The 268970-nt window shown below is 37.7% G+C and overlaps 48 protein-coding genes, 3 long non-coding RNA genes and 1 other non-coding gene across 82 annotated transcripts in view; 29 read left to right on the forward strand and 23 right to left on the reverse strand.

The window, feature by feature from the left end:
- The first annotated feature begins 561 nt into the window (after positions 1 to 561).
- On the forward strand, positions 562 to 9983 carry LOC140796251 (uncharacterized). Its single transcript, XM_073149192.1, has 12 exons — positions 562 to 833; positions 903 to 1272; positions 1751 to 1934; positions 2009 to 2058; positions 3342 to 3434; positions 3510 to 3598; positions 3785 to 3863; positions 4482 to 4564; positions 4978 to 5056; positions 5134 to 5854; positions 8042 to 8591; positions 9184 to 9983. Exons 1-12 carry the CDS (start codon positions 802 to 804, stop codon positions 9323 to 9325), a joined length of 2472 nt encoding a protein of 823 aa, XP_073005293.1. The 5' UTR covers positions 562 to 801; the 3' UTR covers positions 9326 to 9983.
- An 894-nt stretch (positions 9984 to 10877) lies between these two features.
- LOC140796216 (uncharacterized) lies at positions 10878 to 13251 on the forward strand. Its single transcript, XM_073149139.1, has 2 exons — positions 10878 to 11621; positions 12904 to 13251. The coding sequence occupies exons 1-2, from the start codon at positions 10962 to 10964 to the stop codon at positions 13072 to 13074; spliced, it is 831 nt and encodes a 276-aa protein (XP_073005240.1). The 5' UTR covers positions 10878 to 10961; the 3' UTR covers positions 13075 to 13251.
- A 782-nt stretch (positions 13252 to 14033) lies between these two features.
- LOC140796217 (chaperonin-like RbcX protein 2, chloroplastic) lies at positions 14034 to 16319 on the forward strand. Its single transcript, XM_073149140.1, has 5 exons — positions 14034 to 14894; positions 15444 to 15535; positions 15657 to 15714; positions 15801 to 15866; positions 15956 to 16319. Exons 1-5 carry the CDS (start codon positions 14616 to 14618, stop codon positions 16076 to 16078), a joined length of 618 nt encoding a protein of 205 aa, XP_073005241.1. The 5' UTR covers positions 14034 to 14615; the 3' UTR covers positions 16079 to 16319.
- Positions 16320 to 17059: 740 nt separating this feature from the next.
- Positions 17060 to 24033, reverse strand: LOC140796934 (probable cellulose synthase A catalytic subunit 8 [UDP-forming]). The gene is made up of 15 exons (XM_073150150.1): positions 23729 to 24033; positions 23494 to 23639; positions 23128 to 23320; positions 22813 to 23030; positions 22599 to 22701; positions 22300 to 22489; positions 21273 to 21539; positions 20791 to 21136; positions 20573 to 20710; positions 20155 to 20280; positions 19855 to 20067; positions 19161 to 19422; positions 18731 to 18933; positions 18125 to 18475; positions 17060 to 17889 (listed from the first exon to the last, which is right to left on the reverse strand). The coding sequence occupies exons 2-15, from the start codon at positions 23515 to 23517 to the stop codon at positions 17305 to 17307; spliced, it is 3219 nt and encodes a 1072-aa protein (XP_073006251.1). The 5' UTR covers positions 23518 to 23639; positions 23729 to 24033; the 3' UTR covers positions 17060 to 17304.
- Positions 24034 to 31158: 7125 nt separating this feature from the next.
- LOC140796899 (uncharacterized) lies at positions 31159 to 35203 on the reverse strand. Its single transcript, XR_012110551.1, has 3 exons — positions 35069 to 35203; positions 31667 to 31707; positions 31159 to 31341 (listed from the first exon to the last, which is right to left on the reverse strand). It is a non-coding gene; the product is annotated as an uncharacterized lncRNA (long non-coding RNA).
- Positions 35204 to 35588: 385 nt separating this feature from the next.
- Positions 35589 to 38650, reverse strand: LOC140797061 (uncharacterized). 2 transcript variants are annotated; one of them, XM_073150345.1, is made up of 3 exons: positions 38243 to 38650; positions 36558 to 36619; positions 35589 to 36491 (listed from the first exon to the last, which is right to left on the reverse strand). In XM_073150345.1, exons 1-3 carry the CDS (start codon positions 38254 to 38256, stop codon positions 35863 to 35865), a joined length of 705 nt encoding a protein of 234 aa, XP_073006446.1. In that variant the 5' UTR covers positions 38257 to 38650; the 3' UTR covers positions 35589 to 35862. The 2 variants fall into 2 exon arrangements, with proteins under 2 accessions (XP_073006446.1, XP_073006445.1); XM_073150344.1 differs by having other exon boundaries at positions 35589 to 36619.
- Positions 38651 to 40314: 1664 nt separating this feature from the next.
- Positions 40315 to 41768, forward strand: LOC140795978 (remorin 4.1-like). The gene is made up of 2 exons (XM_073148810.1): positions 40315 to 41146; positions 41342 to 41768. The coding sequence occupies exons 1-2, from the start codon at positions 40574 to 40576 to the stop codon at positions 41531 to 41533; spliced, it is 765 nt and encodes a 254-aa protein (XP_073004911.1). The 5' UTR covers positions 40315 to 40573; the 3' UTR covers positions 41534 to 41768.
- A 2230-nt stretch (positions 41769 to 43998) lies between these two features.
- Positions 43999 to 47481, forward strand: LOC140796388 (guanylate kinase 1-like). Of its 8 annotated transcripts, XM_073149404.1 has the most exons (12): positions 44062 to 44283; positions 44371 to 44465; positions 44755 to 44794; positions 44948 to 45061; positions 45155 to 45231; positions 45318 to 45447; positions 45964 to 46326; positions 46448 to 46569; positions 46659 to 46735; positions 46831 to 46876; positions 46952 to 47057; positions 47146 to 47481. In XM_073149404.1, the coding sequence occupies exons 3-10, from the start codon at positions 44792 to 44794 to the stop codon at positions 46848 to 46850; spliced, it is 906 nt and encodes a 301-aa protein (XP_073005505.1). In that variant the 5' UTR covers positions 44062 to 44283; positions 44371 to 44465; positions 44755 to 44791; the 3' UTR covers positions 46851 to 46876; positions 46952 to 47057; positions 47146 to 47481. The 8 variants fall into 8 exon arrangements, with proteins under 8 accessions (XP_073005502.1, XP_073005505.1, XP_073005507.1 ...); XM_073149401.1 differs by lacking the exon at positions 44371 to 44465 and having other exon boundaries at positions 43999 to 44283; XM_073149406.1 differs by lacking the exon at positions 44371 to 44465 and having other exon boundaries at positions 44145 to 44283; positions 44954 to 45061.
- A 455-nt stretch (positions 47482 to 47936) lies between these two features.
- On the reverse strand, positions 47937 to 52174 carry LOC140796387 (uncharacterized). 2 transcript variants are annotated; one of them, XM_073149399.1, is made up of 3 exons: positions 51863 to 52174; positions 50962 to 51320; positions 47937 to 50882 (listed from the first exon to the last, which is right to left on the reverse strand). In XM_073149399.1, the coding sequence occupies exons 1-3, from the start codon at positions 52086 to 52088 to the stop codon at positions 48183 to 48185; spliced, it is 3285 nt and encodes a 1094-aa protein (XP_073005500.1). In that variant the 5' UTR covers positions 52089 to 52174; the 3' UTR covers positions 47937 to 48182. The 2 variants fall into 2 exon arrangements, with proteins under 2 accessions (XP_073005500.1, XP_073005501.1); XM_073149400.1 differs by having other exon boundaries at positions 50962 to 51310; positions 51863 to 52009.
- Positions 52175 to 53942: 1768 nt separating this feature from the next.
- On the forward strand, positions 53943 to 58420 carry LOC140796135 (calcium-dependent protein kinase 20-like). The gene is made up of 8 exons (XM_073149013.1): positions 53943 to 54942; positions 55521 to 55644; positions 55854 to 55997; positions 56220 to 56372; positions 56567 to 56682; positions 56879 to 57046; positions 57318 to 57548; positions 57933 to 58420. The coding sequence occupies exons 1-8, from the start codon at positions 54439 to 54441 to the stop codon at positions 58086 to 58088; spliced, it is 1596 nt and encodes a 531-aa protein (XP_073005114.1). The 5' UTR covers positions 53943 to 54438; the 3' UTR covers positions 58089 to 58420.
- A 3337-nt stretch (positions 58421 to 61757) lies between these two features.
- LOC140796736 (probable galactinol--sucrose galactosyltransferase 2) lies at positions 61758 to 66587 on the forward strand. Its single transcript, XM_073149818.1, has 14 exons — positions 61758 to 62065; positions 62149 to 62372; positions 62473 to 62563; positions 62841 to 62889; positions 63027 to 63118; positions 63219 to 63329; positions 63414 to 63536; positions 64224 to 64634; positions 64727 to 64868; positions 65089 to 65156; positions 65313 to 65447; positions 65533 to 65750; positions 65858 to 65946; positions 66037 to 66587. Exons 1-14 carry the CDS (start codon positions 61875 to 61877, stop codon positions 66382 to 66384), a joined length of 2292 nt encoding a protein of 763 aa, XP_073005919.1. The 5' UTR covers positions 61758 to 61874; the 3' UTR covers positions 66385 to 66587.
- Positions 66588 to 67217: 630 nt separating this feature from the next.
- Positions 67218 to 76399, reverse strand: LOC140796737 (dolichyl-diphosphooligosaccharide--protein glycosyltransferase 48 kDa subunit). Its single transcript, XM_073149819.1, has 13 exons — positions 76017 to 76399; positions 75677 to 75813; positions 75456 to 75581; positions 73966 to 74019; positions 73688 to 73801; positions 71809 to 71864; positions 71693 to 71734; positions 70102 to 70177; positions 69836 to 69907; positions 69621 to 69746; positions 69440 to 69544; positions 68501 to 68584; positions 67218 to 67413 (listed from the first exon to the last, which is right to left on the reverse strand). Exons 1-13 carry the CDS (start codon positions 76288 to 76290, stop codon positions 67366 to 67368), a joined length of 1314 nt encoding a protein of 437 aa, XP_073005920.1. The 5' UTR covers positions 76291 to 76399; the 3' UTR covers positions 67218 to 67365.
- Positions 76400 to 79082: 2683 nt separating this feature from the next.
- On the forward strand, positions 79083 to 88064 carry LOC140796862 (G-box-binding factor 1-like). 2 transcript variants are annotated; one of them, XM_073150009.1, is made up of 9 exons: positions 79083 to 79565; positions 79628 to 79711; positions 79791 to 79942; positions 80041 to 80098; positions 80224 to 80272; positions 80357 to 80625; positions 80818 to 80895; positions 87021 to 87146; positions 87603 to 88064. In XM_073150009.1, exons 1-9 carry the CDS (start codon positions 79326 to 79328, stop codon positions 87774 to 87776), a joined length of 1230 nt encoding a protein of 409 aa, XP_073006110.1. In that variant the 5' UTR covers positions 79083 to 79325; the 3' UTR covers positions 87777 to 88064. The 2 variants fall into 2 exon arrangements, with proteins under 2 accessions (XP_073006110.1, XP_073006111.1); XM_073150010.1 differs by lacking the exon at positions 79628 to 79711 and having other exon boundaries at positions 79196 to 79565.
- Positions 88065 to 93485: 5421 nt separating this feature from the next.
- Positions 93486 to 94002, forward strand: LOC140796893 (uncharacterized). The gene is made up of 2 exons (XM_073150061.1): positions 93486 to 93625; positions 93725 to 94002. The coding sequence occupies exons 1-2, from the start codon at positions 93532 to 93534 to the stop codon at positions 94000 to 94002; spliced, it is 372 nt and encodes a 123-aa protein (XP_073006162.1). The 5' UTR covers positions 93486 to 93531.
- A 535-nt stretch (positions 94003 to 94537) lies between these two features.
- Positions 94538 to 95568, forward strand: LOC140796446 (probable 2' cyclic ADP-D-ribose synthase BdTIR). Its single transcript, XM_073149483.1, has 2 exons — positions 94538 to 95014; positions 95494 to 95568. Exons 1-2 carry the CDS (start codon positions 94538 to 94540, stop codon positions 95566 to 95568), a joined length of 552 nt encoding a protein of 183 aa, XP_073005584.1.
- A 2920-nt stretch (positions 95569 to 98488) lies between these two features.
- On the forward strand, positions 98489 to 100182 carry LOC140795974 (NAC transcription factor NAM-2-like). Its single transcript, XM_073148807.1, has 3 exons — positions 98489 to 98806; positions 98906 to 99216; positions 99306 to 100182. Exons 1-3 carry the CDS (start codon positions 98602 to 98604, stop codon positions 99960 to 99962), a joined length of 1173 nt encoding a protein of 390 aa, XP_073004908.1. The 5' UTR covers positions 98489 to 98601; the 3' UTR covers positions 99963 to 100182.
- A 2776-nt stretch (positions 100183 to 102958) lies between these two features.
- On the reverse strand, positions 102959 to 106307 carry LOC140795916 (uncharacterized). The gene is made up of 7 exons (XM_073148739.1): positions 105714 to 106307; positions 104623 to 104763; positions 104422 to 104535; positions 104159 to 104332; positions 103553 to 103668; positions 103302 to 103383; positions 102959 to 103190 (listed from the first exon to the last, which is right to left on the reverse strand). The coding sequence occupies exons 1-7, from the start codon at positions 106176 to 106178 to the stop codon at positions 103176 to 103178; spliced, it is 1107 nt and encodes a 368-aa protein (XP_073004840.1). The 5' UTR covers positions 106179 to 106307; the 3' UTR covers positions 102959 to 103175.
- A 1306-nt stretch (positions 106308 to 107613) lies between these two features.
- On the forward strand, positions 107614 to 109485 carry LOC140796564 (uncharacterized). The gene is made up of 3 exons (XM_073149613.1): positions 107614 to 108010; positions 109086 to 109254; positions 109335 to 109485. The coding sequence occupies exons 1-2, from the start codon at positions 107732 to 107734 to the stop codon at positions 109239 to 109241; spliced, it is 435 nt and encodes a 144-aa protein (XP_073005714.1). The 5' UTR covers positions 107614 to 107731; the 3' UTR covers positions 109242 to 109254; positions 109335 to 109485.
- Positions 109486 to 110625: 1140 nt separating this feature from the next.
- LOC140796064 (uncharacterized) lies at positions 110626 to 112300 on the reverse strand. Its single transcript, XM_073148918.1, has one exon. It carries the CDS (start codon positions 111321 to 111323, stop codon positions 110814 to 110816), a length of 510 nt encoding a protein of 169 aa, XP_073005019.1. The 5' UTR covers positions 111324 to 112300; the 3' UTR covers positions 110626 to 110813.
- Positions 112301 to 113323: 1023 nt separating this feature from the next.
- Positions 113324 to 118596, forward strand: LOC140796065 (secretory carrier-associated membrane protein 2-like). The gene is made up of 12 exons (XM_073148919.1): positions 113324 to 113489; positions 114309 to 114425; positions 114726 to 114788; positions 115078 to 115111; positions 115522 to 115644; positions 116054 to 116116; positions 116227 to 116320; positions 116426 to 116471; positions 116561 to 116628; positions 117237 to 117285; positions 117817 to 117882; positions 118167 to 118596. Exons 1-12 carry the CDS (start codon positions 113433 to 113435, stop codon positions 118251 to 118253), a joined length of 867 nt encoding a protein of 288 aa, XP_073005020.1. The 5' UTR covers positions 113324 to 113432; the 3' UTR covers positions 118254 to 118596.
- A 1107-nt stretch (positions 118597 to 119703) lies between these two features.
- LOC140796447 (putative pentatricopeptide repeat-containing protein At5g52630) lies at positions 119704 to 122205 on the forward strand. The gene has a single exon (XM_073149484.1). It carries the CDS (start codon positions 119704 to 119706, stop codon positions 122203 to 122205), a length of 2502 nt encoding a protein of 833 aa, XP_073005585.1.
- A 236-nt stretch (positions 122206 to 122441) lies between these two features.
- On the reverse strand, positions 122442 to 124697 carry LOC140796298 (formiminotransferase cyclodeaminase-like protein). Its single transcript, XM_073149266.1, has 3 exons — positions 124189 to 124697; positions 123198 to 123606; positions 122442 to 123105 (listed from the first exon to the last, which is right to left on the reverse strand). Exons 1-3 carry the CDS (start codon positions 124210 to 124212, stop codon positions 122594 to 122596), a joined length of 945 nt encoding a protein of 314 aa, XP_073005367.1. The 5' UTR covers positions 124213 to 124697; the 3' UTR covers positions 122442 to 122593.
- A 3846-nt stretch (positions 124698 to 128543) lies between these two features.
- Positions 128544 to 133109, forward strand: LOC140796936 (uncharacterized). 2 transcript variants are annotated; one of them, XM_073150152.1, is made up of 7 exons: positions 128544 to 129081; positions 129702 to 129779; positions 130060 to 130094; positions 130176 to 130231; positions 132072 to 132173; positions 132324 to 132404; positions 132764 to 133109. In XM_073150152.1, exons 1-6 carry the CDS (start codon positions 128662 to 128664, stop codon positions 132380 to 132382), a joined length of 750 nt encoding a protein of 249 aa, XP_073006253.1. In that variant the 5' UTR covers positions 128544 to 128661; the 3' UTR covers positions 132383 to 132404; positions 132764 to 133109. The 2 variants fall into 2 exon arrangements, with proteins under 2 accessions (XP_073006253.1, XP_073006255.1); XM_073150154.1 differs by having other exon boundaries at positions 132793 to 133109.
- An 832-nt stretch (positions 133110 to 133941) lies between these two features.
- Positions 133942 to 135654, forward strand: LOC140796979 (uncharacterized). The gene is made up of 2 exons (XM_073150211.1): positions 133942 to 134812; positions 135044 to 135654. The coding sequence occupies exons 1-2, from the start codon at positions 134263 to 134265 to the stop codon at positions 135439 to 135441; spliced, it is 948 nt and encodes a 315-aa protein (XP_073006312.1). The 5' UTR covers positions 133942 to 134262; the 3' UTR covers positions 135442 to 135654.
- Positions 135580 to 140189, reverse strand: LOC140796978 (sphingosine kinase 1-like). Its single transcript, XM_073150210.1, has 10 exons — positions 139699 to 140189; positions 139186 to 139308; positions 138986 to 139086; positions 137935 to 138007; positions 137568 to 137654; positions 137371 to 137448; positions 137174 to 137244; positions 136777 to 137022; positions 136479 to 136601; positions 135580 to 135994 (listed from the first exon to the last, which is right to left on the reverse strand). Exons 1-10 carry the CDS (start codon positions 140051 to 140053, stop codon positions 135797 to 135799), a joined length of 1455 nt encoding a protein of 484 aa, XP_073006311.1. The 5' UTR covers positions 140054 to 140189; the 3' UTR covers positions 135580 to 135796.
- Positions 140190 to 145618: 5429 nt separating this feature from the next.
- On the forward strand, positions 145619 to 150900 carry LOC140797085 (myosin-2-like). 2 transcript variants are annotated; one of them, XM_073150373.1, is made up of 4 exons: positions 145619 to 145898; positions 146011 to 146623; positions 149032 to 149244; positions 150024 to 150900. In XM_073150373.1, the coding sequence occupies exons 2-4, from the start codon at positions 146159 to 146161 to the stop codon at positions 150480 to 150482; spliced, it is 1137 nt and encodes a 378-aa protein (XP_073006474.1). In that variant the 5' UTR covers positions 145619 to 145898; positions 146011 to 146158; the 3' UTR covers positions 150483 to 150900. The 2 variants fall into 2 exon arrangements, with proteins under 2 accessions (XP_073006474.1, XP_073006473.1); XM_073150372.1 differs by having other exon boundaries at positions 146017 to 146623.
- Positions 150901 to 151289: 389 nt separating this feature from the next.
- LOC140795912 (chlorophyll a-b binding protein 13, chloroplastic) lies at positions 151290 to 152530 on the reverse strand. The gene is made up of 3 exons (XM_073148734.1): positions 152293 to 152530; positions 152051 to 152212; positions 151290 to 151958 (listed from the first exon to the last, which is right to left on the reverse strand). Exons 1-3 carry the CDS (start codon positions 152422 to 152424, stop codon positions 151449 to 151451), a joined length of 804 nt encoding a protein of 267 aa, XP_073004835.1. The 5' UTR covers positions 152425 to 152530; the 3' UTR covers positions 151290 to 151448.
- Positions 152531 to 153135: 605 nt separating this feature from the next.
- On the reverse strand, positions 153136 to 153207 carry TRNAD-GUC (transfer RNA aspartic acid (anticodon GUC)). Its single transcript has one exon. It is a non-coding gene; the product is annotated as a tRNA-Asp (tRNA).
- Positions 153208 to 160842: 7635 nt separating this feature from the next.
- LOC140796127 (protein THYLAKOID FORMATION1, chloroplastic) lies at positions 160843 to 165382 on the forward strand. Its single transcript, XM_073149005.1, has 5 exons — positions 160843 to 161211; positions 161475 to 161745; positions 162699 to 162915; positions 164126 to 164241; positions 165038 to 165382. Exons 1-5 carry the CDS (start codon positions 161043 to 161045, stop codon positions 165129 to 165131), a joined length of 867 nt encoding a protein of 288 aa, XP_073005106.1. The 5' UTR covers positions 160843 to 161042; the 3' UTR covers positions 165132 to 165382.
- A 1273-nt stretch (positions 165383 to 166655) lies between these two features.
- Positions 166656 to 167906, forward strand: LOC140796968 (chlorophyll a-b binding protein CP29.1, chloroplastic-like). Its single transcript, XM_073150193.1, has 2 exons — positions 166656 to 167265; positions 167401 to 167906. The coding sequence occupies exons 1-2, from the start codon at positions 166765 to 166767 to the stop codon at positions 167764 to 167766; spliced, it is 867 nt and encodes a 288-aa protein (XP_073006294.1). The 5' UTR covers positions 166656 to 166764; the 3' UTR covers positions 167767 to 167906.
- A 1488-nt stretch (positions 167907 to 169394) lies between these two features.
- On the forward strand, positions 169395 to 170904 carry LOC140796129 (uncharacterized). The gene is made up of 2 exons (XM_073149006.1): positions 169395 to 169533; positions 169739 to 170904. Exon 2 carries the CDS (start codon positions 169773 to 169775, stop codon positions 170706 to 170708), a length of 936 nt encoding a protein of 311 aa, XP_073005107.1. The 5' UTR covers positions 169395 to 169533; positions 169739 to 169772; the 3' UTR covers positions 170709 to 170904.
- A 306-nt stretch (positions 170905 to 171210) lies between these two features.
- On the forward strand, positions 171211 to 175017 carry LOC140796130 (mitochondrial pyruvate carrier 4-like). The gene is made up of 6 exons (XM_073149007.1): positions 171211 to 171324; positions 171771 to 171871; positions 172677 to 172775; positions 172910 to 172962; positions 173406 to 173479; positions 174723 to 175017. Exons 2-6 carry the CDS (start codon positions 171817 to 171819, stop codon positions 174766 to 174768), a joined length of 327 nt encoding a protein of 108 aa, XP_073005108.1. The 5' UTR covers positions 171211 to 171324; positions 171771 to 171816; the 3' UTR covers positions 174769 to 175017.
- A 551-nt stretch (positions 175018 to 175568) lies between these two features.
- Positions 175569 to 179073, reverse strand: LOC140796131 (uncharacterized). Its single transcript, XM_073149008.1, has 4 exons — positions 178658 to 179073; positions 178299 to 178507; positions 176829 to 176936; positions 175569 to 176450 (listed from the first exon to the last, which is right to left on the reverse strand). Exons 1-4 carry the CDS (start codon positions 178947 to 178949, stop codon positions 175776 to 175778), a joined length of 1284 nt encoding a protein of 427 aa, XP_073005109.1. The 5' UTR covers positions 178950 to 179073; the 3' UTR covers positions 175569 to 175775.
- An 888-nt stretch (positions 179074 to 179961) lies between these two features.
- On the forward strand, positions 179962 to 183522 carry LOC140796152 (universal stress protein PHOS32-like). 3 transcript variants are annotated; one of them, XR_012110411.1, is made up of 4 exons: positions 179962 to 180937; positions 182143 to 182230; positions 182374 to 182416; positions 183204 to 183522. XR_012110411.1 is itself a non-coding variant. In XM_073149045.1 (3 exons), the coding sequence occupies exons 1-2, from the start codon at positions 180154 to 180156 to the stop codon at positions 182379 to 182381; spliced, it is 792 nt and encodes a 263-aa protein (XP_073005146.1). In that variant the 5' UTR covers positions 179962 to 180153; the 3' UTR covers positions 182382 to 182416; positions 183204 to 183522. The 3 variants fall into 3 exon arrangements, 1 of the variants encoding a protein (XP_073005146.1); XR_012110412.1 differs by having other exon boundaries at positions 179971 to 180937; positions 182161 to 182230; XM_073149045.1 differs by lacking the exon at positions 182143 to 182230.
- A 1441-nt stretch (positions 183523 to 184963) lies between these two features.
- LOC140796058 (uncharacterized) lies at positions 184964 to 189724 on the reverse strand. 3 transcript variants are annotated; one of them, XM_073148904.1, is made up of 5 exons: positions 189604 to 189724; positions 188360 to 188798; positions 186755 to 188255; positions 186488 to 186634; positions 184964 to 185743 (listed from the first exon to the last, which is right to left on the reverse strand). In XM_073148904.1, the coding sequence occupies exons 2-5, from the start codon at positions 188408 to 188410 to the stop codon at positions 185169 to 185171; spliced, it is 2274 nt and encodes a 757-aa protein (XP_073005005.1). In that variant the 5' UTR covers positions 188411 to 188798; positions 189604 to 189724; the 3' UTR covers positions 184964 to 185168. The 3 variants fall into 3 exon arrangements, with proteins under 3 accessions (XP_073005005.1, XP_073005004.1, XP_073005003.1); XM_073148903.1 differs by having other exon boundaries at positions 186488 to 186619; positions 186755 to 188282; XM_073148902.1 differs by having other exon boundaries at positions 186755 to 188282.
- Positions 189725 to 191960: 2236 nt separating this feature from the next.
- On the reverse strand, positions 191961 to 197185 carry LOC140796301 (G-type lectin S-receptor-like serine/threonine-protein kinase At1g11330). Of its 2 annotated transcripts, none has more exons than XM_073149273.1 (8): positions 197042 to 197185; positions 195621 to 196929; positions 195246 to 195350; positions 194949 to 195136; positions 193081 to 193291; positions 192749 to 192986; positions 192512 to 192662; positions 191961 to 192429 (listed from the first exon to the last, which is right to left on the reverse strand). In XM_073149273.1, exons 1-8 carry the CDS (start codon positions 197063 to 197065, stop codon positions 192121 to 192123), a joined length of 2535 nt encoding a protein of 844 aa, XP_073005374.1. In that variant the 5' UTR covers positions 197066 to 197185; the 3' UTR covers positions 191961 to 192120. The 2 variants fall into 2 exon arrangements, with proteins under 2 accessions (XP_073005374.1, XP_073005375.1); XM_073149274.1 differs by lacking the exon at positions 197042 to 197185 and having other exon boundaries at positions 195621 to 196216; positions 196297 to 196521.
- Positions 197186 to 198913: 1728 nt separating this feature from the next.
- Positions 198914 to 202841, forward strand: LOC140796299 (G-type lectin S-receptor-like serine/threonine-protein kinase At4g27290). The gene is made up of 8 exons (XM_073149267.1): positions 198914 to 199035; positions 199150 to 200449; positions 200754 to 200876; positions 200989 to 201176; positions 201330 to 201540; positions 201636 to 201873; positions 201962 to 202112; positions 202204 to 202841. The coding sequence occupies exons 1-8, from the start codon at positions 199012 to 199014 to the stop codon at positions 202510 to 202512; spliced, it is 2544 nt and encodes an 847-aa protein (XP_073005368.1). The 5' UTR covers positions 198914 to 199011; the 3' UTR covers positions 202513 to 202841.
- A 1180-nt stretch (positions 202842 to 204021) lies between these two features.
- On the forward strand, positions 204022 to 208538 carry LOC140796307 (uncharacterized). Its single transcript, XM_073149283.1, has 6 exons — positions 204022 to 204623; positions 205020 to 205255; positions 205347 to 205605; positions 207357 to 207536; positions 207681 to 207836; positions 207927 to 208538. Exons 1-6 carry the CDS (start codon positions 204561 to 204563, stop codon positions 208110 to 208112), a joined length of 1080 nt encoding a protein of 359 aa, XP_073005384.1. The 5' UTR covers positions 204022 to 204560; the 3' UTR covers positions 208113 to 208538.
- A 2678-nt stretch (positions 208539 to 211216) lies between these two features.
- Positions 211217 to 214250, forward strand: LOC140796314 (probable NAD(P)H dehydrogenase (quinone) FQR1-like 1). Its single transcript, XM_073149291.1, has 4 exons — positions 211217 to 211369; positions 212236 to 212329; positions 213437 to 213699; positions 213832 to 214250. The coding sequence occupies exons 1-4, from the start codon at positions 211347 to 211349 to the stop codon at positions 214061 to 214063; spliced, it is 612 nt and encodes a 203-aa protein (XP_073005392.1). The 5' UTR covers positions 211217 to 211346; the 3' UTR covers positions 214064 to 214250.
- LOC140796316 (uncharacterized) lies at positions 213298 to 213934 on the reverse strand. Its single transcript, XR_012110441.1, has 2 exons — positions 213808 to 213934; positions 213298 to 213718 (listed from the first exon to the last, which is right to left on the reverse strand). It is a non-coding gene; the product is annotated as an uncharacterized lncRNA (long non-coding RNA).
- Positions 214251 to 214818: 568 nt separating the features above from the next.
- On the reverse strand, positions 214819 to 216869 carry LOC140796308 (transcription factor bHLH112-like). Its single transcript, XM_073149284.1, has 7 exons — positions 216591 to 216869; positions 216140 to 216485; positions 215922 to 216035; positions 215769 to 215834; positions 215598 to 215663; positions 215454 to 215504; positions 214819 to 215334 (listed from the first exon to the last, which is right to left on the reverse strand). Exons 1-7 carry the CDS (start codon positions 216836 to 216838, stop codon positions 215191 to 215193), a joined length of 1035 nt encoding a protein of 344 aa, XP_073005385.1. The 5' UTR covers positions 216839 to 216869; the 3' UTR covers positions 214819 to 215190.
- Positions 216870 to 222930: 6061 nt separating this feature from the next.
- On the reverse strand, positions 222931 to 227915 carry LOC140796310 (uncharacterized). 2 transcript variants are annotated; one of them, XM_073149287.1, is made up of 2 exons: positions 226014 to 226778; positions 222931 to 224208 (listed from the first exon to the last, which is right to left on the reverse strand). In XM_073149287.1, the coding sequence occupies exons 1-2, from the start codon at positions 226659 to 226661 to the stop codon at positions 224167 to 224169; spliced, it is 690 nt and encodes a 229-aa protein (XP_073005388.1). In that variant the 5' UTR covers positions 226662 to 226778; the 3' UTR covers positions 222931 to 224166. The 2 variants fall into 2 exon arrangements, with proteins under 2 accessions (XP_073005388.1, XP_073005387.1); XM_073149286.1 differs by lacking the exon at positions 222931 to 224208 and having other exon boundaries at positions 225862 to 227915.
- Positions 227916 to 229386: 1471 nt separating this feature from the next.
- Positions 229387 to 230819, reverse strand: LOC140796309 (F-box/LRR-repeat protein At3g48880-like). The gene is made up of 2 exons (XM_073149285.1): positions 230440 to 230819; positions 229387 to 230112 (listed from the first exon to the last, which is right to left on the reverse strand). Exons 1-2 carry the CDS (start codon positions 230769 to 230771, stop codon positions 229587 to 229589), a joined length of 858 nt encoding a protein of 285 aa, XP_073005386.1. The 5' UTR covers positions 230772 to 230819; the 3' UTR covers positions 229387 to 229586.
- Positions 230820 to 236097: 5278 nt separating this feature from the next.
- Positions 236098 to 239528, forward strand: LOC140796305 (trans-ocimene synthase, chloroplastic-like). The gene is made up of 8 exons (XM_073149281.1): positions 236098 to 236218; positions 236316 to 236444; positions 236519 to 236774; positions 236861 to 237230; positions 237325 to 237537; positions 237727 to 237865; positions 238627 to 238875; positions 239130 to 239528. Exons 1-8 carry the CDS (start codon positions 236102 to 236104, stop codon positions 239424 to 239426), a joined length of 1770 nt encoding a protein of 589 aa, XP_073005382.1. The 5' UTR covers positions 236098 to 236101; the 3' UTR covers positions 239427 to 239528.
- Positions 239529 to 241049: 1521 nt separating this feature from the next.
- Positions 241050 to 242751, reverse strand: LOC140796313 (oxygen-evolving enhancer protein 3-2, chloroplastic-like). Its single transcript, XM_073149290.1, has 3 exons — positions 242376 to 242751; positions 241369 to 241664; positions 241050 to 241258 (listed from the first exon to the last, which is right to left on the reverse strand). Exons 1-3 carry the CDS (start codon positions 242674 to 242676, stop codon positions 241160 to 241162), a joined length of 696 nt encoding a protein of 231 aa, XP_073005391.1. The 5' UTR covers positions 242677 to 242751; the 3' UTR covers positions 241050 to 241159.
- A 1512-nt stretch (positions 242752 to 244263) lies between these two features.
- LOC140796448 (F-box/LRR-repeat protein At3g26922-like) lies at positions 244264 to 245959 on the reverse strand. The gene is made up of 3 exons (XM_073149485.1): positions 244997 to 245959; positions 244671 to 244829; positions 244264 to 244560 (listed from the first exon to the last, which is right to left on the reverse strand). The coding sequence occupies exons 1-3, from the start codon at positions 245957 to 245959 to the stop codon at positions 244264 to 244266; spliced, it is 1419 nt and encodes a 472-aa protein (XP_073005586.1).
- A 5458-nt stretch (positions 245960 to 251417) lies between these two features.
- LOC140796311 (transcription factor ILR3-like) lies at positions 251418 to 253847 on the forward strand. Of its 2 annotated transcripts, XM_073149288.1 has the most exons (5): positions 251419 to 251695; positions 252608 to 252670; positions 252766 to 252840; positions 252963 to 253125; positions 253365 to 253847. In XM_073149288.1, the coding sequence occupies exons 1-5, from the start codon at positions 251556 to 251558 to the stop codon at positions 253632 to 253634; spliced, it is 711 nt and encodes a 236-aa protein (XP_073005389.1). In that variant the 5' UTR covers positions 251419 to 251555; the 3' UTR covers positions 253635 to 253847. The 2 variants fall into 2 exon arrangements, with proteins under 2 accessions (XP_073005390.1, XP_073005389.1); XM_073149289.1 differs by lacking the exon at positions 252608 to 252670 and having other exon boundaries at positions 251418 to 251695.
- A 931-nt stretch (positions 253848 to 254778) lies between these two features.
- Positions 254779 to 258485, reverse strand: LOC140796302 (cysteine-rich receptor-like protein kinase 6). Of its 2 annotated transcripts, XM_073149276.1 has the most exons (8): positions 257955 to 258093; positions 257681 to 257877; positions 256713 to 256826; positions 256497 to 256624; positions 256114 to 256318; positions 255664 to 255901; positions 255425 to 255575; positions 254779 to 255332 (listed from the first exon to the last, which is right to left on the reverse strand). In XM_073149276.1, the coding sequence occupies exons 1-8, from the start codon at positions 258008 to 258010 to the stop codon at positions 255036 to 255038; spliced, it is 1386 nt and encodes a 461-aa protein (XP_073005377.1). In that variant the 5' UTR covers positions 258011 to 258093; the 3' UTR covers positions 254779 to 255035. The 2 variants fall into 2 exon arrangements, with proteins under 2 accessions (XP_073005377.1, XP_073005376.1); XM_073149275.1 differs by having other exon boundaries at positions 257681 to 258485.
- On the forward strand, positions 256597 to 258838 carry LOC140796315 (uncharacterized). The gene is made up of 2 exons (XR_012110440.1): positions 256597 to 257115; positions 257693 to 258838. It is a non-coding gene; the product is annotated as an uncharacterized lncRNA (long non-coding RNA).
- Positions 258839 to 260677: 1839 nt separating this feature from the next.
- On the reverse strand, positions 260678 to 264587 carry LOC140796304 (cysteine-rich receptor-like protein kinase 6). Of its 3 annotated transcripts, XM_073149279.1 has the most exons (8): positions 263961 to 264098; positions 263497 to 263872; positions 262503 to 262622; positions 262264 to 262391; positions 261881 to 262085; positions 261416 to 261653; positions 261177 to 261327; positions 260678 to 261084 (listed from the first exon to the last, which is right to left on the reverse strand). In XM_073149279.1, exons 2-8 carry the CDS (start codon positions 263825 to 263827, stop codon positions 260788 to 260790), a joined length of 1470 nt encoding a protein of 489 aa, XP_073005380.1. In that variant the 5' UTR covers positions 263828 to 263872; positions 263961 to 264098; the 3' UTR covers positions 260678 to 260787. The 3 variants fall into 3 exon arrangements, with proteins under 3 accessions (XP_073005380.1, XP_073005378.1, XP_073005379.1); XM_073149277.1 differs by having other exon boundaries at positions 263497 to 264584; XM_073149278.1 differs by having other exon boundaries at positions 260862 to 261084; positions 261173 to 261327; positions 263497 to 264587.
- A 1632-nt stretch (positions 264588 to 266219) lies between these two features.
- LOC140796306 (F-box protein At4g09920-like) lies at positions 266220 to 268045 on the forward strand. The gene is made up of 3 exons (XM_073149282.1): positions 266220 to 267275; positions 267383 to 267553; positions 267631 to 268045. The coding sequence occupies exons 1-3, from the start codon at positions 266334 to 266336 to the stop codon at positions 268021 to 268023; spliced, it is 1506 nt and encodes a 501-aa protein (XP_073005383.1). The 5' UTR covers positions 266220 to 266333; the 3' UTR covers positions 268024 to 268045.
- A 233-nt stretch (positions 268046 to 268278) lies between these two features.
- LOC140796300 (autophagy-related protein 18f-like) overlaps positions 268279 to 268970 on the reverse strand; it is a 4998-nt gene continuing 4306 nt past the window's right edge. For 6 of the 9 annotated variants that reach the window (XR_012110434.1, XR_012110436.1, XR_012110439.1 and 3 more), the window contains 2 exons: positions 268908 to 268970; positions 268279 to 268530 (listed from right to left, as the gene is read on the reverse strand). The exon at positions 268908 to 268970 is cut by the window's right edge and continues 304 nt beyond it. The gene's annotated coding sequence lies outside the window, so the exon portion shown is untranslated. The other 3 variants (XM_073149272.1, XM_073149270.1, XM_073149271.1) reach the window with 1 other exon arrangement.

Here is a 268970-nt window from a genome sequence, read left to right on the forward strand (position 1 = left end):
TGCTAATTAGTTTAGTATTTTTGTTTGATCCTAAACCGTTGAATTACTCGGTATTTTATGTATATAAATCTCTTTAACTTAATCTTTTAGTAGTTAAGTAAAAAAAATTATCTCGCGATAAAAACATAAACGCTGATTATCTTTAGTATTTTTGTTAGGATTACAGTGAATTAAATCTTATTTGATAAAATAAAATTTAAAAAAAAGTATATTTTAATAAAAAATAAATAAATAAGAGTTATAGTTTGGTCAAAAACTCTACTAAATTAAGCACTTTTGGGTGGAATAATTCGTCAACATACAACTCCATATGGGCCGGGAAATCATGGTCCAACTAGGGCCCAGTTAGATTGTTTTTATCGGCTTGGGGCTAAATGAACTAATTGTTGCTCTTTTGGGCCTTGCTGGAATGTTCCTATGGGTGAGGTTTTGGGTCAGGTTTGGGCCGTAAATGAATCACATGATTCGGTCCTTTTTCTCACCCAAATTCCTAAACCTAAGAGTCCAAAAATTTCATCTAAAGTACCAAAATCCAAATACTCTCTCTCTCTCTCTCTCTCTCTCTCTCTCCTTCGCAAAAGAACACCCAAATCCTACTCTCCCATCACCTTCCTAGTTGAGTTCCCACCCTCCTCAACTGATTCCCAATCCCAATCCCTTTTTCTCTCTCTTCTACTTCCCCCCGCTTATTTTTTCTCTTAATTTCTTTATTTCCAAATTCCTCCCTCCTCTCTATTGTTTTTTTTTTTTTCAAATCGATCCGGGCCCCTGCCGTTATCCCACTGCTCTCGAAGAACCCCAATGGCCTTTCACGTCGCTTGCCCGATCACTTGGTTCTCTCTCTTCTCTTTTATTCTCTTCTCTTCTCTTCTCTAGGCACCAATATTTTCTGTTTTTGGCAGTCGGCGCATCTGTGACTGCGAGCTTGGGTTCCCGGGGGGCTCCGGGAGCGCGCGGGAGAGGGAGGGCTTCTTGGAGGAGATCGCTGGGCTTGAGGAGTTCTTGCGGGATCCATGGGTCATGAGGAGAGACGCTTCTGCTGCCGTCGCCGCCGTGGAGGTCGCAGTCCCGCGTGTGGCGCCGCCTCCGGCCGTCGCGCCGGAGACCACGAGGGAGGAAGGAGGCGGAGGCGGAGGCGGTGGCGGTGGGGAGGAGAGCGCGTGGGCCGCCTCGGTGCGGGCGAAGCGCGCCGAGCTTCAGAGGCAGGCGGCGGCGGCCTCCGCGGCGGCCGAGGACTACGCGCGGAAGATGGAGGCCGGCGGCGTGGCTGCGGTGAGCTCTTAATGGTGTCCCTTGTCGTTTATCTCTCGATTTGGTTTTCTTGGTGGTTCTGGAAGGAAAAGTTGCTATCTTTCTTTGCTTCCTTTTCTGGTTCTTGGATTGTCCTTGAGAGTAGAATTTTACTTCTTTATCGTTCTTCTTGGTCTCTTTTTATTCCCTTCGTTCTTGTGGTTCTAGTTTTCTTCTGTTTTAAGGGAGTTCGAATTGAAGGAACTATTCGTCTTACAATTCTTGAAGTGATTAATCTTATCTCTTTCCCGTTTTAAGCATAATACGATTACACTGAAAGATACGCGATGAGAACTTGGACGAGATATTTGAATGTGGATATTTTTCTTCGTCAGATGTTTAAATGTGAACTTCGTTTTGTCCATTTCCTGGAGAATGTCCTGGGTTAAAGAATTTTATTTCTTAGTATTCCTTTTTTACTCATTCATGAAAAGATGGTGAAATTGGTGAATTTTATCAGGAGGCTGCATGTGAAGCAGCTAATAATATTGAAGATCAAGACTCTTCAATAGTTAAAGCTATCTGTCGTATTTGTTTCTCTGGTGAGACTGAAGGCAGCAATAGAGCTTTGAAAATGCTGCCATGCAGAATTTGCAGCAAGAGGTACCACAGGAGTTGCTTGAAAGTGTGGGCCGAGTACAGAGGTATGTATCAACTCATGAGTATTACGTAGAATGATTGCACCTCCCCTTTATTCCTAAAGATGATCTATTTTCAGATTTATTTCATTGGAGTTCATGGTCTTGCCCCTCTTGCCGCAGTTGTGAGGTTTGTGTCTTTTCATTTTCTTTTGGATAGATGTTAATTCAAAAAGGTAGCATTTGATAAGGACCGCAAGGTATTTTTTGAATAATAGAATGCAGAATGCACCGGCATCTTGACAGCTTGCATTGTGTAGCTTGGCATAACCTTTTGTGCCCTGGCAGTGAGTTGATAATGCTGGGCAACTGGATACTTCTTTTACCAACCTGATGTAGGACAATGTAGCTTTGACGTATATTTGCTTTTGATGTAGGACAAATGTGGAGAGGATTTGGATACAAGGAAATGATCTAGACGGAAGTAATAGAAAGGGTGTGAAGGGTTACATAAATTATAGCATAGATATTAATGGTTCCGTTACATGACATGATTCCAACTCTTGATTTCTTTTCGTTCTCATTATGCATGCCCCCTGCTATATTTTCCCCCCTTTTGAGTTTACTTTTACTTTTCTTTTTGTGCTAAAGCTAACCAATGCATACTACATTTGCACCTATAAATCCAGATCTGGCTGGAAGCATTGAACTGAGATCTTTAGATCCTTTTTTACTGCCTGAAACCTACTATACTGCAGAAATACCTTAACTGCGGAAACAACCCATAAGCCATCTATTTGGGGTTTCTTTTCATTGGAATTCAACCCTACAATTATATTATCAAAGAGAGGATCCCTTTTTCTATCATGCATCCTTCTATAAATCCTTATATCTCTTTCTTTTTATACTTTCTTGGCTTCCTTTAGCTTTCCTATATTACCTCTATTTGATCTAAATGACTTCTTCCACACAATGTAGCCTTCTTTTCATTTGCATGCTGTGACCTCACAAGATGTGTTAATAAGGGGGCAATTATATATGTAGGAACTTGAATCATATTGATTCTTGATGATAGCCTCATTAATATAGTCATTACCATGGAGAAACTGACACAAGATAGATGGTGAATATGGTTGAGTGCTGGATGAAGCATTATACTAGAGAAGTCAAACATAGTCTAGAATCTCTAGATGAGAATATTAAACTGGAAATGCAGGATAACTGGAGAGATCAATGCATTTGAAAGAATCTTAAGACTTGTCTATTGGAATGCAAATGAATATATGTCTAAGAAAATTTGCTGGAGTCCTCTGTAGTGTATATTTGGTAATTGTGCTATTCGGACTAATTTGGTGTGGTCATCTTAGCATGCCAATTTTGCTTCCTTTTCAGATTACGCCTTTTCTAGATTAGCTCTGATGTGCAATTGCTAATCTGTCAGCTGTTGATATGGTTCAATTCATTGTTCTTCAGGTTTGTCGAAGAACTGGTGATCCTACCAAGTTAAAGTTCTGTAAAAGGTGTGATGGTGCTTACCACTGCTATTGTCAACAGCCTCCACACAAGGTGTGTTTAGTTGTTGGTTCTCTAAGACATTGTTCAAGTGTCATACCTGTGAAAATCTTGTGTTTCAAATTGCAGAATGTTAGCCATGGGCCTTTTTTATGTCCAAAACATACAAGATGTCATAGCTGTAGTTCTAAAGTTCCAGGAAGTGGTCTCAGCACGAGGTACTGGCTGTAAATTTTGTAGCAATATTCTTTGAGGTGTCATGACCATTTGGGGGAACTTTAGACTTTTCTCCGATAATTATTGAAATGATGTACTTTTTCGATAGAAGAATGATTTACTTTGACAGCAATAATAGTGATATTAGTCACCATACAATTTAGTCTAACTTGACAACAATCATGCAGGTGGTTTTTAAGTTATACTTGCTGTGATGCTTGTGGAAGACTGTTTGTCAAAGGAAAATATTGTCCTGTTTGTTTGAAGGTAACGATTACTTCCTAGAAGCCTGCAGAACAGGCCTAAATGAAATTTTTTGAATTAGACCATGGAACTACTATGAATGATAATTTTTCTCATTCCAAGGATCTGGTGTGCAACTAAAACATTCAGTAGTATTTTTATTTGAGCTGTAAATACACTGAGCCTCCATATTTAGTTGGTTTTGACCTTAAACGGCTTTATATATTTCAAAAAGATAAAAAAATACACCATCGTCACTTTGTCAGCCATTATTCCTGCCAACAATTAGTGTTTGGTTAAGGAGCACAATAGAAGGCAGAAAGTGTTTTAATGGAAGGATCCATGAGACCTTTTGTACTGGATATCTATCTAAGGGCAAGATGTCGCCTAATGGTGTTCAAGGCAAAATGATACTACAGGGGCCTGCTGCATAATCATGCCAAAAAGCAGTTAGCATGATCTTTCATTGATTGCAGTTTAATGAGTAAACAACCTGCCAATATACATAGAATGAAATGATATGTTATATGCACTTTATGTAATCCAACTATTTTATCTTCCTTTACATGCTCGTAAATACCCACAAATCAGCCACCATGTGTATCCAAGATAGCTAAACTTTGCAGTTTTCAAATTTTGTAGGTCTACAGAGATTCTGAAATGATACCCATGGTCTGCTGTGATGTTTGCCAACAATGGGTGCATTGTGAATGTGATGACATCAGGTGTTTATGGACTCATTTAATGGTTTATTGTCTTGGAATTGTCATTTATGTTTCTTGGTTTGCTTTGTCTGCATTTTTCTCATATATGCATAATCACATATACATTCTGTAATGCCATATGACATCCTTTGCTTAGACGTCATGGTATCTCAAGCCTAAAGAAGAATTATACGTGTTTATATGTAATGCATATTCATCTATTGTAATTTTTGGAGAAGAAGATCATACAAATTCCATGGCATATTGGCTTGAGAACATTAGAACTGTAGGTGATTTTTAATGAAAAAAAAGTAAATACGACTTTTGAGTCTCAATTTCATTTTTTTTTGGGGTAAAATTATTGTGCTGAGTTTTGTTATTTTTTGCTAATATTCATTTAAAAATCGTCTATTTCTTATCTTTTCTGTCTCCAGTGCTGAAAAATATCAACAGTTCGAAGCAGATCGGAATCTGTACTATAAATGTCCTGCATGTCGTGGAGATTGTTATCAGGTATTGTGTTATTCAGGAAGTTCCTGGCTAGTTTGTGATATCCTGTTTATTCTATTCCTGTTTTGCTTGATGGCTAGGTCAAGGACATAGAAGATGCTGTTCGAGAGCTTTGGAGGCGGAAAGACTTAGCTGACTCTGATCTTATTGCAAGCTTAAGATCCGCTGCCGGATTGCCGTTTCAGGAGGAAATCTTTTCTATTTGCCCCTACTCAGATGATGAAGAAAGTGATTCAGTTATTATGAAGAACGAGCATGAAAAGCCACTAAAGCTTCCTTTAAAAGCTTTTATCAATAATGTCAATAAGAAATCTAAAGAGGACCGAAAAAGTTTGTCTCAAAAATCATCAAGTAAGAAGAAGGTATATGAGTTTGCGGCTGAAGTTGAAATGCCAGATCAAACTATTGCAACTCAAGATACAATGAGGTCGTTAGATAGCAGCTTTGGAGATCAAAAGTTCAACGATATGAAACAGTTAAGAAGTCATGGGCATAAGATCCTTTCATCTTCCTCGAAAAGAATTCCAAGCAACAACACAGGGAAATCTGTTGTCGATAAATTGGAAAATGATAGTCTTAATGTCAAGGAAGTTGCACATAACTCTCATAAGGTATCCCAAGGTAGCAAACCTCATGATTCTCATGTCAAAGACAGTGCTGGTAGAAGTTCAAGCAAAAGTGAGAGTGCAAAGGGAACAAAGTTAGTTATACATATAGGTAGAAAAGATAAAAATACGACAAGTTCCTCACACTCTGAAACTTCAAGCTGTCATAAGGAGCCAGAATTTACTGCCTTCAATGGTATGTACCTCTTTATATAGGAATATTTGTTGTACCTTGTCTTTCAGTTGTTATTTTGTGCCCAGTGTTAGCCACATTTAGCTACTAAGAAGTTTCTGACAGATAAGAAGGATATCATACTTGAGGCATACTTAAGTAAGTCATGATGATGGAAAGTAAACATGAAAGTGCTAATTTTAGCTTCAAATTCTGCATTCCTGAATTGGTAGTGATGCCGGGCTATCTTTATTACCCCATTTTTACTATTTATAACTTTGTCAAGTTATGATTTATGACTGCCTTTACCAGTCTTAGCAATTGTGCTAAAGATAAATTTACTAGGAGGAATGAACTGAGAAGTGGGAACAGTAGTTGTTTTATACCTTCTCTTCTTCTCTATATGATGAAGCAAATTTTTTAAGTAATGTTCACAATGGCATCCTTATGCACTCTATGTTTATCATTTTTTTCACCTTATCTTTAACATTTTTGTTAGACAACTAGTTAACTTAAAAACTTAAGCTAGTGGGTACCATATCAATTATGAAGAATGGATATGGATATGAGATAGAGATACGCTGATACGGCTAATCTTGAAAAATAAGGATACAGTACACTTAGGATATGTTGTATATATATGTCTATGTATATATATTAGTAAACTTGTGCACTAACAATTCATATATTATTGTTGCTTTGATAGTTTACATAAAGAGACCTCTAATTTATCCATTGAAAGAACAACCATTTATAACAAAGGTCCAGTATATTACGTAGTATATTACTATCTATGATGTAAAAAAAAAATTTCAATCTATAAATCATAAGAAATAGACTATTATAACATGAGTTCCTAATATAGATAATAAATGAACAAGCGAACTCAAAACGGAATGTAATAGTTTCATTTAATTTGGCTCATATTAATAGGAATTTCAAAAGTATCCAATAAGTAACTAAGAAGGGGTAATTATATTTTTAAGAAATTGGATAGTTTAAGGAAGTGCCAAACGAGTATCGTATCCAATACAGATATGACGGGAGTAAAGGAAATATCATTGCTTTCAAGAGAGTGATAACATTTATGATATCTATTAGATGTCCCATCATGTGCGTCCTCCATATACATTCAACATGTGGATAGATAAAAGATAATATGATGTATGACCTTCAGGCCTTTTATACAGCACATGAATACTTATTTAAAAAAAGATTAAATTGGGCTAAAAGTTTAAGCTATTAGGTAATAGTTGGCCTAAAAGTTAATGGATCGGTAATGTATATTGTACCTTCAAGAGTTTTAAAAAGCATATAATAAGGATTTGGCAACCAGTAAGGCTCATGACGCTTTGTTTATGATGGCCACCATAATGGGTGCTTTGAGCCTAAAAGTGGGATTTTAAGATATGAAATTTACATTATTAAGTATTAACCATCAAATTTTTTGAAGTCTAATCGACTCGATAAACACATACCATCTTTCAGCGCTACAATGAACACATACCATCTTCAAGCGCTATAATAAACACATACAATCTTCAAGTCCTCTATTACAAACTTTTGAAGTAATAGAGAACACTTTTCAGGCTTCAGCAAAACATGCTAATATTATAAGGGAATAATTTCATCCAACCTTCTAGCTACCATGCAAAATGGAAACCTGTCAGTCTTAAAAAATAGAATATCTATTAATTTGCCTCAGGATGTGAACCACCATGAGTGTGAGCATGAGCATCATTCAAGGTGGAGAAAAGTCACAAAGCACATAGCATAGTGGAAATGGTCTAAAACTGCCATGTATGTCACCATGAGTCAACTTTTTTTATCACCATGATCACCTATTAATCTAGAAGTCCACCTAGAACTTGCAGAGATTTTGTTTTCAACTTTAGTGCAATTGAGCGAGAACTGTTTGCTCTCTGCTTGGTGGAAAATAGTTGTCACCACTAACCAGCTGCCTAGGGGATTTTAGACCTCAGTATCACTGATGGACAAGATATTATTAATGCTTATAAGACTAGCTTCTGCAATACTCTTTTTTGTCTTAATTTTGGGATATTCTTCCTTTCTTTGCATACAATTTATTGACCCCATTTGATCAGTGGGAGGTTCTCATGTTATTGCCAATAACACAATGCCTGTGAAGATGTGAAGCTTCTAGAAGAGAATTTGGAACTTAACTGAAATAAGAGTTTGTGATATGTGCAGATAAAGAAGATGATATGGCAGAGACCCTTAAGATCTCTAAGAAGAATGGGAAAAGCAGAGGCAGTATTGCTAAGTCTGGAGTTCCGACCTCATTCAGAAGCCCTATCACAAGAAAGGTGATCACAGAAATATATCCTGCAGAAGAGGGTATGGCTGAAAATACATCAAGAAATGATGAGGTTTTACCAGTAAAGGATTTAGAGGGTACTATGAATGAGATCAACGATGTTGCAGAATATCCTTTAGCTGCTAAAGATTCTATTGATTCCAAACCATTATTGAAGCTTAAATTCAAGAATCCATATTTTGAACAGCGAAACTCTAATGCTTCAAGAGGAGTAGAGGAGAAGAATCCTGCCAAGGGGCGAAGGTCAAAGAGAAAGAGGCCATCTGTAGATAACATTGGTGCAAGCGTAGATGAAAAGTATAAACAGCCTACTCAGGATGCTTCGATGCATGAAGTTGTTGATGCTAAATGGATATTGAAGAAGCTGGGAAGAGATGCAATAGGAAAGAGAGTTGAAGTTCATGAAGTCTCAGATGACTCTTGGTGAGTTTTGGCTCTTTTTTTTCATGCTTCTTGCCATTATATCGTTACTTCTTAAAAATCTTGGCTTATCTTATTGTGCTCCAAGGTATATCACTTATCCTCCCATGTTTTGGTGGATGAACTGTATTTGTATCTATATATGTAAATTGTGTTTTCTTGTAGAAGTCATACACCATGAAAGCTGAAACTGGCTACCCACCGGAAACTTAGCACTTTGCAGGCTACACATGTGGGCTCCCAATCCCATTTTATGGTCCTTCCAGTCAATCTGGCAGTTATTATTAAGCTTCTGCCTTTTGGCTATTTGTTTTCTTAATATCCAATTTCAATGATTCTAGCACTTCAGCTGGTGATATGATATAAGCTATGACTGTGGAAGCCTTAGCACACGTGTAGTAATAATTAAGTTCATTTATTTAAGCATTCTGTCATTTATTATGGAAAGTAAATTCTTCATTTTCATATTGTTAATATGTTAGCTCTTACCTCTGTTTCTATTAATCTTTCCTCTATTACCAACTTATTGTCTATTAATTGGCTGACACTTGTTGACATATCTTACCCTTTTGGTTAATTTACTATCTTCATGTAGGCACAAGGGAGTGGTTTCTGATGTCATAGAAGGTACTCCATGTTTATCAGTTCGTCTTAATGATGGAAGGTCCAAGATCTTGGAGCTTGGCAAGCAGAGGGTTCGCTTCATTTCTCAGAAACAGAAAGGTGCAAAAGCATAAAAGTTTTCATGCCCTTTTTGGCATCACAAGTATGCATTTCTGGGTTCTGCAGAAATTTTTGGGTTCAAAGTTGCCGCGCTGTGGCTGATACCGTGTAACAGTAAGCAGCATGTACATTTTGTCTCACACCATCATGAAGCTACTGGAGCTTCTTTAGTTTAACACTGGTTCTGGCATGCACAGTTGAGCCATAAACATCATAAGCTTCCAGAGCTTTTAGTTTATTTACTGCAGCTTGCAACCATAACCTTTGGGTTTACAAAAATAACTGAACTAGTTCATAGAAACTAGTCATATGCAGGCAGGCGGCTTTTGCTCCATTAATTTCCTGGAAGGCAACTCTGTCAGCTTACTGATTCTCCAGTCAATACCGTTAATAGCAAAGGATGCCACATACAATGAGAATGGCATTCATGATGAAGAGTGTGCTGGCCTTATTTACATCAGGACGATGAACAGAGTATAGGGAGTTTACTTTCAAAAGCAGGTTGTGTAATTAATTTCTTGGTAACCATAGATGTTCGGTATCAAAAGATTGAAATTATAAGTCCGTTCTGTGCAAATTAATGTATTTGTAATTTGAACTTTCCTCAGATCTCTTGGTTCAGAGTGTGATGTTATTTTGAGAATGGAAACTGTTCACGATCTTTTAGTGTCAGATTTTGCCTAGTTCTCAAGGTCAAGGTCAAGGTATTTGTTGAATAAATGCATTATGTAGGAGTAATATGTAAATCTTCTATAAAGAAGGGTATTTGCAACATTAGTCTTAATATTCCATGTATTTCCAACAGGTATTGTGAAATATTATTGATCTATAGATTTTTTGTGTTACTGGGAGTAACTTGGGCACGAAGTCGTAACCGTAAATATTGCTGAATAAATATCACGTTGACTTAGTATCATTGTCTTCTCATGTAAGTATATATTTATTTTTACTCACACCCACACTATCTTTTCATATGTTATCATTGAGTTTTCTGCATAACACTGAATTTATTTTAAATCATAATTACCATTATATATTTTTAAATATTATAATTGCTATTAAAATCTTGTGACGTAGAATTATTATGATAGTTGGTTTTTAACAAAATATTTATAGTAGACTGTTATTAAAGTTAACGAATAAATTTAATTGACTGAAATAATCTTATTCTCGTGTAAATATTAATTATTAACTATTAAAAAATAATTTTCTTTGCATTATTACATTGGGTAAAATAATAGCTTTTAAATGATTTTGAATAAGTTATGCAAGAGTAAAATAATCTTTTTTTAATCTAAATTCGGTCTTAATTATGATTAGTTAAATCTAACTTTTAAAATTATAATTTTAAATAGCACAAGGATTTTGATGATATTCAATTAATGCAGTAGTTAGTAATTATGATAATTTAAAGTTTTCAGTAGTAATTATGTGAAAAACATATTATTATTTTATGCTATACAGCAAATCCGCATTTAATAAAATAACGGAGGTAACGTCACCGTTGCGTGACGGGCTCCAAAGAAAACCCTAATTTCCCCTTATCCATCTCTACTATAAATACTTGTCGCTCTTTAGTCTTCTCTGCCATTGTACGCGCCTCTTCTGCAAACCCTAGTCGATCCAATTCCACCAGGGAACGAAACGCTAATGGCAGAAAGAGGAGGAGATCGCGGCGGCTTCGGGCGAGGATTTGGAGGCCGTGGACGCGGCGACCGCGGCCGTGGCGATCGCCGCGGCGGCCGGCGCGGCGGTGCACGGCAGGAGGAGGAGAAGTGGGTCCCCGTGACCAAGCTCGGCCGCCTCGTGAAGGACGGCAAGATCCGGAGCATGGAGCAGATTTACCTCCACTCCCTCCCCGTGAAGGAGCACCAGATTGTGGAAACCCTCGTCAAGAACCTCAAGGATGAGGTGATGAAGATTATGCCGGTCCAGAAGCAGACGCGTGCCGGTCAGAGGACCCGGTTCAAGGCCTTCGTCGTCGTCGGCGACGGCGATGGCCACGTTGGACTCGGGGTCAAGTGCTCCAAGGAGGTGGCCACAGCTATCCGTGGTGCCATTATTCTGGCGAAGCTTTCGGTGGTGCCGGTGAGGAGGGGGTACTGGGGAAACAAGATCGGGAAGCCACACACCGTGCCATGTAAAGTTACCGGGAAGTGTGGGTCTGTGACGGTTAGGATGGTTCCGGCGCCGAGGGGTGCTGGGATTGTGGCTGCCCGTGTGCCCAAGAAGGTACTCCAGTTTGCCGGGATTGAGGACGTGTTCACTTCGTCGCGTGGATCCACTAAGACACTCGGAAATTTTGTCAAGGTATTAAAAATGCGTTAAAGTTGGGTTTCGATTAATTTGTTTTGTTCTATGATTCATTATTGAGTATTAAGTTCCTAAGCTGTTTTCTTATGATTAACATGATGAGCATTTGCTTATACATAAAAAAAAGCATATATGTTATAGTTAGGTAGTAGTTTTTGACGTATGGTAGTTGAATTGGTATGTAGTAGCAATAATATTATCTAGAATAAATATGATTATTAGGATGTTATGCTGACATATAGCATTCTTTCGAGAGTTAAGATTCACTGGCACAAATCATTTTAATTACTTTATAGTATAATATGATTGACTTTTGTTCAGACTTATTTAATTACTTTATACCAATTCACATTATAGGCGTTTTTTTTATTTTTTATTTTGTCGAATTGATGATAGTTCTTGTGTTTATTGTAGGTTGGATTAATTTTGCCCTCTAATACTATATTAATAGTCATTTAGGCATTCTGAGCTTTGAGGTTGTTTTTATCGCTATAATGATGAATGGAATCATGACAAGAGGAATATGGATCCATTAGATTTTCTTGTGCATTGTAAGGAAATTATATGGGTTGTTTTACTTCTGTAGGACTCCATGTCAAGGAAATTATATACACGCGATCAAGTTTCTGATAAACCTATTAGGTTTGATATATGTGTAACAAGAGGAATAGGCATCACCAATTCAGTTAAGCCAATGGATATATATGGATACAAAGAATCTATATAGCTGACACCAAACGGTTGGGATGAAAGGATTTGTTGTTGTATTCTATTGTTTGTTTGTTGGATGCATACATAAACTTAGACCGGAGATCTGTAATAGTTAATAATTCATGGTTGTACTAATTGATGGTATCAAGTAGGCATATGGCAAGTTATCCTTTTCAGGTGCAACTTTTAAATTTAAAATGGCATTCTCACCTTTTATTTATCTTTGAAAGAACATAGAGGATTCTCGACAAATATAAGATTTAAACAATCAACATTGTGACCCAAATAGTACCGTGCAGTAGATACATCTTAGCTCTTTGAAAACTCTAATTTTCAGATTATTTTCCTCTAGTTATATTCTTATGAATACTTCATAAAGAACACTTATGACATGCAATATACTCATATACCGTAACTGCATCAAAATCTCAGTTTATAAATAAATCTGCTAATCTATTGATTCCCTAGAACCAATCTAGATGATTTACATGTGAAAGGTAGGCTACTGTTCCTTTTACATTTCATCAAATGTTCTTCTCTGAAATGTTATGTTTCTGTTTCTGCACAGGCTACTTTCGACTGTCTTATGAAGACATACGGGTTCTTGACACCCGACTTCTGGAGAGAAACTCGCTTCAGCAAGTCTCCGTTCCAGGAGTACACAGACTTCCTAGCTAATAAGCCCACAAAGGCCATTCTTCTTGATGAATCAGAGAGGGTCGAGAGGGTAGAAGCCTAAGTTGTTTGTTTTGAGTTCTTTTTGTTCGTATTATGCAGTTCAATTTTAGGTGGAAGAAAGAAGTGAGTGAGACCCATGTGTTGCAAACTGCTTTCGGTATCTTACATCTAGTTCGTTTGCGAGTAACGACTTTTCGTTAGATCAAACTCATTTTTGAACAAATGAACCTTTCTATCATATTTACAATGTCACTGTTGTTGCCCATGAAATAGCCAACTTTTCTACTTAGGCCTAAATTGGGACCAGGAGATGACTTGTTTTGATCCAAGTTATTGTAGAGAAATGAAATTATTCTTCTCGAATTCAATGGGCAATATGTCAAATCATATTTGAAAAGAGATGGTTGGGTCAGCATCACCAATTGCCACACGAAAAAGTATGAGAAATTTCCCCTCGGCCTAAAGATTTTATCAATCTACGCAAGTATTTATCTCCCCTTTAGCGATTAGCTTTATTATGGATTAAAATAAGTGCCGCATTTAAAAGTCGCAAAATTTAATGCGTTTAAACCGCTTAAATATAATCCAATCTGCTAGATATTTGAAATATAAGATGAAGTACAAAGTAAGATTTTAGATCATTTCAATTGCCTATATATATTAGAAATGTTGATCACATCTTTTCTTCTTGAAATTTAGAATATAAAATAGTTAGCAATGATTTTTGTTTCACATAAAGGAAGTTATTTTTCATTGTATTAATATTGAATTAAAATATTCGATAATTTTTGAACTATTTAAAAAAAAATTATGCAAGAGCAAGATATATTTTCTTAATTTAAGTTTGGTTTTAATTACTATTAGTTAGATTAAACAAGCAAAATGATAATTTTGAAATCTCACACTAGCACAGTTATGATATTTTGAAGAGTAGAGTAGTAATAATTATGACATATTAAAAATCTCATTTTGTAAACTCATCATCATTTAAATGTGATCAAAACTAGGTAGGTGAAAACCACCCAACGCCACGAGAAGTAATAAGACCAAATAGCGTACGCCTTCTCCTCCTCCTCCTCCTCCTCAGAGAGAGAGAGAGAGAGAGAGAGAGAGGAAGCAGTCGTCACGCAAAGAGCAGTCGTCAGTCGTCAGTCGTCGGCCCTCCTCCCAAACGGTTCCCCCTCCTTCCACACACCCCTTTAGAATCTTTGGAACCTCTCCAACCCATACTGACGCTGCCACGTGTCGAATAACGAAGAATCGCCAAAATAATGCCACAAAATCGAATAATCGCGGAGGCGAGATCAATTTGGGCCTCAGGAATTTGGTTGGCGTGGGTTGAATCCAAACCTCCATTACCAAATACATCCCCCACCCCCCCAAATTCCCTGCAGCAATCCGAAGAGAAAGACAACCAAAGCAAAGCTGCTCTCTTTCTTCTTCTCCTTCGTAGATATCCTCCCATAATTTTTTTTTTCTTTTTCGTTTTTACTCTTCAACTTGGCCTTAATCGTTCTCCTATACCATAAAGACCTCTTCTTGCGAGGCTATTCTCACTTGCGTCTTGGAAAGTTTGCTCCTTTTGGTGTGCTAGTTGTGGGGATGGCTGGAGCTCGGTCCATGGCGATCGGTTCCGTCGCCGTCGATAGCCATATCTTCGCCGACGCTTTGTACGTCTCCGGCCTGAGCTTTAGGGCGAAGGCGTCGAGGCCGCCGCCGCCGCCGAGCTCTTTGGATCTCAGCAGCCATTTTCTTGGAAGTTGGAGCGGGTGTCGCTTCTCTTCTTCTCAAGCAAGGAAGCAGAGGGCCAAGAACAAGGGCCTTGTTGTGGTAAATAATCTTGGTGGGGACTATGAAGAAGGCTTTCAAGACGTTCATCTGGTTAGCTACCAACTACTACCATCCTACTCTCGCCTTTTTCTTCCCTTTTTTTTAAAAAAAAATTTTATTTAGAGGGAAAAGTTTATTATTTTAAAAATTCATTGGGAGTAATTTTAAAAAATTGTTCCCCTCGATAAAGCTTGAATTGATTTATATATATATATATATAGTTTTGAGATACTATCTTTCCTTCTCTTAGGATTGATTTAACCGGTTCTTCTAATCCGGATTAAGCTTTATTCAATTGAAGCTTTTAAGTCGACCATCTTGATTAAGGCTTGAATTAGATTTAGAATTGAACTTTTTTTAAGGTTCAATTAATTAGGCTTGAATTCGAGGGCTCGAAATTAATTTTGAGCCGAGCTGGATCAGACTCCGGCTAGTTTACACCCGGTAGCTATATTTAAACCATAAGAATCAATAATTTAATAAAATTGTAGACCATAAGATCTGAATTAGTTTTCCTTTTCTTTTGGTTTATTCTTATTTTAATTCACTTTAATGGAATCTTTGTTTGGTGACTCGTAATGATAATTTCTTGGTTTGCAGCAACTTATTAATTACTTCACCTACAAAGCTGTGAGAACTGTTCTTAACCAGCTCTACGAGATGAATCCACCAAGTTATCGTTGGCTTTATAAGTAAGTCATGCTTTATACTTTCGAAATTTATTTATCTTGTAATCAAATCATATGATTAATTACTCCAGTAATCAAATCAAGGCTTACACATTAATTAATCCAATCACATCTTCTCTTACAGCTTTGTTGCAAACAACAAACCAACTGATGGCAAACGTTTTCTTCGTACTCTTGGGAAGGTATTGTTCATTAATCTTTGATAAAAGTCTATTTTTCTCATTAAAATATTTTTTTTTTAAAAATGCAATTTTTGGTATAATTCTAGGAGAAGCAAGAACTGGCGGAGAGAGTGATGATAACTCGCCTTCATCTGTATGGTAGATGGATAAAGGTAATATCGTATTTACTACGGGGAAGATTTATCTGAATAAATTTTGTGATTGAGAATAAACTTTAGCATTGGTTTTTTCTGGTTGTCAGAAATGTGATCATGCAAAAATGTATCAGCAAATCCAGGATGAGAATTTGGAGTTGATGAGAGAAAGGCTAATGGAGACTGTCATATGGCCCTCTGATGATACAAACACAGAGAAAATTGGTTGATGATATGAGAAAATTGCAATTGCTAGGAGTTCATCCTGCTTGAAAGAAAGTTAAGAAGAAGAAGAAGAAGAAGAAAATATTAGATTCAGAAGTTTCTCTCTCAGTAGAATCCTATGTATATAATTTTTACTTAATCCCTTAGGAAAATAATACCCATTCAAGCAATTGCGCTGTGTATCAGATTATTTTTCTGTTAAACAGTGTTATTATAAGGGGGATTATAGTTGCTCATGGCCTGATATATTTGTTTCTGGGAATTATTTTTCTTCTGTGGTATGGAATTTTTCTTTATTTGGTTGTTGGGTTTTGTCATATTATATAATTTTTAAGAATATAAAATTTTAAAATTATCATTCTCTCAAACAGCTTAAACTTTAGCTTCTATAATAAGTGGAAGTCTCACAGATGGGTGTCATTAGTCTGACTTTCTTTTGGATTTCATATTATTTGAATACAAAATTATATTTTTAATAGTGAGTTCAAAGTGTTTATAGATTTAAATTTCGTGATAGAAACTGTCGCACAAATGTTACTTTGGTTGTGTTCTCTCATATGTGGGAAAGAAAAATTAAGAATGCTTTAAACCAGCTATTAAAATATAATCTATTGTTAAAATAACATTAAAGAATAATAAAACGTGCTCATTAGTCAATTTTAGCGTAATAAAAGAATTTCATTTCGTAAGATTGGGCAATATTATCTCAGTTATACTTTAGATTTTCAGTCCATGACTATATATTTAACTTGAGGAAAAAGGAACTTTATCAAGTGAACAAGGAAGAAAATGGACACTATTTTGTTGATCAAGGCTGTCATGATGGTATTAAGGCTATCTATGATAGCTTCTGGTGTTTCATTGCTTACAATAAGAGCACAAGATAACCTGGAGCTGTGCTTCTACAGATATCCTAAAAGGCTTTAACACACATTAAATTGAGCAGCTTGAATCAATAGAGTCCTGAAATGAAAGCTTTAATGCAGTTGAGATAACAACATTGTCCTTGTCCAAAATATTTATTGTTCATTGATAGAATACAAAATCATTGCTATTTCTAGCCATGTCCGACGAATATGATAAGTTATCGATGTAGACGACATACTTCTTATCTATGAACAGAAATACAAACAAGACCCTCAGAAATGTACTATCACCATAAATAAGAGTCACACATTGCAATAATCTATAATACATCTTGTGTTCTTCCTCTGTAGTAGCTTTTTCTTCCTTAACAGTTGATTCCACATTGAAGGACATCTGGCCCTGTCACCCTGGTGGTGAATGGATCGATCCGAACCCACAACAATGAAAAGATCGAAGCTAGAAGGATAGACCAAACAACGACGATAGTAGGGGTTCGGTTCTGACGACCCATCAAACCCTTGAGGAAGGGGTAAAGGTGGACAATCACCCAGAAGGCAAAGAAGAGTTTCCCAAAAAGTGGACCCCATGATTGGTATCCACTGTTGATGGCATAGGAGATACCGGCAACGACGCCAACGAGGTTAATTATGAGTAGAGTAGTTGGAGGAATGAGAAGAGTAGTCCACTTGAACATGTAGAGCTCAGCAAAGTCCCCGTCCTCATCAGATGCTTTGGAAGTAACAGTGAAGTTGGTGTCAATACCTGCAAGCACCTTAAGAAGACCCTGGAAGACCGCAAAGAGATGGGCTGAGACTCCTCCGATGACCCAGAATTGCTCATTCCTCCACCATTCGTCAATACCAACGCCGCTCCACCTCATCTCCAAGATACCAGTTGCAAAAATGGAAAGGAAGAGAGAAATGAACCAGATACTCGCAAAGTTGCTGATCTGCAGTCAGAAAAGAAATTATTAGCTGAAAGCATTTATATTGTGCATCTATTACAAGGCCCATCTGAGCATCACTATGAAGAACAGTGACATGCATGTGTAAATGTTGTCTCTAGGGCATCTGAAAGGCTACATCATGGATGAAAAGAAATGTACTCATAACAGCATTCTACTACAAGTTCCATAAGTATGCACATGCCTAATGCCTAGATAGAGATATTAAGAAGTAAATTACCGAAGGGATAATGAATTTTCCAGTGAGTAGACAAACAGCAGGCAATGTACAGTACACAACGAGAGGAACTGCAGTAAGTGGGTAAATGGTGGTATTGATATATGCAAATCTCTCCAGAAACTTCAGTCGCCCTCCATAGCCATACCATATGGGGCAATGCCGGCTAAAAAGAATTTCTACGGATCCAAGAGCCCATCGGAGCACTTGGTTTAGACGATCCGAAAGGTTAATGGGAGCAGATCCTTTGAAAGCTGCTAGCTTAGGCATGCAATATATTGACCGCCAACCTCGAGCATGCATCTTAAACCCAGTGAGAATATCTTCTGTAACAGAACCATAAATCCATCCAATCTGCAGGTAGAAATTTCCATTAGATACTAAAGTCAACATAAGTTTGTTTTTTTAGCTTTTATTCACCTTGCAAACTTCCATTGCAAGATAAGAGCACTTCTAATCTACCTAGTATTAGTTTTAAGCTTTAGTTCCCTCAGACTATGAAGTCTACAAACAATGCATTGTTTGCATTTCGTGGTACAAAATATGTAGTTATTCACAAAGAAACAGTTTGGAGAGAAGAGGTTGAGGTGTGATTAACTGCTTCTATACCTCACTTCCCCACTCAGACTTATCCTCATAGCCGCAGCTGATGACATGGATAGCTTCTTTCAAAAGAGACTCAGGAGTTGCTGACTGAGGAACTCCACCATTTTCCATCAGAGTAGAAGCAACAAAGACATTGGACTGGCCAAACCTCTTCTCTAAGCTCATCTGAGACATGAGGAGTGACTTCTCATCATCAAATCCAGCACCTGGTATTGGAAAAGAACAGAAAAGGAGAGGTTAGAGTAGCAAGGTAATGAAAGCTATATATTGCTATACAAAATGCTAGAGCGAAGAAACACTTAATTACTTAAATCATCTAGAAGTGGCAGAAATATTCCTCTAATTGATTTTCATATCGTGTAAATAAAGTAAATTATCATGGTGCTTTTTGACTTATAGAATTTTAGAATATCAGTTCATTTGTAGTTGGTACCTTCTACTCCCTCTTCTATATCTTCTAGATTGAAAACTGGTACAGAACTGTCCACATGCTTGCTTGATTTCTTCTTGTCTGAACTCTTTTTCCTTGATTTTGTAGTCTTCTTCCTAGAGCCACCACAAAATGAAGAGAGGAAACTGCCCTTCTTCTTTTGCTTAATGGGGGGTTCATAACCATATAAAGCTGTTCTGTTGAATACGCATCCTGTTCCCACATAAACTGGTCCTTGAATGCCATCGAGACCTCTTAAGTTAATCTAGAACAAACAGAAAAATAGAGGAAAATCACTGAAAGGGCTTTGGATATTCCAAGTAATTTGAACTAAAGTAAGTGCAACAAAATAATATTTACTAATGAGACTTAGGAAAAGCAGCAACTATTTCTTAATTCAAACCTGGCTTACTACAGTTTAAAACAAACTTAGGGTTAGCATCACTGATCTATTTACTAATGAGACTTAGGAAAAGCAGCAAGTATTTCTTAATTCAACCCTAGCTTACTACATTTTCAAACAAACTTAGGGTTAGTATCACTGATCTATCATTATTGTATAGCATTAAAATATCAGGAAAGAGGAAAGAGCGTTGCTGTGACTTGACAATAGAATATCCAATTAATTACAATAAAATTTCACAAACGTGAATAAACAAAAGAAATTTCAAGAGGGTCAATGATGAATCACACTTACATCAAAGAACACTGTATTCCTGTTTGCATATCGATCATTCTTATCTATCCCATCAAATCTCTGTGGAAATTGTACATAGCAAACCTGCTTTCCAAGGTTCGGATCCATAAGAAAGCACATAGCTTCCCGTAAAGCCTTACTATTATTTATGTAGTGATCACAGTCAAGATTCAACATATATGGTCCATTTGTGAGGACAGCTGAGACACGTACCTGTGGGGAGAACAGTGCATCAGTTATCAAATTCAAGACAGTAAGAAGTTCTTTTAAAGTTTCAAGTTGCCCTGTTAAACTACTTACAAGTGCATTCATTGCACCAGCCTTCTTGTGATGCTGGAAACCAGGACGTTTCTCACGAGATACATATACCAAACGTGGGAGTTCGTTACCTTCACTGTCAAGTCCTCCACTATGGCCCAGGAAAACCTGAAGAAATGGGTGATTAATTTAAGTATAACTCTTTGGCTTTTGTCGGGAAAATCCAAACTGGAATAGTAAGTGATGGAAAAAAAGGATGCCAAATGTTGGCATAAGTTGAGAGAGAAAATTTCATGTTTTTGGGGAAAAATATCCCACATATCATTTTGAAATCTACATAATCAAGATTCGTTTAGCAATATGAATTTCTCACATCTAAAAGTACTTCTTCGTGAACAAACTGCACATATATTGTCGTGTTTATCTTTCTCTAATCCATCTGCGAAAAAGAGATACACACCTGGATCATTCCAGGATGATCTCTGGTATTATTTCCTGGCCAAGGTGTTCCATCTTGCATAATCCATCCCTCCTCAGGAACTTTCTGAGCCTTAGCAACAAGGCCATTAACTCGAACTTTAAATTCTTCATATTCTCTCTATATTGTACATAAAGTTGTCAGTACTCAAATAGAGAAGGGAAAAAACCAAACTACTGTGATGATAAAACATATAATACCTTCATGGCTCTACGATCTTTAACAAATGATGTTTGCACTTTATCTTTCAAGTAATCAATTTTCTGAGCAAAGTACCACTCTGGAGCTCGGGGCTCAATGCTATATTTCTTACAGAAAGGTACCCATTTTCTAGCGAATTCTGAAGTCTCAGACAATGCCTCAAATGTCAGCATTGCAGCTCCATCATCAGAAACATAGCAGGAGACCTTGTCCACAGGATAATCCACAGCAAGAATAGATAGCACAGTATTGGCAGTGACAAGAGGAGGCTCTTTCATAGGGTCAACAGTACTGACAAAAATGTCAACAGCAGCTAACTCAGATGGTTCACCTTCTCGGTCATACCTATTAATACAAGTGAACATGGCATAGCATTAAACACAGAAAGAAGCACCCACGCCTTGGTGCCAGGATTTATCCTATATTTTCAGAGTGGAAAAGATAAATATCGTTACATTGTAAAAGCTGAAAGAGAGAATACCTTAAAGACAGTCTATCAAGATAGGTTTCACGATTCACCGGGAACCATTTAGGAAACTGATCCAATATCCAGGATATAGCGAACCAAATTTCACATATGACAGATAATAACCACAGAGGAAAGGCATTACGCACGGGATTTGTGATACGATAATGCAAGAAAATGCATAGGATAACCAACCGCAGAACAATGACCATCCTGTATGGATTTATCCTGGAAGAGGGGATAGACACTTTCCTAGAAAGAGGCTGGCGAGTTTCATCATTCCTGCAATTCGAAGGATCAGAAATTATCAGTTTACACAAGAAACCATGAAGAAGAACCAACTTTTATTTGACAAATTATCAAAGCATAATTTGCTTAAAAGATCAATTAAGAATCATACAGATTGACAGCACTAATACAAATATTTTAGTGTATTTTATGAAAAACAAGGATCTCCATGACGAGCTTGCACCTCAAAGGTCATGACCTTAGGAGCATTGATTAAATATTAGATTTACTATAGGATGGTCGCCAACCTGCCTTATTGGCATTGGTCATGAGAAACTAGAATTTCTGTCTGGATATGTGCATGTAATATGTGTTTTGAAGTTGCTATTAAACAGATACGTCACATGCATTCAGCTAAATCCTTTACTAGACATATTTTTGCCATATAAAAGATCTTTAGAGTTTAGAGTAATGAATTAGACAAAAGAAAGGTATTAAGTTACAGGTAAAGTAATAATCAAGCAACAAAAGATCATGGTTATGAATGCATGCTCAACTTTGAATAACAGTCAAAATTAGATACACATAACGGAAGCATTCCACGACTATTTTCAATGACCTTAACTTTTGCAACCTAATTATTCTGAACTAGCTTCCTAGACTTCTCAAGTTCTTGTAAGTTTGATTCTTTTTCTGATTTCTGTCCAATGGCATGCACGCCATGTACTGCATCTTATAAGGGGTCTTAACACTAATTAGACAAAAATCTTCTATCAAATTATATAATAGAGGAATCCATTATTTTGGAACTCACAGTAATGCATCATCCATGTTATAGTCAGTGGATGCATCAATATCACCAACTCCCCTGCCTTCAGATGGGGCTAGACTGGTGCCATTAGTCATTGGCATCACATTTTTATCCTGCTTCATTTTCCAGCCATCAACCCTCTCTTTCCAGGCAACATTTCCAAGACTACCAGAAAATTCTCTTGATGGATTTGCTGTGAAGGAGAGTAAAAGAAAACAAAGTTTCGAGTCTTAGAAACTGCATTAAACATCATATTGAAGTGCTGAGCACTAGTGATCATAACAAGAGATGAGCATGCATACGTGAGTGATTCACATAAGGAAGTGGATGCACTCGCTTCCCTCCAATATTTCCACCAGGAGACATCATATGATCAGGTGACGCGCCCGGCAATTCTCCTGAGATCTGCAACAATTGACTCATGAAAACAATGTTATTATCGATAATCAAACTAACTTACATAATAAGAGCTAAACTGAGATAATGATCTCATCAATTGGAATGCAGAAACAATACCTGGCTATGGGTAAGAGAAGGGATGTAGCCCCGAGGGATCTCCCCACTATCATACTTCGGGCGGCCTTCTTCGCCTTGCCCAGTATTCATACGCCACGTCAGCATTCTCTCAGCAATCTTCTGCTTCTGATCCTGGTTTCCTGACGGATAGTTGAAGTCACTGGAGACATCATCAGCATCTGCATCCTCACCTTCCTCTCCACGGACGGGCGGACTCCCTGAACATTCAACAGAAACCAAAATGAGATCGCTTCCAAAATCACAATTTTCACAAAATCTGCAGACATTCTTACAAATTTGAACCCAAGTCCGCACCTTTATGCCTCTTGTACTTGGTCTTGCACTGGGGGCAAGCCTGTGTCCCATCCTTGCGCTCATACTCATAGCACGGCCTACACACGGGGAACCCACAGACATTGCAGGCCACGAAGAGGTCGCCGTCCGTGGTGGTGCCGACACCATCTCCACAGATCTGACATACCTGACCACTTGGGTGCTTTGCAGATCTCTTCATTCATACACCATAAATAATCAATTCACAAGGTTCAACATACTGTGTATCCAAAATTCATTGCAAAAGACACCATAAAAGGCACAAGATCTACGCTACAAATTTCAAGCTTGGAGGGACAGACCGAATCAGAAAGATCACAGTTTGGAGAAGAGTAAAGTTATACTCACCCCTGGTTCACCTTCGCCCTCCATGGAAACGACAAAGGAGAAACGCTCCTCCCCTATTCAGCCCCCCGAACGTGAAGAAAACCTTCAGATCTCAGCTAGATCAGCAGCAAACGCACCGCATTGCCCCCGATCCGGAGGTCCTTACCCTATCACCAGACCAACGGAACGAATTTACAAAGATCTCAACTTTGGGGATGGATCCCTACAGATTGAACCAAAACAACACCAAAATCACCTCAATCCCGAATCGCGCCGACTCCCGCTCGATAGAGAGAGAGAGAGGGAGGGAGAGAGAGGGCAATGGAGAGCAAGTACCAGAGTGGTTTCTTGTGGTAATGCGATAGAAAAGGGGGGGGGAAGAGGGAGAAGAGAAAGCGACGCGCTACCAGCGAGAAGGCAACGTGCCTTGGTTTGGTCGTCGTTTTCGAGAGAGTAAAAATTATTAAAAAGAAGAGGAGGAGGAGAAGAGGATGGAGTGGAGTGAGAGACGAAAAGAGAAGAGGAGAGAGGAGAGAGAGACAAATGGAGAGTGTGAGCTGTAAGAAAGCTTACAGCCAGCGGAGAAAGAAGAGGGATTGACTCCACCGACGACACTGTAAGAAGATAGAGCCAGCAGATTGCCTGCAGAAATGGTTGCAGGAATGATCGTATAGAGAAGCCCCTACACGGCTACACATCACCACTGAATGAATCCTAACGGTACATGCGTTGAAATCCCAATAGTAAAAAAAATATATAAATTTAAACTCTAATGCCAAATTGTTTTCAAAGAAATTTTTTTGCTAAATTTATAATTTTTATCACACCAAATATCGGTGTATTTTTTTTGGAGTTAATGGACAACTATATAAATTAAGAAAGTTTTTTTAATATATATAGGTTAAATTGAGTGTAAATAAATTTTAAATATATTATCGCGTATCATTGATCACACAACTGAAAAGATTATTATCGGATTTGAAACATACACGATCAAAATATTAAATATGTACGATTGATACACCGGCACGCATTTTATAACAGAATCAATTAACATAAGGTAAACTCATATTAAATTTCACTCTTTCTAAATTTATATTAATATACTAATATACAAGTTAACGATAGAGTTCGGATTTTATACGAATTGTAATAAAGGAAATGTATTAGCTTTTAATTAACTTATTAAGCATCGAAAAAGCTTTTCTACCTTATCGCGTACGCTACCATCATTTTCCTGCAGACAATAATGCAGACGATCCGCTGCCTAAGGAAACGGAATCCGAAGGAGAAGTAAAAAAAAAAAAAGGATAAAAGGATAAAAGAAGACCAGACGTTGGGACCCAGACCTATTGAAAAGAGGTGGGTGGCTTGCTACAGTGTGGTCTGGGAGCGGGTGTCAAATTATGAGGTGGTTTTAAGAATTATTGTTAAAATATGTGACGGCGGATGCCACCGACACCTTTAACATCGGTTGTTGGATGTGAGGGGCAGTTCGGTCATTGTGAGTGCCTTGACGTGTTAACTGCTGATCTCGACATAAGAAGGGCACAAAAACTAATTGATGCAAACCGGTAGGGGTTAAGATGGGATTAATTAATTTTAATAGAAAGATGATTTGGTTCTAATTTAAATCATTATGTAATTGAGTAGTTGAATCCATATAATAATATAATAAAAGGAGTTAGTTTCTTTTACTCAAATAAACGGATCAAATTTCTTACTACATATACAATGTGAAATAAATAAATAAAATATATCGATATAGTAGAGAAAATGTCTTCCAGCTAGTAGATGTGATACGTAGCCGCCTATAGAAGAAGGAGATTTAATAAATAAAATTTATTGGTATATTATTATTTTTTCTCATGCATTTGATGATTATAATAATACAACCTAAAAAAGAAAAAGAAAAAAGAATAATGAATCAGTTGAAATGTTCCCTTCATGACTAAGATGGCAAATCTCTGGACGATAGAAGAAGAATTACTAGAGAAATATTAAAAGAGTTTACTTTCACACTGTAGATGTTATTGTTAGGCAAGGACTGGAAAATAAAATATAATAATAGAGGGGGGTCCACTGGGTGCTTTGAATATTGGAATCCAGCTCAGTATCTCCTGACTCATGTGCACAATTTGACTTGGTATTTGATTTTGTAATGTGCGGTCTAGAAGTGCAAATTAAGAAGAATAATTTTATTTTTGAAAACAGAAGAGTTTTGTATTAATGAACCACCACAGTTATAAAAAGTGCCAAGGATATTAGCAGCTAAAAGTTGTATAGAAGAAACACATTACCGCATATATTCGGAACTCATAATCTGGACAATTTTTTTGTAAGTTATTTGATCGATTTATTAGCCTCATAATCAATTAGTGAGGGAGTTAACGAGAAGTAAGTAGCCGGTGGCCGGTGGTCATTGGTCACTCGACCCAATTAGGGGACGAGAACTAGCCGAGCTTGATAGAGCCCGACTTTAATCAAGCTTGAATTGAAATTAATTTTGAGCATAGATTTGTAATCAATCTTGAATTGAAATTATTTCAATTCGAACATATTTCGAACTCGAGCAGAGCTCGAATTTAAACAAACTGCTCATTTAGTATTTTTAAGTCTTATTAATTATTTTCGACTCTAAGCAAGATTGAATTGATTTATATTTAAATTAAACTTGAAATAAAACTTAATTCAACTAAAAAAAAAAAGAGAGAAACTGACTCATTTGAATAGCTCATATTGCTCATGTTATATATATACATCAAGCCTTATCAAGCCAACTTAATCCGGCCAGCCCGAGATCAAGTTCGGCTTGAATTTAATTTCGAACTTAAATTTTCGAGCTAAGCTCGAGTAGGCTCGATTATTTTTATAACCCTAGACTGAATAGAGTACCATGAAGTACTAGATCAACCCTAGACACCATGAGATAGATGGGAAGAAAAAAAAGTTACACGTAAAAAACCATCATTTCTGCCATAAGAGAGGATACGAGAAGCAATCAAAATGGCAGCCAACCAAAATGAAGGGAATTCATATGCACAGGTATGGGAGACGTTCGAGTAAAGCTTCCATGATTTTAGTTGCTCTTCACAATGGTAGCAATGGTTGTTATTAATATTTCTCAATTAAATAATGTTGAGTATATTTAGTAGGCTTAAATAATGAGGTGGTTGAGAAATAATGTAGTCTTCCTTGTGTGTCGGTAGTGTCAATGCTGTAAATTTATTTTCTTTTATTTTCTTGTTTACCAAATTGTACCTTGTTTCTAGTTTACTACTACATTCTATTTATCACATATTTTACATCTATTTATAGGTCTATATTCTATTTTTACAATGATTCCTAATACAAGGTATTAATATTAATCGAGATTAGGTTTTGGAGTGCAAGTGCCATCCTGATATATAAATAGGGAGAAATTTGATCTTTTAATAGCACAATGCTAAAAGTGCTTATATATTAATAATTTAACCCTAACTATATGGAAGTAGGAAATGATGCTACATTATCTTTTAATTTTTTTTTTCACAATTTTTTTTTATTTCATCACAAATTAGACCTCAACCCGTTGATAGGCAATAAGAAGATATTGAAAATCAAAGTTTTTACTATTTTAAATATGCTCGTCAAATATTAAAAAGTGTGTTATAAATTTATTTATTAGATTATGTGACATCAAGCATCGTTTAGAGCCAGTAATTTTGTTCAACAAAATCATTATCTCTAAAAGAAATTTAACTGGGCATTCATATGTAGCACCCACATGAATTAGAAGTCACCTAGTACTCTAAATAAATTTTGAAACTCACTTACTTATTACAAAAATTCGAACTCTCACTCCCACATAAAGGTGAGAAGAATTTTCTTACGAGAATGATCTGTGTGGAGTGCACTCTCAACTGTGGTGACCTATTGTGGTTTATTTCTATAAAATAATTAGGTTAGTTGTCTAATCTATTTATCCGAGGCATGCTGGTTTAACCGGTCAACCTATTACTTACGATCTTTTGAATTATATATAAAAAAAATTATAAATATAGCTCAAATATGAAACATCTTAGATCAAGGTTGTATGGAAAATGATTATTTTTAGCTTTCCTAATAGGTGTTCATTTGCAGCTATTTTGCTTTCAAAAAGAGTCCAAATGGATTAAGAATCACTTAAGAGTTAAGATCCATAACCTAAATCCTTGTTTTGGGCTGGGCCTCATGGTAAGTTGGATGTTATTTGCATCATGGGCTTCTCATAACATCCTCTTTTTAGGAGAGTAGCCCACAAAACCCTCAAACTTACTCTCTATCCCTCTCTCATATTTGTGCACATACTCCGGATATTTGAGTCCATAATGACTCCATATCTTCTAAAAGATCACAGAAAATTTTTATAGAGAAAATTTATTAAAAACACTATAACTTTTACTTCTATTATTATTCGCACCTCATAGATATTTATTATTTGACTCCTATATTTTATTTTTACCGTAAGAGCAACTATTGTAATAAAGGATATTATATTATTTTAAAAAATAAAATTAAAATATCTACAATACCTCTCGTTTATCTTCAAGATATAGTTTTGTATTTATTTTTACTTTAAACCCAAAATGACTTATTCAAGAGTGTTAATGTTATTTTACACTGGTAAGAAACCTAATGAGATTCATAAATATTAATACACGTAGGTTATGCATAATAATAAAGGTAAAAGATAGAGCCCCATATTTTGGGCTTTATCCTAAAAAATAACTAAGTTGAAATTCCCTTAAAAAAATTATAAAAAGGTCTTTTTGAAAAAAAAAATTTACACTATCACTATTTTTCATATACACCCCATAATTATTTTTATTATCCACAAAGATCTTTTTAACTAAAAAAAGTATCCAAATAGACCCCTTGACCCAAGAAAAAAGGAATAACTATATATACTCTCTGATCTTTGAAAAATGTTTAGAAAAAAATTATAGAAAATAATGATAGTTCAAAGGGGCTAAGTGTAATTAATCCTTTGAAAATCAAATTTGTCTTCCATGGAATATTCTATTTTTGGATATCTCCGTCAGATAGGATTTTCTTTTTCAGAATAAAACCCAAATCATGCGTGTCGGCATGTAAATACTGGAAATACAGGGTCTGAATCATAAATTAGTAAAAATTATAATAGGGTCTAAAATATTCTGTTGAACTAGAACCTTTGTCAAAGAGGCAACAAGACAAATTTCATGAAATCCTACAATGTAGGCCTTAGACCTAACTTTCTTACTTTATTAGACCCTATTAAAGAATAAATACAAACAGATCCCTACTAGTGGGGCAAATTGTTAACCGCCTCACTGGCCAATCTTCAAGGCATCTTGCTGCTTTAATGATTGAGGATTTCTTCCTTGCAATAGAATTAATTCTTTATCAATCAATTTGATGAAGATCTAACGGTTAAGATCTTTAAGCGTATAATAGGAATGAAAGATATTATCGGTTCAGCAGGTAATTCTTTTTTAGATATATAATCTTGCACATTATTTTTTAACAATTATATTATCTTAATATTTTATTAAGTAAAAGACATATATATCATTAATTGAGAGTAATGTATATATATCAAAATGAGGGTATTGATGTCTTTTATAATTAACTTGATGAAAATTTAATTACATTTTATCTTTTTGATTATTTTTTATTATTTACATATATCTCCCATTAGTTTAAGATTGATTTAAATTAAATTTTAATAGATAGAGATAGAGAATTATATTTAAATTGAAGTTTATCTCCAAATAATCAAATTTAAATTATTTAATATTAAATAATATCTCCTATAATTAAGACATAATTATATTTAAGAGAGAAATCTTAACGGAAGAAAAAAAAACGTGTAGAGCGCTTCTTCCGTACCGTTAATTGTTTATCAATCACTTTGATGAATATCTAATGGTTAAGATCTTAAAGGGTATAACAAAAAAATTGGAAAGTTAGGCACACGTAATTAATCTTCTTAACTAATATACTCTTTTTCTTACGTAATGTGATTTTGAAACCAGTACCGAGAAACCGGTATCGGGTATGAAAACTGGCTATTATAGCCGTTGGATTAAGATTATAATTTTTAAAGGTGCATTGAAATATTTGCCTTAATAATTTTGTTCAAAGCCTATACTGGCATAGGTCTCTCTAATGTCATTTGAGCATCAAGCCTTAGAACTTAAGAAAAACTATTAAGGAAGATACCAAATATATTTTACTTTTATTATTATTAACAACTCATCGTATGAGTATTTATTATTCGACTTCTGTATTTTATTTTTGTCGCATCAAAAATGCTATTTATTTTTTTTTCTTCTAAAATATCGTTTTACGATCTTTATGTATAAGAGTGTTTTTGAAGTAATAAGAGCAGTAAACTCACTAACAACATGCCCTAATATTTCTTCCCAGAACTTATTTCACACATGAAAACCATCATTTTTGTACCATTGAAGTTGGTAGTTACATTATTCTGTTTCTGATCAAAGACAGCTTCTGATAGGAGAGATTAATCATTAGAAATAGTGTGATGGACAAAGATTAAGACTCACCACCAAGATAGATGATAGTCCAAAAGGCTTTGCATGATCAATGCTTTTTATTGATCTGCTTAACTTTAATAGAGAGGCATATCATAAAGCAGAGGGTCCACCCAAATGGGGTTAGGAATTTTGTACAACTTAGCTTGTCATATCTGCTCATTGGGAATGATTCAAAGAGTTTTAATTAGCACTGAGGTCACCAAGAGCATCCCTTTGCATTCATTCATGCATATTAGTAGTCTATCTGCCATTTTTAATGCAGATTCATATGTAGTGATGGATGCATGGATACATAGGTAAGTGATTATAAGTGACTAACTAACATAAAGCTCAGATAGATAGTTTTGGTAAATTCTCAACTTTCCAACCTACTTGGCCTTTGTCCTTAGATTTTTCTCCTTTTCCTTATATCTGAGCATCTTTGGTAGTTTGGACTGTCAATAATGTACTCAGCAAGGTCGAAAGATTTTGATAGTGAAATCCTACCAGAAATCCTATCATTTTCTATGAAAACCTAGAGCCAGAGTACCAAAATCATTGAAGACTTGATGCTGAGAGGTTAAGAGTTAGTTCATTGTTTAAATAACAACCTTATCTAAAGAAAAAGAAAAATTAAACTATTTCTTTTTCCAAGTATTTTATATTATGGCCAATTGGCCTTAGCAAAATAATCTCATACTGAGTCTAAACTTGTTTCCAGTATATTTCACTCTCCAAATTGTTGCAAACCAGACTCAGAGGCTGTCCCTTGATGTTAGCTTGTTCAAAAATATGTCCAAATTCTCCTGCATATTGATGGTTGAGAAGTAGGTGATGTGTCATTTCAAGTTGATGATAACATAATTTCCTGATCATCTTAGTCGTTTCTCACTTGAACACAATATTAATTGTAGCTACCTGAACTAGTAGTTCTTAGTTATCCATCTTGTTTCATTCTTTTGAAATCTTTTAGAGATGTCAATCTCGTTGTGTTAGGTGTAAAATGTCGGTAAAATAACTATATGCACATGTTTGCTTATTCCTTCTGCTAGATTTCAAACACACGATGTTTAACAAATCTGATTTAGTCAATGTTAATAAAACAAAAACACTAAGCTACATGCATTTCAACAAGTGTAGCATATTTACAGGACACAAGAGCTTAATACTTCATAGGAATACTTTCCTGATAATAGGTACGAGTAAATGTAAAAGATCACACAAGAAAAAAATAATGGAGATATCTCAGAGATTAAGAGCTGATAAAAAAAATGGTGAGATAGGACATACCCCTCTTGATTAGAACAGCTACTTACAATAGTTCATCCTGCATTCACAGCATCAAAGTATCAAATTTGTCTGCAGATGCATGTTACAACTTAAACTTTAATAAGAGAGAGAGATCGAAAGATCAGATGATTATGATACAAAAAATATAGTCAGTTCTGCCTCTTGAACTAGTGCATAGGAAATGATAAATTAGTAAGCCGTTTTTATGAATATATATGGAAAAGTCCTAAACAACTTATACCAAGAGTACTAAACAAAATAACACTATTAATAATAAAACGGTAAACCCGCACAAGAGAATTTAGATATGCCATTAGTAAACTTCATTGAGAAAGACAAGAAGAAGAGCTCAAGATATGAACCTGAATACGTGATATTGATAAAATTCCTGCGAATATGATAGCTGCTGATAAGGATATTACCAAGAAAATTAAGTTAGATGTTTAAAGGAATTCTTTGGAAAAAGAAGCCAAACTGAACAAAATAGCCAATCTGAAAACTTTATTATTAAGATGTTATGGTATACATAGAACTTCAAAAGTCAGAAGCAACAAAGTATATTACAAAAATACTCCTGAGTATTCACAGTTAGCTGCTCAGAAGTTACTGTGCTGAATCTGACATAACCTTATCGATCACTATTACATGAACACTATTATTAACCACCGGGTCTTCGTTTCCATCGATTTTTATTTTTTTTTACAAAAATAAAGCAGTTTTAGCTTCTAAGATAAAAGAATCCTAATCACAAGCTATGGATTCTAAGAGCAGTTAAAATGAAGCTCTCATTTCTGAGTTATGGATTCCATTTCTGCCACAACAACTGAAATATAAAATAAGGATATATTTTATATGTGATTTCCCTCAGGGATCCAAGGAAGGGCACAGAGGTGGTGGCGGATCAACAGATAGAGTGCCTTCTAAGACCTTCAGTACTTCCCCCATCGAGGGTCTTCGTTGTGTATTAGTTTGGAGACACCAAAATGATATCCTCAACATTCGTTCCACCTCTTCTCCATCAAATTTTCCTCCAATCCTTGAATCCACCACCCTCAAACCATGTCCTTCCACCCACTCTGTGTAAGCCCAGCTAAATAGATCAGCTTGATCTTGGCATCCAGTTACCATCGTCAAAATCATCTCCCCAAACATGGCCACATCAACTTCAGCCCCTTCGCCAGTTGGGCTGGTCTTTCCACCAAACCTTGTCAGACCAAAGTAACTGACCTTTGCTTCTAGTTCTTCATCCAAAAGCACATTCTCCCATCTTAAGTTCCCATGGCAAACAAACTCTCTACAGCCAGAGTGCAAATAAGAAATTGCTTTTGCCACTCCAATGCATATCTCCATCCGTTTTTTCCATGTAAACCTCTTGCTAAGCTTTGGTTCTTTAATCCATTTATCAACTGAAGCATTTTTATGAAACTCATACACCAAAAACCTTTGACTAGAGTTGCAACAGTAACCCTCCAACTTGACTAAATTCTTGTGGTGAATGCATCCTAAAACTCCAACCCAAGACCTGAACTGCTTCTCATCTAAATTTTCCCCATTCTCTGTAACATGATTCAACTCTTTTACCACAACAACCTGGTTTGTACGGAGCACACCTTTGAATAGATTCTGTCCAAGCTGGTGCTTGAAGTTACTGGTTATATCCTTCAGTTCAGAATATGATAATGCAACTAAACCAACTGAATATTGAAATGGGCATTTTGCAGTTCTTGTGCGCCTAATTCTTCTTCTTTTCTTTATGAAATAAAGGAATATAATAAGTTGGATCATCAGAATTGCAACAAGGGTGCCAGAAGCTGGCCCAAAGATGGATATTATGTAGAATATATTTGACCTTCTATGTAAAGGAGCAGAAGAAGGGGAAGATGGAGGATGGACCTTTACAGGAAGTGCAGCAGCAACTGGATCTAAACAGATCTTCACAAAAGACACCGATGATAAGGAGGGTTGCTCATGACCAGTTATGAACCGGGTCCTCTTAATTCGACACTGAGCTTCACCATCATTGGTTACAGTAACTGCAGTACACTTTGGGTCTTGCAGACATGAACTCCTGCACTGCTCAGTACTGGACTGAATCAAAGAATCTTCCGGTGGATAAATTCCATATAAGAATGTATGCTTAAGCATAAGCATAGATGTACCAGATTTGCAATCCTCATTGTATGGAGCCAAACAGTTATAACTTGTGTTGGGGCTTGATCCAAAAGGACATTTGCAAGTGGTATTACCAGATGAGGTGAACATACAAACTCCAGAAGAGCCACAAGTGGCAAATACATCACATTGGTTAGCCACAGCTTGCCATGCCCGTCTCCATGATTTGGAAGATTTAGCCCATGAATACATCCGGAGATTCCCATCTGAATCCATTCTAAGAAACCGGAATCTGACATTAGAATCTTTATGATCGTCACCATACACTGACCATACTTGCCTTGACATAGCATCAAGAAGTTGAAATGATCCTTCTTTTGTAAATACAGCAGAAATTATTGGTAGCACTGGAGCTACTTCAGTCCTCCAGTAAGTGACATTATTCTCCCACCTAAGTTTCAGCTGGCCAAAAGTATCCATAGTGAGACTATAGCAACTCGAGACTGAATTCCCATTGGCAGATCGAAGGGACTGCAACGACGTTAAGTTCTGACCTGGAAGAAGTGTATCAGATGGAGTCTTGAAGCTTTGCCAAACAATATCCTGGTCTTGACCAAAGAGAACAAAATTACCATCATCAAGGAGACTAGCAAAAGACACAGATGAGTTGCAAGTGTCGCTGCTCCAAACAACAACCCCTTTAGAAGAGTCAAAGAGAAGAAGCTCTCCAGAATCTGTAAGGTGAAGATATGAATTACACCCAACAGATATTCCAGCACCGGCTACCCAAACCAGAGCTTGCTTGTTCGAGGGGATTAAGCCCGAATTGAAACGAATTCCAGTGCTATATTGGTAAGGCCGATCAGAATTATTGAAGAACCCTAATGCGAAATTCCCATTTGAGGATGTCCACCATTCATATTTTTCCACCAAGAGCTTGGAACCTAGCGGAATCTGAAATGCTTCTACGTGAACGAAGTAGATGGAAAGAACCATGAGAAAGAACCAATACAATCTTGCTTCAAACATCTTGACATACTAGGAGGAGGTTGGAATGAGAACAGTCTCCTATACCACAAAGTTCAATACTTTGAAGGCAAAGACTAGAGAAGAGAATTAAAAGAAATGTTGTGAACTCAATTTACCTTTTGGGCTGGTCTCTTGGCTTTTGGACCAAAACTTTTAGGCAAAAAATTTAACTTGCAAAAGCTCGTTTACCTATTACTGCAAACAAATTCGGTCTACCTTTAGAAACCTACACAAAAAGTAACGGCATTCCACCTTAAAAGCAACAAGACCAGAGGAGGAAGGAAGTGAAACCCAACTCCAAGATTATGTCTTGAATCTTGAAATTACGAACTGGGTATGTTGTAAACTAGCAAACCTTGTTCCTCTTCAAGTCCATAACTTTTTCAAATCAAACCATGGAATTCTAACGAAGAAGGTCAGTAAATAAGATGGTCAAAAGGCTTTTAGAGAAGAAAGGATTTGCACAAAGGAAATGGATAAAAGATCTCTACACTACTAAACATTACACCAGAAAAGGAATTGACGGTCTGAAACGCTCAACTTTAAGAGATGGCAGGAAAAGTAGGCATAAAAATAAGAAGGAAAAAAAAATATGTAAATGAGGGGGTTATTTAATAACTCACGGTCGTGAAAGCGAAATGGCAACCGGGAGTTTGTACAGACAGAGGGGGTCAACAGTGAGTGAGTAAATGTTCATGAAAGCGGAAGTCTCGGAGAGCCAAATGGAAATGGAAATATCTCAGAGTTAGGTAGGAAGTGGACGTTAAAAGCGGAGAAGATGATAGATAAGAGAGACAACGCGTGAGTGAGGGGGGTAAAAGGCAAAAGTGGCTTCGTATTCAAAGATTTCTATTTACAAGTGGCCGGTCTCAATGATTTCAAGCATCTAGACAAAGGAAAATTACCACTTTTTTTTCTGAAAAAAAAATTTATATGCTAGCTTATGCTGAAGGAATGTCTCGTGTGGACACCTACATGATACGATCCAAGCAATGATATATATAACATCATATGTATGGAAGATTTATGACAGTAGCTACTCATATGATAAGAGATTTAGGGTGGTTAGGATAGACTTCTTTGGCCCTAAGTCCAAAGAATGTTCGAAATTCAATCCAAAGTACTCAACTGCAAGTTCCATCATGGCTTGAAATACCAAATGCTCTGTTTCGAATTAACTTGCTGGGATAATACTACAAAGAGTACCTGTGTGAGCAAACGAGGCAAGAAATAAGATACAGGTTTGCTTCTCAAATGGCAATCACAAAATAGAGAGCCATGGTAAGAATGCAATGCTAGCCAATCGTACAATTGCTAGGCCAAGCTAATGTTGGTAAAACTAATCGAGTGAAAATGTTTCAACATTACATTACAAAGCATAAAGTGGGTTCCTCTGCAACATAAGAATTCATAATGTTCATCGTCCTTTTGAAATTGCTTCATCCATCTCCTTTGGATTCGAAGGAAACAACTCTATATAACGACTCCCAAGTGTCATTCTGTCCCTCCTCATGGCAGATTTTGAGTCCTCTGCACTAGCAAACTCTACATAAGCTTCTCCTGTTGACCTGCCGTCCAAGTTGAGAACAATATGAATGTGATTCTCTGAGAGCTCATAATCCTTGAAAAAATCAATGACATCATCTTTCCCAGCTGAATATGGTAGTCCCCTCATCCGCAGAATTCCTGTATGCTCGACGGTGTCATTTCCATCATCATTTGATCTAGCCCTTGGAGCACTTCTACTTGGGGAACCAACTTTCATATCGGAAACTTCATGTGCAATAGCACCATAATATTCTTGTCTCTTACTCCTGAAAACCTCAATGTATCTCCGACCCATGTTTTGTTTATTTCTTTGAAGGGCGAAATCCACTTGTAGAGGATATGCCAGCACACAAAAAGCTTCTCCTGTGAACCGACCACTTTTATGAACAAAAAGAATGTCGAGTATGTCTAAACCACGGAAGAAGTCAATAACATCAGCTTCTGTGCAGTCAAAAGGGAGGCCACGCACCCGGACAACTGGGAAAGGTGGAGGTTGGCCTGCATATCCATAGGAGGCATTATACATAAGACTTAATACTGGGGAAGCCCCAAAAAATGCCAAACCTGAATCAATGTGCTGCCTCTTGAACCCCATTTCCCGGTTATCGCCACCATTCGAATATTTCCTGCCAAGCAGAGAGTTACAGAAGAATGAATAACACATAAGTAACATTATTAATACTTTCAAATAGCTCGACCAGTTGTACAGACATATAGAGTGCACTTGGAGTAAGCTTATTAATGTTGAAGTAATAAAAAGGATTACAATCTTATTGTGGTAGCCTATTTCGTGTTAAAATGGTATGCCAGGGAGTTCAAATTAAACTGTAGGCACAATAACTGACAGGACAAAAAGGCACTTGCCTTTTGAATAAATATACAAAAAGTGGTTATGAAATTTATCTTGTTATAGGAGACAATAGAGATAAATACACCTGTTTTTAGATAATTTTAATGCATGTTGCAAGCAAACATAAGAGTTTAAAACATGATATTCAATTTTTTATAATGATATTGAAAAGCTACAAGGCCAATAACACACTATTCTATTGCTCATAGTGAATAGCACAAGGATATTATACTGAAGACCAAGAGAGTCACAGTAGTTACTTAAATACTGAACCAAAGTGGTGCCTTCACTTTGGCAACAGATAATGAAGAGAAAAAAAGGCATGACAAAAAGGGTTGGTTTCTACTCCTTCCATGAAAAACAGAAAGAAGTCAAGTAACATAAAAGGAATCCATGTAACAAGAAATATCATTGCAGGTTTAATGCATAAAGGGCTCTAAAGGTGTCAGGACGATCAATATTAGTAGATGTGGCTTTTCTTATCCATAGCTATATCCGACAAAGGTATATGGTCAATGAGAAGTAATCCGTTTCAGTAAACTTCTTGGTCTTGGATAAAAATTGAAAGTATTCCAATTTCCACAGTATTCAACAAGGAAAAAAAAGGATCTGATCTTATTGAACATATTGCATTAAGAATAAAGACCCTCCACCAAAAGATAGTAAGAGGAGTGCCAAAAATCAAATGGATAGGAACTTTTACTACCCAATTTGTTTGCTATCTATAGCTTATCAAACCATGCAGATCAAGTCTAGGATGTTAAAAAGAATAAAAGATAGATGATTAAAGAAGATTACTGTGGAATGTGGACTACAAATATCTACTTAAGCTACAATGCCATCGGTACTAATTACCAAATACACAAACTGTGCATGAATTCCAAATTTTGATCCATGAAATAAACCACAATGAGGTGGGAATCACCCAAAGATGTCAATCAACTAAGAAAAAGTAAGCTATTACTTTGGACAATCTGAAAGAGAAATGTAACCTGGAAAATTTGTAACTGTAATAATCAATATAACCAGCACCATGAATGACCACACTAGAGAATAATTTAAAAAAACTGCAATAAATGAGACAACTTTGATGCAAGTACTCTGTAAAAATAAACACAAATGTCGTAAAGTATGTTTCAACTAGAAAAAATCATAAAGATAAGATCTTTGATGAAACTAACGTTTTAGCTTCTAATCAATATTCCTTTTTCTCTTGATCCTTGTTCAATGCATGCCAAAAGAAATGAATGCATCCAACTAACTACACCAAGATTAGATCGAGAAATAAATCGTAAAAAGAAAGCCATAAGAGCAATTGTATCGAATAATTTAAAACGAAGAAGAGATAAAGAAAGACCAACGAATGCATCAAAAATTCGCAAGAGCTTTATTCTATTACCTTTTCGGGAACATTGTTCTTCCCCAAATCCTCGAATTCCGCTCTCGCTCCGGGAGCTTCCGGAGGGACGAGAAATAGAACTAGGGTTTACGAGGATACCGAACGAATCCGACCCGACCCGACCCGACCCGAGCCGCTAAAATGACGGGTGCGATAGAACTGTAGACGTTTCAGACCAGATCCGCCAAAGCAAAGGATAGAGATCTTATTGGGCTTAGATCCAAATATTATACCCCATTAATATTCTAATCCCTTTCCGATTGTCGATTGATCTTAGAGTGTGATCACCAAAGAATTACAGAAAATATATATAAATATTAAACGACAATTTGACTGTGAAAGAAATAAAACAAAATCTACAGATTGTTATGCCACGTGAATCCTTCGTTTATTTGACACTTGGGAGCTGCGAAAGCTCTTGCAAGGAATGCAACTTTTTATACACAGCTTCTTGATTCATCTAAAGACAAAACCTAAGAAATTATATTTTACCCTGTGTTTTTAGGTTTTAAAGTTATTTTAATATCAATTAGATATAAGATGAATATAATTATCATAAATAATTTTATATTTAATAATATCTCTAAATTCTACATGTGATTTAATTAAATATGATGACAAAGAAAATAGAACGGTTGCATTTTATAGTGACACAAATAAAATTATGATTTAAGTAATTTTAGACCTATAGCTATAAGGGGCAAAAATATAATTTCCCCTTTAAAGCCATAACTTTGTTGGTGATCACGAAAGGTACAAGTGGATTATCGATCATGTCTAATTCCCACAACCCAAAGAGCAGTCAATCCAGGTACAGTCCGGTTGAGCCCCCACCATGAAAGCAACGCACGAGGATCCCGCGTACACGTCATCACACACCCACTAATATTACTTCCGCACACGTGTCAGCACTCTCAACTCCTCTCCATGAACAGCGAGATTAGTCATCACATCAAGAGGAAAGCTCCCTGTTAACCAAATAACCCGTGTTCCATCGCCATTGGATCTCCACTAAACCCCCAAGCAGGGCATCCTTATCCCATGGAGTGAGTGGAAAAGGACTCGGCTTTAATCGCTTGTTATTACGTGAAGAAGGCTTTATTATACGTGGGATAATTTGGGTCTTAAATAATTAATTAAGGAGTAAAAAAAGAAACTTAAAAAATATATAGAGAGAGCCGTAGGCATCTTGGAGTGCCCTCTTTCGACAGGCATGGCGTCATGCCCCACCACGCATGTATGGGGACCAGTCAAAACTCCACGTGTCGGGCCGTGGGTGAGTGGATTTTTGCCGACAAACACGTGATCGCTGCGTGTAGTGGCGCTCCATGTCATGGTGGGGGTCGGAGATTTGCAGTTTGGTCCCTCAAATGTTGGAACTTTTTATAGTTTAGTGTTGCATCTTTTCGTCTCGGCGCGGTAACGACTTACGACTAGTAGTAGACTCAAGACTAGTAGTACAATGAACAATGAAAGGAGTAGATTGGGTGAGGTGAATATTAATTACCTCTAATTAAGACCGATACGGTCAAGAATCGAAATTTATAGAATTAAATACATTTTCTCCCAATAATTATATTTTATTATTGAAAACTTTTAAAATATCATAATTACGGTAGAAATTATTTCAGAATTGATATTTCATTAGTTAAATCTAAATAATAATAATTAAAATATTCAAAAAATATATATTTTAACCTTCCATAAATTATTCTTTGTCTCTACATTCTAAAGTTAAAAGGAGAAAATATTTTAGTTATATATGTGTGTGTTTGTTAGCTTTAATAATATCTTTTTATAAATATTCAGTTAAAAAAACTAATTCTAATGATATTTTTAAAAGAACATAATTTTTTTAATAATTATGATATTTAGAAGAATGCAGTGGCATTTTGAAAGTTTAAAAGCTGGTAATTATGTAAAAGAAAAGAGTCGGGATAAAAAATAGAGGGAGGCACGGTGATAATAAGTTATATCAACATAAGCACTTAACCCAAAATTCTAATATCCTCACACTCTTGTCCTTTTCTTAACTAAATTTCCATAAATTTTCTACTCTCATTGGTTGGATCACTGGAATATTGGGCCATGCACAGCCTCCAGCTAGTCCGCTATCAGAAATTTACATGAAAGGGGTCCACATGAAAGATTGACATCCATCAATTAATTATTATAAAAAGATATCCTATTCCAAGTGCTCACTCCCCATATGCTTGCATAGTTATTTAAGAAAGTATTCGGTGCCACGCCTCTTTCCTCGGTAGATATTCCAATGGTTATTTTGATGCACAACAAACTTGATGCTCTTGTTAGCTGCTACTCTAGCTTGACATGTTGAATGATCAACGGCCGGCGAACACTGGAGATGACGACCTCGCGGATGACGCCGACTTCCGAGACATCCACGCGCTAACTCCGCCGCAGCCGTCTTCGTCGATCCGAGGCCGGAGAAGGGAGTCGTGGGAGGCCGGCAGCCACCGCTCATCGACGCTCTCTGTCGGGAGCGACGTGACACTCGGCGAGCATTTCTCGACGATGAGTAGAGAGTTCAACGCCATGGTAGTCGCAGGATCGAACATGCAGAACGACGGAAACGGGAGCCTGAACGGGGACGTCCTTTCGAGGATCGGCGAGGAAGAATTGCAGGAAACAAATCCACTAGCGATAGTCCCGGATAACAACCCCATCCCTTCTCCCAGCCGTCCGCCGCTCGCGGAGCTTCCGGTGGACGAGGAGGTGTCGGTGCACCGGGTGAAGAAGGAGGAGGTGGAGTCGAAGATATCGGCGTGGCAGACCGCCGAGATCGCCAAGATCAACAACCGGTTCAAGCGCGACGACGTCGTCATCAACGGATGGGAGAGCGAGAAGGTCGAGAAGGCCACCGCCTGGCTTAAGAAAATCGAGGTGTGTTCACTTTTCTTTACCCTTCTTTCCGACGGACCCAATCCATCCTAAGCCTTACCAGTCGTAGTAGGAGTTGCGATCGACAAAAGTCTCAACCCATATGAATACTTACTTAAAAAACGTTTTGTTTCTTTAAATTATTTGATATTAGATTCATTGTTATGATGAAATCAAGCGTTTGTCATCTATCTACAGAGGAAGTTGGACGAGCAGCGAGCCAAGGCGGTGGAGAAGGCGCAGAATGACCAGGCGAGGGCGCGCCAGAAGGCGGAGGAGAAACGGGCGTCGGCCGAGGCGAAGAGAGGGACGAAGGTGGCGAGGATTTTGGAGATGGCGAGCTTCATGCGAGCTGTAGGCAGAGCTCCCTCGAAGCGTTCCTTCTTTTAGCTACATGCTATTATAACAGGAACCCCTTGAGACTTTTAGTTAAGGAGTGTCCTCTTGTGGATTAATTATTACTCAGTAGTAATCAAGAAGGAGAATGGAATATATATATATATAGAGAGAGAGAGAGAGAGAGAGAGAGAGAGAGAGAGAGAGAGAGAGAGAGAGCTTGTTGTAGTGGTTGGTATGTAATGTTTGTGAAAATTAATGTACTTGTGAACATGCTTGATGAGAGGAATTGCATTGGATTCTGGTGTTATGTGAGGCCGGAAGAGAGTGGCAATAATGCTAGAGAAAGGGGGCACAGAGGAACAGAGAGGTGATTGAAGAGAGCAGGGGAGTAATGTTCTTTTGTAGTTATTGGGGATATCAGACATGGCATGTGAGGCCAAGTCACTCTTGCCCCTCACTCCAGGTTAACGACTCAACATTAATTATCTTGGACAATCTGTTAATCCAAAAATAGTCTCAAACTTAAATCGAATTTCACACCGTTAATTAATAAAAGTGGTCAATAAATGTGTCATAACTTCAGCATCAATCATAAATGGTCGACGACCCTTTTAACAATTAACTCGAGATAATTGACTCCATTTGACAAGTGTTGCTTATATATATTTATAGAGAGAGAGAGAGAGAGAGAGAGAGAGAAATAAAGGGAAAGAAAAAGTCTATTCCAAGATCTAATTGCACACTGACCAGTGCTTCACGGCACAAGCATTGATTGATCCAGTTGGTTTAGCGAGTACATTACAGTGACACTAGGAGGTAGCACTAAATACTTAAACTGAAGTCCTTCAGTTGAAGATCATTTATAAAGAGTGAAGCTAAATCTTATTCCTTACTGCACCGAGAAGGATATAGCATAAGTTTGCACTTGCTATTGGATCATCAAAGGGTCCTCAACCTTGAATTTTTTAGTGATAAATTTTACCATATTATGTAATTAATTTCATTTATAGGGTGCTTTATTAGCGACTAAGTAAAATGTAGATTCCATGAAGCCCAATATTTTGAACGGAAAACAAGCAATACAAGTTAGTCTTTTTCATATATGAAAGAAAGGAAAATTTCAATTCACACCTTACGTTATGTTTATCATGGAATAGTCTTCTAACAAATTTTCAGATCAATCGTGTTATATATGCCATGAGATTTCCGAAAATCATCCCAAAAGGGTGTGTTTACAATTTAATAAAAAGGTAAGGGTTGAATTGAAAATAGTGAAAATGCAAGTATAAGCTGAAATAAAGACATAATATAGCGTGTGAAATGAAAAAGGTTGTAATCTCTTTGTTATAATGTTGGCTTAATTTAATATACTTTGCTTTTAAAATTTTGGATTATTTTGCCCTCGTCTCCATCTTCAAAGCCACGTGGCTTCTTCAGACATTTGAGCTCCTGCGTCTTCTTCTCAAAACTCCCAGTTCTTCCCTCTTAATTTTGTCAGGCCTAATCTGTTATTTAAAATATAAATCCCTGTCTATTTAAATTAAATCTCTTTTAGGCCTATCAAAATATATTACCACAGAAATAAGAAAATATAAAAAATATTTTCTCTAACAGCATTTAGTAATTTAACACGGTACCAAAGCAGAGGTTATAAGTTTGAATTTTTTTAGTTCTACTTATCGTTTAAGTATAAAACTCCATTTATTTAAAATAAATTATTTTTCGAGCCTTAAATATCTTAATCTAGTAGAAAGAGAGAGTATTAGAACATGTTAAATATAAAATCTTATTTTTTTTTTCTAAAAACTCAAGTTTTAGAGTAGTTGTTGTGTTAACACAAATTTATATTAAATTTTTGCATCCACAAGCTTCGCGTTATGCTCAAATCCAATCAAAACTCCCAACCTTAGAGGCCATCGAAACCTTGCAGTACAATCGAGCATTTTACTGTCAACCGTAACTTCAGAGACGAATACTCCTTATTGGTAATGACTCAACCCACCACAACTATCCCCTTTGACCCCACAATTTCTTCATCATGATCACTAATATGCAATTCAACGATGAAATCAAGACCGCATCTTTGACTTGTCTCGCCCACACTTTGAGATTTGTGTTGTCGCCACTGTTGTGGATCGTAATTAAAATATTCTCTAAGGGGGCTAGGGAGAGAAGGAAAGGAGATTTAATATAAATTGGAGAGAGAAATTAAGGGATTTGTTAAGAAATACGTTTCGTGCAAGCCTTTTTTTTTTTGGTTTTGTTGTCAGCACGGAGAAATTTGAGAAAGTAGACAAAGGCAAAATAGTCCAAAATTTTAATTGTAGGGTTTTAAAATTTTAGGAGGCTATTTGTAGGTCTTCTATAGTTTAGGAGAGCAAGCAATATTAATATATTAGTATTAGGAGCAAAGTATAATTAAGCCAATAAATTTTAATATATTATTTGTTACGACTTACCAATCCACCCATTGTCGACACGTGGCCATGTCAAACTAAGGTTTCTGCCCCTATGCCGGGGGAAACGTGGAGGGAATATTCCCGTCCGTCGACGAGACGAGGTCTCTTCACGAATCCAGTACCGCCGAATTCCATCACAACCGCGAAATTCCACCACAAAACCCTCTCTCGCTGCTCAAAATCGCAGGACTGCAAAAGGAGGAAGAAAAATGCCATCTTTAGTCGATTCCGAGAATCCAGCGACACTTCCTTGCGTTCTTTATTCGATTCCAGCGGGCATTGTTCTTTGATAGCAATCTCCGGAAGAATATTGACGATCACAAGTTCTCTGGTGACATTGGGGTAGATATCTTCTTCTTTTCCAATGCTGTTTGCTAATTTGTAGGTGGGTTTTTGATATTATTTTTGTTTTTGCATGATTCCGTATAGGTTTCGGTTGGCATTGATCAAAATACGATCTTTTCTGCAATGCTTCTTTCTCCTTCTCTGTGTGCACTATTTGTCATTTGGAGTCTCATTTTCAGGTTCTGTCTATGATAGCATTTCAATAGCATGGGATCTCTAGTGATTGTGATGATGAGCTTCTGATATTAGGTTGAGATTTCAAATAACCCTGAGATTGATCCATCTGTTATATTTTTTTTCTTCCTTAAGCCACTTCTTTTCTTGGTCGAAGATGATCTTTTCTTCCATCTGTTTCAATGACTTCTAAATTGTTTCCCACCTTTATCTTGTATGAAATATAACTGGACATCTGATTGGTTTGTCTCTTGCCTTTTGCTTCTTCTTCGTTTTCTTTATGAATGTTTTCAGGTTATAAGAGGTTGAATTGGAGCGCCGGACTTTAGATATGGTAAGATGATCGTTTTCTTCTTTTCTGATAGAAAAGGAAAGCAAGTCTACATTTTGAACCCACAAATTTTGGCCTATCTATAGACATACTCTACTTTGTTTGGGAGTGGAATTGTGGTCCACATTGCTGATATTTTTTTGAACCTATAATTAGGGGCAGGAAACAGAAGGAGAGAATTCTTCATATCCTCTAGATGAATTTTTGCCTGTTGGGTGTGAGTTAAAAGCCAAAGGCTACCAGACTGCTACAATCATTTGTGATAGGATAGTAAGTGGATAGGTTAATGCATATGACTTGGTTCCTTATTTCTTTTAAGAGATTCTAGTTTACATGACGGTTCATTGTATGTATATTGTTTAGTATGTAGTTGAAGGATCCAGTGATGGAGCTAACTTTCCAATTGATGTCAAAATATTTGACAAAACAGCAGGCAAATGGTAAGCTGGAGAATTTGTGCGCTGCCGCCTCTTGTCTTCTGGTTTTTGGATTTGAAAGGATTTCTAACTTTGGGTAATATCAACAGGTTCGTTCCAACTGTATTGGGTACAAAGCCCATTGCATCAGGGGTTCATTCAGCTGTTTTTCTGAGCAACGACCGGATCTTGATTATCAAAGGGGACTCTTCTGCAGATGATTGTGCCTGGTTTCTTGAGGTTCGGCTCCTGGCACTGCTGAGATAAAAGCTTATTTGACAATTAGAGTCTTAGTTGTGCAGTTGTACTGCTTAGATATTGAGATGCTCCAATCTAAGAAGAGCATTTGAACACTAGTAAAATTCAACCGAGTATAGGATCATTCGGTTGGCTCATCCTTGTTCTTGTTTGAAAACATCCCTAATTGGTGCTTCGAACAACTTACTCGATAAAGGGCAATATAAGAATAGAATCAAACTCACTTTTCTATAATCCGGATAGACTGAAAATGATAATATGAGATTCAAAATTACAGGCCTCTTTTATGTGTACCATAACATGTAGAACCTTCAAGTAGCATGAAGTCCTGATTATCTATATCTGAGTATTTATTTACATTTTCGAGTTGAATGTGAGTGCACAATTTACTGGAGATTAGTATTTCATATATGTTGATTAACACCAATAGACTCGTACATAATGTTGTATATTTTAACTTTCTTTTTCTTGAAAAAGATTAATTTGCATGTGTCATAGGTGGACACCCAGTCTGTTAGAGAACGGAAGAAGTTGCTTGGTGGGGAAGTGGTTGCTTGGAGCAAGGGAGTCATTGGCAACGAAACAAAGCCTGTTGTTATTAGTGGTCCATCTGGAGTAGGTAAAGGCACATTAATATCCAGACTTGTGAAGGATTTCCCAAACACCTTTGGGTTCTCTGTAAGTCACACAACAAGATCCCCAAGAGAGAAAGAAATAGATGGAATACACTATCACTTTGCAGAACGAGAGATGATGGAGAAAGACATAAGGGAAGGGAAGTTCCTCGAGTCAGCATTAGTTCATGGAAATCTTTATGGGACAAGCTTTGAAGCAGTTGAAGCAGTTACAGATGCTGGGAAGGTAAAACAGCTACTATGCTGCTCCAGTAAATTCTAACAGAAAATTAATTCTTCGATGTAATTACCCATTTCCTTCCATATACGATGATTATTTCTTTCTTTTTATTGGTTTATACTTGTAGAGATGCATTCTTGATATTGATGTTCAAGGTGCTAGATCTGTGAGGTGTAGTTCCCTTGAAGCATTATTTATCTTCATTTGCCCACCATCATTTGAGGAGCTTGAGAAGCGCCTTCGCATTCGGTACTTCTTCGGTTTATATTCGCTGGACTTACTTCACTACTATGAGTACAAATCAATGTACTTGATTTTACAATTCTTAATCTAAGCAGGGGAACTGAAACCGAGGAGCAGATTCAAAAGAGGCTGAGAAATGCAAAAGAAGAGATTGACCAAGGAAGATCACCCGGTCTGTTTGATCATATCTTGCTGCATCATTTTTCATGATAATATTTAACCAACACTTGACTTATCGTTTTCTCATCAAAATTCTTGGTTTTGTAGAAACTACTTGCTTTAGATGATGTAGCCGATGCTTGCAGTCAATCTTGTAAGTAGGATCGTTGACCAAATTGCTCTTCACTGCTAACTAAAATTTAGATTCTTATTCATTTTATTAATGCAGCTTCGAAAGGTTTCACAATTCCAGCAGATCACTCTGTATCAAAAGCTGATCAGAAGATTTTGGTGCACTGTGGAACTGCTGCATCTGGACAAGCATGCCCTAATTTGTAAGTACTCATTGTAGTAACTTCTAAGTATATTGTTTACTGTCTAATCTTCTAATAAATCCTTTTTATTATTCTTTTTGTTATACAGACTAGTGTTTGATATATCTTCGCTTAAAGGAGGTGCTCCTGGCCGGACAAGGGGGCTCGGTGTATGGACTAACTCATAAACTGGCTGGATGTCATAAACACAAGCTTCATGTTTCCCAGCATTTGGCCATTCTTATCATTGGATTCATTTATATTGTACAATTATTTGTCATTTAGTAATCTAGTTAGTTAACGAGCTACAGTTTTGTGGCTTTGGAAGAACCTCAATTATGAGGTCATTGTTGGGGGTAAAATTTAAATTTGAAATTTCTGCATATTCTGTTCTCTGGCTTCAGTGTTTAATTACCAGTTTTGAAGGCAAACTAGAGCTTCTATATCCCTTGGATCCAATACCCAAATTTTTATCCAACATTATGTACTAAAGCAAATGGGAAAAATCACAACAGACATCATAATCATTAATATATTATTGCGCGCAATGGAAATCACAAATTTAGCATTTTTCTCATTTTTTTTTCCGATTATGAGCTTATAGGCTAATGCTAGATCAGTGGTAAGCATTTCTTGATATATAGATTTTGTGACTATGACAATCCTTCTAATAAATAGGCTACAAAGAGTTCAAATAACCCGTTCAAGTAGAACATGACTTTAAAAACCCATGCTTTGTGGGGTACCATTGGAACACCCTTAAATATATGCCTTCATCTAAGCACCAAGTAGGTAAAATCTGACATCAAGAGCCAACCTGACAAGGCATATATATTATCAACTATTAAAAAAAATTAACCAGGAGAAGGTAGTTTCCAGCTTTATCCATGCAATTGAATGTTGAAAACCGCTAGTCATGAACTCCATATTCCTTGAGTTTGTTTTATTACAAACACCACATATACAACTTGACAGAAACAAGAAAGTACAACAGAAGCACAAATAACAACTATATCATTATTGCCAACTCTGGCTGCAGGATAGTTTCCTTGCACTGGATGCGATCTTATGTACAGTGGTTTGTTCTAATTATATATGAAACTAGAGAATCACACTTTGTTGCATTCAGAATCTTGTAGTACATCATCAAACCAACAAGCCATAGGCCTTACTTGTGGCTGGAAGCACATCCACATCTATTATATTCTCATGCACATTTGAACTACTAGTCCTCAGGGAGGAAGACAAATTAGATGGCCCTGTTGAGACAATAGGATCCAGCACATGGGCATCTGATGTTTTCCCCAGAAACAATTCAAGTGGAAAGTCACACCCTTTTTGCTCTTGAGCATCATTGACATCCACAATAGAATTTCCATATATAAAGATCGAATTAAAAGCATGTTGGAGCTCTTCCGGCGATCTCTCTTCTCCACAGTCAGTAGAAAGTAGGCCAATGCCTGTAGTGGAATCATCTTGATGCATAGTTGTTTCTACTGATAGTTGTGCTTTCCCATTGATATCATCGGCATGGATGGAAGCTCCCATCAAGGAATCTTTACTGCTCTTGCTCGACCAGTATATCTGAACTTCACTTTTGGTGGAATTTTCCAATAAGCTGGAGCTTGTGTTGCTTTCTTCCATCCATCCTCTACCAAGAGTTAATCTAGAGCTATCATTTGCAGCTTCCTTGATATCACTGTCATCAAGAGAATCACCGCTCATGTTCTTTATACCTTTGGGTGATCCAATATCCGCAGAGTTAAGTAAGTATCGGATTAAAAGTTGTTGCTTGGCAGTAATTGCTTCTATTTGATTGAAGCTATGCTCATTATCTGGACAGTTAGCTGAACTTGCAGCAGTTGCCTCAGTGGATCTTTTTTCGTGCTCTTCATATTCAGACCTTCCATTAGGAAGTGAGAATTTTAAATTGTGACTCCAGTCAACTTTGCCTATTCTAGTGTTTCCATGGATTTCAGTATCAAATTTACTGACTTCTTCATAAGAAAGTCCATGAGCTGAGGGCTCAATCTTTGCACCACCGAAGGGTTCACGCATAGTCAAACTGTGGTTGGAAGAGTTAACCTTTCTTGTGGTAAGAAATGCTGCCAATGCTGAAACTAGTCCAGTATTAGTAGGCACGAATTCTTGGTCTTTAAGGCAAAATGGCACATCGGAATCAGAATCATTAGAATAGTCAATGAAATCATCTGCTTTCGGAAATTCAGGCACAGAAACTATGAAACCCGAGCATATTCGAGTAGGAGATAGCATGGAGTTCAGATAATCTGCCGAAGGTGACAAATCAAATGCAGCACCGTCCTCACTAACATCTGATTTGTCACCACCCTTGTTCACTAAGTCAGGTTCATCAGGAGAAGGATCAGGATCTGCACCAGCATACGACATTGCGGTGCCAAAAGTAGCTTCCTTTTCCATTTCACCAGATATACTATAAATATACTGATCAAAGTAAGATCTACCAGCTAGATTATCAGCTCCTTCTGGAAGAAAAGTGGAATCCAAGCCATAGTCATTATCATAAAAAATCTTATTAGATATTTCCACGTTGGGTTTAGCTTTGTCAGACATATTTGAGGTACAGAATGCTTCCAGAGCTGAAGCTAATGCATCATCTATGGATGAAGGGCTTATATATCTGGAGTTGTCTGCGGCTCTAGAATCCAAATTAAGAACACAGTTGGCATACGTATCTTCATTACAGTTTTGAGGTACTTCCAACACCAGCCCAGGGCATCTGTTGTGCTCTTCTAGAGAAGCTGTCGGACAGTTGTTTTCATCAGGCAAAACAGGTGCCTTAATAGCCAGAGCATCAATTCTCTGAGATTCAGGCACAATATCTGGTACATCATCAACTTTCAATGGTGAACCATAAGAATCTTCATCAGCAATATTAGGTGCCTTATCAACCAGATTCGGGAATATCTTGTCACAAGATATTGATGGGCTGTGCAAAGCATCATTCTTCCTCTCTGTGCATGAACTGCAACCATTATTCTGTAAGCAGGATTTGAAAAATGGGAATTCTGGAGCTGAGATCTGCAAGCAAGGGTTTCTTTTTGAAGAGTGGATTTCCTCTGTAAAGGAATCAAATTGCTGCTCCAGCTGTTGAAGCCTAGTCTCAATGCCATTGAGGGGCTTCATCATGTTTTCCTCGAATCTTGAACAAAATGCCTCAATTCTGTCCACTTTGTTGACCAGATCATTAAGCACCTTCTCTAAACGATTCTCTGCTATATTCTTTTCCTGGATAACAGAATTCAATGTCTTACCTAGATCTTCTAGTTTCTGGTGGGAACCCAACTGCATATTATTAGGATTTACCTGCGTTGCTTCTTGCATCTGGTCCACACAATGATCTGATGTACTAGAATTTGCTTCTTGATCTGTTACCTTCTGGTTAGATTCCAAATGGAAATTATCTTGCTTCATACTTCCTTCCTCCTGCAGTGGCCCCAGATTGGTACCAGAGTGTGTATGTTCTGTTCTTAGCCTAGCTGCAGAGGAGCTGCTTGAATTTGCGGTGGTCAGACAATATTGAGAATTTTGCACTCTTAATTCAGAAAAGTAATTATCATGTATTCTGCTGGTCCTGAACTTGGATGACCGCAGAAGATTAGGAGCAAGCATGGCCAATAAGGAACTTTCTCCAGCGCTCCCTGTTCTAGTTACAGAAGGATTTTGATTAGTTGAATCGACAGGATCAGCATAAATGCAAATCCCCTCTATATGAACAGATGTCTTCCTTCCAAATGCGAGAAATCGGACTGTAAGTGATACACAAGGACCAACACCTGCAGTCTCAGTTGTTGCTTCGTAATGCATCTGCAAGGAAGATATAGTATACATCAATACATATATATGTATAAAATCCCTAAGGAAACAACTGGAAGACAAAATTTACCTGAAAGTTTGAACTAAAAGTTCCATCTGCTTTCCTTGACAAAGAATTAACCGAGTTATAACTTGAAGGAGAATCAGGGGTCTTCAAATCAACCCATCCTTCTTCACCACTATGACTACTATCACTTCGATCCGTATGCTCATGTTTCTCCACAGTTCCACAACTGCAATTTTCTCCTTTGGCAGTAGACACTTTGCCAGAACTTGGTAATACTTCTTCTTTGATTGCCAGACCACAACTCACAGTGCATAAGTAGTTTTTACTCGTATTTTCCTGATCAGTGGCATAGTATATTTCATAAACCCGGGCAGCGCTCCGTACATACACCCTGTGAATCTCATGCTTTACCCTGAAACAGACTAAGAAACAGCTAGCACGAGATTATTACCCAACAAAAGCAAAAGATAAGACTATCAAGAATTCAAGATAGAGATGATTCAAGTAACACAGCATTGATCCTATTCAGAATGTTAGTCCCTAGAAAAGCTACTTAGATAGCAAAAACCAATATCTTTCCCTCTCTAATAAAAATATATAATTTTTATAAACTAATTACAACCGTAAATCTTGCCATGTTTGAACGACTGCACCTATCAAATATGGACATGTATTTGTATTCCATACTTCAATCAAAATGCCACTATATGCAGGCACATCAGATGCTAGAAGATAAATGTCGACCACTCTCGTGTCACCAATGTCAAAACCTTAGAAAATTCATGACCAAGTTCAAATCAATCTAAGTCGAGTTACGAAAATAGTTATTGATTCCATGCCAAAATAACCCCCATGAAAACGCTCAACCCAATCAAAGCTCAACCCATCCAATTCCCCTACAATGACACTCAATCCATGATCGAGAAGGCAAAAGAGATCAAAAGCGACGCGATGAAGAACTCACCTGTGATCTCGCATGGCGAGGAGTCGTCACCGGGCGGCCTCCGGAGGAGGAGACCGCACGAGGCTGGAGGAGAAGCGTTCAAGTCGGAGGTCTCGAGGGAGATGGATTCCTCGAGGGATCCATAGACGGGGACCCAATTCGAGTACGAGCTCCAGATCACGTCGCCTCCTTTGGCGGCTCCATTGGCTGCTTCCATTGCTTCCGAAGCCATCGGCTTCCTTGGCATGAGATTTTTTTTTAAAAATTATTATTGTTATCGTTTGAGTAATCTTTGGTCTCTCTCTGACCTATAACATTCCTCCTCAATGATTCGAGGGAAGAACCGAAGAAGCGATAGAGAAGGGGGTTATTTTGGGGAATTTAGTGGGTTAAACGTAAATATAAACTTCTCAGGGGTCTTGCTGCAAAGACACTCCAAACTCGATTTGGTATTATCTTGTTGATTTTTTTTATTCAGTGGCTCTTCCAGTAATATGGCTCAAAATTATGACCGAATAATAACTAAACAGCTTAATCAGATCTCAATTTAAACCTAACAACCATCCTTATAGAGAATGGTCTATTTTGTCCCGGAGAGAATCATGCACCGCAGCTGCATAAATATTAATTTTTTTTTCTGCTGAGCCATCAACCTAATCGAGTCAAGTTAACAAATCACAAACCACAAAATAATTTCTCTACATTATTATTCAAGGTTGGAGTTGAACTTTAGTTATGGAGAAGGTACCTACTCACTCTACTAGAGTTAGTGATAAAGATTAATATTTTAATCTCATGCGCTACAATAACTCAAAATTATGCTAAAAAAGAAATATTTGCCGTAAGACTTGAGCGAACAAAATTGATATATTATCATGCTGACAAGCCCAACTAAATCCTAAAGTCTTATTTGGTTTGAGATTAAGCTCCGAACTTAATTAGTTAATTTTATTTTTTAATCTTAAATTTTTAAAAAATAATCTCAGTTAAATAAAAAAATATTTAATTACTGAAACAAATTAGAAAATTTTGAAACAGTTCAGTGAGAATTCTTAACGTGTTTTGAAAAACCCGGAGGAATAAAAACATCTCTGATGGGCATAAACAAAAAGGTCAATACATTGTTGTCAGGGATTTGACTTTCCATATATTATCATCTGTTGTACATTAAGTCCGGGGACATTCTCTTAGAAAACACACACACACACAAGGCAATAAGGCCAATAAGGCTTTTACTAAGCTGAACAAATGTTGGGCCTTCTAAGCCGACAGATAATTTGAAACACAGGCTATATGAGATTAGAAATAGGGGTCATCAAAAATTCAAAAGAGCTTTGCTTAAAGGCAAAGCATGGGTGATTTCACCATCAACTCTAATCCCAGGAAATTGGAATAACTCCTTGGTATATTAAGAATAGGATTGACGAATGGAAATCAATTGGTCGTGCTTGTGGAGAATGGAACCTTAATGTAGACATGGCACCTAACAAGGTAGAAGAGGGACATTTTGGAATTTATAGGGGTTTGCTTTGTTTTTTCCCTTGCTATCCTATAACCTAGTGGGTTTATGTTTATGATATATTGGGTGTGATAAATACCTCATAATTGTAGATAAGCTTTCTTTGTTAAAAAAAAATTCATGTTAATTAATGCTAATTTTTCATGTTTATAAAACTTAGGAAAAAGCAATCAATTAAGTATAATAATTAGAAAATTGTTGACAATTTTTTGTTTGTGATTTGGGACATTAAAATAGGCTATAAAATTAGTTAAAGAAGTAACTAATTTTACATGGACGTGGCAGTTAATTAAAGGCCGTAGGTATTTAATTTTATAAAATTCTTGCATCCACTAACTTTTCTACAATTTAGATTAGATAAGGAGGTAAAATAACGTATGTACCATATTTGACCAAGTCTTCTCTATAAAGCTATCCATTTATAAAATAAAAAATAGTGGTATTTTTGTTTCCCCAAAAAGAAAAAAAAAAGAAACTTTAATTTTTTTTCTCTAGAAGGGGTATTTTGGTAAATAAAATAGTTATTGCGGAATAGATTTTCAACGAGGAAGTTATTAATGCACCTCTTTTTATGGCGAGAAAGAAGAATTAATTGGATTCTTCTTAGTGTGAGAGAGAGAGAGAGAGAGAGAGAGAGAGAGAGAATTTCATTGGTTTTTTTTCCTCTTTCCTTTTTGGCTGCGAGAGGAGAGAGAGAGAGAAGGGGGAGGGGAAGCCTCATTTAATGAAAAAGCTTTGACCCTCCTCTCCTCTTTCGTCAATGGTGGATTCACACCTCTCTTTTTTGCTTACATAAACTCCAAACCTGACCTTTTCCTACGAGAAGTCTTCTTCCTCCGTTTCCATTCCCCTTTAAAGGCTCCATCTTTATTCACCTCGTTGGAAAAAGATCTCTGGGTTTCTAGATTTCGCCGAAGAGTCGTGGGCTTCTAGTAGATTGGACGAAATTTTTTACTTTCTTTTCGCATTAGTCTTATCAGCTCAAAATACCAAGTGGATCTTCGCGATTTTCTCTCCTCTCTCAAAGGGTCTAAAAAAGATCGGATCTTGGTCAGAAATTCTCGACTGTCTGCCTTCAATGGGGAATTGCTGTGCCTCGCCTGCGGGAAGTGACAAGACGAAGCAGAAGGGGGCAAAGAAGCTAAACGCTTTCTCGATAGATCACAACAAGAGTCGTAACCCTAGTGGCCTGAAGCTTGTCGTCCTCGATGACCCCACCGGCCGGGATATATCCAGCCGCTATGAGCTTGGCAAGGAACTGGGAAGAGGGGAATTCGGTGTCACCTACCTTTGCACCGATAAGTCTAATGGAGAGGCGTACGCCTGCAAGTCGATATCGAAGAAGAAGCTGAGGACCGCTATAGACGTCGAGGATGTGAGGAGGGAGGTGGAGATCATGAAGCATATGCCAGAGCATCCTAATATTGTGAGTTTGAAGGACACTTATGAGGATGAGACTGCTGTGCATATCGTGATGGAGCTTTGCGAAGGAGGGGAGCTCTTTGATAGGATTGTTGCGAGGGGACACTACACGGAACGGGCGGCCGCGGCGGTCACTCGGACCATCGTCGAGGTGGTGCAGGTCAGATCTTTATGTTTTTTAACTATAATTTTTTTTATTACTGCCTGCTTTAGAATGTTGGAGTTTTATATATTTGAGAAATATGGAATATATCTGTGCCTCAAACTTGTTATTTCGTTCTCTCAATATTGAATATATTCTCTGGTAATTCGTTTTTTGTAGCATAATGGTTCTTGGGAACTTCTGTTAGGTTTCTTGGCTATGCTTTAATTTTTTTCTTCAGAGTTCTTGTTAGGTATTTATATCTCTGGACATGATATCTGGGGTCTCAAATCTGATGCTTTATATTATTCTGTTCCTTCACATTATATCATTCGCTTTATTCTCATGTATAGACAACTGGGTGGCCACTGGGCTTTCTGCTACCTCTTTCTCAAATTGACCTATATATTATTCTGTATTTTTCACTAGTTGTGCAAGTTACTATATTGATCTCCTGTTCTGCATTATGTCACTAGTTTTCACTATGCAAAGTTATGCTGCTGAATGTTAGGTGTGATGTTACTTTCTTTTGCACTTGCCCTTTCTTTACTTCAGCTCATGCAGTGACCTTTTATTTTGTTTTTATGGGCAAACAGATGTGCCACAAGCACGGGGTGATCCACCGGGACCTAAAGCCAGAGAATTTCTTGTTTGCTAGCAAAAAGGAGACTGCCCCCTTGAAAGCAATTGATTTCGGTCTCTCTGTATTCTTCAAGCCTGGTATGCCTAGAAGAGTTAATGCTTGATATTACTTGCAATATACACACATGACACGTGAAGCAGATAAAGATTCATACCACAGAATAATCTTGGTTTCATTCCATGTACACAGAAAATATATGCTTTCATATAGTAATATGCATCGTTTTCATTTTTCACCATTACCTTTTATCTTATAAATGTGTTTCTAATTAGTGCTTCATACCCAGGTGAACGCTTTACTGAAATTGTAGGCAGCCCTTATTACATGGCTCCAGAAGTTTTGAAACGAAATTATGGCCCAGAAATTGATGTTTGGAGTGCAGGAGTGATCCTTTACATTCTGCTTTGTGGCATCCCACCTTTTTGGGCAGGTAAACATCCCTATTGTGAAAAGATATAGAATCATAAATTGACATCATATTGGGGGAAAAACAATCTCGGCTTACCAACACTCTTCTAAACTTATCTTGAAAACTTTTCTTAGGAGATCAATAAACTTGATTTGTCAAGAAGTCAAATTTAAATGAGCATTTTCACAAATACTATTTTGTAATCGCAAGAATATTAATCTCTGATTTCTTTTGATAATGCAGAGACTGAGCAGGGAGTAGCACAGGCGATTATTCGCTCCGTTGTAGATTTTACAAGAGATCCGTGGCCTAGAATTTCAGATAATGCCAAAGATCTTGTCAAGCAGATGCTCGATCCAGATCCACAAAAGCGGTTAACAGCACAAGAAGTGCTTGGTAATACGATGTTCTATTACTCTTATTATGGGTAGTACGCTAGTAGCAACTTCGTATTTGTAACTTTTACAAGAATAAAATAATCTTATGCTGCAAATTTATGAAATCTTATATAATGCTATATATGTATGTGTTTATTATGTATTTACACACTGTTATATCTCCTCTGATAACTCTAATTGCCATTTTTTCAGATCATGCTTGGTTACTGAATGCCAAAAAGGCTCCTAATGTCTCTCTCGGTGAAACTGTTCGAGCAAGACTTCAGCAATTCTCTGTGATGAACAAGTTCAAAAAGAGAGCAATGAGGGTAAGATTCGACTTGTCAATGAAGAGATGATCGATATACTAAAGCTATGATATCCCGTTTTCTTTTTTACCTTTGTACTTTGAGTTCTAAACTGATGAAAATGCATCTGACTTGGCAAAAGTTGCGACTTCGAGATCCAGCTCTTGTTTCCTTTGTATAATTTTAATCTCATGCTTTTCTGGTCATTTTCTTGTAGGTGATAGCTGAGCATCTTTCTGTAGAAGAAGTAGCTGACATAAAGGATATGTTTCAGAACATGGACACTAATAACAATGGTAAAATAACACCTGAAGAGCTGAAGTATGGTCTGCATAAATTTGGCCACCAGGTTACTGATGCAGATGTCCAAGTATTAATGAATGCTGTGAGTACTGAAAACTCATTCTTTATGCTTGATATTTTATTAGAACATCAATTAATCTTCTTTTGTTGTATATACTTTGACTTATTCTTGAGGTGATATTTGTGCTTGATGTCTTCATTGTCTTTAGACCTTTTCAAGTGCTAACCAAACTTGATGAGGAAGAAATGATTTTCTTTTAAAGATCTGGAAAATAACGTGTATATTGCCTATTCAGCTGTTAATTCTTGTAGTTGAAAAAGCATGCTGATGTTTATTTAACGTGTGACTCCAGGCGGATGTTGATGGAAATGGAACTCTAGATTATGGAGAATTTGTTGCTGTATCCATTCATCTGAGAAGGATAGGAAATGATGAACATCTACACAAAGCTTTCACATACTTCGATCAGAACAAGAGTGGATACATAGAAATTGAAGAGCTCAGGGAGTGCTTGGCTGATGACTTTGACCCAAATCATGAGGAAGTTATCAATGCAATTATACACGACGTAGACACTGACAAGGTCAGTTATTGCTTCTACCTTTGAGATTTCTTTGCATTGTCTGATTTCTCCTGTTTCAATTTTAATTCCACATTGTTGTGTTATATGATCTTTTTTAATTGAGGAAATTTAGTACATCATTTTTAATATATGTAATTGAGATTTGAGAATACTTGTGTCCACTATTTATATGAGCTTGATGAATATTATTACCTTAAACATGCAACATGCATGGCTGAGTGGTGAAGGGGGTCTGCATACTCTCTTACACTCTTCTTGTGATCACCTAAAGGATTGGAGAACGTTCATCTTCTGTTAACCTATCAGTGTTGAGTCTTCCTCGTTGCTTCATGATAGAAATAGATTCTGGAAATTGACATCTTCATGTTGCCTGCTTTTTCTCAGGATGGGAAGATAAGCTACGAAGAGTTTGCAACAATGATGAAAGCAGGAACTGATTGGAGAAAGGCATCGAGGCAGTACTCAAGGGAGCGATTCAACAATCTAAGTTTAAAGCTTCAGAAGGATGGATCGTTCCAGGTAACAATAGCAGGCACATAAAAAAAAAGGAGATACCAAAACTGGATTCAAAGTAAATTTTCTACTCCAGACTTTTTCACCAAGCAGCAGCAGCAGCTGATGACTGAAATGCTTGTTTATGTATCTAGTTATTACTTGGCCATTATCGTATGTATACATTTCGACAGGATTGTATCAGAAGAAGGGGAAATCTGAGAGAGAAGATTAATGGAGTTCATGGTTGTAAATATATATACATATGTTTTCATAGCTTTTTCCTTTTTCTTCTTCTTCTTCTTCTTCTTCTTCGAGTATCCGGCTGTGTAATTCTTCACTCTTGTAATTACACAATACAACGAACCTAATCTTTTTCCTATCTAGCCATCAAGTTATGCAATTCAGGAAGCAAACTCAAAGAAATTAATCACTTCTGCTTACTACTTTTTGTTCTTTCCTAGTTATAAAGTGGAACATCCTAGTACAGTCAGCGGGATAGTGATCGGTTTAACTAAATCATTATTAAGCTTTACAATTTTTCTCGTAAAAAAGTGAACGATCTCATATAATATGAGATCCCAAGTTAATGACCCAATATTATGAGCTAATCCTCTGCCAACTCACATAATTAGCGGTAAATCAAGCTAGTGTTATATTGCAAGCCGTCTTCTATTTACTAACTCAACTTTAGACAAGACAAAGAGAGAATAAATTAAATAAAGGATCACAAACTGGGAACCAGAACTCAGACTGGTCCTCGAATAGCTGAGACTAGGAGCTATATTTTAAAATAAAAGAAAGAAGTTATTGGTGAAATTAATTTGAGGATGAATTCGCTGTCACCTGCTCACTCCTGGGACTATGAGACTATGAGAGCGATTGGGCTAATGCTAGGCTGTCTTTTGCTCGAGTCTGACGTGGATCCTTCCCAGCATGCACGGTGTTCTGTCGGAGTACGTCTTTTCTATCTTTTGTTTAATCTTTACGAGCCCAAAGACTAAATATGAGTTAAATAAAAGATCAACTATTTTTAAATATAAAATTACTTTAGGTTTCACCGAGTTTTTATTTATCTAATCTAGACTTTAAATATATGCGTCGAAGAATAATTATTTCGAATCAAATGACTCAAAGATTTACTATGAGTTAATAAGTTGTCAAACTATTTTTTTAAATTAACTGTACTGCTGACACATTAATCAAATCGAGTCAAGTATCGCTTACTGTTGGTGAATAAGCTGGACCACGTGGGTGGTCGCCGTTGAAGGACGAGACGACAAGAACACGATACCGCATGAATGCATGCTATATTGAGCTCAGTCAATCATTATCTGACACGTGTTCTGACTCATTAAATATCTGCTGCATGATGACGTCCCCTAAATTCGACGTGGCGCGGTGCAATTGGTAGTTGTGGGAGGTGAGGCCGTCTTTTACTTGCAGTAGGGGGAAAAAAAAACGTGGTCTTGTTACCTGGTTAATAATCCAACTGTTTTCTGGATTAATTTTATTACACGTAATTCAAATTTACAATATTATGTTTAATTTGACTAAAATTATTTCAAAATTTCTTTTTTTCTCTTTTACCCGCCACCTATCTAATTCTAGGAACCAAAAATTTTGCTCAATTTTTTATACTATCCCCTCTCTTCTCTCCTGTATTACCTACCTATCGCAATCTTTCGTTCCAGTATTCATTGCATGCTTATAATTATACGTCACTAAATAGTCATTTCGCACACATAGAATATTATATAGTTATCGGGTACATAGATAAGGATAATATGTAGATATTATCGTACATAAGAAAATTATAATAAATATACGGATGCATATATTGCAAACGTGAAAAATGAGACTACAATATTTATATTATATGGTGGTTCAGTACATTTGTATCCCTTATTCCTTAATTTGGTCACCTTAAATATATTTTATAATCAGACACTCAGTTATATAAATATTTTGTAAGTCATGATTAGATGCCCATAAAATATTATTATTGATAGAATATTATAATAAAATTATGCACGTTTTCTAAGTAAAAATTTTATTAGCAAGAAATAACAAAGTAAATATCCTCTGTAAGTAATAAGTAATAGTTTTCGCACTTTTCCTTTCTTCCATCCATGTGTAAAAGTTCTACCTCAGTTTATATTACTGAGAAATAATCAAATTATCCTTTGTATAGCTAAAGTATTGTTATCTATTAAAAGTAACTAGTAAGAACAATTACTTTTACATAACAAGTTCAAATATTTGTCATACTCTTTATGAAGATATTTTAGCCTTGTTATCTTAAAATGACCTTATACATCATATATAATCACAGTTTACTAACACCACATAATTTTTATACAAACTTATTCAAGGTAATTAATTATAGTTTTTATCCATATTCAATAACTAAAGATAGATAAAATTATAAATATACTAAATTCGTATTTAAGATATGCGTACAAAATTATTCTTAAAAATATTTATGTATGAACAAAATCTGATCTAAATTACACATATAATTTTAAGAGTAAAAATCTAAGATAATTGTTTCTGCTTTATTTATTAATCTCAAAGTAAACGGGCCTCAAGGCTTTAGGATGATTTAAGTGAGCTGAGCTTAAGTGAGAAGCTGGATAATAATGGTGGCCACTGTTATGTTTCTAGCAATGATTCTAAAGCCCTCTTTCTAAAAGCCCCCCATACTCTGAATTGAATCCTGTTTAAGATTATTAGAATAAGAGAATAAAGTAAATTCTCTTACTTTAGATATCTTTGTTCTATGTCGATTTTTTTTTTTTTTTTTGAAGTAGCTCTTCCATTTGTTCCAAAACCTTAAAAAGTGACTTTATATTTGATGATGTAATGTGGATAAAAATAATAAAATAAACTTTATATTTATTATTAAATTTAAACTTATTTCTTTATTTTCTCTACAATAATAATAATAATATTTATTTATATTCATCTAAGAAAAAAGATAATAAAATTTAAATCTTATCCTTTATTCCGGCTATCGCATCAAACAGTTTCTTAACTACCAAATACTATCTAGGAATTGGAATAAAAGTTTCTTTATCCCGAAATGAGTGCTCATTTTATTTTTCATTTTTTTTTAAGGCTAGTGCTCATTTATTCTTATTCCAATTTATCCTCTCGCACCAGTTCACGAGAAAGTGACGGACGCCACTTGTTTTTACGTCACCGTTAAAACTTCGTCACGGCATCACGTTATCAAATACTTTTCGTCGAAACCGACAAACCGAGAGATAGTAAAAATGATCACGGCTTAAATACATTTTAAAACTTTAATTAAAAATTTTTCTAAATATCCCCTAATTGGGACCAACCCTTGTAAGCTTTAATTTATATCGTGACACTTTTAATTAACTGAATAGAGGATTTTATTTATATTAAATATATAAATATTTAAAGAGAAAATTTAGAGTAGCTCAGTGGTATAGAATAAAAGTATAAAAAGACAAAGTAACTCTTACTTTAACACATTAATAATTTTTTAAATATGAAAGAGACAAAGTATTATTAATTTTGGATTAGAAACTTAAAAAATATAGTGATGTAAATACAATGTATTTAATCAAAGATCATTATCTATCTATTTCCTCGCTACCGCCACGTGTCAGTTAACCTTTTCAAATTCATTTCCCCTTAATCATCATGGCGCTATATAAACCCACTCCTTGGTCGATTCTTCTCGACTCTCTTCTTATCCCATCAGTATACATCTATCGAAGAGGCATTACTCTATTCGCTTCTTATTCGCGTAAATACCGAATTAGTTATAACTGATTTGGAGATCAGGGGAAAGCGACGATGACGGTGACCCCAAGTATAACGATCGACGACGGCAATCTTGTGGTACACGGCAAGACTATCCTCACCGGCGTACCCGACAACATCATCCTCACCCATGGTTCCGGCGCCGACCTAGCTGAGGGCGCCTTCATAGGCGCCGCCGCCGACGACTCCAAGAGCCTCCACGTCTTCCCGATCGGCGTCCTCCAGTAAGCTCGCTGCCTCGATCGTTGTATGATCTCGTCTGTTGGATCGGATCTGGGGTTGATTGGACTGTCTTGTTTGGATGCAGGGGCCTGCGGTTCATGTGCTGCTTCCGGTTCAAACTGTGGTGGATGACGCAGCGGATGGGCGCGTGCGGGCGAGACGTGCCGCTCGAGACGCAGTTCATGCTTCTGGAAACGACGGCGGATCCGGTCAACGCCTACGTGGTGTTCCTACCGCTGCTGGAAGGCCCATTCCGGGTGGCGCTGCAGGGGAACGAGAGGGACGAGATCGAGATTTGCGTCGAGAGCGGTAAGTTTCGACCAAAATATAGAAATTGGGGATCTGATGGTCGAATACACACAAAACGGACGGCTGAATTTAAGTGAGATATTTTTGATCGTGTGGACAGGAGACAAGGCGGTGGAGACGAAGCACGGGATGCATATGGTGTACATGCACACCGGGACTAATCCGTTTGAGGTCATTAACCAGGCAGTCAAGTACGTGACACTAACCTAATTTCTTTGTATTTGAATATTAAATATTTCTTGATTCTAGATGTTTCACGTATATTTACTTTTGATCTATATCTCAAAGTGGGATAACAGGAGCTAATAAGGAGCTAAAAGGCTCTCACTAGATGTTATATATATATATATATATATATATATATATATATATATATATTAGTTTGAGAAAATATGCTTTTTTTCTTGAATTATTGGAGTTATTCGATTACTGATCTGATGTATGGTGATGGTGAATGGAACAAATTAGGGCGGTTGAGAAGCACATGCAAACTTTCCATCACAGGGAGAAGAAAAAGGTTGATACTTCTGAGTTATAATAACTTCTCGTTACTTTCTACGCAAGTGATTGATTGCATTCGGTGGTATATATATATATATAATACAACTATTTGTTTTGCAATAGCTTTGATTCGACTTGCATTTATTACCACAGCTGCCTTCTTTCCTCGATTGGTTCGGGTGGTGTACGTGGGATGCTTTCTACACTGACGTCACCGCCGAGGGCGTCCACCAAGGCCTCAAAAGGTGGCGCATCTTAATTGGTTCTTTCGCATCGCCTTCTTTTGTTTTATAATAATGGACGCCATGGCGACTTAATCTGGGCCCTTGATTTCTGATCACACAGCCTGTCCGAAGGTGGGGCGCCGCCACGATTCTTGATCATAGACGACGGGTGGCAGCAGATCGGGAGCGAGCTCAAGGAACAATCGGGAGCCGTCGTCCAGGAGGGAGCGCAGTAAGAGATCATTTTAACCAATCCGAGCCCTTCGTTTCTCATATACGGTGTTCTGCAGCCGACGCATCCTACGGTGTCTTGCAGGTTCGCGAGTAGGCTCACGGGGATCAAAGAAAACGCAAAGTTCCAAAAACGGGACGGTGAGAAGGATCAAACCCCTGGACTCAAGCTGCTTGTCGAGGAGGCAAAGAACCGCCACAACGTTAAGTAAGTATTATTTTAATGTTGTTATTTGGAATATGAAATTAATTACTTAATGAATAATGACTGGGCACCTCCAAAATTATCATACTTGTTACTTAGTTTCCAATATAATATGAAATTAAAAGGACAGCACCTTCTCAAATGCTGCACACTAACTCGACCTACAAAAAAATCGTCATTAACTAAATTAATATATGTATATAAGAAGTGTACAATTTTCTGTTAAAATTTTTTGATTTTGATTTTTATTGAAACTTTGTACCGTATAGATTATTATTATTAGATTATTTTATTTTTAATGCCTCAAAAAAAAACTTTGTTATTATTTTCTTACGAATCAATTATCAAGTAAATGTCCATAAAATTTGGTAAAATTCTCTAAAACTTTAGTAGGTTCCAAAAAAAGGAAAAAAAAGTAGTAGGTTCCAACGTTAAGAATATGTTATTTTCTTCAGAAAACTTTAACATAAAGTTTACAATTTAGCTCGAAGTTAGTAGCTCAAAGTTGCATGTATGCTCTAGATAATCTCGCTTTTTGTGTATATACCCGTCGATATCACTTACGTAGTTATGTTACTTTTGCTTTTAATAGCAATAGTTAGAATTTGCTCTCTCTTATGCTTGTGTTATATTAATAACAACATGAGTAGAGTGGGTCGGCTTTAATATAATCGCATGGTGATGGTGAAGGTGCGTGTACGTATGGCACGCCATGGCAGGGTACTGGGGTGGGGTGAAGCCGGCAGCGGAGGGGATGGAGCACTACGAGAGCGCGCTGGCGTACCCGGTGCAGTCACCTGGGGTGATGGGAAACCAGCCGGACATCGTCCTGGACAGCCTGTCCGTCCTCGGGCTGGGCCTCGTCCACCCCAAGAAGGTGATCAGCTTCTACGACGAGCTCCACGCCTACCTCGCCTCCTGCGGCATCGACGGCGTCAAGGTGGACGTGCAGAACATCATAGAGACCCTCGGCGCCGGCCACGGCGGACGCGTGTCGCTCACCCGCGCGTACCAGCAGGCCCTGGAGGCCTCCATCGGCCGCAACTTCCCGGATAACGGTTGCATCTCCTGCATGTGCCACAACACCGACACGCTCTACAGGTATGCGTCTGCCTCTTACTTCTCGTGTGCACGTGTGTTGTTGATGATCATTACGTGTTCATTTGTGATTGATGGGGCTCGTTGTTTTGCAGTGCTAAGCAGACGGCGGTGATGAGGGCGTCGGACGACTTCTATCCGAGGGACCCTGCATCGCATACTATTCACATATCATCCGTGGCTTATAACTCCCTGTTCCTGGGGGAGTTCGTGCAGCCCGACTGGGATATGTTCCAGGTCAGTTCAATTTGCACACAGCACCCTACGCCATACCAATTTGCGTTTCCGATCCTATTTTCTCTATTTCCATTTATCATTTTTATTCGTAAAATAATTCTTTTCCAGGATAGAAGTTGATATAATATAGGATACGAAACCATAAATTCACTTCAATATAGGGTGTTATTTGTTAATTTTCCTTGGGAATTTTATGACATGATGTCTGAATTGGACCCAGAGCCTTCACCCAGCGGCAGAATACCACGGAGCAGCTCGAGCTATCGGTGGATGTGCCATTTATGTTAGGTAAAAGTTATCCATCACATGTTAACATCATCAAATAAGACCAAACTCTACTTTCTTCTGCTTGTTTCTTCTCCACGTTTTTTCCTCACAACAAGACAAAGATTTGTTATCAAAGAGTCCTATCTATTGGTGTCAATCATGGCATTTATGTAACAGTGACAAGCCCGGCCACCACAACTTTGACATGTTGAAAAAGCTAGTCCTACCAGATGGGTCAGTCCTCAGAGCCCGACTACCAGGCCGGCCCACTCGAGATAGCCTGTTCTCTGACCCTGCCCGAGATGGCACCAGGTGAGTTTTCCTCCTGCGTTATTCCTATCTATTACCAATAATTGTCACATCTTGGTATTTGTAACATGGTGTTCCAATGCTACAGCTTGCTCAAGATTTGGAACGTGAACAAGTGCTCTGGGGTTGTGGGCGTGTTCAATTGCCAGGGTGCAGGGTGGTGCAAGATTGCTAAGAAGACGCTCATCCACGATGCGGCTCCCGGAACACTCACCGGATCAGTGCGCGCTGTTGATGTGGATAACATAGCTGAGATCGCCGGCCCGGGATGGGGTGGCCAAGCCGTCGTCTATGCCTTCAAATCAGGTTGATAAATGTTGATCTTATACTAACTTCATGATGCGTTTATCCTTTTATCTCATTAAGCACAGTCTGATATATACCCTCCTTTGTTGGTTTTGTTATTAAATCAGGAGAATTGGTTCGGCTACCTAAAGATGCTACCTTGCCCATCACCCTCAAAATTCTTGAATACGAGCTCTTGCACATTTGCCCTATCAAGGTGACAATCTCTATATTCATAGCTATCTCACAAAAGTCATATGGAGAAATAACAGCAATCTTAACTCTTTCTTTATTAATTTTGTTGCAGGTGATCACATCAAACATCTCCTTCGCACCGATCGGTCTTCTTGACATGTTCAATTCCGGCGGAGCCGTAGAGCAGTTCGACGTTCTCAGGTCGTCCAACAATGAGGATGAGAACTACGACGAGTCGACTTCGGTGGGGAGTGAGAACAGAGCAGCCACCGCAACGCTGCTGCTCAAGGTCCGAGGCTGTGGACGTTTCGGCGCTTATTCCTCTCAGAAGCCACACAGGTGCACCTTGGACTCGTCGGACGTGGAATTTAGCTACGACTCTGTCACCGGCCTCGTGACCGTTAACATCCCGGTGCCGGAGGAGGAGAAGTACAAGTGGACTTTGGAAGTCCAAGTTTAGGGAACTTGGTCTTGTCGTGTGGTGTTCTGCATCATTCCACGCAATAATATGGCCGCTCATATTTATCTAGATGAGTTATGTTGCATTTAGTTTTTCCTACTGGCATCTGTCTGCATTATAATAGTTGTTTTACCTCGAATACCATAATTTATCCATCTCTATGTGACGCTGGCTATGATGAGGTATTGAAATTTCTTCTATTATGTATGTTATCTTAAGGTGCTAATTAATAAAGAGCACAGACCAATCAACTTGGGGAACATTATTAGAATACAGATAACATGACGAGCTGAAATCTGAAGCAACCGAGAGAGAGAGAGAGAGAGACAGGAAATCTTTGGTGTACTTTCTTCGTCTGTTCATCGTTGAAGCTACAATTAAGAGATTCTCTCACTAACCTCATTCGGAGGACAGGAATAGCAAAACGACAAACAAGCCTCAGTCATAGGAGACTTAGATAGATTAAGAGACTGATAAATCTTAGATTGTGATCTTCCACCACAGTACGACTTCTCTGGATGATGTTATAGTCGGGGGGACCTTTATCACCCATGAAATATTTATTTAATTCCAACACTATCATGATATACTATCATATTAAGAGGATATTAATCATGTCCAAGACATAACATTTAATAAAGAGTAATTCAGCTGGGTATCTTCTCTATCATGTCTCCATTCTAGTTTACAAATGACACAAATTTGTGATGATTGATTCTAAGAACCAATCATACCATGTCACTTGACACGTATTCCAAATAGCAAGTCATTACCGACATACTTCTTTAACCTAATGCTTCCAGATAGCAGATAACCATCAGACAAGATTTAACTGGGCTCTAAGAAGTTGATAAATATTGGCATTAAAAAATTATAATCTCTGAAGTTGCAGCCAACATACTTGGTACTAAAAAGTCAAAAATTCGGTGCACAACTTCTGTGTATAAATCGTCAGTTAATCCTCACTCTCCTGATAACCATCTACTTGTGATACAGGTAAACAATGGAGAATATGAAAAATGCCGCCATCTGCAATAAAAAAGGAAATGGTTTAATAGTTTGCAATATAAGTGCAAAGGTATTACAAGACTGACTACTCTTCACACAACAGTCAGCTGAATCAGAATAGCAAAGCCAGGAAAATAGTGCAATACTGATTATTTTTGTTCTATTTAGTTTAATGTTTTCATTACCTACAGCCTGTGACTGTCAATGTGTTGTCATAATCATATGATACCCAATCTTGATCTTGGAATCAATAGAAAAATAGCTAAACAATTAAGATCTCATCCTTGGATCTGGTGTTATAAGGACATGATATAGAATCAACTCATTGAAGGTGCGCGGTCCTTAGATTGCATATATCAAAACTTGATCATATGATAAACATATTAGATCAAGTTTAATTGGAAAGTTATTTTATATGGCAATGGTCAATAATAGCCTTTAGCTCCTATAAGTAATATCCATGTAGCTTTAAAATATTATGAGCAACAAAGAAAACATAAGAGACTAAGTTAAGAGCTAAAGCAACATCTAGTAATTATCAATCAGGGCTTGTTCATCCTATAGTTTCAGCAAAAAGTTGGGTGACGCAGGGTTGAACAGATTAACAATAATGTCTTGGATGAGGAATTTTGCATATTAAGTTTACTTAGATAACAAAATACAACTAGGCACAGAAAAAGGATGTTTGTTGAAAGAACACATTCATCTGTCATAACACAATCTTAGCTTAGTAATGATACCATTTTGTATTTAATCTATTGTATAAAGAATAACCAAATCTAACACAACAAATATTTGACTAATTTTTTCTAGATAGTCAACAAAGAATTTGTTCTCTTAACATTTTTATGCTACACAATATATCAAATTTCAAAAGATAGAAAGCAAAAAAAGGAAAAAAAAGAAATATTATTTCATGATATGACTTGCAATTCAATTTGACTAAATCCTTTCACAATCTTCGACACAATTCAATCTTCACAACATTGCATGTTATAGTAAAGGATACACATAATTAAGAAAGTTCACAAAAATAGAAATCATGCAGGGATTCATAGTTAACAAATATTCCACGACATGCAGAAAAAGCTTTACTAAGAGCACTTACAGTTGAAAAGGATGCCCCATAATAAGGATATGCTGCTGTTATGAACCTCTCATACTCATTGTGTCTGAAAGGACGAACTGGAATCTGCAAAACAAATAGAGAGTTTTGATGCAAGAAAAACAATATCCACAAGTACACTCCGATATAATTACTGTTTAAGATTTTCAAAGCATGATGATTGAAAATTGCAAATCAGTATTTCGTATATACAATAGCATGTAGCTTATCCACTTAAATGAAATGAGTCCTCTTCCAAACTTTCTATTTCCTTTTTTCATCTAACTTGAAGGTCGCTGACCCCAACACTACAGCAGATGGAACCTCTCGAATCAGAGACTAGACATAGGAGTCAACAATGACTCCAAAAAATAAGAAAAAAGCCCTTATCCCACCAAAATAGAGAAGTAATCATAAAGTCACACCTGTGCCCATCTTGCAGGATGATGATATGTTGAATGTAGATCACAACACCTGAATCTATCCTAATAAAAAGGGGCTCAGGGCTTTCTTTTTCAGAAAATTTTGGAGTCTTCAGTTGCATTGTTCATAGAAGCAATCACAGTAGTGAAGAAGCATAGATGATTATTGGAGCCTTGTTTTAGTGAGAAAGCATGGAGACTCCATTTACAACAGACAGATTGGGACATAGGTCCTCGTCTACGAATAGTAGCAGCAACAACTAATTTCCTTCCTATTTTGGTGACATACTAATTGTGCAGTTACCAACCAGAAAGTTCAGTGTCAATACTTCCAGATATTTATAAACTGATCCAACTATATGAATAATATCAATCAATTTTGAAGTCTGTTCTTAAAAGATCACTGCATCCTGAAAAGTAGATCATTAAGTTTTATAATTCTCATATAGGAGAAATCATGATCAGAAGCTTCAGTACCACACGTTACAGATGGAAATAAAATCATGTTGAAAACACTAACCTGCTTTGAAAGAGAGAGACTTGTATATCCAAGCTTCTGGTACTCGACCTTAAACTGGAAAACTCCGTAAACATCAGGAACTTTAAAGGATGTAGAGTAAAGACCCTGTAGAGCATAACATAATATCTCAGTTTGACGAGGTTGGAAATTCTACCACATACACATTTTAATATATGGATACCTTTTCATCAGTTGACAAAGTTTTCAAAACATAAGGACTCATCATGTAGAACTGAACTTGAACATCATCAGCTATGTAAGGTTTCCAGCTTGTTCCAGACCATTCATAGATCTCCACAGAGTATTCCTATGAAATATCCAAGTGAGATACCAAAGGAAAAATATTTCCTATTGTTTTGGAATTATCTGTTTCTTGCACTATTAAGAAGCAATTACCAAGTCATCATTTATACGATACATGGCAGGTTCAGTTGCTTCTCCAACCTTGTGATGGCCGACATTGACAGCCTGTTAAAACAAAAATAACATCCTTGAGTTACTCCTGAACAGATAGTTGCAAATTTTTCACAACCACATAGCAAAACAAAAGATATCTAGAACATGATTTGCTCTCGGCAGCATATACTGGATCTCAGATAATGGAAGGAAACTGAAACAAGAAGATGACTCCAGACTACTTATCAGCATTTTAAATGCTTGACCTTGAGATGGCCCCTTTCATGGAAGACCCATTTGCTTATTTCAGCCACAAATTGTTCATTCCCAGATTTGTCATATCTGCTAAAAAGTGGAATCTCAGTACTGATAGGTTAGAAGAACTATATAAGATGCATGATCATGAAAAGAACAGAAATGTATATTTCCAACTATAGATTTATCCACCAAAGCTATTTCGTAATGTAGAAAGTAATAGCATAGAAGCAATTATGGTACTTAAGCTTGCTAGCTGCAAGATGATTGATAAGCATTTCGATGAGCATTTCTGTTAAAGTTGATGTGTAGTTATTTACTAATCTTTAGTTGTTGGTTATTCTTCATGATCATCATTTTTGCATTGCTGCTCACTTTCTCTTCTGCTCTTCCTTAAAAATGTTCTAAACCATTAGAAGAATGTACTTGATACCATATTTTCCTTAAACATTTGAAGGTTCATGTTTCTACTCTATGGCTAAACAACTGAAATATTAAAATTTAACAAGTCCTCTGATTAAGAAATAATCTAAATCAACTAATTGGTCACAATAAGAAAGCATAACAAATGGAACTATAATTCTGATTGTACCAAAATAATGCTCTAAGTCAAACTACAATATTTTGTCAGACAGTTCATATATGTCATCATAAAGCTGGAAAGTAGTTACAAAAATTAGCATTGTTTAGTTCCAATATAGAGTATAGTTAAAGATTCTTGAGACAGTCTGTTCTTCCATGTTTTTAGACTTAAAAGGTGCTCCTCTGCGCTGCATTTTGAAGTCGGATTTAGTAAATCAATTGTTAGTTCAAATTTCTTTGTAGCTCCCGACATCTTCTTGTGGAAGGCAATATTTCACAAGTATCAAGTGATTAATACACATGATGCCATCCTTAAAGTTCATCCTCTATCTAATTAAACATGACATAATATCAAACGGATCTTAACTTTTCTACATGTATAGAAGGGCTATATCTTAGTCTCATTAGCTTTTATGATGATAATTCAATCCATCAACTCAACTCACTGCCTTTTATGAACACTAATTCTATATCCTAGTTAAATGCCATATGTTGCCAAACTCGAGCTCTTCTCATGTTTGTTAGATGAAGCCCCTCCCGGACTCCCTTTGGCTAAGCCCATGATATTATTTGCATAGCTCTGCAACACCCATTTACTTTTAACATCAATGTCATAAGTATAATTAATTCTATAGTAGCACCTAGAAACTATTCAACATTCTCACTGCTATTTGATATACCTTGACTCAATAAGTGTATCATGATTAGTGACCCATCTGACAACGAAAAACATATGGGAACTTGTTTAAAGACCGAAGGCTTGAAAAAAAAAAAGCTTAGTAAGATGCTACAAGTTTTAAAGAAAGGCTTGAAAATCAAAATTGTCTTAGTAAACCACTACAAGTTTGAACCTAAAAGGTTAAGACACAGGCAATGCCACATGAGTAGTATCAATATGCCACTTCTATGTGGAGCAATGTCCAAATCAGGCACATGCTAAATACACAATTAAAGATAGCTACCTGAATATTGTGAAATGAAAGGTAATATATGGGAAAACACAAAAAGTAATATACTCACTTGGTCTTGCTCCCAGCCTTCTGTACACCAGATCTCAAGAACCTAGTTTTTAAAGAGAGCTAGATCAGCAGAGTAAAAAAATCCGAAATTCTGAAATGGAGGTGATTGTTGCTTACCGGTTGCTAAACAGATCCAAAGATCCAGATATCAACATACGGGCATTATTTCTTGCCTAATGGAAAGGTATGCGTGGACAATATTAGCCTCTCATAAGCAAGCCAAAAGATATGAAATATATAAAGTGCTGATATATCAAACTATAAAGTGCTCGACAATTGAAAAACAATGCAAAGAATAGTTGCACTTGGATAACTTCAGTAAATTATCAGAAATCAACCATACGAGCCCTCAGGTCTTGTTTACTATTTCAAAGTTGTTCAAACATTCACAAACAAGTACCATATATTTCTAATTTTCTTTAATTATTATAGACTTGTGAACATTTATGCCTGAGGTAACAACATTGAGTACAACATGAATAACTAGTTTCATGATCATGTATGATAAGCGTAGCATGCTCTAAAATACTAGCTGACATTAGGGCTGTCAAAAAGTTCAAGCTCGTGAGGCTCATGAGCTCGACTCGAGCTCTTGAGTTCTTTAGCTCGAAAACTTAATCGAGCTGGAGCTAGCTCGGCTCGAATTAGCTCAAAATATATAGTATTATATTTAGTTCTATTTATTTATCTAAAGTTATTCTAGCACAATTGGTAAGAATACCTTTATCCTTACCCATGACCCAGGTTCAAATCATAGTTGCTACATTTTTCAAGGTAGTGTGTTAAATTTTTAAAATGAAGTTCGACTTTAGTCCCATATCAGAAGTGAACAAAATTGAAGTGGCCTTTATATATAGTCTCTTAGACTATTAAAATGTCTTCTCTCAAAATAAAATAATATTTAATATTTTAGAAACGAGCCACTTGAGCTCATCTCTATTAACAAGCTCGTCTCGAGCTCGAGCCGAGCTAGAGTAATCTCCATTTCGAGTCGAGCTGCGCAGAGCTCAGCTCGCTCAAAATCGGCTCATTTACACCCCTAGCTGACATTCTTGTTCACATGTCTGACCCAAGATTCATATCTATTGCAATCTTCTTTCAAAATCACTTTCCAGTATACATCATATATCATGACTAAAAAAAGTAGTATACATCATATATCATGACTAAAAAAAGTTTATAATAAGCCTAACCTTTACAAGATAACACAAACAAAGATTCTGCTTTATCATCTTGAATTAAGAGGAACTCGTATAAGCCTAGCATTAATGTGGTGCTCTACGAAAAAGCTAACAAACTACTTGAATAATGCAAATATTCTGTGATGTGTGTATATGCAGGTACGGTGCATTATGACTGCCATATCACTACCACAACATGTTCTTTTGTATCAGTTTGTTGTATCAGCTTGACATTTGTCCAAGTCACTAGTTGACAAATATATTGAAAATATTAAAATATTATTTTTCTCTCATAAAATTTAAAAAAGCTCACAAAAGTTTTAATTGATAGTAACTACACGCCACTCTATCCATATAATTTGGCTTCGACTAGACCCTACTAGAAAAGCATGGGATAACAAAATCAAGTATTAAAGTTTTATCAGTAGAAATAGGTACTACAAGTCTATAATTAAACCTTTATCTATTTGGGTACTCTTAGATAAACACATAATAAGACATGTTATAAAGCATGTATTCATAAGTTCTTTAATGATACAGTAGAATGATTAAAGACCACACTGCTGATAAATATTAAATGGGCTCATTGAATAGCTCAGTTCTGTTTTCTGTAAAGAATGTATTGCATGGAACCAGGTGGATATATGACTGGTAGAGGTGCATAGATAGGTGATATCACCTTGATCACTGCATGAAGATATATAAAACAGGGAGACTGACTAGAACATCCAAGTCAATTAACATGGCAAGTGTTGAGACACAATAGAAAACAAAAAAGTTTGAAGGTCAGACAATAAAACTAAATGATACACCACCTGCGTGACAGAAACCAGTGATATTGCTGAGCCTGTGAGAGAGGGAGGGCTTGATAACTTAGTCTTTGGGTTTGCTGAATATGCTGAAGGAGAGGCAGAGAGAACTTTCAAAACCTGTCAACAAGGATGAAGGGTGAAAAGGCCAATGTAGTCATTAAAGAGGAAATTAAAAGAAAATAAAGGCCTCTTTGTCCTACAAGACCTACACAAGAAAGTAAGAAAACCTTTCTGACAATTGAAGACCTAATATGCAGGAAAACAGTAACTAAAAGACCTACCAGACTATTAGAAGGATTTACTGAATGGCCAATTCCTCGAAATAGTATAGGAGCCTGTTCAAATTATGTTACACTTATCACAAGCAGAGAGAGAATTGCATAATAAGCATGCTTAAAGGCGTGAAACAAAAAAAGTTTATGATAATACATTTGCATCACAAAGATCTCATGGAAATTAAGGACAATAAAGAAAAATTATATAGTTTCTAACTGATTAGTTTATAGAATGTATAAATAGTCACAGGTTGAAAGCTATGGACCATGGTACTGTTAAAAGGTAGGGCATGAAATATTTCTTCCCCTTTAGTTCAATGTTCTAGAAACAGGCATGTGGCTGCATATGTATATATGGCTCCTAGATCGTTCTGCATAAACCGCAATCCACACAAAACGTACGCATAGTCAAGCTACAAAATGTGAAATAACTAAGAAAACATATAGCACATTTATAGATAGATATAGGTTACTTTTGATGCAACATCTTCAAAGAAAAATTTATCAGACTTAATTTATTCAAAAGTATAGATACCTATAAGTTTTTATAACACATATTTCTGTTTAGGAAGTCCCTACTCCAGAACCAGTCTAGAGTAACACTTGAACAATATAAAGACATGACTAGTGAAGAGTGTAAGTGCAAAGAGAATAAAAAAAAAAATCGAGTCAAAAAGTGAAATTCAGCATTGCAGGACTGTGTCACAGTTCAGTGCACATTCCGGCACGAGATCCCATGTATTCTCTTAAGGAAACTAGGCTGGGTATGGACAGCCAATGCAGAATTGATTAAGGAAGATTAAGAAACAGTTATGAACTCAAATTTTGTAATCTAAATTTCCTAAGATGGAGTAAAGATGATCTTAATGCCTATAAAAGAGGACCAGAGACTAAAGGACCTGATACAACTTAAGAGAACTCAAGAGAGACTAAAGGAATACGCTTAGAGACTATAGAGGTCTTGATTCTCTCACAAAACAAATTTTTTTATCAAAGTGTGAGAATTACTACTTCATTGTCTGAGTGCTTGGAATTCAATTTCAGATGCACTGATGCATTTGGAGAAGCTGAATCGTTGCATCGCCAACCTATAGCAAGACTTGTTTGCGAGATCGACCCATAGCTCGAATACGAGAATAATTCATCGTGCGGGACAAGTGCAAGAGGAGACTTCAAACTCAGGCATTGGAGTGTCGGAGTAGTTATGTGCAAATCTTATTTCCATGTCTTGATAAATTAATTTGACCCAGTTTGAACGAGTCCATAGTTTTTTCCTCTCGACGGCAAGATGTTTTCCATATTAAAAAATTGTGTACTGGCCTTTGTCATGTTTTTCTTTCCTATTTGTTTTCAGCTTTAGATTTCCTACTCAGTTTTTTGGTTTTCTCTTTCATCTTTTTAAACCGAATCCAATCTCCCCCAAATTTGAAATTTTCAATATCCATAGTTCTTGTTCCAAGGACCAATATAAAAAATGACATAGTGAAAAAATAGACCTCAATCTTTTTCTTCCCGAGAATTATATCTGCCTGGATTAGATCATCACCGGCAATAAGAGTATGCTCCCCTTCGGACTCTGAGATGGCATAGCTAGTATGATCAATAACCACAGCTTCCGGATCCTGAAACAAAGAAATCGAGTGTCCAGAAAAAAGTGCCAACAAGAAAAAGAAGAAAAAGATATTTATAAGAAGTTAAATCAAATAATTCCACTTACCTCATCAAAATCTACACCACATTCAGTAGCAATTCCCCGAATCAGATCAGAGGCAGATGAATCCGCCGCTAAAATCAAATCATGCCCGGCATCAATGAAATCGAGAACCGCATTTTGGTCCAACGAGCCACCAAACCCTACAAAGAACCAAAATTCATCAAAATCCGAATTTAAACAAATACACATAATACCAAAGAAATGAAATATCCAAGAGCAGAGATCTGGGTTTTGGAATAATCTAACATTGAACTAAACTTTACAACGTTAAAATATCCACCAAAACCATTTGATCCGCACAACAATTCAAAGAACATCGATCTAAGTTTTCGGACAATCTTACGTTGAATGGAAGGGGCGAAGAGGATTAGACCGTCGTAAAGGTACTGCCCGTATCTTTGGAGCGAGATCTTGGGGTCATCGGCGACCTTAAAGTCGAGATCAAAGCCACAAGATTGAAGAGAGTTGAAGAAGACAGAGTGGGAGGATCGAATCGCAAGGTCGTCGACGAGGACGAGGAGGCGGCGATCGGTAGGGTTCTCGGCAGAGAAGGAGTGGGAGAGCAGAGGCACGAGAGAGATCACGGCGAAGAGGAGCAGGGAGGCGACCCTCACCATTGTTGATGGCTCGTCTTCTAGGGTTTTGGAGCTCGAGGGTTTCTCGATCGAAGACTTCCAGACTCCAGTAAATAGAAGGAGAAGAAGATCCAAAATGGAGAGGACAACGCACGTGGGAAGCGGAGGCGTGGTTTCGCGTCGGATTCCCGAGGATCCGAATCTTATCGGGTAGGCGGGTGGTAATTTTTGAAACCGAGAATGCACCTTTTAAAATCCATTATGGACCGTTATATTTATATAGATATATCCAAGTTAAGTACCGCTCCAGGAAATAGTAATTTCTTAATATAATAAATTATCTTATATTTTTTATAAATAAATCGCTCTTATTGGAAAGCTATTTACATAAAATGCTCTTTGGAGAAGTGAGTTATTCACATAAAATAATAATTTTCTATTAAATTAAAAAATTAATACATCTATTGAGAATAGTTGTCTCGTACAACAATTTCTCACGTAACATTAAAGTTGGGCTTCCAAATATAGAGCTGGTGCACTCTGATGCATGGCTATATATTTAACTATTAATATATATATATATATATATATATATATATTAATAGATGTTCTTAATATTATAATTTTATTGAAAATATATGGTTAGAAATTTCTATGAAGATCTTTAAAAATAAAACTACTACTTAAAAGATTCTGAAACAATTTTAAATTACTAACTTTTTAATTAAATAGATAAGTTTAAAAAAATATTGCAAATGAAACACTATGCATACACGCCGTATAACTGATATATTTTAATATTTGATGTTTATATTTAATGGATAATTTTGAACAAGAAGAATCAACACACCATTAACTATACCCGATTTTCATGGAGACCCCCTATATTTTTTTAGGTTAAAATGTAACTCCTAAACACCTTAAAAATTCTAATGTTACCATTCCGTTAGTGTACTGTCAGAAAAATTGGGTGAGTCAGCTTATGTAGCGGTTATATCAGACGTAATTAATTCTAAATGACTTAAATGCTCTTGTAATATTTACGCAACCAATTAATAAAATTATGATAAAAAATATTATAATAAAATTTTGAATTTTCTTATTATTATATTTAATCTTCTTGCTCCACTCCTCACCGTCACTGTCTTATTCTTTCCCTCCCTCTTTTCCCAAGTTGTCGCGTTGCGTGGGACGAGGAGGCCACGGCAAGCTCCGCTGCCAAGCTGCGCGGACATTACGTGTTTTCCCTCGCTATCGTTACTCGTATTACTTTGCCCTAAAGTTTAGAGGTGATATTGTAAAAAACGGGTATAGTTCAAATGGTGTCAACCTAATTAACTCTAAAAAGAATTCCAATCACTTAGTATTTTTAATTATAAATAAAAAAATTTAGTAATATAATTTAAAATTTTAAAATATTTTTAAAATAAACATCTCGATGAGACATTTCTAATATTACTATTTTTATTAAAAAAAATTAAAATAGTGACTTAAACATTTGGCGGGCAGAGTTGGTATTTTATTTTTTTTAAAGTGATTTGGAGCTATCCATTAAATGGGCTCAATATCCAAATTTGCAGACCTACAGTACTACTATAACAAGCTTCAGATCTGGAGCCCCAAATAAAGTCATAGTGAAGTACTACCGTGTTCTAAATATAGAAACAAGTTTTAAGAATTATTAACACTATAACATAATAAGGTGCATTTAAAAGTTTCCGACACAAGAAGGAATTTATATGCATGATTCACGTAAAGCTTCAATTCATTTCAGCTAAGTTTTAGAAGTAAACTCTAAAGAAAAGCTAAATTGACCTGGTAACAGAGTTCATAAATTCGAGTCCTCTAGCGGTCTCATTATGGGCTACTATTTTATCTAGCTTATGATTAATTTAGGATGATCATAATTAATCTTAAGAGAGTACAAAGCTCTCCTGGCATTAGTTATGTGATCCATTCACGAGGGAAAGGAATAATAGCTCATGCATTGTTGTAGGGAAATAGTACAACTTGGTGCATTCAAAGTGAGTTTTGGTTTTATATATTTGAAGAAACTAGATTTTAATTATAATATAATCTTTAATTTAAGTACCAACTTAGTCTTATATGCAGTATTTTGACATTAGTTTGAATTGATCGAGTGTTATGGAACAGTCTGCATTGAGCCATCATATTAAAAAAAAAAAATTATTGAGAGTGACTAAGGTTATTGTAACCTTTTATCAGACCAAGTAGATTTTAATGTGGACAATTTTATGAAGACAATAAACACTCTTTTATTTTTTAGAAATTTAATTTAATTATACGCATAGCTAATGATTCTATAGAAACTCCTCTCGATGATAATAGCTGCTCATTTCAATATAATTTGACTAAAATTACTTTATTGCTTTCTCCTTTTTTATACGGATATTTTCGTTGGAATATAATTTACTCTTCATTTACTTTAGGTCAAAATTATTTTACTTAGGTGAGATTTGTTTTGTATAATTACACCTCTTTGTATTTCACACTGAACTGCAAATATAAATATTATTAACAGATATGATAAATTAACTTAAATTACTTTATTTCTATCAAATAAATAAATATTAAAAAAAAAGTATAGGGTAGCTTAATGGGTATGAAATAAAAGTGATTTTTTGTCATACGTACAGAGAGAAAAAAAATTATTATGAAAAATTAAGAAATAGAGTCGAATTATCCAACCCTTCCAAGTCAGCGCGCGGATCCCGGCATCCAACCCGTCCCCAACTGTGCCCGAATCGGACCCCCTTTTGCGGGTCCCACCACCTCTCCCCTCGTTAGATCCCTCCCCTTCCCCTCGTCTCTCTCTCCCCCCCCCCCCCCACCCAATCCCTCGATCGCCGCGTCGGACTCCAAACCCTAGCAGCACCAGCTAAAGCCCCACTCCTTCGACCGTCACCCCTCTCGCCACGTACCCCCCCCACACACCCACACCCCACACACACAGAGAGAAAACTCACCCTCCCAATTACTCCCGAACAAGCGCTAATATTACCCTCCTCTACCTTTTTGTTCTCTTCCCCCTTCGGAGAATTCAATTCAATCGCCTCATGGCTTCCGAAGAACACAAGAAGCAGCCTCCTGAAGTTAGCGCTACTCCTGCTGCTACGAACTCCACCACTACTGCCGCCGCCGCCGCCGCCGCCGCCGTGGTGGCGTACGGGAATTCCGAGTGGGCGGCGTCGCTGCAGGCGTATTACGGGGGCGCCGCCGCCGCCGCGGGTGCTCCCCCGGGCTTCTTCCCACCCGGCGCTGCGCCATCGCCCCATCCCTATGTCTGGCCTGCTCAGGTACGGAAGATGAAATTTTGCTTCTTTCCTGTTGAGTGTTTGATTAGGTTTTGCTCCGGCAGATGATGTCGCCGTACGGGACCCCGATCCCGTTCTCGCCGATGTATCACCCCGGCGCGTTCTACACTCACCCCTCCATGGGCGTGGTAAGCAATGGCAGTTCTTTCGTTCAATTATTCTTGTTAATTTTGCTATTGATGGTGGATTTGTTTGTTGGTTGCGTAGAGTGTGGCTTATCCAGCTGGTGAAGCGGAAGGAAAGACAATGGAAGGGAAGAGCAAGGGATCAGCGGGCAAGGGGAATTCTGGGACTCCGGAGAAATCGGGGGATGGCGGGAAGAGAATGACATCGGCTTCTGAGGATAATGCTTCAAGGAGGTGCCTTTTTTTTTCCAGGATTTACCTGCTAATCTTATTAATTCTTTGATTGGTGGTGATTCGTTTTTGCCTTGTTTCATTTCTTGAATTACGAGTAGTGGTGACAGCGGAAGCGAGGGCTCATCCGATACAAGAGATGATGATGTCGACCAAAAGGTGTGTGGTAGATTTAGTTGATTTGTTCTGTGGTGCTTTGTTTGCAGTTTATGAATAGGGATATGGGGTACCTTTACTCTCTGTGATCCCATTTGTCACGACTAAGTATAAGCAAGTGTCTTCAGGATTCCTCTGCAACTAAGAAGAGAAAACAAGGCGATTTATTTGCAGAAGGTAGGGCCCAATATGGAATGTTTACTACATTGCTTTACTTTCAGTATTAATGTGTGATGTAAATCTTTCATTGGTCTCTCTTAGGTGGAGGCTCTCAGACTGCTGCACTCGCTCAATATAATAACTCTACTGCTGAGTCATCATACAATTCGAGGGGCAGATCTGCCTCAAAGCTCCCAGTTTCAGCACCCGGGAGGGCAGTGCTACCTGGTTCTGCAACTAATCGGAACATGGGGATGGATATCTGGAATGCTTTGCCCACTGGAGCTCTTCCCATGAATACCAGACCTGCTGAAGTGAATGTTGCATCAACAATGGCAGGACAGGATGGAGTTGTGCCTGGACAACAATGGGTACTGTTAGCCTTTTCTCTGGTTATAATGGACTACCATATATTACACTTTTATTGATCTTCTCAATGATTAAACTATGAATCATTGAAACATATTCGTCCTATTTCTTTATGGTTGTCATCTTCGTTATTTATTATTCCTTCTTATAATTCATCGTTCCTTTTGGTTCTCTAACTATTTCTGTCTTGGCAGGATGAGCGGCAATTGAAGAGGGAGAGAAGGAAACAATCCAATAGGGAGTCAGCAAGGAGGTCAAGGCTACGGAAGCAGGTATCTCTTTTATGAACTTTGACAACTTAAAAATGATCATAAGATTGCTCATTCTTTTTAATGATGTAAGCATGACAGTGTAATTATTGTCTTCAGTGAAAACAATAAAATGTAACTTTATTGCCATCTAGGCTTCAGGAAGGTAGAAGTTACATATATTGACGGTAAAAGATAATCCTTATGGGGTACTCTAAAATTTGTAGATGATATAGCTGATGGTTGCAGAAGTTTTTGACTGAATATTAAAAGGGAACTGGAGTTCTCTGTAGGACATGTTGATGAAACTCTGTTGGCTAGAATAGTAGTAAGGTCTCTCCTTTGAAGAAGAGATTACAGGTCTCAAGGGCATACAAAAAAAAGGTAACTATGGTTTCGTCCGCATTTGATTATTTTGAAGATGGGGATAAATTTAAGCACTATTTCATGGAATTACAGATGAATTCTTCAATTTTGGTGCCAATGAGATAGCGAGTAAGGACGAGGGGCCAATATTTATTATGATGGGTTAATGCTTATTTGTTATAGAACAATTTTTAGTAAGGATCTACCTGTAGTGCTTCCAAGTGTGTCTAATGCTTAGAGGTTTTTCACCTTTCCTTTTATTTTTTGCCATTGAAGTGTTAATGCCATAGAAACAAAATTGCATTATGTTTAGTGTCAGATTCAGTTGAAACTGGCGGGTCTTGCTGTCTTGGACTGAAACTATTGGGATCGATTGAATCTGGGTTTTTTTGACGAAAATGTGAATACAATTTGTTAGACTGTTGGAGGTTCCTTTAGCTAAGTTAGTGAGATCAGCATTTCTTATATCTGATCAAAATCAAAATGGATATTGGGTTGTACAACCTTGTCTTTGTCAATACATGAGGTCATTTACTTTTGCTTTCTGAAAAGTTTATAGTTCAGCTTGTAGTTCACCTTCTTTACTGAAATCCAAGCAGATAGAGGGACTGGTGACTACTGTTTCAAAAATCAGTTTATGACCAACATATGCTGCTGAAATGTGTATGCAGTATGTTGGCCACACTGCATAGTACAACCTTCTTTATGCTGAGAGCATCAGATGGAACTTATTGGAGCTTTAATACTTTGGCAACTAGAATACATGAGTATCAACCAAATGCTCTAGCTATTAAACACTACTTAACAAGTTGTGGGCATGAAACATAAGGCAATCATCTAATTCCTAGGCAGCTGCTCAAAATTTTTATTTAAAAACTACAACTTTCGCTTCTTTCCTAGGAAAAGAGTCATGTAAATAGGTGAAACTAGTTAGATTGGAAAAGTGAGGTGGAGATATTGTCCTTTAGCTTCTTCTAAAATTTAAGTTCAGGCATTTTGATATGGCATAAATATATCTTTTCATACTAATTTTCTCCTTTTTAGTAGTTTTTCCTGGACCACTGGCTTGCTAAATTAGTGTGAGTGCCATTTTTGAGTAATCACCCACCTTGTCTTTCTGCTAAGTGCTAACATGTGCAAGAAAATCTATTAGTACTATATTGCAAGGATGGCCGTGCCGGCGGCGTATCGGCACGTGGCACGAGGGGTGCCGCACGGCACCCCTCCTAATAGCTTCGCCACGACCTCGTCGTCGAGCTCGCTGTCGCCGTCGCCACTGGTCTTCGCCGACGCCATCACCGCTCCCAATTGTCGTTGTCGCTCGCTCGAGCTCGCGTCGGGTGCCCTAGCCGAGGGAGGGGAAGAAAGAGGATCCGGATCCGCAACTTAAGTTTTTAACCGATAAACCCCTCTCTCTCTCTCTCTCTGTCGATCTCGATCTCTTTCTTCCCCTCCCTCAGCTAGGGCACCCGACGGGAGCTCGGGCGAGCGGCGACGGCAACCGGGAGCGGCGACAGCGAAGGCCAGCGACGACGGTGACGGCCAAGATGGTACATTTTTCTCTCATTTTCTTACGGCACGACCGGCAAGTGCCGCAGCACGTGCCGTGCCGTGCTGGCGGTCAGCACGGGCCGTGCCTATGGCACGGCCATCGTTGCTATATTGTATCCTTTGAATCTTTTGGACCCTCTGCTTCTCTGTAGTGCTGTTCATCTTGTGCTTCTTTTGTATTAGCTTAGTTTGAGCAAGGAATATAATACTACTCCATAGCAATACCTCTATAAGATAAATGAAGTCCAAAAGTTATGATATTATTACTTCTAGAGGCAGATTCTTGAAATCTAATTTATTAGAGTATGCTACGTGGATTATTCTTCTCCTATAAGTTCTATATTAATAACGTCCTCCATATGTAAACAAGCTGTCATGTCCTTTTTCTCATTGTTTCTAGCCAGGTCTAGGAAACTTGCTTATATCCTGATCTAGGGATCAACACCATGGGAACCACAATTTACCCACTAGTGGTTCAGATGGTCAGGATACACTAGTTGTTTAAACCTAGAATCCTACATGGCATGAATTTAAATTTGTCAGCCAAATCTTAGCATAATGACAATCTACTAGCTCAATCACATGTGTGGCCTACATTTCATGGTCCCTTGCATTTCTGAGGAGAATGTTTTACCAGTAGGCCACGTGAGAACATTTATTTTCTCGAGAAGTTAGAGATTATATTTGAAGATTCTGAACCATCCAAAACGAATCTTGATTTGTCTAAAGGAGAATTTTAAATGGAACTTAGAGACAACTCCAAGATCTTGGTTATAATTGTTAGAAGGGAAGATGAGTTAGGAAATGCTATCGAGGGTCTGATATAGTTGCTGAAAATTTGAGATATTTTTATGAGATCCACAAGAACTAGGTCAGTTTTTAGTTAGTTATTATTATTTTTTTCCTGATCTGCTGATTGTTGAGGCACAGTCAAATGTTATATCTTGACTTGTTAATTATAAGAATAAGTTCTAAGCATCAGAACCATTGTTCATTTTCAAAAGGTACTGTAGTTTATAGTACAACTCTATTACTTCCAACATTCTCATGTCAAATAGAAACGACTATGACATGCTTTTGCTACTAGTAGAATCTAGCGTGCTTCATGTGCAAAGAAGTCCCGAATCCTGACCATTTAAAGTATAAGAAGGAATTTCTAAAAATCATATTATTCCTGATAGATGTTATAGTCGGAAAGCATGCCATCTACTACAATATCGATATCTTTTTTGACAAAATACAATATTGGTATCTTACTTCACCTCTTGCACTTTAATGGTTTGGTTATAGTCAAAATGACATGATAGATTATATTTTTCATTTTGTCGTTTTCTTTGGAAACGGTGAGTGTACAAAAAGAAAGTATGTGGAGACAACCACATATGCATCAATATTTTGTGACCTTTTCTTTTCAAAATTCTTTTTTCCCAGGACATTATACTAATCTTTTCAAGTTTACCTTAGCCAAAACCTGAAGCTGTCATGCTGTAATCCAGTTTGAGGTCAAAAGTCAAAACCTGAGATATTTTGCATTCCTTGTGTCATAAACTGGTTATCTAGATGCAGTCTTCTGCTCTCTGAAGCTCATCTTCAAGTTAAGTAGGCAATCATTCTGAAAATGATGGTATACTGCAATTTTATCAAATTTATGTCTCTGTTATTCATTTGATGCTTCAATTTGTTTGAAGGTCATGATCACGTGTGCCATGCTGAAGAGGTTGTTGCTTGATGCCTTGAATCCTTAGAGGATGGATTCACATGGATCAAGACATCTTAACTTAATATGGTCTTGATGACATTTTGGTCTGTTTGGTTAACTGGTTTGAATTAGAATATTAGACGACCAAAGAGTAGAAACTTTTTCTGCTTCACAGAAGTAGCAAATGGAATCAGCAGGGACATTCAAAAATTAGAAAAGGAGAAAGAAGAAAAGCAATGGAGGTTACATTGTGTGTATACCACTTATAAGAGCATTCTTATTTCTAACATGGCTGTTATCATGAGTATATGGACCTTCTACTCTTTACCTGCATTTCGACTTCAAAATTGAATATCTAGACAGCAAGTTGACCTTGCATAAATTATTAATTTAAGTAATTGTACTCCTCTTTTGAATCATCGGGAAACAATTCCAATATGGCTTTTAGAAAATGGTGAAAGTCTATGTGGATTTACACTGTATTCTGTGGAGCCCTGGTGTCCTTGGTTTTGGTTTCTAATTGCAATTAAAATGAATGAATATACTTCAGTTGAATTTCACGTCCATTGCATGTGACTTGAGTCTATTATTAAAATTATCCTTCCAATTGCTACTGATAATGAAGTATTGTATTTTAGTTGAACACAGTGTATTGAAAGGCGGCCACGAATTGTGGGCGGTCACCCCACCGCCTAGCGCCTAGGCGGAAGGCGAGAGCCAGGGCGGTGTAGTATTTTAATATATAAAAATTAAAAATAATTATATATGTTATATAATATATTCTAATATAACTAAAAATTAATACTAAGATTACAAGTAGCCAAAATAGAATCATAACTAATCCTTTTTTCTCATTTAACAATCACTGAGATCCTAAAAAAATAAGAAAATTAAAAAAATCCCCACACTACCCTTCAGTACTACTTCATGCCAGCCTGTCATCCATTTATAGTAGGGCTAAAATTGGAAATATAGGAAAAAAAGTTTGAAAATGAGGGAAGCAGAGAGCGAGAGATAGCTCAGCATCTCGTTGTCAGAGAGAGAGAAAGCTGCAGTGAAGGAGCGAGAAGGGGCAACAAATGCAGATGAGCTCGTGCTATCGCTTGTCGCTGCTGCCGTTGCCGCTCGTGCTACTGTTGCCGCTTGCCATCGTTGCCGCTCGTGCTTCTGCTGCCACTTGCCGTCGTTGCCACTCATGCTACTTCTGCTGCTTGCCATTGCTGTTGCTTTGGGCAGAAAAGGAGGATCGAGTGAGAGAGAAGACTGAGGAGATCGATGTTATTTTCTTTTTAAAGTTTGCCCAGAATCTGACCTGTGTATATCGATCCGACTCGCGTCTAGTGGGCCGCTAGGTGCCAAAGCGGCCCGCCCCGAGCACTAATGCGGCCTGCCCGCCTTTGGCAGGCCGCATTGCTACTTTGCGGGGCGGCCGCTTTTACCACTTTTCAAAACACTGGTCGAACATTTTGGGTGCGATAGATAAACAGCATGAGAGGGACCAAAGGACATACAGAATTTTATACTTTTGCAGTTTTGCTGATGGCAGACTGTTTTCAGTGTATTAGCTGAAGTTCACTGTGTGAGGTAACTGAATCACCATCTAGTATTTGGGATAACTTCTATTTAGCCATATTCAGATCTGACCAGACAAGTAAAATTGTCGGGGAAGAGATTGTATAGTGAAATAAAATCATTTCGGAATTTTGGAACAAGTTTTTTTGAAGTCTAGACATTACAGCGAATATTGATAGTGCGAGAAGGAACTGTCTGATACGGGCTAATCATGTGCGATGAAGTCCTTTGGTTAAGCACAGAGCTCTCAAACATTCGATGAGTCAATGACAATTGGCAAGTATATGAGAAGATTTAACATGATATGGATGGAAATTCATGGATTTAAAAAACAAACCCTTGTTCCACAGGTAACCCTTTATTAAGACCAACTATTCACACTATCATAAATATGATCTCAGTAGCTAGGATGTGAGATGCAAAGTTTTCCTGTTTTTCATTTGGTCTTTTGCATCAGTATTTAGACCATGTAATGAACTAATATGAAGGATTGATTTTATTCAAATAAAAGGTTCCTTGAGAGAAGAGGAACAACAAAACTAATGAGGATAGAGGTAGTAGCAAAATATACAATAGCATTTGATTTGACCCAAATCATTGTACTAAACATAGATAAATAAAGGAAAAAAAAAGATCCTCGTAGTTGATCCGAACTAGTTGGGTTCTGAAGGCTTGTTTGTTGTTTCTTCTGTAGCTTGTTAGTAAGTAATCATGTGTGTGCATGATATGTGTAATGCTTTTAGAAGAGGCCCCTGTATATTAAGGATAGCATGGGCTAGAACTATATATAGTTAGTTATATACAATGCTTCATGTTCATGGATTGAACTACTACATGTTCATGGATTAAACTACTATTGTCCTACTGTTTCTTCTGTAATAAGCCTGTACTTCAGTTAATCTCTATTAAAATAAATCGGCTCTATCGTATGGAACCAACTACTTATTTGTGTTGTTATCAGCAAGAATGTGAAGAATTGGCAAGAAGGGTAGCTGAACTCAGCAATGAGAACAGTGCACTGAAGGTAGAGCTCGACCATCTTAAGCAAACTTGTGGGGAACTGGAAGCAGAAAATTCACAGATAATGGTTAGCTCCTACCTGCTCTGCTTTTACGTTATTCATATTGGACTTTACTGTTATTTCATCTGTCATATAGATCGACTCTACTAAAAGGTACTTCTTCCTACAAAAATGCAGTTAGACTTGCTGCCATATCTGCATAGCTATTATCAAATTTAAAGCTGAAAATCGGTGCAAAGTGGCTTCTGCCGTGATACACCTAATATCTTGTTGTAGCTATTATATAACAATGTCTTCCAGTAACACTAGTTTAACATATTGATGGCTGTATCTCCACACTAATTTGATCCCTTCTTACTAGACAATCCTTATAATACCCAATTATCATTAACCATTTTAAGGCACTTGAATTCGAAGAGTACAAAGACCCTAAACCTACATGTTGCGCTTGTTATTTGAATGAGATATCTTCCTTTTTTCAGAAATAACTTGCTAATTGCTACGTTTTTTTTACTTAAACAGGAGGAAATGATTCAATCACATGGACCTGGTATTATCTCTGATTTGGGCATCAACAGTGACTCATCAAAGAAGCCTGGGGTGCGCGACAACAGTGGCCATGTTGATAACCATTCTAACAAGAGCAACGGTAAGTTCTATAGTGGCAGCCGCAATCCCGAATCTACTTCTAGGTGAGGTCAGATCTTTCTTCTCTAACCACCATCCTTGAAGGTTAACTCTTTTTTTCCCACGACGAGGGTCTGTAAAGCTGCCCTTTATACATAGTCATCGTAACTCTGTAGTATTTACAGGTTGTTGCTCGAAGGAGGTATCCACAGATTGATGTAGGAATATTAACACTTAGATCCTAAGATTTTTCTTTTGTTCTTTTCTATGTTTGCTAACTTTGATGAGGGGGAGAACTAACAATCAATTTGGTATCTGAATCTTTTGATTTTACAAGAACGATTTCTTATTTGCTCATCTTCTTATGTAGTTTTTGTCGGAAATTACCTTCCTACTTACTACGATGTTGTTGGTTAATCATAGCGTAAAGTGATTTGACGCCAGATTCAGCATCACTTGAGTCATCAGAATGCTTGAATTGCAGATAACATGGTGTTGAAGGATTGCAAGAAAAATAATTTGAGCATCTCATAATCTGATGAAGGTTGCCATGCAATCATGTGCATCGATGCAAGTGGGGAAAAAGTACATTCTTTTGGCTTGCGGTGTAAACATTGAATACATTGAAATATATGGTAACCCTAGATAGGCATATAAAAATTGATTAAGCTCAAAACTGCTCCACCTTGTTAATTTGGACTTAAAAAAATGATCCAAGATAAAGTAAATCTATAGATGTGCAAGTTTCGTTAGGTCGTAGTATATATATAGTGCTAATTACTTTGAGAGAATGGGAGCAGTGGTTGGATAATGGCAAAGAGAGACACTCCTCTATTGTCTCATCTGGGTTTAACTCTTTGCTCTCTGGAAGTTGAAAGACTACTAAGATCAATTAAATACATTAATTTTAGTTGACAAATATGAAATCCTACTTGTCCATATATCATGGAGCTTGAGCTCGGTAGTGAACTAAGACATGCTAGTCATAAGATCCATGAACTAACTCTCTTCTGCCACCGTTTTGGTCAACAGGAGGACCAACCTTTTTTGTATCATAAAAATGGAACCTAGCATTGAAGGAAAATAAACTAGAACTTGACATTTTTTTCAATCATTTTAGAGCCCGAAGGTTTGATATGAGATAAATAGAGAATCTAACCTTCTCTAGATACAAAGACACTTAAGTCTTACTAAATTTTAGCCAATATAATAAACTACCTAGTCTAAACTTTTAAGTCATTTGTATCACTAAACTATTGCTCCGAACTAAATGTTGCTGATGCCTATTTTAAGCCGTCGCACTCTTCCAAGTGTCGAGCTCTTCTAAGTCAACGACACTGTCGAGCCATTAGACAAACTATCAAGTAAACCACCAAATAATTTTCTCCGTAATAATTCTGTAGAGTTAAAGTTGTTTGTTGGTTGTAGGAAGGGTGCCAACCAACTCTACAAGATTTGGTAGGTAACATGGTGTTTGAATAAAAGAGCACCCAACATTTTTTGATTCTACTTGGTTGATGCTCTCAAACATGAGTCCTTGGAAACTGGACAAGTTTTGGGATTAAACTTGACGGTCAGAGTAGCTAATGAGAGTACTAGGCAATTCATTAAAAACAGACTAATATTCATGTTACTTGTATAGCTTTCTATATTAGCAACATTTGCATTAAATAATTTACAGAGCATCCTAATCAGACAGGTAATCTCATCAAACAAGGGAGCTAACAATGGTTCTGTAAGTATAATCATCAGGAGGGACTCCTCTAAGAACCATATAGTCATGCAATTCAATGACTTCATTTGCATTGCCTTCCCTACTGACTGCAGTAATAAGCGTTGTATAAGTAATTTGGTCTGGAAGCTGACCTGCGTTAATCATCGCTTTCAGAAGCTCCTTTGCTTGTTGAATAAAACCAATCTTGCAAAGGAAATTGAGTACCACATTATAGGTAACTTTGTTAGCCATGAGGCCAAGACTTCTCATCTCATGACAGAGAGCAAATGCCTCGTCAACCCTTTCGCAACGCAGATATTCTTTAACCAATGTGTTGTATGTTACAGTGTCAAGCGACACATTTGCTCTTCTCAGTTCCTCGACCAGAAACCAAGCTATATCTACAGATTCCTCTTTGCATAAACCATTAATAACTGAATTGTATGTTACAAGGTTCGGTGTTTGACCTTCCTTGGCAATCTCATCGTATATCTGAAGAGCATCATCAACTTTTTTCTCCTTGTAGTACCCATCAATTAACGTAGTATATGTATAGATATCAGGAGCCAGGCCAGAAATAATCATATTTCCTACAAATTGTTTTGCCTCCCTGATCCTCTCATGCTTGCATAGGTAGTTGATGAAACTATTATGGGCAACCACATCCCTCACAAACTTCTCTTCTCCAAATTGTTTATGGTATCTAATTGCCTTTCGCACATAGCCATTCCAACAACAACCGTCGACGACGATTGCATGCGTGAAATGATCTGCAGACACATGCTCCTGTCTCATGTCCGACAATAAGAAACAAGCCTCTTCAGCATATCCCTGCTTAAAAAGCCAATTCATGAGTGAATTATACACAAAAGCGTTGGGCATCAAGCCTTCTTCCACCATCTCATTAAACAACCTGAGAGCCTCTTCCAACTTACCTTCCCTTGCATATCCATCAATTAGGGTTGCGAAAGTTCTTGCATTAGCTTCTATCCCCCTTCCTAACATATGTTCCTTAACCAAACCCTCACCAATAAATGACCTCCCAACCTTGCAAAGCCCATTAATCAGGCAGTTGTAAGTAACACAATTGGGTTCAATCTTTATACCTGACAAAATAGGAATCTTTTCGACAAGCTCAAAAGCAAGATCGACTTCGCCATTCCTGCAACACCCATCTACAAGCATATTAAAAGTAACAACGTTGGGTGAAATCCCCTTCTTCAACATCCGGCACAGCACGGAGAAGGCCTCACAAATTCTGCATTCTTTACATAAGGCATACATAACCAAATTGAAGGTGTTCACATTCTCAACATATCCATAAGAGAACATCTCCTTGTACCTCTTCCAGAAACCAGAAACGTCACAGTGGGTCACCAGGAGATGATTCAAGAAGTTATTCCAGGCATGAATCGAGACCCAGAAATCTTTCCTCCTCAACCTCTCAATCACAAGATAAGCATCAGTAGACGCACCAATTTGGGTGCAGGCCCGGACCAGTGCATCGTAAACAGCAGGCGTAGAACAAGAGCTACTATAACTTTGTTCTAGAGCACTCAAGAGCTCCAACACAGAGACGCCATCTTGCTGAATCAGATTCTTCATAAGAAAAATAGCTTCTTCGAACATTCTCCCGGAGATCAACACATGGATTAGAGTCGAGCGGGTCGCCAAACTCAGGAAAAATCGCTCCTTTTTCGCCTTTTTCTGCTCTACCCATTTGAAGAAATCTAGCGCGGATTGTGGCGAGCCACGCGATCGAAGTATTACTCCGCGAACAAGTGGGTCGGTGAGAATCGAAGAGAATTTCTCCAGGATGCTCCATTTCCGGTGCCTAACGTTCAAGGAGATGGATTCCAAGATGATTCCTTCCTCACAAGGAGTTTTTAGGAGAAGGGAATGGAACCCAATTCGCCTAACGGCTTGAGATGCTCTGTTTCCTCCAAGGTAACGGACCCCGAAAGCGAGCATGGAGCATCCTGGAGGATATTTTGTAGTGGAGAGGAGGATTTTTGGGAGGTTTCTGCGAGGGTTTCGGGGTTTTGGAGTTTGGGGGTTTAGGGTTTATGATGAAAGAAAGAACGGCCCTATGAAACAAAAGCCCTAATTGGCCGCCTATAGAGTGCCCCAATAACAGCCCATTAGCTATTTGATTAGGTATGTCAAATCTACTGCAGAAGGGCTAAATAGAAATTTGCACGGGGCACCCGGCCTTTTTTATTTTATCGAATATGTGCATGAAATATTTGAGGCTAACCAACCAACTCTAGTAGAGTTGATATGTATCTTGCTCGTAAACAAAGAGGTCATGAGTTTAACTTTCAACCCAAAACAATATTGTGGAGAAATTATTTGGTGGTTGATAGTTTGGTGGCTTGACTCGATTCAGTTGATGGATCGATAGTACGGTTAGCTTGGAAGAACAGCTTGGTAATACAACGGCTTGGAATAGGTCTCGACGGCGTTTGATGCAATTGTTCGGCGACGCATATAGCTTGAAGTTTAGACTAGACAGTTAAAAACATGGTGGAACATAAAATACCTCTATATCTAGGGAGGGTTGGTCTCAAAAAAAAAAATTGAGGCTAGATTCAAAGTAACACCGTTTGGCCAGATATAAATATTTTGTCAAGATTAAATATATTTCTTAAACATAACTTTAGTTCATTCTCATCTTTATTATTTTTTTCTTCTTCTCTCTTCCTCTCTTTTAGGCACAACATAATTATTTATTCCTTCTTAAACAAATTAGATTTGATTAAAAAAAGAGAGAAAAGTTCTCATCTTGATCTTCTCTTCTTTTCCATCGGATATAGTTTAGATTTTATTTAGTTATAGCTTGGATTTTTTGTTCTTTTAACATCTCTTTTTCTCTACATAAAAATTGAAATAGGTAAATCCTATGACCTTTTGTGTTCTTAGTCCGTCGTAATCTGATTTTAGTTCGATGTAGGTTGGGTTAGTGTTGGATTGGGGTTGGGTTTGGGTAAGTAAGGTTGGACTTGATTAAGTAGAACATAAGTTGGATATATATATAACTTAGCTAAAGATATTCTTATAATCTTTCTAGTATAATTAACTTAACATAAGAGTTTAGTTAATAGATCTAACAACATAGTATTTTATGTACATATTTATTAAATTATAGAGCTTAATTTGTACATAATAAATATATAAGATATAAATTATAATTTTATTAAAAGGTAAGGTGCCATATGCAAATTTCACTAAATTTAAAGATAAAAGTAAGTTTTTTTTTTTTGGTCTAGCCCTCCAAAGTTCTTTATTTGCATGTATAAGCTTCTAAATTTTATATTTAAATTAAAATCTTGGTAATTTAACAGACAGAAAGAGTTGAAATATATATATATATATATAAAGATATTTATATCTTTCGGTAATTATATTGATTAAATTTTAGCATTTAGTATGAAAATAATGGCGTCAATCCTCTTAAGTATTTTGAGGAATATACAACTAAATATCACATCTAGATGGGGTACATATATGCAAATAAGATATTTCTAGAAGGGTAACACCGTAACAGGGATAATTTTGCAAAAGAAATGAAATGTGCAAATTAATAGGAACATCACTGAGCGGAATTTGCAAACAAAAAAGAAGTGCCCATTAATGAGACTCACAGTCTATTCCCAACTTCACCTTATTCCTGTTTGGTGGGGTGAGAAATGCATGAGAAATATCCACAGAACCCAAATACTATCGTATGATCACCTCAATTGCCTCCCATATATTAATGGCCACGGCATACATTTCCGTGAACAGTGAACACACACACACACACACATGCATGCATGCATACCTCCTACACACACTCCTAACTCGAGCATGCAATGCGTCATGCATGGCAGTGTGCCGCCATGAACCCTATCAGAGAGCTTACCCCTCTCTCACTCACGTGATTTCCACCGTTACCCCCCTCCCTCCCTTCCCAGGCCTCAGGAGGACTCACTTCTCCCTGTGACACGCTTCAATTGCTACCTCTCTCTCTCTATATATATCACACACACATACACATACATATACACATACACATACGCATAGTAGTGATCGCTCTCCTCGATCAGCTGTACGTCCCAATTGGAAGCCATGAGAGTTCAAAATGCTACCATTGTTCTTGCCACAATTGTCCTCTTGCTCCCAATGGTTATACTTGGAAGACATGTTTCCATGACTCGTCCAGGTATCTCGACTTTAGGGATAACTTTTTTCGATCTAGAATCCCTTTGGTTTCAGGATTTTTTTTAAAGATTAGTTGGTGAGTTAACGATTATTTTTATAGATCATAGGCCAAGATGGATACGGGGTCCGGGGCGACCTGCGGAATGGGGAAGGCGACAGGCTCCGGGCCGAGCTGCGGAATGGGGAAGGCGGCAAGGGCCGGCCGACACGGTGCCGGTAGCGGGGTCGAAGCTGCCGGACTGCTCACACGCGTGCGGCTCGTGCTCGCCGTGCCGGCTGGTGATGGTGAGCTTCGTCTGCGCGGATCTCGAGGAGGCAGAGACATGTCCGATGGCGTACAAGTGCATGTGCAACAGCAAGTCGTACCCTGTTCCTTAATCACAAACCATAGTATACTTGTTGTCGTTAGATAACCTACATGTACCGTATCGTACCGTACATACGTCTTCCATGTTTTGCTAGCTATAGCACCAGAGGTGCTTTCCCTATATACCAAGAAACCTTTTTTTTTTCGGATCATCTAATAAAGAGTTTGACGAAATGGCGGCGAACGCGTTTAATTTTACTGATCTAGTTCAATTTCTACTTTTGTTACTTCGTTTTTCTGGACTTTTGCTCAATTGCTTTTGGCATGTGTTCATATGAAACAAACTCCTAGTTCACCTTTGACACGTCTGCACAGAATTCCCGCATTCGTCAATCTCTTACGCCAGCAGCCAATAAAAACTGCCCAAGTAAACGAAAAAATCTAGCAACTATCCTGAACGACCAGAGACTGCTTCTCTTTTGAATTGTCTATTCAAAAGCGTGTTCTTCACAGTTTCGAACTACTATAAGAATGTCTAGATCTTACATTCTAACACGTACCAATTACTACAACAAGTGCAGCACTTTAGCCTAAGCCCTAAGTCAGATGGCATCCTCCTGGAGCTATGTAATACTAAAACGCCTAACTTGTCAGCCCATCAACTCCTCGAGAAGTTTACCGCCGGCGACGTCGAGGCACAACGTGTTTATAAGCCACAGGGGGGTCGACACGAGGAAGACGGTCGCCGGATTGCTCTACGACCGGTTCCTCCACCTCGGACTGCGGCCGTTCCTCGTGGGGAGGTCTATGGAGGAGGAGGAGGAGGAGGAGAAGCTTAAAAAGAGCATCAAGGCGGCGGTCGCGGATTGCAAGGTCGGCGTCGCGGTCTTCTCGCCGAAGTACTGCGAGTCCTATTCTTGTCTGCGTGAGCTGGCGATGATGGTGGAGGCGAAGAAGAGGTTGATTCCCATATTCTGCGACGTTAAGCCGTCGGCGTTGAGGTTGTCGGAGGAGCAGCGGAAGGTATATTCGCAGGAAAAGGTGGAGCGATTTGAGAGGGCTCTTCAGGAGGTTAGGCTTACGGTTGGCATCCCTTTTGAGTCCAACAGCGGGTGAGTAGCAGTAGCTTTTACGTGCCATTTGCATAACCCTTAAATGAGGACAGTGAATTTATTTATGATACCAAGCGGCAGGGGTGTGATAATTTATATCACACCATTCAATCTATGATAGAAAAACATCCGTACGTATCTCTCTAGTTTATATCTTATATGTGCCTTGACAGGACTTTGTATGTAATTTTAAAGAGATAGAAAGAGAGAAGAGGTGAGGGGATTAATATATAGTTATTAGTCATAAATAAAAACGGTTAATTTATGAGTAATATTCTCTTATGCTGTTCAACATAGATAGGAGGGAAGTTATAATATCTATACTACTATGGAGAATTGCTACTTTATGTATTAATTCTTCTTCATCAGTGCCTTTTTTTTTCTTCTTATTTTTACTTGTGTAAACAACTCGCTAATAATTCTTTTTTGGTTGGTTGGTTTTGGCTTCAGGAACTACTCGGAATTGGTGTCAAGAACCGCAGAAATCGTGGCCAAGAACATAAGAAGAGACAGAGCGGGCCCTAGCAGCAACTTCTGCTAGGGATTCAGATCTTTCTTTCTCCCCTCTAGCTCCTTAAGGATCTCTGCTCGTCGCCGGCGGACGTCCCCTCTCCATCTACTCCATTTTCATCTCTCCACACATTAATGATTTTGTTGCTCCTCTATTAGTAGTCTGATCGCCGCCTGTCATCACTGCAGCAGCCACCGGCGTAACCTTGGCCGTTTGAAGATTTTTCAAATATCAACTTTAAATAGGCATGCAAACAAATAAGAGATTCTTTTTAAGGGTATATGCAAAAATAAATCCCTTAATTATGAATGTCTTTGCTTCCGAATGTTTACAAAATTATGTTTTTTGATCATTTAATTAGACTTCAATGTTCAAGTTAATTACAACTTGTTACATGAGAAGAAAGATAAGAGTAAAATAATTTTAGACACGAGTCTCACACTCAGTTATAAATAAATTGAATAACAACAAGACATAATATCAAACAAATAATAACTATTAAAATATTTCTTCATAACTACAGACCCAACTTCAAAAACATGCATCCAACTTAGTCACCGCTGTCATCACTATAGAAAAAGCACGAAAGCGATTTGACGAACCTCTCCCAGTTATTATTCATATTAAGTCTCAATAATATAATAGAAAAAGTAAAAATATTCTAACACTAGAATAAATATTTTTTTTTAATCTTTTTATATGTTTTGAGAGGATATACTAAAATGCCTATTGTAGAGGACGTACAAGTGAATATGAATGTTTTTGAATGATATATATATATATATATATATATATATATAAATACCCTTTAATTAACTAGTTCACAGGAGGGGAGGAAGACTTTTCTATTTTATTAACCCATGATTTTTCTAGTAGCTAGAATAGTATTCCGGTCTCCGTTTCCAACTAATCTTGGACTAAATTGACAAGGGAGACGATGGCATATATATATATATGTTTATTAGTCTAATAGAAGCTTGGAAACTACGTAACTGTGCGAAATTTTGTTCATATTTTTAAAAGTCTATAAACAACGACGACTCATCTCTCGGTCACTCAAGCACAATTCCTCATCATAGGAATTTAAACTCTCAGCATTTTCACACTTAGTAATCAGTAGTAGGACTTCACAGTTTACACACCTGTTAATGTTTGCGTTCGTCGTGTATATATATATGTGTGTGTGTATAAAACTTATTCTTACTACAATACTATCACACATCAAAGATTACCATCATCATTCATCTACCAATAAAAATATAACTTTTTTTTAATGAAAAAGGAGGAGGTATACTTTAGCATGCATTTGACGGTGTATTGAAACCTTCCAAACTACTGAATCTCAATCTGAGTAAGAGTTGAGATGCCATAGATCCTTTAAAAAATAATAATTAATACTCGTATTAGCCAATTAAATCGAAAGGAGAACAACTGCGATCTCGGGAAGCCAACGGATGATTGGCATTTCAACCCATGAAGAAGAAGATAGAATTAATGGACGAAAGTGACAGGCATTGGTGATAAAAAGGGGGTCGTATAAGCAGCGAAGGGCCGACACGCTGGAACACGAGTTGACTCGGGAAATGGACGTTGTAGTCCACTTATCATGCCCTAAGATCTTAGGGGCCCCACACCTGGGACACGTAGATCCTACTTGTCTCATCGGTAGGATCCCCCCGTTGGTTTTTTAAAGAGAATTTTATAAATTACATCTTGTCTTTTAATTTTCTGTAACTTAATATATATATATATTTTTATAATTCTCATTTAATATCTTCCGTTAATTTAAAACATACCAACAAAATAATATTTCATTATAATATATAAAATAATTTATAATTTTAGTAATTTAGTTAATATTTATTAGTCAAAATAATATTTGAATGTAATACGAGAATTATAGAAAAAAAATAAGGAGTTGGATTATAAAATTATTAAAGACGGATATGAATTATAAAATAAATATAATATAAATTATGATTTGTAAAATACTTTTAAAAAAATTTAAAAAAAATTAACTATCGATCCTATATTTTCATTAAAATAGTTTACTGATGTTAAGAGGTTTTCTCCCATTTTATGAAAAACCAGGGTGTGATGTGCAAAACGCGCATTCACTTTGAGAAAGATTTGGTAAATAGCTCGACAAGAAGATACAGGGCGTACTAATGACTTATTAATGTGGCTGGCCCACTTGTGAAAGAGATAGTTGAGAAGTTTCGTTTTAAGGTTTAGTCACATACATTATGATAATGAAAGATGATAGAATTGATATCCGCTGTTAGCCATAACCAAATACTAATTAGATCTTTTGGGTTTCAAGAATTTTCCTACTTACTTATTTTTGTCGAAATAAAAGGAAAGTAATTTTTTACAACTAATTTTTAAATTTTTGCCTGAGATGTAAACAATAAAGATATGAATTTTTGTTTGAGTTAATTAATTTTTTAAATATAAAAGCTGTAATATAGATATATTTATAATTCGTCGTAGCTACGGACAGCAAGGAAAGCATGGCATCATAATATTAGCAAAAAGCCGTTCAAGAAGCAGCAAATCACTTGGGATTAACTCCAGGATCTAGAAACTAAACTATTGTACTAGTAATTAAGCTCAAAATATTTATAATGCTAGTTTTATCGGATAGTGTTTTCTTGTCGATGATTCTAATTACGCTTTAAAAAAAAAAATTGGATGGGGCCCGCACAGAATCTCATCCCATTGGTATTTATGAATCGCCAGTTTCGCTACAGACGAAAAAAGTATATCAATTTTTACAAGGGACTAAAGTGCAAAAAACTCCATACCGGCCGTATGTGATCCTGTTTCAGTGCGACACGTGCCCTTTGCTTTCGACGGGTGCATCGTAACACGCGTCAGACGCTCACCGGTGACTGTTGGGTATACCAGCGGATTCCTCGGCCCAACACCTTCAGTACTCTCTTCTCCTCTCCTCTACAAACCTACCATATCTGAGTGAGATCACTCTTCTTCACATCAATTAGCAAGTAGTAGAGTTGGAAGTGAAACATAAAGAGAAGAAGACGATGGAGAGCAACGAATCCTCTTCTGGGTCCCATCACCAACACCATCAATTGCAGCAGCCACAATTACCCCCAGGCTTCCGCTTCCACCCCACCGACGAAGAGCTCGTCATCCACTACCTCAAGAAGAAGGCCTCATCTGCTCCTCTCCCGGTCACCATAATAACCGAGGTCGATCTTTACAAGTTCGACCCTTGGGAGCTCCCAGGTAGGGAGATGGACAACTTATAACACCAAAAGAAGAGTAGAGAATTAATTTGTTTGACTTGCTGTGGAGATGAACTTGTAATAATTATGATTATTCTAGGCAAGGCGAGCTTCGGGGAGCAAGAGTGGTACTTCTTTAGCCCTCGCGACCGGAAGTACCCCAACGGCGCGAGGCCGAACCGGGCGGCGACTTCCGGATACTGGAAGGCGACGGGAACCGACAAGCCGATCTTGACCTGCGGTGGAACGCAGAAGGTTGGGGTGAAGAAGGCACTCGTCTTCTACGGTGGGAAGCCTCCTAAAGGGATCAAGACCAATTGGATCATGCATGAGTATAGACTGGTCGATGGAACTACTTCTACTAGTAGTAGCATCGCAAAGCTAACGAATAACAAGAAGAATTCTCTAAGGGTAATCCTTAATTAAATTTTAGTTATTCCATCTCTTCTGTTGCATGGTTAATGAATTCTTTTGGAATATTTGCAAATATATGCATGCAGCTAGACGATTGGGTGTTGTGCCGGATATACAAGAAGAGTAGTAACGCGAATAGCATGAATAGTAGCATGAAGAGGCCTATGGAGCATCATCATGACCATAGGGAGGAGGACTACTCCGTGGATGACATGAACTCGGCGCCGGCGATGCCACCGGTGACTCAACGGCCAGCGACGTCGCAGATTAGGGCGCTGACCAACTACACCGCCCTGCTCGACAACGACGAGAACTTCTTCCAAGGCCTGTTGAGCGCGGAGGAAGGCGGCGCCCTCGCCGCCGCCAATCCTATGAACAACCAACTGTTGAATGGTTATGCCGCCTTTCCGTTTAAACGCCCCGCCGACGCGCGATTCGACGATCTTGGAAAGAGATTTCGAGGTTATAGCAGCACGGAGACGACCAACAACAACACCAGCAGCGGCAACAACAGCACGGTTACTGAAAATAACAACAACAACAACAATAATAATAATAATAATAATAATAATAATAATAATAATAATAATAATAATAACAATAATAACGACAACAATGGCGAACAGGCGATTCCGACAGCCCTGCTAAGCCATCAGCTGCCTTTCGTTGGATCGATCGGAGACGGCGGCAGGGTGATCTTAAGGCATTCATATCCACTATCCGGCATGAGTTGGAACACCTAAATGGTGGCTTAGATAATTAATTGGAATTATTAATTTGTTCCTGTATATCAGATATACACATTATATGGGGAACATAAATAGTTGGTAAATACTGGAGATCTCCTTTCCATTTAGTGCTTAGTGAGTAATTTGCCTTGTACTATATATATGCATGTGTACTCTATATATTCTTATATGCAACATATAAATTCATATAAAAATCTTTATCAGTATTATCTTAGTGGATTCTTTTCTCCTTGCTGTTGATACCATGATACATTTTTCTTACTACTTTGTTTGATTAGGAGAACGAATAGAAAAGAAGATATGAATTAATTGGTGAGATGACTTTATGATATATCTGGTATGAACATGGACATGAATGCTGTTTACCAGATGTCGCAATGTTGGGCTAAGCGGCATTATCAACACCTACCATGACAAACAAACTTTTGGACACTTATCCTTCATTAATTTCTTCGTTTTGTTAGATTAGGTTCCTTTCGTTCTCTTGCAAGATAGGGATGATTTTCTTTGGTTCGATTGTAAAAAAAAAAAAATATATATATATATATATATAAATATTACATATAACAAAAGAATTTCGTAATTTACACACTATACACTTCTATCTTGATTTATAATTCCTTAATTTGGTCTCATTATAGTAAAGTCACACTCTTTTTCCTACCTTATGCCAGCCGTTGCATTGGCGTTGTGATTGAAGTTGACCCGTTGTGTCCATTATTATGGAAGAGATCCAGTTATTAATCCAACCTAATTCTCTGAAAGATTATGATTCTAAAGTGTCTTATAACCTACGGATGAAATTATATATCAGAAAAAATAATTTACATCCTTATGATTAAGCCAAAATTTTGAGTCCCTGTAAATTGTTTAACAGAGGTTAATTTTAAATATAAAAACACAAATTCTCTTTTTGCTTACCACAAATAATTAGAAGAATAACTTTATTGGTAATTTTTTTTATCGTATGCTTACTTCATCTCAATCTCTCACTTTTATATAATTAAGAAACAAAATGGTCAAAAGTTTAATAATCTTAATAGAAAGTTATCTTCTATCCAAAACTAATGATCATACATAGAGTAAAATGTTAAGGGGTTAAGTAATATAATTACTAGTTAACCTGACTACAAAAGGATAGAAAAAAAATATGATACACCTAATTATTAGGTCCATTTTCACAACATCAACTTGATGGAAGGAAATGAGAGCATAAAAAATTCTAGCCACATGAAGTGGATGCCCAAAATGGAAGAAATGTTGGTTTTGATAGAAAAGAAGGTAGGCTAGAGCTTTATGGGGTTGAGAGACACAAATAGCATTAGATGCCCTATAAAGCTTTCTGGTGTTGTCCTTTCCACTCTTCTAGATTTGGGTAACTGGCAATGGGCTGATGTAGATGACTCCTTGCTCTGAGAGAGAGACAAAAGCCAATAGGCTTTGGCATTTAATCTTTCCATCCCCTTATCTCCTTTCCCAACTACCTTGCATTTCATACCCCCATGTTGAGATATTTATGGCCCCCTCTCTCTCTCTCTATATGTGTGTGTGTGTGTGGTTGAGGAGATGAGAGATGGGCATGGAAGTATATACCATCTCAACATCACAAGGGAATCTCACACTCATCCTGAATGTTAAACCCTCATCAACCAGTAATCAATCAGCTCTATACTTCTGGGCTGTTGCAGGACAGGAACTTTTGTGCATTGCAAAGAGGAGGGTTGCCAATTTTGGAATGGATAGCAAAAGGGGAAGAGGGATGTGGTTATCCCTGTATCACTCTCAGTGGAGGCCACTATCACATCATGTGGAGTCTAACAGGAGAGAAAAAAAAAAAATATCTAGGTTCCACTATATATGATACATGGAGAAGAAAATTATATGGAGATGCTGCTGGATCTCAAGAACAAATGGAATAACTATTTGATTGAACAAGAATATACTTCAGTGAAAAATTAGATGAAAGTAGAAGAGGCTGTCAAAGATAATCTAGCAGCTGGAGTTCCGACTCGCCGCGGTTCGATTTAGGCTCTGCTAGTCGAGCCTGAACAAGAAATTCGGCTGGAAACTAATATCGAGCTAAACCTGATCACAAGTTAGGCTCGTTCAGGCTCCGCCCAACATAACTCACATATATAAATAATTATGCTGAATAATTTGTGACCGTGAGATCAAGATTAAATGATTCATATCGATCTCTAACTTATCTAATCTTAGCTTTAGTTAAGATTATTCAATTTAAGCTTAAATTAAATTTCATCCCACAGAGTCGAATAATTCTTGTATTAGGCTTATTTAAGATTCGAGCTTGAATTAAAACCTGGTTGAAATAAACTTGAATCAGACAAATTTAAAGCTTGAGCTCGGCTTAGGCTCAGCTTGAAAATAATTGAGCCAGCCTGAACTGAAAATCTCGGTTCAAAATTTAATTTCAAGCCCTTATAGGAGGTAGTCATAATAAAACTGAAGCCCAGTGGCGGATGCAAAACTATAAACCATTTTATCCTCCTGTTGCTGATGTTAACCATCTTGCAAATAGCTTACACTGTTGAAGGCCATCTTTCCAGGATCTTGAAATGTTTATTAAGAAATAACACCTAGAGTAATTTCTCCACCCAAAAGAAAGGAACTAAAAGCTGGAGCTGGGAAAACAATGGCAGCTTTGGCACATCTAATAGTCCACTCAACTTTAAACAGTAAAAAAAACATACCGAACCAAAATTTAGAGGTTGACAAGAATGCCTCCACTATCCATATTTGATGAAATATGAGTAATTGAGTAAACTAATGATACCTCTTCTTTTACTTTTAATCTTTTTGAGGGAGAAGACGAAATTTTGAACTAAGGAATATTCACTCATAGATCCTTTAAATATTTGAGCATAATCCCATTAACATATTTTGTACCGCCATTCCTTTTGGTACTTTTATTTTATGAAGGAAGAATTATAAGAGAAGAAACATTTTGTAACAAAAGGTTGCACAGGAGATGATAATTACACACCTAACCTTATTGATCTGCACTATTGTTAGTGTAAGAAATGTATCATAATTACACAATTAATGATCTACACCAACTACATTCTTTGGAAATGGCAAAATTATTCTCATTAGAGAATTACGTCGACACTAAAAATACAAAATATATACAACACCTGCTGCAGCTTCTTCTACATGTCCAGTACAAAAGCAGCTATGCTTTTTCATCTACTTGGATAATTCCTGAGAGAGAAGAAAGACAGAAAATGGAGAAGAGTTAGAGGATTTGCATTCACCGTTTTACTTCCAGGTGTCACTAGCCGAAGTCCTGAAAATTAGTGACAACTAACGAACCTCAGGAACAGCAGATGGAGATCCAGTTTGAGGATCAGACGGTGCTTCTGAGTTTCTTGCTTCAGACTTCTCGTTTGAATAACTAAGATAAAAGAAGAGAACACTCATTAACCATAACATGCGACATTGAGTGCAAATATTAAGTGTGTGTGCTTGCAACTAATGACAGTTCTATACTAATTTACAAATGCAACAAGATAGACAACCATAGAAATCTTGTTAAGCAATAAATAGGATGCTTGAATGCTTACGTCGAGAGAATTGTCACCCAGATCAGCTCTACACAGTCAACCCAGAGAAGTCTTTGTTCAACTGGAACCACACCATACGTGATCAGGTGAGCAAAAGGCCAAAGCTTCCAACCTGCCTGCCAAACCAAATAATTTAAAGGTGTCATTTGTAATGTCTGATACATCATCTTGTTTATGGGCACTTGCTCAAAGCTACTACAAGTAGGTGGTGAGGAGAAATCTGTACAGTATTAAAATTATCCCATAGAAGTGTCGTGAGAAAAATTAATTGGTTTCACAATTCTGCATAGATATCTACTGGATCAACCTAGATTGCCATTGGATGTGCAATGGCAAGATCAATTACTTTTATGAGTGATGTTTGTAAGATTTCCTAAGAAGTCTGCAGCCACAAGCAGATCAATAATTCAAAAAGATCACAGGTCTAAACCAATTTTTGCATAAACAATAGGATTAATCAGTAAAACTAGCTTTTAGTTATGCTGCTCTGTCAGAGCATTAGCCAACTAGATTAGCTCCACAAACAAATTAGCCCCGATATTGTGGCAAGGTATGTGAATTTTTTTCTTTTTCTTGCAGCAAGAGTAGAGGAAGAATAGTGCTTACAGTAAGCATTGGCAAGAAAGTAGCCTTTAGTTCGCTGAATATATTGGCCGGTGATTCAAAGCGAAGGAAGCCCAAGGCCACATAATAAATGCTGTTCCAAATTGCAGACCAAGCAGTTTGATCAAATGCCACTTTGACAGGAACTACCCACCAGTCTTGGAATGGAAAGAGAGCCTAGAAAACAGAACCGACTAATGTTTACTATTCAGCGATAAGGAATGACAAGAAATAGCAATCAGTTAAAGAAGAAAAATAGTAGTTACCTCGCAAAAGTGATAATAATAATGAGAAAGAGAACCATGAAGTGTAAACCCCACAAGACCAGATCTGAACATGCGAGCACGGTCAAAATCAAAAAGCGGCTTTCCTTCATAGCACTGCACAAAGATACAAAGAAGTGAGCAGTTTCAGTAAGCGATTATAAAATGAAAATATATCAATATAATTTGTTAAACTACATTTACCTGTGCAATCCAATCTCCCAAAGAGTAAACCACTCCACTTATCATCATTTTGGCCAGAACAGGGTTTGTTTTCAAAGCCTCTTCATAAGCATTCCAGTTATGTAGGGGTGCATATCTTAGGATCTCATAAATTGTCCACCCCTGAGATTCATAAACAAAGTATGAGTTTCATAAACAAAGTGTAGTTGACTGCAAAAGACAATTGTTCTGATTAAGGACAACTTTCTGTTACAGAAGCAAATTAATATCCTAAGATCATATCAATCAGATCGGCACAACACTTATCAGCTTCTTTTTAGATACATGTCCTATGCTGATATTGAAGTGGTTACTAGTTGAAACTCTCATGATCTATCAGAACTACATCAACAAGCAAGACAATTAATAGCATTTTATCAAAAACAACTATGTAAATGCAGCAATTTGTGAACGCAAATCAAAACATCACTTTTCATCTTCCCCTCATTTCTCTCTAACTCCAGGTCACTTGTCCATCTTGCCGTAAATCTCCACCCTCCCTCATGGCATATAAAGCAACAATTGAGATGAAGAGTAGTCAAAACTCTTGTGATCTATCATTACTGTATCCCCAAGAAATTAAAAAAAAACCAACCTTTGTTCGGAAAATCAATAGCATTTTATCAGAAACAACTATGTAGATCTAGCAATTAAGTAAACACTAGCCTCATTCACTCTAGCTCCAGTTCACCTATCCATCTTGCCATATATCTCCACCCCCTCATGGCATATAATTAATAACTTAGAGCGAGCACTATTTGAAAATCTATGTAATCTATCATAACAGTATCCCCAAGCAAATACAACTCAATCGTTGTTAAGAAAATCAAGAACATCTAATCAAAATCCGCCATGGATGTTTAAGAAGTGAAATCTATTATATTATCCTTTTTGTTATTGGATCTTAATAGTTTGTATGAACATCTATCATCCACTTTGCAACATGCTTGCTGAACTATAGCAAAGTTTTCTTACACTTATCTTATCCAAACAAACAGTTTAGATACCAACTAATTAAATCCTCTTAAGCTGTGAGTCACATACAAACCCTAATAAGAAACGAGATCACTCACATGCCAATAATCGCTATCGATGGTGAGCAGCTTGGTGATGGCGAACGTCCCCGCCGCGAGCACGATCGCAGCGTTGATGGCCCGATCGACCATCCTTTCCACCTCCTCCGACCCCATCGGCGAAGAAGAGAACCCACCCCCACCCCCACCTCCACCTCCACCTCCACCGCCCACTCCTCCGCTCTCGAAGGCGAACCCACCGACCTGGGCGCCGCCGCTCCCGTCCTGCTCCTGCTCTCGTCCGACCACCACGACGACCCCATCCTGCGGGTCCGTGGAATCCGTGCTCTTCACGGGAATCACTTCCGCGTCCTCGGCCACCACCGCCCAAATCGCGCCTCCCCTCTTCCCCTTCCGGGAGAGGAAGGGGTTGAAGAGGAAGTTGGATCTGGGCTTGCAATCGTTCTTGCTGGGTACGGAGAAGGGTAGGAATCTTGGGGAGGAGACACCGCTCACAGCGGCCATGGAGACTACCAAATCCAAATCCACCACAAAGAAAAGAAGAACGGGAACGAAAGAAAGAAAGAAAGAAAGAAGAGGTTCTTTCTTCTCTATGTGGGGATACCGGAAAATTTGGTAGTTGTAGAAGAAAGAGGAGGGAGGGGTTTTTATATCGACTACGGAGTAAAGAGTAGAATATGTAATTTGGTAAAAGATTTTGGCATTTAATTGCTAGTGGTTGGTTGAGAATGAAGATTCTGGTCCATAGAAGCAGTAATGAATCAGAAGTTTAGAAGCAACCCTTGTCCATATGAATATGTGTTCAGATTAACTCCACATAATTTTCTACTGCGTTATTTGTGGTTGGGAAAAGCTTAGTATGCACTCGCGTAAGACAACGCACCAGAGAACGCTGAGTTGGAAAATGTATTTTTTAGTTTAATTATTGTCCACATGGGAGAAGATTTTTTAGGGTAGACTAGTATTAGAGAGGGGCATGTTACAACATTGTTCCATATGTAAGATTTCATCTATAGTATAAGATGTAAATGTAACTATAGCCACCAATAAGCAAATGAAATGGCTAGAAGAATCCCCGGAAACACACCGATAGAAAACAAGAGGATATTTAATTAGCAGCACCAGTTGCGTGGTGACCACAACTGTTCTCAGCCATGTAACATAATCTTGGGCTGGGCCCTGAAAAGAACGTCATCGATCTTTCTTGCCACAATTCAGATGACATCACACAGGAAATCTCTCAATCATTTCCGCTTTTATATGGTTCGAGATCGCCTATTTTTCTCAGCCATTTCCTTTGTGTTCTGATTGGGACAAGCTATCCTATCCTCATAAGAACATATTATATAGCAGTATCTTCCTCTTTCTCTTTCATAAGGAAAGAGCTAGAGAGGAAGGGGTTCACTACTGTTGAAACTTGGAGACACTCGACCTGGCCTTACAACTTAGTGTGCCTCAGTAAATGCCCACGAATCACGAGGTGTCCCTTTCTCTTGTTCACCGTTCGATCCTCATCTAAGAGAGAGTCACGAGGTGTACGGGCCACCTTGCCGTGCGGTGGGCCGACATGGCAGGCTGAGGTGTCGCGTCTGCAACTACATCATGCCATGTGGTAGTTGGCAGATCGTCCGACATGGATATCCAGATCGGACAGCTCGGAATCCACGTGGACGTCAATATTCTATCGCGAAAAATGATGATAATTATTGACGAGTGACAACGACACAGGTTCAACACATAAGATGATAAGAAGGTGATAATTATTATTATTATTATTGCTACTAAACTAGGTAGAGTAATCCCGCCATTTTTTTCCAAAACAAAGATATCCTTGGGTGGCAATCTTGGTTAATAAGAAGAAAAAGGAGAACATTTTCTTCTGGAGTGGAAGTATGTCAGGAGGAAACATATCGTCTCTCTCTCTCTCTCATGGCTCACGTGGGGTCGGTGGTCCCTTGCTCCCACCCTCCAAAAGAGAGAGAAAACCCTACTCGGTTGGTTCGATCGAGAGAGAGGAGAGAGAGAGATTTTTGCCGTCGGAACACTTTGAGTCGGAAATGTGGGAGAGGGAAGCTGCGATGTCGCCGGTGGAGGTGGAGGAGAGAGGAGAAGAGAGGTGGCGGCATGAGTTCGACACCTCGGTGAGCGCCGTGTCGATGGGGTTCGTCGCCACCGCCATCCTCGTCTCCATGTTCCTTCTCATGGCCATCTTCGAGCGCTTCCTCCGCGGCCACAACGCAAGCGGCGGATACCAGACGCATCGAAGATCCGCGGATCCCGAGGCGCAGAGATGGGGTACCGCCGGCAAGATCAACGATCCCCGCTCGCCCGATCAGGTCCACTACTTCTTTCCCAAGTTACCATTTTTTTACCCTGTTCTTGCAACAGGTCTAGCACCAAAGCATTTATTTATGTTGGGGAAGTAGAGAGTAGAGTTGGCCCAACAAATTGCGAAATAGCCCAAATGGGAACTTAGCAAGCATTAGTTAATTAGTAACGAGGTTATAAGTTGTTCTTCACGAATGATGTACCTTCACTTTCCAATTCGCAAAACTTGTATCAACTTTAAAGAAAAGAAATAGGGAAATCTTTCCACTAGAAAAGACAGGCCTTGGTTAAAAATTCAGTAGTAAGAAAGATTAACTTTTCAGAAAAAATCTAAGAAAATCTTTCAATTTCTTTTACTACTATCCTCTGTGCTTTGAAACCTTGAGATTTATCTAAAGTAGGAACAACAATCCTAGTCGCCATCTTAATCAAATCCAATTTTACTCGTTAGGTTTACTTGCTATAACCTGCATGCCGTTTTTGGGCAGTACCCTCAACAACTAAGAAATCCATTCAAAGAACAACTGACCTTTTTCATTCTCGCTGTTTAATGTCGGTAGGGAAGTATTCCCTTATTGTAAACATGCAAGTAAGATTCGATTCAATTAATTGGAATGATCCGCCTCGTAACATGTTAGTTGTTTCAGAATTTGCACAGTATAAGTACCTAGCCTGCTCTTACGCTAGGTGGGCCTTAAACTAGTTAGTGTATGGCACCTATCTGGCAGCATTAATGCTCCTGGACTAGCACGAGCTCGGGGGTGAAGGCAGGACCATAGCTTCTTTAGGATAAACCTCTCTAACTGCTGCTTAATAATCTCTTAACCCTCAGTTAATAGCTACGCTGGTGAAATCGACAGTTCACCTTCAACATCGTATCCTCTCTTCTGAAGAATGGATGCATGAAATAGACTGCGGTCATATGTACAACCAACGTGTCTTACGTCGAACTCTGATGGATTTGCTGTGCTGTGTCCTGTGAGAAGCTAGACATGATTCAGAATGTCTATCTATATTGTTTCTGATGAAGTCGAGGATAACCAAGATTATTTGATTTGATTGTTTCCTCTTTCTGTCTTGCAGATGTCAGTCTATTCAAAAGGGGTCTCAGTGCTCATGCCTGGGCATGACATACCCACCTTCATTGCACATCCTGCCCCAGCTCCCTGCCCACCTGAAAGGATCTCATGGCCTTCTCACCAGCAGAACCATTTCACTGGATCTACATCAGATTCTTAGCTAGCTGGAAAAGGTGATTGATTAACTCCTCACACACTTTGTGTAAAATAAGTGCTTCTGATTAGCTGAATCCTCATCATTCTCATATGTCAGCTTCTACTGCCAAACATCTCAAAGTGGGCTGCTAATTTCAAAGATGACATTAGCAAAATTTGTACAGTTTTAAATCCTTTTCTTCTTTTTTTCATGTTCATGTGCTCTTCCCCCTGTTGCATCTCAAAGTGGTCGTTCTTTTTCTCGAGGACATCCATGATTCTTTTGCTGGCTCTTTCATCTTACATGTCTCGGTACAGATAGGGGCCATGGCCATGCACCATTTTTTTTATTTCCCTTCTGGCCTCCTAAGTAAGATTCCCGGAAGAAATCGATTAGGTTTAGAAATACTTCTTTCTTAGCATTTGGCAAACTCAAGCAAAAATATACAACGTCTGAACAAATGCTGTGAGACTGGTGGTGACCGGTGAGGGTGAGGGCCATGTTTTCGCACAGTGCTGAAGAATTATGTTTTTATTAGCTGGTCTCGTTTCCACAATATAAAGATAAAAAGAAAAATAGCTACTGTGATGCTGAGGCGGCCGCTTTCAATTAACATTTTTGAAATTTTGAGAGTTTTTGTCAGAGTACTTATAACAAAGTTATTTTCACATGGAACATGTACTCGAAAAAAATTGCTAAGATTTTTATAGTATTTTAATTAGAATTGACATGCTAATTCTACGTTCTGCTCGGAGTGAAAAATCTAAATATCATATATAATTTGTGTTAGTATTTGGACACGAGAAAGTCATACGTTCCCAGCTTACTTAGGACATTCTATGCAATACCCAACGTAACCTAAAACTTTTCGCCCGAGGAAGTGTTAAATTTGCACGTGGATGCGACGTGCACCTCAGGATCTGAAGCATTGATGGTTGATGCCTACGGCCTACCTCAATAATAGAGGTCCTTCCAAATCACCGGAAAGTTGCCCGGCTGATCACCGTAGCTAATGGTCGCCTTATATATATATATATATATATATATATATATTCTTAAATATCTTATATGGAAATTGCTATGTGCTATACAAACTATTTAATGATGAGTGTAAAATATAGATTTATTACTCCCTAAGATAAATAAATAGAGCTATTTTATTTTGTATTACTTAACTGCGTTATATTTATAACTAATATGAAACTAATAATAGTTAATAGAATATTTGAAATAATCAAAATAACTCTATTGTTTTTTAGATAATAATCTATTATAGGAGAAGGGTTTTTGTTTAAACAATAACACCCCTCTGTTCTTTTTTTACATTTGATTAGAGATAGTATTAACTTATTTATTTGTTTTAAAATTTTATTTATTTACCCGGAACTACCGGTCTACCGCGTTCAAAGACAAGAAAAGAACAATTTTATTGGAAACACTCGATAGATGCACAGGATAACTCATGCGTCGTTCTATCTAGAAAAATCTCCCAACAAAAGAAATAATCTAATTTCCGATTTCTAAGAATCAAAGGAGAAAAGAAAAAAAAAAAAGGGAAGCGCGATTAACGATTTGGTAGCGGAGAGATTAGGAGGACTAGAGAAAGATGAAGCACTCCAAGGAGACTAACGGATTCTCCAGCGACTCCTTCCCTCCTCTATCTGCGGCGACGCCAACGTCGTCCCGTTTCCCCGCCCGCGCCGCCGGCCTCCGCCGAGGCGATACCCTTCCGTTCGCCTTCGCCGGCTCGTACCTCCTCGACGATCTCTCACCCGGATCTCGTCGGATCCGCGCGGAATGCGTCCGCCCGATCGTCCTCGCTGGCGACGTTGAGAACCTGCCGCTCCGGCAGCCGACGTTGGCGATCTCGACGGAGGCGGATCGCTTCTTCTGGTACTTGAACGGAGATCCCTCCTGTCTGCTACTCCTCCTCGCCTCCACCTTCTCTGCATTCTCATTCTCCGTAGAATTAAGCCTCGCGGTCTCTGAGAGCACCTCCTTAACCGTCTCCTCCGCCTCCGGCGGAGGCGGCGGATCTCTAGAAGAGGCGGCGGCCGGCGTCGCGCCGCCGCCAGAGGTCTCCTTCTTTCCGAAGCAGATGCCCATGCGAGTTCGAGTTTAATTTCTCGTGCTTATTGGAGTTGCAACTAAGTAAAAGCTTTGATCTCTTTCTCAGCTCTTCTTTGTTCCGTTTGGGGAGTAGCCAGTGCGGAAACCGCGTATTTATTAAAGATTGAGAGCAGATGGAGGTCTTATTCACAAATATTTACGAAATAATAACATTTGTTGGGTTTTGACGCAATAAATGCCATTTATTTTTCTTGGCATGGCATTTTTTTGACGGGCTACTTTAGCGGCTGAGACATGTGGTTGGTCGAGTTGGAAAGACGAAAATATCCTTTGGTAATTTGTTTGTTTTTTTAAATTCATAAGAGGCAATGCTAGTTCATTAACATTCATACAAATTTTTGACACAAAATAAAAACGAATTACACACTAATCAGATAATAATTATTATAATAATATAATGGCAGTGACCTTCATATGAGCTGTTTGTTAATAAGTAGATTAATTAATAATCTTAGAGACGAGAATAAATAAATAAATAAAATTTGCTAGTATAGTACAGCTACATTTTTATTTATTTATTACAAGTTAGAAGTAGACGTTAATTAATGCACTCACATGTGCAAACTCGCAATTGGTAGTATGCTCTAATCTAAGCTTATCTGGCAAATCTGATAGCATGTGATATTAACCATAATGTAAAAGTCAAATAGCTCCACCTTGGAAAGAATTGTATATATACTTCTACGAGTTCTAAAATATATTTGTAAGATAAGCCATTGAGACATCATTGGTTAGTGTGGAGCAGATATCGTTTTTTTTTATAGGGAAAGCTCGTAGGCATATTGAAATATTAAATAGTATAAGACGGCATGATACATAATTGAAAGGAAAAAAAAGAATAGGGAGATTGACTTTTTGACGCAAGAAAACTAAGATTCACAACCATGAAAAATTATAGGAGCAAAAAGGTTTAAAAACTAGTATGCGGCTCTATCGTGATTTAATAGTCGAAGAGGAAAACAAACGACATGCAGCCTGAACTAGCCAAGGTGGCAAAAATCTCAAAATACTCTTCCTCATAGCTCGACGACAACTCGAACGGTACCGCGCACCGCCGACGACATCGCCACGACAAGATGAGCGGTAGGCCAGAGAGGAGCCCACCAGACCCACACTCCACCGGCCGGATCCACTGTGGCAGGGGAACAGGCCAAGCAGACACGCGACCAAGATAAGAGAGAGAATAGTCATCAGGACGGTGGAGGGAGGTAGTGGTGGCGGTGCAACTGCGGCAGCAGCGAAGGAAGATGAACGCAGGCAGCGGAAGGGAGGAGTGGTGTAGACAGTGGAGGAAGGGGGTGGGACCGACAGGATGGCGGATGCGACGGAGCCCGACGGAGAGGGAGGAAAGGGCGCGGCGCCGCCACGAAACAGATCAGGTGGAGACCGGCTGAAATCTAAAATAAGATGACGAGAAGAGAATGACGGCGAGGGAGCACAGGCGGATGGGGAGAGAGAGAGAGAGAGAGAGAGAGAGAGAGAGAGAGAGAGAGGAGGAAAGCTCCAAGGAGAGGGAAAGAACCCCTTCCCTCCACCACCTGGCCACTTGGCTAGGGCGGAGGAGGGGGGGCGGCAACTCGCCAGCGGCGATGAGGAAAACCCTTGAGGCGATGGGGAAGGAACCGAAACTCTGCTGTGGCCGGCGGCGGAAAGCTCTCCGACACCCAAAAGTAGTATCATTTGTTTATTGTGTAGTATAGATGGTGGTTATACGCTAAAATGCGACGATATTTGTTATATTAACAGTTTTACCCCTTTTAAAATAAGGTAATCTTATTCGGCAGCAATATTTGGGTAAATTATGAGAACTAGAATCAACAAAAAAAAATCGAGACCAGGATAGAGTCGACAGAGTAAACATACTATATATAAGGCTAAAACGATATGGTAGTTATTCATATCCTTGCGTGAATTACCATTCCTTCTCCGGCGAGTTCAGGGCAATCTTGACGACCGGGAGATAAGAGAAGAAGCCACATTTGTTTTCTCTTGAAATAAAGATCACCAGGGGATAGATAGCGAACGAGATCGATCCCTTGGAGTAATGGTGGAATTTAGATAGATAGATAGAGAGAGAGAGAGATCATGGCGGGGCGTTACGATAGCAACCCCTTCGATGAGGACGACGTCAATCCCTTTGCGGTCAGTCCTGGATCCATTTCCGCTGAAAAATATCTAATTAAAATCCATCCAATGGTTTTTCTTCTTTCTAGCGGATAATTTGATTCTTTATCGATCCTATGAAGAAAGAACAATGTAGATCGCTAGTGTTTGTTGGATCTGCATCCTGGGGTTCTTTTTCTTGTTCCCTCGATCGCAATGCGCTTGGAATTTGTTCGATTAGAAGATACCGTTGAGCTATGCACGGTTGATGTCAGAATCTTGATTATTGTTTCCTTTTAAACTAGAAATTTGGCCACCTGAAAGGTTGAAGAACGATATAATCCATAAGATGTTTTTTTTTTCTAGAACATTATTATTTCTGGTTGTCACTGCCACCATGATTTTGGGATTTGAAATGTGGATTGAATGATCCTTTGGAGCGTTCTCGGCTTCCTAATGACAAGATTATGAAAAGCCATTTGTCGCTTCGGTAGAAGTGCACACAATAGAATTTTGTAGAACGAATGAGATTACTGCTTGTTTTTGTATCATTAGAAGTTGCCATTTTTCTTTAAATTGTGTAGCTCTGTTGTTTCTGGTGCATAAATAATTGATTTGGAGATCCTGTGCTGTTTCTGTGTCAGCATGCAACAGGGCACTCTAATTATGGGGGAGGTCCGTTCTATACTACGGTATGTTAATTCAAACAATTTAGCAGAAATTAAGTGTTTCGCCATCCTATATTTTGAACAAAAATTGCGAAACCTGGCTGTTTTTAGGCCTAGATATTGTTGTTATTCTGGTCCTGTATATCTTTCTTTTTTCGCTGATGGATCGAGAACATGTTATAACATCCAGCACCCAGGAAGTGTTCCTCCTGCTTCAAATTCTTGGCTTTCACCTCTTCCTCCTGAACCTGCTGATTTCTATAATGATTATGGTGCCACAATTGATATTCCTCTTGATAAGGCAAAGGTGGGTGGAAGTTCATCAAAGATTTTTTTACTAAAGTTGCAAATGGTACTAGTTTATGAGTAGCAAAAGCTTGTTTTGTCCATTTGTGTTCCTGTAAAGTGCGTCAGATGCAAAGTTTTTAAGCTACTTGCAGGGTGGTGAGACACCATTTATTACTGTTCTTGTACTGTTTGTACTTTTTACATGATGATGGAGCATCCATGTCTGGAATCTGGACATTTTTTTATAATTATAACTCTTATGTACTTTCGTAGTTTTATTATTCCTTCTATGTGATCTTTTTTTTTTTTCTTTCTGTAGGACCTGAAGAAAAAGGAGAAGGAACTCCAAGTAAAGGAGGCTGAATTAATTAAGAGGGAAAAGGTATGTTCCAATTGAAGCTTTCATGTATTTCTCTTATAAGGATTGCCATCCCCTTGGCATATGTCGTGCCGATGCGGCACATATATTGCCGAGATGGTACACCACCACCTAGGAGGTCTCCTAAGGCATCCAATTCCATGCCACATGCCAACCTACTGTTGGAATGACATGTTGTCGACTGGCTCAGTAATCCTTGGTTTCACTGAAACTAGTTGCAGTAGTTGTATGTTACATTGGCATTTATCAGTCAATGGCACTGTACATTAACAATTCTGCCCGTGCCACTTAGGAATTGAAACGGAGGGAAGACGCTGCAAATAGAGGTACGGTTCTACTGTTCACTCTAGCAGTAATGTCTTTCTTTCTTTCTATTATTGTATTTATGGTGTATTGGAGGTAATATCGGTTCTGAAAGGATGGATGATATGGAAAGTTTTGTTTGATGGTGTGAAGATTTTTGTCTCGTTTAGTGTTGTGAGAAGGAAATCATCAGGAACATCACAGCCTTTAGATAGAATAGGAAATGCTTTCCCTACATATTGCATTTATGGTATTCTTTTAGTCAAATTGATGACTTGGATTAAGGAATTACCATCTTTTCACAGTCTTCACTTTTAGTATTTATTTTATTGTTTCCGTAGTTGTTGGTAAATATGTTGTTTGAACTTTTATGAAGCTAAGTTGATAGGTTTTCATATTCTCCAAATTTATGTTGTCGTCTTTGCTTGTGCAGCCGGCATCATTATAGAGGAGAAAAATTGGCCACCTTTTTTCCCCATTATTCATCATGATATTGAAAGTGAGATTCCGATCCACTTGCAAAGATTGCAGTACATTGCCTTTGCGTCATTTTTAGGTATGTTTCACTTTCTTTAAAGCTAAAATTTCAGGTTGTGCGACACTTTCTTATCTAAGCTAAAACCAATCATCTACCACATGTAGCCCTAACTTTAGAGGCAAAACAGTGAAAATTTTAAGAAAAACGTATCTTCCTTCGATCTAATTAGGTGTTCTTAGAATTACTTAATTTAACCTTTGTTAGCTTGAATTGCTATTATGGCCGTTTTAACTTAGCGGAGGCATTAACAAAAGGGATCACTGATATAAAAGGAGAAATTCACAGCCACAATTGTACCTATGGAATGAAATCAAAACTGGATCTCATGAAAAATTTGTGGAGTAATCTTTATATTAGAATTTGGTTTCGACAATAAGCACTGGGGGATGCATATGGACTTCATATTAAATATTTGGGTGTCTTCCAGGATTGGTTGCGTGCCTCTTTTGGAATATCATAGCAGTTACAGTGGCTTGGATTGAAGGGGGAGGTAAGCATGAAGAGTTAACTGATGACATATGTTTGAACAACTGAGCTTCTGTACATATTGAACAGCTTCCTATCAGATTAAGCTGATAATAGCTTTTTCCTGATATGCAGGCGTAAAGATCTGGTTCCTTGCTATACTCTACTTCATCTCTGGTAGCCCTTGTGCTTATGTTTTCTGGTATCAGCCTCTTTACCGTGCCATGAGGTACTACACTTCTGAATACTAGTTTTGTGGTTTCTGACCTTATACTCAAATTGCTCGAACTCTTTGAACTGGCGAGTATATTCTTTCATTTACAATCATCTTCAGGACTGAAAGTGCTTTAAAGTTTGGATGGTTCTTTCTGTTTTACTCTGTAAGTCCGAAAATTTTCCATTTTCTCTCATTGTTATATTTGCTCTCCATTGAAGACATTACACATCTGATATATTGCTTCTTAAACAGCTTCATATTTGTTTCTGTGTCTATTCAGCTGTGGCTCCTCCAATTATTTTTGAGGGAAAATCATTGACGTAAGTTCCTTCAACGTGTAATAGTGTGTAAGAGAAGTAACATGATAATTTCTTGAAGTCGTACCGATGTTGTGTCCAATTTATTTCCTGAATGGGTCAATATCATCTAGTGCCTGAAAAATAAAATTTTCTTTGTCAGAATGATGAGTGCCTTTTCTTCTCAAATGAAGAATGCAGATGTTTCTAAGTTATGCCTGGTTTATCATATAGGAGCTTAATTAGTTAGTATGCATGCAATGGAAGTTTTTGAAAGCTCCTGAATTGTAGTGTTAGTTTACGTACACCTTGTGCTTGATGGGCTTTAGACCTGCGCCCCAGAATTTGGACTTCTGTTATTATGTCTAAGTGGAGATTTATAGTTGGTCCTCCTAGCTTCGCTCAGGAAGCAAGATTGAGGAAGGCAAAATGCTTAACCAAGGAAGAATTCCCATGCTTTTATGCCCTATCTCATAGACAGAAATGAAAGCCCACTGATTAATTATGAGCAATATGATTGTGTAGACAATGACCTTCATTAGTTGTATATTCTTGAAAGGACGTTTTGCTTCCCAGTATAGAAGTTTCTCATTTCTTGCTAACTCACATTTTCCTTTTCTCTGGCCTTGCAGAGGATTTTTCCCAGCAATCGATGTCATAAGCAATAGTGTTTTAGCTGGGGTAAGCTTAGGTTACATGCAATATGTTTGAAGTTATTTAGATGTGCCTGATGTATATGTATATGTATACACTTTGTGTAGGCGAATGCATTTTTCTTTTACTAAAATAATGAACAAGAAAAGGTTTTTAGAATCTTCTATTAGCCTTCTTAGGCATGGAAAAAAAAAATTCCCGTGGTTTTATGACTGCACTATATATTAAAAGGTCAGCTAAAAAGAGCATTATATTGTACGTCATATGCAGCATGAGCAAACATCCTCCAGATAATATTCTGTTTCTGAAGCATGATATCCTGTATAACATGATAGGCAATCCAAAAAACATGTAACAGATAGATAAGGCTTCCTTGAATATTGATTCCCTTGCAGTTATCTGAATGACTTGGGCTTTTTTTATCCTTTGTTCAGGGACTAGCTAGGAGATCATAATTTCTTACTTAGGCTTCCACAAAAGGAATGCTTTTCCCCCTGTGGATTTGTATACTTGGTTATTTCATAGCTTTTTCCTAATTCAATGTAACCATACTTGCAGGTATTTTACTTCATTGGCTTCGGATTGTTCTGCCTCGAATCACTACTCAGCATCTGGATCATTCAGGTAAATTTTATTCTTGTTTATGAGAGGATATTTTGTGAATGAATTTCTCGCAATCAACTTTAGTGCTGATTATTGTTTGGAAAAAAAATCTACCTGCAGCATATCTATTCTTTCGCTTAAAATTCAAACTATACTTTAGTATCGAGTGAAAACACTAATCTCCTTGGATATCGTACAGCAACTTGTTCTTCCATATGGCTCAATTGAGTTAGTTGGAGGAGCCTTTAAAAGTAATGATATTCTGAACCTATCCTTATTGTGATTTTCTGCCGCTATATCTGCAGCAAGTATATATGTACTTCCGAGGAAGCGGAAAAGCCGTGAAAATGAAGCAGGAAGCTGCAGTTGGTGCTCTGAGGGCAGCATTTTGATACATACACCCAACATTCCAGGATAACTGTTAAAAAGAAAGATCATATTGCATTCAGTGAAGGCTCTCCTAGTGAACCTTTGATCTTAACCAGGAAATTGGATACATATTCTTTTGCCACTTATTAAGACACTGGAAAGTTTGTACAGCTTCTTCGAAGAATTACTTCATGTGTTTTATACTAGCTTTATTCTTTTGTGGAGCTCCACTCAGAGGAAGCAATAGATTTTTCCATTGACTCAATTGTAATCGTCCATCCATAAGCAAGTCTTGCTGAAATTATTTTTTGACATGATGTTGATCTTTCTTGAGAATAATCTCATTGTTCATTATTATGCCACAAATATCCTTGAATGTTAGCTCAACTAGATTTATTATTTCAGGAGATTGATCCTTGAATGCTGCAAGGATTCCTAAAAACACTCTAACGAATATTTACTATCTTATATTATAATAACATACATTTACTCTTTCCATGTACAAGATCCAACATCAGGTCAAAGTAACCTGTAGCATTATTATTTATATGAAAATATTTTATCAGGACACGATTTCCTTTCCAATTGTCATATTCTTAATATCAGAATGCAACTATCATGAGGACTACTATTGGCGTCCAACAAATCAAGTGGGAGTATTTTTGTCATATTGAAAGAGTTGCTCTGTAGTCTGTACACAGACATTCTTCAATTTGATAGAAATAATTAAATCAGAATAGAAAAACTCACTTCCTTCTAAATTTTGTACACAGAGCGAGCTCTCATGGTTGTTACTCCCATTTTTAAATTCCAAACACCTCTTACCCTGTTAAATATATGTTACTTTATTTTTTATCAAAGCCTCTTTTTTTTTGTGGTCTAAGATTCAAATCTCATCTAGCTTCATTCAATTATTATTATTTATTTATTATTCTCGTGCAATGTAAAAGTCGCACTCAGTTTTTTAGATCAATTAATTATTTACCAACACCGTCAATATACCATTTTAAAGTATACAATTAACTTTCAAAGAAGCACCTAATAGTTACAACTCAGTCAAAAGTATACAGTGACATGATACTAAATAAATTTCAGGGGTCAAAGTTATTTTGTTCCAATGTAGGTGAGTAAAATATATTTAAGCTTAAGTTTCTTTTTTTTTTTACTTCAGAATCCAGATTAAATTAGTGAAATGAGCCTGTGGATCTACTTGTTTCCCTTCTGTTTTGTGTTCCAACTTTGCCTATGAAGGGGAACAATTATGAAGTTTCTAGGGGTATAATTGCAAAAGGAACCCAGAACCCATATGATCTCCGGTATATTCGCAAGTGGTGATTACTAGCTGCTCTCATGTCTCTATTTGAGAGAGAAAAAAAGAAAATCTTATTAGCAAAATGGTGCTTTTTCCTGGACTTACATATTGGGCTTCTCCAAAACACACCATTCCACCATGAGGAGTTTTAGACACTAAACATGGTGCTCTTGAATTGTTATAGCCTCCATTTTACTGCAAATCCACCACCAGCAGTAATTAGCAATACAAAACCCATCAAAGCAACAGCTGCTGTAGATATTAGTGGAGATCTCAAAGTGGTATCTGCTAATCAAAGCCTCAGAAATGCAATTGCCATAAAGCCTTCTTCTTATGGGCCATTCCTACAGGCATGTGCGAAGGAGAAGTTCTTAGAAGGTGGTCTTCAAGTCCATGCTCACATAGTTAAGAGGGGTTTCCAATCTGACCAGTTTTTGCTGACCAATCTGCTGAATTTGTATATGAGATGTGGGAGCTTGGAGTCTGCCTGCAAGGTGTTTGATATAGGTCCAACTAGAACCAACCTTGTCTCTTGGAATTCCATCATCACTATGTACTGCCAATATGGTCTCGTAGATGAAGCCTTGTTAAAATTCCTTGAGTTGCAGCAGTATGGCTTTCTACCAGACCAGTTCACATTCTCTGTTGCAATTCGAGCAGTTGAATGCCGAAAGGAGCTCTTTCTAGGAAGTCAGCTGCATTCTCTTTCGATTAAGTTGGGGTACCAAGAAGAAGAATTTGTGGGCAATTCCCTGATTCAAATGTATGATGCTTGTGGGAGAATTAATGACTCAATTTGTGTTTTTGAGAAGATATCCAAGACTAGGAGCCCTGTCACTTGGAATCTGATGATCACACGGCTAGTGGAAAGGGAGCTCCATGGTTATGCTCTTCAACTTTATGAACAGATGCTCGGTTTTGAAGTTGGACCAACAGCCCCAACATTCAGCATCCTTCTGAAGTCCTCCACAAATACCGAATCTATTTCTTTGGGAAGGCAAATTCACAGCCAAGTTATCATTCATGGATTCTCAACCAACATGATTTTGGAGACTGCTCTTGTGGACATGTATGTGAAATGTGGTGAACTGGAAAAGGGAAGGCTAGTCTTTGACAGAATGAATCAGCGAAGTGTTATCACTTGGAATTCTATAATTAGAGGCTACTGTCAAATGGGTTGCAGAGAGGAATCTTGGAAACTGTATCGAGCAATGAGAAGAGAAGAAATTGCTCCTGACAAGTATACTTTTCCTGCATTACTGTCTGGAATTAACAGAGAAGACTATTCTTCTGAAGAACTTAAAATCATTCATGCACATATCATAAGAACTGGATTGGAGACAGATCCGTTTGTTGGAGTTTCCCTGATCACCATGTACTCAGCAAAAGAAAAATTTGCAGATGCAAAATTAGTATTTCATGACGCAGATCATAGAGATATTGCTATGTGGTCTTCAATGATCTCAGCATGCGCAAATTGTGACGTAGGAGAGGAGGCACTTCAACTGTTCATTGATATGCTTCACTTGGATGTTGAACCAAACAAATTTATCTACTCAAACCTATTTGTGGTTTGTGGTGACCTGTGCATGCTGGACATAGGCAGACAGATTCATGCGCACAGCTTCAAAAGCAACACAGCTTCTGATGCTGCAATGAAGAATTCCCTCTTAACAATGTACTCAAACTGTGGATGCATTGAAGAAGCATGGAGTGTCTTCAATTCAACAGAAGACTTGAATGTGATCTCCTTTAATTCAATGATTGCTGCTCTTGCTCAGCATGGATCTGCACAAAAGGCTGTGGAGCTCTTCAGACATATGAAGCATATTGGTCTGAGCCCTGATGGAATCACTCTAGTAAATGTCCTTTCGGCTTTTAACCATGCTGGTCTTGTTCATGAAGGTCTAGAGTTATTCAACTCTATGGAAGAGAATGAAGGAATAGAGCCTGTATATCAACATTATGCTTGCATTGTGGACATGTTAGCCCGATCAGGGGAGATTAACAAAGCAATTACAATTATCAGCAATATGCCTTTTAAACCAGACAGCTCCCTTTGGAGAATTCTGCTTGGAGCTTGCAGTAAACACCGAGACATCGACACTGGAAGGCAGATAGCAGAAATGCTACTAGAAATGGAGCCTCGTGAATCTACAAATTATATCCTATATGCTAATATCTATGCTAGACTGGGGAGATGGGTAGAAGCTGAGAAGGTCAGGGGCCTGATGGAAGAGAGAGGCATAGAGAAAGAAATTGCTATTAGTTGGATTGAGGTAAATAGAACTAGACACACATTTGGAGTTGAAGACCATTCACATCCTCTATCAGAAGATATATACAAGAACCTTAGGAAGCTGATCAGGGAGATAAAAGTTGTAGGTTATGTTCCTGATGTAAGTTTCACTACTCACAACATGGAAGAAGAGAGAGAGGAGTCATTGTACTATCACTGTGAGAAGTTAGCATTTGCTTTTGGGGACCTTGCCACTGCTCCAGGGATCACTCTTCGTGTCATGAAGAACCTTCGTGTCTGCGGTGATTGTCATTGCGCGTACAAGCACTTCTCTCTGATCACTGGCAGAGAAATTATATTGAGAGACAGGCACAGGTTTCATCACTTCATAGATGGGGTGTGCTCTTGTGGAGATTACTGGTGACAAAGCTATTGGAAGTTGATATTTGATTCAGGGCCAATAACTGACAGATAATTCTGAAGTTACAGAGTCCGTCACTACTCATTTAATAGATTTTATCAGCTTAAAGTATTTTATTTCTACTAGATATGCTTCATTGAGGAATGCTGCTTGAGAAAAAGAAACATAGAAGGTGATACTGGATATGTTGCACCAAAGACTAGTTTGCTGCTGCATCACAGCTTATGACTTGGAACTGGTGGATGTAAATAGTGACATAAAGCTCACATAAGGTAACAAGGTTTGAGAGACTAGTTTTACATTTCAATTTGCATGACTTTGTCAATGCTTATGAACAGAAGGTACTTAGTCAAATTTAGACCATACAATTAAACAACAGCAGATCTAACCATCAGCCAGAAGAAACAAGCTTCGTGTATCTCTCCAACATCATATCTTGTGAGATATCTGTGAAGTAGCCCTTCTCCACTTCAAGACCTTCCTCAGCTGCAATGAGCTCTACCTGACTCTGAAGCCGGTCGGCGCCGACCGTGCTCGGGTCCAGCAGCATGCATGTTATCTCAGTCGAGTCGTCTCCGTGAACAAGCGCAAGTGTCTGGACAGTCGGGAGGCCACCGCCCCGGGCGCTGACCATCCGTGCGATCCTCCTCACCGTCGGGACGTCGGTCGACATGACTGGCACGTTGTAGGTGTCGACCCACGGGCTGGCACCGATCACGGTGATGCCTCTGGCCCGCGTTACATAGGCTGGTCCCACATCGGGCCTCTCAGGCAGGATCTCCGGGAAGTCCCATCCGGCCCACTGGTTGCCCATATGGTTGGGCCTGTAGTAACCCAGCTCACGGCGGATTTCGTCCAGTGCCTTGCCATTTGGATGGGCTGCCTCGTATAGGAACACCGGGACTGCACCATTAAAAGTTGCTCAACTAATGCATAATAGTCATCGGCAACATTCTCACAAAAAAAACCCTAAACCTTCGATGAGAAGAGCTGACCTTGTAGCCCATTGCCGATATCTGAAGCAACCAACTTAGCCAACTGGGCGGCGTCCTCCAGCGTGGCATGAGCCAAGGGGTGGAAGCCGATGTGGTCGACGACGCCGATCCTAGGGTGCGCGCCGGAGTGCGTCTCGAGGTTGATGGCTGCGAACGCGGCCTCGACCATCGACAGCAGTGTCTGCCTCATTGGGCTGTATGTAATGCCAGCGGAGACATCATGCACGACGTAGGAGACGAGCGTGTACCTGACTCGGTTATAGGCCCGGTCCTGAAACTTGTTCACGATCACAGCTTCTGGGTCTATTCTGGAAGCTCGTTCTATGGCTTCAAGGGCTGATGTGTTGCGAGATTCCGAGATGTAGAGCTTGCAGCATATGATCTTAGAGTCCTTCATGATCTTCTTGGCCTTCTCAAGGGCAAATAGAGATGTGTGACTCAATTTGGGAATGTGAATTACCAAGTATAAGAACTAGCAGGCTAGTTATATTATTTTCATTTAATCTGTTGGAGAATGGGGCCATAATATAATCATCTTGTGATAATCTTGTCAAAGCAACAAAGTAAGACATCAATATATATATTCAGTAGGATTAATTTTGGAGGTGACACATAATATATGTCAAATGCTATTGTACCAAATACCATTTAGAGATTAATGATAAGAAATATGAGATCGAGAAAACACTACACTCATTTGAGCATGGAGTTATCCAATTCAAATGAGATGTGTAACTGATTGTTAGATAATTAATTTAATCAAAAAAATTATACTGTTAGGTAACGGACCATCGTACCCTAACATTAGGAATTAGAGAATAAGAACGAGCTAACGAGGTTTGAACTTTGAACTAATAATGGGAATAAATCAAGAAACCTTCGGCTGGATAAAGCAATAGATTAGTCCAAAGAAATCACCATTCTTCCTTTGTTTCTTTTCAAAGAGAAGAACTTGATGGCTTTAAGATGGAAAATGGAGGAGCTCTCATACCTTAGTTTCTCTGCTGGACTCCATTCTTCTTTCCTCCTCTTTCTCCTCTTCTCTCTTTCTTCCTCTTCTTCTTTGATGAAATGGTCATAGAGCTGTGATTGCTGAACTTATATAGAGCTTTATGTCTCTGATCTTTATCCTCCAATCCATAGGACAAGGACCCACAAAGCCACAGATTGTGTGTGTGTGTGTGTTTGTGTGGGAAATCTCATTCATCAACCTTGTCTATGATGACTGTTTCGAGCTAAAAGATAAGAAAATTTGGGCAAAATAACCACATCCTTTCCGCTTCAGAGGATCAGAGCACACAGTTTTCAAGATACCATGTTTGTCTACTTCAAGAGGAAAACTTGATGTCTTTTTCTTTTAATTATTAACGGGCATGAAGGCTAGGTTTATGACCCAAGATCAATCTCATGTCCTCCTTAGTTACGGGTAAGAGTACTTATCAACTCTATTATAGTTAATTGGTGAAAGGACACTCAGATGTCAGTTAAAAAAACTCTACTGCCAAATAATTAGAAATGCAACTTGTTAGCATTGTAAATTTTAGGGATTTTCTTTTCTCATTTTACATCCTATATTATATGTTTATTGTGTTTTTGCTGGACAGTGCAATAAACTTCCTCAAATAATTATGTTACATAATACACTCAGTGGAATCGTCCTCTTCACAAAGAAATTCTTATCATGTCTAAATTAGTTGGCATCCACCCAAATAGTTTTGGGGTTATCTTTTATTACGGTTTACATCATAAAACTTCCTTATGTCCTAAATTCATGACACGTTGGCTGTAGAAAGGAACGCTCTTAAAAGCCTTTATTAATTATTTCGATTTGGACCTCGTGGTAGCGATTAATTTGATCGCAGTGGGTTGTGGACATGTATTAGTAATTAATGACTAATGAGGGAGTTAAATATTAATGAGGCATGACTCATGCGACCCCACACAGCTGGACTGAAGTTGAGGGTTAGGTGAGCCCGTGAGTGAGAGGGAAAACGTCTTATCCTAAACGTGGTCCGTGGAACATTGTACGAACTGGATGCATACATATATATCTATGCGGAGCCCATGAGCCACCGTTGGAGAGTCCCCCAAACTTGTATTGGTGTTTGGCGTTTTGTTTGCTGATCAAACGTGACGGTCGTAGGAAATGGATTATATGCGCCCCAGGATGAGATGACGACGAATACACGCGGCGAAAGAGTTAAATATACAATAGGAAATTTATAAAAAACACCGTAAATTTTCTTTTTATTGGCATTAACGCCCTAAACATGGATATTTAACATTTGGCCTTTGATTTTGCTTTTAATACTCGAAAAATACCCTGCCATTAGTTAGGTATTGGAGTAAAAATGGGACAGATTAACTCCTACTCGATTGGCTATTCCAAGTTGGATAAAAAATTTCTACTAAATTAAATATAAGTGGGTTTTATCGAATATCCATTTATTCATATATTTTTAAAATAATTTATAGCTTTTAATTTTCTTACATAGATAATGAATACTTATATTACTACTAATAATATGTTCTATATTGTCTGTAGAGATTAATTTTACTAACTTTATATGTATTTAATATGCTAGAATTTTTTTATATTTGATATTCAATCATCTATTCAAAAAATTTCTGTCGTTTAATATTTAATTATCTATTCAAAAATTATCTAATCTAATATGAATATTATACGTATCTTATTAAGTAGGATGTCGTTTTTAATTTTGCTATCCATCCATGACAAAAAAAATTATATAAATTAGAAACTTGAGTTAAACAATACTAGATCCGTTTTCACTTCAAGTTGTTAAGTTATTAAAGTTCACTTAGGATGCCTTCGAAGAATTAAAAATAAGATAAGAGTCAGAATGACAAATATCCAAATGACAAAGTGCAAATGATAATAAAACCAAAATATAGGGTGGTTTTGATAAAATTCCCTATATTTTAACCCCCATACCCAGTAAACTTTATCTTTCTACTCTTATGCCTTCGTCTAATATTAATTAATTATGAATATAAAATTATTCATCCAAAATACCAAAATTTAGGTGTTTACTTCTTGTTACACAATACTTTTATTTTGTTTTTTTAAAGAGTAAATTTTTGTTTTAAGTTGGTAATGAGTGCAAATGTCTCCATAGAGACAAAAAAAATTCACAAAGAAATTCCTCATCCTAAGTACACCCGAAGCCTAAGGCTTTTTTTTTTTTTTTTTGCCGGCCAATCTGCAGCAAGATTAGCTCTGAAAGATATGTAAGTAACTTTGTAATTTTTAAAATTACTAGTTAGATTTTTAATGTCATCAATGATAGAGCTAAGAGACCATAGAGGTAGTTTATCATTTTTCAGAATGCCGATTAGAATCTTTGAGTTAGACTCGAGCCAGACTTTAAAGTATCCTATTTGTACTATACACAGTAGAGCTTCTTTCATTGCGGTGGCTTCGACAATTAGCGTCGATTTATAGGGCCCATATCTGCATCTTGCAAGGATAGGCTTGCCGTTAGCCTATCGAAATATGAATCCAGCTCCACCCACTTCTATTCTGTTCGTAAAAAAAACCATCACCGTTAGCTTTGACCCATCCGGGTGGTGGAGGGTCCCACTTTTATTTTGTTTTACTAAGTCATCTAAACTCATCTTTTGAACACATATTTGTTTAATAGAAGCACGATTATTTTAGTCTTTTTATCAATTCTATTAATATTATTTATACTTATAATTTAGTTTAAAATGCAGTGAGACACAGTAATAAAAAATAAAGTTTACAAGGGTAAAATAAATTTGATATAAAATGTATATAATCCAATAGGAAAAAATAGACAAAAAGCCAATTCACAAGAAGTCTTTTTCCGCTTCTCTATGTTTTTCTAACCAAAATTTATTTTTTTAGAAATATAATTTTTTTTATATAAGTTGGACAACACTGCACACAAATGCTAATTTTCTAAATTACACAGTAAGGGCTTCCCTCTTATTTGAAGGCCCAGCCCAAATGGCCGCAAAATTAGCATTTTTTTTATTTTCCTTTCTCTCTTAAAGCCTTAGCTTACGGGTTCAACTTCGCAACTAAACTTGAGTTTAATAAAGGAGCGAGCGGGTGGGTAATAACGGGCTAGAATGTTAAATATCATCGGACAATATGGCAAACTAATGAGCTAATTATATCGGCTTGGCTCGATATAAAGAAAATTAAGTCCGCTAGATAGGGCTAAAAAAATTTAGAACAAACCGATAATAAGAATTAGAAGAATTAAGGATGAAAAGAGGAGATAAGGGTTAAAGTGCTTTATTATGTACTTGATTTTACTAATTCTATTTGTTCTGATATCTATCATTAGAGTGTGACATGGGTTTTAATAAGTTAATTTGAATATGTAACTTACATTCATCTGATTTTAAACTTTATATAGATAATGATATAAGATAAATAAAGCTTAATAATTTTTTAATATAATGTCTAATATGCTCTTTCTAATTTATTTACTAATTATGTCACATATTTTTGTGATTTAATATCACATTCATTACAACTTTACATTCGAAAATTATTTAATATGATACCGTTTCAGTGCATGTGGAATACGATTTTTGTTGTCAATTAAGCTATGGCTACTTCAGAATAGAGAGAGGAAGAGTTCTTTTCCTTTCTCTCTCTTTTTTTCTTTTTTTTTATAGAAAAAGTGACTTATTATTTCTTTTACCTTTTTTTTCTTATTTTTTTAAATTTTATCACAAATAAGAAAAAATAATTTTATTTTTATTTATTTTTTGTTTTACTGTAAGAAAGTAAAGAAAGAGTGTTACAATTTTTTAAGAATTATCATTGTTATTAATTAGTTGTACAAAGTGAAATAATAAATGTCTTATATAACTCCAATTATATTATTTTCTATTTTTTCCATCCAAATAAAGTGTAAGTGTAATTCTCAATCTTTAAAGTTAAATAGATAGTTGGATTTGCTAAGTAAAACCTAATCATAATTATGAGTTGTACTAACTAATTTTAGTAGAGTTAATGGGTACTCTTTTCCATGATCAAAGAGTGGCTTCACTTAATAATTTAACTCGGGATCAAGTTCATGAAAGATTAAAAAAAAAATTTGTGAGTTCTAACTAAAATAAATCCTCATAGTACTTAAATTATCACTTTTATCTCGTTTCTCTGCTCTATTTTTTGTAATACTTTTAGCTTTGTTTGATTTGAAACTAAATCCGGAACTTAATTAGTTAGTCTTAGTGTTAAAAAAAAGTAAACTTAATTAAATATATAAAAGATTAAAAAAATATTTATTATCGAATTAGTTTTGGAGTCACTGAAACGGCTTAGTCTCTAAACTCAAAACCAGACATAAAATTATGAAGAAAAAAAAAAAAAGGGGGGAATGAAGAAATCAATAGTAGAACTGTAGAAGCCTCTGGGTTTATGTCAATCTCGTAAGAGATAATACTTCGCCATTCCGACATGGGTTCGCTCCAAATTCCAAACGCTTCCCCTATCTCCTGCACCTTTTGCGGTGGATTAGCCCCCCAAAGGACCCGCCTTGGCCTCATCCGCCGCCAACCTACCAATTGTTCTTCAGCACCCAGAAGAAGAATTAGTTCCTTCGATACAAACGGATGGCCAACGAAGTACCATGTGGAGATATGGTCGTTCGGAGGAGAGGGGTTGGAGAAAGATGTGATCTTCCTAAGGGAGAGGAGGACGAGGAGGAGCTCGGTTTTGGTCAGAGCAAACCAAGGTTTCAATTTTAATGGTGGCGGTGGTTGGGATAAGAATACCACCTCTAGGGTTCTTGGTAATCTTGCTTTGGCTATTGGGTTGACGTATCTTACTATGACTGGGCAGCTTGGTTGGCTCTTGGATGCTGTTGTTTCCATTTGGGTAAGGCTTCCAATTCTTCAAATTTTTATCTAGTTGTGATATATCGATCATTTTCTATATTATTCGGAGGAATTCAATCATTTTCCCTTCTTATTGCGAATTCCTTGATTGAGATTTGTTCTGGCTTTTGGATAATTCCATCTCTTGTTATTAAGATTGGTAAAGGAACTCCTTGGCCAGTATACTGTTTGCAAATTTAATTTCTGCATGCTTCTTTATTGTTCATGGACCACAGTGTTGTCTAGAAATTGGAAAACAAATTATGTCTCATAAGGTAGTTCTCTTACTCTACTCAACAATAAGATTTGGTGCTTTTGAAATATGTACAGGATTTTGATTGAATGTAACTGTCACAAAAGGGAAATTTGTGGTAATACTTATAGTTTTTTGTGAAAGAAGTAACTAGTAGTTCATGAAGACTATCAGGCAACTATGTTATGAACTTATGATACTTAGTTTGCTACTAATGAGAATTTCACAGTTCTACCTTTACTAGTCGTAATAAGCTAATAGCTAAGAAGGTATGTAGGATAGTGTTATATTTTCTTCCTTCCAGTTTCGCCAATTGTGGTGTTTTTTATTTTATTTTATTTTTGTTATTCTGATGATATGATGAACAGCTCCTTGCAGTGTTGCTACCTATTGTGGGATTAGGCGCTTTCTTTTGGTTTGCGGGGCGAGATATAGTTCAGAGCAGTGTAAGAACTTTCTAGCTTGTAAGAATTTAATATTTTCATTTTGATAGAGCTATCTCTACAAGTAAAAGATAATAGTGATCAGAACTTTGTTTCGTTAAGCAGGTTTAACTACTATCTCAATGTTCCTTCAATTTCCACTGATATGCATATTCTTTGATTTAAAAAGCACCCAAGCATGACTCTTATAAGGATGAAGTTGGTTATCTTTTCAATTTGAGGGCTGTAAAATGTTGACTCCTGCAATAATAATGGGTATTTCTTGTTGACCTTTTTTCTGCAGTGCCCTAACTGTGGAAATGATTTCCAAATATTGAAGTAAGCATAGAAAAGCTACCTTTTGATCCTTTAATAGTTGATGATATTTGCCAGTGATTACACAGCTCCATTTTCTTATAGATCTGCTCTGAATGATGGTCCACAACTCTGCCCATTTTGTAGTCAGCCTTTCTCTGGTAATATGATATTCTGTCTGAATGATTCTCAATTTTTGCTTCCAGTTTATGAATAAATCATTTTGTCTTATGCATCTCTTAGTGTCGTTCCACTATGCACTGATGTAGTTAGTATTCCATGATATGTTTAAAGTGTAGAATCATTCGATGCCAAAATTTTGACACTAGTGTAGAGTCCGCCAACCTTGCCGAATATTTCTTTAGTGAGGAATGCGTTATCTTCTAGATACTGAATATCCATTTAGAAATTCAATTTTTATTTCAAAATTTGATTTTTCTAGGGTGGTTGTACCCGCTTGCCGATTTCCTATTCATCATACGTTGTGTGACAAAGCGGAAAGACGAGTTAATAAGCCAGAAGATAAGTACCATAATATGTCTTTGTAGTGGGGCATATCACTGCAAATCAATACAGTGGCCTAGATATAACAACCACCGGTCTTTATCCTAATGGCGGTATAAATGTGGCCAATGATAGTCACCCATACAGAGAAAACTCATCATCTCTGAGTTCAGAGAAAGAGGAAGATGGAGGACAGAGCAAATGGTAGTTGAGTGAGGACACATACATGGTCTTTCATTGTCCAATCAGCCCTTCATATTGAGTGGAACCTTGTGAGTAGGGGACTTTTCAGTATTGGTTAAAGTGGTACGACTTGAGAATTGACCCATTCTCTGAGGTATTGTTGTGTCTGTTTCATATTGTTAAGAAAAGGGTTAGATATTTGTTATAAGACGGAGCTTGCTTGCCCGTTCAGCAACACATTATGCTTCCTTACAGAGACCATTAGAATATGGTTAACTCATTTGTTGTTTTCAACATGTAAGCCTTATATAGTGCAATATTGCTGGGCATCATCTTAGTTAGGCTATTTTATCTAGAAGTAAAGCTTTGTAACATGTGAAAATCAGCTCACATATCGCTACTCCAGGTCAATTTCGGCTAGGCTATTAAAATAACTGTTCCTTCTTGATGTCTTTTTCATTATTGGATATCATCATGACCACAGTTTTGACCTTATCTGCTTATATTGCGCATTCATCTGGAAACTGTTAAACTAAATTCTAAAATTTTGTTTATATGAATAATTTTGGGAGATGCCTTTTAGGCTTGAAGGATTCGAGACTGGAATGCGTCTTGATATTCTAAGTTCTAACATCATGTCAAGTGGTTTCATTAGCAATCTCAAGATATTGTCTGGTTCTCTTACACATACTCTATTTAGCCCCTCTGTTACATGGATTCTGCCGCTGGTAATAAGTATTGATTCATTTTATTTCTAGCTATAGGTTCTTCTGATGTGCAAATTTTCTGCTTGTTGCACATAAGGTTTTATGGCAAATGTCAGATAGAATAATGTGTATAAACTGAATGCTTCTATACGGTAGTTGTTTCACGCAATAACATTAGCCTCATTGAATGTTTTCCCAAAAAAGAAAACAATAGATTCATTGAACGTTCCCCCAGAAAACGAAAATATTAGATTCATTGAATGTTCTCCCAATAAAAGAAAACATTAGACTCATTGAATGCATGTGATCGCTGAGGGCTGGAGGTTACCATCAATAATCCCTTTGAAAATTTCTATTGTGTGATCCATTGAGGCAATAATTCATAAGTTTTTGGATGAAGAAGATAAATCCTAGCTATTGTTGAAAAGGTTGCTCGACAACTCAACAACAGTTTTGTGACAGAACCTTCTAGGTGCTCATCCAACTGCTCAATGCTTGCATTAAGTTGTTCAATGAAATTTCTCAAAAATTGTACCTGTGATTTCAAAAATCCAAGATGTCATGCCTAGTATAGATAGCTGCAAACTGATCCAGTCAAAATTTGCAGTCAAGGGCGACAAATTTGTGAGAGAATCTGCAAAATTTTCATCCGACCAATCTACAGCATATACACAAGCCTTCAATGGGTTCTCGCCTCGTGTTGAGAAAGGTAATTCATGCAACACTATTACCTAATTTGTTGCTTAGGTCGCTAGCTAGTCAGTGTTATAGAGCATGCAAGCTTTTACGCCTTGAAAAGCTTAAGGAGCCGAACTCTATTGTATATCACTCGCTTACTCAAATTGGTATATATACTCAGGTAAGGGAACTTCCTCAACCGTTGTTGACATTGAAGCTGAGGTGAAGGACATGGAGTGATCCATCATTTCGAAGTCCATGTGTAAGTCTAGCTCCATCTTTTACTTCTCATTTTACAGCCAATCCGTGACTCTTTAAATAGCTTCAGGAAGCCCATCATCTCAAGATTAATTCAAGCATATAAGCTATAATTCTATTTAGAGTATTCCGAAACTCAGTTCATGATGGATCTTCATATTTACCGTTAAAAAAGATTAGTAATTCAAACTTATTTATTGCATTCTAGTGTCAGGATTCTAACTGATCAAATTTACATCTTGATAATTCTGAACTATTTTGACTAGCAACAAACTTTTCATAATTTGGTTCCTTCTAGCTATTAAAGGTTCCTATTTATACCCATTCTGCATTTGGCTGCTCATAGAACTTCGTTGTGTGCAGAAACCCCCTGATTCTCTATTTCTCATCAGGCTGAACTGTTTGCTCGATGTATTGAAGTGATCTTTACTGCAGAAATCGCGAAGCAGCTTGTATAAAACTGCCACATCGTTTCTTCCTCTCAGGTGTTAAAAAACAAAAGCGAATGCCAGTACTGCATACCATGACAGTATTGCTTATTGTCCGGAGTATTCCATAGAGCTCTCTTCAGTCTACCACAAATACACGCTGTACTTTGTCGGTATTCTGTAATAAAACTTCAATTATATTGAAGGTGTTTGCGAAAAATTATCTCTAGTTGTATAGCCTGTGAAGTTTTAAAATATCATTAGAATGTTTTCGGTTAAAACTTTGGGAAGCTGACTACTATGATTAAAACTCGGACAAAAAGTCTTGCTCATTGAATAGTGCAGACTCTAGCCTCTACTATCGAATCTTGAGGAATCACAATATTTTGTTCGTCTTTACAAATGATTTGCAAGATAATTCTACTTTATCTTAGCAAGCTTCTGTGAGGACAAACGACTAGCCCTTTTTTGCAAGTGAGTTACATTGGTTTTGGTCCAATAGAACAACCACTTGGAGCTTAATCACAAGTTCATGGCTTCCGAAGTTGCTACAACATGGAGAAACTGAAACCTGTACATGTATGTAGTTAGTCCCACACAGTGGGGTCCATTACTTATGAACCGTGCCACGTGTACCGAAAGGATAACTATCCTTTATTTTTTTGACCGTTGGAGGAAGTCTGTCTCTCTCTCATCACTCCTTGAGATTGCCAATGGGGCCCGCCACGTGTAGTTCATGCCACTTCTTCGCCTCCCTCCGTAGTTAAACGGTCCATTTTTCGACCGTTGGAGGAGCTTCATCCAGCGCCGCGCACTGGCAGTATAGTATGCCGAGTGCCGCCATCCTCAATAACGAGGGGATGCATTTTGCGTATCAACGCCTAATTTCTTATTTATAATGAAAACATCCTCCTTTTATATATATTCGTAAAAAATAACTCTTGCCAAGAGACAAGACTGCAGTTTGAAAATAGTCTGATCAGACAAAAGCAATATTAAAGGAGGTGATGTTTGCGATAAAACCAAATTGTAGGTAGTGGTATGCAAAAGAACGAATAAAACCAAACTTGGCATTTAATGCGTCCAGAGGCAACTCTTCCGTGCTGTAATTTTTCTCAGCCCCAAATATTCCAAAAATAACCTTACCTCGAGATCGCCACAACACTTGGGGCTCGATTACTGCCGTCTAACCCAATCTCCAATTCTCCATACTGTAGATGAATGAAGCGACCAAGGACATAATCGGAATGGTAGAAGCGACTAAGCCATACTACACTGATCCAACGGTCAAGATCTCCTTATCACAAACTCCACTTTTATAAATCCCACTCCCCGATTCCTCTACTCCCCCTTCTGAGAGCTCTCACTACTCTAGAGAGAGAGAGAGAGAGAGAGAGAGAGAAATCACCTATTGGATTGGAACGGACGTCTGTGATGGGGTATCAGATTACGATCAAGGCGGCGGCGGTGGTATGGGCAGCGGTGATGCTCCGGCTGGTGGGGCCGGCAATCATAGGGTTTCTGACTGCGGAGTTACCGGTGATGTATGGGTCCCTGCTTGGGTGGCTCACGCCGCCGTATCTCTACTTCGTCATCAACGGCATCATCCTCTCCATCGCTGCCTCCTCTCGCTTCCACAGCCCCTCCGACTCCGCCGGATCCGAGCCTCCGCCGGTGATCCCGGTAGCCTCCCGGCCTCTGGAGTTCGTCGAACCGGAGCTGGAAGTCGATGTTGGTGTGGAGTTGGCAAAGGTTGTGGAGATGGAGACGGAACCGGAGGCGGAGACGGAGAAGGAAGCGGAGGCGGAGGCGGAGGCGGAGGCGGAGGCGGAGGCGGACGAGTTCGTGATATCGAGATCGACCTGGTCGCCGAAGCAGAGGGAAATGATAACGGAGGTCCCGGCGGAGGATTCGAATTTAACGGAGAAACCGCTGGTTTCCGGTAGATTTGGCCACCGGAAGAGCGTCAAACCCAGCCCTGAAAGTAATGGCCGTTTAACTTTTTGCGTTTATACCCTTGTAGATTTCCTTATTTATTTCTACATTCTTATATATCTGCTTCTTTAGGACTTTTTGTGGTTTTATGTGTAAATAGTTTTTCTGAAAGGATACCATGTTAGATTTAGAATGATACGTCAAATAAAAGGTAAATATTTTAAAAAGAACCCAAATTTATCTGATTTTATCAGAGGGGTATAATCGTAAATTATCGCAGGCAAGCCACTGCGAGTGGCTCGGCAGAAGAGGAACGAGACGCTGGAGAGCACGTGGAAAACGATCACCGAGGGCCGCGCGGTGCCGCTCGCCCGCCACCTGAAGAAGTCCGAGACGTGGGAGCCACGTGGCCGTGCCTGTGCCTCCGCCGCCGACGAGGCTGCCTCGCCGGCGATGAGGAAGTCCGAGACGTTCCACGAGAGGGGAACCAACCGCGGCTCGCCGGCGCCGCAGTCGCCGGCGTCTTCGTCGGCTGGGAGGCTGAGGAGGGAGGCATCACTGGGGCAGGACGATTTAAACCGGCGGGTGGAGGCGTTCATAAAGAAGTTTAACGAGGAGATGAGGTTGCAGAGGCAGGAGTCGTTTAAGCACTACATGGAGATGATTGGAACCCAGTAGAAAGAATTAAAGGCGAGTTTTTTTTTTTAATATTTCCCTTTCTTAGGGGAATGGGGAGTTTGATGTTACTCTGTTTTGTTCTCTTGATATCTTTATATGTTGTGTTGTTCCCCTGTCAGGAGTTATATACTGATCATGTGAAGAATTTTCTCCATTCTTAGTTGTAGAAATTTGCTACATCAAAATAAATATGTTTGCCACTCTTGCCTAGCATCATCATCATACATATATAGTTTTTTTTCTTTTCTTTTCTCCTTTTCTTGGATCATAAAAACTTATGCAAGTTTGAGCCAATAAATGAACTGTTACACAAACAAACGAACGCAAAGGCAAGCAAAGGACGAAGAAAAAAGAATCATCTGGGACAGAATATGGTAGCCAAAGCGTGGTCCACCGTCATTTGAATGGGAGGGCCGTAGGCCATCAGATACTCTCGCTGTTCGCCGACATGAGCTCCAGCTCCTCTGGCAATCACCTCTCCATCGGAGTCGACGATGCCGCCCCTGTCAGGATTCCCGACAAGATAACCTGGCTCTATTTGAAAAGCTTTCACCTGTGAAATATTCATAGAAAAAAGTACACGAAAAGAATAGTTCAATTATAAGGTGTCAACAATGGCCATAAGATGCCTTCTTTTAGCCTGATAGCAATCTTGAAATCATATCGCATACAAAGCCATCTGGTGCTAAAGATGACTACAGATTCTGAAGTACTGGAGTTTTGATAGCAAATTATTCCAAATCAGTTAGAACTTTTGAAGCATGTTCTACTTCCTGCAAATCACTTTCCAATTTTTAGTACTTCCTTCATTGGATGTTGTGACTTCTACACACTAGATTGATAGTCAGCATATGAAGCTTGCAAAGTTGGGTAGTGATAGCAGAAGCTCATCATTTTCACAAATTGACACATTGTAGTCCCTCAAAAATACTTCAAATGAAATTTTACACTTAACCAGACTTCACTTTTAACAATATTAGTTCCTAATTAATCACTATGATATGCATTCGAAAACTGAAATAGAAAGTGCTACACACCTTCAGATATATAACATATGGTGAATTTACATAGCTCCCACCACTCATCTTCAACAACAGAGCTAAAAGGGCGGACCGTGGACAGTCCCTCACAATAACCGCATCCAAGTAGCCATCTGAAAACTGCATTACAATCAAGAAGGACCTCCTTAATGAGTTAAGAACTGATCAGGAGTAAACTGAAGGAACTGTCAACTCTTTCAAGATGAGTTTCAGATTCACAAGTGGGTTAAAAATGAGGATGGGTGAGAGGCAGTAGTTATAAGAAAACTAATGCAAATAAACATGCTATGTTCACCTGGGCTTCAGGTGCTAACTTGATATCTTCACTAATCCAAGGCACATTGTTTATCGAAACAGAAATAAATGGGCCCTCAAAGTATCTCCATTGTGAACCTTCGTGTTCAACCAAAGGGCCCGAGGAAGCATGAGATCTATCGCTTTCAACTTGCTCTACTGAATCCCCGAGTCCTTCATATCCTGGTGCTGGCACAAATTGGATGCGGCCATTGTATCTTCGCAAGTTCGTTATTCGCAGTAGAGACTGGAAAAAACAGAAGAATAAATAAGAAACTATTAGAGACCATGGTTACATTTATTGGTTTCTATCTTCTGTGAAGATTATAGAGCATATATATATATATATATATATATATATAGAGAGAGAGAGAGAGAGAGAGAGAGAGAGAGCATGCATAAATGTCAAAACGAGTGCTCCCCATCCACCTATACTTTTCGGACTCAATATCAATATCAGCCACCAATCCTGCATTGCAGGAAATGAATGTAGTTACTGTAATGAGAGCCGGAGAGTTAGTGCACTGGATCTAAGAAATAATCAGTAAATAGATCGTTTCATTTGAATATATTGCCTCTGCAAGTGTCTTCATACCCCAAGTGAGCAGCAACACACTAAAAAACTTAGTTTTTCCTTGCACAACTGAAGCAACATCAAGTGAGCGCTTATTACCTGTATGACATGAAGCAATCACAATTTCAAGAACACTTTCATTGGAAATCAGAATATGTTCTTCATTTCCTTGGTGCTTGAAAGGACCAAAACATGACATCGTGAGGTTTAAAAATGACCTCTGATTATTGCAAATACAGCATTAGAGACCTGGAACAAGTCACCAACAGAATCAAGAAGTGATTTTGCCATGCCATTCCCAGAACCTGCATTGGAGAATTCTATAACATCAGATATCAGGTTTGGCCTAATATTAGAACCATTAATTATTATTTTTTATCCAAAGATTATCTGGGACCTTGCATACACAAAGATTGTCTGGGACTTTGCATACACAAGCTACTCAAGTTAATGGGAACAATATAAATTATGAACACTTTAATTTCTTGACAAATGTTATGGATAGAAGACCAAACATTCTTTTAACTGTAATAGTTAAAAGGGCCGAAGTGCTGTAACAGTTCGTGAACTGTTGATAATGAATACCTGCTGGAATAATCCCAAGTGGCACTTTTATTGCTGTTTCCCAGTCTTCTCTTTGCAACAAACCATTAATTACCTGTGTGGAATACCTAGAGCAAATTAAAATGCAGAGAAATATACACAAAACAATGAAACAGAATAAAACTTAGGAAAAATTACACTTTACCCTCCGATAATTTGCTATGCATTTTTAGCTTAAGCATTTAAACCTCTTCAGTTTCGACTAAACTGTTAGTATGCCATCACTGGAAAGATAAAATGACAATTCTGTCCCTACGTATTAAGTCACGGTAAATCGTGTTTTCCTTTTAATTGGAAGGCATTTTGTTATATAAATATAGTCTTATGGAGGAAAAAGTTGGTCAATAGTTGATTCCGTCATATATGATGAAAAATTAATAATTATACTTTAGTCCAAACTATAAAAGAAATAAGTGCTTAGACTGAAATTACATAAGAGTTTCATATGATTAGGCCAACAATTATCCCTAAAATTTATAAAGTTAATACTTGAGCTCAGATTTATGCACATATATTTCTGGTGTGGGTGTATCTAGGATCATTTAACGAGCCAAACAGTGCAAACCTAGAAGAGGCAAATATAAACAACCAGGTCTTAAAGTTTGACTAAAGATTGAGCTGGCTGAGCTTCAGCTGTCTGTAAACAGATACTATTGCAGTTATTTAATTAGACTGAGTAAGACACATTAAATTAAGACAACTGTGACAAGTGATTTTATATATTGCTTACAAAGAAAGAGAGAAAAATAAGCAATTAAGAGTTCATGACGTGTAAACAAAGCCAAACATCAAGTCCAACCATCCTTATAATTAACTTGGTTGCATTATTCGACAACTTCTCCATGAAGCACTTGCGGTTATCGAAGTCAAGTAGACACGTCTCTGGAAGAAGACATTTAATACTCTTATCTGTGACAAGGTCAACTCCCACAAAAGAAACATTGGAAATTCCTCATTTGCTGATTTATGTATATAAATTAAGTTGCAAACTACGAGCGAATATTATTTACATACTTCATTGTGAATTACTAACCTCCACAAGAACACCATCACCGCTGACACATACGATTCCATCACACTCCACAAGATCTAGAGAACGGGCAATTTCTTGAGCATGGAGTTGATGATTAGTTTCTGAAAGAAGGTAGACGACAAGGACAAGAATAAAATCCATTACAAGTACGAAAACAGTAAGAGCAAGATACAAGGAGAAAGATCTGCAAGTTGGCCGACCTTGCATGGTGAACCGGATACCAGCGGCTTCAAGAAGTGGCTTCACTTCATTTTGGAATTTTCTTTGTGCACGTCTCGTGCCACCAAATGGGTTTACAATGATAAACAAACGCTTTGGCCGGCCTAGGATGGAGAAAAGCTTAACTACAATCTCTTTGAAAACAGAGTGATTCAAACGCGATGATCCAATTTGACCATGTAAACAAAATCAACGGCATGGAAAATTCTTAAACATTTCTATCGTTGATACTGGTTGACTTCACTTACAAACCAAGGAAATACCTGCCTCATGATCTATGCCCGTAGAGAAATTCTACCGCCATACTATTTGGGGGGGAAAAAGCATGAGAAAAAAAGAGCTTTTTTTTTTTTTTTTTTTTTGGTAAAAAAAATGCAATTTTTCATACACCAAGGCTGCTATTCTCGAGATGTAAATCATTAAATGAGGTCAAAAGAAGGTTTAATCCAAAGAAGAAGCTCAACTACGAGAAAAACCAATCAAGAAGTACCTACCAAAGGAATTGATACGATCCCTAATCCTATCACTCCATCTCGACGCCGACTCCATGGCGGGCATCTCGAAGACATAATCCCTCCTCACCCTCCTCATCGCGCTCCCACCTCCGCCGCAACAAACACCATTAGACGCGTTCTCGAAGGCCTTAACATTTAACCTCCTCCCTTGAGACCCTTCTTCAATCTCGATTCCCAATACATCCGACTCCACGGTCAGGCGCCGGTTCCCTCCGCTCTCGCCGCCTTCGCCGCGCCACCACAGCTCGCCGCCGTCGGCCGCTAAGGTCGCCTCAGCCAGGGACCCGTTAACTCGCACCCTCTCCTTTAGGAGCAGGGTTTCCTCTTCCGCCATTCGGAGATAGCTTGGAGAAGGAGAAGAGGGAAAGCTTAGTGCGGGGAGAGAGAGATTTTGGGAGTCTCCTTCGTTTGAATAAATGGCAGCATGGCACGAAGACGCAGACGAAGCGTTAGTCTAAATATTCGCATAGAATGATTTATGCGTGAAATAGCCTCCATCTTATTTATGCATGACATCTAATTTTCATGTCTACCAAGTGCATAAAAGATCCAATATCAATAATATCTATATTTATTTTTTTTAAAATATAGGAATTTTTTTTATATAAATGAAATCTATAGCATAGTTTGTAAATATTTATGAAACATAAATTCTAGAGATTCATATAAAATAAACTATTTTCGTAATATTTCAAATTATATGTATAAAGAGATATACTATATCTCCATTCGTATAAACTATTTAATATATATACTAATTTAAATGTTCGAAAATACTTGGATGGTGGAATTTTATTACGGTTTATCATATCAATTCGTCTGTAATTTTCCCGTTAAATTACATAAATCATCTTGACTAAGTTGTTCTCTCTTATTTAATGTAACATCCATAGGTAATATTAAAAATATTAAAACGAATGAGTTGTCTAATTCTAACGATACGTAAGCTGGACAATGTCGTGAATGACGTTGGAGATGGTCAAACGATATTGGAGATGATCGAATACTTTATTGCCACCTACTGACATCTCATTGCATGGAGCTTCCAATTGCGATGAACACTAAAAATCCAAGTAACTGGTTTTCTTTTCTGATGAAAAGTTCTGGAAAGAAGCTGAGTTTGAATCCTTCTCATGCACATTTTTATTTGAGTCAAAACTAGCTCTAGTAAAATAAAGCTAGGTACATTTAATTAACATGTACCTAGTTGTAAGGGATGAGTAAAATAAAACTCATCTCTTAAGTTTAATTCACCTATGTACTGGTGTGTGCAATGGGGTATTTGAGTTTTTGTATCCCTTATGTTGACTAAAGAGATAATAAGAAGAAAAAAATTAACTTTATGATTTCTCTAAATTAAAATTTTTCTTAATTTAAAAGGTTGGCATGATAAAAATAAACTTTTGAATTAGATCGGACGGCCCAACTTGACCCGATAGGAGTTTGGCGAGTATTTAATTCTAAATATTATTTATCAAAATAAATTGCTCCTCAAAATTATTACTAAAAAATATTTATTACACTCTGATATGTATTTTACCTCTAGGGTAAAGTTCTCATACTTTTCATTCTAAAAGTAGGAGAAATTTTCATCTAGCACCTGATTTATGTGTTTATTGCATTTTACTTCCCCCATCCTGTCATTTTAATGGGTTAAGCTAGGCTTAAACTAATAGTTCATTTTGACCATCTTACAATTTTAACGTTTCTCTTTCTCTTTACTCTATAATAATAGTGATAAAATTGTCCTTAAATTATCTAAGATTGATCGCGTGATATATTTACTTTGACTCTTTTTCGTTAAATCATAAAAAGAGTTTTCTGAGAGATACCGGTTCCAAGTTTCCAGAGAGAGCTCTGCTCATGTTCGTGTTGTTCTTCTCATCTCCTGTGAGGCTTGCTTCTTATGACTCTCGCCAATGATCTCTCTCCTCTCTCTCCAATTTCCTCGTCTCTGTAGTCCCCCCCTCGTTCTCCTAACGTAATTTTCAGGATCTACCCATCATTCCACTCGATCTCATCTCCTCCTCATTTTATGTTGTCGTCGTCCCGCTGCTTGAGTTGTTGCCGCTGTCTCTGGGGTATAGCTTGGCCTTATACCTCCCAGCTCATCCTCCCCCTCCCGCGTCCGTCGTCGCCGACCAACCCCTCTCCGCAGCTCTGTCGCCTTCTCTGCTCTCCTTCTCCCCTATTATTGTCGAGCTCCTCTCCGTTGCTGCCGCATCCACCCCTTGACCATAGCGAAGCACACCCCGGCCTGCCCCTCCCTTCCATCGTTTCCTTTCCTCTCTGTATCGGTATCACAGCTTGGGCAGTGTTTTTGTAATAGTTAATGTGTCTTTGGGCATTGATAAAATATAATTACTTATTGTGTGCGTTGACGTTCGCTACTATCTCCTTCTTTCCCTTTTGTTTGTGTATCAGGTTTATAAACATCATCTATTTGGAATGAACGAAATCTCTCACCTAAATATCTTAAGCAATCCTTATTCAAAGGTCAAGTCATCTGCGAGGTCCAATTTTTTTGGGGGAAAAAATAGCAAACATGGATCAAAGCTTTCAGAGTACAGGCTACTGCTCCTATTCCGCCTGTATAGAAAAAAGAAAGGAGAGAGAAATTCGCACTCAAATTGGAGTCCAAAAGCACAAAAATTTTGGGCCGGATCCGACTCAGAATTGACCGTTGGGATAATTCCGAACGGTCAAAAATCAAAATCGCCCGGTTTTACCATTTTACCCACCAAACGGCTAGTTTGTATAATGAAGTTTGTAGCCCATAACCTAAACATTTTTAATCCCGATAAAAAGATCATACACAGCTAGTTATGCGGGCTATATTGGTCTTTTCACACCCCAGTTCTTGCCTCTATATGTACCTCCCTCTCTCCCTAGTCCTTTTCACTTCTCACACAAATCAATCTCACCCATCTCCATTTCTTCTTCCCTCGAAACCTCCAAGGTGGAGGAGCTCTCTCTAATGGCTTCTTCTCCCTCTCAAAGTATTCACTGCGGATCAAATCCCAACTCCAAAGATGAGGAGAAAACTCGTAATCATTCTGTCTCAAGTGCTTCTTCTACATCTGGTGAAAAAATTATCTATGATCGTGAAAAGGCTTTGAAACACGCAATTAGATGGATTGTTTTGAATGATATTCCTTTTCACGCTCTTGATGACGAAGATTTTGAAACTATGATTCGACGATCCTTTAATTCGAGTTTTAAACGGTTTTCTACTGCGTCTTTGAGAAGATGTCTTTTGAAGTGTTTTAAAGAAGAACAGGAAAAATTGTTAGCTTCTCTTCAAGATCTTGAATCCAAGATTTCCTTGTCATATTCTATTTGGACTAACATTATAGGGCTGCCATATATATGTATTCGTGTGCATTTTATCGATAATAATTGGGTTATGCAACAAAGAACTATAAGTTTTACTGCACTTGAATTGGATTCGATTGCTGAAACTATCTGCAGTGTGTTGCAATTCTATAATATTCAGAACAAAATTTTCTCTATTACTTCTGATATGAATTCAGACAATATTGTAGCAGCTGGTGAGTTGAAAGATTCTTTAACTTTACCCTGTGATGGTTTTTTATTTCATATGAGAAGCATATGCAATGACTTGAACAATGCTATCCAAAGTGGTCTTGATGATACTAGAGAAGCAATTGGTAAGATTAGAGACATTGTACACCATATAACAAGTTCTGATAGTAGGAGAAAACTATTCCTAAGTATATGTGAAAAATATTCTTTGAAATGCGAAAAGCTAATCTTTAGTGATATGGAAAGATGGGACACTGTACATCCAATGTTAGATGTTGCACTTCAGCACAAAGTAGCTATAAATGAGTATGCTAGTTTAGAAAATATTTATGGAATTCCTATTCCTCCCTCTGATTTCGAATGGGATCTCGTCGAAAATATAAAAGAGTTTCTGAAAACGTTTTATGATGCAATTAACATTTTATCTAGTTGTTATCAACCTACTGTTATACATGCATCTCTTCAAATTGTGAACATTATATTTCTTTTCAGTACCTTTCGCTCTCACCATAGTTTCTCTGCTATTATGAACAAAATGGAGGGAAAATTTAGGAAGTCTCTCTTACCACTTCCAATACTTATCGGTTTTGGTATTTTGCTCGATCCTCGATTAAAAGATTGCGGTCTTTCAAATATTTTTGCATCTATATACGATGATGTGACCGAGGAGCACATAAATTACATGATAAAAATAAAGAGTTACTTCGAAAAAGTTTACAATGAGTATAGCCTATGTTTTCAAAATAGAGATGCTCCAACTCCTGAACCCTCAAATACTAGCATTGCTAAGTCCATATTGCTTAAAATTATGAGCAAATCTACTCCGTCATCATCGTCGTCGTCATCATCGTCAAAAAGGAAGATGACAGAGCTTGAATTATATCTAAATAGCCCTTTAGCAAGCTTTGATGATCCGAAATTTAATACTTTAGCATGGTGGAAGAGAAACGAAAGCAATTATCCTATTATTTCGATCATGGCCCGTGATATACTCGCTGTTCCAATGTCTACCGTCGTTTCGGATTTTACTTTTGATGCAGAAGGGCGTATGCTTGACCGTTATAAGAGCTGCTTGGGCTCAAGAACTAGAGAAGCTTTGATTTGCCTTCAAGACTTGTATGCTGCTGAAGAGAGAGATCAAGACAGCCAAGAACAACCACCTGTAGGGGAATTTTATATGTTAGAAAGTTTAAATTTTTAAAATAAGTTTATAGATTGGAAACATTCTAATACGACTGATTAATTATCTTAATTATATGGTGAAAATTTAGTTTATCTCCCTTTTGCTCCTTTTTCTCTTCTCAACTAAGAAAAATCTCTCTCATCTATAATTTAAACCTTCAAAATATTTAAATTGTCCACCCTCGATTAAAGCTATCAAGCCTCCTCTATAATGGCCTTTGAATTGCTTCCTTTTTGATTGTAGTAGGTAAAGGCTATTGCCATGAGCACTCCTTTTCATCCAGAGACTTTTAATTTTTAACGTAAGCACAAACAATGTATCATTGGAAGGGGAGAATCCTCCATGATTAATGTTAAGTTGAAAGCCAACCATGGTCGACCAAGTATTATGCATTGCAAAAGTTAAAAAGTTTGAATCTAATGATTAATGCTATATGTGTGTCTAAGGGAGCATGCAATTACTATATGGTCAAATTATATTTAGAACTCATAATTGCATATAACTACACTTTAGTTTTCAAAATATAATATTTTATTGCATATAACTACTACTATAGCTCGTTATCATACTTTGACCCCCAAAATTTTAATTTTTATTTCCTCTAAAACAATAGTAAAATGGTCCATACAAAATCTAAAATTAATCACGTGGCATTCATGTGATATTTTTTAATAAAAAAAGTAACAAATAATTAATGGAATTAGTATTTTAGATATTTTATTTACGTACTTATGATCTCAATATTTTAAATATGGAGCTTCCATTTAGAAAAGAAGTACAAGATTTAAAATAAATTTAGAAAATGTGTCGGATAATATTAAAATAATATTAAACATAAATCCCCCAAATCTTCTCCTCCAGAATATGCTACATTATTTGACGGATATATATCAAAGTATCACTAATTCCTATGTGACAATATTTTTTAATTGAAGGCGACGTGTCATGTTGACAGGGATGCCAGACAAACTTTAGAAAGCTGTATCCTGTTCCATCGAGGACACCTGAGCTATTCGATTGAAGTACCCCTGAGGGTATATTAGTCATTTCACTCCGCCGAAGTCGTGTGCGTGGAGCGTTACACAATAGTCGCAGCCGCTCACAGCCAACGGTTTAAACTGACATCTAGAAAGCTGGGATATTATTTGCCACCTTTTATCCACAAATTTCACGAGAATGCCCTCGCACAGGAAAAGCTTCCGGAAAAGAGCGAAATGGGGCCCTTGCGGATTTCCGGCAAAGCAAACCCTAGATTTTCGATTCAAAGGGAGCACCTTTAATCCCTCCTCTGCAACGGGCAGCAACAAATTAGGGCTTTGGTTTGTACTTTAATCTCTTCCGTGTCCTACTTACTTCCATATCCTCTTGCCCCTCTTTCATCTTTCGTAAAGATCGCAGTTTTCAATCTCTTTGCGTGCTGGGAGCTTCACTGAGTTGATTCCATGATAAGGTTATTAAATTTTCAAAATTTCTATTGTTATCTGTCTAAACTTTATGAGGATTTGCTGATTTTCTCGTTAAATTTGATTATGATGAGAAATTTAGTCCTCTTCCATATGGAGGTGCAGGGAATTTGTGTTCTTGAGCTCAGGAATGGAGTAAATTGAGGGTATATATATGCCTTTGCCCCGGTTTCAGGTTGAGGAATTTGTATTTTGAGGAGTTGGTTTTTGAATTGGGAGATTAGGGCTCTCATTGTGGATTGCTGCAATGGCTCATATGGTGGGCCTGGTGACCAAGAGCTCCTTGGAGGTAATGCTGGACACAATAATGCAGAGGGATGAGCAGCCAAAGGATGTGCCTCCGGCATTACCGGCTCGACCAGTCTCCCATGGGAGATTGCCCACTTCGAGAAGGTTTATGCCAGTCGATGTTGAGCTAGAAGCCGGTGTGCCCAAAAGCTTGTTTGTGGAATCTAAGAAGGGAGAGGCAGAGATAGAGGACCGGAAGAATAGGGAAGACAAAGATGTGGTGTTAAAAAGTGCCATTTTTGGAAGCAAGAGGATAACCAGCGTGGAGCAGGAAGAAGAATCTCCTTCTGTTAAGATGGCAGAATTAGAGGGCTATCTGGAATCATTGGAAGAATCTGACCGCACAAAGTCTCCCGCTGTTGTCCCGCCTTCAGTAGTTCCAGTTGATAAAAATTTGCAGAGGCATGACACCAAAGATAAGAAGGTAATAAGGCAATCTGAGAGTTTCATAAGGTTTTTTTTTTAATAAGATTTGCTATCCTTTGATTTTATAGGTGAAAATAACTGAAATATGGTGGTATTTTGGAACTCGTAGACGTTGATCCAACTATATTCAACAATATCAGTATAACTGTACGAAGTGTAGACATTCAGATGTCCTTATGTTTGTCAATCCTATTGAAAGCTTGAAGTACTCCCAGTACTACCAAAAAAGTACTATTGAAAGTCTTCTTAAACAAAAACATATTCCTTTGTGCTATATGCACTTTATTGTTTTTTCTAATCTGCTGCTTCTGAGTGGATCTTTCCACAGTTGTCTGGTTCATTGTCTACTTGGTTGATTTATAAATTCTTAATGAAACTTCTCTTATCCTTTTATTTGTCTCCTTATCCTAGACTCTAGAACGAGTTATTTTTCTTCTTCTTCATTTTTTCTTCAACTTCCTTGATTTGTATTGTTCTGATACTTAAACTTGCTTTTACATCTTGTGTTCTTCCATAATATATTGTTTGGAATATTTGAGGTAGGATCACATGTGCAAAAAGATGCGTCTGTCAAAATGAACCTCGTATTTTAAATGTATTTTTCATTCTAATATCTGGCTCAGGATTTTGTAGAGTTGGTGTGAGGGACCGCATATTTACCTTGTACAATTTAGATTGCAAAGGAGAAGCTAGGATTTAGATTAGGATTCTGTTAGCTGAAAGGACTCAAGTAGCAGTCTACAATTTTTAAGAATTAAAAGCTACAAGCTGTTTGTGAGCACATAATGTGTATTAAATCAGTTATGCTTTAGATATTTATCTTCTGAACTCCATGGGGCTATTAATTTTCTAATTCTAGTTCCCTTTTCCACTGTTATTATGCTTTAAATAAAGTTTGTTTGATTTGTGAGGAAGTTTTGTGGAATATCTTGTATACATATATAGTAGACATTGATACTTTCTTCTAATGTATTTTTCTAGATATGTAAAAAGGAATAGTTGTTTGTTTTAAGGGTAGGTGAATTTTCAAGTGAGAATGTGTTTTGTCACATAAGAAGGTTCCTTCAAGAACTTTGAAGAAATATAATCTAGTGCAACCCCCCTCAGTTGTCTCAATCATTTATCGTTCGTGAACCTTGATGAGAAGTGTAGTCATTTAATTGACTCATATTTATGAATATTCGACTAGGTATAAGGGTTGGTATTGATACTTTGAAGCTAACTTGAGTTAGCAATGGGAGGTCATGTTGTAGTAGAATTGGTCTCACAGTAATTTTTCACATACTCCAAATCTCCTTTAATACTCTCTTTCCTCCATAGATTCCTGTCCTTTTGATTTCTAGCCGGTTCTTGATGATGTGGCGTTCCTTTATTGCAAATTATCCATTTATAAGTCTAATACCAATGTCATCTAGCATTTGGAAATTGCAAGGTACAATGGCACAGTTTTCAGCATCCTGTTACAATTTTATGAAATCTGTATTGAATTGAATCAAATGTCTCGTAGATTCACTGGAATTGATAAGTTTGACTACAGAAGGAAAGGTTTGAATATTTAAAATCAGAGAGATAGGAGTTTCCTTTATCAATGGGTTATTCTCAAGACTTGTATCTAGACATCCTCCGGAGTTAGCAAGAACTGCTTTTTAGATTGACTATGTTTCAGTTCACTCTTAAAGGGAATCAACCTTTTGGTTTCTCTTTAAGCAAGTATTTCTAATTGTAAAACCAATTGCAAGATACTCTGTTTATTCTTTGTCCATATTCAATGTCTCCATGTACTTCCTCATATGCCCAATATGACATACAAATCTCCTTGTAATTACTTAAAAATCCTTTATTCATATCTTGCCAAAAAATTCAATTCCATGCAAATTTGAGGGTGCTTAAGTTTTATATTATCCCTTGATGCACTGTCACAACTCAGTGTCAATATTTAGCATTCCACTCTTTGCATGTTGCTGCATTAGGGCAAGGATACCTGATGGAAGTATTTCTGAGGAATTGTTTCATAGTTTTCTTGGCCAGGGGTCTTGGATTGGCTATTGAAAACTTCAACACCAAGTACACATGGACTGAGTTGTAATATCTTATGATCAACTTACAATTCTCCACTGCTACTGCCAAGAGTGGGATGCAATGTTTCAATTTTCCAAAGATGTCAACATACAGTCTTTGAATCATGATTTCTTAAATGCTACATTCTGATCTATTTATCTTATGAACTATTGCAGTGCTTGTACCTTTGGTCATAAATTTGTACCTGGTATGAAATCACTAAGTGTTTAGTTGTAGTAAACAACCAGTAATGCATTTAAGTTTGTAACTAATATTTAATTATGGAGGGCCTGAAGATCTATTTGATCCTTAGTCATTTCAATGATGGGTAGGATTCTTCTGTGACAGGAAACAAATGGGGAGCATCTTCAAGTAGATCCTTCATTTGTGGAGAAACTTCAGATGCAGGTTTTGAAAGCAGAACTAGCACTAGAAGAAAAGGAACAGCACAATGCTCACTTGCAACGCCAGCTTCAACATTATGAGAAGAGATGGTCAGAGTATGAGGCCAAAATGAAGTCCATGGAAGAGACTTGGCAGAAAGAGTTGGTGTCTTTACAGGTAAACTATTGGTCAGATATTTTAATTGTTTCGTTGAACCTATCATCACCTACTAAAGACTATGACTGTGACAAACAATTACATTTTATCTTGTTATCCTAAGAATCATAGAACCTGATCTTGGAGTAGTTGTCATCTTCTATTGTTTTTTCTTGTTTAGCTAACTTGGAGCTCCCATGTAGATATAGAGAGGAGACAATAGGCATTCTGTTTCTGCAAACTAAATATAATTTATGCAATTGACAAGTATTAAAAATCTCCTTTTAATATTTTTCAAAGAAATGTTTCTCTTTCTAGTTTACTTCGTTAGCCTTTTGGATGGTACTTTGGGATTAAGCTTCATCTGACTCTTTGGCTTAAGTGGATAACTGTACCTCAGAGACAAAGCCAAATCTTATTTTGGAAGTTGTCATTGTATTTCCACCCTAGACTCTTCCTATGTCTATCAGAAATCCTGGGGGGCTACTTCTGGATTTTGCATTAGCCTAAGCTCCTACCAAGTTGTCTTATGGCTTCAGTTACAAATCCCTCTATCGTCTAGTCATTCTTTGGATGGTAGCTTAGCAACAATTTCTGGTTGGTTGATTCCAAGTTGACAAATGCTCGTAAAATCCATTTTACATTTTGGAGCCTTCTCATCACTGTTGTGGGAATGTGCTTGAATGATGATAATGATGACCATTTTGTATAATACTTCAGTCCAACTGGGAAATAGAAGATGAATACCAATGTGCTAGATCTTACTTTTCTTTTCTTTGTGTGTGAGTGGTTATTTTCAGCTGAGCCTTGCTGCTGCCAAAAAGAGCTCTGTTTCTGATGATGTTGCTGACCAACCTGGTAAATTCAATGCACTTCCAAATCACCACTCTCACAACTCTAAAGATGTGAAATCTGCTGAGGCGCATGCACCTGATGGTAAACAACCATATCCTTCTGAAGCTGCAAAAGTCGGAACTCCTAATGAGCCCCAGAATGCAGTGAAATATCTCGCAAAGGAGTTTGAACAAAGGAGGCTGGTCTTCGAGGATGATGTTGATATCATTGTTGCAGCTAACTCAGGGCAGTCCAATTCCCATGTAAACCCAGATGAAGATCTCCGGAAATTGAAAGCCCGGTTCACTGCATGGAAGAAGGATTATAAGGCTCGGTTAAGGGAGGCAAAGACGTCAGTTCAAAAGATTGGCAATCATGAAGAGAAAGCACACAAAAGATGGTGGGGTAAGAGGAGCACAAAATGAGAGCATAATAGCCATGGATTCTTCAAGTGTGGTGGTTCTCCTTCATTGCCTGCAGCAAATCTACGATTTCTAAAGAGGCACCAGGGTGATAAATTTAGCAGAAATATGAGCTAATGTGAAACATTCAGCTGTTTATGGCAAGAACTCATTGTGCCTACTAGCGCAGAGACTCGAAAACTCTCATTCTCGACTCAACCTTGTTGCAGAGACTTGTATATCTTCTGTTGTTTTCTTTATTGTTGTTGTTGTTGTTGTTGTTGTTGTTGCAATTGTTCGGAATGTAAAGAAGCGCACCTTGAGAGGAGTTAGATAGAAGGTGCGACAAGAAATGTAAATGTGTATCTTTTTTCGGTTAATGTGATTCTAAAACGTGTAATTATTTCATTGACAATCAAGTTTTTTAGTTATTTTTGCGTTATATCTGGCTGCCTTAAAAATTTCACTATGGTAATGAACACTTTGATTATGCCGTATGTTCATTTTTAATTTCTATCTCCCCTGCCTGATGAAGTGCTTTATGATGTAAAGAAAGTGTTTCCATTTGCTTAGCAGTATTGCGTCAATCTGAGGCCATGTTCACAAAACTTATCAAATGCTTGGTGGTCTCATTTGGCAGGTTGAGAAATCTAAGCGAAGAAACCAGGGGAGTCCCATTGAAGCTTTCTTTCACAGCTTCTTCAAAAGGTACGACCACAGGCCCTGATAGAATTCTCATTTGTTTCTTCATAATTCATTGGCGTCTGAAGTAGCGTCGTTTATTAGATGCTGGCCTTCAAAATGTCATCACTTTCATAGTCATAAGATGAATTGAGAAAAGAGAAATGATCATAAATTCCATCAATAGTACATTGCATTCAACTCTTTAGATTGACAATAATCTACAACTCTCCCATGGTTCTGGAAGTCAGGGGACTGGAGGAGAGAAAGAAAGGAAGAAAGAAAGAAGAAAGAGAGAAAGAGAGCAGCTTAAGACCCTGGCACGAACTTGGTGGCGTAGACCCATGCATTGTTAGCCACGGGGTTGTCGAGGTGATCCAGAAGATTCTCCAACGGCCCCTTGCCGGTGACGATGGCCTGGACGAAGAATCCGAACATGGAGAACATGGCGAGCCTTCCGTTCTTGATCTCCTTCACCTTGAGCTCGGCGAAGGTGGTGGGGTCGTCGGCGAGGCCGAGTGGGTCGAAGTAGGTGCCCCCTGGGTAGAGGTTGTTGCCGTCGCCGACTCCCGGCAGGCCGTTGATGCGGTAGCCCTCGACGAGGCCCATGAGAATCACCTGGAACCCAAGGACGGCGAGGATGCTCTGAGCGTGGACCAGGTTGGGATTTCCGAGGTAGTCGAGGCCACCGTCGGAGAAGATCTGCGCTCCGGCCTTGAACCAGACGGGCTCTTTGAAGTCCACCTTCACCCATTTCTCGAGCACCTCCGGTGTGATGCAGCCCAGTGCGCCGAGCATGGCCCACCGGCCGTGGATCACCTGAGTCGTCATTGAGTAAGGATTTATTGTCACAATGTTGGTAATATATCTACAAGATATCATGTCTTATTGGATTTTCAGAGAAATATTACCTCAAGAGCTCGGTTTCTTGCGAAGGCTTCAGGGTCAGCGGAAAGCCCCGCGGTGTCCCAGCCGTAGTCTCCGGGGAATTCTCCGGTGAGGTAGGACGGTGTTTGGGCGGAGAAGGGGCCCAAGTACTTGACGCGGTCTGGTCCATACCAGAGCTCGTTTCCCTGCACCGTAACGCATAACTTTAGTTTCATTACTGAAGAGGGGTTGTTTCTATGGCTTGAAAGAATTATGTAGCTATTACCATGGTGAACTTTCCGTTTCCCATCGAGACGGCATCTCTCAGAGGGTTGGCGCCGGCGGCCCGGGCTTGTCCGAGGAACGGTTTCGCGATGGTGGCCGTGCGAGACGAGGCCGCCGTTAGTGTTGATGCCATCTCTAGGAAAGTTGGTGGTGTTTGGGGGCTGAGGAGAATGCTCTGTGTGGTTGGAATCTCAAGGGAGTGATGGTCTTCTCTTTGTAGTTAAGCTGAGATGGTGGTAGAGGACAGAGAGGGGTGGATTAGTGGTGTAGGGGATTGGAGCAGAGGTGGGAGGTAGAGATTTCTGGATTTGGTTTGGACCAATGGGAGGGCTGCTAAGGATATGGAGAATGTCCAGCTCGGATCCTGTCTATCTGAGTGTTATCTTCTCCAGCCTCTAATTTGAGAGAAATGATTAGATACAAACCATTTAGTTATTTAAAAATAATAATTCCTTAATAAATTAAGGGGTATATAAAACAATTTGCAGAGATCCATTTTTTTTTATCTTTCATAAAAAAAAAAAGACCATCTTTCTATGAAAAATATACCAGCTAGGAGAAAGAAATAAAAGATACTAATTTAGTTTTGGGCTATCCACACTTTTGGTTCACATGACTGGTTAATTTTATTTAGTATTATTTAATTTTAACTATTGAATTAGGAGAGAAAATTAGTAATTTGTATCGAATTATTTGTTAAACATGCCCTTATCATACTGAGAAAAATAAATATTTAATACTATCCAATTAGCTATCTTCTCTGTGCAAATTAATCTTATCTTTGTTCAGAACCATTCAAGAATTTCAAACCCAAAAAGGAGAACGAAACGTAAAAAAAAATTAACGCCGTTGCCGGGGATCGAACCCGGGTCACCCGCGTGACAGGCGGGAATACTCACCACTATACTACAACGACTTGATACTAGTGTGAGTTCAATACTAATAATAAATTTGCCAATATTTTAGTAAAAATAGCCAGAAAAATCCTTCCCAATTCCTATGGGAGAGTACCCCTTAATTCTCTCCTTATTCATAACAAACACACATTGCAATACTTCCAACTTCAAAGAGGAATAGGAATTAAAACAAGAAGCTAATCCGTGCAGCTCAAGCACTGCCTTTGACGCACAGCCACTGGCCAACGAATAGCTTGGTGCAATCAAGATTAGGGTTGACGCCATTGAACTCTTCGGTGGTCAGATCAAACTTCTGAGCAATTGTAAAGCATATATCATCAGGCTGCACTCCATACACGGTGTCACAGCTCACCACCCTTGGCTTTGGCGGGACAACAACTGTTGAATTATTTCAAGAGACAGAAGAAATTAGCATGATTAATTAACATTAAACTGCATGCATTAGAGAGGATAATATTTGAGCTTACAGCTAAACAGCTTCCCCTCGGCCATGGTAACGGCGAGGAACAGAGAAAGAAGGAGAGCAAAGTTGAGGAGAATTGAAGCTTTGCTGCTTGCCTTGGCCATTTTAATTACTAACTCCTCCTCTTGATATTATACTAAGACACTCTCTTGTGTTCTCTTGCAGTGGTTGCTGCTATGCCTTGATCCTTTATACAAGGCACCAGGTGAAGCCCTTTGGAGATCACGCACTCTTGTACAAGGCCGGCTACCTCATTGGTCACTTCATTTGGAGCATTTACGTTGATGGTTTTAGAATGAGTACAGTAGTATTATATATTGATGATTGCTGTGGACTACGTTACACAAGGTAGATATATATTTATACCTTTTTTTTTTGTCAGGTTTGGTTAAGTAGTTTTATTGCATTGAGTCTATCTAGATCTAAATTATGGGATCCGTTCTGTAGCCGGGCATGACCATCATGACAACCCTAATGAATCAATCTACCTGATATAAATAATATAATACATATTTAAATTTTATTTATGAACTACTAATAGCTATAATCTAATATATTGTTTTATTTTGGTATCATTTGGCTGGTAACGTATATAGGGCGTACTTGGACTTGAAAAAATAAATTATTCCGAGCCAGATCGGGCTTGAAGTTGGGCCTGACCAGAACCCGAAGAATGCTCACATGTCACAAGTCACAAGTCACAACTCACATCACATATAATAGAGATGAGTAATTACAAACACGCTTTTACCACAAAAAAAAGAAAAAATTACAAACACGCCATGTAACGACAAAATTCTTCCATCCTAATTGTCATCTCAGCAACACGCCACGTACCATAACATCGACACGCGTCACCTCAAAATGCAGAACAAGTTCCATCGCCTACCGCACCCATGTGAAGGACTTGCATTCCTTACACGTGTGTGTCTCTCATTCGCGAGTTCTCCGAAACCGCCTTAGCCGTCACGTGAATAAAGGTTTTGGATTTTTTAGAAAATAAAATTGGTTTCACCCTATTCGATAATAGCCACCATTATCACAAGACGCCAAGTACATATTTTGTATTAAAAGATGGCATCAAAGCGTTGGAATTCACGCTCGCCGACGAGCCGTTGCTGGCCGCCCGATAGCCGGCATTGAGTCACTATCTAATAGGATCTAAGTTCGTTGATCATACTATCATAAACTTTTTTTTTTTTGAAGTATACTATCTTATTATAATTTTTTAATTACTGATCCTGGAAAGCAAAGTTAATTCTGGGAGTGCTCAAGAGAACCGAAGATCTATTAACACGTATAAAACTTCCCCCACAATACCGGAAGATAATTACAGACTTGGTAAATTTCCCAATTCCCATCTACATCACCAAAGTTCGATCAAACCCCCTTCCTTCCTTTCCTTCCAGCTCCCTCCTCCCACCACCATCTAGAAACCCGCAGCAGGAGACGCCAACTCCACCAGATCCGTCCGATCCGCAGATCCCACGGTCGATCGATCTACGGATCTAGCTCGGGCCCCAGCAGCTAAGGTACATGGCCTTGTGTAGCGACTCGTCCGGCCCATCGCCGCCGCGGCCCCCGAGGACTCCCCGGCCGACGCCTAGACCGGCGGCGCGGAAGGCGAGGCTAGCCGAGGTGAGTTGGTCCTTGGTTCGCTGGACCGGCTTGATGCCTTGGTCTCTGTGCCCCTGCACCACCGCCAGGCTCGCCGCCATCCAAACCCGGTTCAGGTAACTCATGATCTCCGATCTCCTGGATCTTGATGTTCTACTTCTTTTTTGCAATTTACCTCTCGCTTTCTTGTATATTTCTCGGCGTTTTCTAGGACTGAGTAAGGGATAGTGGTGGGAACGATGGGGATTATTTATAGGGAGGGAAAGGTGAAGTAAGTGGGTTTGAGTGGGGGAGAACAGCTCTGGTTTCCCGTTGTAAGGGATGGTGGTGGTAGAGGAATTTGGGCTGTTGGATCGTGATCGGATGGTGAGAAGCTTTTAAATTAGTTTTGTCGGCTTTCGTAGGTATTGTGGGAAAGAGCACAGCTGTCGCCTGTCGGCCTTATCCTTCGAGTTGGGAGAGTGAGTTCACCGTAGGGTGGTTCTCCACTGGATAGAAAAATAAAGTTTAATTACAATTTTGACCCCTCAACAGCTCAACTGGCACACTATCATTTTTATCCTAAAAAAAAGTAGACAAGTGTTGATTTATTTTTATCAAAATTTTAATCAAATATTCACAGATAGGACTTAGTGATATATTTATTTTTAAGGGGTGAAAGTAATTTAGAGCAAATAGTTGAGAGGCTAAAGATGTAATTAACCCTATACACATGATTTACTTAATATTTATATTATGTTTTTATCTTATCAACTTCTTTTATCTTATACTAATATCTCATTTCTAACTGTATTACAAAGGACGTTACAAAAGTCTTGTAGCAACTACAAATATCCCATTTTATCGGAGAAAAAGAAACTACAAATATCCCAAGAGTCGTAATTATTAATATAATGTTACATCCATCCTACAGTGACAGGCACTGTCAGTCACAAATTGTTATTATTAATTTATAAATTTTGAGTTCGTTGTGCATACATATATAACGATATTATGAAAAATCTATTTAAATAATTTAGGAACCAATCTTAACAATCAAAGACATTAAAACTCATATAATCTTTGTTATAGTCTAAGTAAGACTTAATAATTGAGTCGGCACTTTTACTTCGTTTACTTTTGAAATAAGAATAGGTTTATTTTGGTATAAATCTTCTTATATTAGTATAATAAATAAAGAATTACTTAAGTCCCTAATATAATAATAATACTTTTTCTAATTTAATATTTAATATTTTTATTAATTATTATTTTATTATTGAAAAGATATCACTTTAACTAACCATTTCAATATCTCTGTTTTCTCCGCTATCTTTGTTGGTAATTTCATGATTTTGACATGAATATTTTATTAATTTTGAGCTAAGTTTTAAGTGGGGCCCACACATTATTTATAATGGTTTAATGGTGGAATCAATTTAGCTCAAAGCATACTTTATTGTCATATATTCACTTAATCAAATTCATGAAGAGAAGTGAATGATAATTGGCTCTAAAGTGGGTATCATGGCAATGGGAAATAAAGGAAAGTAAGTTTAGTACCATATTGGATATTTGAGAAATGTTAGTATGGTATATAAGCAACAAACTTCCTATGGGCTTTGGGCCCCAAAAGGGGTACCTATTTTGTGGGTAAAGGTTACTATGCAACCTAACACACACACGCGCGCCGCCCGGCTCGGCTCGGTTCGGTTCGCACGCACGGGTCAAAGTCCAATTTTATTTTTTGCCTGATACCCAACACTAGACTCGACTATTTCAGAATTTATATCGGATCGGATTTTTTCTCTTCTTTTTAATCTTATCTTAATTATTTGTCAACATATCATTTAAAATTAATGTCACATTAAATATAATTATTATACATTATATTAGTATAAAATATTGGTTTTATTCCAAAGTGAATGAGGTTGTTTGTATTTTTTATTAGAATGACTTACGGTGAAAGAGAATAGTTACAAAGAGTATAATTCCAATCGGTACAAGGAAGTCTCTTTGTTGTAATAGATTGGATTCAATTTAGTAAGAGATGTACAATATTTATTAGTGAAGGATCCAATGCAAATCGCAAGGTAGATTAAATCTATTTTTTGTGTGGATAGATCTAGATAGGTACCGCCAATAATGTGAAAATAGTTGCATTAATTACTGCCATATATTAATACATATAGTGCCATATATGAAAATATGCTATTCTATCTAGCTTCGATGATGCCTATTAGCTGCCTTAATCAATTACACAATGTTTACCTACTCTATTCTTTTCTTTTCTTTGGAATAGCCAGTTGCGGATAAGTGTATATGATATAATAAAGACCCCTTTGCGCAAAGATTAGGCAGAAAGGTGGGCCATCTGAATCTTGTATGAGATTTTACTACCATACCTAAAGCTATTTAAATGTATAGTTGCCTAGTTGGGGATAGCAATACGTTAAACTATATCTTGCTTTGTATTAGCTATACTACTTTATAATAATTAGTGGACAATAATGTGCATTTAACAAGTCCTTAATGAAGCCAGTTGTGATACCGATGTCCATAAGGAGCTTTGTGCAGGACTGCATTTGTTTACTTCGTTCTTTTGTAGTTGAGAAAATAGTGCATGTATATAAGCAAGGGAACATGACAGCCAATTGGGAGGCTAACTTAGAGAAAGGTAATAGTGACTAGTTTTGAGATAGAGGTTCTGGGAATATGGCCCTGCCTCAGAGATTTTATCCAATCCAATGCTGCTGTTGGTCGGATAATGTAAACAACAGCTTACTGTTGTTCTTTAATATCAGAAAATAAAAGGAAAATAGTTCTTACATATCTTTGAACTTTGACCAACCATAAATCCAAGAAAGTCCACGTCTGTTTAACCAAACAACTTATTTTAATACTAATACTAATGTTCTGATGCTATTTATCTCTCTGTCTACTTTTCCGGCCATTATTTAAATTTGTCGACAAAATCTAATTCTTATATTATTTCAATCATTCTCTCTTTCCTACTCGTCCGTCCATTATAAAAGGTATTTTAATTATTTATTTTTTAAATTTATTATTTTTTATGTCACATTAAGTATAATTATTATATCACTATATTGATTTACAGTCAAACACAGTGATAGCCTAAATTATTGGTACAATTTTCTTGTATAAGTTTAAAAATTGATCAAATTTAAATTAGTTTAGAAGTAATTTCACAACTAAACACTACCTAATTTTGTGTAAGCGGTGATTCAATACTCACGGATGAATTGCATAAAATTATATATTTGGATTGATCAAAAGCTATAATTTACTCCCAAATTAAATTAAGCAACACTTTTCTTGGGTATTTTGATTTATTTTTTCTCTGAAAAGTTTATATTGATTAGTAGAATCGCTACATAACAAAGAGAAGAGAATATATGGACTATTTTACTCTTAGAAAAGGGAAAGGTAATCAGTATTTTGATCATAGTGGCCAATACTTGATCATTTTTATAAAGTATTATAATTTAACTGTCGAATTAATAAATATAAATAAGCGATATGTATTAAATCTTTTGTCTAACTTTATACCCTGAAATATCTATCTATATTGTTTTACTAAAAGGCCGTGTTTTCACTGGATAGATTAGTATTCATAATCTGTAACCTAGTGGTAGTTTTATTTCAAGACATTCGTATCATATCCATATCAATTCCACAGTTTAGATTTTGATCCAAACTTATATCAAAAGATGCTTATTCCATAAGATATTTCAATTAAACATACATAACAACTGTCTACCAAGATTAGCAACTCCTAATTAAGTCCTATCACAACGTACCAATACTATTTCCATCTACTAAAGCTACAACACCAGTTACACAAAGACTCATACATACATATATGCATAGACTACAACGAGATCGGACGGAGCTAGTTAATTGGGACCCCAGCAGCTCAAGTACATGAGCGTTCGGAGCGACTCCTCGGCCCGCTTCCGCTTATCCTCACCGGCGGTGTCCCCAGACTTGGCCTTCGAGCATTCACGTGCGCCGCAGAGTCGCCTCACCCGCTTGGAACCGGAGGTAGCCGCGGCGGTGTCCTTAACCGAGTCCTTCAATCCGGTCACCGCCCGTATGCTACCCTGCGCCACCACTATCCTGCTCATAAGTTAAACTACTTCTTATCGGGAGTTCGTAAACTCCGATTGGCGATGGGAAGTGAGAACCGACAACGCTAGCTCTAAAAAGGAACTAAAGCGGTAGGGAAAGAGGGATTTTATAGGAATAGGAGCAGTAGATAGAATAAACGAGAGAGTTATACTTTGGAACTTATCGGGGTAATACTGAGATGGGAAGGGGGTTACCTTGTGCACGTGGTGTAAGAATCTAGATCCCGGATTTGTTTTACACGTAGGATAGATGATCGTTTACGTAGCAAGAAAAATATCTGGAGAAGACAAATAGATTAAGGCACGATACATATCGAGTATTAGGAAATGAGAAATTTTTTAAATAAATTTTTTTATAAATCATATCCTATATTTTATTTATTTTATAATTCATATTTTGTTTTAAAGTATTTTAATATATTGATATTATTTTGACTAACTAATATTGACCAAGTTATTAAAATAGCAATACTATTCTCTCTTATTTTTTATCACTCTTGACCGTTTTTCTCATCTACCTTCTCTATCGTCACCGCCACTTTTACTCATATTTTCTTTCCTCTTCCTTCTATTCTTTTTCTTCTTTTTATTTAGGAAGAAAAAAATAAGAAAAAAAATAAGAGTAATTTAGGTATTTATAAATTATTTTATATATTATAATAAAATATTTATTTATTAGTATCTTGGAGAGGTCAGTTTATAAAATTTTCAAAAATAGAGATGTGAATAACAAAATATATAAAATATAGAATGTGATTTATAAAAATACATTTTAAATAACCTCCTACATTGTTATTAATATATATTTTTCTCTCTGTATTTTTCATCTAACACCACTGTGTTGCTTTCGTTGACAACTATAAACTATAATTTGTAGTTAATACAATTCTACTGATTAAATTATATGCTCACTACTGAAACTATTAAGATGACATGACCATAAATGTTAATTATAACCCTTAAAAAAGTGGAGAAGATAGAAAAAAAGAGTAAGTTATACATTTTAAATATTATCATTCGCGTTCTAATGCAATAATCTTTGGGTTGATACTAGTCTATTTGAAAATGGTTAGGTTAAATTAATTTATGGTGTTATATAGACAATTATAGAAAAATCAACGCATGATATTTTTGGGACATGAAAAAAAAAATGAAATAAAGGGATTGAATGATAAATATCCCCAAAAATCAAGTCATGATCCGAGCTTAGAGCCTTAGCCTGGTCCGTTAGGGGATCTATATCCGTGTCTGGATAAGCTTATCCGGACCGGATTTGACACGGATAAACAGATCCATACACAAGGCAACAAACGGGTACGGAGTGAGGAATTTGGATCCATGGAATCGTATGCACGAACCCATTATCACCAGTGACTATCACGGAGTCCATCTCAACAAGTCACAAGCATCGGACACGTCTCAAAATCCTATTGGATTTCATGCTTTCTCGGAAAGCGGGATAAGACCTCTTTTCCTGACCTCTCCTCCTCGCCTCTCTCTCTCGCCAATGGCGACGTCGACGAGCCATCGCGAGCTCTTAAAATAAACTCCTCTCACTCCACAATCCTCTCTCTCTCTCTCTGTCTCTCTAAAAATCTCCTCCGTCCCAAAAGCCCTAATCCTGATGGCGGCCATCTCCTCCTCCGTCTCATTCGCCTCCCTGCACCAAGCCTCGGACAGGAAGCTCCCCTTTCCGGGGTCCTTCTCCAATCCCACTGTACGGTATGGATTTCGGTTCCAATCCCCCAAATTGAGCTCGCGCATGATGGTCCGGTGTGTCGCGGCCTCCAGTGGTAAGCTTTGTTTATGGAAAAATCTCTATTTTCCCCCTTACTTTTGTAAATTCAGCCATCTTTTACTTTTTTCCCGATCTCTGAAGCATTTGATAGAAGTACCTGCATTTCTTTCATGTGGTTAATTTAGCACAGGCGTAGTAAAGTAAAGGTTTGAGCTTGTCTTGCATTTCTTAGCTTCTTTCATGATAGAAACTTTGATGAACATCTTAAATGCTTCAGTGCAAAACTTGGAACTTTAATATATTTCTTGTTTTACTCAGATTTGCCGCCGCCTGTATCCGAAACAAAGCTGAGCTTTCTCAAGTCATATAAGCGTCCCATTCCGAGCATTTACAGCAGTGTATTACAAGAACTCCTTGTGCAGCAACATCTGATGAGGTACAAAAGGACCTACCAGTATGATCCTGTCTTTGCACTTGGCTTCGTCACCGTCTACGACCAGCTGATGGAAGGGTACCCTAGTAATGAAGATCGAGATGCCATCTTCAGAGCATATATCCAGGCTCTGAAAGAAGATCCTGAACAGTACAGGTGGTTATCATAAATATTGTTTGGCACTTTTGGCTCAACTTTGCTCTGATTATGTCAGGCTAGGTCTTAATTTACAGCGAATTGAAAATAAATGAAAAAGTTTAGCAATCATAGACTCCGGTGAATTTTGTGGAAAATTAACTCGAAATGACCCTGAACCATCATTGAAGCACTGATGTTTCTGATCTATTGTATCGTTGATGCACCACACCCTTTACTAAATTTCAGTAGGTTCAGACAATTAATGCCGTGTTACTTCAGTAACTTGAAAAATGCCTGGCAACACTATTCTAACAGTTAACTTATTATATCTCCATTTATGTGGCACGACTGGTCATAAGCTCTTTGCATGATGATAGGTAGTCAAATGATAAGGTACCTCTGTTAAGTATACTTCTCTTGTATATTAAGAGAAGGCAGGTGATCTATATAAGATGTTCATGAATTTCATAATAAAGTTTAGCCTTTCTGCTTCTTTTTGTTGATATTGGTCCTGCTTATGATTGAAAGCTACAAGTCAGGCAATATGAAAATTTGAAAACCTGCAAGTTGCTAACAATAGAATGAAAGATAAAGCAAGCTTACTTAGTTGATGTTTACATTTCCTTTCCCTTCTATGGGCAAAGTTATTACATTCATGTTGTTCTTCACGGAGAAGTGAGATTGTCATGAAAACTTATATCCTTCAATTTTGATGCATACTAGCCTAGGAATGTTTTTGCCACTTAGATGAAGATAGATAGGAATGTCAAACATTGGTCTCATTTTACCTTGTTTATGAGATAGTACTAGAAGTTGGTGAAGTGGTAGCTTTTAAAATCTGTAATTGCATAACAATGTGTTTGACAATGTTGATAATTGGTCTAATATGTCTCATGTCTTCAATCAAAGAGTTAGTTTCATTGTTCCAACAGTCACTTTAAGTACTTTGACTATCTATTGGTCCATTACAGAACTGATTCGCAAAAGTTGGAAGAGTGGGCACGTGCTCAGACTGCTACATCATTGGTAGAATTTTCCTCTAGAGAAGGAGAAATTGAGGACATTTTGAAAAGTATTTCAGAAAGGGCCCAGGGCACGGTAAACTTCAGCTATAGTCGATTCTTTGCAATTGGACTATTTCGGCTACTTGAGCTTGCAAATGCAACCGAACCAACAATCTTAGACAAGGTTAAATAATTCTTGCTTTCATCTGCATTACCATCAGCTCTGTCTTTTTTATTTCCAGTTAGCTTTTTGCTAGCCATTTATAGTTCTTTAAATGATCACCTTTGTTTTTTTTTTTAATTTCTTTTACTGCATTATCAACAAACATTGGTGAAGTTGGGCACTTATTTTTCCTTAAACCATTTACATCAAGGACCTATGACTTGTTAAGCTAATCCATTGTGCAGCTACTTCTCTCTGTTTCTACAACATGCCCGATCTGTAGGCTGGCCTTCTGGGACATGCCATCACAAGAGCTAAAACGTCATCCTACTGTGTTCAACATCTGAAATATTTGTCCTCCCATCAACTCTTTTAGTTTTTTCCCCTGATAACCTAATTGAAAATTTAGAGGCATACTCTTCTTTTTGTGTTATCTAATTCAGATATTCATTGTGCTACTGGGTTTCATGATACTATATACTATTCCTGGAAGTAGTATTACAAGCTCCAATCATCTCACTACAATCAAATATCTTGATCTCCCGCCTACCCACAAAGCATGCTGAGATTAGCATGCACCCCTCCTGATCAACAGATATTGTGAGGATAACTTGGACGTGTAGCATGTGCAAGGTCCACCTTCTTTTCATCTTGAAGATAGACATTCTTGTTGAGAAAACTCAAAAATAGGCATTGATCTAGCAAAATTGTTAAGGCTTGAAAAGAATCATCTAATCTGTAGGTTCTACAATTGAAATACCTTTTAGATTATATACAATTTTTGGATTCTTAATATTCACACCTGCAGTTACGAAAAAGTTTATTCTTACTGTTTTGGAAGCTGTTAAGGCAAGATCACAATTTCTAGTGGGATATGATTAGTATTTCTCTTGATAGATTTGTAGAAACTTTTACAATTCTGGTTTAGCTCCCTCACATCTTTTTATCCTCAAAATTCTATTAATAAACATATACATGTACTTATACCTTTCTACCTTAATACCTTTAGGTATGGAAATATTTATAGGGTACCACTCTTCAAGTTATCTATATTCCACTAATTTTGTATCTCTTTTAATGTTACACATAGATCATTCTAGAAATACTGGCGTAATTCATTGATCCTTCAGATGCTGGTTCTCCAAGAAATGTTCTCTATATGTAACTAAAGTATTTCATGAATTCACCTTTAGACTGTTGACTGGCACTGACTTGCTTTATTGTTCAACAGCTTTGTGCTGCTTTGAACATAAACAAACGAAGTGTTGATAGAGATCTTGATGTGTATCGCAACCTTCTCTCAAAATTGGTTCAAGCCAAGGAGCTTCTGAAGGAATATGTTGACAGGTAATTGATTGTTCTGAACGAATATATACTTTTTTCCAGTACATTACCTTAAATAACATACACAGCATTGCCCTAGTTAGTATTTCACTTGTATGCTACTAGCATTGTCTTTGAGCAATATTTTCTGGGAAAACCCAAAATTCTCTCCTTTTCAACTTTACATCCTCCTCTTTTTCTCCATCTCCTAACTCAGCTTTGCCATTTGGAGAGACAACAAACAATCCCTCCAAACACCATTATCCTATTTTTAGCTCCTATCTTCTCATCCTTTGCCCACATGGGAATGACTGAAGTTGCTTCAACCAATATCTCTCTCTTATGCTCCTTTCAAAGTCCACCACTTTGTGTCTACCATGGTATCTTTCAACAGCTGGTCCAAAGCCCACATAAAAGCAGGATTGCATTAAGTTGATAGCCAGTGTAAAACTTTTGTCAAGAAAACTATGTAAATGGATCCTAAACTCGCATAAAGATAAAATGAGAGAAAGGATCCATATTGCAGACCTAAATAGTTGGGACTAAAGATCGTTGTCTTATTCTCCTTCTCATCCTTTCACCTAGTTTCCTTCAATTGACACTCCTTACCAAGCCTTCATCCTTCTCTCTTCTCCCCCTTGTTACATCATCCCTCATTCAAATGCCATCCATAGCAAAAGTCCAGGGGTAGAGCTGCATAGAAAAATGTGAAACTTAAAGGCCAGTTTGTAGCTATTCTATGACTCCTAAATATACACAAGTTGCTCCATACTCCATAGTCGATGGAGATCACTGACTTGAGAGACTTCTCTTTTGACAGAGAAAAGAAGAAAAGAGAAGAAAGAGTAGAATCTCAGAAGGCCAATGAAACCATTGCAAAGTGTGTTGGAGATATTCATTTCGCAAGGCAATAACTCAGGCTTTTATACTTTTTTGAGCCACGCCGAGCTTTGCATGATAACAGGATCAACAGCTATGTTGAAGCAGGGTGGAACTTCGAATTCACTTTGAGTTTCATATCTGCTATGTATGTGGCATGTGATTCAGCATCATCCATAGCCATGCAGCATTTTAATTTGTACCTAATGACTCCAATTCTTCCTTTTTGTTTCTAAATGTGACTTCGGCTTGTTCATGAGTAAAATGACCTTAATTATTGCTGACATTTGTTTTTGACAGACTTGCTTCTTTTTTATATACTCTGTTGAAGGGACCTAAAAAATTGATCACATCTCGCATTACTCGGTCAATATCACAGTCTGAATCCTGTCTGATTCGATTCAAGGATGGTGATAGATGCTAATACTGTATGCAGAGTGCTCATTTGTTAGATAACAATTTAATTCAAAAGTTTAAGTTATCAGTTCCTTGAAACGAAGAGTTAAAAAGAAACAAAAGTAGACTATTGAGGTTTAAATCTATGATCTTCGAAAAGAGTAGTTCCGATATCATATTAGATAACGATATAAAAACTTAAGATGATGGGTAATATATAAACAATGCATATTATACTTCTAACACTTATCAACATGAGCATTGTATAAATAATGAATGTTAACACTCGCCAACATGAGGCAAAATTTTTTTGTCAAAAATACTAGGAGCCTACTATTAATGAAACAAGTAGTGGTGATATATCCTCTCTCTCTTAATTCTTTCTATCTAGTGAGAGAAGTTCGTACACAATGCCCTCCCGTGTTTAAACCGTTTCTTGTAAATAATTGTAGTAAAATCTGGAGGTGCTAAAGATGATGGGTCTAATCTAATCCCTTTCAATTCTACATTCACAAGTACCCTAATTCACTAATATAGAAAAGTTATATAATATTTTAATTGAATTCCATGTAATGATCAACGAATTTTTGTTATTCTGTATCTACAACTATTAAATCCTGGGTTGGGATTGTATATAACCTATAGAAAAGTGAAGTTAACCATCTTGATAATCAAAATGATAATGTAAACCACTGTAAATCTTATGGTTGATAATTAATAATTATGATCATTTTTTGAGAGGATTGATTCAGTTGTTCACTCTGTAAGTGGGATACTAATTCTATCGTTTTCGTAATTAGGCTATGGTTAAATATCAAGATGATGACAGATTAATCTGAGCCGACGTGGCAATACGTGAAAGGCAGACAACGCATGTATGAAATCTACTCCCAAGACATGGAGATTTCTCTCTGAGCCAGTTGAAGACCACATGGACTCGGGGCCAATTGCGACCACACAAATTATGAACCCCAACTTACCAATCACAGCGCCCCACCTGTCATCCCCACCAAATGAGATCCCAACCAAATCCCATCTCTCAAGATAAGGCTCGGATAAGGCCCCCTCCATCCCAGCCATCAAACTGATCTCAGCGCCCTTCTTCACCCTCCGATCCTCTCTACCCAAGATAACCCACCCCACAAATAACAAGAATAAGAATCCACCTCTTCTCCTCTCCTCTCCTCTCGTGAGAAGAACAAAGAAGAGGAGAAGAAGAAGGGGGAAAAAAAAGAAGGAAAAAAGAAAAAAAAAAAAAGAGAAGAGGAGGAGATGTCTTCCACGGCATTCGCGAGTGCGTCATCGTTCTTGGGCACCCGCCTCGCCGACCCGAGCCAAGCGGGTTCCCGGTTCACGGCGCGGTTCGGGTTCGGGACGAAGAAGTCCGCCCCGAAGAAGCCGACGAGGTCGTCCCCCGGGACGGATCGGCCGCTGTGGTACCCGGGAGCGAAGGCGCCCGAATGGCTGGACGGGTCGCTGGTGGGGGACTACGGGTTCGACCCGTTTGGGCTGGGGAAGCCGGCGGAGTACCTGCAGTACGACCTGGACTCGCTGGACCAGAACCTGGCCCGGAACCCTGCGGGTGAGATTATCGGGACCCGGTTCGAGACCGCGGAGGTGAAGTCCACCCCGTTCCAGCCTTACTCCGAGGTGTTTGGGCTGCAGAGGTTTAGGGAGTGCGAGCTCATCCATGGCAGGTGGGCCATGCTTGCCACCCTTGGGGCCTTGGCAGTTGAGTCCCTCACTGGTGTCACGTGGCAAGATGCAGGAAAGGTATGTAGTGCTAGTGTGCTACTGAATAAACTTTTAATTTCATCAAAAATTATTTATAGTTTTAATCGGCAAATCATATATTTCTTTTACTTGTCGACGTTATAATAACCTCTCTTACTTGTTTTATTTGATCAGGTTGAGCTAGTGGACGGCTCCTCTTACCTCGGCCTACCCCTCCCCTTCTCCATCACCACACTGATCTGGATCGAGGTCCTGGTCATCGGCTACATCGAGTTCCAACGGAACGCCGAGCTCGACCCCGAGAAGAGGCTGTACCCTGGCGGCAAGTTCTTCGACCCCCTCGGCCTCGCCGCCGATCCGGAGAAGAAGGCCACCTTGCAATTGGCCGAGATCAAGCACGCACGTCTAGCCATGGTTGGTTTCTTGGGCTTCGCCGTCCAAGCCGCCGCCACCGGCAAGGGGCCCCTTAACAACTGGGCCACTCACCTGAGTGACCCTCTTCACACCACCATCTTCGACACCTTCTCCTCCTCTTCTTAAGTGTAGTTGGAGACTTCTCTTCTCTTCTACTTCTATTTATATCTCATTTGGTGTAATTTTGCGAGTTTATAAGGATAGTGAATGTATGATCTCCATCATTATGTAAATCTTAACTATGTTAAACTTGATCTTTGCATGCATGCCTAGCTAGCAACCACCACTTATTTGTGTGTTCCTAGAATGTGATGCAGGGTATTGTGTTCATGAAGGTTGCTAGAGAAATACCACTTCGAATGCAAGTTTTGTAAAGGCTCTTCTCACTATATTGTGCATGACTCAAAAAGATAGTGATACCACCAAATGAAAGAATGAAAGGAACAACGTTTCATAAGTATTATCATTTAATACAGATTGCTTCTACGCTTCGATTCTTGTATTTCGATACCACTAACTTGTAGGAAAAAATCATAATCTGAACATAAATCTTTAAATTATTTTGAACCCAAAATTAAGTGAAATTCATATAGTATTTATAATTATGATTAATATAAACAATTTTAATAATTCAATATCATATATTAACTTATTGAAATCTATGAAAGGTAATTAAATAAAAATTTATTTTAAAATGTCTAACATAACAATGAATAATAAACAAAGTAAGTTTAGTATCATATCAACTATTTAGAATATATTGATAGGGTATATAAACACCAAGTATCACTTGAGCTTTTGGGTCAAGGAGTATTCATGTTTTGGGTAAAGAAACCTTTGCCAAATCAACTCATGCAGTCCAGTGTCCCCATGCCGGCAAAAGAATCATTTTTCCAAATGAAATAACATTAAGCACCTTTCCTAGTTGTTGCTCTATTATATTTAAGATAAAAAAAAAATTAAAATTTCACTACATATATATATTTTTCTTCTGCATTGAAAGAGAGAGAGAGAGAGAGAGTCTCTTATTCGATAAGGCACTCAAATTATTAGTTCTTTTTTGTGTACAAAATAATTAATTATATTCCGAGAGATTAATATTATTAACTTAAAATTTGATATCGTGCACACATTAAATAGTTTATTACTCAAGGAGCAAAGAGAGCAACCAATTGATTATAATTTCTCCCAGCCTTAATACTGCATTCTGAACAAATTAAACTAACTTTGTGTAATATATGTATGACATCCTCTTTTCCTAATCTCCTAATTTGCCTCACCACCTCACACTTTTCGGACTACAAAAAGAAACAAACCTGTCATTATTTACTTTTGCATGCTTGATAGATACTCCAAAAGAGTGGTTGTAAGAATTTAATTATTTATTTCGTTTAATTGCTAGCTAGCCACGGTCGGAAAGTATCCGAACGGAAAATCTTAATTGTTTTGGCTGCCAATCACATTTCGCCAGGTAACGGACTGCAGGAAATTCATACGGTAGGGATCGGAGACAATCTGGTACGCATGAGATTCAGAAGCATCTCTCAGTACACAAGGCTCCCGCCTAAATCTAAATTATGCACACGCGAGGACAATTGGACTGGGGCCCGTTGCACTGTCATAAGGAGAGCAAAGCATGAGTGGCCACGTCAGCAGGCGAAATTATACAAGCCTAGGGGACCCACCACCACCGACCAGCCCGCCGGCCATTTCTTATCCTAATTGGCTGCTGCCTTTCTCTCTAAAAATAGGCAAGTGAGCAACCCTCCATCCATCCACACACACACACACCCCCCCTCTCTCTCTCTCTCTCTCTCTCTCTCTCTCTCTCGTGCCAGAAATGGAAGCATAGAAGTATTGGATATTATAGTATTTATTATACCAAAATAGAAGGTAAATAGAAGCTAAAATGTCATGAATTATTTTTAACTCTTCTATAAGAGTTTTATGCCTTGCTCTCTCTAACCTCAGTTCTCTGATTTTTTTTTTTTAAATTTTTTTTTTGTTGCAACAAAATAATTGGTTTTTACGAAGCTAAGCATTTGAGAGCAATAAACTAGAATAACAATGCGGTAGTGAAATTAATCTGATCTCGCAGGAGCAAGATACGCATACCTTCCTCCGCCGGTGCGATGACATCCTCCTCCTCCTCTGCTTCGCACGTGCGGCTCATGTGCAGCTTCGGAGGCCGCATCCTCCCTCGCCCCCACGATCACCTCCTCCGCTACGTTGGCGGCGAATCCCGCATCGTCTCCGTCCCCCGCTCTTCTTCCTTCGCCTCCCTCCTCTCCCTCCTCTCCAACATCTCTCCCGATTACTCCCCAACCACTCCCCCAACCATCAAGTACCAGCTCCCCAACGAGGACCTCGACGCCCTCATCTCCCTCACGTGCGACGAGGACGTCGACAACATGATGCACGAGCTCGATCGCCTCCTCGCCTCTTCCTCCTCCTCATCATCATCAGCCGCGACCGCTCGAAGCCCTCGCCTCCGCCTCTTCCTCTTCCCCCCGTCCTCCGCTCCCGAGCCCTTCGGATCCGTTCTGGACGCCGGCGCCGGCGATTGGTTCCTCGACGCCCTCAACGGCGTCGCCCGGCAGCGGTCCGCCGCCCTCCACCGCCTCCGATCTGATGCGTCCTCCGTCGCCTCCGAGGTCCCGGACTACCTCTTCGGTCTCGACGATCTCAAGTCCGTCGCCGAATCCCCTCGCTACTCCTCGACGTCGTCGCTGGTTCCGGAGTCTAAGCCGCTGCGGACCAACACGGAGCTGGAAGAGAAGCCGGATTCGGCACCGGTCTTTTATATGCCGGCTCCCGTTCATGGACCGGCTCAACCGGTCCAGTTCGTGCACTCCGTGGGAGGGCCAATTCCGGTCCAGTTCGCGGCGCCGGTTCACGGCGCCGTGCCCGGGGCAATTTACATGGGTGGAACGTATGGGTATGGGGCACCGACAGGTGGAGGTTCGATGAGGAATCCGAGCTTCATTCCAGTGTATGATCCAGCCGGTGGGTCACCGGCCGCTGCCGGTTCCCAGATGAGGTATGGATTTGGAAGCGCTTCCCAGTAGAGCTTCTGAATTGAAGCATGCACAGTTTGATTGATCCTATTTATCATTATGATCATGTAAAAAGGATTTGGTTGTAAATTGTCGCTGCTACTTGTTTGTTTTATATTCCGTAATAAGAGTGTAGTTAATAGTGTTCAAATTTAAAGGTTTTAAATAGAAAAAGTAATGCTATGGTTCGTTAATTTTATTTGTCTAATTCTTCCTTCTAAATACATATTTACTAAACTAATTTTACCGTCTTAATTTAGCACGTGGGATGTCCTAGTCATCCGCAAGGAACCAAGCATGACTTGAGTTGGACATTGAATTATTTAAATCCTAAATCTTAAATCCTTTCGTTTATTTTAATGCACATGAAATTCTCACTATGCAAACTTGTTAGTAGTTAAAAGGAATAGAATATATTATCCTAAAACATGATTATAATATTAATATCTAATTAACAAAAGCAAGTGGTAGTTGAAAACATCCACTATATTTCTAATTATTAGCCCTATTCCAACTTTGCCCTTAACACAGCCTGTAATATCTGATTACTCTCTCGGTCTTCGCCAATCCATTCTCCCTTCTTTCTATTCTATTTGGGGCGTTCGTCTTCTCCTCCGCGGTGTCTCAGGTGCGAATTCTTCTTTCCTAAACTATTAGCACTCCGTTTTGCGATTCAGACCCTGGGGTTTTGAGATCGTTCAAACTTGATTCAATCCCCTTGCGCAATTGGACTTTTTTGTTGTTTTCTTTTTTTATGTTGGATTTTCTCGATAAATGGGCTGTCTTCTATTGATGCGGTGTTCTAATGAACTTAGAAAGGAATTGAATTTGGAGATAATCTGAATTTCTGATGAGAAGTTAGGAAAGGTATAGCTCGGGATTTGCAATTTCTTGATATCTTTTTCGCTTTAATCTCCAAAAGTACAGTATCTTCTCAATAAGATGCAGAATGGTGTAGTCTAGCTCGTAATTGTCGCTTCTAATGGCGGTCGTGGGTGATTTATTGCTATATTTTTATTTGTAAATCCATGAAATATATCGGTTATTGAAGATTTCTTGGTACCATTCTCGTAGGAGAGAGACGAGGAAGGAGTAAGAAGTAGAAGAGAAGGGGCACTTGATGGCAGCTTCCAAAATCCAAGCCCTATGGAACCACCCTGCTGGCCCGAAAACTAGTTCGTCCTGTGCTTATAAATAGGAAATTATGCTAAAATTTGTTTTTGTTGTTGCCTTTTTTTTTCTTCTTCTAATCTATCCTTAATTTCTCCTGTATATTTCAGTTTCCACCATGTCTAGTGAATACTTTTTCCTTTTTATACATTATGGAAGAACTTAACTACTCAAACATCAGGGTGTCTTTAACGTAAAGAGGTAAAAGTTATTGGCTAAATTTTATGACTTCTTTTGGAGAACAATGAATGATGTCAAAGATGGATTTAAGATGAATTTTTTATAAAAGCACTTGTTAGATTTTTTTTTACACTTTTTAAATTCATTCTGAAAGCTGAATATGAGTTCAAGTAGATTTGAATTTCTTATATATTAATATAGCTATTTGATAGTTCATATGTGCCTTTTCCTTTTCTCGAAGGATTGTATAATTCTAGTAGAATCAGACAAGGACCTGATTAACATGCATGCTACTTCCATCAAAATGCTTGTGAAGAAGTTTTAGATTATAGAAATCCATTCCAATGGTTCATGAGTAATCTTCAATGTTGTCAAATTAGTTGTCATGTGGAACACTTTAGAAGCATATCATGCTAAAATAAATAGGGTGTCCTAGCGCAAGAGGTTCCTGCAATGTGCAGGCAACAAATGATGCCATCTTGAGAAGTATGTTTTATTTAGAACCTAATATAAAAAAATATATATGAATTTGTCATGTTGCCCTTAGAAATTATATAAGCATGATAAAAATAGAGTGGACGATTTTTAATTTTGTTTCTGACACAAAGCCGAATGTATTTCTATTTACAGTTCATTTTTGGGCCCCAACTTTCAAATGGGGTATCAGCATTGCAAATATTGCTGACTTCGCAAAGCCACCTGAAAAGATCTCCTATCCTCAGCAAGTTGGTATGTGGTGTTTATAATTCAAATTCCTATCCTGTCTTCTCAACATCTAACATAAACATAAAATTTCCTTGTATTTCATTCTCCTGCCTGTATATATTTTGACATATCCTGGTCATTTGTTTTCTGGTATGTAGCTGTTGCTTGCACTGGAGTTATTTGGTCACGCTACAGTACTGTGATTACCCCGGTAAGCTCTTATTATGTTCAGCAGTGCATCTCCCAATTACATTTCTTGCAGGAGGTAGTAGATTTAGGACAATCTATTTGTTCAGATTTGAGTTTTGCATTTCTTTTTCAACAAAATGAGCTTAAGTTGCTGGCTTGCTGGAATCTGATGATTACACAACTTAATAGTACATATTTAAGTTTGTCTTTTGGTCCTGCCCATGCTAATGTTTATTTTGTCAATACAAACCAATTTAAGTAATCTATCTCTGTGAAATCTTTATAATTTGATGTATTTTGTCATTCTTTCTACAAACTTTATTTACAAATTTAATCTTTAAGGAACTGACTAGGATTCCATTGATCTTTACATCATAGAATGTTGTATTTATTATTTTAGGAAGCAAGAAATTTGCAGTAAATTTCCAATTCCATATATAAGTTTTGTTTTGCCTTGCCTTGCAGAAAAACTGGAACCTTTTCAGTGTAAATGTTGCCATGGCTGGGACAGGGATCTATCAACTTACACGAAAATTACGGTATGTTAAACTTGATTTCAGTGCTAGTGGGTTCTGTTCATAGTATGGACACATGGAAAAATCAGTTACTATGACTCACTATCTATTTAGTTACTTTGGTTTATCTACTGCCAGTTATGCAGTTATGCCTTTTACGGTTGTTTTAAATTATGATCTGATGGCAATGACTGTTGCTTGAACTTGCTGACCCTGTGGTTATGCTGTCCTCTTAAATGAGCACGTTATCTTCTTGTCTTGTTCTGATGGTGTCAAATTCATTCTTACTATTAGAACTCCATTTGGTAGGCAGCCAACTCTTATTTTTCATGTCACAAGCAACCAATGAATTAACAAGCTTTAATTATTTGGATAATCCTGAGGGTGTTTATGCTTGATGCACATAATAGTGTCAAAAGTGGAAGAGCATAAGAGAGAGATTTGTAGTAACGATCCTCAATGTCTAAGACAAAGAGGGATAGGAAGAGGAGACAGAAGCAGTGGGTGCTATGGTATCTGAAGCTGTGACTTGATAAGAAAGAGAGGAGTTATTAGACAGATGTTGAAAAAATATTCCTCGGTGTTAGAGTGCAGAGAGAGATAGGAGGAGGAGCTGGAAGCAGTGGGTGCTACAATCTTTACATTTTGGGAGTGGATGAGAAGGGAGCAGTTGATTAAAACCTTTTAACTGAAGAAATTATTATCTATTTATCTACCGATAGCCTATAAAACTAGATGCTGAAGAAGTATTCCTGTGTCTGAGATGAAGAGGGGAGAATCGAGGGCTTTGACAAGATGGAAGGAAAGGGTAGGGGGTTGATTAGATCTTACAATTGATATAGTATCTATTGTAAATACATGTCTATTTCATAAAAGTAGAGTTGAGGTTGAGCTTGGGCTGGGCAAACAGACAATTTAACTTGTCCAAAATCACTACATGACTGGAGTTTGAGGCACAAGTTGGTCAAAAGTTTGTGATTGGAAGGCTTGGACTGGCAAAATTATGCCCTTGCCTGATGGGCCTTGATCTGACCAAGCTCATTTAACTTGCTATATTTCGTACATGTTTACCGCAAAAGAAATGTAATGCTTATTACTTCCCTTAAGTGTTTGGAAAGTACCGAAACATATTCATTCCAATATCCTTTATTCAAAGTTAAACATAAAGGTATCACTTTTCCTCCATTTCAGTACATTCTAGCTTTATATGTTCTATACTTCTAATTCACTATATTGTCTTGAAAACTGATACTGGTTTACTTTTCAGGCAAGATTACTTCTCTGAAAAGCAAGAAACACCTGCAGAAGAATGATGATGATTCTTGTTCTGCACTTCATAGCATTCAGCAGCTCTTTGTTTTGATTGTTTTGGCTGTAAACATATGGTTTCACTGCAGCGCAGGTTTCTCCTTCTTGTTCTCTCCCAGGATTTGCTGGGAAGAACATATGATACCCTAAGATAAGGTCGAGGACTGCCTCGAAAATTCTCAGAATACTTTTGAGAGGTGAAAATTCTCAGAATGCTGTTTCTCTGATCTTGTATCCATATTCGCTTTCAGTTATTTGCTGTTTGTTCTTCAGGCTAATCTCAGGTTTACTTCCGTCATTCCTAGCATTATTAAATCGCTAATATAAATCATGGTAAATGTTTTATAAAAAGATATTGGTAAAGTTGAGAGCTTTTTGTAAAGAAAAGAAAGGCCACCACCTTAGACAAATCCCATGAAGCCTTCCAAATTCCAATGCCGTGTAAAGAAGTCTACAAATAGTTACGGACTTCTTATATGGTAGCATCTTATGACTTCTTGCCTCTTATTTTTCCAAATGATTTGTGACGTAATTGACGTCACGGGCATATATTGTTCTTCCTCGCCAAATGTTTGGTAGGCAAAGAACGCTACAATATAGTATAATTGTAACATTGGTGCCGCAGAATATTCCTTGTTCAGTACTCACTACAGCTTGCATAGTTATCCATATAAGCATACACCAAAGGCATTCTGAAATTCCAAGATGCTTGCCTCAACCTCAACATTTACAGTACAGAAAAGAAGAAAAGCATAGAAAAGAAGATATTGAAAACGATCAAAGTTTTGTAGAAAATTAAAAAAGATATGGAAACGGCTAATATGTATATATATATATATATATTCAGATTCAGATGGTGGGCATCAAGTTTTTCAAAATGATGCTGGAATGAAACAAGATAGTCAAGGAGATGATAAAATGGGTAAATCCATAATATCTGATGCACTCCTATTGCTGAGGGGATATACAACTGAGACCATTCTTGTGAATCACAAGGCTATCATGCCAAACATTATCTGCTACTGCCTTTCTGATTTACATCCAAATCAGAAGTACAGAGTCCATCAGTTTCTTCAATCTTTACACCGCGCCTTTCCTTTCTTATTACAGCTATTTTGCTCCTGCGCAAGATTAGGTTAGCAATCTTGAATTTTCCTTCTTTTTTCACCTTTAGACTTCTTGAACTTGTCCACTTTAGAAAAGATCGGTTTTTCTTATTTTCAGCTTTCTCAACATAGAAATTATTGCATGCTTTATCAAGTCTGGCTCCACAGATATTACTGAAGTAGTGTCGAGGATTTACGTAACAGATGGAAGACGACACAATTCCAGTGACTACTGATGGCTGGACAATTTTCATAAATTCCTGTATCTCACTAAAGCATGAATGTTCAGAGTATGGGACAGAATAGGCATACTGATGTAACATTTGTGGTTGCTCGGTCTGATTATTACACTGCCGTGCCCTTCTGTTAGAGCTCTCTCTGTACTTAATATCCATTCCCCAAGGTAGACCAGAAGGCATAATTCCTATAGTGGGATGTACTGTGTTCAAGGCCTCAAGTGTCTCAAAGGTGAAACTATATCGAGGAACAGCCCGAATTCTTGTGAGACTTGTCTTTGTAGTAAAAATATTATAGTATCCAAGAAGGTGCATGGTCTGTAAACGCTCTGGCCACACCCAAATCTAAAGAAAAGAACCACGAAAAGGGAATCAAGTTTTTATATGACAAATTCCAAGGATAAAATGTCCAATAATGCGAAGTAATATGTAATGCATATCTTTACTGTTCTTCATCATAACATGGAATAACTGGAAAACCATTAGACTGAATGTTCAATACTTCAATATAAGAGACTTATGTGCAAAATAGTGAAGATACTTTATTAGAACAAAGTTGTGAAGGTTTCGAGAAATATGAGGATGAGCAATAATGACAAGAAAAAGAAGAAACCTTGTTCCTAGAGCTTTTGATATATGAAGCAACACATTACTTTACTAGCAGAACCTTGTGAAGATCTCTAGAAATATGAGGACAACAACAATCAGAAGAAGAATAATAACCTTTGTTCCTAGAGCTTTCGATATATGAAGCAACAGATCCTCCTTCCCAAGTGTATCAACGGCAATAATTATTTCATGGTCAGGATGAGAAGAAATTATCTCAACCACCTGCATGTTTATATTCCAAATAATTAATGAAATTTATGAAACAGAATAGCAGAAAATGAAAAATTACTTGAAGCACACAAGAAAGGCTACCAAGAAGAACCACTAGTATTAACAATTCTCATTAAATACACATTCTGTATAACACACTGCATGATTACCCTTGTGGACATAAACACATTGCTGGTATATGGATAGAATCAAGACATGCACAGATGCAAATTAATATTTGCACATGGACAAATGAAAATAAACAGAGCACAGACACGTTCAGAAATCATCCTCAATCATTAGCAATTCCTTAAATGATGGTGGAATTCTAATGTTTTGGTGGCTCAAATTTTTTTCCTAAATTGTCTCACGGGGACATTGGTTCGATAGATTAAGTCTATTTATTTTTTATCTTTTATGTAAGTTTTTAGGACAAATCCTAGTTTGAGCTATGCAAACTTTTATGGTTAGTCCTAATAGGACTCATTATATCCGACCTCTTTATATAGAAGAGGTTAGTCTCCTTTGTTTAAGCATCCATTGAATCTAAGCATGGTAAATTATATTTTAGTCTTAGACTATCTTAGAAATAAGAATAAGAGTAGCGTAGGAATAGTCATAAGAGTAATCTAAGAATAGAAGTAAATTAATCTCCCTTCATTACCATCGCCGCCCATCTCTCTCTATCGTGCTCCACCACCTTCCACCTTCATCACCAGCGCCGGCCACCTCTATCCAACACCTAGGCCCCCTTGTTGCGAATCAACTCTAATCAGTCTGTGACAATTTATTATCAGAGCAAACCCTTTGCGGATCAACTCTAATCGTTCTGTAACAGTATGAACCTTTAGGTCTGTCCTCTTTGTAGCTTCTCCTGATTTATATACAAAATTGATGTTTTAGGAAGTTTTTGTGATAATTCCTGAAACAATCCCATACTTACTTCTTCCACTTCCTATGTTATTACCAGAATACAATTTCATTGTTGCTCTTCCACATTTCTTCTCATCTCCATAATGTCCTTGATAGATTATTCAAAATTTTCTACTAATCATCAATCGATCAGAACATTTAACCACTTCACCTGGTTGACTCTTCTTCCATAAAAGCCAGAATAAGTAAGATCATATTGAGCACAAGGTGAACTACAATTTTGTTCTCTACCAGTAAACCACAGTTTTCCACACCATCACACTAGCGAACGCTGCATGGGAGTCACTAACCGCCCTGAAGACATAGTGAACTACAATTTTGTTCTCTAGCAGTAAACCACAGTTTTCTACACCATCACATTAGCGAACGCTGCATGGGAGTCACTAATCGCCGGGAAGACATAGGTTACAAGAACACCGATAAAACACATAAAACACATACCTGCCGGGCAACGACTTCACGAGGAGGAAATGAGTACGAGGGATGACAATAAGTGTTGTCCAAGTAAAGCACATCCAATTTATCTCCTTGAAGAGCATCGAGAAGTGTCTTCCTTCCCATTCCCGACCTCTCGGACATTGATTCCCAGCGAAAATCTCCAGTGTACAGAACACATCCAAACTCTCCCCGAAACAAGTACATCACTGCACCTGCCGAAGAGAAAATTAAAGCATTTAACTTCCAATCACACACTTCAACTTGACGCCAATGATCACAAAATCAAAACTTTCCTATCAAACCAACAAAATCTTAACAAAATATAAAGAAGAAAACCTCGAAATCGAACAAAAAGGGGGTACCAGGGCAATGGTGAGCATCGATGGGAGTGACGAGGAAACGGACCTCGGATCCAGTGGTGGGGGAGACGAGAGAGATGGGATGCGTGGCGCCCACCTCAAGAACCCTAAGCAAGGAGAGATCGAAGCCGCGAAACCTAGGAGGGAAGAGGCGGGCGGAGATCGGAGAGCAGAACAGGGGGCCCTTGGACCATTTGGAGGAGAGGCCCTTAGTGTGATCGGCGTGGAGGTGGGTGAGGAAGTAGGCCTGGCTCTCCTCGCTCCACCGATCGATCGAGATCAAACCCTTCTCCATCTCCGCTATCTCCCCATGGGAGATTGGAGCTAGGGTTAGGGTTTTGGCGGGAGAGAAGGGAAGATGAAAGGGCGGGAAGGGGAACGGAAGGACGAGCGATCAAATACGCCGCTGCTCTCTAGTATATACGAACTTCAATATAATATGGAAGTACTTCAAGGGGCTATTTGTAAGTATTTCTCGCATAAATACAATTAGTTATCGTAGCATTATAACAAAATAATAATAATAATAATTATATATATATATATATATATATATATATCCGAATAAAAGAACTGATTCGATTGTAGGAATAATTAAAGATGATAAGTAGGTGCAGATCTTCTAAAATAATACCTTAGACTTAGATGCCATTGTGTCTCAACAGACAACAGCCGACACATGTTAGGTTCAAAAGCCAACTCATGGAGTCATAGGGTAGGAGTAAAAAAAACGAGAGTATTATTAGCAAATAAAGGATTTTAGTTTATTTCTTTATTCATATTAAGTGTAGGTGACGTGAACCAATGCCACATACTTTTTTTTATAAATATATTTATTAAACAATATACCTTTGTTTTATTTTGATTCACACTCAAAGGGTTGGATTTTAATGATTGTCTCTTTCTTATGGGGGCTTATACTCCCTACACAATCAACCCATTGCACGCTGAAGCAAAAACCGTTAAGTTTGTTTTGCTCAAAGCTTGAGATCATCACCTTTCTTCGTTCAGACTTCAGAATTCAATCAAACTCTCTCAAAAGCTCTCTCAATCTCTTGAGACGGTGTCACACCATATCTTCCATTCATCACTTGTTAACCTTTTTTTCACTTCTATTTCCTTGTCTTAATGTTTTAGGGAGGCTAATCATATTACTAATCGGTTTGCCCTTCCAGGATACAGAGCAGAATTTTGCTTCTATTTGGGTGGAGTTGATTCCATCAGAAGTTATAGATATTTTGTATAAAATTTTATTTTATAATTATAATATAATATAATATATAATAATAAAAGCCGAAGAGCATCGAGTCTGCGACGCATTATACTAAAAAATATTCCTTACGTTCCGGTACCTTCTTCCCTCTTTATTCTCACCCCTACCACATATTTTTCTACGCCCTCTCTCCCTCTCTCCGTTTCTTCGTGTCCTCGCCCTAAACCCTCAAGAAAATTAGAGAAGAAAGCTTCGAGAAAGAGGAAAGAATTAACCCTAGATCTTGATGCAGAACCCATCGGAATCCGATCTCCATGTCCCGGCGCCGCCGCCACTGAAGACGCGGGCGTCTGCGGCAGCGGCGGTCCAGGCGATCCAGCCGAACTCGCCGAGGTATTTCTTCTCCTCGGCGGCGGCGGCGAGCCCCTCCGCCGCATCCCACCGCAGGATCGCGATCGCCGTCGACCTCAGCGATGAGAGCGCCTACGCAGTGAAGTGGGCTGTCCAGAACTACCTCCGCCCCGGCGACGCCGTCATCCTCCTCCACGTCCGCCCGACGTCCGTCCTCTATGGCGCCGATTGGGGCTCCATCGACCTCTCCGTATCCGCCGCCGCGTCGGCCGGAGGCGGCGACGACGCCGACCCCGGGGAGTCGCAGCAGAAGCTGGAGGACGACTTCGACGCCTTCACGGCGACAAAGGCGCAAGATCTCGCACAGCCACTCGTGGAAGCCCAGATCCCTTTCAAGATCCACATCGTCAAAGATCATGACATGAAGGAGAGGCTTTGCTTGGAGGTGGAACGGCTCGGGCTCAGCGCAGTTATCATGGGGAGCAGGGGGTTCGGGGCGTCGAGGAGGACCAGCAAGGGGAGACTTGGGAGCGTCAGCGATTACTGCGTCCACCATTGCATCTGCCCGGTTGTCGTCGTACGTTATCCGGATGAAGGGGCGGCGGCAGGGGTTGCTGATGGTGGAGAAAAGGGTGTGGTGTTGGAGAAGGCGGCGGAGCTGCATCCGGTGCCTGAGGAGGAGCAGGAGTATCATGACGCCTCCGATGACCATAATAGAGGTTTGATTTTTTTCCCCTTCTGTGAGATGCTTACCAGAGCTTATCTAGGATTGGCTAAAAACATGTGTTTGATCAAGAACTCCGCCGATTTCATTAGATTCTTTAGTAACCTTTTTAGTATTCTTTTGTTTAGAGCAGTTTCACTGTCCTTTTCTACTTGTTCTATTTTCTTATCCTTAGCTATCATGGTATTCTTCATTGTTATTGATTTTACTTTTATAAGGCTAAAATGGGAGTGGTTGCAAATTTTCCAATCTCTGCCAATTTTCCCATCTTTGCAAATTTTCCAATCCGGTTGAGAAAGGTCAGTTGACTTCAGTCTGGTTAGTTCAATTGGACCCACAAATGTTGTTAGCAAAAAGTCTTTTGATATTTTATCGATCATATAATCTAAAATTTCCATCTCTTTCCTTGAAAAATGTAAATCCTCTTGAAATTCTATATTGCAAATTAAATCTGCTCTCCTAGACTCTGTTTTGTATAGACTTGGGGAACATTTTGTTCAGAAACACTTACTCTTGAGTCATAAGTATGTATTCACCAGTTATGACCGAAACTCTTTTATTTGATTCATACTTGGGGTATATGTTATGAGATGAATTTGGACAAAGGTCCTTGTAAACTATTCTGTTAAACTAATATACTAGAGTGATACTAAAAAAGAGATTTTCCCTTTTGCACCAACCATACTGTTCGACATATTTGTTTGCAATATCCATCTAGCAACTCATGTCCACTTATATGTCAATGCATATACATCCTTGTATTCCAGAACACCATATATCCGTATAATTTCTTCTGATTTTTGAGTAAAAAGATTCCTTCCAGTTTTGTGTTTGAAGGGGGATATGATAGTATAACATGAAATTGTCCGACGACATTTCTGGTTTTCATTTAGATTGTCAAAGCTTATATGAGCAGAAGGGTCAGTACTTGGATTTGAAAACGGCATGCAGTTGATTCTTGTTATGATTCTCATGAAGTGTTTGGGATTTGTTCTCAACCTTCTGAAATTCTAAACTATTATATGGAAGTATAAGACATTTTCAGGTGGATTGGCATCCTTTTATGTAATATGATGCAAGAAGCATAGTTTATCAAAACATATGTCCCCTGATACTATTGAAGGAATATGAGTAGATTGGTATTTTATCTTTGTTGTCTTTCATCAAATGTAATGGTTACTAAGTTCTTTGCTATATCAGCCGCTGATGTCAATGTAGGCACTGGATAGACAGAGGAAGAATATGATGGCTGATCAGACCTCGGAATCATATTTAGATATGTGACTAGGTCTGTGCAATTCTGAGATTCAATAAGATAACCGATAGGATTAATGATCTGCAATTATTCCATTATTTGGCTCTTGAAATTTGCATTTGTTACATCTGGTGATCACAAAGTAAGTTTGCTTGAAACTTTTGTTGCTTTTGCAGATACTTGATCAGTCTCAATATGGTGTGGTCCTCCTAAACCAAGGTGAGGACCTACGGATTCACTTTTGGGAACCTGAACTTAATGTAATGTTCTTTCTATTCAATCATCTGTGTGTTTTTAGTCAGTAATCTTGCGTTATTTAAGCCAACGATGGCACGTGCTGTAAGAGGAGAAGAAAATAAAAACGAGATATTCACCTTTGTCGTCGTCGACCGCCGCTCGCCGTCGCCCGAGTGCGTCGGTGCCCTAGCCCGAGGGAGAGATGAGATCGAGAGAGAGATATATATATATAAGGTTATCGGTTAAAACTTAAGTTGCGGATCCGGATCCGGGTTTTAACCGATAACCTTATATCTCTCTCTCTTTCTCTCAATTTCATCTCTCCCTCGGGCTAGGGCACCGACGCACTCGGGCGACGGTGATCGGCGATAGCGATGGCGATGGCGACGACGACGGAGACGGAGATGGCGAGTGGCGGAACTATTAGGAAGGGTGCCGTGCGGCACCCCTCGTGCCATGTGCCAGTATGCCGCCGGCACGGCCATCCATGATTTAAGCACATCCAGCTAATTCCCTCTATTACCACTAGTAGCTGCTTGTAATTTCCTCTTTGTTTTGTTTTTGTTTTTAAAGAAACATGATTACTTGATCCAACAATCAATGTTTGAATGAGTTTTAAGACCAAAAAGAGCTGAAAAAAGCAGGTTGTTGACTGTTTCTTTTCCCATTAACTATATTGTTTTCTTATTCTGTCTATCATGGTATGATCCTGAGATACTACAGTTCAATTATTGCTAGTTTGACTGATTTCTTTTTTATTCTGCTGTAGAATTTGAAATTGCCGATGATCTACTGGAGGCAGGCTTTCTATTAGAGGGAGGACTACGACCTGATGCTACTGTTGTGTCTATCCTCTTTTTTCTTTTGTCAAGTTTATATCATAAACTGGATGATTTGAGGATTTGTGTAGATCATGTGTAGGTTTTACCGTTCACATTGTGAAATAGTTGTGCTCTGTAAACCATGGTCTTTCCGAGGTAGTGTCCTTGTGTGATGAATATTTGTGACTTTTATTGTTGAAACATATACTTCATCAGCTGGGGTACCTGTTATCAGATATTTTACTTATATGATTTCATGGTTTTGTATGAGCTTTATGGCTATTGTGTGGATTTATTTTGTCTATCTTCTTTAAACTTATTGGCGTGTAAGATCTCTTGCCTTCTGGATGTCAGCCACTACATGTGCAAGACAGGTAAATGAGATTCTCGTATGCTTCAATAAGAATATGAGCTCTGAATGGTTGTGGTATTCTTCTAGGCATAATGTGTTACTGATATCACCCCACTATTTCTTGATATAATCACGAGTAACTTGTAAAATTTATGATATATTAAACAAAAGGATTAATAATTTGAGAATCTTGGGCCACTGAATACTCTTTTGCAAGATCATCGTTCATTCCTCGCAGTAAAAGGCAAGCATTGCAGGTTGAATTTTCTCAAAATATTAATTCAGGAAACAATTGCTAATAAGAGTAACTTTGACCTGCTAAAATGATCATTCTTTTATGCAGTGAAGGTGCATTTACCAAATAGATTTATTTATTTACTTATTTATCTATTTGAATGATAAGCTGGATTCAGCTGTGCCTATCCCTTAGGCAGGGATGAGGCACTGACAACAATAAGGTTACATAACTAGGATGGGATGGAATTCGAAGGTCCCAACCTAACTAAGCTGCCTTGTTACCATCGCGTTTAACATGTGACAAACGATGATTTACAAAAGAGCTAAGTAAGACTCTACACTCAGTAACTACAACCCTTAGCCACCAAGGGCAGCTAACTCCCTGGAGTCAGTCTAGACCTCTACCCTATTGTATCCCACCACAGCCCGCAGCCCGCAGCCCAAGTTTAAGAGCTTTCCCTTCAGCTCATAACGCTGACTCTCCAACAGTCGGTTCGCAGGCCACTGCTAATAGAGCCCCATGAGAATCCCTTATTACTACCCTGACACCGCCTTGGTGCTCTGCGTAGAATAGGCTCCGTCTACATTCACCTTGACCCAGTCCTCAGCCGGGTGGACCCACGAGGCTTCGTCGTGCCTGGTTGGCCTGACCGTCGAATTAGATGGGCCGGCATAGTCCTTTGTTAGCTGCACTGCTTGGCGCACAATATTTACCAAATAGATTTTTTTTTGAGAAAAGTAGAGCTTGTATTGGCTTAAGAAAAGATTTGTCTCCTCCCCCTGGTGACTAGGAGTAGGAGTCTACAACCAACAAGTTACATAACTCTGGGAAAAGGGCCTTCTGGCCCAATTACAGATTTCATGGTTTTCCTTTTTCCCCGGTGGGTTGCCCAATCAACCACCTTGTTACAACTTCTATCAATATGGAATACCTGAACATTCCCTAATCCCTTAATCTGCTCGAGACTCTCATGGACAAGGTTTCCTCACCCTGGACAAGGTATCTTGCTTCTTATAATGCTATACTAAATAGATTTCAGCACAGATTGACAGCAAAGTTATTAGAAATAAAGGGAAGATCTCCTCAAAGTATTCATGGATGAAACTAACGCCACGACATTCAAGCATAATCATTTAAACATGATTACTATATATTTCGGTGATACTTTATTATGATAATAACTCAATTCCATACTTCAGCACTGAGCTGAAACCTACCTAGTTATTTATTATTCAGCTTTGGTTACAGCCCTTTGATATCTAACAGTAAACTAGACAGCTTTCCTCCTTTTTATTTTGCATTTGACAATCAACAGTCTCATAATTATCCTTCGCTGTGTCTAGAATTGTTCATTTCCAAGCCTAGCAATCTTCGGCTAATGTCAGGGAGGTGATTAGTTGGCTTGGAAGCCACGGGTGGTAGACGAGCATTTCGGCTCTTGGATTGCTTTGAGGAGCTTGTAGCACCAATTGTCAAACCGCGGTTAGATGATGAGGAAGCAGCTGCAGTGAGATGTTTCCTTCGCAAGAATTTAGCTTCTGATCTCTCGCCACGATCAAACTGATGAGAGGAAGAATTCCGTGGACGGTCTGAAACTTCTCTCGGTCCATTTGCTTTGATAGATTGCTTATTATAACGAACAAGATGTGGCAAAAGGCTTAACAGGTACTTTTTCAGTTGTTCATCTCCAACATTCTTCTGGGCAGGATTACCTTCAAGAATAATTACTTGCAAAGAAGCATAATTGGCAGCCAGTTGACCGAGACCTTTCGAAGTCGATATCTTGTTCGAGTGCAGGTCAAAAATGTGCAGTTTGAGAAGACGGTGGAGGCCTTCGATCTCACTGATCTTGTTGCCAGCCAAGTACAACTCCTTCAAAGATGAACAAGAAGCCAAACCTTCACAAGATAGAAACATTGCGTTAATGGAAGATAAAGGAAAAAAAATATCTCTAAAGATTTGCTTCTGTGTTTCTGTTCATACTTATTTGTTCCTTCAAGTGTCAGGTAAATGCAGAGATAATCACCATTAACCTTTATGTTCTATGATATAAAGTAAATAACAATGTGCGTGGGATAACTGCAAATCTTTTGCATGACAATATTGCCGTGATTCTTTTATTTCGTGTATATGATCCTTCATAGTTTAAAAAGCTACAATTACCATTCAGTCTGATGCCATATGTTTTGTACTCTGGCTCCTGAAAACTACTAGTCTACTACTCAGATATTTGAAAAGCATGGAAATCAATAGCAACTATAAGCACCATGAATCATAGAGAACTGCAAAACTGAGACTAAAGAAGAAAGTTTCACGATCAATGGCACAATTGATGCAGCTACTCAAGTGAAAACAAAAACATGCATGCTAATATCAGAATTTTGAATGTACTGTCTTCTAATATTCTGCTTCCACCCATTGTATGATCAAAATAAAGTTCCTGAAAAGGGTATATACTTCAGATAATTGATATGATTGATGATACTGTCGTAGCGAATAACTGCTAGCCATGACAAGCAATTACATGAATGTACATGAAAAATGTAATAGAAAATACAGTTTCAGCTCGACGACAAAGACAACAACAGAGAGAAAAAAAAGAAAAAGAAAACATAGGAAGTCATAAATTCTAATATCAATACCATGGCCGATTCTAGATATCCTGTTGTAACTCAAGTCCAGCACACGAAGACGTGTCAGATCTTTAAGGCCTTCAATGACTGAGATATTATTTTTAGACAGATTTAACTTGCGAAGACCTTTTGGAAGAGTTCCTGCAGTTATTCGGACTAGACAAAAAGTGAGAGAATAGTTACTAATTTAAACCATTAATTGTGATAACCACGTAAAGAAGAATAGCGGTATGAAAACTCTGTAAAAGTAGTAATGAACCAACAAATGATGCATACCTATAGAATTTCCTGATAAGCTTAACACCCTTAAACCAACAAATGCACCAAGAATTGGGATTGCAACCAAACCAAGATTTGATAACTGTGCTGATGAAGACGAAACATTCAAGTTTGAGATATAGTTGTAAGCTAGTTCCATGCCATGAATACTTCTGGAATCAAGCTTCATAGTGGAAGAACTGGCTAGTATTGACTGAGGTTCTCTCTTGGGAGCAGAACTGGAGCTTTCTCCCACTTCTTCCACAATTATACCATTTTGTATATCAATTTGGTTGATCCAATCATTTATCCTCTTGACATTAAATTCCTCAGGAGTCAGTTCATCACAAAATTGGAAAAGAGATTCCCGCTGAAGAAGGTTTTGATCAAATTCCACACCACCACTTTCAGGTTCTCTCAAGTCAACTGCTTGACAGACATAGGGCGAAACATATTCATCAACTAACTGATTCTGGCATTCAGAATTTTCAATCCAGCATGTGTCATCTCTCTCCTGATCTGTCACTCTATTAAACCCAGTACTGGTACTAGAATGCTGGTACTCTTCTCCTGAATCCAAACAGCATGGTGAATGCTTTCCATCAATCGACTGATTCTCACACCTAGACTCATTCCAGTGTTTACCATCTTGATCTTCATCTCCAACTTCATTATGCCCACTACTTCTGCTGGATCTTATGGGTTCTTCTTCGGGGTCTGCATGACCCGGTAGTAAACCTTTTACATTGAAATCAAATACTTGAGGAACACTATGAGAATATGATGCAGCTACGTGTGAGAGTTCTCCTTCACAATCTAAAAAATCAACCTTGCCTCCAGGCATAGAGAACGAATTCTCAAAGGATCTGGAATGAGGCCTTGGATCTTCAATTGAATCAGCACTATACATTCTCAGGTTCATAGATTGTGATCTTGCAATCGTAGGTTCGACATTTGACGAGAGATTTTCGGAGTTAAAAACAAGGTTAGCGAACAGCTGATCATCACTATCATGTCCTTCACCAGAGTGTCTGAAACTCCCAACAGGATTGGCATTTCCTTGATACTGACAGTAGGAATTGATTAGGGGGTCCTTCTGGTCATATAATTCACCTGAGCTAGTGATTTTTAAGGGACCTTCAACTCCATTAATGTCCATGTGGTGCAAATAATGTAACGAAAATCCTTGATCTAACTCATCATCCTTAGTAACATCATCAGAAGTGAAACCTCTCTCATTTGAAAGCATATTCCCCAGAGAGTGGCTTTTCTTAAGATTTGCCATCTGGAGAAACATTTTACTATCATCAAGACGAAAATTACTATTTAAATCTTCTGATTTCCAACAATCTTGATGAGAAGATGGACTTGCATTCTGCTGAACACTAAGAGCTGAGTGGTTATTTTGGTGTGTCTTTGGATTGGAACTTGCAGATCCTATAGAGGACTCCATTACTTGATCTCTAGAAGTTACTTGTGGAACAAACTGCAAAGCTCCACCTGAGTGTTGAATAACCTTCTGAAAGGACAGGAATCCTTTTTTCAGCTATAAGATTCAGAATCACAAATTATTAAGAGATGAAAAAAACAATCAACAATCTATAGTAAACCGAGTTTTCTAACCTTCGATTTGTGGTGACGAGTAGACGGGGAAAAGCAAGAAAACTTAACCATTACACTCGAATAGGGGAGCAAGATTCAACTGCTTGTGAAGTGCAACGTCGAGAAGCTTTACTTTGGGCTTTTATCAGCACACAATACGTAATTCTGCAAAGATATAGAAGAATGGATGTGTAGAACTACTGTACCATGAGAATCGAAATCTTAGCCACAGTGGACCTCAGCCATAATCAAGAAAAAGGCCCTCCAAGCCATCGCACAATCTCCAAACGTAGCAGGAATTTAGTCCACAGCCCAAGAATAATCTGGCCGCTCGATCACCATGACCCCACACCCACTTAGAGGTGCGAGATGTATATGACCTTCGTATGGCGGCCAGAGTGAAAGAAAGCTTCTATAAACTAGATAGATCCGACTTCAGATGCATAGATCAGATGGAATCCTGCAAAAAATTTCAGAGTCAAAGGATCACAATCAGGTAGAACTATGAAAACTGTTATATTAAGATAGATTATATCATCAAGCATTCTGAAATATAGTTCTCAGAGAAGAACAACAACCTAAAGTTTGCACAAGACTTAAAGTACAATTAGCAAGATCGAATATTCGATCCACCAAATGTTACAATCTTCATTCCGAGGGTCTCTCTTGACACATTTGTCTTGGATTGCTAGAGGTTTGGCTTTATGATGGCAAATAATCCTAATATCATCCCTGACCATCACTTTTTTCCATGACTTTATTAGAGTACTTTTACTGTCAATTTACAATCTCGGGCATGCAATATTGGTATGCATGGTTAATAGTGTAGACATTGCAATTCCCAAGACAAGGAATATCTAAAAAATCTTTGTAACGAAATAATCTTAGCACACGTTCAAGGTCCCTGTCTCGATAAGCAATTTCGCACCAAACAAGAACAAAAAGAACAACAGAAAGAAAGAATCTTTACCCATCTCTGCAATAAGCAGAGGAACCCATCAAGAACCCAGTAGATGAAACTATCAACAGAAATCAATAGTTAAAAAATAAAAAATAAAATCTAAATTTTGACAGAGCCGATCAGTTTTACATCAAAAAGAAAACGACCAAGATCGAAAAAAGAGTTCTTTTCCCTATTCTAGTCAAGAAAGTAGAAACTTATCAAGTACCCAATGGAGTTCAGGCCTTTAGTAGACAATCGACCACCAAAACTCCATTAGAACCAATAAATGAAGAAGAAAGAACAGGGCGGCGAAGAGACGAACCTGCTCTCCGTTGCACGGAGATATGCCGACGTTGAATAGATTGAAGAATGGAAGAGCTCTTTGATCGACCGTTTGAACCTTCGAATGAAAGACGAAGAGGGGATGGGTATATATAATGTGGGGGAGGCTTGGTGTGCGATTTGAACATGCATGAACGAGCAACTTCCAACTCTAAAATATCTCTAAATACACCCTATAATTTATTATTATTATTATTATTCACACCCTACTAAACAAATTATTTATAATTTAACTTTTATATTTTATTTTTATTACTCTAAGAAATAGAGAATATTTTGTTGCTCTTGAAAATAAAATAAAAAAATTAAAAATATCTAAAATAATCCTTACTTTATTTTAAAATCTGATTCCTCTTCTATTTTATAAAAAAAAAAATACTCAAGGTATTAACATCATTTTATATCTATAGTTAATTTAACTAGAGACATTATACTTTGCAAGCAAAATATTTATATAGTAGAGCGTGAACGGTAATAAGAACAAAATATATGATATTTTTAATATATTTTTCAAAGATATATTTTACTCAATTCCGCTGTTGTTTGGAGTAATTAAGTTGCAATATCTTGCTTGATTCGAATGAATTTGATCGATTCGGTAATTATAATTAAATCATATATTTATTTGATTGTTATGAATTTTTAGGCAATAAGACTCATTGTGTAGATTTTAACATATATCAGACCAAGTAAATCGTCTATATGCTGACGCATCAAAGCACATAATCAATCATATTGTACACGTTAACTACGTCGGATATTTAACATTCTTGATGTGTTAGTGTGTGTCAGATAGTCTGTTCGCACTGACCCCATAATGGAGGACAGGAGTAGACTACATCAAATCCGCGCTCTATGTGAGAATAATCTTGCTTTATGGCTTTTCATATTTTCAGTTACTTTAAATTGAAGTTCATACATAAATGACTTTTAATCATGTTGTGGAGATAAATGGCAACTCCTTATACATGGTAGATCTCCAAGATCAGCTGCAAAGATAAGCCACTCCAATTCTAAAAGAACATAAAATAAACTTTATCTTCTTTTAGAAAATAAACTTTATTTATAATGGGCATTAAAAAATGTTCTGTCCTATGATGCCTTAGAGGTGTGCACACGAGAATAGTATAAAATCTTGGGCATGCCTTAGAAAGAATGCCCTTCTATGTGCACCACAAGGGTCTTGTTGTAAGCCAATCTTTAGGGAATCAAATTGGAGTACTTTTTCTCCTTTTCAGAGTAGCACTTTGGGCCAATCTTTTTAGATTGTGAAAATTAAAGTGATGAAGAATGGCTCCCAATGCCAAGATAATTAAACCAATTACAGTTCATGAAGGTCTTCAATTAAGTTATAACATTGGCCAAATAAAGAATGGGGATTTTTTGTTGTCTTATGAAACCATCTATTTTGAATTATTTGATCTCTTTCTTCTCTCTGTGGCAAGATATGGTTGGGTATTTGGAAATTAACAAGTGGAAAGCAGGCAGAGCACTTAATAGTGCACACTACACACTCACCAAGTTTCACTGGTTAGAAGTCTTAGTTAGCAGAAAAAACATAATTAGGTAATGAGTTTTGATACTATATTTCACCTTGTATAGGGATTACTTGGCAAAATCTTAAAACTCAATCCAATTTAATAGTTTAAAAAATTTGGTAAAAAGACTTAATTATGTTCACATAAGTATTTTGTTTTGAAGATAGTAGAAGTCATTTTATAATGAAAAATATTATTGCTAATGAAATATCATTATTGTTGGATAAAAAATTTAACGGTTGTAATTTAATTTAGAGCACACGAGGATTAAAGGCTTAAATTTAAAATACACGCAATACTCAATACTTCTCCTTCGAATATCGAAATACTCACTCTTCGCAAGCCAGGGCGATCCCAATTACGGCTGCTCAGGCGAGCCCCATTGTGAGCCGGATAGTCTAATTCAACCCCGAATAGTCGAGCTTTTAATCCTCCTGAACATCCAAACGTACCTAAAATTTAGTTCAATGGGAGCTTTATCATGAAAGAGAAGCTCGGTTCTCCTAGGGAAGAGAAGGGGATTGGGAGGAGATTATTGCATGATGCCTCTCTTCTGCCTATCCTCCAATGGAAGAGAAAGGAAAATAACATACAAGACTGCTGTTTTTCACATAAGGTGATTCCCGTAACCCTTGTCCTCTTCTTTGTCACATTAGAAGCAGAACCCATGTTTACAATTAATAATAGTTGTGAAAGTTGAGATCTTTTTGATTTCCCACTTGCTTTATCATAGGATTATGTATTCATTTACTTTGGTTGGTAATAATTGATAATATTTTCTATATTTTTTTTCATATCCTTACCAAAAGGAATCACGTTCACACCTAGTGGAGCTTGGAGTCCACTAAAAATAAAAAGAATTCATTAACATCTTTAGGTTGTTCATTAGGCATTTCTTCTTTGTTCCTTCTCTCACTCAAAGATTAAGTTTATAATCAATGAACACAAGTGAACTAGTACTATCTACCATCTTGTGCACTGATTGTGACAACGTTCATAGAGCAGTTTCCATCTATGTCTCCAGTGGCATCAGCTTCGGCTGTGATACTAACTGTGTAGAATGCCGGCTGCTTAGGATCAGATAAGGCTATGTTTTCGCTACTGAGCATTGCAATGACCTCTGACATGGTGGGCCGATCCACAGCGTTCTCTTGGACACACATAAGTGCCACATGAATGCACCTCACCATCTCATTCCTTGGGCATCCTTCACCTAATGATTGATCCATAAGCTCAAACCATCTGCCTTCTTTCCATAATTCCCATCCCTAGCAAGTTCCATTTCATTGGTTAGCTTCTCTAACATTCTCTTGAACAAGATGAAGCAATGCCACTAGATCAGTTACTTACATAACTGAGGAGGTTAAGAGAGTTCCCATGTTGATGGAATCTTGCATTCTTTGTTCCACTTAAGATCTCCAGAAGCAAGACCCCGAAACTAAAAACATCAGACTTAATTGAGAAAAGGCCTTCCATGGCGTATTCAGGAGATATATAACCGCTGAAAGATAGAGATAGACGAAATAAGTCTTATCAACACAAAATCTAACAGTTTCATGATGTGCATATAGAAGTGGATGTACTTACTATGTTCCAACAACCCTATTTGTGTTTGCTTGAGTCTCATTTGCACGAAATATTCTTGCCATGCCAAAATCAGATATCTTTGGATTCATATCGTCATCCAAGAGAATGTTGCTAGCTTTTAGGTCCCGGTGAATAATTTTGAGTCTAGAGTGCTTGTGAAGATAAAGAAGACCTTGAGCTATCCCTTCAATGATATGGAAACGTGTCCCCCAGTCTAACAGGGCTCTTCTTGTTTGATCTGGGGACCATCATGTATACATAACTCAAGACACTAGCTGAAAAATTATAAGTACTAAAATAAGTTGAGGTAGGAAGTGTTCGAGGAAATAAACCAAATAGAAAGAAATCCAAGCTTTTGTTTGCCATGTATTCATAGACCAGTAACTTTTCTTCGCCCTGGATGCAGCAACCCAAGAGCCTAACTAAGTTTCTGTGTTGAAGCTTTGCTATTAGTAGAATTTCATTCTTGAACTCTACTAGACCTTGTCCTGAATGTGCAGCAAGTCTTTTAACTGCAATGTTTTTTCCCTCTGGAATTTGACCCTGAAATAATTTATGGAAAGCACTAATGACATAATCTGACATTCTAGCTGAAAAACGTGCATGTATTCACTTTTCTTTTCTTTAGCATTTTTGGAAAAGATTATATTGACAGAATTTCAAATTGCTTCAAGGGGTTTATGTGCCATGTAACATCAACTCTATCACAGGCTCCAGAAAAAGCAAGCCTGTAAAATTTCTGATAATGGTGGAAGTGTTGCCAGCACTTGCATAGTAATATTGTTCCTAATTAGATCATGTTATATTTTATGCTCTTCACTACCTTAAGTATCATAGTTATCAAGTTAGCTTTAATAACTGAAGAAATTGCCAAATTTCTTACAACTGAAATATAATAGCTTGAAAAATGTTAATAAGCTTCCACCACCATCTGCTAAAGAGGGCAATATTAGCATTTCTTAGTCTCCTTACCCCTAAGCCACCTTGATACTTTGACTTACAAATTGTCTCCCAATTAACCAAACAATTAAAATCTTTGCAACAATTAGAACCCTTCCAAAGGAAAAAGAACTACCTAATGTTTCACTGAAGAAATGAAGAGAGTTTTCCTTCAAGCTGAGAAAAGTGATAGTGGCAAGAATATCACCTGAGCAGAAAAAAACAGATGTAACTGCTTGTCAGTATTAATTATTTGGCTTCAATTTTTTTCCCAGTGTTTAGTTAGATCTGTTTCTTTCTTCAAATGTGATATTTCATTATATTGGTGATGAATTTTGGTGCGGTTCTGGATAGATAGATGGGTGAATGGCTAGGCTCCTTGTTCCCTGTGCCCCCAAGATGTTTGAGTTCTCCTCTTACAAAACAACTCGGTCTCTGCTGCTCTTTTTCAAGCTCTAGTCTTGGCCTAAAAAAATCCCGCCTATTATTAGGGAGGAAATCCAGAGTCTCTATAAGTTACATTGGCATTTTATAGCTTCTCATTCCAGTGATTTAATTTATTGGAGATTCTCTGCTAATGGGTTATTTTCCACTAAAACTTGCCAGTATTCAAGCAACTTTTGCTAAGTCTCTATGAATGGTTTTGCCCCGTCGAAAGTTAGAATCTTTCTTTGGCTCTCTATGAGGAACAAATTACATATGTGGGATTCTCTTCTTCGTAAAGGTGTGCAAGTCCTTGCTAGTTGCTGTCCTTTTGAATATGCAGTAGAATCTTGTCAGCATATCTTTATTGATTGCAGTTACATCAGCTGGTTTCAATTTCTGCCCACCCTCAATGATAGATTATTGGGAATACTGGAAGAAATCACATGTTTTTTTTCCCATATTAGGCTAGGCTGGGATTCGTTTATTTCCTTATTTTGGTGGTTAATATGGAAGAATGGAAGAATAGAATTTTCCTTTGGGAGGGCAATACGCCTACGGGATTCTGCATCTCCCTGAACCAAATCTGGATGAAGTGGAGCCTTCTTTATCCTTCTAAGGCTAAATCTGATTTGTCTTCTTTTAATTCCCTTTTGCATCTTTAGTTTTTGCCTTGTACCTTTTTAATTCATTATCTTACTTGTATTAATTGGGTTATCCCCCAACTTCTCTCAAGAAAATAAAATATTAGGTAGTGCTTTAGTGGTTATTTTCACATTGGGAGCATAGAAGAGTTCAATCAATAAGAAACCATGAATTTGTTCAGAAGAGATGATACCTTGTACACAGGTCCAAAACCACCCTCTCCAAGTTTGTTTTCAGTAGAGAAGTTGTTTGTAGCTTCTGCTATTTGAGAGAACTCAAAGACCGAGAACTGTGAGTCCCTCTGCTCACTCCACCAAAGATCATTTGCTTCAGTTGTACCCAAAGCAAGTAGGGATAGGTTATGAGATAATATCTTTGTTCCTGAGTGAGAAACGAAACCATCCCATGTCACATATGCCATTGTAAGGAGGACTAGAGTCATGCTTGTAAAGGAAATATTGCATGAACTGTTGATGTTTGCTCCACTTACCTTTGTGTCTCTGTCTTCTGATCCATAGATTACATAGGATGGAGCAGAAAATGAGAACTGTGAGAGATACAGGTATTGCAATGATGAGGAGCTTCCTCTTGCCCCCTGCACATGAAAGCAGTTGTTCAATTAGATCGCTTTCACCTCAAATTTCAATTAATGGTCAAGAGAAGAAATAACTCCGACAAATTTATCTCAAAGATTATGCGACATAGTTTAAACATTTCTGTAAATGGATGATTATTTCCTGTCTTAAATATGCAATAATGTCTGATTTGAACCAAGTAGTTAAACCAAAGCTACTAACAGCTATTAACTTGGCATTTTCATTATTGTATATATATATATATATATATATATATATATATATTTCACCTCTAGATTGAGTAGATTCTAACTCTGATGCAGCAAGGCGAAGATAAATTGTTTCCGTTTTGCCTGTGGAATCGTTGTCAAATTGTTGCAAATCTACAAGATCTCCATCCCACAAGTAGCATTTTTCCAAGAAAGCGTATGCAGTACAACTGCAGTTATGCAAGCATGCCAATTTACATTCTTCAGCTCCCTCAGCATTCAAGAATCGCATTGGACTCGCAAGGAACTTCATATTGGCCATCTCAAGAAACCCATCATCCACTCCTCCACTCTCGCATTGCAGGCTAGTGGTTCTTTGGCATCCATCTCCGGTGTATCCGTTGCCCCAATCTGTTGGCGATGCTGGTTCAAAGCCTTTTGCACATTGACAGGAGGGCAGATTGAGTTCATTGCAGACACCAAATGCTCCACAGACATTGTATACATCACAAGAGAACTTTGGCTGTTGCCAAAACATGACCCAATCTTCGTCATTCTCTATCCATGTCAGCTGCCTAATTCGCCCTGAAATATCCATAAGAAATCTTGAGAGTATGCTGCTGTTTCTGACTGAGTAAGTATAGTACGTCCCGTCGCTGGAAGAAACAAATTGGAAACTGAAAAATTCTTTAGTTAGTTCTGGAGTCAGGCTAAAAATTTGACCATCCCAAAGCCCGCTAGTCCAGTAGACGCTCACTTTCTGCCAGATGAACAGCTGCGCCGTGCCGTTCGGATCACCACCAAAAGAGAAGTCTCCAGAAGAAGGATCGTCATCGTCTCTCCATGAAGTTAACAACCGATTTTGCCGGCCCAGGAGGCCAAGCTTCATGCCGGGGAGCCACGTATTGGTTGGGTAGTCGAAACTCTGCCACAAGACTTGTCTTGAGTCATTGACACTTCTGAGCACAAGATTGCCGGAATCCAATAGAATGGCCTCCAAGCCTTGTGCTCCGGAGACAGAAGCAATTATGAATGAGCTCCCTCTACTATCTACAACTATTAGATCACCCTCACCGTCGAACATAAGAGTCCCAGATTTATCTATGAATGGGTTGTTTCTGTTGGCCACCCAGACCACTGTTTGGTTCCCAAGTCCATGGTACCATATCCCAACATAGCGGTTGCTCGACGCCCCGGGGCTAAAGAAGCCTAGCTCAAAGGTATTGTTAGCCGAGATCAGGGTCTGGTTCTTCCCGTCCGAAATCGATTCATTTTGTGACAGGGTGTCTGATGTTGTACTCAAGCAAGTACTTGTCAAAATGGATAGAATCGCTAGAGGAAATAGCATACAACTCCTGTTGCAATGGTAGCTTCTTCCGCACACCATGACCTGATTGAAAAGCACTTGATGTATTACAAACACACGCAGTACCTAAACTAAATATCTGAAGAACTTCATGTGGAACAGAGGAAACAGGAAGGAGAAAGTATAAGATGCATACCAATCTGCGGTCGGGAAAGAGCATAATTAATTTCTGAAATCCAACAATGGAAGATTAGACTTTGTCTCATTTTCTTGGTCAATCAACGGGAGCGTAAAAGTCTACCACCAATGCGGAATTCTTTCCACCATATGTCTGACTGTTTGCCTGGTGTTGTGACTTGTGAGGGGGGAAGGTTCTAAGAAAATATTGCAATTGCATACTTGGCAAACTTTTGATAGTAACTACAGAAATTTACAGTTAACACCCTGTTTTTTACACTGTCCACTTTTAATATTTGCTTATTAAGTACTCTGTTTTATCGAATATGTGCCAAAAAAAAATACTTCGGATAATAATAACACTATTTGAACAGATTTAAATATTCCGTCAATTACAAGCCACTATTTTTTAAAATATTAAAAAAAAAGCTTATTTTTTTCTTCCTTCTTATAAGGCACTGTGAGTTTTATGGTCTTCTCCATCCTAAAATCTCAAAGCAAGAGGGAACGGATCTAAATCTGACTAAAAATTAAAGTGAGTTAGTTCCCTCCGTCTCTTAGCTTGGGTAAGATATTTTTATTTTAGTTCGGGTATTTTGGGTTAAGTAAGGTATTTTAGTAATATTTTAAGTATAGTTAAGTTAATTAAAGAGTTTAGTTAAGTTTAATTAATAAAATTAACATAAGAGTATTTTCTATACATATTTGATAAAAAAGAGATTTTGATTTACAATATTAAAAATATAGGGTGTAAACTGTAAATAGGTAAACGTTCATGGTGTAAACCGAAAATAGGTAAAAATGCAGCGTGTTAAATGTAAACTTTCCTAAAGATAATCGTGGGAAACGTGCGAATTTCGATCGTATTATTGTACTTGTGGATCCTTTCTCCAAGGCTCTCTATGATGAAGCTCACGCAACCCCTAGGAGGGAAGGACTCGGAAGAGCAGCACTCCTAGCAGGGGCTGCGCACACACGGAAAATCTATCATGAAATTACCAGTGGTATGCGTAGGAAATTGTATTGTTGATAGTTTACAGAAAAGAAGTAATTGATGTTGCATCCAAAGACAGCATTTATCAATTGATTAGTTTCCTTTGCCTCGTACAAATTTCAGATTTCTATACAGAAGAACAATGGCTACTTGTTCTTCCCAAGTTCAAGAACACTACTTTACGATGGAAGTTCAATTGTAATGGAGCAGAACGACAGAAAGCAAAAGGTTCTTTTATTAATATTGAAACATCTGGGGGGGATTTAATGTTGGAGAACGCCCTTTCCGTACTTCCCCTCAACTAAGTTCTAACCATTAATACCATTCCATTACCAAAATATCTTACTAGAAAGAATCATATCCAAACTAAGAGACTAAATGAGAAAGAGCATTAGAGTAAAAAAGAAAAACTCAATTTAAAATTTGGCCGAATTTAAGTTGCTCGTTGTTGCTTGGGATTTAAGATTGAAAAAGATAATAAAACTCATTTGTGCCGTAAAGGAAAAAAAAAAATGAAAACAAATTATAGGCATTATTGATATTTTTAAAAAACAATTATTTGCAGTGGAAGAAATATCCCCATCCTTCAAAGTATTATTATTTTTCCACATATTTGATAAAACGAAGGCTTGGCTTAATTTGTAAATTTTAAAAAATGCAGAGGGTAAACGACAGATATGTAAAAAGGCTAGATGCTAAATGCAAACTTCCATAGTTTTTTTTTTTTTTATCTAAGCGTACCTATCAAAATTTGCTAAGTATCAAATTGCAGTAATTTCCTTGATGCAGATTACGTTCCGGGATGATAAGAGAACATGAGTGAATTGTGTTTAGCCCCTCACAACATCACACAAACATATGTGTGGTGGCAATTCAACTTTGTTAGTAAGTGAGTGGCATTAGTGCTAGATTTCTACACTCCCGTTGACTGACCTAGAAAATAAAACAAAAACTTATCCTCCATTGTTGAATTTCTTCTGATTCAGTGCTTCACAATGCTCCTTCCGTACCGCAGTTTGGTATGCATCTTATACTTTCTCCTTCAATGCTGTTTCCCTCTGTCCCACATGAAGTTCTTCACATATTTTTAGGTATTGAATGTGTTTGTAATAAATCAAGTGCCCTTCAATCAGATCATGGTGTGCCGCAGAAGCTACCGTTGCAACAAGAGTTGTTTGCTACTTTGTCTAGTGGTTCTTTCTGTTTTCACATGTACGAGTTTGGGTGCAACATCAGACACCCTGCCACGAAATGAATCTCTTTCGGACGGGAAGACCCTGGTCTCCGCCAACAAAACTTTCGAGTTCGGCTTCTTTACCCCCGAGGGATCGAGCAACCGCTATGTCGGGATATGGTACCATGGGATTGGGAACAACACAGTGGTCTGGGTCGCCAACAGAAACAACCCATTCATAGATAAATCTAGGACTCTTATGTTCGACGGTGAGGGTGATCTAATAGTTGTAGATAGTAGAGGGAGCTCATTCATAATTGCTTCTGTCTCCGGAGCACAAGGCTTGGAGGCCATTCTATTGGATTCCGGCAATCTTGTGCTCAGAAGTGTCAATGACTCAAGACAAGTCTTGTGGCAGAGTTTCGACTACCCAACCAATACGTGGCTCCCCGGCATGAAGCTTGGCCTCCTGGGCCGGCAAAATCGGTTGTTAACTTCATGGAGAGACGATGACGATCCTTCTTCTGGAGACTTCTCTTTTGGTGGTGATCCGAACGGCACGGCGCAGCTGTTCATCTGGCAGAAAGTGAGCGTCTACTGGACTAGCGGGCTTTGGGATGGTAAATATTTCCCGATGATTAGAGAATTACAGCGAACTGGCTTCAACTTCCAAGCTGCTGCCCGCATCCGCAGCAACGAGACGTACTATACTTACTCTGCCGAGAACGGCACCTTACACTTGTCAAAGTTTATGATTGATAATTCAGGGCGAATCGGGCTGCTAGTATGGAAGGAGGAAACCAGAAAATGGTTCCCGTTATGGCAATATCCAAAGGGATTTTGTGATGCATACGACGTCTGTGGACCATTTGGTGTCTGTAGTGAACTCAATCTGACCTGTGGATGCGCAAAAGGCTTTGAACCAGCATCGCCAACAGATTGGGATGAGGGACACACCGCCGGTGGATGCCAAAGAAAAACTGTTCTGCAATGCGAGAGTGGAGGAGAGGATGGGTTTCTTGAGATGGCCAATATGACGTCCTCTGCGAGTTCAAAGGAACTCTTGACGAGTGCTGAAGAATGTAAACTGGTATGCTTGAAGAACTGCAGTTGTACTGCATACGCTTTCTCAGAAAAATGCTACTTGTGGGATGGAGATCTTGTAGATTTGCACCAATTTGGCAACGATTCCACAGGGAATACAGTATCAATTTATCTTCGCCTTGCTGCATCGGAGTTAGTATCTGCTCAATCTAGAGGTGAAAAAATATATGTACCATAGTGAAAATGCAGGGCTTTTGTTGCTAAAAGCCCTTTTAAGTTTTGATAAAAGACTCATGCAGATGCTAAGTTAATAGCTATTAGTAGATTTGCTTTGGCTACTTGGTCCAAAGTCAGAAAATTTTGCATATTCAAGACAAGAAATTATCATCTATTTACAGCTATGTTTAGACTATGTCGCATAATCTTTGAGATAACTTTGTCGGAATTATTTCTTTTCTTGATCATTAGTGGAAATTTGAGGTGAAAATGATCTTATTAAACAAGTGCTTTCATGTGCAGGGGGCAAGAGTAAGCTCCTCATCAGTAGGAAGCTCCTCATCATTGCAATACTTGTATCTCTAGCAGTTTTCATTTTCTGCTCCATCTTGTGTTATCTATGTATCAGAAGACACAGACACATACGTAAGTGGAGCACGCATCAATTGTTCATGCAATATTTCCTTTGGAAACATGGCACTTGCCCTCCTTATACAATAGCATATGTGACATTGGAATGGTTTCATTTCTCGCTCAGGAACAAAGCTGTTGTCTCACAAGCTACCCCTAAATGCTTTGGGTACAACTGAAGAAACTGATCTTTGGTGGAGTGAGCAGACGGTCTCACAGTTCACGGTCTTTCATTTCTCTCAAATAGCAGAAGCTACAAACAACTTCTCTACCGAAAACAAGCTTGGAGAGGGCGGTTTTGGACCTGTCTATAAAGTATCTTCTCCTCTGAACAAATTCATTGTTTCATATTAATTGAACTTTTCTATGGCTCCCAATGTGAAAATAATCACTACCTAAAAAAAAACCTGTGTGTTGTTCAGCTAGATGTCACATTATATCATTAGTGCTTTCCATAACTTGTTCCAGGGTCAAATACTGGAGGGACAAAACATTGCAGTTAAAAGACTTGCTGCACATTCAGGACAAGGTCTAGTAGAGTTCAGGAACGAAATTTTACTGATTGCCAAGCTTCAGCACAGAAACTTAGTTAGGCTCTTGGGTTGCTGCATCCAGAGAGAGGAGAAGTTACTGGTCTATGAATACATGCCAAACAAAAGCTTGGATTTTTTCATATTTGGTAGAAGTAGTCCGAACACTTCCTACTTCAAGTTCTTTTAATACTAATCTTTCTTCAGCTAGTGTTCTGACTTGTGTTTCCATGGTCCTCTGCAGATCAAACAAGAAGAGCTCTGTTAGACTGGGGTACGCGTTTCCATATCATTGAAGGGATAGCTCAAGGTCTTCTTTATCTTCACAAGCACTCTAGACTCAAAATTATTCACAGGGATCTGAAAGCTAGCAATATTCTCTTGGATGGGGATATGAATCCAAAGATATCTGATTTTGGCTTGGCAAGAATATTTGGTTCAAATGAGACTCAAGCAAACACAAATAGGGTTATTGGGACATTGTAAGTACATCCACTTCTATATGCACATCATGAAACTTAGGTTAGATTTAACGTCGACATGATTATTTGGTCTTTCTCTATTTTTCAGTGGTTATATGCCTCCTGAATACGCCACGGAAGGTCTTTTCTCGATTAAGTCTGATGTCTTTAGCTTCGGTGTCTTACTTCTAGAGATCATAAGTGGAACAAGGAATGCAGGATTTCATCAACATGGAGACACTCTAAACCTCCTCAGTTATGTAAGTAACTGACCTTGCTTCATCTCGTTCATGAGAATATTAGAGAAGAAAACAAGATTATAAGCTAACCAAATGCAATGGCACTTGCTAGGGATGGGAACTATGGAAAGAAGGCAGATGGTTTGAGCTCATAGATCAATCACTAGATGAAAGATTCCCAAGGAATGAGATGGTGAGATGCATTCATATCGCACTTATGTGTGTCCAAGAGAATGCCGCGGATCGGCCCACCATGTCAGGGGTCGTTGCGATGCTTAGTAGCGAAAGCACAGCCTTATCTGATCCTAAGCAGCCGGCATTTTATACAGTTAGAATCACAGCCGGAGTTGATGCCACTGGAGACATAGATGCAAGCTGCTCTATGAATGTTGCGACAATCAGTACCCAAGATAGCAGATAGCACTACTTCAGTTGTTCTTACTTCTTTGCATATAAACATAATCTCTGAGTGAGAGCAAGAAGAAAGAAGAAATTTGCCTAATGAACTAACCGGCGTTGTTTGTGGACGTGATTCCTTTGATTTTGCATGAGACCCTGCAATTGCCATGTAATTACGGGACTTTGTAGTAACAACTGATCCAGGTTCAAATGGAAATTGTATTGATAATTTACAGAAAAGAAGTAATTGGTGTTGCATTCAAGACAGGATTTATCGATTGATTAGTTTCCTTGCCTTGTACAAATTTCAGATTTCTATACAGAGGTACAATGGCTTATTGTTCTTTCAAACTTTAACAAACTGAGAAAACTAACTTTGATACCAATTTAATAAGGCTGGTCGAAGGATTGCAATCACATCAGCCATAGACAACAAAAAGGGTTCGGTTGGCTGCTATTTGGCTGCCCTGTGCACCAGACCCGGTGGGTGTGCACTTGACTGAAGCTGTTGGCTCGGTTTGGTTTCTAAAGATGATGCACATTGATTCTGGTGGGCGCGTATCGTCACAAGATGGTGATTTGGTGGTCCTATTATAGATGAGACATCTAAGGATTACAGGAAGATGTAGAGTGGATCGAGTGGTGTTTGGACTCAAAGTAAAGTCGTAAAAGGGTGTAGTTAGATGATAGAATGATCCATGATTTAGATACGATAGATGATAAATGGATCAGGGCCAATATTTAATGTGGATAGTGGTGAAACATGGACAATAGAATGGTTGTGCAAGCCCAGAAAGTAGAGTGCCGTTTAAAGGAGAGGGTGGCGAGGTTAAGAAAATGACTTGCTAGAAGAGATAATAACAATCACGACCAAGAGGTGCAAAGTTTTAATTAATGCTACCCAAAAGGAAGCATCTGTTCGTTGTCAAATCTCGGCAGACAGGTATACTGTGGCGTTATAATAATTACGGTCGGCATTTTATTCTAAAGGTTTCATAAAATAGTGTTACGAATTATCTTTATTTAGTCTTATTTTGAGTGTTTGGTATGATCTTGTTTTGAGAAGGGAATAGTTAGAAGAGTTGAAAGACATGTCAATACACGAGATAATCGTGGTTTCTTTTCAAATAGGGGTCTAATTTACGCAAATTATAATCTACCTCATATAATTAATTTATGGGTCACATCTGCAAATATGTTATATACGATATTGCATGATAAATGAGAAAAGTGCACATCGTCCACGATAGGATACCATCTAACAATGGAGCGTCACATAGAATATTGCAAGTATAGTCATCTTTATACTTAAAAAAAACTTTGAACCAATTCGTCTAGGAAATTAAAGTGACCCTAGTTTGCAATTTAGATGAAGATGAACCTGTTTTGACAAATAAAGCAAAGGTGGCATCTTTTGACGAAACTTCCAATTTGAGCACCATAAAAATAGCACTGAATCAAATTGTCAAATTCTTCTAGGTGTAATTTCCTGGAATTCTTTTTAATAAACAGGTAAAATTTTCAATTTATTGGAAGGATAAGTAACAAGTTTCCAAACTTTTTTAAATGAACGGATTGAACCAGTTCCGGTGAAAATGATTCACTATCAAAGTCTCCGGTTCTTCACTTTAGACTTTAGTATTTTCCAAGTATATTGATATAAAAAGTACGTCTCATTGAGACATGAAATTGTGAGAGCAAACTATCTTGTTTAGTCCAAAATTTCACATAGCAGACGAGCTTTTGTTAATTAAAAAAAAACTCTCTCTCTCTCTCTCCCGCTCGCAGCCAGCAAATAAATTTAATACGATTGTTCGAGGTGAGATTGCGGAGCTAGCGAAAAGGAGCGCCACCTCTATCCAAAGAAGAGAGAAGCCTAAAATAGCAAAGCAAACGGATTTGGTTTTGGTTGGTCATGTGGGTTTTCTGTGGGATTCCATGAGGAAAGGGCCGGAGCCCGGGTGCGGTTTGTGCTTGCTTGGGTGGATAAGAAGGGGGAGGAAGAAGAAGGATTAGGAGGAAGTTATAGGAGGGTAGCTGTGTTCTTGTTCATGCCCTTTTTATCCTTCAATGGAAGAGAAAGGGAAAGAGGAGAAAGAAAAGAAGATGGAGGACTACGCTGCTCTCCAGAAGGTCATTTCTCTTGTCTATTTTTCTCCGTTTTCTTTCCAATTCCTTTTTCTTGGTGGGATTGGAAGCAAAACCCATGTTTTAAAATTAATAATGGTTGTGAAAGTTGAGATCTTTTTTTTTTCTTCTATTTTCCCTCTTGCTTTATCTCAGAATAATGTCTACTTTTTGATAGTTAGCCTCATGGTGAGGTTTCTCTGAACTTTTCAAATCTCTGGTTGTGGTTCCTCCCAATTTCTTGTGCATGGTCTATTAGTTAATTATTAATGTAGATTCGCAGGATATAGAAATTGTAGATTATATGTATGCAGATCCACTGATCCAGTAGCTTTTTAAATTCTTTTTCTGTAGCTGTTACAAGATTACATTTTTGATGGTCTGTAAACTCTTCTTGTGCAGGATACATTCATTACAAAACCTACAAGGAGATACCCGCATGTCTTGTGGATAGCTGTCTTGGTACTAATAATGAGTGTTGCAGTGTACGTATGCTCGCTGTGCTTGAAGCAGACAGGGTTCCTTGTCACACCCAAACTACTGAAGCTTGGACTCACAGAAAAACATTGCAATGGACCTGGCATTTTAGAGTCTGCTGATCCATATGTGCACTATCCAGAACCCTCTACTTACAGTAGGTAATGGAGAATATCTTCTATGCCGCTTGAATCAGCTCAACTGGTTTCCTCTACCATTTTCATGAGTAATAATCATTGGTGTGTTTGGCAGGAAAGAATGTGCATGCACGCCGGTTCGATCCTTTGCGATTTTGTCGATGCAAAGGTCTGGAAGTGGGTGGTTCGAGACTTTATTGAATAGCCATGTTAACATAAGCTCCAATGGTGAGATCTTCTCTGTTAAAGATAGGCGTAGTAATATTTCATCAATCACAAAGACACTGGATAAAGTGTACAGCCTCGACTGGTACAGTAGTGCTTCTAAAAATGAATGTACAGCTGCTGTTGGCTTAAAATGGATGCTTAATCAGGTAGTTCTTTATTCAATGCAGATAGAGGTTTAAATCCCTTATTAGTGGAAAAAAAAACAAGTTGACGTATTAGATTCACTTTTATGATGCTTATCTTTCTTGCATTCAACTTTGCAAATTCAGCTGCGCTCGTGAGTTCAATATAGAAGATATAATTTTTTTTCCTTTGAAGTTAGTAACCTAGGAAGGTGGAGTCAGTTTCTAGTGCGAATACACTGAATCTTTAGAGGAAAAAGGTGCCTCACTATCCTTACAAATTCTTGGTGATAGGGCCATTACTTATTCTCTTCTCCTCTCAAGCTATTATCCTTACAACTCCTCTGGAGATGATAAACATATAATGGCAGAATGCTTGGGTTCTAATTCTAGGTACTAACTATTACAGTCCCAAAAATGAGTTAAGCTAATAATGTTCTATTTCTGGGAAACGGTGTGTTAAATTCTTCCCTGTTGAACCTCAGCATTCAGGCAATTTGGGGATGCTTTCAAGGAAACTGCTCATTGGTTCATAGGCTAAGCCACTTAGTGAAACAACTAAGGATGAAACAGTTCAAGTGCGGTCTATAATGTAGGTGCACTTCTCCACCCTTGATAACAAAGCTCAACTTAAGAGAATGTACGTCATTAAAGTTGTTTTGGCTACTTTGAATTCAAGATGATGCATGTGATTGACTTTCCACGGAAGCAATCTGACATGCTGTTTATAGATGATTTAAAGTATCACTTGTCTATCAAGTTAATCCTACATGTTGTATAGCCTATTGGTGAGAGATAGCAAGATAGTTTTTTGTGGAACATCTTGCTGGGTAATTAATTCGGTTTTTTTTTACACACAAATCATGATTGTTAACCAAATCCATATTATTGAAGGAGATATTGCTTCAAGATGCAGATGATGCATGTGGTTGACTTTCCATGCCTCCATGAAAACAATCTGACATGCTTCTTATAGATGATTTTAGAGTACCACTAATCTATTGAGTTAATCCTACACATTGTATAGCGTATTGGATAGAGAAAGCAAGATAATTTTTAGTGGAACATCTTTCGGGGTAATTAAGTCGGTTTGTTTACACAGATCATGAGTGTTAACCAAATCCATATTATGCAAGGAGACATTGTCTCAAGATTGCATCTGTTTCCTTTGTTCCTTTAGGCATGAACCAAATAGAGATAAATGTGCCAGCTAATTATTCACTTAAGGAGAAGCAAGCACAACATAGAGACAAACTAAGAGGATGACATTAAGGTTGCCACTGTATATACTTTGGTGAGACAACAGTATGCAAAGGGCTGTTGATGGAATCATGGAAATATTGGCATCAACATTTCACAGGTAGAGCTGCATCGAACAAATTCTCAAGCTCTTCACAGCTGATATTTCAAAGAATAAGTTTTTGTTGTGACACCTCTACTTGATTTGATGACTTCTCCAACTTTGTGTCTCCGGTGTTTCAATGTTAATCAAAAACCTTGTGCATTCTATCATTTTTCTCCATTCCAATTAAACTTCCATTATAAATTAGTGTGTTGAACTTTAGAAGAACAACCAACCATTGTTCTCCTGTATAGAATCTGAAATTTGTATAAGATAAGGAAACTAATCAATTGATATATGTTGTCTTGAATGCAACTTTCAATTTCCTCTTTTCTGTAAATGATCAATACAATATGCTACACATCACTGATTATTTCCATTTGAACTTGGATCAGTTGTTATTGCAAAGTCCCTAATGACATGGCAATTGCAGGGTCTCATGCAGAATCATAAGGAGATTGCTGAATACTTTAATCAAAAGGGAGTATTTGTGATATTCCTCTTCAGAAGAAATTTGCTTCGCCGCTTGGTTTCAGTACTTGCAAACACTCATGATCGGGACACCAAACAACTAAATGGAACCCATAAATCTCATGTGCATTCAAGATCTGAGGTTGTGATCCTAAGCTATAGTCCCATTTATGACTAGAACATGTTTACTTCACTTTCATTCAATCTTACTTAAACATGCTTTATTACTCAGTAATGTGATACACCTGCAACAAGCTCTTGATTGGAGGATTTTAATGATATGCAGGCTGATATCCTTGCTAGATACAAGCCTTTGCTTAATACAACTCTGTTGATTCCTGAACTGAATCACACAGACAAGTGGAGAGCTGATGCTCTGCAGAATTTCAAGAACACCCGCCACATTGTACTTTATTATGAGGATCTCATCAAAAACTCCACTGTGAGCTTCCTCACAACTTCTACATGACATCCTAACCTGTTTTAACTATATCCATGCTAACCAGGATAAACTATATATATCTTTCTACAGACAGTAATGGATGTCTTGGATTTCCTAAGATTACCAAAAACGAAGCTTCACAGCCGACATGTCAAGATACACACAAGACCATTGGCTGATCAGGTTGAAAACTGGGATGCCATTTATGATACTCTGAAAGGAACAAAGTATGAGAACTTCTTGCATGTTGACTACCAATTATCAAATGTAGCATAGTTAGCTGATCAGGTTGAAAACTGGGATGCCATTTATGATACTCTGAAAGGAACAAAGTATGAGAGCTTCTTGCATGTTGACTACCAATTATCAAATGTAGCATAGTTAGCTGATCAGGTTGAAAACTGGGATGCCATTATGATACTCTGAAGGGAACAAAGTATGAGAGCTTCGTGAACGATATCAGATATAGCATAATCTGGTGATTTGGTGTAAATAACTCTCCTTTAATTCTTTTTTTCATTCCTTTTGTTGTTTGAGTTTCATTGTGACCGGCATACCCCGACATCAATCTCGTAGGCGGTTTTGGTCATCAGATACTAACAGATTCTTTTGAAGGTCTGGTTTGTTTTGTGCCTTCTCTTTGTAGACATTCATCTGTAACTTGGTTAATGCGAATTCGCAAAGATCATCCTTTTGAGCGCATATGACCATATATACTAATTGAATCCTAAAATTCTGCAAAAGATTGTGCCATCTTTGAAATCATATTAAACTTCATTATATCTCCCTTTTTTTCTTTTTCTTTGTTGAGAAATGGGAAAAGGATAACTTGATGGATAGATGACATTATCCTGGGAATTGGAATGTCCATTATTTTCCTGCTACATCTTTCTTAATTCTTTATAGAACTACATGACTACCCAAAGACAACATACATTGTTCGTTTATTATTTAACAACTTGGGTTAATTGTGTCATCTAACAGAAGTAATCTGAATACTGCCAATTATTCCTAGACTGATTGCTATATGGTATACAACTAAAACAACAGACATCAAATCTAAAGCTAAATTCTCTTATCGGTCATCAAGTATTGTGATCGTCACCTCATTCAAGGTACAAGATTCCGGCCTGGTCGACGACAAATCCGGTTCGAACAGACCTCCTGAACCCACAAAAACAGGCCTTTTAGAGCAATCATAGCTCAACCGTCAACACTACAGAGGATAATGGCCTATCTTGAACACAGGAAACCCACCATAATGTATCTCAAGGCTTCAACAATGCAAAACGAGTGATCCATCAGCTCAGCAATTAGATCCAATCCATTCCCTTCATTCCATAAGCTCCAAAACCTACAAAATTAAGCCGAATTACAAGTGATCAAGAGGCGAAAATGTAAGAAACCTACAATCTTACTATATTTCTATTCTATCCGAATATTCACCGCAGCCTAGTCGCCTCCAAATATCCTCGCCACAGTGAAGTCGGACATTCCTGGATTCATATCCTCGTCAAGAAGAATGTTGCTGACTTTGAGATCTCTGTGTTTGTTTTAAATCTTGTATGCCAATCCAATAATGCAACCTTTGATACAGTTAGAGCAGTTGACATGAACATGGCCAGCTACTTATAACATCAAGAAATCAATGTGATAGAAGATGTACCAACCAACGAGGAAAAGAATCAAGACCAGCGTTTGACATGTACTCATACACCAAGAATCAATTGACACCCTCCTGTTTCAAACTAGGGAAATTTATAATTTATACCCTACCTTCTACTTTTACCATCATTAAAATTCTATTACGCAGGTATGTATCATATATTAGACCGTTGCATTTTGCTTCTATCGTCTCAATCATAGCAATTTTCTCTAATCACATTTATATATTTGGACATACAAATACTAAGAGAAGCAGCTCTTTAATTAGTGTCAGTCTTTTTCTCTACTTGATAGTTAATCCAATGAGCAAAACAGAAGTTTTAACCACACAACCAAGATGCAGGCAGACCCACAATATATATATAGCTGACATATAAATTTTCTTCTAGCTAAGATTGAAGCCATCAACGTCACATTTGCATCATTTCCCATATTAGGAGTAAATTCCTCTTCAAGAACTCATCTTCCGAATGTTGGTTGGCCTGCTTGGATTTCTGGATGGACAAAACTTATCCTTACCACCCACCAAATGTGGACGTTTTGTCTCTCATTCTTCTCTCTTCTCCTCCTCCTTTTGTTAAGCTCACTGTTGAAATATATGAAGATTAAAATGTGCGTACACTTCATGTTTGACACGGCAAATGAGGTGCACTTTATCACGTAAGATGATCAAGATCACCTCACCTGTTAATATGTCATTAGCTTGTGGGGCTCATGGAAAACTATAATGTCGGATTTCGTGACAAGTGCAATTTTTGGTATATTGGAGTGGTAACTTTCCAACATGGTTGTCAATTGCTTTCCCTTATCTTGATTTGACGAAACTTATGCATGTGATATTGTGATGTTGATGTCATCTAGAGGGTAATAACCTTTAATTTCTAATTAAAGATTACGAAAAGAATGTGTATACAAATTAATATATAGTTTTTCATATTTTCTGACAATACCCAATTATCATTATCAAAATCTAAGAATTAAGTTTTTGATAGCTTTACGACAACTTGAACCAAGTACGCCACTATTTTTAATGACTAGACTTTTACCGATTAAAAAAATCTAAACCTTAAGATTAATCGGTGATATCATAATTTGTTTAATTGCCAAACTTCCGAATTCTAATTAAAACAATATAAATTGCCGAAGAAAAATAAAAACAAATAGCAATTAGAAATGTTGGATCCTTTGTCATGCTTAGCTGTAATACACGTGGGTCCTGGTGGCAGAGTCGTAAATAAGATGTCGTTCGCATGCAACGTGGGAATTAGTCGTCAGATAGAAAACTGCAGCGCCGTTGAAGACGCCGTTGACTTTGACTTTATGCCTTGGATCTCGATCGTACGTTAACTAATTACGAAATAATGATTCGCTTAAGCACCTTTTAACAATATTGCACCCCTAATTGCCTAAACTAACAAGCTTAGCACGAATCATAAAGCCCATAGGTGAGCATGACGATGGGGTGGCATCAGCAAACAAGTTGATTCTAGTTACTTCACCAGCGACCGCTTCACGTTCGCCGATAACGACGCCGTTATTTCGGAGATGTGCTTAATAGTTAAGATTTTAGATAATTACATTTAGATTCCCTAAATTATTGCTTAGCTTTATATTATCCTCTTATTTATTTATTTATTTATTTATTTTTCATTTTTAAGTCGTTTGACGAGTCATCAGTTAAGCTTTGAAGTCAAATCCCTCCCTCCCTCGGGAATTTTATAAATAGCCCCCCTGCCGTTCTCTTCTCCTCACAAGTAAACGAAGCGAAAAGGCTCGCCTCTTTTATAAACTCCCCATCTATAGATTTCTGAACCTGGCAATCCTCCGAATCTCCAATCTCCATTAATGGCTGCCAAGGTCTATATTGTGTAAGAACTCCAATACCCACATGTTAAATCTCTTAATTTTCCTCTCTCCGTTGATCGTTTTTGCTCATCCTCTTCGGATTCGTCTCATGCTCATGTTGCCATGAATTGTATGATTGTTACGTTTTATGGGGAATGCTTGATGGAGAAATTATTTGCGTTGGGATTTTTGGAATAAGATAACGATCGGTTCGGGTTTGATGCAGATACTGAACAATAAATAAGTGTTGGAATGTTGTGATTGTTTAGGGTTTAGTCGTTTATACTACAATTTTGGGTTCATATCCAGGAACAACGCCGCTAGTGTCAAAATGTTTTTGGAGTATTTCAAAAATAAGAAAAAGAATGGATCTTTTTGCTTTATCTTTAGTATATGATTTAGTGGTGAGACCTTAAGGTTTCCATCAACATGGTAGGTTTATGCTTCTAATTAATGGTGGTTTTTGAGTGATTTGCTACTTTGTGGCGGGGCATATTGTTCATCTTTTTAACCTTCCCCTTTCTTTACAAACATTGTGATTGCTCATGCTGGTATCGTGCATGTACTTATCGATTTGATGTGGATTTCCACCAAAATTTTCTTTCTTTCTCAGCTGTAAAATAAGTTTGACTGCTTCCTAATGTCATACCACCAAAAGAATCTTCTTCATTTTCTTTATCAACAATGAATTTTAAATACCATTCTTGCAATTTTATTTCCTGGTTGGAAAAATATGCCTACTTTAGTGATAGGAATAGGAAAAAGGAAAGGGGGCTTTTATTTAAATGGCAAATATGCTTTCACTTTATTCCTGCCAAATGCCATATAATAATCATACTCTTTTTTCTTTTACTAAATTTCCATTAAACATTTCTAAATACTTCTACAGGTACTACTCTATGTATGGACATGTAGAGAAGCTAGCAGAAGAGATAAAGAAAGGTGCCTCATCTGTTGAAGGAGTGGAGGCTAAGCTATGGCAGGTTTGTCTTGATCATCTCTTGTCGCGACAAATCTTTACATTCTTATTATTGGAGATGCAATGGTATGCTAATTATTCGTCTTCTAGACCAACATATAGTACATTTTAGAAACTATCGGACCACTCATGTACGAAGTTGGAAATCATAACCAACAGATTAATGAATTACAAGCGCTTAGTGTGAGTACGTTGAGATAGATCTGGAGGTACAAAACTTAGTTGGACTGCAGATTTGGGTATAATCTATGAATCATTGATTTTAAATCTGGACCATTACATATGAATCAAATTTACAGTTTGCATCCAGTCCACTTATTTGATCCTTTAGTTCAGTTTTAGTTTGATTTATTCTGTGACAAAGAGAAATTTCACCATTTGACCATATCTGCATTTTCTTCACCAAATTTTACATTTAGCAATCCCTATATTAGAAGCACCACGTTGCCAGATACTGATGAACATTTACAGAGCATTTGCATCAGACATTATTTCCACCTAATAAAGGGCATGGAATAGAATCTGGTTATCTTTGTTGTGCTGGAGCAAAAGAAAGAATGCTGAATCTAGTGTTAAACAGGAAAGCTTGTTACTGAATTTTGAAGAACAGCAATGACAGAAGGGATTCTGGTCTTAGATTGATAACCTCCCATGGATCATGACTAGAATAACTCGTTTGCTATTAATGAGCATTTGCAGACTTTAAGTGATTAACAAAATTCACTCTGGCTATTAATTAGGGTCTTGCTGAACTTTGAATGTTCATATCTATTTTTCCATGAATGTGAAAGGAAAGTTATCTCACTCTTTATTGGCCTATTATATTTTTGTTTATACTCTGTTTTCTTGATATTGGTATGATTTATTAGCCTATTAGGGTCTTGTGAAACATGTCTGTTCATAAAATGCAATCTTATAATTTTTATGCTTGTGTGTTGCATCCTTCAAATATGTCTACTTAAGCTGTCCAGATTGAAGAGCAAGTTAGCAAGCCAATGCTTAGCACATTGACTAGTAGTCTTTTTTGTGTTAACAAGAAAATTGGAATGCAACATGATCATATCTTTGTTGACCCTATAATGGTTACAAATCTTAAACTTTGGCTGAACAGGTACCTGAGACTCTCCCTGCTGAGGTGTTATCCAAGATGAGTGCACCTCCTAAGAGTGATGTGCCAATCATTAACCCAACGGAACTTGCTGAGGCTGATGGGATCATCTTTGGATTTCCAACTAGGTTTGGTATGATGTCTGCACAATTCAAAGCATTCCTTGATGCAACTGGAGGCCTCTGGAAATCTCAGCAGCTTGCAGGAAAGCCTGCAGGAATTTTCTACAGCACTGCTTCTCAAGGAGGAGGACAAGAGACTACGGCGTAAGCTCTTCTCCTGCATCTAGTTGCACAATTTGTCATTCCAAATTCCTCCATCAATGATTGAGTGGATAGTAACAGTAATCTAGAAAAGTAAAGATAAATACTCACGTATCTTCTTTCTGCTTTCTTCAGTTTGACAGCCATAACACAGTTGGTGCATCATGGAATGGTCTTTGTGCCCATTGGATACACATTTGGTGCTGGAATGTTTGAGATGGATCAAGTGAAAGGAGGCAGCCCCTACGGTGCCGGCACCTATGCTGGCGATGGTTCAAGATGCCCTTCTGAGCTTGAGTTGGCGCAAGCCTTCCATCAGGGCAAATACTTCGCCGCAATTGCAAAGAAGCTAAAAGGATCTGCATGATCTACACATCTATACCAAAGTCTTTATACACAATCTGCCATTTCCTGTTGTGTTCAGAATAATTTTGTGCTTCACTATATTCTATAGCCAATGTTATTTGATATTTATGTTTCTTTAATAGATGGGTTGTTACACAAAGTCGGTCCTTATCTTTGATCATATAAATAAAATTGCTTGTTGTACCTTACCAATGTCTATTCATTTGTCACCTCCTTAGTTGGTGCATCTCTATGTTTTACTCGAGCAAAATATTAATTGTTAACAGGAAAATAACTAAGATTTTGGGTCAGATGTTAATTCTTAGTACTGTTGAGTGTGACAGTAATGACCATCTTCAGAGTCAGAGCTTAACCACCAAGTTGTCATCTGTCAATGAGATGTGGCTTAATCATTGTTCGCAATTTAAGTTGCTTGCAAAAAGTATTACATCTTGAACTTGTTAAATTAATTATCATCTCTACATAACCTTCTACTCCGTATGAACAGAAAATTTAGCAATTCTGTTCTATTTAAGGTGCTTGTTTGGATCAACGATATGTCTTCACTCTTCATGTTATACATACATGGCAGATGAAATGGTTGGATAAAGATAAAGTCATGTAGTTTACATCTTTGAACAGAACTGTGATGATATCAAAGTAGGGAGGGAAAGAGAGGTTTCTTTTAAGTGGGTCACCCTCTGACTTCCACTACCAATTCGCAACACAGTAAATCAAAAAGTAAGATCTAAAGGAAAAGGGGACAACGCTTGTTCCTATCTTGAATCCAATTATTCCTTATTATTATGTTTATTGAACAGAAAAAAAAAGAAAAAAAGAGAAGAGAATAGAGGTGGTGCCAGCCCTTACAGGCACATCAAACAGGAACAAAAGACCCACCTTCTTCCCCATCCCCTCCCTCCCCCTTTCCCAATCCCTTCTGCTAAATTCAGCATTCAGCAACTGATACATAGTTTTCTACTAAATTTAGCACTTGTTCCCATCTCTTAGCCCACCTCTTACATGATAAAATTCTTGTAATTTATTTGTTTCCTCCTACTGTTTTCACTCTCTATCTTGCTTTAGCCAACCATGCATGTGATAGAGAGGATCATTACTACTCCATTCTTGCCCAACACCCTAACACCTCTACATGAAGGTTCCACCATAGGTAGGATGCCAGAAATCTGCCATGGTTTCCACGGCCACCGGATAAGTGCTCGCGATTGGCACCAGACATAATCCTCGACTCCGAAGGTCTTGCTTCGGCTCGGCCATCGACTTTTCTAGTCCCTGCATTAACAAGCCATTGCAACATTTTAAGACTCATGGCTGATTGTTGAATATCACATATGTGGATTTAGTCTCGTACAGAAGAAGAAGAAGAAGAAAAAAGTAAAAAAAGATTGTACCTTCTGGTACTGCATTGGATGCTCATGTTTCCAGTATGGCGCGCTTAGAACCTGTAGTTAGCCAAAAGAAACTTAAATTACTCAAGAAAATTACTGGTTTAAGTTTAAATTTTGTGATAATAATGGATCAGCAAAGAGACTTACACCAACTTGATCATGAAGGAATTTAATGTACTCGATTACTTCGGTGAGAACTGAGGTTGTATCAGTCTGCGATGGAATTGGAGTTAGAAAACCATTCGCATGTTTGAAGTGAATCTATATATTTTTGCATTTGGTCTAGCTCTTATAGAGAGATTGATGAAAATATGCTACCTTTCCAAAAGGTGAGACTAGTTGCTGGAGTGCAGCGATCCTATCCCCTACTTTTTCTTTCCTCACCTGTAAACATGAACATATATAAAATGCTAGATAAATATTCATCTAGTTGCTATCGAGTACTAAAATCTTAATCAGATTGTGCCGTACTTTAAGGCTCGGTAATGGCGAAAATTTCTCGATTCTAGGCTTCTTTTGAGCAGGCTCACTGCTTCTTTTCTTCGGCGCAGACGAGCATGAGTCGTGAACTCCATCTGAATTAGACTAAATATTGCAACAAACAAACAAAAAAATATATTGAGTTCTTAAGAACCCTAATTATAACTAAGAAACCAAAAAAGAATAAATTTATCCATGGTTTTGTATACCTTCACCATGAGGTCTCTCCACGTAGGTCTTGGCTCAAATTGCTGCGAAACTAACAGAGAAGGCGTCGAAGAGTTGAAGACATTCAACGAAAAATTGTTGCTGGCGTGCAGCTGATCGATAGTCTGTTGCTTCGACTGCGAAAAATTAGCCCATGAGGGTTGTAACAACTCGTTCGAGTCGATACCGGAGCTGGGATGATGTTGGTGTGGTAGGATTAAGCTATGGTTGATGTCTTTGAAATTGTTCATGACATAATAATCCTCCATGCCCACATGAACTTGGTTTGATTCACTATTGGCAGGCCTTGTGCTAAGATCCTCTTGATGCATGGTTTCACTGCTTCCACTTTGATCGTCGATCGTATTGAAGTCAAGCAGACAAAGATATTAATTCATACATACATGTAGAGTAATGAGATTAAAAGTATGAAGTTAAAGAGAACAAACATACAGTAAGGCTTGAGTCCAAAAATCCATTGATGGATATTGCATGGGTTGTGTATCTTGGAAGGTTAAAGAACTACCAGAGGCTGAGCCGACCGACTCGTCGCCGGACCGAGACTTCGACTCGACGTTACCCGCCGTCGACCAACGTAAGTTTTCGCCACCGACGTCTATAATCGCCGTTGAGCACGAGTTCCCGGGGTTCCACCAGCTCCCTCCACTGCATATCCTTATCTGGAAGTCATCGGCAGCCATGTTTCTACCTCTATCTTCTCTTGTTTTTGGATGGAATGGAAAGGGTTAGGGAAGTGGAGGATGACTATATATAGCACCTTGGCGGACTGTACATAGGTTTGGTGTGTAGAAAACTGGTAGACTTGTGGACCAAGAATGAGTGGTCGATTGCTAGTGGTATAGTTTAATGTTTTTCCCATGTAAATTTAGTTTGTGGTTGTAAATTTTTTGTTCTCCTTGAATTTGAACATTTGCTTGGAGAGAAAGGGAGATGATGTTGTTCCTTTACTTTTATGCAGCTCAAAGTAGATTAGTCACTTCCTTGATGGCATTGCTTTCATAATTACTATGAATCAAGGTTACTTTTTTGAGTTATTTGCAAGAGGAATCAAAATAGTTTTCGATCTTGTAGGGTCCTATAAATTTTAAGGCATAATTACACTAAGATCTCATGAAGTTGTACATTTTCTCGTGAACCTCATCATATTTTATTTTAGTATACATCGAGCCCCAAATTTATAGAAACAATCTTACTCCCCCGGCAGTATTAATAAAAAATATTAAAATATTATATTATTCTTAACTTTTCTCTTGACATTTCGTTTGAAATAAAAATAAATTACTCCGCAAAGAGCTTACAATTAATTACATGATACTCACATAATATTTTTTTAACAAAAATATCTAATGGATAACTAATAGAAGGAGTATTTAACAGTTTTTTTTATAGCTTAAAAAAAGGTATTTTATGTCACAAAAATAAAAATTATGAGGTCTATGTAGAAATAGATAATAGTTTAGTTGAGAGGTGTAATTATCCCTATTCTCATTCCACTTTGCAAAACAAGTTAAATTTAGGTGTATGAATTTTTTATTTACTATCTATGAACTTTTTATATAATAAAATATTTGAATAGTTTGCAAAGTAAGACCAAAATGGACTATCTTGCAAAATAAAATTTCTTTCCCTTGTGCATTTTTTTAAGGTTTCACTTGAGTAAATCAGAATTAACAAGTGTTCACTTGGAATAAACTCTGTGCTAATTTAGTTATGCTCATTTTTAAATTTGCATAAAAGAGTTTCACCGATATAAATTATTATGGTGTTAGTTCAATATAGTGGCATAATTATTACACTTGATGAGATATTAGAAGTAAATATATTTTAGTAAATGATTAAAATCTCTATATAATAATAGATGATAAAGAGATGAATGAAACGAGAAAGAGTAAAGAGAGAGAAATTAAAAGATATAAAAATATTAAATGGAAAAGGAGATGAGAGAGTAGTAAAGTAATATTGAAATAAATGATTATTGACCTACTAACCAGTATAAAGTAACTTATACGAGAATTTTCCTTTTATTTTATGGACGAGGTACATCATAAATTATTATTTTTGAGGAATGACATGGATAATTTCCAGATTTGGGAATTGATACATGGAATTAAAAATTCTGAGTGATAATCTACTTTTGCATTTTTTTTATCCTGGTCTCACAATTAGGTTTTCTATTCTTTAATTTGCACCATCACCACTAGTTTTCTCTTAGTTGATTAAGAAATTCACAATCCAAGCTCTTGCCTTAGGCTACATCACAAAATGATTTATTTGGGCAGCCTTACATTTGTGTTATAAGAATGTTTGGTTGCTCAAAAGTGAAATTTGTTTTTACTACTTTTTGTATTTAATTATAAGAATTAAATCAAAGAATTAACTTCCTTATCATTTCTATATTTTCACTTTTTTTTTTAAAGAAGAAGATAATCAATTCATTAAAGTCAGTTATTTTGTTTGAGTGTTATTTTTAAGATTAGAATGTTTACTTCTTCCAAATTTCTTGAAGAGGATGGTCACATATAATCCATAATTCTCTCTTCGAATGCTCTTGTAAGTGATGATCTAGATATAAGCTATGCACTAAATACTTCTTCTCTTAGCATCAATAAAATAAATAAATAAATGCTTATAGCTCTCAATTAAACATGATCCCCAATAATGTGAACAAAAAAAAATGCTTATATAACTTGAGCCTCTTGAATCATGTGAGCACAATGTATAACTACTATTAATGCTTTGAAAGTGAAATGATTGGAGTTCTTTATAAGATACTCTACAGTTTTGTCAATGACTAGGATGTCCACTACTTTTTATTTTTATTTTTTATGTTCTTCCTCTTTGTTGCTACTAATATAGAGATTTTGACCAAACTAGACCTAATTTTAATTTATTTATTAAAATAGCGTACGCTCTAAGTTTAATACTAAAAGGATTTATTTGATTATAGTCCTAAATAAAATGCTAAATTGCTAATCATTTTACTCAGTCAAAAGTAAAATTCTAATTGGATCAGTATTTTTAAGTAAAACATTAATCATATCAATATTTTTTATTAAAAAAAAAATAAACGTCAAACAATTCAATGAGTTATTAAGAAAAAGGGATACACATAAAATATTAAAATTTAACCATTTTCTTATTAAAAATAATATACAAAAAATATATCAGTAAAAATATAAAGAAAATTTTTGCAAATACTATAACTTTGTACTTAGTTATTCATTTTAATAATAAAATATATCGTTGTAAAGATATGGAGGAGCATCATTGCCACCTCCTCTTTCTCCCTTCCCTTTGTCCTTTATATTATTCATCTGTCAAACAACCCTCATGTTGCCCTACTTATGCCCTCGTTGGAGCGTTTTGACATGGAGAGGTTGGGTTAGGAGGGACTTCCTCACTCGCTTATCTTAACGTGTACCATAGCAAATAATAGCTACTACAACATTAGGTGGCAGGCAGATGAGGTGGGAGGGTGTTAGGCCCTAAAAGTTAGGGTGAGATCTTTATCCTCATCTCGCTCCGTGTCAGATTGGCTCATGTTGTGGTGTGCTGTAAATGCTCCTTCTCTCCACTTGATTTTTTCGGCAAAAGGAGGTATGTTTGAGCTTTGTTTCTCTTTGTTGTTTGCTTGTAGGAATCTTTCATCACTATTAATGTTGGTTAGTGATCCTTCCACTATTTAGATTTTCGTAGGCTATGTGTCATAATTATCTGGTCACAATGAAGCTACATCATGGCTTAAGGCCTTTACACCTACGAATTCGTAAGACTACATTTTTATGCTATATTTTCTAAGCATGATACTTCATATTTATCCATGGGTAATTTTATTTAGCCACAAATGCAGTTTGTATTAAAGAGTTATCGCTCTATTTCACCTCTTATTTATATATCACGATTGTAATTATTTGATTGTTTCGATTAAGAAGTTATTCACCTCGTATCTTTCCTAACAAAACATAAAAAATTTGGACCAAACTTTTAATTTCAATGGCTTGACTCCCAATAAAGTTGATTTCACCGTAAAATTAACCCCTCAACCAGTATGATCAACCCTGCCTAAGAATTGTTAGCAGTGGTCCTACCTAATTATCTATAATAACAATAATAATAATATATCGAATTATTCATCTCTGTCTTTAACTAACCACACACACACACACATATAATAAGGCAGTCCTCCATTTGTAATTTTGGATCTTGTTCCCTATTACCAAAATCAACGGCCGAGATGAATCCGGATGACCTCATGCTTATGACTTGTTTCCGTAGGTCAACGTAGGTCCCACGAGAAGTGCACGCGTGCTACGGCCGCCTGCCTGGGTCTTCCCACGTGGGGTCAAACCCCGAAAGCGACCCCTCTCTCAGATTGTGATGTGTCAACTAATGGAATGTTATATATATATATATATATATATTGAAAGGGATAATTTATCACTCGACCAATCTTCCAATTTATTATTAATGCTTAAAAGATATTCTACTATTAATTTTTTTAAACATAAAATAAAGTGATATTCTACATAATTTACTTTTTTATTTCTAAAAGTGATATAACATTTTCTATTAGATTTAAATTTCATAAGGATGTTTTTGATTTATAAAATATTAATAGGGTACCGTGTGAAAAATAATAAATATTTTCCTAAAAAAGACTAATGGAATGTTAAAAACAAAGGAGCGTTGAAGTCATGAAGTGTTTAGTGGTCCACTTAGAATAATTAACATGCTTTTAATCATGATGGAGTCCAGATATACCAAGACGATTAATTAACAAGAATTGCTTTAGTTTGCTAACTTATTCCACAAGCACTTGCTAATCATACCATCATGGCATCATCTCCCGGTTAACATCTATTAATTCTCATACCTACAAGTCAGTCCAAAGAGGCAGTTGACTTCTCTTTCATGGGTTGACTTATTGGTTCATGGTCAGGCTAATCCTTCTCTGTTCGAATCATTTCGTGCACCAGCTTTGTCAGCCAAACGTGTCAAAGCCACCAAGGAATGCAAGTCAAACTAGGACTCGATAGCAGCCTATAAATTCATACACAAGGTGATGAATTCGATTTTATTGCACTTTTTTTATATGAATTTCCAATCCTTACCTGGTTTAACTTAATATAAATTAATATGGACTATATAAGATAAGTAACATTAGATCAAACATACTAACTTATAATTTACCAAACAGAAAATTACACCTAGATCTCCTAACTTTGCCTCAATTCCATGTAGGCTTTTTTATGACATATTGATCTCTTTAACTGTATAAGAAAAACATGCTCCTTTTATTAGTTATCCATCAGATTTTTTTTTCTATAAAATAAATAATATTATGTGAATTTCACGTGATTAATTTTAGGACTTATAGGGACTATTTTATCTTTATTTTAAAGAAAAGAAAGAGTGAAAAAGTTAATGAAAAATTGGCAGCTTAATGTTAGAGACTTTTATCATAATTATCCATTTACCAAATTGAAAAAAAAGAAAAGGAAAAGAAGGCTTTTCTAGTCTTTCTTCTCTTCAGGTAGATGAGGACTAATCCTAATAACCCTATCGACCACAGAACTGGTCAAGTGTTTCCCAGGCCTCGTAGAATTTTTAGTAGTCGCCATCTCGATGAAATCTCCCACGATTTTCTTCCACAAGAGAGATTTCACACGGAACTCGATATTCTTCATTCTTTCCAGAAGCTCGAAGGTGTCCACAAGTTAAAAAATTGACTCATATTTAACCAAAATCTCCCATTACTCTTTGATGGGATGGCATCAGTTTAATTAGCTAGGATTGTGTATATTTTGAAGTATAGGCAATCAAGCACTAAATTTGCGGTTGGTTTACCTTTTCTAGTGTATATATATATATATATATAAATATAGTTTGGTAGGCTGACGTGATGGTTAATTGTAATTTAAAAAAGTCCAAGATTAAAAAGTTTGATTTGTTTAGAGTAGGCCTAATTTAGATGATATTATAAAGAAAGGAGAAGGAAAAGGCAGTCTAAGGCATGCTTCTCTCTCTCTCTCTCCTCTGCCTTTGCACTTAGTTTATTCTTTAGCATCCTCCCAACAGCACCTGCTTATATTATATTCCTTCATAAATCTTCCATATCCTTGTGAGTTGAAATATTTCTGAGCTTTACCCAATCCTGAAGAACGACAGATTCTTTGATCATGGGCAAGTAGATCTTATGTAAAATACTTGCAATTTAGTGGTTGACATTGGCCATTGCCAGTATTTGATTTATTGCTCAAGTTCACCACCGTGCCCTATAGAGTTGTTTGTGCCAACAATACCTTGATCTGTATGACTTCTTTTACCAATTTACTGAAGCTAAAACTTTTCCAACCTTCTGCTAGAATAATTTATGAAAATATTTTCAGTTGGATTAAATCTTCCTAGTCAATTTACTTTACATGAAGTGAAAAAAAAAGAAGTTTTTAAGACAACGAAATAGCCTGTTAGGGACTATATGCTTCAAAAAAGCTTTGACCTACAGTAAGGAAATATTTGAACAAATCTGGACGTGAAAAAGAATTTATAATGGGATGATTAAATCAACTGGGACTACCACATCAACAATTTAGGAAAAGATAAATTTGGGCACTGACATAGGAGTCGCATCACATTAGACCGAGGAATTTTGGTGAGGGCTACCTCATAGACTTAGTCAAGGAAGTGTAAGAAACCATGACATCATGAAATTATTTGGGTGGCCAGCTTGCCTCATTATGGTGAGTGAACAGTGAGTGAAAGCAGCAGGGCATACTCATAAATCCATTTCACATTGCTCATTCATTCCATTAGCAAGAATAATAACATGTTCATACATCTCTTCTGCCTCTTTATCTTGAAGCAAGATTTGCTCTGTTCACAAGGTTGTAACAATGACAAGTTTCTTCAAGTATTATATTTATCAACAGAAGATTAGCATTGTAGCTTTGGAATTGCATAGCACTAACAAGAATATACAAGATTCAATCAAAAAGGGAATAAAAAATGAGAATCTAAATAAACAAACAGATTGAATATAAAAGGAACTCATATTGTGAAGCAAATAATTGAGCATTATCGTTTCCTAAAGGTTAAAAAATTGTGAAAATGACAGTCGAGAGCATTCTGAGGATGCAATTCAACAGAAAGTGACGCTTACCAAAAATTTCACAAAGTTCTTTTTGAGTTGGAACTACCTAGCATAACAGCAGAGACAAAGTGAAATAAAAGGAAAATATTATGATCTTTCATTACAAAAATTAAAAATAGTAATAATAAAAAATCACCTTAGGCGACCACAATAAGAAGATTCTACTATGAGAGAATGTAGCAGTCAGGGCTCACATATTTTGACCAAAGTTCTAAGTATCAGTTTCGAAATCGAGTCACTTTGAAAAATGATACATATCGGCTATCCATTTCGAGAAATTCAGATCTAGAAAAATGATACATATCAGCCATCCATTTCGAGCAATTTAGATCAGAGATCAGCCAATCTATTTTGGCAATAAAGATTAGAATTGGCCACAAGGCCCAGAACTTTCAATCCATGATTTTGACATAGGACAGTCCTAGTTTAGGTTGCAGATGCTCATACTCATACCAAAAGAGTTATATTCCTAATGGAACCTATGGCCCATCATCAAAAGAGAAATTTTGAGATTTTAAAACAATCATTTCCCTAAGAATATCTAAGGCCTTGTTTGCTTTGAGTTTAGAAACTCTCCCTAAACTAGTTCAAGGATCCCCTAAACTAGTTATCAAATATCTTTTTATCTTTTTCATATCTAATCAAGTTTACTTTTAAAAAAATTAAGACTAAAAAATGAAACTAACTAATCGAGTTCAGAGCTCAGTTACAAACCAAACAAGGCCTAATATAATTATGATGTAAAAGGATGGACCAAATTCAGTAAGCAGTCATCTTCTCTCAAGTCACCTCCATGTGCACCACTTGAAGTAGGCATGCTTCACTTCTCTTAAGATCATCAGCCCTAGAATGTATGCCTCATGAGTTCTCCCGTGTCGTTTTCACCATTGCTTGGGACAACTACATGTGAAATGTCAGAGTGTTTGTATTAGGAATCTTCAACTAGTATGGTCATTTTCCAAGGTCTTAGGCATGTTTGATGCATATGAAATCAGAACATTCCACATGTTCCTTTTCTGAAGGGACCACCAAGTCAGGTGCAATATAGGGAAAAATGAACCTAGGTGGATGAGAGCAAGCAAAGAAGCATTCATACAGTATGATCACAAATGAGGACAGAATTTCTATGATCCAAGATGAAGCGTCAATTATTAAATTTCGCATTGTGAAAGTTATTCATGAGTATTATGATAAATCATGCTTGAACACAGGCTTGAATGTGAAACTCAGAGTAGTAATGGATGGTTGGATTCCATACCATCAGAGAAATCAGCTAATGTGAACATGTATCATGCCCTTCAATTAGTTGAAGTACCCAGGCAATCAATAGAGCATCTTATACAAAAGGCTTGGAGTAAAACTCAGAAAAAGAGTTAAATGGTGAATGATGAGAAGATGCATCATAAATTAGTGACCAGGACTTTCTACTAAAACAAAAGGCCTTGAATATTCAATTTTAGCTGATGTAAATATAAAGCTAGTGCATGCTTAAATGCCATTTGATTACATATAACAATATTATGTGAATCCTCTACGGAATAAAATTAAACATCTAATAAGATAAAAGTCTTCCATCGGCAAGTATAAACTAATCAGTGGGAGACATGCAGCTTGCACAGTATTGTTTTGTCCAACAGGCCTACATTTTCATCAGGATCATTTGCTCCATTAATAGACTACTTAGTCCAAAGACATGACTTAACAACAGCACCTTAATAAGACCATATGTGCTGTGATGCCATTGGTTTGAGTCCGGAAAGAACAAAAAAGTATTTTAATGTTCTTAATGTCCTGAAGTAATATCTGACCAATCAAGTCCCACTGGTATCTGAGGTAAAACAAAGGCAAGGGCCATCTACGAACGCTATACATTCCATTGTGAAAGATTTCTAAACCTGAAGTCATTTTGCTTGAACTTTGGAACCTGTTTTTCGTGACCTTTTAACTATCCTATTGATTTCACTGAAAAAATGCTAATCCTTGTAAATGCCAGGGCCCATTCTAGTTCAAAAATTCCTATTCAAACCTTTGTTTTTCTGTTCTATATTCATAATTCAATATTGGATTAATGTTATGATATGGGATACCATATTTTATGTTTGACATCTTTAGCTTAGTGCTCTAGTATCCGATATATCACAATAATACATGTTATGCAAAATGTTTATTTAGTGGCTTTCAGACTTTTTCTCCACTTAATCATCTACCGACCAAGCATTGCATCATTATTCCTCCTGACCTGTGATACCAAATAATTGTCGCATGGTGAACAATTAGATCTCAAACATCAGTTTCCCGAATTCGAAAAGCATGACTTTTATATATTCCTTGCATCCTGTCAATAGTTAGAAAAGGATTCTTAGTCCATTCTGAAGTGTCAGGCATTTCAAAGGCCGCGAAGCTGATACTCCACCCTAAACTTGCCCTCCATCTAAATTTCTATGGAACAAAAACAATTTTGTTTTCCTTCTTTTAAAAAATTGATGAATCAATCTCTGATTATTCCCAAACAGAAATTTTCATGATTCCACCATATAGAAAACAAAAAGGATGTAAAATTAAATATACAATATATATATAAATCAATGGAAACATACAGATACAACAAAAGTGATAAGCTGAATCAAGATTCAAGGTGGATTCTTTCCATTATTTCTCATAATAATCAAACTCATCTCAGATCCTTCCAAGGTAACATTCCTCACCTCCAAGACGCTCGATCTCTTGAACAAGGCCTTGATCCCCTCCGCCTGGAACTGTCGCTGTACTGCAACAACGACAACCCCACCGCGCCGCACCGTCCGCTCCATCTCCGCAGCGAACCGTGCCGGAAAGAGCGCAGCTTCGACGCCGGTGCTGAACCCGAGATCAAAAACTCTATCAAAGAATGGGAGGTTGTGCGGATCTGCCCGCTTTACGAGCGGCGGGAAGTCGACCAGGTCGACGCCGGTCACATCGACCACGCCAGACTCCTGCAACGCGGCGACCTCGTGTCCAGCGCCGGCAAAGACGCAGAGGACGCGGGAGGAGTTGGAGAGGAGGGAGATGAGGCGGAGGGGGAGGAAGACGGCGGAGGAGAAGGAGTCGACGCGGCGGCGGTAGGGGGCAGAGGACCGGAGCTTCGAGAAGCGTTTCTCGGGGGAGAGGAAGGAGCGGGAAGAGGCGTCGCAAGAGGACTTGGGGAAGGGGGCTAAGGTTAGGGTTTGGGATCGGTGATTCGGGTGGGAAGGGGAAGAGATGGGAGGAGAACAGTAGGAGGAGGAGTGGAGGAAGAGGTGGAAGAGGGCAATGGTGGCGAGGGTGGCGAAGGTTAGAGAGATGCGGTTAAGTAATCGGCGGACGTTTCCGTCCATTAGAGAGAGACGGAGATGGGGGGACGAGAGACAGAAGAGACTATGGAGGCATTTTGTTTGTTGAAATGCGCCTAAGAGGACGATGGGCAATTTTGAGTAAGCCCAGATCAGGCTAATACAAGGGGAAAACTTAGTCTTGAAAAAAAAAATTACGGTTCACATCCTAAGCTAACATTGCCTAGAAAGAATTACAAACGTTAAATCTTTCCACCACAATAAATATTAAAATTTAAAAATATATATATACTCTTTTTTATCTTCTTCATCTAATGTGACAAGATTTAATTCTTAATTATTATCTAACTATTATAATATATCTCTTTTTTAAAATATGATTATATTTTTATTCATCGTAGAAGCTTCATATTTATTCAAATAATAGAGTGATACGAATAAAAGCTTAGTATATCAAATAGGCATAACCACAGTACACCTCCGACCTCAAAGCAATCAAGAAGAAGCACAAGGAGCTCCGCATCCTCACCCACCCCGATAAGAACCTCTCCGCTCCTGCCGACGGCGCGTTCATGCTCGTCAAGGAGGCGTGGGACGCGCTATCGGCGTGCAAACCTGAAGCCGCCGAGACCGGCTCATGCACCAAGGCGTCCGACGAAAGGCCGTGGGTGAGGGTGTGCTACTACTGCCGCATGATGTTTGTTGCTTACGTAGAACAGTCGACCGTGCAGTAGTTGGATGAGTTCGCCGTGGTATAGGTTTAACTGGCCGTTTGATCAAGATTCGATTTTTCCAGATATGCCCTTGAAAGCTTAGCCAACGAGAGGTCGAGGGACCTGCCGGTGCTGCCGCTCATCGGGTTGGCCCGATGTTCGCCGGCAAGTGAGAATTACCGTGCACCAGTGGGACACCGAGACTCGCAGAGTGCCGATAGTGATGATGAGGGGTCGCCTGAGGCCGGCGGCGGTGTCAAGTTCCCTAAGAGTGCGGCCGGTAGTGCAAGTAGTGGATGTGCGCTAGATATCACAGCAGAGATGTTTGTAATGTTGAGGTGTTGTGTTATTTTCCTCAGCTTCTCTATCTCTCTTACACTAGAATTTCCGAAGATTTTTGTTTTGAGTATAATGAATAGGTCATGAAAGCTGAATGCTGAAAACAATCTCGTATTACTCACTGGCACCATGGCAAATTCACAGCTACAATCTCAACTTCTTTAGGCATATTTTTGTTTAACGGAAATACTTTGCTATAGTTCATAAGGTGTCTGTGTAATTATCCCTAAAAATAAAATTTTAAGTTCTCTTCTCATGACAAACTTTCAATGATTTGCAACACAAGAATATATCACTCTTGCACTCAATCCACATGTTTTATCCCATAAATCCAAACATTTTTCGAGATAGCTGAATGAGTTGGCAACTATCAACAGTAAAACACATTGGTAGACACCTTCATTCCATCAGTGAGGTTATTGACGATATCCAACCTAAGAAGACAATAACAGATTTCAATACCTAATAAATACCAAAAGGGCATTCAACCCACACCAAGTTGACACCAAGTTGAGCAAAGAGAATTAATTAACAGAGAAAAGAGTCATGTAGCTATCTAAGATGTATGGCACATTGGCATTTGAGGCGCAGTTCTATTATAGTTATTGATACTTTCCTGGAGAGTTCTGCCCCTTTGACGAGCACAAAAGACAGTACGTTCCCTGGGTACATAGGCATGACACAAACCAAACTGTTCTACATCCTGAAGACCAAGGCATAATTTCTCTCCCTCATACTTTCAAAATGACAACATTCATCATGGATTGCCAAACAATGATGTGGAGCATCAAAATATCGTACTGACTCCCACAAAAAATGAATAACTTGATTCAAATCAATTTACTGCTTCATCAACTAAAGCAAATTTTCTCAAAGCAGTAGCTGCATTAAGTTATGAAGCATAACATAAATGGTGCATACAAATGAAGTACGCTGCTAACTTTTGTCATAAGAATAAAATTTGTAGTATCAGGATATCGCTAAAGTTGCTCGACTATTCCAAGTAAAATATCACGTTTGGGACCGAACTATTCCACCAAATATCTTTTAAACATATCTATTACTTATAGATATAGGAAAAACATTTCATGCTACTTTTAAATATCATTTCAATTAAGCATAAAGATAACATCATAGACCTATTTGTTGTACTATATATCTCATTATCTCTCTAGTAAAGCATTATAGTCTTTAATGTTGATGTCTTTATGGAAGTCGATTCTACTATCCGGAACACTCATCAAAGTTAAGAAAAATTTCACCTGTCTTAGAGAAGCAAATATTTTCAGTAAAATTAGTAAGAGAACAAAATAAAATATGATATCATCTATTTGTTCTTTTATCCATATGTAAGGTGATATCTCATATTTCAACTTCTTTTTTTCAATATGACAATCCAAAACTGTTATTCTATAGATGTGTTACATTTGATATCCCTCGAGTCATTTCATCTGGACCTTTGTCCACTCACATTCAGAATGATGTGCAGTATCCCATCCTTAGCTCATCAATGCATTGGAGGTAATGAAGATGCATTATTTAGCACTAATTTCTTCACCTGAAGGAGTTAATTTTGGATATATTAGTTTTCATAGTTTCAAGTTTCTAGACAAAGGTTTTACATTGGAAAGATACAAGCTGCAATCCTCCTCCTTTACGCCAGCTAAAAAAAATGATAATATAGAAAGCAGAAAAGATAAGTTATATCAAATCATTGGTGAAATATAAATTTGTAGTACTAGAATTATTTCAATTTCAAAACATGTACAGAATACAAACTAATGTGAAGAGTCAGATAATCAAACTTCTTGAATGCAAAATAAATGTTCAAGGAGCACCTCATCATTTAGAAATGGGAAAAAAATGAACCAAGAATCCACATTGCAGAGAGATTGATAAGGTCCAACCAATTTAGATCTCATGACAGATTAGATAACCATTCCATAATCTTTTGGTCCAGCATGCATCCGCAAGGCTTCTCAAGTAGCCATGAATCTCCACAATTGGAACACTCGACGAACTCGCCCAACTCAACTCTTGAGTCCCAAAGGAACACCTTCAGACGCGAACTCTTCTCAAGGACTACATCAGTGATTGATGAACTCTGATATCCTGAAATGTCAAGGTGCTCAAGCTCCTTCAACTGATCCAAGAAAGTGATAATTGCCTGTGCTGTGAAGTTGGTATTAGTTATCTCGAGCTTCTGCAAGCGTGGGAGAGAATTGGAGATAATAGACGCCATCTCATCATCCAAATATCCAGTAAACACCTTCAACTCAGTGAAGTTGGCGCAGCACTGATTAACATGCAGAAGCACTTCGTAGCTAATAAGATTTTCATCTACTGCCATGCCCTTGAGAAAATGTAATTTGGAAACAGCTTCACAAAACTTATCCGCAGATAAATGTGGATCTGGAAGACTGAAGTAAAGCAATTTTGGGCACCTGAAAGTTCCACAATTTTTTTTTTATCTTGTAACAAACTGAGGAATTCAATCGCATTTCCAACTAAAGAAATTTGCAAACGAGTAGAAGATGTTCCTCAAATCAGAAGATATGCTCCACAAAAGAATGACCAAATGTCCTAATCCTAAGAAAATTTTGACAAAATTCGAACTGCATTCTTCAAAATTCTAGAAACTGCATTCATAACTAAGAGAGTCAAAAATTCCAAAATGACACCACTAGAACCCAAAAAAATCCGACTTTTTTTCCGCTAAAACAATCTCATCAGCAACCAAACAACAACACCCAATTCGAAGAAACAATCACCTCTCGGCGACCAAGAGGAGGTCGTCCTCATCGGCGAAGGAAGGGAAGTAGATGGAATCCAGCAGACCGTGGGTACGAGAAAGGACGAACTCGAGGAACCCGGGGAAGCCGTCGAGGCCTCGGAGGCCGAGGTGGTACGAGATGGCGTCCCAATTGCTGAAATCGAGATTTCTCCAGCACGCCGGGTCCATGGCGGCGCCGCGCCACGACGAGCACACGAAAGGTACGGCGGCGACCAGATCCGCCACCCCGACCCTGGCCAAGATCGCGACAAGGAGGTCGCGGTTGAGATCCTCCCACCTCCCCGCTCCGCCCTGAGTGGAAGAAGACATCCGTGTAGGTTTGAGAATAGGAGGGTTGGGTCGGAGTCGGAGAGTAAGGTTTGGGTCTCGGCTTTATTAATACTCTTTGGTTCAAGTTCGTCAAAATTTATTATATAAATATCACATAACTAATAAGATATTTATATTCTCTCCGACGTAATCTTTGTTAATCCTCTCTCTCGCTCTTATTCTTCCAACATTTTTCTCTCCCAATAGCAATTACTCTATGACCCTTCAAACTTTAAGAATAACTTTTTTATTATGAAATATAATTATTTCAGCTAAATATTATAATAGCTCTAATCTAGAATATAAATATTATTTACTAGAATTATATCTATACCACATAATAATTTACTTACTAATTTATCTTTAATATTTATTCAATCAATTTACTTTATATCAAATCAAAAAATATTTATCGTAATTTTATAAAAAATATTTTTTTTCTTTACTTATATTACATCAAAAATAATTATTACAATTTTATTTTAAAATATTAATAAACATAAGAATACTTATATGCTTAGAATAAATACCTTGTTTTAGAAATAACAAATAAAAATATATATTTTAGAATTGACATATTCCTAAAGTAAACAAGGTCTTAGGTACTCTGCTAATTTCTCTTCTTTTTATAAAATCTTTAAAAACGGAGTGTGATACATAAAATAGATAAAATATAAGGTGTGATTTGTAAAAATCTTTTATTTTTATTTAATTTATATTAATTATTCATTCGATGTTAATTAGTTATTGAAAGTAAAAGTTTGAGCAGCTAATTTCTTTAAGATTATGCACTCATTGATATAATTATTATCCAAATACAATTAGTACAATTGGTAATTAAATATACTTAGAAGCATTTACATGTATATAAATATATATATCTATAAATTATATATTATTAATAGATTAATAATTATAGTTTTATTAATTCTAATCAAATTTATGTATATTTCTATTTCTAACGTCTAAAGTAGATTCTCTTGACTTTCTTACGCTAATTATTATCGATTTAGGTAAATCACATGGACAATATTTAATTAATTCACTTTATTAATTAAGAGAATCTGCTTAATATAATTTACTAATGATAATTTGTATTAATTATTCGACATGTTCAATTAATATAGATATCCCTAAATCAACTACTCATTTGCTAAAATTAATTTAACCAAATTGTAATTGACCACACCAAATTCCAATTAGAGCTAATTCCCGATTATCTCTAACGGTACTTTGAGACCACAGTCTAATTTATTTAAAAAAATATAATAATTAATATAGTTGAACACTAATATTCACTAAAGATAATTAAGTAAAGCTCATGTCGGACAAGATTAACTAAATAAAAGATTTAAATAAATTAATAATAATAAATTTATTTAAGCTAGCTCAAAGTCCATAGCAAAATGGGTTGAGCAGCCATCAACCCAAGCACGACAAACCCACTAAGATAGGCCTAGAAGGTCCCAATCCACTAAGAAAATCAAATAGGTTGGGCCACAACACAACCTATAACAATATAGGCTGGGCCACACCATGGGCTAGGATGCACCGAGCTTAAACCCAACATGAGTTGAGCTGACAACAGCCCAACCTAACTAGCAACCTAGGTTGAGCTGCATCCCAACCCAAACTCGAAATGGGCTAGGCAACCCAACTCAATAACACCCTTATCTTGGGTTGGGCTGCACTCAGCCCAAGCCAACTTGAGTTAGGGCTCAACCCAACCCAAACCCTAAGGTTGGGGCGTAGCACACCAAGGGAGGGTTCGACCCATCCCAATTCCGTTTCCTCAACCTAGCCTAGCTGAGGAGTAAGGGAAATGGGCAGTCGACGAGCACTACTGCCGACACCCTATAGGTTGAGGAAGACACCCACTATGCTTGATTAGCCGACGAAGTAGGTAGCAGCCACCCAACAATGCAACCAAATGCCCCCCAACGGGGAAGGAAAGCTGCCAGCTATCTTAGCCATCAATAGCCTCGATTGACCCTACCGGCACTCTCTCCTTGACTAGCAGAAGCTATACGACCAAGGTTGCTGACCAAAGCAAAGGGCTGCTTGGTGGCTCCGACCATGAGGGCACCAAAGGATGCCATTGAAGGCATCCACGCGAGGAGGGGAAGCTCACAGGATTGGCAGCGAGGCACGAGGCCGTCGGCGATCGGATCACAACAAGACCGAGAGAAGGAAGACTCCCTCGCTCCTTTTCTTCTTCTCCTTCCCTTCTTTTTATTTTTCTTCCTTCTCCTCGCCTACCGTTATGCCCTTTTGGGGTTCACACTAATCACATGCGTGCTCTTTTTTTCTATGAATGTTATAGGAGTACAATTAAATTGTCGAATTACGAAGTCTATCCCTCCAATTTTCATGAAGTTCTCAAAAGAGTCATCCGTGTCAACTTCCCACCAAAAGGAAGGTGGAGGTTCTCATCAGATCGAAAATTTGGAGGAGATAGTTTTATCGGTTCGATAAAACGATATTCAATATATTCATTTATCATATAGATGAGAAGCGAGCAAATTTGTTCTAAAATTTCTCTATTAAAATTTAAAGGTAACTCGATTTATATATTACTAAATCTGATAAAACATAACAGCAATCAAAATCGTGACCCAGACTTTATCTTTTATCTTTTATCAGGGAGACACTCCCTCTCCATCTGCCCAGCATTCATGTGGATTAATGCACGAGAGGCGAGATTACATCCATAAACCTCAAGGAGGTAAACGAAAGAATGTAATAGACCATTTAACCATTTACTATTCTAAAAAATAAAAAAACCATTTACTTATGCGACTTGATTAACATAGCAGACCATGTGGAGAAATTCACACGTGGGTTTTGAATAGTTGAAATTCAATTCAAAATTCAAAATTCAAAATTATATTATTTTAACTATAAAATTATTTAAAGAGGAGAAGCGATCTATTCTAATTATACTTAAATTTGACTGTAATATTATATCTAATAATCTTACATAATATATATATATATATATATATTAATCTGATTTTAAAGATTTTATAATTCGATCCTTATTTTCTCTATAATTTGTATGACATCCTACTCACTTCAATAATTTTCTATATAATTTTCATAACATCTGAATTTAATAGAGTATTTTCTGAAAATATTTAGTAAAAAGTAGGCCTCGAATTGTAAATAAAAAAAATAGATGAAAAGGGTGGGTGCAAAATGAATATTTTACCTTAATTTCCTTTTTGATTTAAATTTATGCTCTATTTAAAATTAAAAATATTCATAAAAGCTATCCCATATTTCCATACGTTTGGGTAAGAACGTACGAATTGTAAATTACAAAAATGGAGGGTGTAAATTAGAAAGAGATAAAAAGACGGGATGTTAAATGAAAACTTTCCTGCATTTAACTTTAAAATATCAACCAGTTTCCTTCCGATTTGACTTGTTTCACTATTTCCAAATTGAGCCGTACATCTGACGAGCATATTTAATAAGGAAATAAAGGTCTCAAATTATAAATATTAAAATGACAGGATGCTAACCACAAAAATGTAAACACCTACTACCAATATAATAAAATTATTTAGTTTATATTTTAAATAGTACTGTGATGAGCTCCTCAAATTATTAACCGAACTAAACAATTAAGTTAAATCACCAACCATTAAATAATTCGATGTCTATGGGCTTAATCCCGTCTTAGTACCGGTGGTCAAATTTTAAGATGCATTCAGTGCCCCTACGGCCTTTACCCTAAATGGACAAAATATCTACCATTCAAAAATGCGAGATCCAAACTAAGGACCGTGATCTTGTGGATCGCGACAGGTCGCAGACTCAGAGATCTCGTACTACGCTCTGTCTCCTACTTAACCAATTGGAGTTAAATATTTACTTTTTTAAAATTAATTTATTGAAGCATTATTGAAGACTGACGAGTTGATAATGACGCACAGAAACAGAGGGGATTTAATTAATAACACCGACTGGGTCCAAGCAAGATGCCTGCACGTTTTAATCAAGAAAAAAATGTCTGCAAGTGACAATTATATTTTTGGGATAATTGAGATAATTAATCTTCCATGCTAAGATGAGTATGATGCATTGCAAGTATCCTCGGTAGTAATTTGTTTTATTGAAATACAGTAATTTGTCTTAAATTATACATTAGATTCTCGGGTAAATACATGCAATTATATTTCAAACATTTTTATTTTTATACTCAAAATTAATATTGCAGAAATTGATCAAAGGTTCGTGGATGTATCGATTGTATGACATATGTCATTAGTTTATAATTGTGGGTTTTGCGTGCAAGTTGGATCAAAGGTGTATAAAATGCTATAGCATGTAGAATGCTAATGAGTCTGACCCGTCCTGTGGAGTGAGATAACAATTTTGAAAATTATGTATCTATATGGCAATAATAAAAAGTGAACAATTAATTAGATAATAAGAACGGTTTAAAACTATCAGTGATGCTACTGAATCCTTTATTATTTGACCATCTATATATGTAATTATATTAAAAAAAATTATTATTTTATTTCTTATATAAAAATTTTTATAACTAAGGATGAATTATGCAAGACAATGGTCACTCCTATCTATGGATTGATTTTTATCTATTGCTCACTTTTTAATTTTAATTTTTGATATCTCGAACAAAACCAAACATACTTGTCCCATATTATATTATTTTTTCTGTATATAATATAGGCACGTGAACTCCGTACACTATGTGAATTTTTGAATATTTATAATATAAATTATATTTTGGAGGTATAATATAATCTGTGAGATGTTTTATTTTAGAAAAGTTTAAATTTTTAGCAACAAATATACTTGTCACTAAAAAATTTTTAATGACAAATGATATTTGCTACTTTAAGTTCTTTACTCTTAAAAATCAGTAATAGTAACAATTATGATCATCACTTTAAACTCTACCTATAATAGTAAATATATTTATCGCTATAAATTATAATTTTACTGAATATTTATTTTTCGCTAAGATTTATGGAGAGTATTTGCCATTACAAATCAATCTCTTGCTGCTAAATATTTTAGCCCCCAAAAAAATATATTTTCTAGTAGTAATATATTGTAATGGTACGTCTGCACCTGTATATTATTGTCATATAGCAAAGAGTGAGGTGGCAATGTTTTGAATAATCAAAAGATCAGATCAACTAGGAAAAAAAAAGGGTAAAGAATCACAAGTGTATATATAAGATAAGACAAGGAGCAGAACATTACAAGCTCGTGTCTATATCAACATGTATGCCATAAGTGATAAGGGGGAAGTATCTTCATCTCCACCTCTCTTTCTCCTGCCAAACAAAATGCTCATCAGTAAGCCTTCCCTTTCTATTCACAAGTTATTTATCGTGAAGCGAAGTGCACGAGAACCACACCCTCTTCAACTGCCTCTATTGTATGGAAGCTCTCATGATGACAAGGTTAGCAAATTATTAACAACTTTGTTTACAAACACTAAGCATGCATACATATATATATATATATATATATAACACTTCATCTTGGTGCACAATGTAGATGCCTTGCAAAATTTTGAACAAACGGAACACAAGGTGTAGCTTGCAAAAGGTTACGCGCAGATTAGCAAATTACCATCCGAGCATTTGGAATCATGAACTCATCCAATCGATGCGGAGCCCTTTTATCGTGAGATTCTTACTGCTTAAGTTTTTAGAGCATTCGTTGAGTTTAAATGCTATATATTTACTTTGATACGGTAGGAGGAGAGATTCACGGAGTATCTGGACGAACTCAAGTTTGAGGCTAAGTCACTGCTTAAGGCGTGTGATGGGCTCTCAGCTCAACTCCAACACATCAACTTGATGCAACGGCTTGGAGTGGCATGCCATTTTGAGCAAGAGATCAATGATGTATTCGGTAATGCCTATGCCAATGGTTTCGAGCATTTCGATGATTTAGGCGATAGCGCCCTTTGTTTTCGACTCCTAAGACAGCATGGTTACTATGTGTCCACTGGTAAGAGACTCAAAATATTGCAATACATCTCTAAAGGCTTGATCGATTCCAGACTTCAATTAACTGCATCCCTGCATGGAACTCAGATATTTTTGACAGGTTTAGAGACGAGAATGGATTTAGAAGCTGCTATGCCGATGATATTAGAGGGCTACTTAGCTTATACGAAGCCTCGTACATAGAAGTAGACGAAGGAGAAGTACTGAAGGAAGCTAGAGAATTCAGCTTTAGGCATCTCAATCAATTGCCATTGGATGCTGACTTCAGTCTTGTGGAGCAAGTAAGACATGCAATGGAGGTTCCTTTGCATTGGAGGAGGCCAAGGCTGGAACACAAGTACTTCATACATAGCTACCAAAGGGAGGAAGGATGCAATCCACTCCTTGTAGAGCTAGCAAAGCTAGACTACAACATTATCCAGTCACTGCATCTAGAGGAGATGAAAACACTCTCGTGGTATCATTAGTATTAGTAGATAATTACATTAACTTACCTCTCAAGTTTCTAGATCGATCGAGTTGCTAAGTCTTTGCCATGCTACAATATATAGGTGGTGGGAAGAACTCGGCAAAAAGCTAAAATATTCTAGGGATCGTTTACTTGAGAATTACTTGTGGACGGTGGGGATTGCCTCGGAGCCTCAATTCTCCAAGTGCAGGATCATACTCACCAAGATTATTTCCATCCTCTCGGTGGTCGATGATATATACGACACTTATGCTACACTCGACGAAGCTCAACTCTTCACACAGTCTCTCAAAAGGTGATCTTATATACTACATATATATCGAACTTTATCAAGATATGACCTATGTTTTGTCTTTATTGTTATTATTTAAGGTAAGTAACGTAAGATATAGCCCTTATTTTTACTAAAATATTGAAAAACCTCCAAGTTAACCTAAACCACATTAGCCTAACATAACAGAAATATTCTACTTTCCTCCTCTAGTTTGCATCCTGAGGCAAAGGATGGGCTTCCAGATTACATGAAGTGGTATTTCCTGGCAGTGAACGAACTCATCAACGAAGCTTCAATTGAAATTGAAATGGATCATGGCTGGGATGCTAAATCCCTCATCAAGAAAGAGGTATATATCTATATATGTATATATGCATGTATATATGTATGTATATATCTATATATCAAAATTGTCGCTACTTTTTTTTTTAAAACTTTTTTCAAGATATATATGTAAATAACTAAAAACTTTTACAAGAAATAAGATTTTCTTATAGATAGTATGCCATTGTGTAACAATAGAGAGCTTTAAATTTATACAAGGATATATTAATCTCCTTGTAATCTAAGTTTAGTTTTTAGTTAGATTTAATGGGCGAATTGATATTTAAAAAAATGTCAATAATTTTCATGATAATTTAAAGAATGCAACTAGTTGTGTCATTGAGCCTAGCACTAATTAAGCTTGAATTAAAATTAATTTTAAATCTAATTATAATATTAAGTTTGAATTGAAATAATTTTAATTTAAGTGAAATTCGAACGAATTTCAATCTTGAGCTTAAATTGGCAGATAAGATATAAACGATTTTTAAGCCTAAATTGAATATGAGTTTAGACTTAAATCAAGCTTGATATAAGGCATGATTATGAAGATAATATTATAAATCTTTAGATATTGATCTAAATTTCCTATTAATCTTATGTATTATTTATTATATAATATTTAAATATTATATTATTATTTTTTAGTCTTATTATGATTTTGTTCTACAAATCAAACTTGAATTAGCTTATTTTTAAGCCAAGCTCAATCGAGCTTTAGCTCTACCGGGGTGGATAAATGTAACAGCAATAATGATAATTAATATTTTTTTCCAAAATGCAAAGTGGGAGAGATTATGTGAAGCATTCTTAGTTGAAGCTGAATGGTACAACAAGGGATACAAACCCAGTCTTCAGGAGTACCTCAACAATGCATGGATCACAGTGGGAGGCCCCATTGTTATGGCTCATGCTTATTTTCTATTGGGAAACAAACCAGTTGGAGATGATAGGAATAGCTTGCAAGATGAATCTGGAATCATATATTGGTCCTCACTCCTCGTTCGTCTGGCTAATGATCTGGCAACTTCTAAGGTGATGATTTCTCTTTTAGCCCTTCGTATGTAATTGAATTCATCATCATGATTTTTTCCTTTTCTTTTCACAAATTTTCCTTTTTCCTGTAAAAAATAGACATAAAAGAAAATATTGAAATTGCCCTTCCCCATATCTCATTCTTTGAACTTAAAACAAACTGTAGTTTTTCTTTTTTCCCTCCTTTTCTACTATCTTGAAGTAATAGGAAAGAGTGGTATACATATAAAATTTATGATTGTTGGTGTTGGAAGGCGGAGAAGAGGAGAGGAGACGTTTCCAAATCAGTGGACTGTCATCAGAATGAAACGGGTGGGACGGAGGAGGCGTCCATGGAGTTTATAAAGGGGTTGATGAGCTACTCTTGGACACAGTTGAACAAGGAGAAGTTATTAAGTGGTCATCTCCCACAGAGTTTCACAAGCATGGCGGTGAACATGGCAAGAGCTGCTCATTGCATCTACCAACACGGCGACGGCGTCGGCACTTCTACTGGCATTACCAAGAACAAAATCACCTCTATGTTCTTCGAATACATCCCCATGGAATAATAATAATAATAATAATAATCATAAGAGTAAATTATAGTTTTGATCCCTTGGTTTATAGCTATATTGACTTTAATGATTAAGTACTTTTATCTTCTGTGGTTATAATTAAGTCGGACTGTTAATTTTTTCATCATAAAATAAAGATATTTTTATTGGTGCTAATAAATTACAAAGTGATAAAACTACTCCTACAATATTTCAGAGCAGATTATTTTTTTTGTGCGGATGAAAAAAAATTCCACTATTATTTTATTCTGGTAATTAACACTTGAATTGAAGTTTGGTAGGCTCGATCAGGCCAGCCAAGCTAGTTGTAACAATTAATTACTATTAGAATATGGAATGAGGATAAATATCCTTCATGGGTTCAGGACTGTAAATAACATCTTTTTATCCGAGTGCCTCCAAGATTCGTTCATTATAATTAGCAGATTTAGTCGCACTAATGATGAGAAATCTATGCCCAATTTGTTCTCGATTTGGTTAGACAGAGATTTTTAACTTACCTCTATCTATTTTAAACTTAACCATTTAATTTATTAAGTATTTAGACTAACTTATAATTATTAATTAACTATTAACGAAAAATATAATAGCGCTTAATTACCTTGCACAAAAGTACACTCCGATTTGACGATATAAAGGATATTTTAGTTATTTAGGCTTTTAATCGAAAATATTAGAGTCAATAACAGTATTGATAATAATTGTTATTTGTACTATTACTTTTGGATACAAAGCCTGACCATTGCAACTCAATCGGATCTCTAAGTGATTAAGTGCTTCAGTTTAAAGAATGGTGCTGGTAAGAGATCCAAAACTTTCTACGTACAACGAACGATAAACAAAGGGACGTGTTTGAAAACGGCAGATACGTAAGATTAACTTAATTTCTAATCTTCGTTATGTGTAAATTTCTTCAACCACAAGAACGGAGCAATGAGAAATTTTCTTGGTTTGCATCTGATCCTTGTTCTATTATTCTTGCGTCCTCCTCCATAATTCAATACATCACATAATTAATCATGTCCTCGTACTTAGGACATATTAGACCTCTTTCCTTTCCAGATCTACCATGCGTTCCAGATGCTCCAAGCCCAACCTCTTCCAATGCACAGCCCATGTACAGTTCGGTGTCAAGCTATTATAAATCAATTACTAATGCCTCCTACTTTAGACTAAGTTCTCCTTCGTTCAACTAGAATCATGGGGTTCCTGACTTGGTGGAGGGGAAAGAAAACCTCACATTCAAACAGTAACAATCAACAGGTCACACAAGAGCTACAAGGCATACCCAAAGACAAGGCATTCTTCGAGTTCGGTTCGACGACCGGTGCGCGAGCAGCTCTCGTCGGGTGCTGCCCGGTTGCCGGAGAGCTTGAGCCTTGCAAGTGGGAGATTATCCGGCCAGCCGAGTCCAATGCCCCGCAATTCAGAATTCTATTCTAATTGTCGGTGTATAGCTATCATAAAAGGCTTCTACTTCCTTAGCACACTCTGTTGGTGTTTGCTCTTAGATGGATTCTCAAACGTTTGCTTTGTTCTAAGAAGTTGATCTCTGAGATGACCTTAGTGGCATTAAGCTTTTTACCAGACCTATCAGTTCTCCATGTATCAAATGTATGGTCCGGTATAATAAAACTTTACTAGAAATCAAACAAATAGTTCATCTCTTGAGCACAAATAAAAAAATGAAGAGAAATTTAGACGATACCATAAGCTTATTCTTTCAACTATCCTAGCTTTGCAAGGATGTCATCAAGGGCTGTTTTGGTAGCTGCGTAAGACTTCTCGGCCTCCGCGGTGCTCTTTATCTTGGCGGCGTGGTCGAGCTGATCACCAATAAGCACATAAAAACAGGGTGTGAAATGATAAAAATCCCCAAAACTTAGAATAAGTCGACAAAGTAGGGTGCGAAATGAGAATTTCTCTAGGGATTTACCTGGTCGATAGTGGCGAAGAGCTTCCCGGAAAGTTCCTTGAGGGACTTCTTCTCCTCCTTCGGCTTTGCGGATATGACGGTGTTAAGATCGTAACGGAGATAAGATGCCTTGAGGCGAAGGTCGTTTTGCACGTACGGCCATGCCTTTTTATCAATTAAGCCCTTGAGGTTTACGATATCCTTGGCGGACTCCTTGGCTCGCGCTGCGGCCTCGGACGGAGCCAATGGTTGGAGGTAGAATCGCTGCTTCAGAGGAAGTACGAGATCTCTTGCTTGGTCGGAGTTTAAAGTACCAGCTGTTCAAGACGTGGATTATTATTATTATTATTTTCAATTTACACCTGCTGTTTTAATTATTTTTTTTACATAATTACCGCTGAATTTTTTAACAATACTATAATTACTACTACATTCTTTAAAATATCATATATAACAGCAACTAAATTTTTTAAAACCATTTCAAAGTTATCATTATGTTTAATTTTTTTAACTAAATATTTATAAAATATTTCTAACAAATAGTAGTTAAGGTGAGCAAATTCTTATAAATAACTAAAATAAAGCGTGAAATATTTATCACTGATTTTCCTATTTTTGTACTGTGATATCCTTAGAAGTAATTTACGCAATTGATATAAGGACAAAATAAAGTTTGGTTAATCTAATTTTTGTCGTAACTTTGATTAATTAGATTTAATCGTACTTCAATAATTTTAATGACAATCATAATATTTTAAAGGATGCAGCGGGTATTTTGAAAGTTTTCGGTGAAAATTATGTAAAAAGTCGGTTCACTATTTCCGAATCATAACCTGCATTTCTAATAAAACTAGGGGAAATTTGAGAAGACTTGGCTAATTGTGCCTCGATCCTGGTGAATTCGTACCAATCGTAAGCGAAACTACGAAAGCTTAGCACTAAGTCAAGTATTTCCTAAATAATCCCATCATTAATCGATCAACTAAAAAGATTTAAAAGAAGGGGGAGCTGGGTTTCAGACTACTCACGAAGTCCACCGGAGGGAAGCGGAGGTGGCCCAACCTTAATTGACCTCGCCTCCGCAAGCACGGCCTCGACAAACGCTCCGCCAGCTAGGCCACCGGCCACGAGGCCCACCAGGGCTCGCCGGCCAACTGCCGCGTCATCTTTTCCGGCCCGGGCTTGGATCCTGAGCCCAACCCTGCCCAACTTGGCCCGGCTGCTCCCCTGCCTGGCTAACCGGCTCGAGCCGCCGAGTTGGCGGCTCCCCTCTAGTACAGCCTGAGATGCGCCGCGTAAGCCAGCCATGGAAGCCACAGCTTGTGCCATCTCTCCCTCGAGATCTCAATTCCACCGATGGCTTTTTTCTGTGATCGGGGAGGAATAATAATGTTGGATGGATACCTTATCTGCCTCTCCCTGATTTGGATAGGTTTCTAACCAGGGGATGGTGGACGCGTGGCACTGTTTCCGCTTTTGGCGCAGTGGGTAAGTGGGTTGCCACTGTGCTGTTGAGTAGTTGACACGTTTCTGATGTTTTCTCGTTTATCGTGGTCCTACGAGGGCAATGCAAGTTTGGGATGAATTGAATTTTCCGATATATCGCTATATATTAAAATAAAATGTCATGAAATTATAAGTATGGCTATAAGGATGTCTACTGTTCTTCAATTTATATCTTTATTTAAATAGACTATATTATTATAAATATAAATTCAGATGTCAAGATGGATAAAATTTATTAGAAAAAAATATGAATGAAAAGAAAATTCTTAATTCATATTCAACAAAATTTAAATACTAAATTAGAAAACTCTATTTTCACCCCTAAATTCAAGGGTCAAATTGTCCAATGATAATTAAGAGTAAACAGTAAATTATAAAATTTTCAGACAAACCTTACAAATATAGGTGCTATCTCAGTTTGTTTAGTAGTACCATAAGTACGTTATGTTACTACTAAAAATTACTAAATATGGGTTCAGAATACCTTACTAAAGATGTCAACTTTCACGTTGCATGTATAGGCATATATATGTTACTACTAAATATGGATCTATAAAACGTTACTAAAGATATTAACTTTCACGTTGCATGCATAGGCATATATACGTTACTACTAAACAAATTACTAAGTATGGGTCTAGGAAACGTTACTAAAGTTACCAACATTCACGTTGCATGCAGAGACACATATACGTTACTACTAAACAAATTACTAAATATGGGTCCAGAAACCGTTACTGAAAGATGTCAACTTTCAGGTTGCATGCATAGACATATATACGTTACTACTAAACAAATTACTACGAGTCTAGAAAAAGTTACTAAAGATATCAACATTCACGTTGCATATAGAGGCATGTATACGTTACTACTAAACAAATTACTAAATATGAGTCCAGAAACCGTTACTAGAGATGTCAACTTTCACGTTGCATGCATAGACATATATATACGTTACTACTAAACAAATTATTAAGCACGGGGTCCAGAAAACCTTACTAAAAATATCAATTTTCACGTTGCAATTATAGGCATATATACGTTACTACTAAACAAATTATTAAGTATGGATCCAGAAAACAGAAACCGTTAGTAAAGATGTCAACTTTCACGTTGCATAGGCATGTATACGTTACTACTAAAGAAACAACTGGAAATTTTGCAGAAACGCAATTCAAGAACTTCTGCAAGTACTTAAACACACAAAGCAAGCAGCATAGACAGTCTGCCATACCACAACATTGTAAAGTTTAAGTTCTTAGTACTTAAAACACAACCACCACTACTACCAGTTTATTATTAGGGAAGTTCCTAGGAGTTCCATGACTTCCTCATAGTTCTGGAGTAAGCGACAAGCAAGCAGCCTATACACCAAACCTGCGGGCTTGTTGCCGACCTCCGCCGATGTACTCAGTTAATCCGCACCGCCACGTTAGGGGAGGCTCGAAAGAAGGCTCGGATCCTCTTGCGAATGAGAGAACGCATCGCCACATCAGCCCATGAAGCACACTTGATGATGAGATGCTCCAGATCAACAGAGCTCCTTAGCAAGTACATGACAAGCATCATCTCATCTTCCATTGTTCCAAACTTCTTCAGCTCAATTTTCTTCAGACGGTTGGGGATCACTCTGTTCCTCATGATGTCTGGGGTTTCGGGGTAGTAATAGATCCTCTCTTCGTTGTAGTAAATTCCTGGCGCAGAACACTGATGAAGGAATTCAGGTGAGGAATAAGAAGACTGACACTGGTTTAAATGGTAGCTAGCTGATAATAGAATTAGTAGCTCGTGCTTAAGTGTGAGAAATTATTACTTACATCCAGACTTGTGATGCTGAGGAATTGTAGGCCCCGCGCGGCGTTGATTATCTTGACTAAGATATATGCGTGGCCTCTGTTAGGGCACATGCTCACGGATAATGACTTCAAGTTCATGAAGGGAGGAAGAGTGATGATGTTTGATATTGTTGTCAAGTACTTGATACACACAAATATGATAATTATGGCAAAGTTAGCAAATCTATATAATGAAATCAGCTTCCAACAAATTGAGCTATTACCGAAGAAAAGGATAGCCATATGTTATAGATTTATGTAGATTGTAAGTTTGACATGGAAAAGAAGTTCTTAAATAGGTACCTTACCTCAATGCACCATTCACTCAGAAATAGGTCAGTGACATTGCGAAGAGCCCACAGAATCCGATTCATATTCTTACCAAGGACACATGCAAATCCATCCCTCCTATACTCCAGGTATCTACCACCTTGTTCTTCAATATCTAACCTAGCCTCCTTTATTGCTGATAGGATGCTCAAGCTGTACTTGCCGAGCACAAAGTTCATGCCTTTGTATCTGAACTCTGTAAGGTTTGCGGCTGACAAGACAAGCGCGGCCTGATGGAAGAAACGGCAGTTGATGAAGCTCAAGTAGGTGAGACTGGATTGGTTTATGAGGATATCGACATCCCTCGGTCCGTTAATGAGACACTCTTTCAAGACAAAGTTCATCAAGTTCGGGCATCCGTCGAGCAATCTCTGGAAGATACTGGCGCCATGAAACACAACCTCCTCAAGCCACAACTTCTTTAGGTTTGGAAGGCAAATATTAGCAGGCATTCTCACACACATCTCATGCATTCTGAGTTTTAGACACACCAAGGTATCACATGTGAAGACCGAAAACGGCAGCGCTACCGGAAAGCTGATGTCGATTTCTAGATTCATAATTCGGTTTCTTGTCAAGTAGTCGATCCACATAACGGCCCTTCTGCTGCTTGAATCATAGTAATGGTGAGCGATCCTCATTGACTGAATGCCAGGTCCAGTATGGAAATAAATTACGCGCTCGATGAAATCTTCGAAGTTCTTTCTCTTGTTCTTGATGCGAGGAAAATCAACGTATGCTAGGTCCCAGTTCGGCATTGAACTCCAGATGTTCCTCCATGCCTTTGATAAAACTCCAGTCATGACAGCGTCCCTCAGAGGAAGTAGGGATACTATGTAGCATAGAATAACATTCGGCAAATCATTGATTGTAGTAGCCCTTCTTGTTTCGCCATCATTGTTCGCCAGCCGGCTTCTTTTACTTGCGACAACGAATTCCATTGGTTATGCACCTGCAGCAAAGTTCCTAACGTATTATTGTCATGCAGTACTTAGTAGTATTTTCACAATGCCAACAAAAAGGAGGATGTGAGATATTTTGCAGGTTTACTTCAAAGTGATGCTTGTGGTAAAACTATATATATATAAAGCAGAAATTTTCATGTTTCTAGATATATTGCATCTATGCATTTCTTGTATCAGAAGATGATAAGGTGACAATAATTATCTCTTATTGCTTCATCCTTCAAAAGATTTGGTAGTAAAAGAATATGCACACGCGTAAACATATACAGTAGCACTTGAAAAACACATACAGAACTAGAAGATCAGGGATATATTTATGCAAGAAAAAGTTTTGGAGTGCTACTACTAATGCTACAAATAGAAAAGTAGAGTATTGTGGAACATCTACCTTTGATTGTATAAGTTTGATGCAGGTGTAATGCGGGACATTGTTGTGATAATAAATACCATGATCTCATAGGTTCGAGCCATGGTAGCAGCCTATATATATAGCAATAGAAGGAATGCATCTCTCTCTCTCTCTCTCTCTCTCTCTCTCTCTCTCTGATACAAGAAAGTAAGCTTCAAGGAAAATTAAATAATTTTGAATCCATTTGTTCAAGATGAATATTGGTAAATACTAGTATGTTGATTTTCTGGGATGCCAAATCAACAACAGCTTTTATGATTAGACAAAATATGCAAATTAAGTTGCAAAAACCTCAAATTTCATTGATAAATAGCCTCCACGAGCCTATAATATTTTATATAAGATAAATTAGGACTCACATAATTTGATAAAAATGACAAATTTTCTAAATTAGGAAAGTAATTTGATAAAAAATGGCAAAATTTCTCAAAATAGAAAGTTCGGATGAAGACTCGCGAAATCCTACTTAACTTGTCTCAAGACAAATGGAATTAACTCCGAGCTCTACAAAGAACGACATAAAACAAAACTTTCCTAAAATAATGAAAGTACAATCTTGAAAATCTAAATATGCAATCTGGAAAATTTTGCCAATAAAGGTTTGATAGTTTTTGTTCCCCTTTCAAAGGTCCCATGAACTTATCAAGTTTTACTATATTTTGAATCGGAGGCACCGACTATTACTCATTTTCTAATCAAACTTGAATTTCAATACCAACTCGATCATCAATTCACAGTCCTTCTCCGACACGAGCATTGTCATCATCGTCATCTCTCTCGCACAGATACTTTATTAAGAATTCACAAAATGTAGATAAAAAATTAAGATGATGTAGCTCTCACTTATTCCATGACCTTATCAAGTTTTGCTAGATTTTGAATCAGAGGCACTTACTATTACCCATTTTCTAATCAAACTTAAATTTCAATACCAACTCGATCATCAAACTTAAATTTCACTTATTCCATGTCCTTCTCAAACACGAACATTGTCATCATTTGTCATCTCTCTCACACACTTTATTAATAATTCGTGAAATGATAGATAAACAATTAAGATATTGTAGCTCTCACTTATTCCTATACTTGCATATTATCACCTTCCAAATGTCATTTAAAGATTCATGGAAAGACATTTTCTTGCTTGGTTTTCTTTGCTCGACATCATTTAACTGATTCAGTCGACAGAATGATTCTTAAGAAATATTAGAGCTATAAAAAGTAGTAGTATTTTTCTTAATGAGAAGCTAACCAACTAGCTAACTGGATGGATGACCTCGGTTGATCACAAAAAATTTCCTCTCTTTAGATCGACATTATGCTCCCTAATCAGTTAGCCTTTCTGTATAGGGATGCCCTAGATATCTGATAGGATAGCTTAAGTAATTTGTGTCCCTTTTGAGGTAATAGTAGGACTTTTTCTATGTAGAGTTGTCAATCTAGCTCATCTATTTGCTAATGGATAATCCAATTATAAATTTCGTCAGGGATGGTCTCTCTCAAGGAAACAAAATGGAATTTCATTATATAAATGAGATTTGAGCTTGAAATATAAACGGCTAGAACATGAGGCTTAGCTTCTTCATGTTTGTTTCATCATAATTTTGACTCATTAATCCTCGAATCATATATTTTATCGCTACATATTCACGAAATACTCTCTCTATATTATTTTTATCTGTACTTAATGTTATCCATGATTGTTTTTCTACTAGTGCACTATTCCCATCGAGAAAGAATTCAAGTCGCGTTGGACTCTTTCCATTTCTTTTGGCGAAATATATGGAAAGAAGGAAATTGATAAATTTTCGAGAAGTCAGTCAAAACGACCATAGGACTTTGGTGAATTCTAATTTACAATTAAGAATTTTAGATATTATTTTACCCCTTAAAATATTCTCTACCTTTTTATTGTTTTTCTTCCTTTTGTGTGATAACTCTTCATCTTAATATATACCAATGGGCATTTCTCGTTTCTCAAAAGAATATATTGCTTTCAAATATGTATACAATTGATTTGTCATATGTTCTTCGGCAACAAATTTGAGAACTCAACGAATTCGAGAGCTATAAACAAGCAAATCCCAAAGTCGAAAGAGCTAGTCTAAGTGATCTTGCAAACTTCAGAGCTCTTCGACGGCCCAAATGAGCCCAAGAGGAGCTTGTCATTCTTAGCTCGACCTTTGATTCTATTTGAGGTCAAGCTTGTGAATCTTAGTATTGAGTAGAGTATCGTAGTCTTCTTGCTCATGTTCAACAAGTCAATAGCCTTACCTGTGAGTAGCTCGAGAACCTGCACACAAAATAGATTGATTAGGTTTTCAAGAGAGAAAACCCTAATCTCCATAATTGACTTCCATGGTAAGAGAACCACTTGGTAGCATATATTAGAAAATATAATATAGTAAGTTATAGCGCTCTTGTGTTCAAACAAAAGCGGGGTATACTAAGTTCGAGTTGGACTTGGCTTTTATGGAGTGAGATCAAGGGACCATCAAGTCTTCAAAAGGGGGGCTCGATTGCAGTGGGCCTCTGCCTCTGTCTTTCTCTCTCTCTCTCTCTCTCTCTCTGAGATTTGGAGGCAGTGAAGAGCCTCTTTCTCTTTCTCTTCCTCTTCCCAGGTATCCTTTGATGACTTCTTGACGGTGATCTCTCTATAATTCTATATTCCTCTTCTTCCCGGTATGTTTCTCCCTTTGTTTTTCTAATAATATAAGTGGGCTCGACCAGCTTTTCTCAAAAAAAGAAAAGAAAAACTCTTAGACAAATCCAATCATTTAGGTCCTCAAAGCAGCAATTTTTTCCGTCTCTGGAAAGATGTTTCATCAAGAACTTAGAATTTGATTTCATTAGTCCTTAGTGATTATCATTGGATATTAGTTGCCTGCAAGTATATATAGTACACACATTTGCATTTTTGGGGATTAGGCTGATTTAATTTTCCAGCTATTAAGGTTTCTAGTTATGGGTTTTCCTATTAATACTTCAACAAGCCAAAGATGAAAGTAATTTAGACTATTATTTCTTGGTAGCGAAATTAATTTTCTCCTTTCTAGCTCTCACGCCCTTAATTGTTAGTGCTCTTTTTTTTTTATCTATGTTTGTCCTGAATCAATAGATTATAGAAAGTTTAGCTCTTCATCAGCAAACATATGAAAATAGAGTTATTGATGCATTCCCATCCATATCAGCCGGTGGCTAATCTCTTCCCACGTTGTTGCATAAGTTAATGTAATAATTTTTCAGGCTTGGCTGCATCAATTGGTATGAAATCTCTTCATACTGCAATCAAGCTTAACATTATTGTTTTGAGTAAGGTTTTTGTTGCAAATTACCTAGTCATTCGGTTATCCAACTTCAAGCTATGAAAATTTTCAGCGGAAAGGTAGAGGACAAAGTTGATGTAGGATAAGATTTTACCTAGCCTCTTATAGATTTTTATAGTGGTTTGTTATTAGAATACACTTTCTTAGTATTTTTATAAATGGAAAATCGATTAACAAAATGTTAAGAAATTTTACCCCCAATATGATCTGATAATTGTGGGACTAGTAAATAGGGTTGATTTCATTTCTCTACCTTAAGGAGGAATTAGATTAACTTAATATGGATGTAATTTACATGCATTATGAATTAACTAGATGCTTTTTCCCCCCTCTTTTTATGTTATCCATTCTTGTTCTCGATTAATTTCTATAAAATCAATTAAAAATAAATATATTAATGTCCTATATTTAGAACATAGAAAAGAATAATTCACAACAATGTAGGAAAACAAAACTAACTATGTTAGAGTAACAAAAGAGGCACCACCAAATACCAACAACGAATGACCTATATATGGAAATATAATCTCAGTTAGAATTATTCACTCTAAAATCCAACAATCATTGACTAACTAAGCATGAGAAAATAGCAAATAAATAACAAAATATTGAAAAGAGAAAAAAAAATTTCTTCAGGTATATTACTCATATTACTCTAAAATGTTCACTTCTATATAAGACATTATGCACAATTGAAGCAGAAAAAATGAATTACAATTATCAACTGTAGGTCTACTCAAAATATCACTCTAAACATTCTTCATCTTTTTCCATTGTTGTAAAGGTAAAGGCAACAGAACACTCCTACGAGTTACGACATAAAACATAGACCAAAGCCAAGAAAACCACAACGTGTATCCATGCACATCAGAACATGGAAACGACGAAGCAAAACCTACATAAGCACACCAGATATAATAAGAACAATACGGAAACACCAAAGCCAGGAAACACCAAGGCAAAGAAAGCTGCCGTATGTATACGTGAACACAAGATCAAGATCAAGAGGGAAACACGGACCTGAGAGCCTTCTCTTCCTAAGAAGAAGCGCGTTCCCAGTCTGATCTCCCCCGGTTCGTCTGCCCTAAAGACGAGAGAGAGAGAGAGAGAGAGAGAGAGAGAGAGAGAGAGAGAGATAAGCGATGAGCTTGGAAAGGATGAGTGAGGAGAGTAATTAATAGAGGGAAAAAGAAGGAGAGGGGGGTGTTACAACTTACAAATTGTGGTGACACCTAACGATGACTACAAAGTTTGGTTACCAGGTGTTGTTTCCTCAAACCCAGATTTAGAAGGCACATAGCCGAACGTGCATGCACCTCACATACACTCATTTATGGCACTCGATTCCGCGAATATTAAAGCAACGTTTTTTTGGCAGTGAATTTGCCTGCGAATTTTGTTCGGGCCGGCGCTAGATTCCAGAGCGGGCTCGAAACCCAACCCCAGACGTTACAGTGGCAGTAGATTGGGCAACGTGGCAGGTAACTATTGGCTGACATTTTTTTTGGCGACTCGAGTCTTCGAGAGGTGGGCCCCGCTTTCCCCAGATAGTTCGTAACTTCCCCGCACGGTTTATTCCTGTAACAATATCTTGGATACCTGACCAGCCTTTTGCCACGTCATCGCCCGCTAACTAGGAGAGCCGCAAGATTATCACTGGATGCGTCCTGTAAGTGGTTTATATCGGGCTGCGGAGTTAGATCCAAGAAAAAGACGACCTATTGTTGGATCCTTCTTGCGCGAGTTCGAGACCCGAACGCTTTTACGTCCCCTCTCCTTCCTCTCTGACCGCTTCCTCCCCTCCCACAGCGATCTAGGGTTCCGGCGAGGGGCCGAGATGGGCTCCCATGAGAACTCCGAATGGGTCTTGGATTGCCCCCTGATCGACGACGCGGCCGTTGCTGCTGGCGAACTCGCGGCGTCGGGGAGCGGGCTCTACTGGAATCCACAGGGAATCAATGGCTCCTCCATTCCCGGGTACGACCAGCTCTGAAAATTGGTGCTTCAAGATTCTTTGATTTATGCGATTGAGTAGATTAGGGCTTTCCTGCTCGAAATTATACTTCTATTAGAGATCTAACCTTGAAACAATTCTTTTCCATATAATTATGAAACGTTCTGCAGTGGGGGCAGGGGGTCTAATTGGCTTATTTCTGAGTGATTCATCCTTAGAATTTAACGATCTGTTTTGTTTAAGGTTTTTTTTACGGGATTAGTTCATGAATAAAGTGATTCGTGCTTTATTTTCATACATTATGTGCATCAGATGGAGGTTAGAGATATGGAAACTTTTATTCTTTAACTTAGCGATCATTGATGTTTGTGAGACGAGGAGCTGTGTTTATACGACAGATGTCATGTAAGCAATGTCGTTCTATCTGTTCCACAATTCACATTATTCGTTAACTTGTTGGAGAAGGTAGGCCGTTTATTCACTCCTTTATCATATATTTGTGTTTTAACATGAAGCGGCCTAGCTGGCCTAACTCCTTTCTATCCCTTTGTGTTTAGAATTCCTTCTCTAAATAAGAAGTACAGATTTTGATAGGATAAGTATGATTAATGATTAACAAAAATACAACATAGTTCATATTAGTACTTCTTTAACTTTTTCAATAGGAATATGATGAGGGGCATTTCCCAATGAGAGAGGCGATCCGGTGCATTAAAACAAACTTTAATCACTAGCCAATTGCCTAGGCACCAATTCCATCAGGCAGTGAGTTTCTTTTATGCATTCTGTTGCAGGATTAAAATGTCCAATGCAATTTAAAAGTTCAAAGTAATAATTTCTTGTAGGAAATTTTATCTTCAGCATGTTGTTCATTTCTTTCAGTAATTCTTTTGGAGTTCTCAGCTTTTTGAATCATGTTTGCCTTTTCTCATCAGTGTTGATATCAATGGTTCTTTTGTGGGTTCTGATTGCACTGAAGAATCTGGTGCCAATAAACGGTTTGACTCTATTTATTACGAGATCAATATGTACAAAAACAGATATTTTCTTGCCTAGTTTGTTTGTTCAATTGTTGACCATTTCTAAGTTGCAGTGCTAGATCGGAAAACAAGCAGCCTACCTCCAAGGCTTGCAGGGAGAAAATGAGAAGGGATAAGCTGAATGATAGGTATATTCACCGCCATTAAATCCCTTTTCACTGCCATTAAATTCCTTTTGCTACCCATGATGAGTTAGCTCATATAGTTATCGTTGTTTCTCATATTGTGATTTGTTGACCTCTGAATTAAGGTTCTTGGAGTTGGGATCCATTTTGGACCCAGCAAAGCCCTTGAAGATGGACAAAGCAGCTATCTTAGTTGATGCTGTCCGCATGGTGACTGAATTACGTAATGAATCACAAAAGTTGCAGGATTCAAATGAGAGCCTCCAAGACAAAATCAAAGAGTTGAAGGTCTTAATTCCCTTCTTTATTTTCCTGTTTGCATGTCTAATTTGATTTGAAATTATATTATTTGGTTCAGTGAGCAAATTTTGATTTCTAATTGATGTAACAAGTGAATTGCTTATGTTCCAACTTCCACGTGGTGATAGTTAGAAAATTGTGGTACTACCTTTCTATGATTATTCCTTATTCCTTTCAGATGCATGATAAGCCTGAGAGTTTGAATACGTGTTCTCATTGTTACGCAGGCTGAGAAGAGCGAGCTTCGCGACGAGAAGCAGAGGTTGAAGGCAGAGAAAGAGAGTCTGGAACAACAAATAAAGATCCTAAGTGCTCGACCAAGCTTTGTGTCGCACCCTCCTGTCATACCGGCCACTTTTGCTGCTCAAGGGCAAGCGACAGGACACAAGCTGGCTGTGCCTGTCCTTGGCTACCCTGGGTTCCCCATGTGGCAGTTCATGCCACAGGCAGATGTTGATACCTCTCAAGATGCCGAATCATGCCCTCCAGTTGCCTAAGATCATTGCTCATTGCTCATTGCATTTTAATGATTTCATATGTTAGTTTGTCTCAACGAATTTACTTTTCTTATATTTCTAGTTTAGCTTATGTGTAGCAAAAGTTTAAATTGTAGCCCCTTTCTCACTTGGTCACCTCGGATGACCTAGAGGTACACTGGGGATGCATTATTATGAATAAATCTAGCTTTCGTTGGTCTCCTGCGAAAAGAAGTTTATGTTTGATGTTGTGCCAACGTGAAGTGCCTTAGCATCTCTATGTATATGGTCTAACATTTTAGATCAACATTTGTATCCATATTAAACATTTTTACTTGTTAAGCTTTTACATAAAATTTCATTTCAACCTCCCACCTTAACCACTGCTTTTTGCGATTTTTTAATTTAGTATTTAAAATTAAGTATATATATATTATAGGTGATACATATTTTGTTCTAATATAGTACAAAATAATTTTTATATATGCGAATCATGAGATTTGATAATTTAATTATATTTAAATTTTTTTTAACGTGACATAATGCATATATGTTTTATAATTGGTATATATTTTGTTACGATGAAGTTCACATAATTTATATCTACTTAGCATACTAAAGTCCATTATTACAAATCAAACAAATAAATATAAAATATAAATTGCAATTTGGTATTATCATTGTACTACACTTTCTATTTGCATTTTTGGTCATGCTTTTCCGAGTGTTTGCGTTAAAAAGTTACTTTTGGCAGATTCAGCCCAATCAGTCGAACGAAACGCATCAATAGATGGTACTTACAATTTGCAAAACCCTGACCCTAAACCCTATTCTCCATCTCTCTCTAGCCATAGGATTGCTCTGTGGAAGGGGATGGCCCCTCCTCCGGCACCCCGAAGCCGGTGGCTGAGGAGTTTCCGGTGCGAAGACGGAGGAGACGGTGGCGCTCCAGGTGCGAGCTTTAATTTTACCGATTCCCTCTGACAGACAAAGTTGTGAATTTTATTATCCTGAGCAATTTGGCGGCATGTTGAACTTTAAATCTGCAATGTTGTAGTTGTATGCTGATTAAATAAATTTGTTCACTTGAGACTGCTGCTATTCGAAGATCGAAACTGAGTTTTATTTTGATTCTAGGACATGGTTATTTATTAGACATAGGAAATGCTAGAACATAGCTGCTATAAATATTAAATTCTTTGTTACATCAGTGCAATGTCCCTAGTGTTCTAAAGAAAGACTTGTCTTGCTAGGTATCAACAAGCATGTTAAATATCAAATATAAAAACTACTATTTTCTAACAACTTAAGCTTTTAGAGTAGCAAAATCAAGTCTACTTCTTTGGCCCATCAAAATGTGTCAGCCCTGAAGTGAGGGAGAGCAGTTGATGAGTTAACAAAGCATATTCATTTACTTAACTTCTACCTAGGTTCAACTTCTGTAACTGACAGCTCATTCAGTGATAGTGGGACAGACTTGCTTGAGGATTGGCGACACTTTTTAATGCAAAATGCAGGCATAGAAGGAGCTTTGATGGATAAATTATCACTGCTAAGCATCAAAACAACTGTCGACATGCTGGGTCTATCTGCTGGATTTTTCTGGACACACAATAATCCAATATGGATGCACGTCAACACCTCACTTCTTGGATAATTCATGCCTAAGGATGGGTCTGTTATCTCTTCCATTGTTCCATTGGTCCAATGGCCCCATACCTGCAATGATAGCATTAGTTATCTAAACTCTATTTTTTATAATCTTCATTAGGATGGTTAAATTTGAAATTATTTCACACTGCACTACTCACATAGGATAAGAGATCTTCATCCTGCTGATATTCAAAATAACCACCGTTTTTTCTTCCTGTAACAACCTCTAGAATTAGCACACCGAAGCTGAATACATCTGACTTGATTGAGAAGTGTCCAAGTGTGGAATACTCTGGTGCCATATATCCACTGCAAATATGAGAGTGAACTATATGATATGCCTAGAAACCTACTATAAAGATTAATACGGTGTCGAAGAGGGGCACTTTGTACTTACAATGTCCCAGCAACTCGTGTTGTGATGCCTTGAATTTGGTCCCCCCCAAAGAGCCTAGCTAAACCAAAATCTGAAATCTTTGGGTTCATGTCGGCGTCTAATAAAATGTTACTTGCCTTTAAATCCCTGTGTATTATTCTTAGCTGAGAATCTTCATGTAGATATAGTAGGCCTCGAGCAATGCCAACAACGATCCCGAACCTTGTCCCCCAGTCAAGCTGTTTGGATTTCTCAGGATCTATGTCATCAAATTTACAAAATTACTTCAGTAACACGTACTATAATAACTTTAAGCAGAATTAGATACAGATCTCTGACACTAGAAAAATAGCTTGTTCTAGATTCAGTATAAAGTTAAATGTGGCTAGATGAAAGCAGAGAGTGATGATTTCTGACTACAAATCTCTTAGTTTCTAGAAGAGTAAGTGTGATGTTGTTGTGAAGTAGTACCAAAAAGAATTGTGTCTAGGCTTCTGTTTGGCACATATTCGTAGACAAGCAATTTCTCCTCCAAGCAAGCACCTAAAAGCCTTACAAGATTCCTGTGCTGGAGTTTGGCAACCAAAGCAAGCTCATTTTTCAACTCTCCTATTCCTTGCCTTGAATCTCTTGATAGTCTCTTCACTGCTATCTCCTGTCCATCAGGTAGGATACCCTGTGCAATTTCAGAAGGTTAAAGAAAGGATGGAAGCATCAGAAGTTTCATATGCATGTATAATTGGTCCATGTCAACAAGAGTGGAGAGAGATAATGTAGAGTTATCTGACTTTACAGTGCAACTTCAAAAATCAAACTAACAAAAGGGCATGTCATTGAAATGGATGTCATGATACCTTATAAACTGTACCAAAGCCTCCTTGTCCAAGTTTGTTGATTTCAGAAAAATTAGCTGTTGCAGCTCGTAGTGTTGACAGACGAAGAAGCAGTGACTCAACATCTGTGATCCCTCGTTCAGTGTCATCTAGTGAAACAGCACAAATATGATTACTGCCTCCAAATAATCTATGTCATAAAAATAATAAGACCAGAAGTGAACTTTGGTTACTTACATAATAGTACTTCCTTCCATTTTGATTTCCTCCGTAAGTAGATGCAGATTGAGAGAACTAATGCTGTCGCTATGGGTACAACAATCAGAACTGTGCTTGTTACCTTCTTTTTTCCTGCATTTATAATTAAGTAATATGTCTGAAGAAAACAGATATATGATAGAAGAAGAATATGCGACACCTAAACATATACTGCCATTTCATTTTTTGTGATGTGTGCAACTCTTATCTGGAAATCGAAGCTGTTGACGCCTTAATTTATTGCATCCTTGTTTATATCAGACTTGCAGTGACATATGATGCATAAATGATTAGGTGTGACACAAGGCTCCTCTCAGAAGACTGTAATCAAAGAGCAAAATATGATATTTCTTCATTCCCTGAGGTCAGCAGTCTAAGTAAGGTATCATGTGAAGGTTGCTAATTTGTTATACGTTCCTTGGTTACATATTTAATTAAACATTTATCAATTTAGTGGTGTTTGTCTATCAAAGAATTGCGAGAACTATTATTGCGATGGCTGGTTGGTGGAACTATATTACTTAGGTGGAATACAGCATCAGGTGTTCCCACCATTTTGTGTCTTGTGGCATTCTCATTCTTTGAAGTGCATGTTGTCCCATGATATTTTGGGTGATTGCCCATCATATTGGCTGTTGTTTTGGGCCTCTGTTTTGTCAAGGTAAAATTGATCTACTCTTGGGACACAGTAAATTACCTTACATTCTAGTGATTCCTTATGTACACCGATGGATGGCTTCACCAGGCTAACTGCACTGTTTTGAATCTAGTCAAGGTAAATTGAATTTGATTAAAATTAATGATAATTAAGTTGACTTCAATTGAAACAGATAATATTTGTTGTTTTGAACCGAGTCAATATTTTGTTCTTTTAAGCTACTGGATTACTTGAGATAGTGCTGAACTCATAGTTATTATCACAGATGCCTTTACACCCAGTAACTTACCTTGTTTTGCAGCTGGAATAACTAAAGGAGGCATCACTGGAGCTGGAGCAGCTGGAGAAGGAAGTTGTACCATTGACACCCCATTGTAGAAGGAAAACACCTTATACATGATGATGCACTGGACTCCGAGGATCCGCCCACCTTGCTTCCCATCAAGCCATGTTGGCATATCTCCTATGAGCTTCTGCAAGCACTGCCTGCACTGCCACCTTGACAGGTCATGAGTGCACTGCACCAATGCATATATGGTCAGAGTATCGTCTGTAGATTTCACCTTCCCAGTGGCGAACATCCTACTGGTGTTATATGCTGCCCAATCAGCCACGGCATTCATGAGCTTATCCACCAGCTTGTCGAACAGACTGTGGTCCGTGATGTTCTGCTGGACATGCATGATCAGCTGGTTCGAGTTGTTGCTGGAGGAGCAGAAGTTGCGATTGGAGTAGCAGAGGAGGCAGTTGTCGTACCAGATGGTGGCATTCTTGCTTCCTGGGCAAAGCCGGAGGATATCCTGGGATGCGCTGCTGACGCATGAGCTGCACACAGTGGTGTTGATGTCCCCACGACAAAGGACGTGGCCCGATACTTGGTTGGCGGCGTGTCCAACGGTCGCAGCAGAGAAGCCGCTGTCGAGGGAGGTGTTGGAGGTGAGGGAGGCGAGGAGGTGATTGAGGTTGGATAAATAGGTGCTATTGGCTGTGTAGTTTTGTCTCGTGCCACAGTGTTGGCCGAGGAAATACCCAGAGGCGGGGTGAAGGTGGAGGAACAAGAGGCATGATAACACTATGGAGATCAGGGACATCATGGATATGGTGGTATAAGATGTTTGCCCTTTGGACCTATTAACATGTCCTACGATTCAAGGTGTTAGAACTATGTCGTGATGCAGAGGACTGGTCTACAAGGTGTGGTGCCGTATAAGATTGTTTGACTTAATTTCGTTTGGGGGGATAATTTTCCAAGCTGAAACCAAAGGGACGATATCAATTGTTTGATAGAAAAAGAAGCATATCATACAACGGATGAAAGGGAATGAAGTTTTCCATGTACTCTGCTTGTATCTTAGTTTTGTTGGTTCAATATGTGAACTTTTTTTTCTTCTTAATCTCACAAATTTAGAGATAAGATCAGGAATCAATTTAGAGGATATCTGAGAAACCAATGATTTCTGGGGAGAAATTAAATCCCGGTCTTGACTTTTGGCTCGACGTCCTCTTTTTCCTGTTTTCTTGTCAGTAAGTCATAACGCCTGAGTGTTCCACTTGTGGTGAGCTATGAGCAATTGAGCATGACAAATAGACATCTAGACAATTCGAAGCTAGGATTGAAGGCAAACCAAGCCAAAGAAAGGCGTTCCCTGGTCAACACTCAACTCGTAGGCCATAGCAAGGAAAACTTAATCAAATACATCTTTCTTCGACTAGTACCCTCGGTAGAGATTTACGGTTTAACTACTTTAAGAGTACGACATACATTATTTTTTATTATTTTACCTATGACTCAAAACATTTTATTACCCCAACAAAATGTATTACTGTGGGAATTTGATCATTTTTTCTACAATTCGAAAATACCACTGACTTTGACCCTTTCCTGTGGCCAGAAAATTAAAATCAATTTATATATAATGCCCAACCCCAAATTTGTTTTGATACCGTCAGACTCATACGGGCACACCAGTACCAGAATTATATCAAATTTTATTTCCAAAGAAGATATCTTGACCTTGGCATTCTTTTCTTGCAAAGCAATTCGAATTACATAGGCATTAGCATCAATTATGTCACCCTCCTTCCTTTTCCCTTTGAATATTTAACCTTCCAACAGAAGAATGGCCTTTGACACAAGTTCTCAGGGGGCACAAATATATATATATATATAGAGAGAGAGAGAGAGAGAGAGAGAGAGAAGCCATTGTAAGAACACTATGGCCACGAACCCAGGATTGAAGAGGCAAAATTTACATGGGGAGAGCTGAAGACAGAATCAGCAACCTCCCATAAGAATTAACCAGCTCTCTCTCAAGGAGATGGAGATCTTTGTATCAGCACTGCATCATCTTTGCCAGCATACTAGATCTTGGTGTGGAATTCTCTTGCAGCCAATCTCCTGGAAACAATTTGCGACGACCGTCAACCGGTAACTGCGATTACATGGCGATGGAAAGCTCCAAAAGTTCCGCATTCTCGATCTTCTCTCCCTTTGGTCTCTTCATGCCTGATATAGAGAGCTGGATCAGTTTTGTAGTAAGCAAAGGAGTTAGTTAAGGTGCTTGACTTAGACTCGTCACAAGGTACAGCACACAACGGTATACATATTGCTGAAAGATGGTCATTCAAGCTACCAAATTGTCTGTTCCAGTGCTCATTTGTATCTAAGCCGTTGCGAGTTTCACATCTGCTCTAGACTAGAGATGTTTTCATGGACTCTGCGAGCTCTCATTAAGTTACATAGAGATTACAAATGAAATGCTCCAAATAATTTTGCTCGATAGTCCGATACTCGAAGGCTTGATCCTGAGGAATTGTGCACTTATCGTCGATACCAAGATCTCGGGTCCTGACATCGGGCTTCAAAGTATAACAATTATATGTTGCTTTGCCAGGCACTGAATTGGAGATATCAGCTCCTAACCTCCAATCTCTTATCCTCTATGGAAGGCTTTCTGCACCATATCATTTCAACAACATTTTTGCATTGGTTGATGCGCATATCTGCTCGACCTATATTTTAAGTATATTACGGAAGAAATTGTATTTTTCCTATTTGGTATCGCCTTCCCGAGTTTTGTTTAAAAAGTATTATATTTGGCAGATTTAACCCAACAAGGCAACAAGTCATAAGGAAACGCATCAGTAAAGTCCTTTTTTCAATATAGAAACAGCGATATCCAAAGTTGAAATTTGGTTACTTATTGCTGTAATTAACAGCATTGTATAAAGATTAGTACAGTAGTTACTTATTGCTACCGAGCACAAAAGAAAATGCTAGAGCATAGGAGCTAAAAATGCTAAATACTTTATTCCATCAGCACAATGTCCTTAGTGTTCTAAAGAAAGGCATGTCTTGCTAGGCACCAAAAAGCACATTCTATTACTTTCCAACTTCTACCTAGGTGCAAATTCTGTAATTGACAGCCCATTCAGTGACAGTGGGATAGAATTGCTTGAGGATTGGCTGCATTTTTCAATGCAAAATGCAGGCATAGAAGGAGCTTTGATGGATAAATTATCACTGCTAAGCATCAAAACAACCGTCGACATGCTGGGTCTACCTGCTGGATTTTTCTGGACACACAGTAATCCAATATGGATGCACGTCAACACCTCACTTCTTGGATAATTCATGCCTAAGGAGGGGTCTGTTATCTCTTCCATTGTTCCATTGGTCCAATGGCCCCATACCTGCAATGATAGCATTAGTTATCTAAACTCTATTCTTTATAATCTTCATTAGGATGGTTAAATTTGAAATTATTTCTCACTGCACTACTCACATAGGATAAGAGATCTTCATCCTGCTGATATTCAAAATAACCACCGTTTTTTCTTCCTGTAACAACCTCTAGAATTAGCACACCGAAGCTGAATACATCTGACTTGATCGAGAAGTGTCCAAGTGTGGAATACTCTGGTGCCATATATCCACTGCAAATATGAGAGTGAACTATATGATATGCCTAGAAACCTACTATAAAGATTAATACGGTGTCGAAGAGGGGCACTTTGTACTTACAATGTCCCAGCAACTCGTGTTGTGATGCCTTGAATTTGGTCCCCCCCAAAGAGCCTAGCTAAACCAAAATCTGAAATCTTTGGGTTCATGTCGGCGTCTAATAAAATGTTACTTGCCTTTAAATCCCTGTGTATTATTCTTAGCTGAGAATCTTCATGTAGATATAGTAGGCCTCGAGCAATGCCAACAATGATCCTGAACCTTGTCGCCCAGTCAAGCTGTTTGGATTTCTCAGGATCTATGTTATCAAATTTACAAATTACTTCAGTAACACGTACTATGATAACTTTAAGCAGAATTAGATACAGATCTCTGACACCAGAAAAATAGCTTGTTCTAGATTCAGTATGAAGTTAAATGTGGCTAGATGAAAACAGAGAAGGAAGTGCTACCAGATTGATGATTTCTGACTACAAAACTCTTAGTTTCTAGAAGAGTAAATGTGATGTTGTTGTGAAGTAGTACCAAAAAGAATTGTGTCTAGGCTTCTGTTTGGCACATATTCGTAGACAAGCAATTTCTCCTCCAAGCAAGCACCTAAAAGCCTTACAAGATTCTTGTGCTGGAGTTTGGCAACCAAAACAAGCTCATTTTTCAGCTCTCCTATTCCTTGCCTTGAATCTCTTGATAGTCTCTTCACTGCTATCTCCTGTCCATCAGGTAGGATACCCTGTGCAATTTCAGAAGGTTAAAGAAAGGATGGAAGCATCAGAAGTTTCATATGCATGTATAATTAGTCTGTGTCAAAAAGAGTGGAGAGAGATAATGTAGAGTTATCTGACTTTGCAGTGCAACTTCAAAAATCAAACTAACAAAAGGGCATGTCATTGAAATGGATGTCATGATACCTTATAAACTGTACCAAAGCCTCCTTGTCCAAGTTTGTTGATTTCAGAAAAATTAGCTGTTGCAGCTCGTAGTGTTGACAGACGAAGAAGCAGTGACTCAACATCTGTGATCCCTCTTTCAGTGTCATCTAGTGAAACAGCACAAATATGATTACTGCCACCAAATAATCTATGTCACAGAAATAATAAGACCATAAGTGAACTTTGGTTGGTATCATTCCATTCAAATAGTTACTTACATAGTAGTACTTCCTTCCTTTTTGATCTCCTCCGTAAGTAGATGCAGATAACTGAGAGAACTAATGCTGTCGCTATGAGTACAACAATTAGAAGAACTGTGCTGGTTACCTTCTTTTTTCCTGCATTTTGATTTCAGCAATGTTATTTGTAATCCATCTGACAAATAATAGATAACAGATATATGATAGAAGAATACGTGACACGTACTTAAAACATATACTGTCATTTTTTGCAATGTGTGCGACTCTGATCTGAAAATTGAACTTATTGATTCTTAATTTATTGAATCCTTGTTTTATCTCACAGACTTGCAGTGACGTATGATGCATAACTGGATTAACAGTGAAACAAGACTCCTCTCAGAAGACTGTAATCAACGGGCAATCTATGAAATTTCTTCATTCCCGGAGGCCCGCAGTCTAAGTATCATGTGGATGTTGCTACTTAGTTATACTTTCCTTGGTAACATATTTAATCAAACATTTATCAATTTAGTGGAGGTTGGTCTATCAAAGAGTCGGAAGAGCTATTATTACATTGGCTGGTCAGTGGAACTATAATACTTCGGCGGAATACAGCATCGAGTGCTCCCACCATTTCGTGTCTTGTGGCATTCTCATTCTTTGAAGTACAAGTTGAGCTATAATGTTTTGGTTGATTGCCCATCATATTGGCTGATGTTTCAAGCCATTTGTTTTTTGCAAGGTAAAATCGATCTATTGTTGGAATACAATTACCTTAAATTCTAGTGATTCCCTGCGTACACAAACAGATCGCTTCACCTTTTCGGAATCTAATCAAGGTAAATAGAATTTGATTACAATTGATGATAATTAAGTTGATTTCAATTGAATCATTTAATATTTTGTTGTTTGGAGCCAAATCAATATTTTCTTCTTTTTCTGCACTGGGTTTCCTGAGATAATGCTGAACTCATAGTTATTATCACAATTGCCTCGATTTTCACCCAGTAACTAGATTGTTTTCACTTACCTTGTTTTGCAGATGGAATAACTAAAGGAGGCATCAATGGAGCCGGAGCAGCCGAAGGAAGTTGTATCATCGGCGCTCCGTTGTAGAAGGAATACGTCTTGTACATGGTGATGCACCGGACTCCTAGAATCCACCCTTCTGGCTTTCCATCAAGCCACGTTGGCTTCTCTTTTATGAGCTCCTGCAAGCACTGCCTGCACTGCCTCCTTGACAGGTCAGGAGTGCACTGTGCCAACGCATATATGTTCGAAGTGTTGTCTGTAGAATCCACCTGCCCGGTGGCGAATAATCTACTGGTGTTATATGCCGCCCCGTCAGCCACGGCGTTCATGAGCTTATCCACCTGCTTGTCGAACAGACTGTGGTTCGTGATGTTCTGCGGAACATACATGACCAGCTCGTGCGTGTTGTTGCTTGAGGAGAGGAAGTTGTTGTCAGAATAACAGAGGAGGCAGTATTCGTACCAGATGACGGCGTCTTTACTTCTCGGGCATAGCTCGAGAATATCATCGGAGGCATTGCGGAGGCATGAACTACACGCAGGGGCACTGACGTCCCTGCGGCAAAGGACGAGGCCCGATACTTGGTCAGGGTTGCGACCGACGGTCGCGGTGAAGAAGCCGCCGTTGAGGGAGGCATTTTGGGTGAGGTAGTCGAGGAGGTGCTCGAGGTTGCGAAAATAGTCGCTGTTGACTGTGTAGTTTCTTCTCGTGTTGCAAGTTTGGCAGAGGGGTTCGTCGGCGGCGAAAAAAGGACCGAGGAATAAGCAGGATAACAGTATGGAGGTCAGGGAACTCATGGATGTGGTAGAATAAAGTATTGTTTGATTCTCGACCTATTACTATGTCTCCTATGATTCAAGGTGGTGGTGGTGGAACTATGTCGTGATGCAGAGGAGGGGAATGCAAGATGTTGTGGTGTCTAAGATTTTTTCGTTAAAATTGTTGACTTGAATATTGTCGGGTTTGGGGTGGGGGATAATTTTCCGAGGAAGAAAGGAACCAAAAGGTTGATATCAAAGAAGAAGCATGTCATAGACGGAAGAACAAATCAAGTGTAGGTTAAATTTACCTGGGAAGAAATATTATCCAAAATTTGCATTATCGAATCAAACTTCAGAAAGGGAACTAAGTTTTCCATGTATCTTTATTTTATTGGTCCAAAAATGAAGTGAAATATCTGAATTGTTTTTCTTAACCTGACAAACGAAATCTTGGTCTTGGGTTTTAATGAAGTGGACGTCCTTTATTTCCTCCTTTGCCGTGCAAAGTCATCAGTCATCACGCACATATGGTGAGAAGTCATTGGCTGAAGTATGAAATATGAACAGGAGTCTCTTTTCGTCCTCAGGTATATCTATCGAGTTCGGGATCAATCAAGCTCTCGTCAAAAATGAGTAGAATTAAGATTGATCTTTAGAATAAGCTCAAAATTAATTTCAAATCAAACTGAATAAGACTCAGAAATAATAATTTAATATTATTATATTAGTTTCTATATCTTGAATCAGACCTTACTTCAAAAGCTTAATCATATAATTAGACTTGAAATTAGCTATGTGCAAGAAAAAACTAATCAAAAAACATTTTCTCTTCGAATTATGATTTAAAAGAGTACAGCATAAATTCTTATTATCTCGCAATAAAATTCTTACTGCACTTAAATATCAGACAACAATTTGAAGTAAATATTGCTGATTAATTCGGTTAGAACAGTCTTCCTGTAAACATTGAGAATAAAATGAATGGTTTTCTAAAATTTTACAAAAAAAATTAGCTAAGTTTGTTTGTAAAACTGAGGCAAATGCACAAGGAAAACGGCACTTCCCCTTTTATAAAGTGTTATCTTGGAAGGTAACTCTAGTTTCCACTGCTATTAGCTCTTATCTATCAACTCTATCATATTATCATAACACAAGCTCTCTTATACATAGCTTCTCACTTAACTCAAACGAGTAACTGGCTCCATAAGTCTATTGAGCCCATCCAAATAAGTACATGATTTGATGATTATGTGAGTTTGATACTACAAACCCAACAACAACTTTGACCTTTATCTGTTGCCAGAAAATTAAATCAATTGAATAGAATGGCCATCACTCCAATTTTATTATTTTGCACCCGATATTTGTTTTGTGTACCATCCAACGTATGCGTGCGTACCACTACAAGAATTTTTATCAAATTTTTCTTTCCAACGAAGAGAACCTTGACCTTTGTATTCTTCTCTTGCAGACTAATTCATATTGCATAGATTATAAATTTGCATATATACCCTATTTTTTTAATAAAATTATAATTTATATTTTTTATTTTTTATTATTTATAAATTATGTTAATATTCTGAATTAGATTTGAACTAACACTGTAAGAATATTCTATTAAATATAAATATTTTATTTTTAAAATAACTAAAATATCTTTAGTATGACTTAGTTGAAGGTATATTTGTAATTTTTTTAGTATAGTTAACTTAACTCAAATACTTAATTAAGTTTAATCAACACATCTAACAGTAAAATATTTTTTTATACATATTTACTAAATTATAAAATTTAATTTATAAATAGTAAAAATTTATAGTGTAAACTATAATTTTGTTATAAAATAGGATATCATATCCAAATTTTCCAAACATCAATTATGTCACCCACCTTCCTTTTCTCTTTTAATATTGAATCTTTCAAAGGAAGAATGGCAGGGTTTAGCGTCGATTTTGTGTCATCCCCTCTTCCCTTTTCTCTTTTAATATTGAATCTTCCAAAGGAAGAATGGCCTGCCAACAACTGTTTGACAAAAGTCCTCAAAGAGGACAAGTACATATTGAGAAGCCATCCAATGGTATGTATGAACACCATGGCCACCAGCCCAGGATTGAAGAGGCAAAACATGGGGAGAGCTCAAGACAGAATCAGCAGCCTCCCTGATGATATCCTTCATTCCATCCTTTCTATGGTGCCTCTCAAGTCAGCCATAAGAACCAGCGCTCTCTCGAGGAGATGGAGATCTTTGTATGAGCACTGCATCATCTTTGCCACCGTACTAGATTTTGGTGAGGAATTCTCTTGCAGCCAATCTCCGGAACAATTTGCAACGACCGTCAACCGGTATCTGCCACTGCATGGCGATGGAAAGCTCGAGAAGTTCCGCATTCTCTTCTCTCCCTTTGATCTCTTCATGCCAGACATAGAGAGCTGGATCAGTTTTGCAGTAAGCAAAGGAGTTAAGGTGCTTGACTTAGACTTGTCACAAGGTATAACACACAACGGTATATATATTGATGAAAGATGGCCATTCAAGCTACCAAATTGTCTGTTCCAGTGCAATTCCTTGACTCATTTGTATCTAAGCCGTTGCGAGTTCACTGGCCCTATAGATTTGAGATGTTTTCAAGGACTCCGCGAGCTCTCTCTGAGTTACATAGAGTTTACAGATGAAATGCTCCAAATAATTTTGCTCAATAGTCCGTTCCTCGAAAGCTTGATCCTGAGGAATTGTGCACTTCTCGTCGATATCAAGATCTCGGGCCCTGACATCCGACTTAGAAGCTTGACATTGGTAGGTTGTTTGCCAAGCACTGAATTGGAGATATCAGCTCCTAACCTCCAATCTCTTATCCTCTATGGAAGGCTTTCTGCACCATATCATTTCAACAACATTTCTGCATTGGTTGATGCGCATATCTGCTCGACAATTCGAGTAACTGACAACGACTATGTTACGTTGTTAACTGACCTTGCACACGTTAAGATCCTGACTCTTAGCAGTGCTGCTCTCATGGTACTTCTCGTGCTCAATGTCTTCCTAAGTGTTATTTCTTCTTTTTTTCTCTCTCTCAATCAGTTTTAAGATCTGTCAATTGATGTAGCAATTCATAATCCATTTAGGATCTAGCTTTAGCTACAGAATACGACGACGATGAGTATTTCCCGATCCAGTTGCAAAACCTACAAGAGCTACAGCTTGCAATGGATTCGATAAGTGAAGAACATCTGACATGCATCTTTGCCTTCTTTGAGCATTGTCCGTCTCCATTTCTTGAGAAGCTTTTCATTCAAGTATGTTCATGTTCTATTTGCTTTCAATTTCTTCTATTTCTATGAATATTCTAACACAATCATGCTGAACCTTGCAGCTTATGGTTGACATGGAAGATCCAATCGGTGTTGCAGATACGGTGACGATTACAAAAATTGCACCTGACGTTGCCTTCAGCCATCTCAAGCTGATCAAAATTAGCAACTTTCGAGGGTCCATTACTGAGCTGCGATTGGTGAAGTTCCTCCTAGGGAATGCTATTGTCTTAGAATCTCTTGTTCTAGTTGCTTCTCAAGCTTCTGATCATACCAAAAGATGTGATGACAGCTTAGCTATGAGAATTCTTCGAGGGCAGTTGTCACTGATACCCAAGGCATCAGCTGAAGCATGCATTGTGTTGCATGAATTTTTTGAAGATGATTGTAATTTGAATCCAACACACAGGATTGTATGTAGAGAAAATGGTGTTCAAACATTTGATTGGGCATAAAAAAAAATTTCCTTTTTTTTTCCTCTTCTTTTGCATATGTATATTCCTGTACTTATTTTCAGAGGGCTAGTTTCACGACCAATGGTACAAGAAAGTTCTTATTGGATTTCTTCAATTTCCTGCAATCTACGCATGGTTACTACCAAACCTAAATAAACTGCAAGACATTCTTCAGAAAATCTATTCAAGCACGGCAGTAGGAAGTCCAGTTGTTGATTTAGCAATCAAGCAGCAACCAACTATACTAACAAGCACTTCAATCATTTTCATTATTGCATTATAGATGATTCTTGGAGATATAATCAACAAATTTGTTATTTATAAATGCTTCCAGATGGAGCACCTGAACTATGCAATATTGGAAGCTCTCACTTCACAATTGAACCCACCTCTTACACTTCCATCATTTGTGCCAATGTAAGTAAACAAGTGGTCAACACCTCCTGAGAATGGATGCTAACACATGAGGAATATCATCATTGTTTATGAAACATCTGCTATGAGTACCTGTAAGCACGTAAAAAAAAATCTCAAGATTCTGTACAGGGAAAGAAGTCCACAATATACAGAGAGTGCAACTGCTACAACAAACATATCAGTAGTCAATCTAGGAGAATAAAGACTCCAAGACGGGACTAATTCCACTATGCAGAGCGAGATGAGTGGAATTTGCCAGGAAAGTTCTTCAAGGACCAATTATTCACAAATCTAATTGCCGCCAGTGTGGGATAAGTGAACTGCTGCAATTAGTAAAGCAGGACACTACACTGATGAGCATGTAAATTCTTTGTGCATTATATAACAAACTCAAAACCATAAATTAGACATCATCAGCAGCAGCAACATATTATGGTTGGACAACTGAGTTTTCTTCAAAAGGTTACCTAAATCATCATCATTATCATGTCCGGAAGTGGGTCTCCATCTCTGTCTTCTCTGTTATTTAC

Source organism: Typha latifolia, chromosome 10, assembly GCF_019914945.1.
Source record: "Typha latifolia isolate L0001 chromosome 10, TyphaL0001v2, whole genome shotgun sequence".
In the NCBI taxonomy this organism is placed as follows: Eukaryota; Viridiplantae; Streptophyta; class Magnoliopsida; order Poales; family Typhaceae; genus Typha; species Typha latifolia.

Excerpts from the sequence above, each read along its gene's own strand:
- LOC140796387 (XM_073149399.1), bottom strand. The coding sequence starts at position 52,088 with ATGCCAAGGAAGCCGATGGCTTCGGAAGCAATGGAAGCAGCCAATGGA. Across the intron at positions 51,321-51,862 it reads CTCGCCATGCGAGATCACAG|TCTGTTTCAGGGTAAAGCAT; the intron begins GTGAGTTCTTCA and ends GCTGTTTCTTAG. Across the intron at positions 50,883-50,961 it reads CTTTTAGTTCAAACTTTCAG|ATGCATTACGAAGCAACAAC; the intron begins GTAAATTTTGTC and ends TCTTCCTTGCAG.
- LOC140796311 (XM_073149288.1), top strand. The coding sequence starts at position 251,556 with ATGGGCTCCCATGAGAACTCCGAATGGGTCTTGGATTGCCCCCTGATC. Across the intron at positions 252,671-252,765 it reads GAATCTGGTGCCAATAAACG|TGCTAGATCGGAAAACAAGC; the intron begins GTTTGACTCTAT and ends TCTAAGTTGCAG. Across the intron at positions 253,126-253,364 it reads ACAAAATCAAAGAGTTGAAG|GCTGAGAAGAGCGAGCTTCG; the intron begins GTCTTAATTCCC and ends ATTGTTACGCAG.
- LOC140796131 (XM_073149008.1), bottom strand. The coding sequence starts at position 178,949 with ATGGAGAAGGGTTTGATCTCGATCGATCGGTGGAGCGAGGAGAGCCAG. Across the intron at positions 176,937-178,298 it reads GTGAAGTCGTTGCCCGGCAG|GTGGTTGAGATAATTTCTTC; the intron begins GTATGTGTTTTA and ends ATAAACATGCAG. Across the intron at positions 176,451-176,828 it reads CGAAAGCTCTAGGAACAAAG|ATTTGGGTGTGGCCAGAGCG; the intron begins GTTATTATTCTT and ends TCTTTTCTTTAG.
- LOC140796130 (XM_073149007.1), top strand. The coding sequence starts at position 171,817 with ATGGCAGCTTCCAAAATCCAAGCCCTATGGAACCACCCTGCTGGCCCG. Across the intron at positions 172,963-173,405 it reads ACAGTACTGTGATTACCCCG|AAAAACTGGAACCTTTTCAG; the intron begins GTAAGCTCTTAT and ends CTTGCCTTGCAG. Across the intron at positions 173,480-174,722 it reads CAACTTACACGAAAATTACG|GCAAGATTACTTCTCTGAAA; the intron begins GTATGTTAAACT and ends TTTACTTTTCAG.
- LOC140796251 (XM_073149192.1), top strand. The coding sequence starts at position 802 with ATGGCCTTTCACGTCGCTTGCCCGATCACTTG. Across the intron at positions 4,565-4,977 it reads TGTGAATGTGATGACATCAG|TGCTGAAAAATATCAACAGT; the intron begins GTGTTTATGGAC and ends TTCTGTCTCCAG. Across the intron at positions 8,592-9,183 it reads GAAGTCTCAGATGACTCTTG|GCACAAGGGAGTGGTTTCTG; the intron begins GTGAGTTTTGGC and ends ATCTTCATGTAG.
- LOC140796064 (XM_073148918.1), bottom strand. The coding sequence starts at position 111,323 with ATGGGCATCTGCTTCGGAAAGAAGGAGACCTCTGGCGGCGGCGCGACG.
- LOC140796736 (XM_073149818.1), top strand. The coding sequence starts at position 61,875 with ATGACGGTGACCCCAAGTATAACGATCGACGACGGCAATCTTGTGGTA. Across the intron at positions 65,157-65,312 it reads GGATGTGCCATTTATGTTAG|TGACAAGCCCGGCCACCACA; the intron begins GTAAAAGTTATC and ends TTTATGTAACAG. Across the intron at positions 65,947-66,036 it reads TGCACATTTGCCCTATCAAG|GTGATCACATCAAACATCTC; the intron begins GTGACAATCTCT and ends ATTTTGTTGCAG.
- LOC140796447 (XM_073149484.1), top strand. The coding sequence starts at position 119,704 with ATGGTGCTCTTGAATTGTTATAGCCTCCATTTTACTGCAAATCCACCA.
- LOC140796129 (XM_073149006.1), top strand. The coding sequence starts at position 169,773 with ATGACATCCTCCTCCTCCTCTGCTTCGCACGTGCGGCTCATGTGCAGC.
- LOC140796310 (XM_073149286.1), bottom strand. The coding sequence starts at position 226,661 with ATGGACGGAAACGTCCGCCGATTACTTAACCGCATCTCTCTAACCTTC.
- LOC140796306 (XM_073149282.1), top strand. The coding sequence starts at position 266,334 with ATGGTATGTATGAACACCATGGCCACCAGCCCAGGATTGAAGAGGCAA. Across the intron at positions 267,276-267,382 it reads TTAGCAGTGCTGCTCTCATG|GATCTAGCTTTAGCTACAGA; the intron begins GTACTTCTCGTG and ends TAATCCATTTAG. Across the intron at positions 267,554-267,630 it reads TTGAGAAGCTTTTCATTCAA|CTTATGGTTGACATGGAAGA; the intron begins GTATGTTCATGT and ends TGAACCTTGCAG.
- LOC140796313 (XM_073149290.1), bottom strand. The coding sequence starts at position 242,676 with ATGGCACAAGCTGTGGCTTCCATGGCTGGCTTACGCGGCGCATCTCAG. Across the intron at positions 241,665-242,375 it reads GCTTCCCTCCGGTGGACTTC|CTGGTACTTTAAACTCCGAC; the intron begins GTGAGTAGTCTG and ends CGTCTTGAACAG. Across the intron at positions 241,259-241,368 it reads TCTTCGCCACTATCGACCAG|CTCGACCACGCCGCCAAGAT; the intron begins GTAAATCCCTAG and ends ATTGGTGATCAG.
- LOC140796388 (XM_073149401.1), top strand. Across the intron at positions 45,448-45,963 it reads ATTGTGCCTGGTTTCTTGAG|GTGGACACCCAGTCTGTTAG; the intron begins GTTCGGCTCCTG and ends CATGTGTCATAG. Across the intron at positions 46,570-46,658 it reads GAGAAGCGCCTTCGCATTCG|GGGAACTGAAACCGAGGAGC; the intron begins GTACTTCTTCGG and ends TAATCTAAGCAG.
- LOC140796127 (XM_073149005.1), top strand. The coding sequence starts at position 161,043 with ATGGCGGCCATCTCCTCCTCCGTCTCATTCGCCTCCCTGCACCAAGCC. Across the intron at positions 161,746-162,698 it reads GAAGATCCTGAACAGTACAG|AACTGATTCGCAAAAGTTGG; the intron begins GTGGTTATCATA and ends GGTCCATTACAG. Across the intron at positions 164,242-165,037 it reads CTGAAGGAATATGTTGACAG|AGAAAAGAAGAAAAGAGAAG; the intron begins GTAATTGATTGT and ends CTCTTTTGACAG.
- LOC140796448 (XM_073149485.1), bottom strand. The coding sequence starts at position 245,959 with ATGGAATTCGTTGTCGCAAGTAAAAGAAGCCGGCTGGCGAACAATGAT. Across the intron at positions 244,830-244,996 it reads TGAGTGAATGGTGCATTGAG|TACTTGACAACAATATCAAA; the intron begins GTAAGGTACCTA and ends GTGTGTATCAAG. Across the intron at positions 244,561-244,670 it reads TCAGCATCACAAGTCTGGAT|TGTTCTGCGCCAGGAATTTA; the intron begins GTAAGTAATAAT and ends TTCCTTCATCAG.
- LOC140796936 (XM_073150152.1), top strand. The coding sequence starts at position 128,662 with ATGGGTTCGCTCCAAATTCCAAACGCTTCCCCTATCTCCTGCACCTTT. Across the intron at positions 129,780-130,059 it reads GAGATATAGTTCAGAGCAGT|TGCCCTAACTGTGGAAATGA; the intron begins GTAAGAACTTTC and ends TTTTTTCTGCAG. Across the intron at positions 130,232-132,071 it reads TTGTAGTCAGCCTTTCTCTG|TCAAGGGCGACAAATTTGTG; the intron begins GTAATATGATAT and ends CAAAATTTGCAG.
- LOC140796298 (XM_073149266.1), bottom strand. The coding sequence starts at position 124,212 with ATGGAGTCCAGCAGAGAAACTAAG. Across the intron at positions 123,607-124,188 it reads AGTCCAGCAGAGAAACTAAG|GCCAAGAAGATCATGAAGGA; the intron begins GTATGAGAGCTC and ends GCCCTTGAGAAG. Across the intron at positions 123,106-123,197 it reads TATCGGCAATGGGCTACAAG|TCCCGGTGTTCCTATACGAG; the intron begins GTCAGCTCTTCT and ends TTAATGGTGCAG.
- LOC140796304 (XM_073149277.1), bottom strand. The coding sequence starts at position 264,295 with ATGAGTTCCCTGACCTCCATACTGTTATCCTGCTTATTCCTCGGTCCT. Across the intron at positions 261,654-261,880 it reads CCTAGACACAATTCTTTTTG|ATCCTGAGAAATCCAAACAG; the intron begins GTACTACTTCAC and ends TTGATAACATAG. Across the intron at positions 261,328-261,415 it reads ACACGAGTTGCTGGGACATT|TGGATATATGGCACCAGAGT; the intron begins GTAAGTACAAAG and ends TCATATTTGCAG.
- LOC140796564 (XM_073149613.1), top strand. The coding sequence starts at position 107,732 with ATGTGGGAGAGGGAAGCTGCGATGTCGCCGGTGGAGGTGGAGGAGAGA. Across the intron at positions 108,011-109,085 it reads ATCCCCGCTCGCCCGATCAG|ATGTCAGTCTATTCAAAAGG; the intron begins GTCCACTACTTC and ends TCTGTCTTGCAG.
- LOC140796216 (XM_073149139.1), top strand. The coding sequence starts at position 10,962 with ATGGCAGAAAGAGGAGGAGATCGCGGCGGCTTCGGGCGAGGATTTGGA. Across the intron at positions 11,622-12,903 it reads CACTCGGAAATTTTGTCAAG|GCTACTTTCGACTGTCTTAT; the intron begins GTATTAAAAATG and ends GTTTCTGCACAG.
- LOC140796135 (XM_073149013.1), top strand. The coding sequence starts at position 54,439 with ATGGGGAATTGCTGTGCCTCGCCTGCGGGAAGTGACAAGACGAAGCAG. Across the intron at positions 54,943-55,520 it reads CCATCGTCGAGGTGGTGCAG|ATGTGCCACAAGCACGGGGT; the intron begins GTCAGATCTTTA and ends ATGGGCAAACAG. Across the intron at positions 55,998-56,219 it reads CATCCCACCTTTTTGGGCAG|AGACTGAGCAGGGAGTAGCA; the intron begins GTAAACATCCCT and ends TTGATAATGCAG.
- LOC140796307 (XM_073149283.1), top strand. The coding sequence starts at position 204,561 with ATGGAAGAGAAAGGGAAAGAGGAGAAAGAAAAGAAGATGGAGGACTAC. Across the intron at positions 204,624-205,019 it reads ACTACGCTGCTCTCCAGAAG|GATACATTCATTACAAAACC; the intron begins GTCATTTCTCTT and ends CTTCTTGTGCAG. Across the intron at positions 207,837-207,926 it reads ATCTCATCAAAAACTCCACT|ACAGTAATGGATGTCTTGGA; the intron begins GTGAGCTTCCTC and ends ATCTTTCTACAG.
- LOC140796065 (XM_073148919.1), top strand. The coding sequence starts at position 113,433 with ATGGCGGGGCGTTACGATAGCAACCCCTTCGATGAGGACGACGTCAAT. Across the intron at positions 116,117-116,226 it reads GGCTTGGATTGAAGGGGGAG|GCGTAAAGATCTGGTTCCTT; the intron begins GTAAGCATGAAG and ends CCTGATATGCAG. Across the intron at positions 116,629-117,236 it reads TTTGAGGGAAAATCATTGAC|AGGATTTTTCCCAGCAATCG; the intron begins GTAAGTTCCTTC and ends CTGGCCTTGCAG.
- LOC140796978 (XM_073150210.1), bottom strand. The coding sequence starts at position 140,053 with ATGGCGGAAGAGGAAACCCTGCTCCTAAAGGAGAGGGTGCGAGTTAAC. Across the intron at positions 139,309-139,698 it reads GGATCGTATCAATTCCTTTG|GCCGGCCAAAGCGTTTGTTT; the intron begins GTAGGTACTTCT and ends TCTCCATCCTAG. Across the intron at positions 137,023-137,173 it reads GCACTCGTTTTGACATTTAT|TCTCTACTGCGAATAACGAA; the intron begins GCATGCTCTCTC and ends TGTTTTTTCCAG.
- LOC140797085 (XM_073150373.1), top strand. The coding sequence starts at position 146,159 with ATGGCTCATATGGTGGGCCTGGTGACCAAGAGCTCCTTGGAGGTAATG. Across the intron at positions 146,624-149,031 it reads ATGACACCAAAGATAAGAAG|GAAACAAATGGGGAGCATCT; the intron begins GTAATAAGGCAA and ends CTTCTGTGACAG. Across the intron at positions 149,245-150,023 it reads AAGAGTTGGTGTCTTTACAG|CTGAGCCTTGCTGCTGCCAA; the intron begins GTAAACTATTGG and ends GGTTATTTTCAG.
- LOC140795974 (XM_073148807.1), top strand. The coding sequence starts at position 98,602 with ATGGAGAGCAACGAATCCTCTTCTGGGTCCCATCACCAACACCATCAA. Across the intron at positions 98,807-98,905 it reads CGACCCTTGGGAGCTCCCAG|GCAAGGCGAGCTTCGGGGAG; the intron begins GTAGGGAGATGG and ends TGATTATTCTAG. Across the intron at positions 99,217-99,305 it reads ACAAGAAGAATTCTCTAAGG|CTAGACGATTGGGTGTTGTG; the intron begins GTAATCCTTAAT and ends ATATGCATGCAG.
- LOC140796058 (XM_073148902.1), bottom strand. The coding sequence starts at position 188,410 with ATGGTTAAGTTTTCTTGCTTTTCCCCGTCTACTCGTCACCACAAATCG. Across the intron at positions 188,283-188,359 it reads CTCGTCACCACAAATCGAAG|CTGAAAAAAGGATTCCTGTC; the intron begins GTTAGAAAACTC and ends TGAATCTTATAG. Across the intron at positions 185,744-186,487 it reads GATATCTAGAATCGGCCATG|GTTTGGCTTCTTGTTCATCT; the intron begins GTATTGATATTA and ends TATCTTGTGAAG.
- LOC140796152 (XM_073149045.1), top strand. The coding sequence starts at position 180,154 with ATGCAGAACCCATCGGAATCCGATCTCCATGTCCCGGCGCCGCCGCCA.
- LOC140796299 (XM_073149267.1), top strand. The coding sequence starts at position 199,012 with ATGCTCCTTCCGTACCGCAGTTTG. Across the intron at positions 200,450-200,753 it reads AGTATCTGCTCAATCTAGAG|GGGGCAAGAGTAAGCTCCTC; the intron begins GTGAAAAAATAT and ends TTTCATGTGCAG. Across the intron at positions 201,177-201,329 it reads GTTTTGGACCTGTCTATAAA|GGTCAAATACTGGAGGGACA; the intron begins GTATCTTCTCCT and ends AACTTGTTCCAG.
- LOC140796309 (XM_073149285.1), bottom strand. The coding sequence starts at position 230,771 with ATGTCTTCTTCCACTCAGGGCGGAGCGGGGAGGTGGGAGGATCTCAAC. Across the intron at positions 230,113-230,439 it reads CTCCTCTTGGTCGCCGAGAG|GTGCCCAAAATTGCTTTACT; the intron begins GTGATTGTTTCT and ends TGGAACTTTCAG.
- LOC140796862 (XM_073150009.1), top strand. The coding sequence starts at position 79,326 with ATGGCTTCCGAAGAACACAAGAAGCAGCCTCCTGAAGTTAGCGCTACT. Across the intron at positions 80,896-87,020 it reads GGTCAAGGCTACGGAAGCAG|CAAGAATGTGAAGAATTGGC; the intron begins GTATCTCTTTTA and ends TGTTGTTATCAG. Across the intron at positions 87,147-87,602 it reads CAGAAAATTCACAGATAATG|GAGGAAATGATTCAATCACA; the intron begins GTTAGCTCCTAC and ends TTACTTAAACAG.
- LOC140795912 (XM_073148734.1), bottom strand. The coding sequence starts at position 152,424 with ATGGCATCAACACTAACGGCGGCCTCGTCTCGCACGGCCACCATCGCG. Across the intron at positions 152,213-152,292 it reads GAAACGGAAAGTTCACCATG|GGAAACGAGCTCTGGTATGG; the intron begins GTAATAGCTACA and ends GTTACGGTGCAG. Across the intron at positions 151,959-152,050 it reads CAAGAAACCGAGCTCTTGAG|GTGATCCACGGCCGGTGGGC; the intron begins GTAATATTTCTC and ends ATGACGACTCAG.
- LOC140796737 (XM_073149819.1), bottom strand. The coding sequence starts at position 76,290 with ATGGTGAGGGTCGCCTCCCTGCTCCTCTTCGCCGTGATCTCTCTCGTG. Across the intron at positions 71,865-73,687 it reads CACTGGTTTCTGTCACGCAG|GCAAGAAATAATGCCCGTAT; the intron begins GTGGTGTATCAT and ends CCTTTCCATTAG. Across the intron at positions 68,585-69,439 it reads GTCTCTCTCTTTCAAAGCAG|ATTCCAGTTCGTCCTTTCAG; the intron begins GTTAGTGTTTTC and ends TTTGTTTTGCAG.
- LOC140796308 (XM_073149284.1), bottom strand. The coding sequence starts at position 216,838 with ATGGCTGCCGATGACTTCCAGATAAGGATATGCAGTGGAGGGAGCTGG. Across the intron at positions 216,486-216,590 it reads TTTTGGACTCAAGCCTTACT|TGGAAGCAGTGAAACCATGC; the intron begins GTATGTTTGTTC and ends CGACGATCAAAG. Across the intron at positions 215,835-215,921 it reads CGCCATTACCGAGCCTTAAA|GTGAGGAAAGAAAAAGTAGG; the intron begins GTACGGCACAAT and ends TCATGTTTACAG.
- LOC140796301 (XM_073149273.1), bottom strand. The coding sequence starts at position 197,065 with ATGCTCTTTCCCGACCGCAGATTG. Across the intron at positions 192,987-193,080 it reads CTTGGATTTCTTTCTATTTG|ATCAAACAAGAAGAGCCCTG; the intron begins GTTTATTTCCTC and ends GATGGTCCCCAG. Across the intron at positions 192,430-192,511 it reads CTCTTAACCTCCTCAGTTAT|GGATGGGAATTATGGAAAGA; the intron begins GTAAGTAACTGA and ends GGAACTTGCTAG.
- LOC140795978 (XM_073148810.1), top strand. The coding sequence starts at position 40,574 with ATGTTGAATGATCAACGGCCGGCGAACACTGGAGATGACGACCTCGCG. Across the intron at positions 41,147-41,341 it reads CCTGGCTTAAGAAAATCGAG|AGGAAGTTGGACGAGCAGCG; the intron begins GTGTGTTCACTT and ends ATCTATCTACAG.
- LOC140796934 (XM_073150150.1), bottom strand. The coding sequence starts at position 23,517 with ATGGAGGGCGAAGGTGAACCAGGG. Across the intron at positions 23,031-23,127 it reads CAAGTACAAGAGGCATAAAG|GGAGTCCGCCCGTCCGTGGA; the intron begins GTGCGGACTTGG and ends TTGAATGTTCAG. Across the intron at positions 21,540-22,299 it reads AACATGGATGATGCATTACT|GAATGATGAAACTCGCCAGC; the intron begins GTGAGTTCCAAA and ends TTCGAATTGCAG.
- LOC140796217 (XM_073149140.1), top strand. The coding sequence starts at position 14,616 with ATGGCTGGAGCTCGGTCCATGGCGATCGGTTCCGTCGCCGTCGATAGC. Across the intron at positions 14,895-15,443 it reads GCTTTCAAGACGTTCATCTG|CAACTTATTAATTACTTCAC; the intron begins GTTAGCTACCAA and ends CTTGGTTTGCAG. Across the intron at positions 15,715-15,800 it reads TTCTTCGTACTCTTGGGAAG|GAGAAGCAAGAACTGGCGGA; the intron begins GTATTGTTCATT and ends GTATAATTCTAG.
- LOC140796305 (XM_073149281.1), top strand. The coding sequence starts at position 236,102 with ATGCTCATCAGTAAGCCTTCCCTTTCTATTCACAAGTTATTTATCGTG. Across the intron at positions 236,775-236,860 it reads TGGTTACTATGTGTCCACTG|ATATTTTTGACAGGTTTAGA; the intron begins GTAAGAGACTCA and ends CATGGAACTCAG. Across the intron at positions 238,876-239,129 it reads ATGATCTGGCAACTTCTAAG|GCGGAGAAGAGGAGAGGAGA; the intron begins GTGATGATTTCT and ends TGGTGTTGGAAG.
- LOC140796979 (XM_073150211.1), top strand. The coding sequence starts at position 134,263 with ATGGGGTATCAGATTACGATCAAGGCGGCGGCGGTGGTATGGGCAGCG. Across the intron at positions 134,813-135,043 it reads CGTCAAACCCAGCCCTGAAA|GCAAGCCACTGCGAGTGGCT; the intron begins GTAATGGCCGTT and ends AAATTATCGCAG.
- LOC140796314 (XM_073149291.1), top strand. The coding sequence starts at position 211,347 with ATGGCTGCCAAGGTCTATATTGT. Across the intron at positions 212,330-213,436 it reads TGGAGGCTAAGCTATGGCAG|GTACCTGAGACTCTCCCTGC; the intron begins GTTTGTCTTGAT and ends TTGGCTGAACAG. Across the intron at positions 213,700-213,831 it reads GGAGGACAAGAGACTACGGC|TTTGACAGCCATAACACAGT; the intron begins GTAAGCTCTTCT and ends TGCTTTCTTCAG.
- LOC140796968 (XM_073150193.1), top strand. The coding sequence starts at position 166,765 with ATGTCTTCCACGGCATTCGCGAGTGCGTCATCGTTCTTGGGCACCCGC. Across the intron at positions 167,266-167,400 it reads CGTGGCAAGATGCAGGAAAG|GTTGAGCTAGTGGACGGCTC; the intron begins GTATGTAGTGCT and ends TTATTTGATCAG.
- LOC140796893 (XM_073150061.1), top strand. The coding sequence starts at position 93,532 with ATGAGAGTTCAAAATGCTACCATTGTTCTTGCCACAATTGTCCTCTTG. Across the intron at positions 93,626-93,724 it reads TGTTTCCATGACTCGTCCAG|ATCATAGGCCAAGATGGATA; the intron begins GTATCTCGACTT and ends TTATTTTTATAG.
- LOC140796302 (XM_073149275.1), bottom strand. The coding sequence starts at position 258,485 with ATGATGTCCCTGATCTCCATAGTGTTATCATGCCTCTTGTTCCTCCAC. Across the intron at positions 256,625-256,712 it reads ATGGAAGGAAGTACTATTAT|ATGACACTGAACGAGGGATC; the intron begins GTAAGTAACCAA and ends CTGTTTCACTAG. Across the intron at positions 255,902-256,113 it reads CCTAGACACAATTCTTTTTG|ATCCTGAGAAATCCAAACAG; the intron begins GTACTACTTCAC and ends TTGATGACATAG.
- LOC140795916 (XM_073148739.1), bottom strand. The coding sequence starts at position 106,178 with ATGGCCGCTGTGAGCGGTGTCTCCTCCCCAAGATTCCTACCCTTCTCC. Across the intron at positions 104,333-104,421 it reads ATTATTATCACTTTTGCGAG|GCTCTCTTTCCATTCCAAGA; the intron begins GTAACTACTATT and ends TCTGTTTTCTAG. Across the intron at positions 103,384-103,552 it reads TGGGTGACAATTCTCTCGAC|TTATTCAAACGAGAAGTCTG; the intron begins GTAAGCATTCAA and ends CTTTTATCTTAG.
- LOC140796446 (XM_073149483.1), top strand. The coding sequence starts at position 94,538 with ATGGCATCCTCCTGGAGCTATGTAATACTAAAACGCCTAACTTGTCAG. Across the intron at positions 95,015-95,493 it reads TTCAGGAGGTTAGGCTTACG|GAACTACTCGGAATTGGTGT; the intron begins GTTGGCATCCCT and ends TTTTGGCTTCAG.